This window comes from Oreochromis niloticus, linkage group LG6 (genome assembly GCF_001858045.2).
Source record: "Oreochromis niloticus isolate F11D_XX linkage group LG6, O_niloticus_UMD_NMBU, whole genome shotgun sequence".
Taxonomy (NCBI): domain Eukaryota; kingdom Metazoa; phylum Chordata; class Actinopteri; order Cichliformes; family Cichlidae; genus Oreochromis; species Oreochromis niloticus.
Window position 1 is genome coordinate 17,013,189 of NC_031971.2, and position 284,829 is coordinate 17,298,017.

At 40.2% G+C, this 284,829-nt stretch overlaps 17 protein-coding genes and 1 long non-coding RNA gene across 42 annotated transcripts in view; 11 read left to right on the forward strand and 7 right to left on the reverse strand.

Moving 5' to 3' along the window:
- The window catches only part of inpp4b (inositol polyphosphate-4-phosphatase type II B), a 172,934-nt gene extending 170,812 nt beyond the window's left edge, over positions 1-2,122 (forward strand). Inside the window, exon 22 of the mRNA XM_019360005.2 lies at positions 484-2,122. Within this exon, the coding sequence (XP_019215550.1) occupies positions 484-616 (133 nt within the window). The 3' untranslated portion in view covers positions 617-2,122. The remainder of the gene's footprint in view (positions 1-483) is intronic.
- A 2,215-nt stretch (positions 2,123-4,337) lies between these two features.
- LOC109202462 (uncharacterized) lies at positions 4,338-5,704 on the forward strand. 2 transcript variants are annotated; one of them, XM_019360001.2, is made up of 4 exons: positions 4,340-4,791; positions 4,903-4,989; positions 5,094-5,232; positions 5,364-5,704. In XM_019360001.2, the coding sequence occupies exons 1-4, from the start codon at positions 4,656-4,658 to the stop codon at positions 5,602-5,604; spliced, it is 603 nt and encodes a 200-aa protein (XP_019215546.1). In that variant the 5' UTR covers positions 4,340-4,655; the 3' UTR covers positions 5,605-5,704. The 2 variants fall into 2 exon arrangements, with proteins under 2 accessions (XP_019215545.1, XP_019215546.1); XM_019360000.2 differs by having other exon boundaries at positions 4,338-4,989.
- Positions 5,378-8,483, reverse strand: LOC109202463 (putative nuclease HARBI1). The gene is made up of 3 exons (XM_019360002.2): positions 6,139-8,483; positions 5,730-6,026; positions 5,378-5,499 (listed from the first exon to the last, which is right to left on the reverse strand). Exons 1-3 carry the CDS (start codon positions 6,444-6,446, stop codon positions 5,457-5,459), a joined length of 648 nt encoding a protein of 215 aa, XP_019215547.1. The 5' UTR covers positions 6,447-8,483; the 3' UTR covers positions 5,378-5,456.
- A 119-nt stretch (positions 8,484-8,602) lies between these two features.
- Positions 8,603-18,905, reverse strand: il15 (interleukin 15). Of its 3 annotated transcripts, none has more exons than XM_019359998.2 (6): positions 18,682-18,905; positions 13,470-13,552; positions 11,298-11,385; positions 9,881-9,925; positions 9,109-9,237; positions 8,603-8,920 (listed from the first exon to the last, which is right to left on the reverse strand). In XM_019359998.2, exons 1-6 carry the CDS (start codon positions 18,736-18,738, stop codon positions 8,825-8,827), a joined length of 498 nt encoding a protein of 165 aa, XP_019215543.1. In that variant the 5' UTR covers positions 18,739-18,905; the 3' UTR covers positions 8,603-8,824. The 3 variants fall into 3 exon arrangements, with proteins under 3 accessions (XP_019215543.1, XP_019215544.1, XP_019215541.1); XM_019359999.2 differs by lacking the exon at positions 18,682-18,905 and adding an exon at positions 18,487-18,635; XM_019359996.2 differs by lacking the exon at positions 18,682-18,905 and adding an exon at positions 18,170-18,474.
- Positions 18,906-19,016: 111 nt separating this feature from the next.
- On the reverse strand, positions 19,017-29,388 carry znf330 (zinc finger protein 330). Its single transcript, XM_003452210.4, has 10 exons — positions 29,269-29,388; positions 28,705-28,862; positions 28,592-28,611; positions 28,419-28,489; positions 27,070-27,146; positions 23,453-23,579; positions 23,273-23,377; positions 23,082-23,128; positions 21,401-21,518; positions 19,017-20,694 (listed from the first exon to the last, which is right to left on the reverse strand). Exons 2-10 carry the CDS (start codon positions 28,822-28,824, stop codon positions 20,420-20,422), a joined length of 960 nt encoding a protein of 319 aa, XP_003452258.1. The 5' UTR covers positions 28,825-28,862; positions 29,269-29,388; the 3' UTR covers positions 19,017-20,419.
- Positions 29,389-31,307: 1,919 nt separating this feature from the next.
- Positions 31,308-50,979, forward strand: rnf150a (ring finger protein 150a). Its single transcript, XM_003452253.4, has 7 exons — positions 31,308-32,140; positions 40,234-40,484; positions 41,456-41,527; positions 41,715-41,797; positions 41,899-41,995; positions 42,113-42,323; positions 46,418-50,979. The coding sequence occupies exons 1-7, from the start codon at positions 31,687-31,689 to the stop codon at positions 46,549-46,551; spliced, it is 1,302 nt and encodes a 433-aa protein (XP_003452301.1). The 5' UTR covers positions 31,308-31,686; the 3' UTR covers positions 46,552-50,979.
- Positions 50,980-53,857: 2,878 nt separating this feature from the next.
- On the forward strand, positions 53,858-60,406 carry LOC100712302 (aminoacyl tRNA synthase complex-interacting multifunctional protein 1). Its single transcript, XM_003452254.5, has 4 exons — positions 53,858-54,382; positions 55,070-55,251; positions 57,094-57,262; positions 57,745-60,406. The coding sequence occupies exons 1-4, from the start codon at positions 53,977-53,979 to the stop codon at positions 57,909-57,911; spliced, it is 924 nt and encodes a 307-aa protein (XP_003452302.2). The 5' UTR covers positions 53,858-53,976; the 3' UTR covers positions 57,912-60,406.
- A 155-nt stretch (positions 60,407-60,561) lies between these two features.
- On the forward strand, positions 60,562-82,542 carry tbc1d9 (TBC1 domain family, member 9 (with GRAM domain)). The gene is made up of 21 exons (XM_005456936.4): positions 60,562-61,354; positions 68,274-68,384; positions 70,559-70,677; positions 71,122-71,350; positions 71,597-71,858; positions 71,956-72,163; positions 73,612-73,818; positions 73,893-74,057; positions 74,167-74,317; positions 75,998-76,212; positions 76,302-76,419; positions 76,494-76,779; positions 76,940-77,069; positions 77,272-77,370; positions 77,538-77,606; positions 78,095-78,335; positions 78,505-78,570; positions 78,936-79,022; positions 80,214-80,282; positions 80,411-80,514; positions 80,600-82,542. The coding sequence occupies exons 1-21, from the start codon at positions 61,234-61,236 to the stop codon at positions 81,383-81,385; spliced, it is 3,843 nt and encodes a 1,280-aa protein (XP_005456993.1). The 5' UTR covers positions 60,562-61,233; the 3' UTR covers positions 81,386-82,542.
- A 2,513-nt stretch (positions 82,543-85,055) lies between these two features.
- ucp1 (uncoupling protein 1) lies at positions 85,056-88,126 on the forward strand. 2 transcript variants are annotated; one of them, XM_005456938.4, is made up of 7 exons: positions 85,056-85,217; positions 85,405-85,538; positions 85,760-85,958; positions 86,407-86,604; positions 86,702-86,803; positions 87,140-87,320; positions 87,621-88,026. In XM_005456938.4, exons 2-7 carry the CDS (start codon positions 85,413-85,415, stop codon positions 87,733-87,735), a joined length of 921 nt encoding a protein of 306 aa, XP_005456995.1. In that variant the 5' UTR covers positions 85,056-85,217; positions 85,405-85,412; the 3' UTR covers positions 87,736-88,026. The 2 variants fall into 2 exon arrangements, with proteins under 2 accessions (XP_005456995.1, XP_003452303.1); XM_003452255.5 differs by having other exon boundaries at positions 85,058-85,217; positions 85,402-85,538; positions 87,621-88,126.
- On the reverse strand, positions 87,805-96,949 carry elmod2 (ELMO/CED-12 domain containing 2). Its single transcript, XM_003452256.5, has 9 exons — positions 96,792-96,949; positions 94,640-94,787; positions 94,520-94,548; positions 93,375-93,472; positions 93,163-93,292; positions 92,663-92,796; positions 90,206-90,274; positions 89,934-90,067; positions 87,805-89,099 (listed from the first exon to the last, which is right to left on the reverse strand). Exons 2-9 carry the CDS (start codon positions 94,782-94,784, stop codon positions 88,942-88,944), a joined length of 897 nt encoding a protein of 298 aa, XP_003452304.1. The 5' UTR covers positions 94,785-94,787; positions 96,792-96,949; the 3' UTR covers positions 87,805-88,941.
- A 2,896-nt stretch (positions 96,950-99,845) lies between these two features.
- gprin3b (GPRIN family member 3b) lies at positions 99,846-107,411 on the forward strand. Of its 4 annotated transcripts, none has more exons than XR_003220580.1 (3): positions 99,846-100,232; positions 102,211-104,570; positions 107,396-107,411. XR_003220580.1 is itself a non-coding variant. In XM_005456939.4 (2 exons), the coding sequence occupies exon 2, from the start codon at positions 102,303-102,305 to the stop codon at positions 104,463-104,465; it is 2,163 nt and encodes a 720-aa protein (XP_005456996.2). In that variant the 5' UTR covers positions 99,846-100,232; positions 102,211-102,302; the 3' UTR covers positions 104,466-105,102. The 4 variants fall into 4 exon arrangements, 1 of the variants encoding a protein (XP_005456996.2); XR_002062381.2 differs by lacking the exon at positions 107,396-107,411 and adding an exon at positions 104,789-105,102; XR_266778.4 differs by lacking the exon at positions 107,396-107,411 and adding an exon at positions 104,789-105,102 and having other exon boundaries at positions 102,211-104,566.
- A 5,935-nt stretch (positions 107,412-113,346) lies between these two features.
- zgc:154142 (ovochymase-2) lies at positions 113,347-136,819 on the forward strand. Of its 2 annotated transcripts, XM_005456940.4 has the most exons (26): positions 113,347-113,609; positions 113,781-114,063; positions 116,526-116,656; positions 117,800-117,893; positions 119,270-119,410; positions 119,641-119,738; positions 121,734-121,860; positions 122,272-122,478; positions 122,561-122,776; positions 125,064-125,204; positions 126,631-126,876; positions 127,029-127,214; positions 128,554-128,663; positions 128,919-129,019; positions 129,520-129,797; positions 130,035-130,198; positions 130,712-130,895; positions 130,999-131,217; positions 131,502-131,636; positions 131,779-132,000; positions 132,099-132,281; positions 134,086-134,198; positions 134,282-134,376; positions 134,602-134,891; positions 135,642-135,802; positions 136,339-136,819. In XM_005456940.4, exons 2-26 carry the CDS (start codon positions 113,919-113,921, stop codon positions 136,546-136,548), a joined length of 4,197 nt encoding a protein of 1,398 aa, XP_005456997.1. In that variant the 5' UTR covers positions 113,347-113,609; positions 113,781-113,918; the 3' UTR covers positions 136,549-136,819. The 2 variants fall into 2 exon arrangements, with proteins under 2 accessions (XP_005456997.1, XP_025764061.1); XM_025908276.1 differs by having other exon boundaries at positions 113,347-114,063.
- LOC112847183 (uncharacterized) lies at positions 117,902-131,788 on the reverse strand. Of its 5 annotated transcripts, XR_003220583.1 has the most exons (8): positions 131,728-131,788; positions 131,497-131,627; positions 127,999-128,132; positions 126,585-126,741; positions 125,026-125,189; positions 118,622-118,695; positions 118,426-118,495; positions 117,902-118,335 (listed from the first exon to the last, which is right to left on the reverse strand). It is a non-coding gene; the product is annotated as an uncharacterized LOC112847183 (long non-coding RNA). The 5 variants fall into 5 exon arrangements; XR_003220582.1 differs by having other exon boundaries at positions 117,902-118,495; XR_003220581.1 differs by having other exon boundaries at positions 117,902-118,695.
- A 539-nt stretch (positions 136,820-137,358) lies between the features above and the next one.
- Positions 137,359-187,983, forward strand: fam13a (family with sequence similarity 13 member A). 8 transcript variants are annotated; one of them, XM_019359991.1, is made up of 24 exons: positions 137,359-137,673; positions 141,178-141,373; positions 143,768-143,977; positions 145,943-146,123; positions 149,221-149,368; positions 151,306-151,398; positions 152,097-152,183; positions 157,070-157,314; positions 163,353-163,394; positions 168,117-168,158; positions 168,269-168,463; positions 169,329-169,533; positions 178,377-178,536; positions 180,744-180,809; positions 182,601-182,814; positions 182,897-183,038; positions 183,314-183,395; positions 183,554-183,759; positions 183,974-184,057; positions 184,410-184,508; positions 185,146-185,229; positions 185,898-186,094; positions 186,635-186,736; positions 186,849-187,983. In XM_019359991.1, exons 1-24 carry the CDS (start codon positions 137,647-137,649, stop codon positions 186,970-186,972), a joined length of 3,231 nt encoding a protein of 1,076 aa, XP_019215536.1. In that variant the 5' UTR covers positions 137,359-137,646; the 3' UTR covers positions 186,973-187,983. The 8 variants fall into 8 exon arrangements, with proteins under 8 accessions (XP_019215536.1, XP_005456999.1, XP_019215537.1 ...); XM_005456942.3 differs by having other exon boundaries at positions 184,413-184,508; XM_019359992.1 differs by having other exon boundaries at positions 151,306-151,389.
- A 794-nt stretch (positions 187,984-188,777) lies between these two features.
- herc3 (HECT and RLD domain containing E3 ubiquitin protein ligase 3) lies at positions 188,778-222,955 on the reverse strand. Of its 4 annotated transcripts, XM_005456948.4 has the most exons (25): positions 222,857-222,955; positions 221,408-221,758; positions 219,536-219,695; positions 216,546-216,622; positions 215,514-215,735; positions 213,837-213,928; positions 213,432-213,562; positions 212,729-212,880; positions 211,854-211,927; positions 211,280-211,404; positions 211,053-211,112; positions 208,773-208,884; positions 207,619-207,808; positions 205,639-205,802; positions 205,361-205,474; positions 205,098-205,121; positions 204,901-204,999; positions 204,623-204,793; positions 204,376-204,519; positions 201,746-201,912; positions 199,356-199,422; positions 197,562-197,644; positions 194,905-195,088; positions 193,090-193,192; positions 188,778-192,288 (listed from the first exon to the last, which is right to left on the reverse strand). In XM_005456948.4, the coding sequence occupies exons 2-25, from the start codon at positions 221,628-221,630 to the stop codon at positions 192,080-192,082; spliced, it is 3,147 nt and encodes a 1,048-aa protein (XP_005457005.1). In that variant the 5' UTR covers positions 221,631-221,758; positions 222,857-222,955; the 3' UTR covers positions 188,778-192,079. The 4 variants fall into 4 exon arrangements, with proteins under 4 accessions (XP_005457005.1, XP_005457006.1, XP_005457007.1 ...); XM_005456949.4 differs by lacking the exons at positions 216,546-216,622; positions 219,536-219,695; XM_005456950.4 differs by lacking the exons at positions 219,536-219,695; positions 222,857-222,955 and having other exon boundaries at positions 221,408-221,542.
- Positions 222,956-224,374: 1,419 nt separating this feature from the next.
- On the forward strand, positions 224,375-233,565 carry ppm1kb (protein phosphatase, Mg2+/Mn2+ dependent 1Kb). The gene is made up of 7 exons (XM_003452212.5): positions 224,375-224,512; positions 227,283-227,805; positions 227,917-228,017; positions 229,878-230,043; positions 230,165-230,309; positions 231,225-231,359; positions 231,640-233,565. The coding sequence occupies exons 2-7, from the start codon at positions 227,339-227,341 to the stop codon at positions 231,769-231,771; spliced, it is 1,146 nt and encodes a 381-aa protein (XP_003452260.1). The 5' UTR covers positions 224,375-224,512; positions 227,283-227,338; the 3' UTR covers positions 231,772-233,565.
- Positions 233,566-235,163: 1,598 nt separating this feature from the next.
- On the forward strand, positions 235,164-272,600 carry abcg2d (ATP binding cassette subfamily G member 2 (JR blood group)). 2 transcript variants are annotated; one of them, XM_005456952.4, is made up of 16 exons: positions 235,164-235,957; positions 236,996-237,216; positions 238,257-238,316; positions 239,160-239,274; positions 265,099-265,251; positions 265,361-265,518; positions 265,646-265,797; positions 265,968-266,069; positions 266,679-266,929; positions 267,874-267,956; positions 269,846-269,935; positions 270,028-270,149; positions 270,250-270,404; positions 271,370-271,459; positions 272,245-272,357; positions 272,449-272,600. In XM_005456952.4, exons 2-16 carry the CDS (start codon positions 237,002-237,004, stop codon positions 272,594-272,596), a joined length of 2,007 nt encoding a protein of 668 aa, XP_005457009.1. In that variant the 5' UTR covers positions 235,164-235,957; positions 236,996-237,001; the 3' UTR covers positions 272,597-272,600. The 2 variants fall into 2 exon arrangements, with proteins under 2 accessions (XP_005457009.1, XP_013131193.1); XM_013275739.3 differs by having other exon boundaries at positions 236,999-237,216.
- A 2,399-nt stretch (positions 272,601-274,999) lies between these two features.
- The window catches only part of pkd2 (polycystic kidney disease 2), an 11,290-nt gene continuing 1,460 nt past the window's right edge, over positions 275,000-284,829 (reverse strand). Inside the window, exons 2-15 of one of the 2 annotated variants that reach the window (XM_005456953.4) lie at positions 284,775-284,829; positions 283,956-284,089; positions 282,930-283,180; positions 282,606-282,830; positions 281,449-281,677; positions 281,189-281,359; positions 280,887-281,068; positions 280,684-280,804; positions 280,477-280,575; positions 278,599-278,720; positions 278,368-278,485; positions 278,058-278,218; positions 276,581-276,728; positions 275,000-276,203 (exon numbers count right to left, since the gene is read on the reverse strand). The exon at positions 284,775-284,829 is cut by the window's right edge and continues 59 nt beyond it. In XM_005456953.4, the coding sequence (XP_005457010.1) occupies positions 275,994-276,203; positions 276,581-276,728; positions 278,058-278,218; positions 278,368-278,485; positions 278,599-278,720; positions 280,477-280,575; positions 280,684-280,804; positions 280,887-281,068; positions 281,189-281,359; positions 281,449-281,677; positions 282,606-282,830; positions 282,930-283,180; positions 283,956-284,089; positions 284,775-284,829 (2,226 nt within the window). In that variant the 3' untranslated portion in view covers positions 275,000-275,993. Of the gene's footprint in view, positions 276,204-276,580; positions 276,729-278,057; positions 278,222-278,367; positions 278,486-278,598; positions 278,721-280,476; positions 280,576-280,683; positions 280,805-280,886; positions 281,069-281,188; positions 281,360-281,448; positions 281,678-282,605; positions 282,831-282,929; positions 283,181-283,955; positions 284,090-284,774 lie in introns of both variants that reach the window. The other variant, XM_003452214.5, reaches the window with a different exon arrangement.

A 284,829-nucleotide genomic window follows, 5' to 3' on the forward strand; every position in this document is an offset into this window, starting at 1 on the left:
TTTACTTTCTTTGAGAAGTATTTATCCGACTTGTAAGAACTATTATCAGCTGCTCTCTTGTCAGAGGGATCGCCCCACAGCAAGTTGCTCTCCAGGTTTGATTTGAGAAAGTTTCACACTAAATTCCCCTCCTGACATAAACTCTTGGGGGGTTTGTGTCTTTAGCATGAACTGAACCAGGAACCTTTCACTTACAAACTAATGCGCAAACAACAACACTACCGATCCAATATTTACTGCACTTTGTACAAAGTAATAGTCATGCAACAGAAAACGCTGCCTTTGCTCTGACTGTAATAAATAGTTTCGTGCTTTCTTTATCCCAAAGCAGCCACAAAGTAGTGCACAAAATGTTCAGGTTCTTTTTGTGGTTTTTGAAGGTGTCTGTATCATTAACACCACAAACTTAATTTCAAACCTCACTCATGTTTATTTTTTTGTTCTCTTTTTTCCCCCCTTTCACCTTCATCATTTGATCATCAGAGAAGGATGTCGCATTGAGAATGTTCAAAAGAATATTAAATGCAGGAAATATGCCTTCAACATGCTGCAGCTGATGGCCTTTCCCAAGTGCTACCGACCACCAGAAGGGACTTACGGCAAAGTTGACTCATGAGGAGAAAAGCCACATACTGTAAAATTAGTCATTCAGTATTATTCTTCTTTAGTAAATATTAAAGATCATGAATGATAGTATGTAAAATACGCTCTTAATAGGAAAAACAGTTGCTGGAGGTGTGTTTGTGTACATACGTGTGTGCGTGTGCGTGTGTATAGAGGGTACATTCATAGGCATTAAAAAAGTGGGTCCATTTTAAAATAAATGCACTTTCCACCTTACCATACATTGGTCATAACTTAAGCAACATTAAGCAGAACAACTTGGGGGTAAGTCAAAGTCTTACATAATGTGCAGATATCAGAGTATGAGAGAGATAACTAGCCTAAAAGAAGAGTTTTCAAGTGACTAGCTATTTTGTTTGTTTACGGTAACCATGCATTTGGATGTTCACTCAGTAAAAGTTAATATTTGGAAACACTGACCAATTTTTTGTAACAGCTCTTAAAGTTTCCGTAATCTTTGCGGACATCCACATTCCCTGTGGTTTTTCTCCACAGGGAAAACTTTATTTGGATGTGTGGGCCTTAAAAAGATAGTATGATGTTAAACCAAAATGAATAACTTGTGCTGTTCTCAAGAAATCATATCAACATGTTTTTTTTTAATGAAACACAGTATTCAGATTCAGGTTTCTCAGTTGGTTTTTGACTGAAGTCTACAAATTTCCCTCTGCTTAACACTGTCCTCTAGCTTTGCAATGCACCCCAATGGCAATGTAGCGCATGTTTTATTCATGACAGAACATGAAGAACTGAGACATTTTATCATTTCATCATAAAAATCAGTTGATTTTTGAAGGCAGCAACACGTCTCAAAAAAGTTGGGACAGAGGCAACAAAAGGATGGACAAGTAAGTGATACTAAAAGAAACAGCTGGGGGAATATTTTTCAACTAGTTAGGTTAACTGGTTACAGGTCAGTAACATGATGGGGTATAAAAAGAGCATCTTAGAGAGGCAGAGTTTGTCAGAAGTAAAGCTAGGCAGAGGTTCACTAAACTGCAAAAACCTGTGGCTACAGATTATAGAGGGAAAAAAATTCAGAACATCCAGAAAAGCACCATAAATGCTGAAAGGTGTGTGCAAAAAAATCTCATCCAAAGATTCCAAGACTCTGGACATACCTCAGAATCAATACTGAATGCTTGGGATCTCTTCAGGCCTTTAGATGGCACTGCATCACAAACCGCCACGATTCTGTGATGGAAATCGCTGAATGGGCTCGGGAACACTTCCAGAAACTATCGTCTGTGAGCACAGTTCAGTGTGCCATCCAAAAATTCAGGTTAAAGGTCTGTCGTTCAACGAAGAAGTCAAATGTGAACATGATTCAGAAACACCGCCACCTTCTGTCAGCCATTGCTCGTTCAAAATGGACAGAGGCACAGTGGAAAACTTCTTTTTAGAGAACATGGACATCCTCCGGACTGAGGAGGAGAGTAAGCATCTGGATTGTTATCAGTGCTCAGCTGCATGCCATCACAATCTCTTTGATGTTATGGAAATAGATCAGTACCTATGGAATTTGTGGCTTGCACATCTGGAAAGGGACCATCAATGCTCCAAGGTATATATGCAGGATTTAGACCAACATATGCCCCCGTCCAGACGTCTTTTTCAGGGAAGGCCTTGCATATTTGAGTAAGGCAATGCTAAATGTCACTGTCAAACTCTTCCAACAGCATTGCTTCATAGTAAAAGAGTGTACTCCCTGCCTGTACTCCCGACCTTTTACCAGCTGAAAACATATCAAAGATAAAAAGCTCACCAATACAGACCCAGGACTGTTGATGCTCGTTGCTAGAATCCTGTATCAAACACGAAAAAGGGGATGCTACATAAACATGGCCCTGTCCCAACTCTTTGAGACGCGTAGCTGCCATCAAATTCAAAATGAACTAACATATTTCTTAAAATACTAAATTTTCTCTTTTATTTCAGCAGGAATGAGATATCGGCTTATGCGATTTGCACATCATTGCACTCTTTTTTTTTTAATTTACATTTTTCAAAACATCACAAGTGTTTCTGTTTTGGACCTGGGGTTGTACTATATTTAAACAACATGAAGGGCAGGGAACAACTGAACGCAGTTTCTGAATGCTAAGAAGTACATTTATATTATTTATTTTTGCTATTCTAAAATGTTTTTTTTTTTTTATTCTAAGGTTTGACACCTTGGGTTTTTATGCTCGTTTCCAATAAGTTGTATTTCATTTGACATTTAGAAATGTCTCTTTAAAATAAAAAAAATAAAAAATGTTTTACTGCTGGTTGTGTAGTTTGTGTGTCTGTGCACATATCAACAAATAGTTTTCACATTTCTTTATATGTGACATGTCAGAACCCCTCAGGCTCTAGTCCAATGCAGAGTTCATGTACTTCCCAGAAAGACATATTGAGTAGCACACGTCACAAATGAATAACTACCCTCACATCAGCTCTGCCAAAGTTGTATGAGGACACCAACAGCATGTTTGTAAGACATCAGACACACAAAATTCACTCAAATCCACTTTAAGCCAGCCTGGAAAAATTTGGAATGCAGCTGTAACAAGCTTCAGTTGAAAGCTCTGGAAGGACTGCCAACTGGCAAGCTGTACTCATCTGTTTTTGTTTTACCTTGGTTACTCCAGATTGTTTCTGCCTTCCTTATGACTTATTATACACTTCCGCACACAATGGGACTCCTTTTAATTGCATTTTAATGCTCATTATGTACACAAAGGCTGTTCTTAAACAGTGTTTACCCTGCAGCTCTGACATCACTGCATGCATTTGGAGTTCAAAAAGAGGTTAAGCGAAGTGATCAGCCTATAGTCAACTATAGTCTGTATATAAAAGGTGGACACAGTCTGAAGCCTACACTACGAAGCCAGATTTTGGCTTATCCATGTGACTTCAGGGTTAACCCTGGGTTTTCTGTACTAAATAGGTGGCTCACTTTTTGATGGGGTAAATTGCTGTGGTAACTTACGCTGTGAACATAATCTGCTCCGGAGCAAATTACCAATTACAGATCAACAGGTAAGAAATCATCACTGCCGGCCGATCAATTCTCCATAAAATAGCGTCACCACTCCTGGAAGGTGCGGTGGGCTAAAGTGTTTCCTTAACTGTGGACTACTGAATGAACCGGAAACTGTGTGTCACTTTGCCACAGGAATGTCTTAATGTGGTGACTAAATGTCTAATGTGGTTCTACTTGATTCTTTTTTACACCCCCGGAAACAGCGAGCACACATCAAGAATACCTATTCAATCAATCACATTCATTTCCCTTTGATCTGCTACACCCTGAAGCAATTTCCACATATCCTTTATCAGCAGTCTGTGGGAGGGTAAGCTTTAAAGCGTAGATGTATCCAGTTTAAAGTTTTAGAGCTCTAATCTTTAATATCACCAGTCCACTCACTTCAACTTAAAACTATTAAGTAGAATTAAAATATTTATTGCATGCCCTAAAGCAACAGATTAACTGAAGTGGCATTCATCCCGTTATTTTCACAAGTTTTGAATTTGTTTCGAGATTTTTATCACTTTTTGATAACATCTCTGGTCTTGGTGGGACTCATAGGGATGATTTTCTGTGGAAGAAGAGTCACATGATCTACGAAAGGCCCGTGCACCACCCTTTTCATGTGAAGCCACAGGGGTAACGCTGGGTTAATTTAATGACTTAATAACGAACCATACCCTGGATGTGTTGAACTCTTCTTTTAGGATAGGGCCCTGGCCTCTGATACCCTGGATGTGTTGAACTCTTCTTTTAGGATAGGGCCCTGGGCCCGTATCCCTAAAGATTCTGAGAATCCCCTCAGAGAGCTCCTAACTTAACCTAAAAATTCCTTGCCAGGAGTTTTAGCTTAGAAGTGATTCCAGAACATTTTCAGTGAACTCTGAGCAAGGAATGGATGGAAAATCCTATCTTAGTGAGGAGGTGTGGTTGACCCAGTTGCTAGGTATGAGTCATCATTTCAAAAGCCGTGATTGGTTGATCCTACAATTTTGATGGAAATGAGCTTTTGGTGAGAATGAGCAAAGGATGTACCCTCAAATCAATAAACATTATCCTACAAACACAGAAAATGGAGAAAAAAAGGACTCGCAAGCCGAACTGGACTGAGGAGCAGGGTTTGTTGCTGGCCCAGTTGGTGAACGAACATAAAGGTATGTTACGAGGAAAATTTGGCCCAACTGTCACTAGCCAAGGCAAGAGGCGCGCCTGGGACACAATATCCCAAACAATCAATGCCTCTTTTCCACTGGTGGTGCGGACAGGCGACGATTGTGAGAAAAGGTGGTATGTGCTGCAGTCCAAGGCAAAAGATGAGATTGCAGCACACAAGCGGGAATCCTCACTCACAGGTGAGCAAAATATTATAGCCTACCACATAATCTGGCAACTTGCTCCTGCTGGCAAAGTTAATTTACATGCCTAAGTACTGTGTTCATTGACTGTTTCTTTCTAGGGGGTGGACCACCTGCAAAGCGGCTGTCCCAGGTGGCCGACACTGTCTTTCAAGTCCTGGGACACTCTGAGGTCAGTGTCACCGGGCTGCCAACAGGCATTGACACATCAATGATGCAGGCCCTTGAAGTGCAGCAAAGGTAGGACACAGGGTTGTTCATATCTACAGTGTTTATTCATTGCAGAAGCAATTTCATGTGTTATCCATGCTCATTGTATCAAATTAATTTAATCAAAACAATAATTAAACTAGGCCTATGCATTTCTGTAGCATGGAGCCATCACAAGAACCGGGCCCATCAAGTTTGCCGATGAGATTGCCGCCTGAACCATCTGCAGCTGCTACTCAGGATAGCCCGGTGGATCAAACACCATTCCCATCCGCAGCACCTGCTCCGTCAGCATCCCTGCAGGAGAGCAGATTGCAACTCACAATTGATGTGTTTGAACAACAACAAAAAAAGTCCTTTCCCTTCAGGAGGAGTACTACCGCCTTAAAATTGAACACCTAAAACATAAACCATTTACAGATTGTGTTCTGTGTCTTGCATTTAATAATTGCAGGTGATGTCCAGTAAAACTGTGGTAGTTCTTAATACCATCACAAGTTCTCAAAAGACATGGGGCTACAGCTTGCCTGAAATGTATATTTGTGAAGTTTGCCCTGTAAGGCAGTCCACTCTGGGCTAGGTTCCCCTGTGGAATGTAAATATCTTCTTCACCACCATCCTCATCGTTGTCTTCATCCTCATCGCCATCCTCCAGAGGTTCTGCAATCTGTCTAACCTTGCAAATATTGTGTAATATTGCACAGGCTATGATGACTTTGCTGACTTTTTCAGGCCTCAGCCGCACCTCTCCGTGGAGAACATGAAAGCGCCTCTTAAGCTGGCCTATGCCACGCTCCACCACCGCTCTTGTTGTCTTGTGGGCCCTACAATAGAATACAGAGACCTTTAATTATTTGATGGAAATATTGCACTACTTGGATGCTCTAACATATTGCTTGCATTTCATTTCCATGATTTTTGTATTGTTTGGCTTACCTGTTATAGTTTAGTTGGGGCCCTTGGCGTGGCTGGAGGTAAGGTGTAAGGAGCCATGGTTTGCATGGGTAGCCACTGTCCCCTAACAAGTGGCAATTAGCTGGCACATAGTGTCTCTCAAAAAGCTGTCTGATGCCACTCTCGGAGAGCATTCTCGCATCATGTGTGGAGCCTGGCCATTTCGCCACAGTGTCCAAAATCTTACAGGCCGCATTGAACACTATTTGCACATTGATGCTGTGGAAATTCCTCCTGTTAACAAAGACAGCCTCATCCTCTGATGGCGCAATTATTCTCACGTGTTCCATCAATTACACCCACAACGCCAGTGTATCCTGCAATGTCCATAAATGCCCTTTTATGTGTGTGTAAAGTGCGGGCATCCAGCGGGAATGAAACAAATTGTGTCACAATATTAGGTTGTGACAAAGTTGTCAGTGTTTGGGTGATGACTCTGCTGACGGAGGACTGGGACAGACCCAAGTCATCACTGCTGCATTGTTGCATTTTCCCGGTTGCCAAATACCTCAGGGTTGTGATTACTTTCATCTCCGGTGTAATAGCGTTGTGGCATCGAGTTGGTGAAGTAATTGCATCTCTAAGGAGATCCACCACAAACATGATTCCTGCACGATCCAATCTATAGCGTCTCAATAATTCCCTGTCATCCAGTGTTTGCAGGACATCTCTCCTGCCTCTTCTGTTGGCCATTTTGTGCAGCTGCTTAGGGGAACTCCTAAGCCACTAAAAGTCCTCTTCCCTGCTCTTAGCAGATCTCGCCTTAGGAGCCCTTTTAAGTGCTAGGAATCTTGAGGAATAACTTTTATATTAACTGGGATTGTCGTGTCACTTTTAGGGGAAATTCGAAGAAAACGTCATAACTCTGAGAATTTTCTTAGAATTTGGCCGCTAGGAGCCACTTTTTGCACAAAGATTCTTTAGGGATACGGGCCCTGGCCTCTGATACCCTGGATGTGTTGAACTCTTCTTTTAGGATAGGGCCCTGGCCTCTGAATTTTTAGCATTATCATTTTGGTTGCAGCTGTGTTTGTTGGCACAGCTTCCACTTAAACCAAATGCCACAAGTTTTCCATTGATATTGACAACTCCTCAATCTTTCGGTCCTCTCAGGTTAAGAGTGTGAGTGTCATCCTCGACAGAACTTTGTCATTTCAGTCTCATAATAGTTGCATCAACTGGTCCACCTACTTCCTCTTACGCAACATCAATTGTCTGTCCTTTCCTTACCACCCCCCATATCCTTGTTTATAGCCTCGTCACTCCTGAGATCGATTATTGTAATTCTCTTCAGTCCTCCTAACAAGGCCCTTCGCAATCTCTGACTCCTCCAGAATTCTGCAGCCTGGATCATAACTCACACACCCTCTCACTGGTCTTCAGCAGCTTTGCTGCCTGCCTGTGGATCAGAGCTTTCAGCCACTCTGCTCCCCAACTTTGAAATTCACTTCCTCATGAGATCATGAATACTGGCTCTCTTCCCTTATTCAAGTCAAAACCCATCTGTTTAAACTGGCTTACTCTTTAAAATTTGACTCCAGTTGTTGACTCCAATGCTGTTCTTTTATGCTTTGTACAGTGACCTTGGGTTGTAGAAAGGTGCCACAAATAAAAATGCACTACTCCCCCCCGCCGATAGAAGTGGCTAGATTTGGATACCACATTGGAATTAAGCTATGAGCAAATTTGCCAAGCTTGGTTTGCATGCTACATGCACGCAACTGTGGCAGTAAATTTGAGGGTGCACAGCCACCCTCAGTGGCTATATAATCCTGCATCACAATACAGCATCTTTCAGAGGAAGTAGAACAATCACAGGCTTAAGGTGGCTTGTTTTGCAAACAAATTAAATAGTACTAGTACATCTCAGACAAACATTTGCAAACTTTGTAGACAGCCTGCAGTTTGCAGATAAGCTACCCTTGTATACAGAATGATAATGGCAGTTTTCCTGTCTGAATATCTACTAAAGACTCTCTTGCCACTTGCACGATAAATGCTCCATTCCTGATGCTGACCCAGAATAGAACAAAATTAAATAGAACAGTTTGTGTATCAGATACACAATCTCCCATGTATTCTTCAACAGTACGTGAAGTAACAGTTGAGTTTGTTTTAACACTTAATGTAAAAAAAGAAAAGTTTACAAAAGACTTTAGAGCCGCACATGTAGCAACCGGAGAGGAAAATGGAGAACTGAAGACCTCACAGACAAAACACTGGAGTAAGCATATACTGAAAGTACTCAGATACTACAGTCCATTAGGTGTATCAGTACAAGATTTTATTCAGTAGTGTATAGCAGTGTGATAACACACACAATAATATATACACACATATACATATATACATATATATATATATATACATATACATATATATATACATATACATATACATATACATATATACACACACACACACACACACACACACACACACACTATAGCTAAAAGCTGTGGCACTGACAGCATGTTTAAAAACAAATAAGCCAGATGTGTAGCACTGACATGCCATGTTACATTTAGTGTCATCAGCCTATAGAATAAAATACATCTTTAATTTATTATTACGTATGGTAGCAACATAAGCGATAAAAACAACAGTTATTTACAAATCTACACAAATGCACATTAGTAGTTTACAGTATTTACATCATTATATAATATTATGTAGAGTTGAGTTTTTGCAAAAGGTCCATTAGTCTCTCCATAAATGTTGTAATATTTTGAAGCGTGTAGGTTTCACATGCTGGACACCCATCCTAACAGGAGACAAAATTAAAGATTTGTTTCTCTCAAATGAATACAAACAATTACAACTGAAATCTAAAGAAAACCACTGCTGAAGCTTATTGCCTATGTGAAAAATGAAAGGTACAATCAAAAAGATTTTTTTCCCATTTAAGCAAATACTCTTAAATGGATCCTTTTAGAAGAAGTCAAACTTACAAAAAGATGGTTGCAGATTACTATTGAAATCATGGACACATTCCTGTAAATTATCCTCAATTTCTTCCTCACGAAGGACCATTTTCAACTCCAACATGTAACAGTTCAGCACCATCTCTGTACAGTTATCCTGGAAACAAAAGAAAATTTCTTAGCATTTCCTGAAAATGTTCTACAAGAGTTACATTTCTAAGGAATAAAAAATAAAATAAATTACTGTGTGATCTTGACAAGCTTTATAACAATTAGTATAAATAATGCCAAAGACCAAAATTAAAAACGTACTAAGCACTCCCTTCTTAAGATGATGATACCAGAGGCCCATATTACAAAGCAGGAATCAGATTATCCAGGTAATCAAGGTTAATTTTGTTTTCTGTACCATGAAGGTAGTTTATTTAACTGGGGTACATCGCCATGGTAACAGCCAAACTTGCTCCATGGGTATGTTGAATTCATAATACAGGGCCCAGAGTACGCTGTACAAAACATTCCAAACAAAGAACATGTTGTCGTCTACATGCTTTGGATGGCTGGCTATCTGAATACAGGTATGTTTACCAAGGAGGAAACAGAAGCATGGGCGTGGTGTTAGTGCCTTTTATAGCACTCAGTAAACTGAATGCGTGATTCTTTTTGTTTAGTCTTTGGAGAAGAGTGGAGGTTAAGGAGACCTCCAGAGTTTGGACATACACGCAACACTCGTTAGCACTTTGTAACAGATTCACACGATTTTTGATTAGAAATCAAAACTGAACTTTGTAAAAACTTACTGGAAAGTCTTGAATTCTTGGAGCGTAGAGCATAGCATCAGATTTCTGAAAAGAATTTAAAAACAAATAAACATTTTCATTTGTTTCACCAGATGTGCTTCTCACAACCAACCAGGTTAATATACCTAAGAAATTGGTGGAATAAAAAAAAAAAAAAAGACCCTTCTAGTCCCTAGGGATGTTTGACCACCAAATTTTAACTAGTTCAAGTGGACATTTGTGCCAAAGTTTTAGAAATTCCTTCTAAGCTCTTAAGTTCACTTGTTAATGAGAATGGGATTGATTGATGGACAAACAACCAGAAATTTCACCAGCCACTTCCTTAGGCACACCTATTCAACTCCTCATTAAACGCAGATATCAAAATCATGTAATTACATTGCAGCAACAATGCATTTAGATATGCTGACAAAGACAACCTGCTAAAAACTGAGCCTCAGAACAGGGAAGAAAGGTGATTTACGGGACTTTGAACTTGGCATGGGTGTTTGGGTCAGATGGGCTAGCTGGCGTATTTTAGGAACTCCTGATCTCCTCAGACTGTTCTGCACAAATGTCACGAAGGTTTGCAGATCACGTATATAATCTATTGCGCTTACTGCTCTTGCACTTCTGATTAGATGCAAACTGCATTTTGTTACCCTGTATTAATACATGCATAATGACAATAAAGTTGACTCCTAATCATGGTGTGAAAAAGAAAACATCCAGTGAGTGGCAGCTCTCTGGGTGAAGAGTCTGAGAGCAGAGCAAGATAACCAGATTGTTTCAAACTGTTAAAGCAACAGTGGCTCATATCACCAGTCGTTACAAGCAAGTTATGCAAAAGAGAATCTCTGAACATACAACACATCAAACCTTGACACAGATGGGCAACAGCAGCAGATGACATCAGCTAAGAACACGAAACTGAAACTCCAGTTACTACAACATCATAAAATTGGGCAATAAAAGATCTGATGAATCCATTTCTGCTGCGACATACAGCTGTGAGAGTCAACATTTGGTCTAAATGATATGAAAGCATAGATCCATCCTGTTTTTTGTCAGTGTTCAGGCTGATGGTGTAATGCGGTGGGAAACTTTCCTTAACACATTTCAGGTCTGTTAGCGTCAGCTGATCATTGTTTCAGCCTATATCCATAAATGATTACATGGCCAGTGACTGTATAATAAGTAAAGGCTCCAGTGTAGAGGTAAACTGTCCACTATGCATAAGTTCCGACATAATTAGAGTGACCATTTGCTGCTATATAAATAAGACTGACTTGATTTTTTTTTTTTAAATTGTTTTAAGTCAGTATCAGTGAAAAAAAAAAAAAAAAAAAAAAATAATTGTATGTCGTTTTTAAATGTCATACAAATTTTTAACAATAAGAGCTCAACATTACCAAAGAGTTAAAATGAAACCTCTCACCTTCACAGAAGGAGTCAGCTGTTTCAAACATTTCTGTAGATTCCCTGCGTCATTCACAGAATTGGCACATGTAGGCGTACTCAAGAGGCTTTAAGAATGAAAATACAATTAGAAAGAAACAATGATGGGAATATGGAGTTTTGTTGGATGCAACTGATTTGCTGCAACTAGCTGCTACTGGGGGAAGCAATATGGGGATTTAAATTTAATAATATAGTAAAAGTGCTTCAAATGCAGTTTAAATTTAATAAACTAATGCAGCTGAAGTTTGGATCATTTATATTTGAATGTCTAAACTTCCAAAGAGTCCAGTACTGTTGTCATACTGCATACTATCTGCTCAGTCATGGAGTGCATTTTGCAGAGATTTCAACACTATACAGTCATTCAGTCACTGTAAAAAGAAAGTACACCCCCATCAATTCTAAGCTTTTACATGACTTTTTTTGTTGTTGTTAAGAGAGGAGACATGATCCCCACGTCCCTTCCAAAAAACACAAAACAATGTTTCTACTTCTACTGTGATGAACTTTAACATGTCAAGAATTTCTGGCCTGCTCTTCAGAGTCTGGAATGTGGGTCCTGACTGTATTAATGTAATACCACTGTTCTTGGAAAGACACCGGCATCGTGTTAACACTGGAGACCAGGGCCCCATACCAGGAATCAGGCTTGGCTAACAATGAGTGCGTTAACCCTGAGATGAAAGGTAAACTCTTGCTTTTCTGTTCCAGGAAGCGTCAACTTCAACCTGGTTACCATGGTAACACATTCAGCAGACAGCTATTTGACATGCCAGTTTATTTCCTCATTCATTAAGTCATAGTTTAGAGCAAAGCAAGTTAATCATACTTCTACGTGTCACAAACACTGAAATCACAGTTAGCAGTTCACATATTCCAGTTAAAATAACCACTTTCACAGTCATTCATTCGCTCACTCATCATTTTATGATAAGTGAGACTGCAATTACGTCACAGATCTATTATTAGCTCAGAGTAAAATCTATAGTCGCCATCTTTCCAACTCAGCGAATCAGTTCCTCCAAAACATTTACTGTACATTGCTGTAGCAATCAGGATTGAAATAAAGGTCATCTGTGTAACGCTTTCGGACACTACACACTGATCAATTATTCGTCATGCTGTAATTGGACATGCTGACAGTCTGTCACCATTAGGTCTCGGAGAGGACGTGACTATGTGAAGATAAGCCTGAAATGACTTTAAGACTAAACTAAATGCATCTAAAGTGGCCTTTTAAATGGAGCTGCAGACAGTCTGAACATTTCATGTTGAAGTCTGTTCACAGATCAGTCGGTAAATTATGGCAAACATTTTAAAAAGGCACAGAGTCCAAAATTCTAATTCTGAACTTTGACCCATTTTCCACTGGAAAACTTAAGTGAACATCAAATAGCTTTTCTGTGACCCCCCCCCAAAACACCCCATTAAGTGTTCACTCAGGCCCCGGCAAACTGACAAACCTTGAGGTTTTATTGAGGGTCTCACACTTACTAATGATCAATTAATCAAGTGCAACTGATTTGCTGCACCTAGCTGCTACCACTGGAAGCAATATGGGGTTACTTGAGTTTCATACACTATATTTTGCCTTAGTTTTTGTTAAATACTGACAGTATTATGAGTCATGTTTTGTTGTTTACCTCAGGTTATATTTACCCGATTCTAAGACCTGATGAGGAACACATGATTTATTATATCCTTATATGTAAGACTTTAGAATTTAAGAGGATGTACTTATCTGTTTATTTGTAGGCATTAGCCATTTTTACATTTGTTTTTATTGTACTCAATATAAGGTTTATGCCAGACCTGCACTAAATTAATAGTACTGACAATTTCTGAAATATTTTTTATGGCTCTGTGATGATTAATCCACCAGTATGTGCAAGCTATTTAATCCAAATGAATACTATCATTATTGGCATTATTCATAAATATTCAAGTTTACAGTTTTACCCAAAAAAAAAAAAAGCAGAAACACAAATCACATTACTTTTTGATTAAGATACCAAATGACAGCTATTTACTTGCACTCCATAATTTTTTGACAGATTTACTAGATTTCTAAATGTTTTCAAATAACAGGTGATCTAGTACATCTATTAAGCACCGTAAGTATAAGAAAAAACACACACTATATGCCTACCTCAGAACTAACAAACAAAGCCACACCTGAGTTTTGTGGCTCTCTCGGCACAGCTTACAGGTCAGCTGGATCTGGAAACCCCTCTAGAATTTGTACAAGAAAACATTAGATCATCATCATCATCATCATCATCATCATCATCGTCGTCGTCGTCGTCATCAACATCTTTTATGTCACCGTTTTAAAATTGTAATATAATGGGTGATAAACATGCAATTATGGTAATTGAAATTTAACAAAAATCTGTCGAGCCATCTTTGTGTAACACTGTGGTAAGTACAGTGGCTTGCAAAAGTATTCAGCCCCCTTGAACTTTTCCACATTTTGTCACATTACAGCCACAAACATGAATCAATTTTATTGGAATTCCACGTGAAAGACCAATACAAAAGTGGTGCACACGTGAGAAGTGGAACAAAAATCATAAATGATTCCAAACATTTGTTACAAATAAATAACTGCAAAGTGGGGTGTGCGTAATTATTCAGCCCCCTGAGTCAACACTTTGTAGAACCACCTTTTGCTGCAATTACAGCTGCCAGTCTTTTAGGGTATGTCTCTACCAGCTTTGCACATGTAGAGACTGAAATTCTTGCCCATTCTTCTTTGCAAAACAGCTCCAGCTCAGTCAGATTAGATGGACAGTGTTTGTGAACAGCAGTTTTCAGATCTTGCCACAGATTCTCGATAGGATTTAGACACCAGACAGGTCAGGGATAAAGTTATTGAGAAATTTAAAGCAGGCTTAGGCTACAAAAAGATTTCCCAAGCCTTGAACATCCCACAGAGCACTGTTCAAGCGATCATTCAGAAACGGAAGGAGTATGGCACAACTGTAAACCTACCAAGACAAGGCCGTCCACCTAAACTCACAGGCCGAACAAGGAGAGCGCTGATCAGAAATGCAGCCAAGAGGCCCATGGTGACTCTGGACGAGCTGCAGAGATCTACAGCTCAGGTGGGGGAATCTGTCCATAGGACAACTATTAGTGGTGCACTGCACAAAGTTGGCCTTTATGGAAGAGTGGCAAGAAGAAAGCCAATTGTTAACAGAAAACCATAAGAAGTCCCGTTTGCAGTTTGCCACAAGCCATGTGGGGGACACAGCAAACATGTGGAAGAAGGTGCTCTGGTCAGATGAGACCAAAATGGAACTTTTTGGCCAAAATGCAAAACGCTATGTGTGGCGGAAAACTAACACTGCACATCACTCTGAACACACCATCCCCACTGTCAAATATGGTGGTGGCAGCATCATGCTCTGGGGTGCTTCTCTTCAGCAGGGACAGGGAAGCTGGTCAGAGTTGATGGGAAGATGGATGGAGCCAAATACAGGGCAATCTTGGAAGCAAACCTCTTGGAGTCTGCAAAAGACTTGAGACTGGGGCAGAGGTTCACCTTCCAGCAGGACAACGACCCTAAACATAAAGCCAGGGCAACAATGGAATGGTTTAAAACAAAACATATCCATGTGTTAGAATGGCCCAGTCAAAGTCCAGATCTAAATCCAATCGAGAATCTGTGGCAAGATCTGAAAACTGCTGTTCACAAACGCTGTCCATCTAATCTGACTGAGCTGGAGCTGTTTTGCAAAGAAGAATGGGCAAGAATTTCAGTCTGTAGATGTGCAAAGCTGGTAGAGACATACCCTAAAAGACTGGCAGCTGTAATTGCAGCAAAAGGTGGTTCTACAAAGTATTGACTCAGGGGGCTGAATAATTACGCACACCCCACTTTGCAGTTATTTATTTGTAAAAAATATTTGGAATCATGTAGGATTTTCATTCCACTTCTCATGTGTACACCACTTTGTATTGGTCTTTCACCTGGAATTCCAATAACACTGATTCATGTTTGTGGCTGTAATGTGACAAAATGTGGAAAAGTTCAAGGGGGCCGAATACTTTTGCAAGCCACTATAATTTCCGCTTCTATGGCTGAATAGCAATAACAGATACGTGACCATTTTCTCTGAAGTCTTCACATTTCTAAATTCTGTCAGTCTTTTGTGACCATTTGCTCATCTGCTACAGGCTGTGCTCCTTATATTTTAAAGCCAACTCTGTTCTCTTCTTATATTTTCTGCATCTACTAAAACAACAGAATGAGTATGAAATATTAACTGAAATGCAGAAATAGTACATTTTTATAGTGTATTCAAGCTGTTGTCCTGCACTGCTAGAAATACTACTACCCCCCCCCACAGTCATCAAAGTGCAGAAAGTCAACCTTCTTTCATAGGGAAGAAGTCACAACTTGCACTTAGTCCAAATAACAGTTTCAATTTAGAGATTGAATGCTTTGCTATTCTCTCAAAACGGAAAACAAAAAAAACCAAACCAGTACCCATGTACCTTTGGCCAACTCCCCAGAGTTACCCTGCTTGAGTTCTTTGGCTAATCCACACACCATTTTCTTTCCCCCAGCAACATTTTACACACACACACACACACACACACACACACACACCTTTTTCCCTATGTTAATACTGTCCATATGTACATAGCACTGCAGAACTGTACCCCCCCCCAGCATGTTTACACTGAGTAGAAGATGCTCTGCATCTCATTGTACAACTGCATAGTGACAATAAAGGCTTTCTATTCTATTCATTCCACTTCCAAATGGAATACAAGCTCTGGAATGCCAGCTGGGTGTGCCCAGAAAATCTCCAAAGGGAGGCAACCCACACTCATTAGAAGCCTACATTATTTCAGTTGTACTCCAGTTTCATTCCAGATGTACAAGCTGAGGCCCTCACACTACCACCAATATGCAATTTATACAGGGCTTTAATATTTTTTTTTTTTTTTTTAAATGTAAAATTAGTCATTTACTTGAGGTCCAGTACCCAAGTTTGGGTATTTATAATAAATCAGATTTTGTTGTCAATTGTTTAATAAAACTTCTTTAGATTTAAACATTTTTTGAACAGATTTCTAAAATATTTCCTTAAAAAAAATAAATAAAAAAAATGACAGGTTGTATAATAAATTAGTTAAGGACTGCATTTCTGCATTAAAGCTACACCCTAGGAACAAAATAACCAGCATACTCAAAACTAACATCTCACTGGAATCACACTACAATTTTTAGTAATCCAGTAACCATAGGTACTGCACTAAATTCAGTAGCCACATTACAGCTACAGTTATGTCGGTATCAGCATGATGGATTGGGGGGGGGGTTACAGAAATAAATACATCTTAAATGGGTCTTGCTATAATGCTATAATCAGCTAGTGTCAGTTGGAGCAGTTTTTGCACAAGTACAAAAGTGTGATGGCAAAGTGCAAACACTGCAAAAAGAGGCTGCTGCTAACACAGCATCGGCTCTTTCCAAGCATCCATAGACAACATCCTAACAAAAAGCTAGCCCAGAACCCAAAGTGACGCTAAAGCTAAGTGTATGCTGACCCCAGCACAGCAGCCAGAGCCTGATCTTCCACAGATAACAAAGGCAGCGGTGACTACTCAGGCTTGTAACATTGCATCATCCATTTCCAGTTGTTTCTACAGTAGAACCACTGTGGCTTTGCATCTCTTTGGCCTGGTTTTTAATTTGCTTTCTGTTCCGTTTTGTGTTCAGACTCAACTAAAAACTAAAACAAAGCTTGTGTGGGACTTCAAGCTTTGTCCCACACACAAACAGGGATTTGTGTTGGGTATCAGGACTGAAGAGAAAGATAAATACTGTTAGATAACCTGTCTTACAATGAATTTTAGATCTTTTTACAGAGCAACACAGAAATAATGTCACAAATTACTTTTTCCCACCAAGCAATCAAGTGTTGAATGTATACACTGAGTGCTACATAACTTTTAAGGACAGTAATGAGTTAATTACTTTTGGCAACACCAAACCCTTTGCAAACCCAACATCCTGTCAATGCCTAAAACAAATGCGACTGGCCCATTCAGTACCTGCGCATTTCCAGCTACTTTTTCTGCAGCTATTTCTCTAACAGACTGGAAGAGAACTGATCAACCTGAGGACAGAAATCCCACTAGCAGCTAGTGTTAGGGCTGCAGGATTGCAGAGAAATGCAAGTCCACCATGCACAACTCTAAATGCAGGCAACAGTGTCAGACAACTATAAAAAAGCTTTAGGTTGAACCCAGACACTTTAAGGGTAGACCTCACTCAGACAACCACACATGATCTTTGTCTGAAATCTCCATCGGGGACAAAGCCAAAGCAGAGGATGTCTGGGCATGTTCTCCAACATCCAATGCTTCAGCAGTTGTATTATTAATAATAAGGAGAAGAAGAAGAAAAATATTTTAAAATCAAATACTGATAAATGTACTTTTTATTTGACTTGAATTCTGTTGCAGATGTACTTGTGTTTTCCATTTGTACTCTACTAGAACTGAAGTTAACATTTTTCATTTTTTTAAGAATAGAAATATATGTTCAGTGTTACTATGAAACAGTCGCGTGTCTAAAACCAATTACGGTAGCCTAGTAGCGTTAACATTTATCGATGGTACTCTCCAGCACTTACACTTGCTCTTCCAACAAGAGTTGGATGGATAATCACGACTAACCATTTCTTGAAGGTTGCGCTTCAACCGTGATAGTTTCCTCTTAGTTGAAGCAGACCAGCCTTCCTAAAAATCATTCTTCAACAGTTTACAAAACTATTACAGAGACTAAACTGGAGGCAAGACTAATAACCGGTAATCATTTCCTCGTACCTTTGCTCGAACCGTCAGTCGCGTACTACCAAGGACGCATTTATTTCCATACCCAGCAGTCTCGACGCAGTTTGCAGCAATGCTGACAAACGGCGTTGGACAAAATAAAAACGTAAACATTAAGTTAAGCAGAAACAAGAACGTGGTGGACGTGCACATGCTTTGCCTCCATTCTCACTGACAGCTGTGCAGAAGCTTCTCCCCATAAACACACAACAGGAAAGACGGGCTGCCAAACCAGATCGCCTCTGACTAAATCGAAAGTGAAAGCAAGTTAGTGAAAGCGAGAGCATTACTTGTTTTTTAAACCAAATTACCATAATGGCACATAGTTCACCGACAGCAGCTGAAATGTATCCCGCGGACCCACGTGGATTGCCCAGTAGACACACCTCCTATATTTACGCACTTTATTAGCCTCCCTAATTGGGGACACGCCGTGTTTTCCTCCAGGTGATTAGCCGAGAGTTTTGGTTAGACCTCTACCAGTAACGCACTAAAATATAACTTACAGCTCGCTGATCTCGGTGACATGTGAGTTGAAAGAGGATCACCGGGAGCGCCGTCATCTGCGCAGTGACTGCGGTTGCCGTCGTCCTAGCCAGCGGAGCAGCAAGCAAAGATTACGTTTTTGCACCTCATTTGTGATAATAAAGCTGGTTTGTATCATTGGTCTGCAGCCAGTGTTATTAACACTTGTGGCGAGAGTGAGTCCGGGTATGATTTCGCAGGCTGATTTGCACACGCCCTGACGTTCACTCCTCCTCCAAGTCGTCACTTTGTCGGTTTCTTTTTTCTTTTCTGTTTCTTTTAATGCATGAGTCAGAAGAAATGCTTCACAGAAATGCACATTCAAGAGGGATTTTATTTCATTTTAAATTGATTTTTTTTTTAACACAAATGTGCCTTGCAGTTTATTTCAAACATCAGGACAAACCACTGCACTGAGGGAAGATGCCACAAAAAGGCTCTCCAGCAGATCAATAGTCATTAAACAACACAGACAATGAGGACAGGTTATGCTTTATTCATAAGCCACAGAAGAACTCACTTCAGTGGCCGCCAATTTGCCTGGATCAGAAAAAAAAAGCAGTGAAGCTAATGGTTTAGGCAAGTCATTCCAGCTAATGTGTTTATTATTACAGCTGGCCAAGCTGAAACAGAACGACTTATTTTGGATATAAACATAGGGGCCAGTGAGTTGAGGAAGTTTTTCATAAACAGGAAGATGAAAGTCTCGAGGCAAACTGTGGTGAACAGCCAACACTTAAGTTTTGCTGTTTGGACTATTTAAGACAAGCCAGAGCTTTAAAATCATGACTTATTGAAAATTTATTGTATATTCTGCAGTTTTGGGTGGATTCAGGTGGAATTCAAAAAATATGGAAGGACAGTCTTACAATCAGACCCTGATTGTAAAAAAATCTAGGCAAATTCATAAGATCTGAATGAGTATTTGTCCGACAGCCAATTGCCCCCTCGTTTGAAAGAAGTTAAGAAACCAAATAAAAAAAATTTTTAAAAGCTATTTCAAAGTTGACCGCCATATGACATAAACAACCCTCTTACGTATGCCAGCTTCACGCCACCAAGAGGAGTAACATCGTCTTCTTGAAATGGCCTGTATTTGTATAGCGCTTTACTTAGTCCCTAAGGACCCCAAATTGCTTTACACTACATTCAGTCATTCACCCATTCACACTGGTGATGGCAAGCTACATTGTAGCCACAGCTGCCACTACCAGTATGCAATGGGTGAAGTGTCTTCTTGAGTTTCCAGGAACCGTTCACACAGTAGGCGAATGTGACAACTGTTGGAGCGTGGCAACACAAAGATCAGCCTTTGCTCCTGTATCAAAATTCACTGCAAAGAAGCAGTTTCATAACTTAACCCAGGCTTGACTGTAAAAACAGAGGAGAAAGCAGGGCACTTAAAGCTTTCTGAGCACCATCAAAATTTTTTAGCCAGGTTTATAATATTAGCAGGTATTTAATTTATGAAACTGAAATTAAATTGAAACTGTTATTTGAGTCTTTTATTCATTTTGTCGCTATACAGCTGCTTCAATATTGTTTAAAAAATTTTCTTTTCTTTTTCAAAGTAACATATGGAAAGTTAAAACATATCAGCTTTAATATTCATCTCCAGTCTTAATTGTGCATCTAAATTCTTGAGGAGCTTTCTTGAGGATCCTTTGGGTTTACAGGACTGCGTGCTCCAGCTGCTCCAGCTCATCAGTCACCATCAGCTTAGGCAGCAGCACCATCCAATTTAAGACCAGCCAGCGACTCGGACGCAGTTTCTTGTTCGCCCTCTTCATCTTCTTCCTCCTCCTCTTCTTCCTCTTCGTCCTCATCCTCCTCGTCCTCGTCTTCCTCGTAGTAATCGTCTTCTCCGTAGTCGTCTCGTTGGTCTCCACCACCGGATGCTACGTTCTTCCAGTAGGCATCGTACCCGGACGCGCCATCGTAGTAACCGTCGTCATCGTCGGCACCGGCCTGTCGACCAAACTTCAAGGTGCGCGCTGTGAACAATGCACAGGTGTCACGTTAGCTCTGGTGTCATTAAGCGTGGTGGTGAAGCGCCAAAGAAAAGGTCCTGTAAGATACAGTCTACGTAATTCTCTGCAAGCTATGTTTATTCTAAGCCTTCAGGTTGTAATTTAACTGATTATATATCACTTTGTTCCTCTTGTCAACATATGACTATGACCCTGCTGTGATCCTTCCACATTTTTTGCCTCTCTCCCATGTCGGAAGTGAAATGTTAATATTGCTAAACTCTTTGTGAGGAGCTACAAATATCAGATTCACTGAGCAGGGTTTTTGTTTCAAAATACATCACTCTGCTAATAGCAAGTCCTTACAGATAGAAATCAAATCCTGGCAGCACATTTGAGAGAACAGCAATGTGACCACCACGTGTTTGGCACCGCTTCCAAGGTCAAAGTTTAATTGCATAACATCAGACTATGCTTTCACAGCAATAAGTATGGGAGAAAAACCTAAATGTTTCTGAACAATTCTCTAGAAATTACAATTAGCTGCACTGAGTACATGATTTCTGGGGAAAAACGAAGAATTCATTTTTCCCCTTACGGTTTTGTTTCATTTTCAAAAAACAGTCTGCGGGGAAGTAGCAGCTGTGGCAACTTCCCCGAAACAGGAGCTTTACGGGAAGAAAAACAACTAAACAACTTCCAGTCATTTCAAGGTCTGCATAGCACTCACTTGACATGCTTAGGTCTTTGGTCTCCTGTGTCTCGTGACCACATTTGGGACACGGAGGACCTTTTCCCTTCTCCTGTTTGAAGACTTTACTCTTAGTGTGATCATCACAGTAACAAGCCTGCAAGACACAGTTAAACTTTCAGTCAGTTGTGGCATGGAAACGGTGGTGCATGAACATGATATCGCTGCATAGTTCTCGCTTAACTTCAAAACTAAAGAAAGCAAAGCAGTAACAGTTCAGGCTTGTTTAGACAAGAGTTAGCTCATTCATCCACATCCATTCATCCATAAAAACTCGATCGTATTCCCTTCCTCCTCTCAAATTCAGAGATCCTCACTCACCGTAACCAAGATAAAGTAGCTGTCCTTTGCCTTTTTGATACAGACCGTACTCTTAAAAAAAGGTTGAATTAGAAATATAAATAAATAACCCCCGTCCCAAAAAGCAGCTTTCGTATTTCAAATGCTTTCTGATCAGATTGCCATGCAAGCGGCACTTGTATAAATTTTGTGAGCCACTCAATATGTTTTTATTTTGTTCCCGATGAAGCCTGATAAACCTGAATGTCTGCTGTAGTCATTCCTACATTCTAACATCCTCAATAAACAAGGCTTCTCTGTGCAGAAATGCATGCTAAAGTTCAACTGGCGTAAATTCTTCAAAATTACCAGCTTATCATAGTATAATCAGTCCTGTTGTTTGTGGTCTATATGGAGTTGGGGCAGAGTCTCATTATCAGGAAATGCGGTTTGGTTGCTAGGGGACCAGCAGAACATATACGCTCAATTAATAAACAGCTCCAGCTAAAACATAGCTTTGAGGGAGGATCCACATTGTTTACAGTGTTGAGAAGACATCCCTTTCAGCTAGCATGACTAGCAGGACTGATTACAGCAGGGTAATGTAATGTAATGTGCAATGTTTAGTGTGCAAATGGGCATGTGAGGGTAGCTTTTATTTAAAGCTTCAAAACAGCCCTGAGAAAATGCAAGTCAATTATTTACTCAACTGGTACTTGGCATCTATGCAGTGCATCTTTTATAGTGGAGTTCTTTATCCTGTAGATTTCCAGTATAAATAAACAAACATTACTCCATATACGCACATTTAAGGATAAGAATACTCACTTGTTGTGCATTAAGAAGTGATTTATCGCAAAAGTATGCCTTGGCTACATATTGTCATAAGCTGCCTGGTAAATTCCTTCACTTGTGCACTTCAGTAAAAATATGCACTGCGACTATCTGGCCTAGCAACTACTCTTATAGGTCATTGATATGACCAACTTATTTTTAACCTCTGTAAGATTAGCTGACAACTGTTTAACTGAGCACAAGGAACAGCTAAAGGCAGTATGATCTCCGACTGCTATTTTCAGCAGGTCGATTGTTGCCAGCCTGGAGCGCTTTCTTACCATTTTATTCGTTAAAAGCTCTTTGATGTTTAGTTTCAGTTACGTGTCTGCTGTACACGAGGAATATTTCCAGATAAAGGGGGAAAAACCAAAAGCAAAACCACATGAAAACAACGATGTTAATTTGTAGCCGTCTTATCAGATTTGTTTCGTTCTTCTTTTGTTGTTACAAACAGTTTTGTAATGCAAGCTGATAACGTGGGTTTATTTTTTACAAACATGCGTGTGATCCTTTCGCATTGTATTTTCACAGACTGTTTCCTCACCTTACACCGCAGACAGGAGTGTTGTCCCAGTTTATTACAGGAAACACCTAAAATAATGCAACAATGTTATGAAAACACATTCGTAACATCACTACTGCACATTTACCCTTTGGATATTATCTGCTCATATGGAAATGATACGCTTTAAACACCCCATTGAAAAAAACCCATTGAATGACAGTGTGACTTACATTTGAATGTTTCTGCTTGAAGAACCTGGCAGCTTGCCTGGTGCTCAAACTGATCATCCTCACATAAGAAGTTCTGACAGAAGGAACAGCGGAAGATTCGCCCTCCTATTTAAGAAGTTAAACCAGTCAGTGGCTCTACTTAGGTAAGCAGGCGAAACAATCAAACAGGGGTGGTCTCACCATGATCCCAGACACTGCGCTCACACTCGATGCAGTCGGCATCAGTCAGAGGACATGAACAGGCGTGAGTGCTCAGGCATTTCCGACCATGGCACACCCAAGCTTCACAGAAGTCGCACACTGCGCCCTTGTGGTTGAGTGGGAGAATAACAAGAACCAAAATCAAAAATTGTTCTTTCTTTTTTATGTTTAAATAACCAGCTGATGAGTTTACTGGCATGTAGCAAAAACAGACACACTGATTGCTAAACACCAGGTGGACCTTGACACACCTTATCATATGCTACTTAGCTTAATTATTCATTTTGATTGTACTTGCACAACACTGCACCGCGAGCATAAAGAGTGTCAGAGTGATACTGAATAATAGCTAGCCCAGATTTATGCAGACAGAATCTACAAGCTGCTGTTTCTTGGTTGTAGACGGCCTCTGTTGGTGTGCCTGAGGCCTTGTTTAGTCTCCTAGCCTGCCGTCTGGAGTGCTGTTGCTATCAGTGACAACATCTACCCGAGTGGCTGATTGTTGTGGAATCTGCTGGCAACATGGATCTCTTGGTTTGTTAGTTACTCAGCATCAAATTTGTTACCCAGCATCGAATGGCTGAGTAATTTGATTATAAAACTAATATACCGGTGGGATTTTAAAGTGTGTCATTTTTCTGCTGCTATCATTATGCGGGAAAGTAGATAAAAGCCCCGGCCCCGTGCAAAATATTCTCACAGCAGAAGAATTTAAAAATAGAGCAGGTCTTGACCTTGTGCACTAGAAGTTTTCTCCCTAAAATGGACTCGATAAAGCTCTGCACTGGCACAGCTGATACAGACAGGGCCACAAATTCCCCTGCTGACTGGATTTCTTAGAGTTTTAAGAAATCAAACTAGAACCTTGACTAGAAATTCCAAATATCAATGCATACGGTGCTGTGAAAAAAGTATTTGTCCCCTTCCTAATTTCTTTTTTATTTGTATATGTGTGACACTTCAAATATTAATATTAGACACAGATAACCCAAGGAAATACATATTACAGTTTTTAAATTATGATTTCATTCGTTAAGGGGAAAAAAGTTATCCAAACCTATCTGGCCCTGTGTAGAAAAATAATGTTTGCAAAATAAGTCTTAAGGTCATACCAAACCATCTCCATCAGATATAAGCCCAGACTTTGACCAGTCCACTCAAAAAACCGTCGTTTTATTTTTTCGAATCATTCAGAGGTGGACTTGCTGGCATGTTTTCCGATCACTGTCCTGCTGCATAACCTGGGTGTGATTAAGTTTCCATACTTTTCACATGCGGCCGGGTAGACTCAAATAGCCATTTTCCCTTAAATGATGATTTAATTTATTAATCATCTTGTAGTTACTCAGATTATCTTTGTATTACAAAAAAAAAATCATTTGATCTGAAACATTTAAATGTAGCAAAAATTTCTTTCCACAGCACTGTACTTACGATCTACCTCAAAAATGCTTCTAAATTCTGAAAACAGATATAGTCCCCGTCATATTCCAGTCCCACTTCCACCCTGTCTAAACATATTTTAAATAACTCAGTTGAAATAAAGGATAAAGCAGACATTTTGAGCATCTTTATGAACATTTTATATCAGCTACTTATGTTTTTAAAGCAAATGTACAATAGTCTTGGTGCTCTACATTGAACTGTCCTATTTCCTCTATGGCAATCTGTTTGAAATCCATTGAGCCAAAAAAATTCATCTGGATCTGAGAACCTCACAAACATTTTTTTAATCAGATTCTTCAGATTAATATCATCCCTAAAAATCTAGAAAGCAGCCTATACTTTATTATTTAAAAAACAATGGGATCCCCTCAACAAATATTGCCCTAAACCTAACTTTCTACTTGCGCTAAAATTCTAGAATTTTCAATAAACTCAATAGTACTGTAAGAGCAACTATGTTGGTAACAAATTCTATTATTATTGCCTTGGACTGAAAGCTGCCCTGTTTGTTGATTTTATTCTGATGACCATGAGCTGCTGTTAGAAAGACTCAATTAGAATGATAAGACTACAGGCTAGTTCAGGAATGACCTTTCAGATAGGACACAGTGTGTTTATACAGATGAATATAAGTCAGGTTTCTATGAAGGTTTTAAATGGAGTCACGCAGAGGTCAACTTTAGGCCCTGTTTATTTTTTTCCTTTTTATTAATAATATAGAGAAGATTATGCCTAAACCGCACATTTATGCAGATGACACCATAATTTACTTACAAGGCTCTACTCTGAGTCACACTGTTGGCAGCTGTTGCAGGCATCATTGGGTGGTTTAAACTTTATTCTTAATGCCAACAAAATCAAATTTGTGTTGCTTTCTGAAAATCAATCCCAGGCGTATGTTATTCATACCCTAGGATAGCGCTCCCCAACCCCCGGGCGAGTCGTTTGATACCAGGCTGTGAAAGTTGAGGCTCGGGTGTGAAATTTATGGTTTTCAGGGTTTTTATCGTTAACTCGGTTTCCCCGGGTTTTTTCCCCCGTGTTGTAGTTGTGTGTCTTATTTTGAAAGAAATATTTACGCACTACTATAACGACCAGAGCGCATTAAGGGGGAGAGAGGAGGATGTTACTCTCAATGCTGTTGGCGCATTTCAGAAGGACGCTGCTAATAAAGTTACACAATTACACAGTGAATTCGTGTTTATTATTATATTTACAAAATACTACAGTTTTTGTCTTGATCGTATCATTTTATTTGGTTGTATTTATCCGCAACACCTTAAAGGTCGGTCCGTGAAAATATTGTGTGACATTAAACCGTGCAAAAAAAAGTTGGGGACCGCTGCACTAGGAGGAGACTGGGTTTTTATTATCAAAGTGTAGCCTCTCTTACTTTATCAGTTAGGGGGGAAAAAACATGTACAGGTTACATTCTTAAAAGTTCTGGATTATTCAGACACTTATGCCTCTTCTGTGCTTCGTTGTCCAGACTCAACATATCACCATTCCTTAAGTTTCCTATCAAATTTCTTGTTCAGTGGACATCACAATGTACTTTATAGTCTGGTTTCTTGACTTTCATTAAGCCTATAGAGACAACAGTACTGGTATATTTTTATGTACAAAGCCCTACTAAGTAAACTTCCTTCTTATTTGTGTAAACTCTTAATACCTTCAGACAGCTGTGATGATTTGCAGTCCTTTAGCTGGCTCCTCTTTAGAGTACCCAACTTGGAACAGCATACCCTTATTTTGCAGCTCATTCATGAAATACCTTTCAGAGAACACTAAAGCTGAATCCTTTTGTCTCCCTGGGAAAGTACAGAGGGTGCAACTGCTATTCATGAACTGGACCTTGTATTTGAATTAAATTTACCACTGACAAAATTAACTGACTTGTTTTATTTTGTTTTGATGTTTGATGTAACTTTGCTATGGTGCATCTTCTTGGCCAGGTAGCCCTTGAAAAAGAGATGTTTATCTCAAAGGCTAAATAAAAAAAAATATTATTTCTCCCGACAAAATCTACCAGGCCTGTATGAACAATGTTCCATTAAATAATGTCAACCTAATATAATTTTTACAGTCATAAATTACATTGCTACAGGAAAATAAATCAAACAGACATAGAATAGAAAACTTAAACTTACCACCATGCCCATTCCAGTGCTGTGGATCCCTGGATGTTTGACAACACAATCCGATGACTTCATACATTTCATTTTACCTAAAAACAGGAAGAAAACTTTACAGATGAATAAAACTAACACAAATAATTTCAGTGTAATGGTAAATAGTGTAATACATGAACAAAATCCCCTTCACAACATTTAGCCAAGCTACAATCACTCTCCAGGAGCTAGGTTTGCCAAAGCTACTGTCTTCAATCAAGAAATATCTTTATTAAAGTAAATACAGAAGCTTTCACTAAGCCTGAGTTAAACCTTCTGATAACACTAAAAAAAACACGCTAATAACAGAATAAACTTTCTGGGACTTCCTTATATTGATGATTAAGCATGCTTCAAGACAGGCCGAATAAAAACGAACTTGTACCAGAATAATAAGGAGAAGAGCATAGAGAAGAAGAAAAGAAAAGAAAACCACAGAGTTCATGAGCCAAACCTTTTGAACTCTGTTGTCTATCTAACAAAATAATGGAGTGTAATGGTAGAGGCTTGTAAGGTTATGTGAAAAAAAGGAACTAAACCTTCTTTCAATTCTACTGTTTTACATATCAGCACATAAAAAAAAAAAATCATCTGGTCCTTAGCATGACATGACATGCAGAAACGTCTGGAAAAACTAATGACATCCCTCCTGCATTTAAAGTACTTAACAGTGTCAGCAACTGTCAGAACATCTATAACAACAGAAGCTTTGGCAGGTTGCTGGTCTGGAGCATTCAGGTACGTCAACATGATGTCATAATCTTTCCAAAAGTGGAGATTCCAACAAATTCACCCACAGATCAGTCTGTGCAGTGCTGAGAGAAACTGCAAAAAACGAGAGCAACATCCAAGATTCTACAGGCATGTAAAATCCCCTGTACACCAAAGTATTCTACAGTCAAAGGTGAGGACATCTAAAGCTTAAGCCAACCACAGCAAATGTACAACAGAATGGCTTTAAAAAAAAAAAAAGCATTAAGATGATTGAATGGCCCAATCAAGCTAGAAAATGATTACTTCATTACTGCTGCTGAAGCTGGTTCTACAAGCTAATAAATCCAGGGGTGTGAATAATTTTTCCACACAGTGCTTCTGAATTTGGACTTACTTTGTCTTAAGTAATTAATGACCTGGTGCAATGTGTTGCTTATTTAGGGTTATATTAACCTTTTTAAGACCTTGCAGGGACCTTGCTATCACTGAGCTGACTGTGAATTGGCACGTTTTTGAATGGGCTTGGATGTGAAGGCCACAAATAAGCAGGGAGTGTGAGCTTTAAAATGAATATCATTCCAACATTAATCAAATAACACGTGCAGTGTACTCACCACACTGAGCGCAGACAGGCAGCTTCTGCACCGAGTTACAGAAATAACAGAAAGCCCTGTTCTTCTGTTTTCTAGCATGTGGCATCAGAAACGTTAAAAAAATGTTAATTGTCTCAGAATTATGGAGAATCTGCAGTTGCACATTGGTCATATAAGTGAATAAAGTCACTTACCTCTGACATTTGTCACATTCCTGCAAAAATGTAACAGTATAAAAAGATTAGATACATATTAAGGCATTGCTGTTGTTTTAATTGGGCATCTATCAGCTACCGCAGCTACACACCATGTTGGAGTTGCAGGGGTGTTTGGCCACGTCAACATGTTCCCTGTTGGCTCGTATTTGCTTCTCTCGCTCTTTCCGATTTTCAGCCTTTTTTCGGGCACCGGTTTTCTTTTTGGGCATCTCTGGTTCTACGCGGAGCTTGACACCGACTCCGTCACCTGCAAACACGGACAAACGGGGTGAACCACGCCGGGAGGAAACTGGGCGACTTCTTCTGCGTGAAATTCAGCTAAGAACGAGCAACTCTTAGTTGATATCTCATCTCAGTGCTTTTCCAATAAGATGCACAGGGACTACAGCCAGCGACACGGGTGGTGAATTACGACAACGAGGACTACAGCTACAAAAAGTTTCTGACATTTCTGTTCATGTTGGCTAGCAGCTCCCGTGTCCGCTGACTGAGCTGGTGACTCATAAGCAAATTACATTTAAAATAAACTACAACACCACTCAACACATGTGTACATGACTTTTAGACTGTAAAGGAACCTCCTAAGTGTTCCTGAATGTTACACGCCAGCGTCATTAAAAAGAAAATAGACTATTTTTTGTATTTTTCTTTACCAAAATGATCAGTTCAGAGAACGCAGCTAGGTCCGTCCTGAAAATGTGTTCGCCGGAACACTTGGCTAAAAAACTTTTGTTCCATACATGCTGGTTTTTGGTTATGGTGGCTTAGCGTCACCTCCTCTTTTCATTTCATGATTGAAGTTAAATAATTAACTTTTTTATAGGGCAGTGGTAATGCATAAATATACAATATAGCCTACTTTAAATAACACAATAAACATTTGCAACAATAATGATATAGTCTGTATGATATATAATAGAGTTAATATTACAATAAGATCTGAAGTCTGAATTTAACCAGTAAAAGATCATTTCTTTTTCCAATGGGTTTGGCTCCAGTTTTTCTTATAATGCTACTCCATATGCTAACGCTAATGGGCCGCTCTACAATTGCAGCACATTTCCTGTACCACCCTTGAAAATAGCCCATAGATGTTGTATAAATGACACTTGTCCTAAGACAATATGTAAACCTAGCTGCTGAAAAAGCGAGTCCGAAATATAAAATGGAATTCTCCAAAATGCCTTTTTTTTAATCAAAACTTTTTTTAATCAAATGGTGCGTCATATTTAACCGTTAAAATGAGGTTTAAATCCACTTTTTGATGTTTTGATTTTGTTGACACGTCTTTTGTAATTGTGAAGCCATTTAGTTAATCTCAACATAGTAATTATGCACTGCAACAAATGTGCAACCTTGTTATTGAAACCTATGTAGCTTAGAACAACAATGAGATGATATGACAAAGAAGAAGTGAGATGATTGGATCATGTTTTAACACCATGGGCGGACCAAAAGTTAGTCGTCTTTGACATATTTTGTATTTTCTTTCTGTCTTTTCTGACTAGATTTGGTGTGTCACTCTAACCAACGCATCCCTGTTGCCCATATCATGGACTGGTAGATTTTGAGCATTAAAGCATTTTCTACTGCAAGTCTCACTCTCCCAATCACACCCACACATTCATACAGTGCTTTTATCTATACCTAAGCACTTTTATCAGCCAAACCCCAATGAATACATCAGGGGCTGCCCCATATTACCAAAAAACCAAAAACAAACAAACAAATAAATTACAAAAAAAAAACAAGCTTCCTTCCTTTCTTTATATAACTACATCTATCCTTGACTTTCACAGTACATTACATTCAACAACTGCATCTTTTTCAGACAAAACGCTAATATATTAGCAGTGATTTGCAACCGTGTTGCCATACATGTAAAACAAATATTACAAACATGTTTTGAAAAAATATACAAACATACAAAATATTTGGTCCTGGGATTTTCTTTGTCAGATTTACATCATAATCCACAAATAAATGTAATTTGTTACTGTAATTACTGTAATTACTCGTTACTCTAATTCTAACCCTGTTAACAGGTCATTTTAAATAAAACATTCATAAGTGTTTTTCTTTGCTCACAAGGATTTGATCTATTCCCTTTGTAATAGTTTGAATTATTTGTTTGAGCAAGGATTGGAAAATAAATATTAAAACTGCTTTTATTATTGAAAAGTTGGGCAATAATTAATTAAATTAACATAACATAACTCCCCTCAAGGCACGTCATACTGTAAGTTAAAAGATCCTACAATAATACAGAGAACCCCCAACAATCGAACCTTTGAGCAAGCATTTGGTGACAGTGGGAAGAGAAAACTCCCTTTTAACAGGAAGAAACCTTAGGCAGAACGAGGCTAAGGGATCTGTTTGGGTGTGAGGTGAGAGAAAATGGACAAAAGACAGGCTGTGGAAGAGAGCCCACAGTGCAATATTAGATATTTAAGATCTATTTTTTCAGGTTTCCAAGCATTGGTAAAAGGGCTGTCCCAAGCATAGCACAAAAAAAAAGCATTACAAAAATCTTCGACATTTTTTGATGGATTATTTTTTTTGTTTTTCTTAAATATATAAAAGAAAAATATAACCTAAAAGCTCGATTGTTTTTATTTATTTATTTATTTATTTATTTATTTATTTATGTTGCTATCTTTAAAGCCTACATTTCTCTCCAATGGAAGGATGACCCTATAATATCCTGCTTTCTAACAGTTGTAGATTTAACACATGACGTCGTGGTCGGTCAGCAGCATCTTGTCCACGCCCAGGGCACGTGCTGATGAGCCACGAGCCAGTCCTGGGCGAGGAAGGAAAACAGCTGACGGGGAACAACAACACAGAGTCGCCTTCTCCTGCAGGTGGTGGTGTGCCGTGGACAAACTCTTTCCACACTTGGCCTGTTCGGGCTGCCGCCTGGCATCCTAGTCGTTATGTGAGTCTGATACATTTCTAAAACATCTAAAAGAGGGTTTGATGCGAGCTCTGCATTGAGGAGGAGGTGGAAGAGGACACACGGAGCTCGCCATCCATCCTCCCTCCCAAAAAAGAGCAGCAGCCACCGCACAATGGCACCGTCCCTCATCCGAGCTTGCCGCAGTCTGGCTCTCTCGACGTGGCTGGTGTCGTTTTGCTTCGTCCACTTGCTGTGCCTGGACTTCACGGTTGCAGAGAAGGAGGAGTGGTACACAGCTTTCGTCAACATCACCTACCTGGACCCCGTCACATCGCAGGTGAGGACGGAGAAAACCGAGTGCGGTCGGTATGGCGAGCACTCCCCTAAGAAAGAAGCTAGAGGTCTGGTCCTGGTGCCGGCCCTCCTGCAGGACAGACAGGGGTGCGACCCAAACATCAGGTTCCCTCCTCCCCCTCCAAACACCCCTTGGGTGGCGTTGGTAGCTGCGGGGAATTGCACTTACCGGGAGAAAATCCGTAATGTCGCAAACCACAACGCCTCTGCAGTTGTCATATACAACGTGGGCTCCACCAGCGCCAACGACACCATAACAATGTCCCACTCAGGTAAGATACAGCATGCCAACTCTTTCCCCTGACACTGTCCCACACTCCTTCAGGCAGAACAGATAATCTACTACAAAATAGTCCCGGCTGTGTTACTGAGCCCTGAAAGCCCACATGCAACTAATCTTCTGCTTATTAAGTCTCCATCCAAGATCAGTGGCTTTCATCCCTGCTGCTGAAGCCTGCAAGCTCTTCTGCTTCACTGCAATCACATCAAGCCTACTGTGTTATCAGTGTGTTACACCTGAGGAGCTCCTCGATCAGATATGGCCATATATTCGCCAGATGTGTTATTAGTGGAATACTGTTAGGTTGGAATAAATATATATACTGTATGTTTTATTCTTCTGCTATACTTTTTTATTACTCCACAGAAGCATACATAAATGAAAGAATGAACCTTAGTGGGTTTCAGACTGTGGGGCATAGAGTCTGTGGGTTTTTTATTGTCAACTGCTGATTAAAAACATGGTGGGAAGTGTAGGGGAAACTTTTCCAGCTTCCAAAGTGCTGCATGCCACAAAGAGCTTGAGAACGATGGTCACAGGTTGTCCATTTGAGCTTCTGCTTCTTCTCGTTGTTTGATACTTTATTCCTCAGATAAATCGTGTTTGGTTACCTCAAAGCATACTACAAATTCTAGCTGAGAAATAAAACACAAGCAATAATCAGCTTCCAGTGCAGACGATGATGGAGTAAAGCTATAAAAACAGTATTTTAAATAAGGTTAATGTCCTTACATATGCTGAAAGTTATTCCCCACATTTTTTTTGTAAATAAATAAGAAATACTGTGGAAAAGAAAAATAAGCCCATCTTTGCAAATGATGATTTTGAGTGGTTCTGCTGTTCTGAAGAAGCACTAGTTACGCTTTGGAAGTAAAAACAAAATGCATTGATTTGTAAATGTCAAACCCATCGCTTATTCACATTTTTAGAACACAGAAAACACAAAATTTGAGAAAATTTACAGTTTTAAGAGAAAAAAAACCAGTGTGTGTGTACAGTATCCCCTCTTCTTTTAACAGCAGTCGGTAAACATCTGGGATCTGAGGAGACGAGCTACTGGACTTTTGGGCGATGAGTGTTGTCCCATTCTTGTCTGTTATAGGATTCTAACAGTTCAACAGTCCTGGGTCTGCTTTGGTATATTTTAGTTTCTCCTTTTGTACTTTTCAGCACTCATGGTACTTTTAGAGATGTGCTTCATACTGATGCAGCCCCATACTATCTATCAGAGATGCTTTTGAGCTGAACGCTGATAACAATCCAGATGGTCCCTCTTCGCTTTAGTCCAGAGGATGGGGCATTCATGTTTTCCTAGAATAATTTCAAATTTTGATTCATCTGACCACAGAACAGTTTTTTCACTTGGCCTCAGTTCATTTTTAACGATCTTTGGTCCACAGAAGACGGCGGTGTTCCTGGATCATGTTCACGCATGGCTTCTTTCTATGACAGAGGTTGTTTAACTTGTGTTTGCAGATGGCACGGTGAACTGTGTGCACAGATAATAATGATGATTCCTGGAAGGGTTTCTGAGCCCATAATGATTTCCACAGTAGAATCATGCCTGTTTGTGATGCCCTGCCGCCCGAGGGCCCAAAGATCACGAGCATCCATTGATTTTGAGTTTGAGATTTCTCCAGATTCTCAGAATCATTTGATGATCTTAAGTACTGTAGATGATGAGATATTCAAAAAGTCTTCAAGTTCATCATGAAATTAAAAAGTTTAAACATTTTACATTATTTTTAAGTTTTGTTCTGGTTGAAACATGGTTTTGTTAGATTTTCAAATCATTGCATTCTTTATATTTACATTTTACACAGCATCCCAGCTATGTTGGTTTGGGTTTGTTTTTACCTCTCAGAAAGTGTAAGACAAGGATAGTCTGACAATTACTCCTCAGTGTAACGCTAAAGAACAGCAAACCCAATCTTTTGACTGGTAACACAGTCAGTACATGCAAAGCCAGCACTTAAAGAGTAAAACGAGTAAATGCAAAATGATCAAATAACACACCCATCACATTTTGATGACATAATCCGTGTAAAAATGTCATGAAAACAACACTTTGTGTTCTTAGAGTCAGATCTTTCCTCTTTGTTTTGCCAGAAGCGGCGTGTTGATTAACGGTAATTGGACAAACTGGGTTGTTTAAATAGCACCCAATGCAGAATAATTTACATGCTAACAGCTTTGTAGAACAATTGTAGTGTTTGTTTTTTGTTCGTTTTTTAATCTACCTCTCACAGTCACATTGAAAGAGAGTCATAGATCTTTAGTTTTACCCACAATCCCTAAAAATCAATAATGTAAGTCAAAGGGAAAATTCCTGCTATTCTTCTCACATTGCAGGTCCCTTCTTCTGTAGTTCTGCAGACGACAACACGGTGCCCGAAGGCCGTTTGACAAAAGGATCTGTACAGAAACAGATGTTCAAACAAAAAATGCAAATCACTGTCACAAACACTGATCAGTCCACACAGAAAGGAGATGTAAAAAAAACTACTTGTAGGCCATGTTTGGTGTAAGTTTCACGAGGCTTGTATGTCTCATCCCGTGACTTACTCATGTCACTTTATTTTTAAGTTTTGCAAATAAACCTACAAATTACTGATAATGAACATTTAAAATAGCAGAGGATAGGAAATTTATCTGTGAGCGTTTTGTTTCCTTTTGTCACACATGTTGTGTGACTCATACTATGTCGTACCAGGTATGATGTAGGACCCTGGGCTGGATGGACTAGAGGAGCATAGAGATGATAATTAAAGCTGTGTGAATTAATATTATATCTATATTAATATGTAATTTCAAAACCGCTGCTAGTGTCTCAAGACTGTTATTACATCTCAGATCTTTTTCATCTCCTTAAAAAATGTTTTTGCTTTTTTATTTCCCTACTTTTTTCTTCTTCTTTTTTACTGCTTTGGTTCACTCCAACCACCACCATCAGTCTGCTACCAAACAGTGGGATCCAGAACTCATTGGATACCAAAATGGGACTGCTGCTTCATAGATGTGACTTTTTTCCCACAGCAAAGTTTTAAGGTTTTACTTTTTTTCAGTCAGCCTGTGTGTTGATGGTATATGACCATTAAACATCCTCTGCTCCTCCTCTGTTTCTGACAAAGACTCCAGTGTGCAGACCTGGCTTACCTGCAGCATCAGATAAAAGGCACCAAGCTATTTTTAACTCGTGCCCTGCTTCCAACCATGACATAAATATAAACTAAGGCATCTTTAAGAGAAAAGAAAAGGCAGCCAGGAGAGGTACAGCGATAAAGCTGGTAGAGAGGAAGGAAGGTAATGGAGAGGGCTGTGGCAAAGAAACAGGTCCTAATATGTAGAATGGATAATGAAGCTGCTGCCAGAGAAAGAAGGGCAGACCAGAGCCAACACAGCTGGGCTGTAAAATCCACAGCTGCAAGAGGCAGAAACTTGGCATGGCATTATCCAGTTTAAGTCTTTCTTCTCAAGCCTGATTTGTCTCCATGCTTTGTTCAACTTTAAAGAGATAATTTGGGTTTCTGAATAACCCATGTAGAAATTAACTTATTAATTTATATAAACAAGGATTTCTCACAAATTATTGCTGTTATTTCCATCCATTCAGATCATGGCACACATGAAAAAACAAAACAAACTAGTCGTTCCGAGATGTCCAACATTCATTATCTCATAGGTTCATATGTGCAGAGTTACATAGGTTTGAGCTTCAAACTTGTCTTTTTCCAGTTGTCTAATGTAAGAGAGTGGGACCACATATATTATGGTTGCAAAACACAATATCCTGCTCAGTAGCCGTCATCCACAAACAGAATGTGAGTTTTGATAGCTGATTCAGATTCAGTCTTCACAGTCTGTGCTCTCATGTCAGATCTTGCCATCACTGCTCTGGCAGCTTAGCTACTGAAACAATCCCAAGCTGGCAAATGTGTTGCGTTACTATGACAGAGGGCTACCATATGCTGTCACATCAAAATGACATAATTTTGTCATTTTACTCTTTTTGTCTCCGTGTGTTTGAAAATTTGGCTTAGATATGTTTAATGGAACTGTTGTTTTCTGTCAAAGCCACAGCCTCTGCTTTGTGTCGCAGCTAGTTTTCCTTCAGTCCACTGCTGTTAATAAAGATGTAAATCTATAGTAATCAGTGCCTCAGCGATGTCTACAGGAGACTTAGATCCTTTTAAAGACATTAACCACACAGCCCGGACAGGCTGGTGCCAACTAAATTAACCCCATTCAGTATTAATCCCCTCTTTGCTTCCACATTTTGGCCAAGTGGATCTGAAAGACACAGATCTTTTCACTAGTTCAGCCTCAGTCTCCGACATTGCCCTCCTGTTTTTAGAAGCAGCTATTTTTATCTGCTCTCGCTGCGTCACTGTGAGCAGAAGAAGGAGATAAGTGTCGAGGCTTAGGGAAACCTTGCTTGCCCTGTTATGCCTTTCCTCGTTTCTGTTAGCTATTAAGATTAAGCTGCTCGTACACGGTTGTTTAAAGGTCTACAGATTTGGGCAGTTTTATGTCTCAAGTTGTTTACCGTTTAACAAGAAGTGGTGCAGTTTTATCTTCTGTTTGCAAAGGCAAATGTTGTATCACAGTGACTTTTTCCCCTCTACCATATGGTCATGCTTAATAAAACCATAAATCCGCCGGGAGCGTGTGTCTCTAAGGTTACAGATTGAAAAATAGGCGTACAAAACAGGAAGCATTACGTATGTTATCAGGTAGAGAGAATTACCTTACATTATTGGGGAAGTAAAGCTTAGTTCAAACTCCTGTTTAAAAACTTTAAAACTGTCTTCATCCTATGTGAAACTTTTATGAGTGTGAGAAAAGTCATAGGGAGAGACTCAGATAAAGAAGTGTGACAGCAAGTGGCCTTTAGAGTCTGAACATAACGACGTGTGCAGCCGGATATTACCATCTGTTTTCAGTCCAAATAACAGCTTTTGTTTTCTCTCTCATTTTTTAAAGTATTGTTTGCTTTAGAAACTCTAGCACGAATAAGCTCATTATGAGAAAGCTGCCATCTAATGTTTGTGTTTGTGCTAATATTGAAGACACTGCCAGTTGGATGATGAATATAATGCCCAGTTCTTTCAATGCACTTTAAACGCTAAGTGATGAATCCTGATAAATCAAACAAACAAACAAAAAAAAAACTTCTCCTGTTTTTTTTGTTTTTTTTTAAGCTTCTTTGCTTGAAACTCACTTTGCTGATCCTGACATAAATCACTAAAACTTTGACTCTTTAATCTTTTGTCGTGTAAAATATAAAAGCTGTTGACTGGAAGTTATTATTATTACTCTCATGCTATCTTTGTGATGGATTCATAGCATTTACATCACTGTCATTATTGCCATCGTTTGTGATGTTTAAACACTACTCGGTGTATTTGAGATGCTTGTTGGGATGGCAGTGTGAATAAAGCCACTCTCTCTAGTGACAGATACGAGGTGTGACCCACCATGGGGAGCGTGTCCCCAGACTTCCACAGTCATTTTGTCCGATGTGTCATTTCCTCATCACACAGGGCAGATTAATGCTGGATTTTCACAACAGATACAAATGTCCCCATTGCAGAGTCTGTAAAAGATTGCTTTTAAGTCTGGAATTAGGTAAATATTTTTTATGTAGTATTTAATATTGATCATTCAAAAGGCCGGGCGGCAGGGTCTTGCATGTGCTTCCTGTGTCTGTGTGGGTTCTCTGTGGGTACTCCGGCTTCCTCCTGCAATCCAAACACATGCACGGGTTTATTTTAAGTGGCTGTTCTAAAGTGGCCCAATGTCACAATATTCAACATGATTCAGATGAGAAAATTGTGACTTAAAGTAGTAATTAAAATCATAAATGGTTCATTACAACAATTTTAAAATGTAATGTAATTCCCTGTACAACTCAGTACAAGTACTTAAGAGTGATGAATGATGTAGCAATGTTACGGTATATGAGTTTCCAGTTTATAAATATGTTCCATGCCTTCAAAATTATAAATGGACTGGTACTTATGTAGGACCTTTATACTCAGGGTGGCTACCTAAACCTCTTCCCACTACAAGCTCATTCACCCAATCATGCACACATTCATACAGCAATTTTGATCTATGCCTTTTTTCTAACATGCACACACTCAAACTCTGTTGTTCAGTATCTTGGTCGAGGATCATGTGAACAGGAGGAGCTGCTCGACCACTGCTGAGCAGCCACCCCGTTAATTAGTCTAATTGTAGTTGCGTTAAGAGGCTTATACAAAGCACAATGTCATCTGATACTAAAACCCATAAAAATCATACATTGTAAATATATCCTTTCTCCCTGGGAGTCTTTCACGAATCACTGCATCACTGCATTCTCGTATATAAAAATCGTGTGACTAAGTGTTTTACAAGAACGGCAAGTAGTTTAAAGACAGAAGAAAACTGTAGAAAAAAAAAAGCAGCTCAAAGTATAATTTAAAGTCTCTCCCTTAATGAGAGATGCTCAGAGCGTCTGTATTACATAATCCTTCATTGTGCACAACAAGCAAATCAACAGATGGTTGCTGGCAGGAAGCCTCCGACACCGAGAGTGAGGCTTTAGTTCATCTGTCCTGTCTAAGCTCCCAGCAGCCTGCTCAAGATTCCTCTTTACTGTAGCACACACCAGTCTGAGCCGGCAGAGTTTTAGCACCTCCTCTGCTCTGAAGCACCGTTTTTAAATGCTCGGGTTGTGGTTGGCAATTTTCTCAGTAAAATATAAAGTAGTCTAATGATTTGTAGCCTACTCTATGTGCTGTATGCAAATATCTGCTTTTGTGTTTTCTTTCATTGAATCTATTGGTGCATACTGTTTTGCCTAACTTTTTTGCATAAAATGAAATATTTGTTGTTTGCCCTGTGAATTCCTACCTCCACCAAGGAGGTTACATTTTGGTGGTGTTTGCGTGCGTGTGTCATCACTCTCTCATGAGAGCTCGAAAAGCTTTGAATGAATTCTAAAAAAAACTTTGTAGGGGTGTAGAGTGGGGTCATGTTAACAATCCATCATATCTGGCTTCCATCCACCAAGGTCACCTTAAGGATTTAACTAGAAACTATGATTCTTAAAAGTGTGTATAAAGTGTGTATTTTCAACATATAAAAAGTTACATATATGGCAGTATGTTTCTTACATATAATAGAATAATTCTAACTATCACGTTATTTTATTATGACCTTGTTATGTGCATTAGGTTATAAGAATTTAACCTAATGCACATAACAAGGTCAGTATAAAATTGTGATCAAAAAACCTTTTCACTTGATAATTTATTGTTAGATATTTAAATTAATTTTACTAAGCAATGAAATAAATGCTATACAAGCACTGTATTTAAATATATACAAATAGCACAAAATAATTGTACTCAAAATAAAGTCAAGTATATTAAAATGGATTTCAACCAGATAAATAATAAAATCCTGTACTTTCACTTGTTTTTACTGAACTACAAACTTCTTAAAGTTTGTTTAAAAAAAACCCAAAGAAAACAAAAACAAAGCAAAACAAAAATTTTCAGTTCAGTTCAGTTTTATTTAAATAGAGCCAATTCCCAACAACAGTTGCCTCAAGGTGCTTTATATCGTAAGGTAAAGACCCTATAATAGTACAAAGAAAACAGTGACAGTGACAATGGGAAGGAAAAACTCCCTTTTAATAGAAGGAAACCTCCAACAGAACCAGGCTCAGAGCGGGGCGGCCATCTGCCGCGACCACTTGGGAGTGAGCAGATGAAGACAGGCCAAAGACAAACTGTGGAAGAGAGCCAGAGATTAATAATAACTAATGATTAAATACAGAGAGGTGTTTTTATTATCAGATAATCCTTAACTATTTAATTAGTTTAAAATCAAGTTTTGGAATTTTCTCCAAATATTCCAAAACCCATAAATGTCCAGATAATCAAAGTGTCATCCTCATCATGTTAGAAAATAATAAATCAATATTTTAAAATAGTTTGCACAAGATTAAGAGTTATTTTATTTCCTCACTTGCAGCACTGATTCATCTCCTGAATGTCTCAACTTGTACTTCCTGTGTTGCGTGTTGTGTAGACACAGGCGATGTTGTGGCCATCATGATCCCAGAGCGTAAAGGCCGTGAAATCGTGGCCTTGCTCGAGCAGCGCATCGTGATCATGTTGCAGATCACTATAGGAACCCGCAACCTGCAGAAGTACGTGAGCAGAACGTCCGTGGTGTTTGTCTCCATCTCCTTCATCGTCCTCATGATCATCTCCCTCGCCTGGCTCGTCTTCTACTACATCCAGAGGTTCCGCTACGCTAGCGCACGAGATCGCAACCAGGTATGTCTGTGTGTAGCCTGATGTGTGTCTGTCCGACGGGGATGATGTTGCAGCCGTGTGGTGCATTTTCCCATATGGCCCTGCTCCAGTGTCAACGTAAGGAAAGATCCAAAATTAGCCTGACACCTGGCTGAACATGACCATGGCAGCCCAGTGAACCATCAACTATTGTTTGTGTTTTCAATTTGAATTATACTGATTAATGTTGTAAAAAGAGTACAGCCGCCATAATGAACAAATCTGCTTTCAATTCATAATGTGAGACAGACTTGGAGCAGTTAAAGCACAACTGTCTGTTATTATAATACAACTCAATGAATCGAGTTTTTGTTTCATGCAGATTGTGGAAATGGGGTCATTAACAGATGGATGAATATATCTATATGCTGTCTATCTATATCTGCACTTTAACTAATGACTCCTTTATTCACACATTTGTCATTTTTATTGCTGAGAGTTTTGAAAACATTTCAAATTCAGTTTACTTGGTGACATCTTCTGGTTGCTTTTGAGATCTTTAGTCTAGCCTCTTTGCAGCAACATAATTGGCTGAAACATTTTCTGAATCTGTTTTATTGATATACAACAGCAGACAACCAAACAAGTCAAGTAACACCAAGTGTTTTTCACATGGTCACCTGCCGTTTTATTGGGTACACCTTGCTCGTACAGGTTTGGACACCCTGTTGCCTTCAAAAGGGGGTCCAAACTCTTCCTTTAACAAGGCGCTGAGATGTTGTTCCATGTTGACGAGATAGCATCGCATAGTACGAGGAACAGCACGGTTGATCTTAGTTGATTTCATCAAGAAAGATGAAACTTTATCAGCTTTTCGTCATTGTAAGCTATTACACACTATTTACCAAGCCTACTTTGTTTTAAAAGACCAGTTAGATTCCTGAATTGTTCAGATATATATATTTAAATGTTGTTAATAAATAATTTTTTGTATCTGTGTCTTTTTCATACAGAGGCGTTTGGGAGATGCTGCCAAAAAAGCCATGAGTAAACTTCAACTACGCACCATTAAAAGAGGAGACAAGGTAACTCAAGTTCCCAGTAAGACTCTGTGTATATTTCACATCAACTTACAGTATTATTAACTATACAGCAAGTCTAAAAGTACACATACAGCCACAAAAGTCTTCTTATTTATGTTTGAACTACATGACATGAATTAGATCATTTTTTAAAGAATTCATTGGCCTCTTATTTTCTGTCTTGTTTAAGGAAACCGAGTCAGACTTTGACAACTGTGCAGTTTGTATTGAAGGTTATAAGCCTAATGATGTTGTGAGGATATTACCATGCAGGTAACTTTTATTTATTCCTTACATATATATATTTTCTGTGGGGGGAAAAAAGCACATGTACTGTAATATATGCTTTTTGCACTGCTGTCTTGTTTGGTCAGACATTTCTTCCATAAGCACTGTGTAGACCCGTGGCTCCAAGACCACCGAACGTGTCCCATGTGCAAAATGAACATCCTCAAAGCCCTGGGAATCCCAGTGGGTTGTTTTGCTTTATCACACAGTGATAATGATAAAGTGATAATGTAACTAATCAAACCTTACATAAAGCTTTGACAGTGATAAAGACATTGTTATGCCTCTGATATGTTCCAGTTTACCGCGGACTGCTCGGATGAGGTTCCTCCAGACTACGAGATGTCTGTCGGGGGTCCGCCTACCAACCCCATTAGTGGAGCGAGCGAAATCACAGTTAACGAGAGCTCGGTAGTTCTGGATCCAGCAGAAAGAGGAATAGACCTGCCGGCACTCCATCCTGAGACAGAGTCAGCGCTTCAGGCGGGGGAGAGCCGTATCTTTGCCAGCAGTGCGTACAGACATTTTTTACTTATAGCAGCCTGTAACAGTGGTGGACAGTACAAACCTGATTCTGAAAAAGTTGGGATTCTGTGTAAAATGTAAATAAAAACAATGCGAAGGTTTCCCTAAACTGATATTTTAAGAAAAATAGTAGCTCATTTAAAATTTGATGGCAGCAACACATGTGAAAAAAGTTGGGATGGAGGCAACAAAGGGATGGAAAAGTAAGTGGTGATAAAAAGAAACAGCTGTAGGAGAAATTAATTAGGTTACTTGGCAACAGGTCAGTTACACAATTGGGTATAAAAAGAGCATCTTAGAGAGGCTTAGGGTTTTTTTTGTGTATGTAATATACGAAAGTACTGATGTCTGAGTACTTCCTCCAGGCACATATATTACGCTGAGGACTTGGGGAAATCCATTGCTAATTCACACTTACTTTAACACAATTAAGAAAATCTGTTTTCCAACAGCCTGTGCTTTGTGACGTTTAATGCATCCATGTTTGATTGTTTTAAAATTAAATATACATGAGATCAGCAGCCACTTGGTCAGTGTTTCCCAGTTAAAGTCTTCCTGTCTAGATTAGATTAGATAAAACTTTATTAATCCCTCGGGTGGGTTCCTCCGGGAAATTCGGTTTCCAATAGCACAGCACCGATAAAAGTTACAGAATGTGAGCAGAATGTAAGAGAAATACAAGTGGAAAAACTCAAGAAAGTCACAAACTAACCCACGTAAACCCTTCGTTCATTGCATTTCTGTAAGTTATATAATTACCTAAGGGCTCCAGTGTTGCCTAATAGCTGCAAGCTATTAGCACTTTGCAGGGTGTGTTTATGGGTGTGAGTTCATGCAGAAGCTCTTATGTGTTTTTCCAAACATGATCTCTGAAGCCAAACTATTTTACATTTTACCAGAACAGGGAGTGGGGAGTTTAAAGGTTTTTTGTAGCAGCATGTTTTTTTAAGCAGATGTTAAATTGAGGAAAAAACAAAGAAGGTGTTCTGTTAGTCTTTTTTTTATATGATAATAAATCCAATAGTGTTTCACAATTTTTCCTACTTGCAATGCGTAGTATCATAAACCTGCTGATTTAAGTTTATGACTAATGCTTAGGTTTACTTGCACATAACAGGTTAATTGAGAGGTAGTATATCAGTTTGCCAGAGGCACAGATCGTAGTCGAGTGCAATGAGAATGTAAATCGGACCCAATAAATCGTATGTTGCGGCTAGTGCACCAGTGCATAAACAGATGATGGCACTGACAGGCAGTCAGCACGGGATAAACAAGCTGATCTGCCAGGATTTCTGCTGTAGCGGGTTGGCAGTGATGAAGTGCCAGTCATGTTGCTCTTTACCCTGAGTAATTAGCAGGACTAGTAATGTAGCTGTCGCTCTTTCCAGTCAGCCATTTAGTGCAGGTAAAACGACCCTGATTTCTGGACTATAGGACTTCTGTCTTAATGCATTGCTCACATGCTTATATGAAGACTGAAAACACTGTTAGCTGCTGAACAAACCTGTTTCTGTTTAACATGAAACAAGAGCTTGAGCAAAAGTTCATAATCTGCTTTTTCACATTCACGTATCTGACACGGATGCCATTCAACCATCACATAAGCACTGAAGCATACGTTGGAACGCTCTGTACATGTCCACAATTTCATGATACATGTACAATGACAATGACGGGCTATTCTATTCTATTCTTTTAAAATTCCCAGCTTCGTTTTCTGCTTCGAAACCCTCTCCACAGTTCAGCAGGATAGAAGGGAAAAAAGACATTTGAGAGCATCATTTGTCTGTATGACAGCACCAGTTGTTTTCTGTACACTTGCATGCAGTTTTTCAAGGTTGGTGGTAGGAAGGTTGCTCAGTCCTCTTTGGTAACATCACACACATCTATGGGTTACACCAACTGTTCATTAATGCAGTTAATTATTAGTATATTATAGTTATTAGTGCACTTATGCATAGACATGGTCAAAACAGCCTGCTGTACTAAGCATCAGAATGGGGGAGAAAGGGGATTTAAGTGACTTTGAATGTGGAATCATTATATAGTTGTTGGCATGAGATGGGCTAATATTTCAGAAACTGATGACCTGCTGATGATTTTCCCACACAAACATTTCCAGGATTTACAGAGAATGGGCCTGAAAAGAGAAAATATCCAGTGATTGCCAGTTCTGTGGGAGAAAATGCCTTGTTGATGTCAGAGGTCAGAGAAGAATGGCCATACTGGTTTGAGCTGACAGGAAGGAAACAGTAACTCAAATAACTACTCATGACAAGTGAGGTGTGCAGAAGAGCACATAGGCTACAACAGTAGCAGAAGACCGTCCGGGTGCCAAACCAGTGAGCTCAGAATAGGATACTGAAATATCTAGTGAGTGGTACTTCTCTGGGTGAAAATATCACGGGAGAATGTCCATACTGCTTTGAGTTGACAGGAAGGCAAAAGTAACTCCAATAACCACTTGTTACAGCCAAGGTATGCAGCTGAGCCACAAACCACACCCCATCACATGCCCCTATCACCTTCTCTTGTCAGTACAAACCGTACAGACTGGAGAAGGCCGTTTTTCCCTTGGACTCTGCAAACAAGGGATTCTCCCAGTAGCACTTGGTTAAATCCAACATTGTGAAAAAGTGAGCAGTGCCTCTCCAGTCCAGGGACCTCATCAGCGTGGGGCATTGGGTAGGCATCAGACTGTGACACCTCGCCTTGTGGTAGTCAACACAGAACCATGTATAGAGCCATCTTTCTTCAACACAAGAACTACGGGGCTACACCAGGCGCTGTGTGAGTCTTCTATCACTTCTATTTTCAGCATTTCAGCCAATTCTTTCTAAATAATTTGTCTCTTATGCTCAGGTAACCTTTAGGGCTGTGAATACACTGTCATGCCAGGGCGTGTTTCAAAATGGTGCTCTAGAGATTTGTACGGCCGGGCACGAGAACATCTGCAAACCGCTGTTGCAATGCAGCAAATCTGCTCTCTGGGCCTGTGTGAGATGGTCATCACAGTGGAAGGGGGCGGAAATGGTGGAATTTTGCACCTCCGGGCCCAATTCATCTCTTTCCTTAGCCAGACTCACCAGAGAAGCGGTTTCGGCCTCTTTCCATGCATTGAGGAGGTTGAGGTGATATATCTGTGTGGTTCTTCCCCTGTCTGACCATACCACTTCACGGTCTAGGACCCCCACTTTCCATGTTACCACAAAGGGTCCTTGCCACCTGGCGAGTAACTTTGGGCTGGAAGAAGGTTCTGTGTTAACTACCATATACTCTGCCATGGGGTTGTAACTCCTCCCCAGAGTCACCATCGGATGACTCCGTGTCACGAGTGAGTGCAGTGCAGACGCTACACGTTGATAAAGGTCATGAACGCATCCTCACACACTGCCCCAACAGGTTATTAAAACCTGGCCAGTCTGTCCCCAGAATTAGGGATGCGTCAGGCGTGAACTAACTGCAGCCTTCACACTATGCATTTTGCCCTTGTATTTAATTTGGAACGGCATTATGGGACATTTGTGTATGTCCTCATGCACACACCTAATCTCCTCCCACTCTGCCTCCAGCAAAACCCCGGCCAAACCAGAATTTGGTGGACTATAGCCTGGCGTATAGCCCTTTGGGTTCTTGTCAAGTTGCATAACAAAGTTGTTACTGAACAGATGGCAGCCTGATGCCAAGACGGAACAATGTGACAAAAATGAAGGAGTAATCTAAAACTTGCATTTCCCGCTGGCTTCTAAACAGCTGACACAATTAATGAACTAGCTGCAGCTGAAGAGCCACAGATTTTACTCTCCTTTGGAAAAGTGCAAGTAAAAGTAAGACTTACATATAACAGATGCCCAAAGCGCCACTCTAAATAGTAATGTTTCTCATGAATTGCAACTTTTCTATATTCATTCAAAGGTGCCTTGTTAGTGTGTTCATAACATGTTTCTGCTGGCTCTAAAAAAATGGTTGAAAAATCAGTTACCACACGTTTTAGTGGCAGTGACATTAGCCAAAAGTATTAAAGACTCAACTGCCTGTGATGTGTCAGTTAATGTATCAACTTGCTCTCCTGCCCTTCAGGTGAGCACCAGCCTCCACTCAGCAGTGATTCAGACACTTCAGTCATCGTGGGCATTGAGGTAGGCATGTCTGAATTAGACCTATCCACTGAGCAGGAATGTGATGCCACCAAGTCCAGAGCCAATCAGAGCTGAGACAAATAGCACAAAACTCATAGGACAAGGACGAAAAAAGCAGGACTGGGTGATCAGGGTGCTCCCAGAGATTATCCAGTGATGAAGTGACCTGGCTGAAGATGAATGTAAATGAGCAATACAAGTGATAGCAGCACAAAATATCTGGTTCTTTCTTCACTTGACTAAAAAAACGGATTCATCCCTGCATCTATGGATATTTAGCTCGCTCATTTCCTGATGCCAGGACAGCTAGTCACACCCCTCTCCATGTGGTGACCAACGTTTTGTACATTCAGTCTTTTCATGTCCTGAAACCTAGCATCCAAACTACACATACAGTAACTCTGGAGGTGTATGAGCCCTTCACAGTCCTGAGTGAGACAAACCAAACCTGCTGCCGAAGAAGAAGCAAGGCCTTCTGCACACCATTTTCCAGCTTTAATCAATAGAAAAATACGAGTGGATTCTTTGACTTCCTGGTACAAGATCACTGCCAACAAAACCAGAAGTTGTACTGATATGGCGTACACCTGCATAGCGCATTAGGAGAGCACCTGAGTGGTTTTCTTCTGATTCTCCAACAGTTGGTGTGACTTTCCACCAGCAGTTCTTCAGCTTCAGACTTGAATGTTAGCTCTGTTGTGGTCGCATGACATTAAGAATTTGAAACATGAAGGCACACGAGCTGTAATTTCAGAATTTCTAAGTGTAATTGTTTTTGTTACTATTTTGTGGATCTTAGTTTTTAAAACTTCGACTTTACCGACTAAATATTCCTGTCATGGAGAGACAAATGAGCAAACACAAGCTAGATGTTTCTGTCCTCACATTTGACAATCATAGCTTGTCCTAAGCAGTTTGAAGTGATGTCACCCTCTGCCCTGCTGAAACTGCTGCTAATTATTCACAACATGTGAAATAAGGGATCATGTTCTCACTGCTGCTAAACACAGCTGTAGCTATAGCAGTTGTCACTACCAGTTTCTCCCACTGTGCACACTTCCCTATACAAACCTACACAAACCAGCCAACATAAATATGTCAACAAGTCTTTGTGCCAAGCTTGTCTTTTGCATATTAGCCATTGTTATTTGTCGTTAAAGTTAATTGCCTTGGCTGACAGGCTGGAATTACACTAAATCTTTTTGTGATTACCACCCTAATAAATAACATCAGGGCAATGAGTTATGTCAGACTGTGTTAGATAATAAAAATGAGGCAGGGCTCGGGTTCATTCAAGGAATTCTCTGCCCCAAGCATTTTTTCTTTGTCCTGGCATGAACAGTTACCAGCATGGAAACATTTACAGTCTTGGAGTGAGTTTACACTAAACTGGCTAGTTTTGACAAACAGCATCAATGTACCTTTCTCACGGGTTTTTTTTTTTTAGCACAGATCTGCAAAAAAAGTGCAAAGAAATAAACAGCATTTGGAAATGTTAAAAATAAGACAGCTATCTTACTACAGTTTGGAAGCACATGTACAAGAATGGTTCTGAATTTAATATAACTAAATATTTTTTATTGAGAAGGCATGTGACAACTTATGGTAAAACATAGCTTCAGTGCTTTTTAAAACCCATGAATACATACAAAAATATAGCAGCTATAACAGATTCTTTTATATTATTAAAAAATATGTTGTTATAGTGAAGACCCTAAACTCTTCAGTGTTGTGAAACTTTACAATGAGTTTCAGCCACAGTCTGTATATAAAAAATGGACAAACCTCCCCATTTGTGAAAGTGAAGACAGTGCCTTAAACCTGCATTCTTTCTAATGGCCAGCAGGGGGCAAGGGAAATTCGGAATGCTTAAAAGTCTATGAGGAAATGACCCCTTGGGGTTGTGCAGCATCGTTGGGTTGCCGGTCAGCTCTTTTCCTTTTCTTTTTCCTCCATTTCTTACTTCTGACTCGAGGCTCCAAAACAGGACTCAAACCAACGGGTTACATCGTAGCAGTCGTGTCCATCATTTATATACAGACTATGGTTTGAGCTCATTGTCTTACAGTTGGTTTGCTCTCACTGCTCTCAGAGGATCATTTGTTTTCAGAAAATCTCTCCTCAGTCTAGACTACCTGCCCAGAGCCAAACAAATGACACAAAAAATTATTCTATCGGGATCAGATGAAGACCAAGGCTGAAGTTTATTGTGTTGTGTTTACTTGATTCTGCTGCCACCAAGTGGTCAAAATTATGAAATTATTATTATGATTATGAAATAATTATTTTCAGCATTTTATCAATAAACTTGTTTAACTTATCCCAAATTCAACACTACTCTAAAAAGACTGTTTTTGAAAAAAGAATGTAGCTAACTCAGCATGGGCTCCAGAGTGGAAGCTGACTGTTAATGCAATTACATTTATTGTTGTTGTTGTTTTTTCATCGAGTTTTTTTTTTTTTTTTAGATTCATTGCTTTTTAAAGAAGGTCTCGTAAATGTACAAATAGCCGAATTTAAAGCTCATTCAGTTCCATTTCCTCTCACATTCCTGCAGACATGCACACTGAAGAAGCACAAACCCACCGATTTAGTCACTGGAGCCATCGGGCTCTAACTGGTGGTTCTCTCTTTAGTCATTTCCAAGAGCTCCTGCAGCTGACTCTATTATGTAAGGCATATGATCAAACTCATTCTTGCTTTGCTCAGTCATTAACAATATGTGCAAATATCTAAGTTTCAGAAATAACTGGTGTCAGGAGGCTTACATTGTAATTCTTTATTTGATAGCTATGAACACTACACTCTAGTAAAAGAGTCCGTAAAGTAAAAAGTTAAAATATTCAGGTTGTGTCTGCAGTTTTGATATGTTACCTTCAAGTGTAAGCTTGACAGTTTTTAAGTTTCCTCGCTCAACTGGAAGATTTCATAAATTTCCATTTTTATAAGCACTTATATAATAAAAGTAAATCAGACTTTTAAATCATCTGACAGACTGCATTTCTTTTGTGTTGAGGACATGAAGGTTAACAAAGTACCTGATTCTCACTAGAGACATAGCAGCTGAAATCTCAGCCTACTGGGATCCTTAATCCCCTCATGTTACATGAGCTCAGGCTAAAAATCGAACAGCACAATACAAAGGCATACCCAAAAATTGTTTGTTTTACCCTCTGATATTTTAAACTCTTGGATTTTCTTTTCTATCATCATGTCTCTAAGGCTTCCATCTAATTGTTTGCTTAGTTGGTACAATGGCAAAGTAAAGCAAAGTGCATTTATTTACAGTGCTAAATGGCTGGGCTTTGGTTGTGTTGCCAAATTCAAAAATAAAAAATAAAAACAAGGTTTTCCACAGTTTAAGGCCTTTTTGTTACAGAGAAACTTAAACTGTGTGATGAATGTCTCTCAGTTTTGTCTGTTTACAACATTTTACTAACAACTTTCTCTGAGGAATAAATGAAACCAAAACACCGAAGACATGTCAGCTTATTTCATCTAATAACAGTTTGTGTCCTGATGAAGAAAACAACACTCTAACATTAACTGTAACTTCAATATTGTTTAACGCACTATCTTTATTACTTATTTAAATAATTTCCAACATGTTTTCTGGAAAGAAAAAATGTAATTGCAACAATTTTTTGGGAAAACATAAAGCTCCTCTTAAACTTTATGTGAAAGTTGTCAGTGTCAATAGAAATTAGTTATCCTGCCTTAAAGAGACATTTTCTTTTGTCACCACCTGCCACATTTTAAAAATCAAATTCAGACAGCATTGAACAACAAACTGACATAAAAGTAGTTTCATTAATGATGCATGTAATATAAATAATATGTAGTTTAGTTTTATGCTTGCTTGTAGTGTGATTATCTCTGAACTTACCTGAAATGAATCATCAAGTATCATCAAAACTCTATTTTCCCAATAATTGTTTGCAAATCATTTTTCCTTCCTCTTCAAAAAAGAGAAATCCTTAAGAAGTATTTGACTTGTAAAATAAAGCCTTACCCAGCATTGCTTTATTACTGGTAGCTTAACCAGGGTGTGCTATTTCTTTTTGATCTGTGTGGCTCTTTCTGATTGTGTTAACCTTTCTATATTGCTATATTGCACTTTAACACTCCAGTGAATGGTGAAGGCTGAAGCCTTCTTTTAAGGTACAGCTTTAAAGACAGAGGGCTACAGTAATGAACATGGGAGATGAGTCAGTTGTTGCTTACTGTATATCATTGTATTTTTTTTTAATCTTTACTCTGTGGATGTGAAGTGGAGGGTATCAATATATTGTAAACTATATACCCAGCAGATATAAGAGCAGTGCTATTTTGTAACCTAAAAACAATGTAAGTGTGATTACGAGTGTCTCTGTCCTTTTCTTGTTCTATACATGATGCATGTGTAGGAATGTCTTTGACTGTCTGTTATGATAACTTTGAATCAGTTTTTTTTTTTTTCAACTTTTACAAACCTGTCTGTTTTATGTACAATAAAAAAATCATGCACACAAAAACAATGACAGCTCATAGTGATATATATATAAAACTTGTTGGACAATGACACTTTTTTAAAACCAAACAGTCAATTCAATCAATGTGTTCCTCTTTTATTCCATGATTTAGCAGATAAAAGATCTGGATTGGATTCCAAATGCTGATTTGTCACTTGTCACTAAATCTCTCAATATGAAGTCCAAAGAGATCTGGAGTCAACTCAATCTGTTCCATTGTTAAAAAGAAGGAATGCATTGGCCAGCTGAGCAACACCGGATTAAAGTGTATGATGACAGAATTATTTCTATGGCTAAAAAAACTTCACAACATCTAAGCAAGTTAAGAACACGTTCAGGGAGATAGATGTATCATTGACTGGAATAAAGATATGCCTTTATGAATCTAAATACACAACAAGGTGCAAACCACTGGTTGCACTCTGAAACTAGAAGGTCAGCTTTGACTTTCCCTGTAAACTTAAAGAGCCTGCAAAGTTCTGAGAAAACGAAAACAAACAGACAAAACAACTCTTTGGACAAGTGAAAACAGAATGATGTGAAGGGAAAAATTGGAGAAGGTGAGAAACAGCTCATGAACATATCACACATCTCATATCACATCATCTATCACACATGGCAGGGTCAATGTTATGTTATGGGCATGTCTGGGTCCCATTGGAACTGGGTCACTAGTGTTTACTGATCATGTGACTGCTTCAGTCACATCTTCATTCTTTGATTTAGTTTGATTCCACTGTGGTGGTGTACCAAGAAAAAAACAGGAAAAATTGTGTCTTCGTCCGACAAATAACCGATGTAACTGTGTCATCTTACTTTAGTACTTCAAAAATCACGTGTGACACCTTGGTGAAAACTGGTGCTTCGTATCCATCTGCAATTTCACATGTGCAAAATAATATGAACATATCCTCTTTCAAACACTTATATTCATAGACACATGAATATGTGCTGTATGCAGCATTCTCCTATTAATGCATTCCTTGGTCACCTTTGTCAAAAAGTAGGAGGCCAGTAAAGAACTTGGTTCCCCTGTGATTTCCCTTTATTTGTTGTCACTGTGGACATCTGTGGTGAAGTAAACAATGGTAAGCTGTAACAGTGAGAGGGTTTAATGCACACTGGTGTGCCGGTTTGAGATCATAATAATGAGGGAGGAAAGCACTTTACACTGGAGATCAAACTAAGAGGTTTAAATGTCTAATGGGGCTTTCATGGAGACACAACAGATGCAGTAGTCCAAAGTAAAACCTTTATGCTCACACAATGAAGAAAACTGTGATCACGGTTATTGTTAACACTCAAAATAACTACATGTCTCTGTGTGTTTGTATGTTAAATGAAATAAAATAATGCATCATAAAAAGTTTGCATTGACCACAATGCCCATTTTCAAGTAAACGATTATTAAGAGCAGCAGATTTTTAAAAATCTTTAATCTGAAGCAGTACGTGGTCTAACCTTCCCATATAGTGTATCAGAGTCCTCTAGAGCCCTGCAACATTCACATGTCTGTAGGTATTAAAACTGAGGACAAGGATGTTCGGGAGAATCGTGTGCAGTTGGTGGAAAACGGAATAGCAATTTTGCTTTTTTATGAGAAAAATAAAATCTGAAAAAAACAAAGAATAGTGGAAGTTTTTTTTTAAAAAGACAGGAAAACTTAACTTTAAGTCTTTAAGAAAGCTAAAATGTAAAAAATATGTTTGGACCATCAGTCAGTCAGAAACTGGAGCACAAACTTCTTGGAAGCCTGCACAGCACCCCAGAACATTTGTCATACAATTTTATGAAAATTGCTCCAGAAAGGACAAATGCACTCTGGAAATCCAATTAGCTGAGGTGAAGCCTGGCAGACACAATGCATAATTTTAATGCATTCATTCACTGGAGTGTGTTAACCATAAAAAGTGTGGGTGGATGGGGCACGTTGTATAAAGTAGTTTTAACAGTAGCCTCAGGTAGAGTAGAAAAGCATCCATCCATTCACTTCCGCTTATCCTTTTCAGGGTCGAGGGGGTGCTGGAGCCTATCCCAGCTGTTTTACAGCAAGAGGCAGGGTACACCCTGGACAGGTCACCAGTCTGTCCCAGGGGTAACACATAGACAGAGACAACCATTCACGCTCACATTCACATTCCCGCATTGACACCTATGAATGAATGAACAATGAACCTATCCCACTAACTGCATGTCTTTGGACTGTGGGAGGAAGCTAGAGTACCCAGGGAGTACATGCAAACTCCGCACAGAAAGACCCAGCCCGATGGTGGAATTGAACTCAGGACCTTCTTGCTGTGAGGCAACAGTGCAAAAGAATACTGGGGCAGCACGGTGCTGCCCGAGTAGAAAAGCACTAGAACTCAATTAAATTTTATTTATATAGCGCCAAATCACAACTGCATTTGTTTTAAAATGCTTTATCTTGTAAAGACCCCACAATAATACAGAGAATACAGAGAAAACCCCAACAATCAAAGACCACCTTTCAGCAAGCTCTTGGCGACAGTGGGAAGGGAAAACTCCTTTTAACAGCAAGAAACCTCCGGCAGAACCAGGCTCGGTGTGGGGGTGGGCATCTGCCGTGACCACCGTTGTGTATGTAAACAAATTACCTCACATTATAAGAGCTTAACTATGGTCATGTGATACTCTTTTTTACTGTTATTGTTTTTATTATTTATCCTGTTGCTGTAACACAGAAAAGTATGTTGCAGGATCAATCTATGTGTTACAAAGAGCTTTCCAGAGTTATTTGTTTATTTGCTTCTCGTTTGTTTGCATCATGTTAAAACACTTTCAGGTCATATGAAACACAATGCAGCCCGTAGAGTCACTGAATTGCTATTAGTCATCATACGGGGGCAGTAATATACCCGATAGTGGGCTATAGTTAAAATTAGCACTGAGAGCCAACCGTAGAAGAAGAAAAGGGGGGGCGAAGCTCCAAGGAGGAGGAGGAGGTGAAGAAGGAGGAGGTGGGGAATCGATGCAAAAGCAGTCTGCAAACATTTGCAGCATAATGGGTCGCAGCGAGGAGCTCAGTGAGTTTCAGCGGGGCACCGTGGTGGGATGCTACCTGTGCAAGAAGTCCGTCCGTGAGATCTCGGCGATGTTAAACCTGCCCCGGTCCACTGTCAGCGCCGTGATTTTAAAGTGGAAGCGTGGAGGAATAACGACGGCACTGCCCCGGAGCGGCCGACCGCACAAGCTGAAAGAGGAGGATCGCCAAGTGCTGGAGAGAGTGGCGCTGGAGAAGTGTTTGCCCTCCATAAAAGCGCTCACCGCCGAGTTCCAGAGCGCATCCGGAGCCAGCGTGAGCTCCACCACTGTGCGCAGGGAGCTTCATGAGATGGGTTTCCGAGGCCGTGTGTCCTCATACGGCAAGCCCAAAGGTTCGTCCACCGGGAGGCCTGGAGAATGAGGAATGCAGCGGCTGCATACACATAGGAGTGTAATATATAGTGTCCGCATACTTTTGCCATTTCCCCTGATTATCCTCCTGCATGTGATTGCTGAGCGTCCATGCGTTTTGTCTGTTTACCTGGCTCCTGAGTGCAGCGATTCAGGGTCATACCGTTGAGAGCGTGGGTGATGATGATGATGATGATGATGGTGGTGTGTTCAAATTACACCCACCTGATTCATAAACTTACCAAAAGCACAACATTCAAGCAGAATAGGAAATTAAAGTTAACTCTGATTCCACGATTGCTTTGGTTTAATGTTGCTTCACATGGATGGAGTGAGGAGGGACCTGAAGCCAAAATACTCCCTGACACCTGTAGGTAGTATTACATAGTTGAGTTTATAGTTGTAGTTTGTGGTAGTTGTAATAAAGAGAGCTGTGTCATCTACTAAATGGATCACATAGGAGAATCCTGTGAAAGGTGGGGAAGTTGAGTCAAACAGTGTTTTGTTCATTAATCCTTAAAACTTTAGATTTTTAGCAGCAAAGATTTTCTTTACAGATGCAGCAAATCTGTCGATTCTTATATTAGTGGAGCACACGCCATAAGGTAAATCAGTTGCAAAGAAGGACCGTGTACCCTGCTGACACTGCGGCATTTCTTTCATGCCAGGAGTGCCGAAGGTGGCAAAGAAGCAGGTGGACGTGTCCCGTCTGGACCTGCGTATTGGACGTGTAGTCACGGCCCAGCAGCTTCCGGACACTGATGGGCTGTTCGTGGAGCAGATCGATGTGGGAGAGGCTTTTCCCAGGACGGTGGTCAGTGAACTGTCTCAGCACATACCTGTGGAGCAGGTAAAATATCAAGTATTAATGCAGTGCTATTTATTTTAAGATCAAACTGTTTATCTGTCATCAGTGTTTTAGATGACTGAATAATCTACTTTTTTGTTTCCCTGAAGCCTATGTGATATATTCAGACTGCTCGTTTTATAGAAGTAACAGCCCAAAGCACAATGATACTGACAATGATTATCTTTTAAACTGTTACACTATACACGCTCACTTTGTTAGGTACACCTGTTCAGCTGCTTGTTAACAGAAATATTTAATCAGCCAATCACATGGCAGCAAGTTGCTGCATTTATCCATGCAGACATGGTCATGACCACCTGCTGAAGTTCAAACCGAGCATTAGAATAAAGGAAAGAAGGTGACTTAAACACCACAGCGTCCATGCTTTTGTGATCACAGTGTACTCATCTTCAGATGGATGCTCCCAGCAGGATAATCCACCATGACACAAAGCTCAGATTATCTCAAACCTGATATTATCTTGAACATGACAGTGAGTTCACTGTACTCAAATGGCCTCTGCAGTCACCAGCACTAGCAAGGTGTTCCTTAAGAAGTGGCCGGTGACTGTAGTTTAAGTTGGCCTATTGAGCCGATTCCCTCTGAGGAATGACAGTGTAAACTAAACTAAAAGTAAGATTTCATCCTTTTTTTTTACTTACAAATTTAGGAAGACTCCACACCTGAATAAGTGACAGGTGCATAGTGGGAGAAGTATTTGTGGAGAAAAATAGTATAACCTCCACACACTGTCTGGCTTACAGGTACAGAGAAAACTCCTGTACCTGACGAAGGTCGCATAGACCGGACCATTAAAAATAATGGTAAGCGGGAAGGTCTGTGAAGGTTGTACTTTTGGGGGGTTTTTGTTTTTTTTCACCTTAAAATTGTGATTTAGTATTTTTGTCTACATGAACATCAGTGTGTTATTTTTATTGCTGAGGTGGGCAAACTGAATATTCTGGCTGTAACCACCTCTGTTCTTCTGGAATGAGGGTCATTTCACTGGTCTTAGTGGAAAAGGCCTGGCTCCCAGTTTGTGTTCTGTAAATGTTGGACAGATTTTAGGTCAGGGCACTTTGTGGTCAAATAACAAAAGCCATCACTTAACTGTCAACTGTCCTGTTGCTTTTATGTCCAGTTTGGTCTCTGTAGTTTTTTTAACTATTCAGTTATTCAAATTAGGGTTGAGATTTAACACCTCGATGTCAATCTTCCGTTTGTTTTTGAACACCTCGATGTCGTATCCTTTATTTTAGAGATGGCATGCTTGAAGCTCAGAGCCTTGAAGGAGGAAGATCTGTCTTACTGTGAACAGTAACAGCCCAAAACACTATTATGTTTACTTTGTTATAAATTAGTATACTGTGTACACTCACAAAAATTAATAACAAAGTTTTTAAAAAGTGATTAAAAATAATAGCATTAAAAAAAAATCCTCAAATTGCTGACAGTAGTAATGTTTTATAATACTGCCACCAGAAAGACAAACACTCTTTTGAAGTGTTCTTTAGGCTGATTTTAAGCAACTAAAGTCACCAGTACAGCTAAAACATCACGATCGCCTCTTAGGATTTTTGACGCCTAGTGCCTAACTTTGCAGCACCAGTTCTGGGAAGCTTTTCACAGCAGTGACCTCTGCAAAGCACTGGACTAAAGCACTGACATTATTCTTCAACATCAAGCATTCGTCATCTCATTGAGAGTTCTTGATTAAAAAGTGAGAATTTGATTCCAATGATAAGGTCCTATTTGATTTCGAATGTTTGTTTTTTTCCCATCAACTTTACTGTCATTTGCTGTTCTCGCTTGAACATGTGGACTCTCCTGCCCTTCGTGCAGATGCAGAATCGTATGGTGGTCCTGCTGTGTAACGTGAGGCCAGTGGAGACGAGAGGAATTGTGAACCAGGCCATGCTCATGTGTGCCTCGTCACAAGACAAGCTGGAAATCCTTGATCCTCCAAACGGAGCGATACCAGGGGATAGAGTGACTTTCCAGCAATTTCCAGGTACTACAGCCTCACTGCTGTAGCTTCCTGCTAAACCTATTCTCAGCCAAACAGTCACAATAGATGTGCGCTCAGCAGCTAGTGCTGATCACACGCCTCATTATTTTCCTCTTTTCATCAGTGTTATGGAGCCTCAGTATTTAGACTGTGACTACTGCACTACTTTAACACGACTCTACACACAAACACAAGTTTCCTCCAAATCTGCGAGGCACCTTCAGTGAGAATCGGACTTCAGGCTGAGAGCAGACATCATTCCCAAACTTCACCGTTGGCTTTTCTGAGCTTTTGTGGTTGAATGCATGCAAATCCCTGTAACCACTTTCCATGAGGATGCTGTTAACAGCAGTTCTTACTGTCAGCGATTTTAACGTTTGAGCGGGCTGGCAGCAAACCGCCTGGAATCACAAACCCTGCAAGTGTCGAGGTTTACTGAAGTACACAAAGGATTCTAATTCCTCACAATGATGTCTTTGTTGCAGGGGAGCCCGATAAAGAGCTGAACCCCAAACAGAAGGTGTGGGAGCAGGTTCAGCCAGACCTGCGCACAGACAGCCAGGGCGTCGCAACCTACAAAGGAGCTGCCTTTGAAGTCGCTGGAAAGGGAGTGTGCAAAGCCCAAACCATGTCTGACTGTGAGATTAAGTAAATGATCAGTTCTCTGCAGCCTTGCGGGATCCAAGATATTGCGGAAAAGGATTCCCAGAATAGTGGAGACTGTTATTTTAACGCCCACTGTCTGGGAGGACATGTCCAAAAAACAAAGTCACACAGGTGTGATGCTGGGTGGTCACGTAGTTTTTGCTATAAACCAAGTGAAATAATTGCGAGGTACCCGATGTTGGATGGACTTGAGATTTACTTAAATTACTTTTTTCTTTTTTTTAATAGAAAAAAAATGTAGTTTTGAATTTGGCCAACTGAGGGCGCTAGCATACCCCATTACAATGTGCAATATGTGTCTTGGTGGTTTGTTCACATGAGAGCATGCATCACGCCGGCCGCCTCAGCGTAGTGAAAAAGAAAAGGGGAAAATCCTTTTTTTTTTCTTTTATGTTCTGGGAACTCTTTGTTAAAATGTTGTTTTCCGTTAAGACATTTAAGATGTTTTCATTTTCACTACACAAGGTATGAAACTGTTCAGAAGTCCCGTTTGATAAACGGGAGATTGACTGATCTTGTTGGGGTTTTTGTTTTCATCGATAAGTGAGAATGAACTGAAAATCAGTCCATCATGAAACAGACTTTCCACTGACTCCTACATGTTGTTTAGCAATCAACAAAGTCTGTGATTTTTGCTTCTGTTAATCCAGGAAGTGTTATCTTAAATGAAAAAAATCCATCTTTGGTTTTTCGGTGGCTTCCTGAAATATCAAACAAACACTTCAAAGTCTTTTGATTTGAATGTAAAAGTGTTTTAAACCGTCGACAAGTTTTGTATGCTGTTTGCTTTGCTCTTGTGTTTCCGTGGTGGATTGTTGTCCGTGAGAGCAGCTCCGGCTATGAGCGCAGAAGCCCCGCCCACCCTACTGGTCAGATGCTTTGTTTGCCAGGGTCAGCCAATCGGAAGACACCTGGCTTCAAGGGAGGGGAAGGGGTTGAGAGGGTTTGGAAGAGTTCAGCGGCTGCACCGAGGCTCAGTATAAGCCTAAGAAAAAAAAATGTTTTTGAACTCTGTCATCAAATCGTGACTTGGTCTTAGTTTTCAAACGGAGTGCACCAAGCTGTTAAGAAGGCCGCTAAAAAAAGTGAAAGACAAACACGCAAAGTATTTCTTCCTTTATTTTAAAGGAGAACTGAACAACTATGTGCCGAGAATGGGGATGTGATTGATGTGATTCAGGAACCAAGAAGTGGAACAAAATGTCCAAGACACCACATCCCAGGTACTTGTTTAACAGTGCAGAGCACAAAGGGAATGGTGTGATTCTCTAGAAACAAAAAAGAAAATGTTACTCACTACTTCATCACAACAAGACAAAGAACCACTGTTTATAATGCGGTCAACAGCATGGAGTTGGAGTGTTGACTAATACTAGAGAATGACATTAATAAAAACCATTTTAATATCTGAAAAGGTTATGGAGTGTTATGAATGTCACGTCACCCCCACCCACCTCCACCTACAGTGCAATCTCTTCATGGCCTAACCCACGGGGTAACCCAGAGTGGAGGTACTGTACAGGTTCATGACTGAGATGACACGGCCCTGCAACCACACAGCCTGTCGACGCGACGCGGTTTGCTGGAGGGGAAAGTTAGCAAACGCGTACCTGAAACCAGGTTTCACCGAGCTGAGTGAACCTGGGAGTAAAATACATTTCCACTGCTTTCGGTGGCCTGTTTTTTGTTGTGCACTGAGCACAACAAACTCTTTACAGAAGAGTCAGTCTCACAGTGTTTGGGGGTTATTCTTATCCTCACCATTGTTGCTCTTTAACATTATTGTGTTCCATTTCCAGTCATAAAGATTGGGAAATTTCCTAAACACTGGATCAACAGGCAAAGTTGGCAATTGTCCTAAAAGCATAAGCTGCTTTAGGACAGGGCTCTGAAAGCCTGCAGGTTATTGGCCAGGGTAAGGACGCTTAGGCAACTCATGAACTTTTAATTAATGTTGTAGTCCTGATTAAAAAGAAGAAACTGCTTGATAAATAAAATCAAATTATTTTAATTAACACAATTAAGAAGCTTAAAGTTTGGAAAGGTCACCGGGAAGCTTTCTTTTCTTTTCGTTGCGGTTTTAAATCAGCAGTCAGGTTCAGGAAAAAATAAGTTTGCTCAATTCAAGCGGGTTAACCACATCTTAGAGACTCTGTCAGAAAATGAGCTCAAACTTGCACGCAGACTGACAGAATCTTAGTGGGCCGGGTTTGTTCTCAGAAACGTAATTAAACCCAGCGCGGTGTCTGAACTGATTTATGCTCTATTAAAATGGCTTTTTATACCACAAAGCCGGATTTGTTGTGCTGTGTTCGATTGGCAAACTGTCAACGCCATGAACCAGATGCACATGTCTGATAAATAAATACATGGGGCGGGTGGAGGGGGGGATTGAATTGAGGGTCTAATGTTGCCATGCAGGGTCTCTCTCTGAATAGCAGGATTGTTTCTTCTGCTTGTATTGATTTGGATATTTCACCATTTATCAAATAACAAAACTCTATTTTTTGTTTTGTTTTTTGTTCGGGGTTTTCTTAAGGTTACAAAAGCAAAACTACAATAAACAATGTGAGTTTGTAGAAACAATAACACGCTCTCTCGGTATTTCCTTGTGCGTCTCCACCTCCTCCCGCTGACGTCGCGCGCTCCGTGACGCGCTTTATTTTGCGTGCGGCAGCAGCTTCAGCTGACACGGAGAGGAGGACCGCGGCGTTATTGTCGTTTCATTTGTACAAGTGTCGCCTGACCTGAGCACGCGGACGTGGACTTCGCGGCCGAAAGGACCATATAGACCGTACCGTGGTGACTGTGTCGTGGGTTTCTCTGCGAGCAAGACTGAATCGCACCTGCCGCCGAGCATGGTCAACAAAGACTGATCAGCACTGCGCCTGTGTGCGCCCACAAACAGAGCCGAGGCTGCACACGATTCCTCAAAGACATCTGTTTGTTTAAAAGACCTCCGTGGGCTCAGGAGGCTGCTGCTGCAGGAGAAGGTTTGCGTGCACGAAATGTGAAGTCTGGACTTGGATGTTGCAGGCCGAACCCGACCGATCCGCGCCTGCCAGGTTTAATTATAGCACGCTTGCTTGCGCTTCTTTTTGCTCTGATATCCAATACTAGATCCTGCAGCTGCTCGAGAGACGATCAGGCCTTCATCGATCTTTTAATGATCTAAAAATAATAACACAATCTAAACACAATCACACGTCCCGGTAAGACCAGTTTGACGGTCACCGTCAGCAGTCCCGGGGGTTCGATGTCCCCATAAAATAATAAATAATAATAATAAAAATAATAAAAACAGCAGCATGTGGGTCACTCCCGAAGATGTGTTACTCGCTGGCGCGTTATGGATCACCGAGAGAGCGAACCCGTATTTCATCCTCCAGAAACGGAAGGGCCACGGGGATGGAGGCGGAGGACTGGCGGGTGAGTACCATATTTTGTAAGCTGTTGTCATGACTCCGTAAGGGGGAAAAATCCAGTATTTCGTGTAAATTTGGGAAGAGAAAAAGGTCAGGTGATGGTCAGCTGCACGGTGACAGTTTGTCAGGCTTAACCGCAGGTCGATGCTGGACGGCAAAAAATAAATGAATAAAATGGAAGAGCACGTGACCAAGCAGCTGCCAGACGGCCTTTCACCTGGTCGCGTCTTCCAGGGAGAAAAGCTGAGCCTGCTGCTCTCACAGACCTCCTTCATGCCGGTGACAAACTGTGACCCAGAGCGCTGACATCACACAGAGGGGGGGGCAAAGAGCAGATCCTACAGTGCATGGGATCTACTGTCTGCTTACACAGCTTTCCTCCCCCACCCACCCATATTGGAGGTCATAATATGGTTTAAAATTTCTCAGGGTGTTCCTGCCTGCAGTGGAAATTAGATTCCAGCCATCACAACAACAACAACTATTGCAACTGTGGTTTCAGCTGTGCAGCTGCTAATGGCTGTGAAGCCTCAACAACAGTGAATCTGTTTGAGTCTGTTTGCTTGCTCATGCTGAATCATTCCCCCTGCTTCCTTTTCTCACTCTTCCTCCTCCTCCTCCCTCCTTGCTTGTTCCATCCAAAATGGGTCAAGCAGGAGGCACAGGAGAGGGACAGGTTATGGTGATGGCAGGATATGTGTTTTATTTAACAGAATAGAACATAAAGAAGGCTGTTTTACATAGTTTTGGTACATGAAGGATATTATAGATTAAACTGTCTGGGTCCTGGGTCCCAGACAGTTTAAGCATTGCAGGTCTTTAGAAATGCTGCCCACATCTGTACTGTGTGTGATGATTCTGTGATGAAATACTAGCATTCAAATTAGTTCAGGGCATGTGTTTCATATAAGAGCATCTTAAACAGCTGTTCAGACTCCTTGTGATCCAGAGCTGAAGAGAAAGTGATGCTTTTGTCAGTAATCAGTGTTCATCAGCTCTGCTTCTGTCCCCCCGCCGAGAAGTTCTCACTGTCTATCAGTCAGTGTCACCGCCCACTGAGCTCTAACACCTCGAACTGTGACATGACTGAAATCTCTGAGGACCACTATGACTGAGGAGTAGGTGAGGCGGGGGCCAGTTTCAACTGTTATTAAGTAAAAGGCGGTGAGGTACATCCTGGATGTCTGACGCAGAGTGACAGACAACCACAGATTTTCACATTCACACCTTCAGCCTTTGAACACAATTAACACGATAACTATCCTGCACGAGCAGTTTAGCTGTAATGAGCGACACAGGAGTTAAATTCATGCATGCCTTCAGTGTTTTCAGATAAACACAGTGCTCGGCTAATCAAGTTTTAGTTTCACCTCGGAGTGTAGTACAGCGAAATGTATTTGCTTCAAACACTGAGGGGCTGTGTAACACAGAGGCTGCACAGATAATCAGTCCTACTGATGACGCTCCCACAAAAGTAGTAAAAATGTAATTGTGTTACGGTCCAAGATGAAACTAAAACTTAATTGGCCGGCTTTTCTTCTTTTCCTGTGTCGGCTGAGTGCATCTGGAGTCATTAGAGCCGCATGAACGTGTAGCATAATTGTCGTCCTTGGACAAATGATCGTCTTGTGAATTTAAAATGACAAATCCCACCTTACACGTCTTAATAGTGGCTCCATTTAAAAATCTTTAGAGATTTTCACAACACAGCAAGATTTTGTGTTGCATTGATTTGCTGTTATTATCTGGTGGATCGATGTTACAGTGAATTTCCTGACTATGTAGTACAGAAACCAGTTTTAGGCAGAATAAGGAGAGTTTAATGCATTTTTAACCCAGTCTAATAAATTAAATGCAAATAAAGAGATGCAAGTATTTTAGCAAAATATCTGATTGCAGGCAGATTTGTGTCATCTCATCACCATTTCCCAGCCTTATTCCCATAAAGGAGGCCGGTAAACATTAGGGTTCTTCTCAATTCCAGAAAAAGACAAACGATTACAAATTTAGACACTAATATTGGTAATATGACCTGCTATCTTATTGATAATTAGACCTGCTGCCTTCTCTTCTCGGTCTCTAGTGTGTCCTTGCTGTGGCAACGCAGAATGTACTAAGTGGTGCTGGGAGATGATGTCATTTTTATGTAAAAGCTGAGCTTGCTGACTAGCATTGTGTGCAAGTTGGCACGCAGCACCCAGTGACACTGGCACTGCCCTCAGTCCTTCCAGGGGGAGGAGAAGCCATCAGCAGCACCAGACTCGAGCCTTTTACAGATCAGCATATTCATCTTGACCAAGCTGCAGCTCCCATGTTTCAGAGCTGGAGGGAGGTGGAAAATGGCAAATATGTGCCATTTGGGTTATTGGCAGCATCATAAACTTTGAGGGCCGATCCTGCACGAGCAGTTGCAGAACTTCTGCATTGTATGTAAAGAAACTGATAACTAACCCTATTTGACTAGATAAGGCTGGATACATCCAAAAGAAGAGGAAGATGTATTGTCACAGTGAGAGCCACTTTCACATCAGTTTTTCTTTCATTTTTTTTTAATCAGCATTATAAAAGACTTCTCACTTCTTCACTGTAACCCCACGAAGAGCCACTGAAGACTCAAGAAAAGCCTGTAGGATGAAACATGTTAGCCATGTGGGTGCTCATAAATGGGGTCTGTAGTGGCTAAGAATAGTAATGAGCTACTGTAAAAGGTTGGGAATCTCAGATTTACAGTGTATAAGCTGTACTTGCAGCATATGAGCTAACAGCGCTGCACATATAATGCAGACTGGGAGGAGTCTGCTCACTTCAGTGTTGAACTGTTGATGGTCACATGCTGTATAATCAGCCTTTACAGTAACAGGGTAGAATATGAAATTCAGAAAGGAAGGAAATTAAAAAAATGCACAACAAAATGTGTTTTCATCAGCTGTTAAAAGCACTGAATATGCCTATTGTGCAACTCGTTACACTATTGTAGACAGTGGTGCTTTTAGCATAAAATGACACAAAGTACAACACACTCTTTCACAACCTGATAATAAGTAAATGTTAGCCTGGTGTAAGTGTGTCGTGCCGGACAGATTCCCTTATCTTGCGCTTTAAGACGAGTCTTTGACGTGAGCAGGCAGAGAGATGTGGCGCGTGGAAAAGCAGAAGAATGTATCTAATATCTTAAATGGATGCAGTGAAACATTTCATGTGGCGAAGATAAAGATCCAGCCTTGTCTTGGCTTTCTGTTATCTGAAACGGTATTGATTGTAATTCTGGGGAAGATTGTGGCCTTTTGTTTGCTTAATAGAAAATCCCACACCAGCAGGGCCTCCGACTCTGCTCACCCAAGCAGAAAGAGGATGTAAACAATGGAAAAATGTATTTTTACCAGTGCTGTCAGCTTGGTTTCCTGTTCTTCTACTGAGTGAAACGTGTTAATGTTTCAGAGAGTGTGGTTTGTTTCCCTCTAACAATGAGGATCTCTGATTGTGTCTGAGCGGAGAAGGACAAAACATCACATGATTCGACTGTTCAGGGGACGATTGCTCCGAGTTTTCCAGCCACATGCTGGATGCTACACAGCTTCATGCTGGTTGTGCACCCACTCCTTCAGTCTGTGGAAGGAAATATCAGCGTAAAGGCATAGGTTTGATTTGGAACAAGCAGTCGCAGGAACTTTGGTTTGATGAGTTAATGCTGCCGGGGTGTGGTTTTTGGGGTTGCTTATTGTACACTTGATAAAAGATCTATCGCGATAAAGATGGTGAAATGACTGCTCTCTTGTATACAGTACCGCGCAAAGTCACAATATTCATTTCTGTAATATTTTGCTTCCAAGGAGATTGACTTTCTCTTTTTTTTCTTCTTTTTTTTTTAAAGTGCTCCAGGCTGTTCATTGAGACCCTGGCTCATTTTGAGCCCAGTCCTTCTACCTGATCATTTTTAGAGGATTTTTTTAAGCTACTTATGAATTTTCAAGCACCAGAAAAAGTAACCAACTCAAGACACGAATCTGTGTTATGTCTACACATAACAGACAACCTTTATTGTTGTAAAAGCACATCGTTTGGATCAATAAATTGGCTTATCTTGCTATGGTGTGCTTTTTGAACTTTTAAATTGAGGAGTCGAAAAAAGTGGACGACAGAATAAGAAGTGGTAGGTCTGAAAGAATATCTACAACAAATGAACAGTGTGTGAAAGTTATGTGCTTAAGTAATATGAAAAAGTCCAAAGCTGATCAATCAATCTGGTTGTCAAGAAGATCTTCAACAAACAGGGAGAAAAGGCTGAGGTATACCATACTACATTTCATTAATTTGCTGCACCTGTAGCCAACTTATGTAGCAAAGTTGAAAGAAATGAGGCGTGGCTAAAGACTTTTGCACAGTATTGTATAAAAATGAGCAAAATCTGGCCAAAAATAGCTGAACAACTGTCTTTCCTGCTGTTTGCTTTGGGTTTCACTTTGAACTGTATGAACCAAGATCAAGGTGGTCATAGAAGTTCAGTGGTCTCACCTGAGTTTCCTGCGTTAAACCTCAAAGCAGACGCCTCCTCAGGTTAAGCTATTCATACCATGCAACACAATTGAGTCTCTTTCTTTTCTTCTGTTTTTCCCCTCATCAGACTCCAGCAGTTGATACTTGGACAGTGAATTTCCCTCACATCTATTTTTGAGACAAATTACAAAATGCTGATTATTTAATACATTAAAGTCCTCTCTGAGGTCAACGTGCAAGCGTTGGTGTGAAGTGTGTATTTTTTAACCTCGTCAACGTTCTTGTGTCAAAGAGGAAGTTGTCTTCACACTCATAACAGTTTTGCTGTTTCTCTCAGCGGGGTAAACCAAAGAGTGGATTATCTCACTGGTTTCGGGGTGTATAAGACTCCAGTTACCTCTGGGTGGTTTACTGCTTTGTTCAGGCGCTTCTCAAAGTATGAGTCAGTATTTTTGTTTATTTGTCTACGTCTGGAGTTCTCAGGAAACGGCTATTACGCATGATCTGTAACATTTGGCATAAGTGTAACTAAAGAAGTACACAGAAATTATTCAGTTTTTGGTGATTTCAGTCAGGTTAAACAGGTTATTGATGAGGCTTCTTGATCTGTTCTGTTTTTGAGTAGTAAGAGGAACTGATAAGGAGGACGTTGAAAAGAAAGGCAGAGGCAGAATTTACATGAGTACAGAGATTAGAGAGCAGAGCGGTCAGTGAGTCTAATCCATGCAGATGTGCTTCTTTTATTATTGCTCTCTCTTATACTGCTTTTCCCCCATGAAAATTCGCTTCAGCTTCCTTCGTTTGTCTCGTTTCCCTCCTCCCTCTCTTGCTGTCTCTGTGACTCATACTGTGTGTGCCCTGATGAGCAGCAGAACAAAAATAACCTGTCTCTCATGGCACTTTATTTTTTTCTGTTTAATATAGTGCAAAAATCACAACAATAGACATCTCAGGACACTTTATGTTGGAAGACAAATATCGTAGAACTGATAGAAATCCAAAGACCCCCTATGAGTAAGGATTCTGCAGTGCTGGGGGGTATTTTTACCATTTTAATTTTAATGTAGGAGACATCGAGCAGAAGCAGAGTCGGGGAGGTTGCCTGTCTCTGTCATGGGTTGAGGGGGTGACTGTAGAAGAGAAAAGAAAGGCACAGACAGACAACAAACAACAAACATGGGGGGGAAAAAATCACTTTGTGCAAAAATTGATGTGTAGGTTAAAGAATAGAAAGGATGACAAGTGCTCAGTGCATCATGGGAATTCCCCCAGCAGCCTGAGCTTATAGCTGGGAAACCGAAGGACGATTCAGGGTCAGATGATCCAGCCTGAAGTATTCATCTTATGAAAAAGAAAAGTTTGAAGCTTGATCTTAAAAATAGAGAGGGTGTCTGTGTCCTGGACCTAAACTGGGAGCTGGTTCCACAGGAGAGGAGCCTGATGGCTGAAGGCTTCTGCCTCCTGTTCTACTTTTAGAAACTCGAGGAAGAAGAAGAAGAAGCCTGCAGTTTCAAGAACTCTCAAGGAGTTTGTATATGAGGAGAAGGATGTTAAATTTACTTCTGGATCCAACAGGGGAGCCAGCAAAGAGAACACAACGGTCCCTTTTAGGACTCGAGTTGCACCCATTTGGAACAACGGAAGACTTTTCAGACATCCTGATACTAGGAAATTATAATAGTCCAGCCTAGGAATAATGGAAAACCACCCCAGAAAGCCAGATAAATACAAGAAAAGTCAAAAACAAAGCAGAAGGGACCAGAATATCTTACCTTTTACTCTTATGGTAAAATAAAGCAAGCAAACCTTGGCATCCACACCCCACAGAGTGAATTCTGATCAAATCACCAGTGTTATTTTTCTAGTTTCTTTAAGATCCAAAGGCACATATAAAGGGTCTGCCTTTGTAAAGAACACTCGGAGCTCAAAAGGCAAATTTAATAGGAGAATAAACACCCTGCTGGTCAGTTGTTTTCTGCAATCTGGTAAACCAGATGGGTTCACACTAATGGGCTACAACTGACTTATAAATTATTAACTGACTTATTAACCACTATTAAAGCCTTTAGTTCATAAATGCCTCGTGTAGAATGGCTCGTATAGAACGTGTGGTTATATGCAGTCATTTCTCACCCAGGCACAATCATAACTGTCAGACCACACGTAAAGATCATGGGTGGGTATAAGGTTGAACAAGTGAAAGCGTTTAATGCAGAGCAGAAATGTTTTTACCCACAGGATGTTTTTGTTGTACTCAAACCACAAGACCTCATGGTTTTTCCCTTTTGCTTAAGCACAACAGCATGGTATAAAAATCTAAATACATGTTATTTGCATATGTTTCACATGGTTGCACATTTTTAGCAGGACTTTTGTGTTGCCGCCTAACAGACTTCTTTCTGTAATAAATGTATTCTGGGCTCTTGCAGGTTTGCTTGTTGGGACCTTGGATGTTGTTCTGGACTCGAGCGCTCGGATGGCCCCGTACAGGATCCTCTACCAGACTCCTGACTCTTTAGTTTACTGGATCATTGCTCATGGTACGTGCAGAACAACTGAAAGAAAATACAAGTATTTAAAAAAAAAAAAAAAAAAGAAAAGCAAACTTACAATTGAAAATGTATTTTGTGCACCAATTCCACACATTTTAGCATCACATATGTGGGCCACTCCACTATAGACCCATCTGCACTCCTACCACCAGCTTTCACACAGCTCAAGATTATTTACCTTGCTGCTGTCACCCATGTTAGCTGCTGAATGCAAGGTGTTACATTGTGCGCTGGTGGTTTTAAAGGATTACAGGCAAAGGTGCAAGAATCTGTGGTTTTCAGCCAATTGCTTGATGTAGTTTCATTGTGATCAGGTTCTCACAGCAGTCCAATCTGCTGCTTACCACAGACTGTGGCAGTAAATCATCCCATTTAGCGGCAATGCACTTTTTAGAAGCAGAACTCTTCTTTGCACCAATATTGAACCAAGTATGTAAATATTCCTGCGTTGGGCTAAGAAATGCATAAACACTTCTTAATAGAGCTGAACGACTTCTGAGACAGTTCATTTTAATTTTGTGTTAATTGCATTATTGATTACAATTTCCTAAAGGTCTGGAAAACTGCTGATCATAACACACAGGCAGAAGTTGGAAGCAAGTCGCAAAGAACGCCACAGACAAAAGTGAAGCCACAACTTCTGCTATAGAGACCTAATAAGCACAAACTCATAGAACTAGAGTTACATCCAGTAACTACTCTTTTCCAAGCAAACATTTTTATTATTATTCACACAAATTTCTAATCAGCCAATCACAGGTCAGCTACTCAGTGCATTTAAGTATGTATTGAGTTTATGTCAAAATGACTTGCAGAAGTTCAAACAGAGCATCAAAATTGACCAGAAGGGGGATTTAGGTGACTCTGAACAAGACATGGTTGTTGGTATCAACGGGCTGGTCTGAGTATTTCAGATTGACAGGCTACAATAACTCAAGTAACCACTTGTTACTTAGGATATGCAGAAGAGCATCTCTCGAACCTTGAAGCAGATGGACCACAGCAGCAGAAGACCACACCAGTCTGGTCAGCTGAGAACAGGGAACCGAGGCTAAACCAATTCACACAGACTGGAAAAATGTTGCCTGGTTTGATGAGATGGCAAAGTCACAATTTGGCCTAAATAACATGAAAGCATGGATCCAGCCTGTCTTGTATCAATGGTTCGGGCTGCTGATGGTTGTGTGATGGTGTGGTGGTGATTTTCTTGGCACACTTTGATTTAAACACCACAGCTTACCCAAGTATTGCTGCTGACCATTAAAACTAACTAGTACAGGTCCAGTTTTAACTCCTACACTTCACACACAGACGTGCATCCTACAGTATCTTTTGGCAGCCTTTCTGTGCACTAATACTATTCAGACATTTTATTTGTGTGCAGAGAGAGTGATATCAATTCTCCAAACTTCAGGGAGGTTAAAGAAATTAATCACATAGAAAAATGACGAGCAGGCTGCTCTGATAGCTGAGTTAATGTCACACTTAATGAAGATGAGGCATGATTGGTAAACAGGCAAATGGATTTTGTTCTGAACACGTGTAACTGCGTATTTAATTAGGTCGTTATCTACCAAATGTGATAGTACCATTTCTGCTCTCTATCTGAAATGGAGGCCTACAGAGGACTTGCTTGGCTCTGAAATGGCATTGGCTCCCCTCGCCTCTCCCTCTCCTCCCCTCCCAGTTCTTAATTCCTCCTCCCAGAGATAGCAGGCGAGTGGAGCAGCCTGGCAGACATGGCTAATGCAGTCAATGTGCACTCACTGAAGGGCTGTTTTGCAGCAGTGTTCAGGGATAATGGCCCACAGTAGCAGCCATTACTGCAATCAATTTCTCCCATGACCAGAAAGATCAGTTTTAATCTCACTGCTCAGTTCTAACTAAATTGTCATGGTGTCCTTTCTGTTTGTTTTGTTTTTGTTTTTTGTTTTTTTTAAAAAGAGCATGTAATTGTTTTTGACTTGCACGGATACCTCTGTCCTCATTTTCCTGTCTTATTAACTGCAGTGCTCTGCTGAAGAGGTAAAAATATCTACTGGGATGCTTTTAAACAAAATAGAAAGACATATTTTAAAAACGTGTGTGTGGCTTTGGGGCACAACCCTCTGTATCACTTCTGAAACATTGCGCCTTCATATGAACTGTGATTGCTTTCACAGGAACCTCCCGTAAAGAGATCACAGAGCACTGGGAGTGGCTGGAACATAACCTGCTGCAGACTCTCTCCATCTTTGAGAATGAGAATGACATTACCACGTTTGTCAAAGGAAAGGTCCAGGTAATTACTCTGACTGTACAATCATGACGTTAACTTACATTCCTACTAACGGCCAGCAGAGGGCGACTCCTGGGATTGCAGAAAGTCTATGAGAAAACAAACACACTTTCCTCTTCATCTATGACTTCACTCAACACTTTCCCGCTGAGTTTATGGTCTCAGTTGCTAGTTGCAGGTCCTATTTTATCAGGCATGGTGCATTTTGTAAATTATGTTTACATTTAAAATATGGCTTGCTTTAGATAGCAATCAAGTTTTAGTTTTATTTTTTTAACTTTAAGAAAGCTTGTTGTAAAGCAAGTCCACAACAGCAACGTGGATCTGTGGGCTGTCTGCAAAAACCCAACAGCCTTCAGAGGTTTTTGTTTAAATCGAGGTATTTACAATACACCCTAAGCATTTCACCTCATGCCTGTTGGGCTGTCTCTCTTCATCATGCTGCAGGGTATCATAGCGGAGTACAACAAGAACCACGACGTCAAAGAAGACGATGACACAGACAAGTTCAAGGAGGCTAGCGCTAAGTTTCGTAAACTGTTTGGGATGCCCGAAGAGGAGAAGCTGGTCAACTATTACTCCTGCAGCTACTGGAAGGGAAAGGTGCCTCGGCAGGGATGGCTCTACCTCAGCATCAACCACCTCTGCTTCTATTCGTACTTGCTGGGAAAAGAAGGTTGGACATTACCCAACTGTACTGTCTTCACTATGGTCATGTTTATCAAAAGGACTTCGACCTGCAGAGATCTGAACAAGTCTTTTCAAGATTATATTAGTCTGAAACACTGTTGTGCATTAAGCCACTATACTTTTCTTATGTTCTTTGAAGATATAGCCTTAAGCCATATATTTAGGGCTACTTTAGTCCACTGATATTAAAAGTATATCCTGTTTTTTGGGGGGCTTTTTTTCTTACTTTCAGTCAAACTGGTGGTGCGTTGGGCAGATATCACCCAGCTGGAGAAGAGCGCCACCCTTCTTCTGCCTGATGTGATCAAGGTGAGCACGCGCACCAACGAGCACCTCTTCTCCGTCTTCCTCAACATCAATGAGACTTTCAAGCTAGCGGAGCAGCTGGCCAACATCGCCATGCGGCAGCTGCTCGACAACAAAGGCTTTGAGCAGGACCGCTCGCTGCCCAAGCTGAAGAAGAAATCACCCAAGAAGGTCTCAGCACTGAAGAGGTAGGTCCTGGTGCAGAGCATTACTGCTTCTTTGCTTTTAGAACTACTGAATATCTACAAGTTTCTGTTATCTTATGTGAGAATTTTCATCTTTCAGAGATCTGGATGCGAGAGCTAAGAGCGAGCGCTACAGAGCGCTCTTCCGTCTGCCCAAAGATGAAAAACTGGACGGTCACACAGACTGCACCCTGTGGACTCCCTTTAACAAGATGCACATCCTGGGACAGATGTTTGTTTCCACCAACTACATCTGCTTCACCAGCAAGGAAGAGTCGCTGTGTAGCCTCATCATCCCCCTACGCGAGGTGAGTCGTTCTGTTTATTAACAGCTTCAAAAAATAAAAATAAAAGCAAGAAAAACAGCAGATCTTGAAAATCAGACCCACAACTTTGAGCTCAAATAAGCAGCTTGACAGTCGTTTATCTGACTGATATTGGTGCGGTGGGGGGGCTGTCACTTCCCATCTGCTCTTAAACACAGTGTGTACATAATGCAGCTGTCATGCTGAATCACTGTCATCCATTTCGTTTACACAGAGCTGTAGACTGTGGCGTTTTAGCCATTTATGAGTCATTTTCTGTATTTGTGTATAGATTCGTCACTAAGTTCTAGCTAGTTTCAAATGTCAGAACCTCGCTTAGAGGATGTGAGGAGAGTGGAGAGTCCCAGGTATGTAACGCCAGCTATCAGCCACCTAAATGGATCCCTAGGCACCTCAGCCCCGACCCCGTTCCTCAGTAGGTCACATCATGGGGTAAGGCAAGGTCTCGCTGTGGTTTCACACTTAACCCCCCGTAATGACCCACACATTTATTTCTTAACTTGACTCATTTGATGACTCACATGGTCAATAGTGGGACAGTGACCTCAGACGGTGTCCAAAGGGACAATCCCCACTGAAGGTAAAATACCTAGAAATCTCCCCTATTTGTTACCCATCAGCCATAAAAGGCTGATGATTTATTGTCGTCACCCCGCGGTGTGGTTGGGTGGGCGGCATGGACATGAATACGTTTTAAAGAAATACTCTGCTTTAATGTTTCCCTGTTTAATCAGTTATAATTATATCTGATGTCAGTCTTCACTGACAGACGGTGGCTCTCTTACAGCCATAGCTGATGAGATGTCTTTTCCATTGTGGATCTGTCTCATTGTGCAACTGGAATTTGATTCGGATCTGGCTTACTATGAAAACTGTATCTTTGGATGGATCTGATGGATTTCGATTGGTCAACATTTAATGACTGAATCACAGACTTTAAACAAAGTTTAGCATGAAGTGTTGCATTTAAAAAAAAAGTTACTTTAAACTGCATTTAATGCCATTTTGGAGACTTAAAGTCATTGCAGCCTCATCAAATATTCGCATCATCTCCAAGATCCAACTATTCCAGACATTTTTCCATCAGTGTGACCAATTACAATAATACAAATTGTGTTATGTGTCTAAAGTGCAATTTAAACAGTAAATGCTTCAGAGTAACTGACCGACACCTGCCTTACTGTAATACAGCTCTAAAAATGTAAAATATAGATTTAATTCTGAGCTGATAATAAATCTGCTGTTTGAAAGCAAATTGAAATGAATATTAAATCTGTAAGTGACTAAATGGTGCATTTCTAGCAGATGTAAGAAATGTAAATGCTAATCCTCTGTGACTCCCCATAGCTGCATACATGGAGAAATATGTGCAGGTAAAAAACATTGTTTGGTCTTTGTTGCTCTAAAATCTTACTCCCGGCATCCTGCAGGTGACCATCGTGGAAAAAGCAGACAGCTCCAGTGTGCTGCCCAGCCCGCTCTCCATTAGTACCAAGAATCGCATGACCTTTCTGTTTGCTAACCTGAAGGACCGAGACTTCCTGGTGCAGAGGCTATCTGACTTCCTGCAGCAAACCACCTCTAAGACTTACCTGGAAAAAGAACTCACTAGCAGCCTGAACAGCTCAGATGATGAGGTAGGTAGTTTCATTCGGACACTGTGACATTGTCCAGGTGAAAGCTTCAAAGCCTGAATAAGATTTATCTCCAGGTTTACTCCCAGCATGGATCCCTGCTGTCCAGCAGCCCTCAGCACAGTCTGGGCTCAGAAGGCGAGCGTAAATTTAACCTGAACGACAGCAGCGTGCCCACAGCCACACAAGCCCTCATGACCATGTATCGTCGCAATTCCCCGGAAGAGTTTAATCCGAAGCTGGTGAGATAAATTGTGTCATCACTTTTTCAATTTGTTTTTTGCATGATAATTAACCTGCAAGGAGGATTGATGCTAGCTGCATGTAAACATTTGTTGCTTTCCCAATCAGGCGAAGGAGTTCCTGAAGGAGCAGGCATGGAAGAACCACTTTACCGAGTACGGACAGGGAGTGTGTATGTACCGCACAGAGAAGACGAAGGAGCTCGTTCTCAAGGGGATTCCCGAGAGTATGAGAGGAGAGCTCTGGCTGCTTTTCTCCGGTGAGGAAATGTTCAGAGTGGCACAAATTAGAGCCCGACCGATATTTGGTAGTTTAAAGATCTGATATATTGGTCGATAACTTTTTTCTTTTTCTTTTAGACCCTCAAAATAAATGTGTAACATAAAAAATTTATTATATGTAGTTACTGATGGGTGCTTACTACGATAATAAGACAAAGGAGTTTAAAAAATGTTTTTTTTTTTAAGGTCACAAGTCAATGGATGACTCCTTTAGGCTCTGTTTGGATCAGCTGATTGTCGTTTTTGTGGCTTTCTAAACCCCAGTTGCCAAGGGGAAGTTGCAGAGTGCCCTCAGGTGGTAAAACTGTGCAACAACAACACTCGTAACAATAGCGGTTATCGATACTGATACAATGTATCGGCAAATGGCTGATATCAGTCTGATTGTAGCGCAAGCAACAAATGAATAAATGGTACACTGTACCTGAGAGGCCTCACATCAGAGTTTAGTTTTAAACCTTTTTTTGTTTTACAAACTTAGAAAATTTTAGCGTTTTCCTGTGTTTTTTAATGACTGGTGCTCTGATTAATTTGCTAAGCACTGTTTGTTAATGTAGCTGATTTTGATGTGCACAGTGATAGTTTCTAAGAAAATAATCAGCCACACATTTAAATAAATGTACAAATTATCATTCTGGGATTGAAACTTTGGTCTGATTATCAGAGTAAATATGGTTTAGAGATCTTTTTTTCATTCTTTTTTTGGGAGGGGGGGTCTGAAAATCGATCTCAGATCTCATTTGAATTTGTGTGGAAAAGCTTGAAAAGCATTTTCCGTGCACGCTTGAAGACGAAGCTTCCAATGCTTCAGATTACACAAGGCTTCTAACTGTCACAACTTGTTACATGTTCAGGTATGCACTTGCTCCAGACTTTCCTGTTTGCAAGCTTGCGCTCATCCTCACCTGCTCGGAGTCTGGCCACGAGCAGCAGCAGCTCCTCCTCCTCTCTATGACCTACTTGTTACTGCTGAAAGGAGTTTTCCTCACGGCAATCTGTCCCGAGACGACAATTTACCGTGCTCTATTGAATCATTCAGCTGTTGCCAAAGTGCGTCTCATTTTAGAACAAATGGTTAAAAACCAGTTTGGCGAGGCTCTATTCTGGGGCAAATTCCAATAAGCATGTTTAATGAAGTATGTGCACAGAGACATTACAGGTCCGTGAGGACTTTGATGTGTGTAATTGTGCTGCAAATTTATTCAGATGACTTGGAGGCCAATTGTAAACCTACAAATGGGTCTCTGAGCTACAGTATGTGCACGCCAAATAAGAATAATTTATATTACAGACAGTTTTTTGTTGTTGTTGTTCATTTACTCAAATCAGGTTTAAAATCGGAGCTATGATGATTATACAATCAGTTGAAATATATTATATGATGTTTGTGCTGCTATTTTTGTTTGTTTTTTAAATTATTCATTAATGCATTTGGTTGTTCAGCTGTTGTAATTCCATTTGTCTGGGATCGAGAGAGTACAGCTGTCGTCACACACCTAAAAGATGTATTAGATTATTTAAGTTTATAAGTAAATATATTAGATCACTTACCTCTTCATGAGCAATCACTGAATCAGAAATAGATTTGGCATAGCTTGGCTGCCCTACTGTGTTTTTCTTATCTTCCAACCTTTAATTCTCGCGTTTGTCTTTCACAGGAGCGATCAACGAGATGACCACCCACCCTGGGTATTACGAAGACCTGGTGGAGAAATCGATGGGCAAATACAACCTGGCAACAGAGGAGATTGAGCGGGACCTGCACCGCTCTTTACCCGAGCACCCCGCCTTCCAGAACGAGATGGGCATCGCTGCCCTGCGCAGGGTCCTCACTGCCTACGCGTTCAGGAACCCCAACATCGGATACTGCCAGGTGCTCGCATGCTTGCTTTTTCTTGGAGTGGCAGAAAAATCTGCAGTCCTTGACAATGCTTGATTTCTTCTTCTTCTTCGATTCCACAGGCCATGAATATTGTTACGTCAGTGTTGCTGCTTTACGCTAAAGAAGAGGAGGCTTTTTGGCTGCTGGTGGCGCTCTGTGAGAGGATGCTGCCTGACTACTACAATACCAGAGTTGTGGGTCAGTATATGGATGTTATGTTCTCTCCATTTCACTTTTGTTTTCTGTTTATTTAACATTATTTTCTTGTACAGGAGCTCTGGTCGATCAGGGTGTGTTCGAGGAGCTGGCCCGTGAGTACATTCCTCAGCTCTACGACTGCATGCAGGACCTTGGTGTCATCTCCACCATTTCGCTCTCCTGGTTCCTCACCCTCTTCCTGTCCGTCATGCCGTTCGAGAGCGCGGTGGTGGTGGTCGACTGTTTCTTCTATGATGGAATCAAAGTCATTTTTCAGCTGGCGCTTTCCGTGCTGCACGCCAACATCCACCAGCTGCTGGGCTGCAAGGACGATGGGGAGGCCATGACCGTACTGGGGAGGTAAGAAAAGACAAAGCGCTTCCTTTTTATTCAGTGATTTTTTTCTAGTGCTTCTTTATCAGTAATCATTGTTAGTTTTAATATGTTTTAAACACATCAATCAGCCATGATTATCATTTTTGACACCTTTTTAAAAAAAAAAAAAACTTGTCTATTGCAGGTATCTGGACAGCGTGACCAATAAGGACAGCACCCTCCCTCCCATCCCTCACTTGCACTCTTTACTCACAGACAATGGAGAACCACACCCAGAGGTGGACATCTTCAAACTCGTGCGCAGCTCCTACGAGGTATTAAAACTGGACTATGAAGCGTGTTTCCAAGTTTGGTTTTTGTTCTCTGAATGCTCTCCGAAGATATGAACTTGGAATTTTATGGGATTTGTTTGGACTTCTACCTGCTAATTTCATCCAATTATCTTTTATGTTTGCTGTAATAACATCGTTTTACCACAGCCAAGCTGACCTATTTCACTTTATCCCTTTCTGTCAGAAATTTGGCTCCATTCGTGCCGACGTGATTGAACAGATGCGTTTCAAACAGAGACTGAGGGTCATCCAAACCATTGAAGATACAACTAAACGCAATGTGGTGAGGACATCATCTTACTGAATCTGGAATTAAGTAAATGTGTTGAGAGGTTTTTAATTGTTTCCGTTGGGCAGAATGCCAGTAGAGTAATCTCATCGTCTGCCCTACATTTACACTGAACTTCATTTTCTCTCTTCTATATTTAATTTGGTTATATAATGTTTCAGGTCAGAACCATTGTAACAGAGACTGACTTCAGTATTGATGAGTTGGAGGAGCTCTACGTGCTCTTCAAGGTGAGTTAAAGACAGATCCAGTGACTATAGATTTAAGATGTGCTTACAGTTTGCCTATACCACAGGCCTGTGTAGTAGAGGTGGGCCGATCGCTGCAAATATCAGTAACATCGATACCAATACTGGTATTGGATTGATACTAGCACAATAGGGCCAATACCTTGTTTCTCTCCAAGTTCAGTATGTAGTCTGCTGAATTGTGTTAAATACATTAATCTTAAGAGGGGGTAGTGAAAAAAATATACCTCAAACATGCATTATGAAAAATGTCCCAAGCTTTTTTTGTTGACTGTCACGTCCATTTTATTTGTAGCCTGTAGCACTGGCTACAGTTGACCCAATGAGCTTTAGAGGCAGATACATTTACACTCAAAGTCTCCGATAAACCCAGGTTCAAAATACATGAGAAGGTATAAGATGCGGTTTTTTTCTCTTTTTTTTAAACTAATTATCGTTTCGTTTTTAACTCCTCTTTCTAATTTCTTTAGGCGGAGCACCTAACCAGCTGTTACTGGGGTGGGAGCAGCAACCCCACAGAGCGCCATGACCCCAGCCTGCCGTACCTGGAGCAGTACCGCATCGACTTGGAGCAGTTTAAGGGTCTCTTCAACCTGCTGTTCCCTTGGGCCAATGGAGCCCATTCGGAGCCCCTGGCTGTACGCTTCTTCCATCTTCTTGACCAAAACGCAGATGCCCTCATCAACTTTAGAGAGTTTATCACTGGTTTGGGTAGGTACAGTAAGCTTTTAATCAATTATTTTTTCTTAATATTATCTCTATACAGTTAACAGCTTATAAAATAAGTGATGATGCTCAGCTGGCAAAATGGTGTTTTAGCCTGTTTTTGTAATTTGGAGGTGTAATGTGGCAGATCTCTAAAGCTTTTGGTTGTTTGTAGGTGTTCTGTGTCACGGGGACCTCACTGAGAAGCTGAAGTTGCTCTACAAGATGCATGTCCTCCCTGGTGAGTGTGTTTGGATTCATTGCGGTGAACTTAGAAAGTCTGAAAATGATTTTATACTAGCTGTACAGAAAATGGGAAAGAGAAATTGGTATGCTTCTTGCTTTTTTTCTCTCCATTTACTGTGGAAATTGCTTTTTTTTTTAAGGGCCGGCTTTAAGAACCCCCCTGTTAATATAAATTATACCCTGAAAGCTTTCAGTTTAATGCGCGCTTAGTTCTGGATTTTAATAACATTTTGTCATAGAAACCAAAGGTCCATTATTCGTGCATTTAACTAGTCTGGAGCAGTTGTTTTAAGCTTTTATTGTCCGATCCCACATGCTGAGGATATCAAGTTAAATTCTAAATCCTAACTTCTTTATCAGAAATGATTCATGAACAAGAAGAACCCGACTCTGCATTTGAAGCCACTCAGTACTTCTTTGAAGACATCACTCCAGAAACATCCATCGGTGAGGTTTAGTTCTTTTTGTTGGGATTTAGATTTGTTTTTGCATGAGGAATTATGCTGCACAATGATGATGACTTGGCATGGTTCTCATGATATTTGCACGAGTGAAACTTCTGTTGTGGTAGTCACGTGATCCTCACATCATGTGATTTGCAAGTGATAGTGTGGTTGTATTATCTTTGGAACCACAGGCTTTGGATGCACATTGTGCACACTGGCAGTTATGAAGGAACAGCAACACAAATGAAAGTTTACACATGTGTGTTTCAGCAGGTGGAGCATCCATCAAGTTGCCCCAGTTATACAATCTATTAGATCAAAAGCTGTTGGGCATATGAAAAAAACTGCTGTATAAATGCATGTGAATGAGGCTTGTAGTAAGAAAGCACGTCAAGCTCAAATAGAGTAGAAAAGCGCTAAATAAGAACTATACCACTGTGTGAGTGAGTGAAGGTCCACAGCATTATGCTGTTTTTGAATATGTAGAGCATGAGTCTCTTAGCTATTATGAAGTTTGGAGAAGTACACGGGCGCAGATCAAATCCGTGGTCAAATGACTTAGTGGTAACTTTCTAGTGCGTATACTTGTCTGCAGTCTTGTGAAAAAGAGTTTCCATCGGCCTCTATGCAGCTCTGTAAAATAAGAAGTTTTGTTAATGCAGTGCCGTAGAAAAAGACTGAAAAAGTGTAGCTTGTCTGGAAGGGTTGCCAGGAGAAAGCCTCTTTATCTCTAAATAGAACATGACATAATGCCTTAGGTTTGCAAAGGCCGATCTGAACAAACTGCAAGAGTCCTGGAACAAAGTCCTTTGGTACCATGTTTAGCGAAAGCCAATCAGAGCATATGAGCAAAAACACCTCATACAAACTGCCAAGCACGGTGGTGGAGGGCTGATGATCTCAGTTTGTTTTGCAGCAGCAGGACCATAGCACCTTGTAGTATGTAGTATTGTAGACCCAAATGTGAGGCTGTCTGTTTGACAGCTAAAGCTTGTCAGAAATTAAGTCATGCAACAGCACAATGACCCCAAGCACAGCAGAAAATCTACAACAGACTGACTGAAAAAGAAAAGAATCAATGAGTCACAAAGGCTCAGTCAAACTCCGGACTACTAATGCTGCTACATGCTTCTTTTTTTTTCTATAAAATTAGAATTTGTAACCAGACCTCAACCTTCCTCTTTCTTCTCAGGCCATGACTCAAAGTGCAGAAATGAGAAGGATGATGGTTTTGTCAGAGTGACATTCAAAACTGAAAAAGGTAAATAACATGGTCATGTTTATTACTGCATTATTCTTCCATCACCACATTGAAAGGACTCTTAGATTTTCTTTAAAAAAGTATGATTTAAGCTGGTGAACGATCACATTCTTTGTGTATTTCTGCAGTGAAGAAACTGAACACTCCTGATTACCGCCATTACCTGAAACTGTGGAACCAGGAGATGAAACCTAAACGGGAAAACACAAAAGACCTGCCGAAACTGAACCAGGTGAGACTTCATTTGCTGCACAGATGACTCAGCAGTGTGAAAACACAGCCATCGGTGACCTGTTTTTAATGTGTCTGTCCTGCAGAGCCAGTTCATCGAGCTTTGCAAGACCCTTTACAGCATGTTCAGTGAAGATGTGGCGGAGCAAGAGCTCTATCACGCCACAGCAACGGTCACCAGTCTGCTGCTGGAAATGGGAGAGGTGGGAAAGCTCTTCTCCTCCTCTTTCAGAAAGGACCACAACCAGGAGGGGAACTCGGAGCCGAGCGTGTGCATGAGAGACGTTTTAGATCCTAAAGGCACCCACGAGGTCCAGGAGCTGGGGGACATTTTTGTCCCTGCAGGTCTTGAGAATAAGCCGAGCCCCTGTGAGGAGGGAAAGGGGGATGAAGACAGCGAGCAGCTGCCCCCTATGCAAGACATCAAGCTTGAGGACTCGTCCCCTAAAGACACGGGCACTTCCTCGGCTATGCTCATCTCAGATGACGAAACCAAAGATGACACTTCAATGTCATCTTACTCGGTGCTCAGCGCGGGCTCTCACGAGATGGACGAGAAGCTGCAGTGCGAGGACATCGCGGACGACACAGTGCTGGTGCGCAGCGACGGCGGCTCAAACGGCGAGAGAAGCAACCGGCCTCTCGGCGGGGGGCCTCACGACAGAGGCCTGCCTCACAGCACGAGCATCGACAAAGACTGGGCCATCACGTTCGAGCAGTTCCTGGCTTCCGTCCTCACCGAGCAGGCTCTCGTGCGGTACTTTGAGAAGCCAGTGGACGTGGCCGCTCGCATAACCAACGCCAAGAATGCCAAGAAAGTCGGGCGCCCCCTGTTGTCAACAAGTGACTATGAGATCTCACTGTCTGGGTGAGGAGTTATCACTAAAGAACTGTCCTAAAAGGAAAACAAGATTATAAGTCAGTGATGTTTTGTAAGGAGAATGAAGGTAAGCGCGTGTGTGTGTGTGTGAGTAATAGCTGAATGAATGCGACCAAAAACCTCTCTTAGCAATGTATTTTAAAATAAATTAAAGACTTTTACAACAATCACTAGACTCTGTCCAGCTGAGAAGGAACAAAACATGAATATTATGGTTTGCTCAGATGAAATCCACGTGTACGTCATAGCTGTACTTTATAAAATATCACGCATAGGTGTTAATACTGTAATCTCTAGTACTCTTAGGCTATGTAGATGTAAATGTCAGTACAGTTCCAAACTGGGACATCAATAGTCTACGATCACCTAACGTTATATCTGATCAAACTGTTGCTTCCTTACTTTACGAATTCCATTGGCTGCTAATGAAGACATTTCTTTCTTTCTCAGTGGATGAAAATGTGAAAAACACAAAAGAAACAGTTTCCATGTAACCTCTTTTCAGCACCTCTATAAATTTAACACAGTGTGTCACTTTGGCAAATTTCGTATGCATATTTGTATCTTCCGTGATGTTAGCTTTCAAAATAAGGTCCCTTTAAAAGCCCCAGTTCATTTTATCCAGTTATAATAACTAGTAGGAACCAACCTGTATAATTAAACTAATAAAAATAATGATGGGGAAAGGCGAAAAAATGATCCACATACACAGTTTTTCTTTCTTTCTTTCTTTCTTTTTTTTAATTGAGAAGAAATCCAGTCATGCCTCGTTACTACAGACAAAAGTGTTGGTTGATGGTTCAGGAACTCAAAACAAGTTGTGTGTTCAAGGAAAAAAACGAGTACACTAAAATGCCGTTAAGAGCCTGCACTCTTTATGTTTACAGCAAAATCCACTAAGATATATTTCCTTGCCTTCAGGCTAGCTGTTTTGTTTTTGCTTTTTCAAAACTTTTTTATCTTTATGCTGTGTACATTTTTACGTTGCTTTTTTTTTTCTTTTTTTTTTTAAATTAAAGTTGTTTTTATGTGAATACTTTCAATTGTAAATGCCCAGTGTTGAGTTTATTACTCTGGGTTCTGATGCATTGTATATCACTCCATCTTATTAAAGTTACAGTTTGAATGGTTCAACGCTGCACAGTAAAATGCCTCCAGTCTTTGTTCTTTCACTGACCTCATATTACTGAGCGCCTACAGTCTGAAAACAAGAAGTGATGCTGCCATCTGGTGGAAGATTGGTTAACATGCTGATCTCCATTAATAACACCAACTGCATCATCAAAGGGCTGTTCATACACTCGCTGGACACTTTATTAGGTATCCTAGTACTGGTTTAGATCCCCTTTAGTCTTCAAAGCTGCCTCAATTCTTCATGGCAGAGATTCAAGAATATGCTGGAAACATTCCTCACAGATTTTGGTCCGTGTTGAGATGATGGCATCACACAGCTGATCCATGATCTGAATCTTTTGTTCCACCTAATCCCAAAGTTGCTCTGCTGAACTGAACTCTACTGTGCTGTGGCCTTCACGGTCACCAAACTCTGGCATTTCTGACCAGAGTACTGCTGCTCGCTGAATATTTTCTCTTTTTTTATCTGTAAAGCTTAGAGATGGCTGTGTGGGGAAAATCGCTGAAATAATGTTGGTAACAGATTACTGTACTACTCTGTGCAGCTGGATTGTTCGGTGTTTTTGATTGTCTGTGGTGAAAGAGTACATGAATGTGTACTCTTTTACTCAGTTACAGTTCGTCTCTTTCTCCCTCCTGGACCACACACAGTGGGGCTGTGGCCGAGGTTAACCAATCACAGCTCACTGAGCTCATTTACAACAGGACTTTCTGCTGATTGTGGGGACTGTCTCTTCTCAGACGCACGATAGAGCTATAAATAATTAATCTATTAGAATTTGTTTTCTTCAGGCTGCCATGGAAGACATTTTATTTGTATTTTCTTACACTCCCTCTAATGCTCACCATCATAAGTATATATACACATGTACGGGCATTTCAGCTATGATTTATAATTATCTTATATAGGGAGGAACAGAAAAAGCTTGAGTTTCTCCATTCAGTTCTATTTATTTAACTCCACCCAGCATTTTTTTCATCTGCAGTGTTTATTATTAGTGTACTTTTTAGATTGCCATTACTTTTTGCAATTTCGTGCCTTTTCATGCCACGGTTAGCACTATTGCCTCACAGCACTAAGGTCCTGGGGCTTCTCTGTGTGGAGATTGCATGTTCTGTGGGTTCTCTGTTTCCCCCTCACAGACGTGTGGGGTTAGGCTCATCAGGGATTGTAACTTCACTGAATTGTCTGTCTGTGTTAGCCCTTTGTCACACTGTCCAGGTTATACCCTGCATCTTGCCCTGAGTATTCTGGGTTAGGCTCCAGCCCCTCCTGTAAGGATGAAAAGCAGATATAAGCTCTCTAAATATACAGATATATCTGTAAGCTCTCTGAACCTCACCATATAAACAAAAAAGGACTGAATTGAATGGAAATACTCAGTGTAACTAAAGTTGCTGCAGTTTAATACAACACTGCAATGAATCTAATTTAATGAAAGTTGTTAAGCTTTAGTTGAAACAGTTTTTCAGGGGTATTTATTCAGTCTTGTAGAGGGTAGTTTGTGGTGTGCTCAAACCAATATGCAGAAAAAAATGTTAAAAACTAAAAATAATTTAATGACAAAAGAGATCTGATGATAATAAACTTAATGGCGATAGTTTTAACATAGGGCTGTCGAATGGGACAGCATTAGTAAACATTATGTGGGAATAATTCTGAATGTTTTTCTTGTCTTTGCTCTTTTTCTAAGAATCTACATTTTCCATACTGTTACGTACATACACTGTGTGTGATGTTATGAAACAGGAGCGACTGCTGGCAAACTGCTGAGAGGCCAAACATGGTGTGATGTAAAGTTCTTATCAGCTTCACTGTGAACTTCAGTCGCCAGCTGACGTCACCACACTCCCACCTCTGCCCCCCACCCCACCTCCAAAAAGCACATCTCTAACATGAAATGTAAAAGCTGTTAGACTGAGACAGCTAATGGAAATCATAAATGAAGGGTAACAGAGCAAAAACTGTATGACACAACAATGCTGCTGATAGCACAGAGGGGTAATTCGCTGTGAGGCTCGACCATAAAGTCTGTGGAACAGATCGTGATTTAGCCGGTCAGCTCCGAACGCTGTTGATCACAAGCTTTTTGCTGTCATTGGCTGAAAGAGGAGACGAGCCTCTGGTGAACCCTGATACCGATCTGTTATCGCTGCTGCTTGTGGCACACAGTTCATCTGAACAGTTAAATAATTATTAAGGCAATATTAGAGTCAGTTACAGATCCTGGATAGAAGAAAAATCTGCTGGTAAACAAATTCTACCAAGTGAAATGAAAGAAAATGCACACTCCACAGACTATATTTGAAAGCATGAACATAATGTTTAGAAAGATTGTCATTAATTGGTGACATCTGTGGAAATTTGGATGGAAATAATCTTGAGTTTCACACAGTCACAAAACGAGAAAGTTATATGGTTGTTTTTCTGTGTGAGGTGACTTGAACATTGACTATCTGACAGTCTGTGGACTTTGAGTTGACCCAGGTGTACAGGAGTACACAGTAACGCCTCTCCGAGGATGTCATAAAAACGCCAGCCAGAAAACATAAATCCACAGCAAATGATGAGTCTTTCCTTCCAGTTGAGTGGGGCCCGGTGTGGATTTTAATCTGACCAATCACATCCCGCTTGGTACCAAAAAACCCACCCGTGGATCAAAAGAAAATTTCAATTTCGGACCACAATCGTGAGTGTGTTTCATGTCTTGAGCATCAGGCCATTGATTATTGATTAACCTTTCATTTAAACAGATAAATGATTTGTACAAGAGGTTAATGTTTATGTGGTTGCTTTCTAGAAGAGAATCTTGCATGTTTTTTAAAAACTTGGTATTTCTCTGCCTGTGTGTGGATGCGTACCTGTCGCTCCAGCAGTAGGAAACATGGTAGGACTTAAACCCTCAGACATTCCTCCTCCTTTGGGTGTGAAGATGGCGAGTGCTGGAGCAGCAGCCTGTATAGCCGATATGGTCACATTCCCTCTGGACACGGCCAAAGTCAGACTACAGGTACTAACTGTGTTATCAATATGATCTTTAGCTGGTCTTGCTTTGCTATAGCCTACTGTGGGACACAGCGTGATGTTTGCCTTATTGACGAAGAAGTCAACTTTGTCCACTTCAGCACCCTTGAATCAAACTTCTTCACCTTTCTGAACCGTTTGGTCTTAAGCTTTCTGCTGCTGCTCTGTGAAGCTGGTTTTAACTTTGAGGACAATGTGTGACCCCAGATTCAAGGAGAGAAGAAGGCAGTCGGGGGCATCCGATACAGAGGGGTGTTTGGGACCATCAGCACCATGATCCGAACAGAAGGGCCCAAGTCTCTGTACAATGGTCTGGTGGCTGGGCTGCAGAGACAGCTGTGCTTTGCCTCCGTCAGAATCGGCCTCTATGACAACGTTAAAAATTTCTACACTGGTGGCAAAGACAGTAAGTTGTTGCCTTTTCATTTATTTTTTGGGTTAAGTTAATTAAACCTTCATAATTGTTCTAACTGGTGACAGTCATGATTTCTACATTTAATATCCAGCTGTCAAAAATCAAAAAGACGTTTATCAGATAGATGCAGTCGGTCTTACATTCCCTTAGATAACGAATTCAGATGAAGGAAGCTTCATTTTGAAAAATGAAAAGGGGGGAGAGTGAAGGAAGGCTTCAATAGATAATGCAGAGCAGAGGCTTTTAAAGTCTGATAAGTTAAACAAGATTTAGGGAAAGTGTTATCTCTCTTAAATCTTATCTCCCTCTTGAAACCGATAAAGGATTCTCGCAGTCTGGGTTGTTGAATCCGTTTCTTATCTTCCTTGTTAAAACTGATACTAAAATTAGAAGTTCTCAAGCCTGTTATTAAAATAACTGAGTCTTTCCCTCTCTCCAGACCCTAGTGTACTGGTACGTATCCTGGCTGGCTGCACCACAGGCGCCATGGCGGTGTCCTTTGCGCAGCCCACCGACGTGGTCAAGGTTCGATTCCAAGCCCAGATGAATCTGGACGGAGTGGCCCGCCGCTACAGCAGCACCATGCAGGCTTACAGACACATCTTCCAACACGAGGGTGTGCGTGGGCTCTGGAAAGGTACCCTTCTTTGAGTGTTGCCCATTATTTTTTTTTAAAAAAAGACAACACAAAACATCCTTTATCAGTAATGATTAAAAGTATCCGTTTCCCTCAGGAACATTACCCAACATCACAAGAAACGCCCTGGTAAACTGCACAGAGCTGGTTACATACGACCTGATAAAGGAGGCCATCCTTAGACACAAGCTGTTGTCAGGTGAGGTCAGCTCACGGTTGTTTGCCTGAGCTACACAAACCCACACACACATTCACAAAAACATGCCGGAGTCCCCGGGAGACTGCTGATTGGGCAGAAAATCCACACACCCTCTCACCTCCTTAACTGATACCAGCACAACAGGCTACTACAGTACAGGACACAGTGTATTTTCTCTTTATGGTGCAGTGAGTGCAATAGCAATATATTAGCATTTATCTCTACAACTTATATTGCCCCATTCAGGGGATTGCACAATCCACTGGCATGTTTTTCTATATCGCACAGCTGAGAACAAAGACCCTCTTGTAATCTTTTCCCCAACGCTGTCCTCAGACAATCTGCCATGCCACTTTGTGTCTGCGTTTGGCGCCGGCTTCGTTACCACAGTGATCGCCTCCCCGGTAGACGTGGTAAAGACCAGATACATGAACTCACCACCGGGCCAGTATAAGAGCGCCATTAACTGTGCCTGGACCATGTTAACTAAAGAGGGGCCAACAGCATTCTACAAAGGGTAAGCCTCTTCACATGCGCCTCGAGCGACAAACTCTTTAAGAGATCCAAATATCGATAGTATCAATACTTCCACATTCACTATGGAGCCCACTGAATTAAATCGTGATAAATGGAAAAATATTCCTCAAGCATACAATACAAAAAATGTCTGAGTCTTTTTGTGTTGACTGATCACGGTATTGATCAAAGTATTGGTATTGGCAATACTGGCCTTGGTATCGGTATCAATCCCAAAAAAATTGCAGTATTGCATGACACATAATTTCATTTTTTCACTTTTTCCTTTTCCGTTTTGTAGATTCGTGCCCTCGTTCCTGAGGTTGGGATCGTGGAACATCGTGATGTTCGTCTCCTTCGAACAAATCAAAAGAGCCATGATGGTCACAAAGCAGAGGATCGAAGTGGTTAACTGAGATTCCTCAGTCAAAGTTTGACTGTAATACCTGAACCACCACCGGGCTGGCACCTGAATGAGGAAACCCTAGTAACAGTAATTTCTTGTGTTAGCCTTATTCAACAAATCCACTGTCCTGTGGTGAGAAAGGCGGAAATCCTTTGTTGAAAAAGGATCGCCTCCTGAAAAAGTATTGTATTTATGTGCATGAGGACACACAGACTTCTTTTATATTTATAATTTGCCACAGTGAGCCCATTCCAGATGCCATGGAAGGGAATATTACAGAAACATGCCAAGTTTGCACTGAGCCTTGTATGACTAAACCTGTCAATTTTATACGTTAGCTAGCTTAAAGCAGTGTGCCTTTACACTGAACGACTGGTACCCATAATAAAGCATAAAAGGATTGTGTTTATGCAGGTCCTGAATTTACCAGACTTGTTTTACACAAACTGTTGCGGTTTGTTTTTGCCTTTTAAACACATGGACACGAAGCACATTTCAAAACAAATCTGCATTTACTAACTTGGAGTGAGTGAGATGTGAGTCGTTACATACATTCCTCAAATGTAAACCCACAGCATAAAAAGATCAGGTCATAAAAGTTCAGCATCAGTCTAAAGATACACAACGTTATGAAAACAGGAGTTTAGTATCGTTTTGAGTTCCACATCACTAACAGTATATTTTACAGAACAGATTAATGACATCAGTGGGGACACATTAAATCATGCAACACTTTTAAGCTGACAGCACCACAAGAGGAAAAATAAAGTGGAAATCACTCCTCACATCAAGTTTTAGCCATTATCTCTTAACATAAACTTCAAATTCCTGAGCAGGACTTCTGTCCTTTCCTGTCTTTAAATATAACAATTTGGCTGCTTGCTCACTCAAAGTGCTTAAAGCCTCACAAAACGACGGATCCGTTACGTTCTCTACAGTCCTCTTTGTGATCGAAAGCCCTCTGGAATGGTCGTTTTTGAGGTACAGGGTGTTGGATTTGTGCTCAGTTTGAGAAACTTTAACTATCATTACAACAATGATACGTGCGTTATGAAGGAACCACAAAACCAAACACAAGAGGATTTATTGGTTTGGATCTTGTCTGGAGGGGCCGAACAGTATTCAGTCTGCTTTTAGGGTTTTAATGCTCAGCTACGTTTACGAGGAACTTTCCTGCTTCTCTTTCTACACAATCGTAACATGGTGAAAAATGCTTTTAGTTCTTGGAGCCGACAGTCAATGTGAGACACACACCAGGGTCCTGTAGATGTGTCCTGATTATGTTATGGAATTTTTCTCTGTACTGGTTGAACTGCATGATGCTCTCGGGTTCTTCTGCCACCCAGAACTTATCGAATTCATACGCCAGATAGCCTGTAAGGAGGAAAGACACAGAAAATCAGAAAATGTTTTTGTTTGTATACACTCACCGACAACTTCCTTAGATACAGCTGTTCAACTGCTCATTACTGCATATTAATTGGCTGATCACATGGCAGCAACTCAATTAGGCATGTAGACATGCTCCAAGTGGCCTACTGAAGTTCAAATTGTGACTTAAGTGACTTTTTAAGTGACTTTGAATGTGAACTGGATAGCAGCGCCAGATGGACTGGTCTGTTTCAGAAACTGCTGATCTGCTGGGACTTTTCTGCTGTAACATTCAGAATTTGGCATAAATAACATGAAATTGTGGATCAAACCTCAGGCTGCTGCTGGTGGTGTAATATTTCCTTGGCACATTTTCTTGGCTCCTTTGTATCAGCTGAGTATCATTTAAACACCAAAACCTACCTGAGTATTATTCCTGACCATGTCCACCCCTTTATGATCACAGTGTTCCCCCATCTACTGATGGCTGCTTCCAGCAGATAACACATTATGACACAAAGCTCAGACCATCTCAAATTGGCTTCTTAAACATGACATTGAGGTCACTGTACAAAAATCCACAGTCACTGTCACAGTCACACTGGCATCATGGATTTGTAGTCGACAAATCTGCACCAACTGTGATACCATCATGTCAATATGGACCAAAATCTGACACGATTCCAGCCCCTCCTTGCCATGAAGAATTAAAGCAGCTGTGAAGCCAGACAGGGGTCCAACCCCAGATTAGCAATCTTGGGACTGCACCTAATAAAGTCACAGGTGAATGTATAATCAGACCCACATAAGAAAAAGCAGTGTGATTCGACTACTCACAGTACAGCTGATGAAAGTGCTGGAGCTCAGGCGTGCCCTGCACTGTGTTGTAGAAATGTGGTTTCAAAGCACCACTCTTTAGCAGGCTGTAAGCCATCTCTGTCAAGTTGATCCCAACTATTGCATAGGAATACCTTTAAAAAAAAAAAGAGAAAGAGCACTGTAGAAATGACATACTGTGCATACAGAAAACGTAATTTCAAAAAATGAATAAAGTCTACAACATGTGACACAAACACCAGTGGAAGGTATATGAACTGAAGGTCTCTTACCCTAGTTTAGGATGGTTTGCATGAGACAACACCTGCCGAGCCTCCGCTGTGTAGTTTTCACTGAAAAAGCTGCAAAGAGCCAAACAAATTAAGACTTTATTTACGGTCTCTTGTTAACCAATAAACATGAAGTCAAACAGAGTTAAAGTCTTCATGATTAAACATGTTGAGGTCACATCATTCTGAAGTACAGCTTTTGTTGATTAAAAAAATTAAAGTTAATGTGTGTTTGACTGGTGCTGCTGTAATAATCTGACACATCGCTTGTCATTTTGTGTCCTCATCAGTCGAAAGAACAAGTCAAACGAGCGACTGACGTGTTGGGTGTTGCTTTTAAAGTCCTTCAACCTCAAAGTCAAGCCTGTCTGACATACTGTCACGCTCTCTTTGTCCTGTTGAATACTGGTTCTGCTGGCCCATTATTCAATACTTGGAGGTGTTATGACAGTGCACTGTTTCTATTTATAATCCTCATCAATATTCTCTTCCTTTCTTTTAAACCCCTCCTACAGCTGACTGGCTGTAGAAGCCAACCTGCATGCATTTAAAGTCAGAGGTGGTAAAGCAGCCACCTCTACTCCATCAGCACCATCTTTGTCTTTAGTTGCTTTCTCTAGCGTTTTTTTTTATTATTTTTCATTGAGTTGGGAGTTACTCACAGTAGTTCTTTTCAGTCTCTGTTTCATTATTTTGTTTATAGGTGAAGCCTGAATCTGGTTGGTTCAAAGCCCTCTCCTTCTTGTGTTTGTTTCCGCCGGGGCTCCCATCTACCTTACTTGGTGAGGTTTTGTAAGTAATTATTGTTGTACCCTAAAAATTATATGTTGGGTTAGTGAGTCATGGATTTGGAGTGTACCTTATACGTAAAGCTTCTTCAACATTTTGCCCTTTGAGCTGTATCTACAACCACCTTTAATAATCTGTGTAAACTGAGGTAATTAAAAGTATTTCTGAGTGGAATATAATCTTAGGATAAGTACTGTTGTGGCTCCTTGTGCGTGGGTTGGTTTAATCATTAAAACAAGAGAGCCTACCAAATATAAACATTCAGCAAATTCAGCCAAAAAGCACCTGATGGGGAAAAAAATGTTTCCAAGAATCCTCAAATTTCATTACAAAATCTGTAAGCAACTCTTGTAACAGCTGATGTGTGTCAAAGTTCATGCATCTCCAATCAGACAGAGATTGCACAAATATGACCTGCATAACAGGCGTTCCAGGAAAAACTGTTTGCTGTCCAATAAAAGAAACGTCACAGCTTGATTACACTTTGCCAATAAGTACAGAGGCAAAGACCAGGACTTTAGTGCGCTGTGGACACACTGACCAAAGATACAGTGGTTGGGGCAAAAAACCAAAAACAAAACAGTACACATGTTTTGTGCTGACCAATAGTGTCTTCTTGGGAAAAGAGCATATAAACTGAAAACCTTTCTGAGAACTTTGTGGTCTCACAAAGTGGGCAGGTTGCAGTTCTTGATTCAACTATGACAGAGTTCTTCAACATAAAGTGAGGCCAAAACCAGAAGTGGACCTTATAAAAGGATGATGATTCGAGTAAATCCACCAAATAATGTCAGAAAGAGGAGAAATGGAGCGTTCTGGAACGGCCTAGAAAACCCCCAGATTTAATCCCCCTAAAATGTAGGGGGGAAGGAAATGGAGGAAACCCAGAAGCACTTCAACACTGAATAAAGGAATTTCCTGTGGAAGAGTGAAAAATCTCAGCAAGCCGACATCAGAGATTCATAATGTCCCTCACAAATTATTTCTGCTGAACGAAGCAAAACAAGCTCATGACAAAGGAGTTCTTCCTTTTTTCTGCACAGGGATAACACAGAATGATATTTTTGTTCATTCGCTTTGCGGTTGTGATCAAGTGCATCACCTTTATCGACAGGCATTTCATCAAACAGGTTCTGCTTGTTCGACTGTGTCAAAATCCATTTTATTTATACTATTTTTTCATGACTACACTGTGCTTCAGTGCACACTTTACAGCAGCTACACACAGGTTAAACAGCCATGAGGAAGCTGAAGTCTATAAAAACATTCATTTCTTCTGTTTCACAGTATTTAATATTTGCCTAAGAGGCCTTTACACACTGCATCTGTAAAAACTGTTTGTTTGCAGCTGTTTGAACTCCTGGTTCAAACCATGAAATTCATCTGCAGCTCTCTTCTCGTGAGAATTGGATGAACCCAGAACCTCAGTTTCTTCCTTTAATTGTTCAGAAACATCAGGACCAGCTCATCATTGCTTTATGTCAACTATTTTTTTTTTTTTTTTGGACTGTGGGGGTTTTTTGCAAATATTTTTGTAAAATGGCAGCATTTTTGGTGTGTACAGAAATGTTACACGACAAGTTCACATCCCAAAAAATTCTGAATTTCGTGTTGTTGTTTTTTTGCAATTAACTCTATGTTTGAAGGCCTTTACACTGGTACTGTACTCACACAAGGTTGATCAGCCCCAGCAGGCCCATCCCTCTGAAGTCAGTCTTGGGGTCCTCCCCTTGGAATCCAATGTCTCCCCACTGTTTGGTTATCCTGGACTCCAGCTTGACTGTTGGCATCAAAAGGTCCCAAAGCTAAACACACACACGCACACACAAAAACAAAACAAAAACAAACAAACCCCCCAAAAAAGTGCATGATCAAATCCATTCACTACAATAACTTGGAAGTACAATGATGCCTAATATGACCTTCTGCCAGCATTTTCGACTCCCATCCAACAACTTAGTGTTTCTATGCTGATGTGATGTTAGACCGTGGTATTATCTTCACTATGTTAATCAATGTTTTAAAAAAATCCTAAATGCTACTTTTAGTAATGTGCAGAAATAATAATAAAGCATATTTTTGCTCAGTTAGGTTCACGTCTTATCTTAGCAGAAAGCTTGTGCATATGGACACAGCTTCACTGCTATTGCTCTAGGAGCAGGAATCCATACCTTCAAAAGCATGGCCTCATGTTCAGGGTTGTCTGAGCTGAAGACTTCCTTTCTCAAGTCTTCTACAGATGTATACAGGCTGCTGTATCCTGTTATCTGTAGCAGGCAGATGTGGAGGCTCTCTTTGAACCTGCAATAGAAGATCAATTCAATCACATTCAAAAATCACTCTTACATCAAAGAATTGCAGCTGACAGGCAAAGTAACCTTACTTGGGATCTTTTGCAGGTTTGATGTTCTTCACTTTCATAATTTGATCCACACATTGCTCTAAGCTATCCTTAGTGGTTTCCAATGCTCCTCTTAAAACCTGCAGAGGAAAAGCACATGCTAAAGTTATAGCACAGAGAGCTACCAGACAGAAATGTGGTGCAAATGCTTTTGGGTCATTTACAACCACATTTTTTTTCAAAGTCAACCTCAGAAAAAGAAAAAGATGACACGGCTAATCTCTTCTTTCCCCTGGACAGACTATCGATCTGAAAATGCTTACAAAGCCATAAACGCAGGCATGACATGTGTAATCAGTTCACCTAAACTTGGCTAGGGTAGTGAAAGATAAAGCAATGATTAAACTCAGGGGATATACTGCGCAATAAAAGATAAAGAGGTCAATAGTGAAGGAAAGGGTGATTCCTTTCCACATCTGTGGGCTTGGAAAGCTTTCAAATTACTTGAAAATCCACAATGCTCCAATCCTGAGGAGTTTATTCTGGCTCTCTACACATTCTTAGTCTCCAAATATTCAGTATTTTTTCAAATGTTTGACACCCGACATCTTTTACTGGTCTGACAGTGCAAAAAGTGGTGAGCTAACAGATTTTATTTATGACAGTGCTGAAACGGAAACTGGAAAAGAGTCCTAAAAAACACACACACAAACCTATAAAAGCTATTTCTGCTGAAGCTTTTAAGAACATGAGAAAAAAAAAAAAAGCAATTACTGTCTTGCAAAATGTATTTAAACTGTTGCCTGTTTGGCTGACAGCACTTGGATTTTTTTGTACCGGTTTGTACACATGCACCTTATATATTAACTTTTTTTTCCCCGTTATGGTACATATCAAATAAAATACAAAAACTAAATTTAAACTAAATGTTGTAAAAAAAATTACACATGTGATAAAAAGATAAAAGATATTTGATTTTAGCCACATGAAAAAAATATAAAACAAGCACACCCAGCATTAAGAAGCTGCAACAGGAAATCAGAGGATACCAACAGATTATCAGGATCACTGACAACTAATGTCTGTGCACAGACCCGCTGTTTGTCTGTCAACAATATATAACAATTAGTTCAGAACTACTGAAGGTAAGCCCGAAAGAAAAGCCAACAGTGGTAGCAGGTTCTTACCTTGTTCTTTGATGACTGAAGAGAGTACTCTGCAGGGGGACACAAGAAGCACATTAACACTGCAGAGAAAAAGTGTACTTGGATGCAGATGTAGAGCAGATTTGGGATGATTTAACGCACCTGCTTTTGTAGTCCTTGCTGCCCCTGGTTTGTGTCCAGAGCATATTCTCTGCAGCTCACATGTCCCCGTTACTTGTCTGATGAGCCATTTCAGCCAGTATCTCAGGAAGGATGTGTAGACATACTCCCAGATATACCCAAACATGTTCTAGGACATAAACAGGGAAAGGATCACAGATCACTATGGTGCAAGAAATATCCTAAAGACCCGTGGACCACAAAACTACTCTGGAGTGTAAGTTAACATGTGATCAAAGCTGCTCAGTGATATTCAGGAAGACTTCCAGTTAACTTCCTGCTAACAGAGGTGGAGGAAGTACAGCTTTAAATATATTAAAGCCACCACCTTGTACAAGAACAAACCCTGTGATGAAATTTTACTTAAGTAATCACATTTCAGAATTCAAATAGCTTTTATTAGTAAGAGTGAAAGGGAAGGTTCATAATATGGCAGCACGTCCTGCTATGATGTACGGTTTGGAGATGGTGACAATAACTAAAAGACAGAAGGCAGAGCTGAAGATGTTAAGGTTTTCATTGGGAGTGACCAGAATGGACAAGATTAGCAATGAGTACATCAGTACATCTGAGTTTGAGCAGTTTGGAGACAAAGTTAGACAGGCTGAGATGGTTTGGACATGTGGAGAGGAGGGATAAAGGATGTAAAAGAGCTGCCAGGGAACAAGAAAACAGGAAGGCCACAGAGTAGATTGATGAAGTAGTGACGGAGAACATGCAGAGGGTTGGGTGTGACAAAGGCAGATGATCCACTGTGGCATCCACTAAAAGGAAAAGATGCAGGCAACATGTCTGTATTCGTGTTTACCTAAAGTATAAATGAAAAAAGAAACTAAGAAGCTAAATTATTAGTGCATTTGTGTGGTTACAGCTCATTTAGCAGAAGCTAATCTAATTCTTCTTTTTTTATGAAAGAGGACACTTTTTAGCACTTACAACACAATGCACTCTTATTCTGACGCACTAAACGACATCAAACTGAGAACAGCTTCTTATTTTTGCCCTCCCTTTTGCATACATGAGCAGATTATTACTTCAATTCTGATTTATTTACATAGCGATAACGTTTGGCTCAAGGTGCTGTAAGATAAAACCCTACAGTATTGGAGCAATCAAGCGACTATGAGCAAGCACTTTTGTGACAGTCGGAGGGAGAGAGGACAAAAGGTATACTATGGGAGAGAGAACACAAAAATTTAAGGGCTATGTAAATATTTGGGGAGTGAAAAGAGGTGAGTGAAGAAGAAGTGCTGAGTGCATCACATGAGGTCCTACAGCAGTCTGGGCCTGTTGCAGCATCACTAAGGAATAGCTCAGTGATAGCTGATCCAGCCCTAAATATAAGCTTTATGAAAAAGAACATTTTTGAGTCTAATCTTTATTATTATTACTATTTGTGTTGTTGTTTTTATGGACACGGAGTATATTTATATTTATATATTTATATAGTGTTCTAGTGCAAAAACATCAATTGATATGTTTTAGTGCTAAAATACACAATTTAACCAACACTTTTATGACACAGTGAATACATGCACGTGAATATTACAGGCAAATAAGTATTCCAACACCTCTAACTTATATTGAACTTTTGATTTGGTTCCTGAGTTGGACTCATGTTGCAGATGCACTTCACTGCCGTCTGTCACAGTGACAGTGGCAGTGACCACGTTTTTGGAGCCACTGAAGAAGTACTCTGCTACAAGCAGAGTAATCTATTACTCAGTGCAAGACATGATTAGTTAATCGTGGGTCATCGCTAAATGCGAATTAACATCCAACAATAAAAGCGCTGAGTGGGTATGAGAGAAGAGCCCACGCTCCTACAGCCAAAACAATGGCTAGCACTGATGCTAACGCTAACTTCGGACATACGTGGTCATTCAGTTCATTTCCAGACACACTGGGAGTTTAACGGGGCTTTTGAAAGCGGTGCATGTTGATGCTAGCGAAGTGGTACTGGGCCACTTTTGATATTAATTAAGTAAAGGAGTATACCGGCTTCTAAATTCCCCCAAATGACCCGGTTCAGACAACAGGTTGTCATTGTCATTCGTCTGACTGGTAGCTAGCCACACCACGCTAACCTACTCTAAGTTTCGTGTGAGTAGCTGATGCGTTGGGCAATATTTACCGTGAGGGAGTAGTGCTCGTCTTATTCTCCAGTCGTAGGGAAAGCGATGCCAGACCCGGGATACAGTCTAACTTATCCGCAGACGGGTGGTAAGGTTAGCGACGGTTCGCCTGACAACAGGCTGGCTGTGATGCGTTCACTGTCTATACAATTATACCGTCTATGCCACGCACACAGCTACACAAGTCTCCCAGGTGACACGAGACAGGCTCTTCTTTCTAACCAAGACTTAAACATTGTTTCTAAATGTTCAACTAAGAAGTTAAAACAATTAACAGTCCACGACACACCTCAAAACTTGGGTTGAATTTATCACTAGGCATTAATATCATGATGTCTTTGAACACAGCACGATATTTTCTAGCGCTGCTGCAGCGGCATCTACTGCCCGCAGTGGTCATGACAGCGCAGACAACTTCACAGCAATTGTCTAAAATTTGAACCAGGCACGAAAGCAACATTTCAGTGAAGTGCAGTAAAAACTTACTGGACTTAATAATAAAATAAGATCAAATATATAGAAAAGATCTTTAGTTTGAAAATTTCTCAATTTGATGAAATTTCATTCTAATAAAAATATGAAAGTAAAGATAATCTAAAAAAAAAACCAAAAACTTTACTTGAAACTAAAGGAAACTAAACTGAAAACATAACTTTGAAATAAAAACAAATAAAACAATCTAACTGAAATAACTCAGACAAGAAAATCCCAACTGCGGGTATAGTAGCTGGAAGCTTTTATCTGCAAATCAGATAATCAGATATTGCATTTTCCAATATTAGCCACAAGATGATGCCAAATTCACAAAATGTGTGCTACACTGTGTAGTAGTCTATCATAGGGCTGTTTGTAGAAAATAGTCATATTATGCTGCTGATAATGGTCAACAAGCCTCCATTATTCCATTGTCCGTTCAATTTTTTTAAATGGTGAAAACACACGGCACATAAAGACCCACCACTGTGTCACTTTATCGAAAGGGGCTGCACAAAAGCCCTCACCCTTAGCCATTAATCTGCTTTATCGACAATGTATGCAGCCTATTCTGAGATGCTTACCAACGGTGCTCTCAGCTGTAATTAAGTCACAGTCTGCTTTCTCACCTAATCAGTCCCTCGGGGCTTTTAAAGGCAGGATGTCTATCACATAGAATTACTGCAGTCCAAGCCCTGCCTCAGACCCAGGCTGTATTTAAACAAGGAATCCTCCCCACCAACACCAAAGTAACCACTTAGACTGTATTGACAGTGTGATAGATCAGGGTGAATAAGAGAGTAGACTATAATGCTACAATTTAGTTTTAACAACCCGGACAGACTTTGCACAAAATCTTTCAAAAGCCCTTCAGGTTCGATGAAGTGCTTTTGAAAGTGGTACTAAATGTTGGCGCTCTCTGTCAGTGCTGTTATCCATGAGGATGAGATGCAGAAGGGGTGTCACAAAACTAAAGCAAAGATCCAATGATGTCAGCAAGTACGACAACTCCTAAAAGACGAATCAAGTCAATAATATCACCTAAAGGGAGCCATACGAACGCGTTTGTATGGATCGCTGTCTCTGTGAGAAGGATGGCACTGTGTAAGTGCTTCCACAACTTTATACTGTCTTCGACATCAAAATTAAAACCAGGCTGGTTTCTGTATTTCTTGGTTCACTCATTCTGATCTACATTTTAATCTGCCAGTGATTACAAGAATTCGCTGTGAAAGTCATTTTAAAAAAATGGGAAAATACTTGTTATAGTTTCCACAGCCCAAGGAGAGTAATCGAGACATCCTTGTTTAAATCTGTACGCCCTTTGTACCTCATCCAGTGCAGTAGTTTCCACATTTTAAAATTCATGATCCTTTAAATTCCTCTTTGAGATTCATAACATTCCAGTGAGCTGTGAGCTTGCATAAAGTTATTAATGTTTCTCTGTCCTGATCAGCATTTCTGCTCTTTCGTTTCTCTTATCATACATTTCACCATCCATCCATTCATTTATCCAGATGGCTGCCCCTACCTGAGTCTGGCTCTGCTTAAAAGGGAATTCTTTTTCCCCACTGTCGCCAAAATGCTTGCTCGCAGATTCTCTCTAATATTCCAAAATCACCTTAAACGACAGTATAAAGCACATTGAGAGACCTGTTACTGGATCGTAATATGAGCAGACTTCTGCTTTGTCGTCTTCTTTATCATTACATTCATGTTAATGTTCAGGGGCAGGGACACGAGTGTGTGGGATTTGTAACTACTGTGGAAAAAATGCACAATCTCGTGTAAAGTCAGAGTTAGCTTTATTGTCAATTCTGCAATATGTACAACACACACACACACACAGGATCGAAATTTTGTAACCCTTGACCCACTGTGTGTTACTAGAATGAATCAAAGAATAGTTAAGAATATGAGATGCAGACGAAAATAAATACGAGATATCAAAGTATAGACATGAATTATATAAGATCTATTAAAGCCTAAATATAATTACTGATGTCAATGTATAAAAATATAAAGCAGTGTAAAGCAGGCTCATTCATAATATTAATGAACAGTTATTTGAACAGAATCATTGATGTATTTTCTAACCACATGAGCCACATTTCTCTCCGCGTTATCAGCAAAGTGCGCTGTCTCAGACTCATTTGCATAAGCACGTTGCAAACCACAGAACATCTTTATTGCGATTTCTTCTGTAGTAATAGTTAATGACACCAATTGTAACCGGCAGGCTCTTATCGTAAAGGCTCTTTATTCACCAGATCTGCCGAAAGCACAGTGAAATATTCCTTCATTTTGAAAATAATGTAGATGTAAAATAAATGTACGTGATCTCGCTAAAGCTTGCTCCAAAAAAGAACCGCATAAAAGTCGACCCATTTCTCAATGACACAAATGGGAGCAGAAAAACCAAAAACCTCTCCTCTTGGAATATTATGGTCTTCGTTAGGAGGTAGAAACCGCAGGGAACTAAAACTAATTAATTTCAGGAGCAAGTGACCCTCCTGTGAAAGCCTGCGGCTGTTACAATGCTGCTTCCATTCGCATCTTCTCCACCCCTCCCCATTCATCCATTCATCTGGTTAACTCTGGATTACCCTGCCAAGACCAGTTCAGTCTGGGATAGCGCACAAACCATGATCGACTCGTCACATTTTTTTTTTCTTTTTGTTTTTGTAAGCACAAGACAGCAGTGATGAAGACCTCGGAGTCAGCAGTGACTCATTGCGCACGGTCAGTCAGTCAAGGTGCTTAAATTTTGTGCCTGACTGTGGTGGATCGATACCTCTAAGACCCATATTCTACGTGGAAGGCGTGGCTTGGTGTCATCGACACAGGCTGACTTTTCCATATTCATCCCTAGGTTTCTTTTTTTTCCTTTTTTCCCCCCTCATCTCACTGACGCCGCGGACGCGCAATCGGCACCCAACGGCACGGGACATAAATCGTCTCGCAAGGTAAGCCGCCTTCATCTTTTCAAGCTCTCTTTTACTGTGAGATGTTAAATTCGCCCGCAAGGTCAAATCAAACCAGCAAGCATCGGTGGCTTCTGAGGCGCTGAATTGGGGCAAGAGGCTACAGTGCACGACATGGATCTTAATTGGCCTGAATAGATCGTGTGCACCGCTTGCATGCGGGATCTTTCATGTGCGCCCGTTTTGCATGAATACGGTCTGCACGTAGTCTGTCCACACTTTCGGTTATTTCTTAACTGCTACAGGCAAAAGAAGAAGAAGGGTAAGAAAAAGGAACACAAAAAAGCCCAGACACCGAGGCGTTTAATTGTCATATATTTAATAACACCCAGGATATGCTTTCCATAAATATTTGCGCTTTGACAACAGACAGGCAGATGCATAGTGGCAGAGCACAAACAACCCGGCTACACCTGTCCATGACCCACACCAGTAACCTACTATTCTGTGCTGTTCGAGTCACACGTAGGGGGGGAAATGCTCTATAGGGCTACCGAGTGCGTCAGAATATCATGGTTAAAAGAGTGTGACAGGAATATTTATTCTCTAGTCTCGCCTTATCAGATACAAGTATAACCTGGAAAGCTGTTTGGTTTCCTACTGCTACTCCTAAAGAAGAGGATGCTGGTGTGATGAAGAAGAATGCCTCTAGATCAGATTGATATTGTTACCTTTACTGAGATGAACTACGCTGATCATCAGTCGATGTCACCGAAATGGAAAAGGCCCATTAATGCCACCCATCGAATTATCATTCAATGTGTTCTTCATTTGCTTTATAGATAGTTTTCCATGATTAAATCCTTGACCACAGCACAGCTCATCTGTCCAACTCCAAAGGGTCACATATTTCAGCTGTCTGCCGAGTGCTGGGTCATTACTTGCAGAATTGGCTGGATACTTTTACACATTCAGGACACAAACTGAGATGAAGCCATTCATCAGGCCTTGGACAAAGAAACTGTTGATCACTGCGTAGAATTTTAAACAGATAAAGGACAAACGAGGGTGATGCTGGTTATAAACTCACTTGTGGTTGTCAAAAAAAAAAAAGAAACTTTAAATGAGTGATTATGAGTGATTTTCAGTCCCTCGGGTATGTCTTTTAAATCTACCCAATTACGTTCGACACAAAGATTAAAGGATAATTGAAATATGATATCGTTACTAAGTGGCTAGCTTGCCATTGGCAATATCTCACAGCATCACAACATTTAATTAAACGGGCTAGCATGGGGAGACTCAGTTCATTTCATTCATTATTCACATTTCTTTGTATGCTGTAATATTCATTTGCGATCACTTCAGCTGATTTATGAATGACACGCTGCTGGGCGTAGTTTTATTTATGGCGGGATTTGTAGAATGAGAAAAAACAGTGGTTAGATCAAACGCCACCAAATGTGTAGTATCCACAGTTTTAATCAAAGATCTGCTTTATCTGTAAGCACTTTGAGTCTACATGTCTCATTGTGTCTTGTTGCTCTACTTTATTTACGCAGCATTTTCTTATCATACTTTTACATTTTCTACATTCAGTGCGATCAGTCAAGCAGTTTGATATAAATAATGTGATGGATGCTTATAAAACCTCTGGAGTTTCATTTATTTCCATATTCTGTAAAAAAAAAAAAAAATTATGCATCAGCTGCAGCACAAAGATGATGTTGAGTTTAAAGGAGAATGTGGAGATCAATGAACTACACACTACCTCCATAAATATTGTTATCTTATATGTTAAAAGTTATAAGTTCATTTGATTATTACATTCTCTGTCCTGGCTCTTTATTCTGTCACATTTAAGTGCTCGTTGATAACTGTTGAGTAAAATTGTCTTACAGAAAATCACCTTGGTCTGGAGTCTGGTCTGATTATAATCATCTGAGTAAAGGTGTAATTGTTGTGATAAGCTTAATGATTAAAAACTTCAACTGAGTCTACTTCTGTTTTCCTCCTTTAGGAAATTGCAAAAAGTTAATGATAGCACAGCGTGCATCCGTTTCCATCTTTGGATATACGGCAATATTTGAAGACTGAAGCAGTGACTCCGCCATGGGAACTAACCCAAAAAGGACAGTAACAGTCCAGATGGTGCCTCAGCTGGCTGGGGTGGACACACTGGGCAACAAGGAGTCTAATGCCAACTGGGCTAAAGAGCCCAACCTCAAAGTCTCTCAGGTTTGTCCAAAACCCACCCTCAGATCTCCCGACAAGCAGGAAAACCTATCTCTGACGACCGCTAACGCCATCCAGCACACAGAAAAAACAGCTTGTAAGGGAGGGGAACCAGTTACCACTGTGTCAGACAAATCAGCGCCAGGCAATGGAAACCAGATAAAATCTGAGCAGGTGTCAGGTGGAGACCACCAAACACCAAACCTGTCTGTAACAGGCCGAGAGGTGGGTGAGGCAGGAGCTGACCAGCGGGATTCTAATGCTAACGTGAAAACACTGAGCCCAACCAATAAAACGGGCACGTGTAGGGCCAGTTCGCTGTCTCCTGTTGCAGCATCGGGGGCCGACACGAACAGCAGTGAGTACAAAGTAAAAAACCCAGTTGCACCAGAGGAGAAGCAGGCACGGCTGACACCCTCAGCAGAAACCACAGCACGAGAGAAAAGTAATGAATGCGTTTCTCCAAATGACAAAAAACGTAAGGACAGTGACGTAAGGAATACAGCATCTGAAGTACAACAAGATAATAAAGAAACCATTTCCAATCCCAAAAGCAGGGACATGGCTATCCCACAGAAATCTAAAGAGACTGGTCATATGCAAGGTTGCTCACCAACCTCTGTTTCTTTACAAGATCCATCAAAACCCAAGCAAAGCATGGAAACTCCACTAAGCTCAGCCAAAGCCCCGTCTGGGAGTAAAGATGCAGGAGCTGGACCAACAAACGAAAACTCACGGTCAACGCGCCCAGAGATGGAATTTGCAACAGTATCGAGACCGCAGGTCTCCTCAGATAAACACCAGCCAGTGTCCTCACAGAAAGACTCGTCCTCTCTGCCCCAGGCGACAAAAAGCACTCAGGCGTCCGAGCAGGTGGCTGAGGGAAGCAGCCAGACTGACACAGCTGTCTTTGAAGGGCAGCAGGACTCCAAGCTCTACACGGAGGCTTCGACAATGACCTCATCGCTATCTCCAGCCCCAGTCAAGAAGTGTCATGATATGGAGGTTCAGGCAGTAGCTAAAATGTGCAGTAAAGCTGTGGCCACGAGTCCAAGTCTGCTGCCTTTGCCTGTGACCCACAGGCCAAACAGTGGTGCAGTCCCAGGAGAGGAGAGCCTGGCTGCAGTCTACCAGGTGAAAAGCGGAGCCGCGACTGATCCGAAGTCAGAGAGACTCACTGTAGAGGCACAAATGTGCCCCAACCAAAACACTGGCATGGTTTTCCAATCAGAAACTTTGTCACAGCATCATGACTCCAGGCTAGGAGCCAAACCTAAAGAACCGGGCGCAGCTCTGTGCAACATCCAGCCGGTTTATCAAATCAACATTGAACACAGCGACCCCAAGAAGCAAGCCGAGCTCCATTATCCAACCGCTCTCCAGACATCAGCAGCAAAAACAGCCACCGCTGAAACTCCTTCTCTCAGATCAGGGATGCCCCCAGAGACAGCCGTTGTTCCTGTGTCTGGATGTGCTGACAGCAACAACGCTGCGCAGGCCCTGCCAAAAACAACAACAACAGCACCAACAACAACAGCAGCAGCAGCACCAGCAGCAAACACCACATCCAAGTCTGATCTCACTAAAAATAGAGATGTGAGTGCAAAAGAAAAAAGCAAAGAAGCAGGAAGTAAAGCCCAGAGTAAGGAGACAAATTCTGGCAAAAAGAAGGTGGAATCGGAGAGAAGCAACGAAGAGGACGATCAGTCGCGGAAGCAGAAAGGAAAGAGCGTCCACGACGTCGTCTGGGACGAACAGGGCATGACGTGGGAGGTCTACGGGGCTTCAGTGGACCCCGAATCGCTCGGCTTTGCAATTCAGAGCCACTTACAGAGCAAAATAAAGGAGCAAGAGAGGAAACTGATGGTCCAGACCTCGCTGCGAAAGTCAATCTCTGGTGCTGATTCGCCGCGACATGGCAACAAGAACAAGAGGAGGCAGCAGAACATTTTCAGGTCAATGCTGCAAAATGTCAGACGGCCCAACTGCTGCGTGCGCCCCCCCCCTCCTCCGTCCTCGAGTAGCAAAGGACAGAGGTAGCCATTGTCAGACTCCTCCCTTTTCCTAGAGGTCGAAACGTTTGTCCTCCCCTCATCAAGATTTTCAATGCCAAGTGAAACATTAACGGGACGCCGATCCCTGTAAGTAAGTATACTGGAATGTCGTAGCATAAAAGAGTCAAAATACTTGTGATGATGTTTGTGATCCAACAAGGTAGGAAATAGAAATATCAGATGAAACAAACAAAGAATAAAAAAATAAAGACTTATTTTTTAGAAATAGATATGAGAGAGAAAACAGTTTTTTAATAAAAATAAAGAAAACAAAACAAAGGCAATAACAGTGAAACGCATGTATTTCAGTTACAGTGACAGTTGTATGACCTAATATGAAGTCCAGACCTTCACAGCAAGAGGCACTGATCATGGGATAGACATACTAACTCACTGTCAGGATATCTGTGCAAATATATTCAACCGACGTCTCATCGCATCTGGTACATTTGATATATGTTCATGAGGTGTTTTTGTTTGTTTGTTTCCGGGGCCCTATATTTATCAGGTTGCTGTGTTATCTTTTCTTTTTAGTAAGTACATAAAGGGGCACTGTATGCATACATGTACGCTGTTCGATCTCTGTTCTTCTTTGGTTTTCTATTAAAATAAGCCAAAAAATGCGTTGACTTTTACACCGTCATTTCTCACTTTTCGTGGGTGTAGTGTTTCTGTTCTGGTGATTCTTTTGTTTTGTTTTTAAAGGAGATTCCACGTGTAAATCTGATGCAAAAAGATTTATTTCGTCAGGACTCACACACAGGAATAAAAGGTTTTGAAAATAAATATTTAAAAGACTAAATGATAAATCAGAGTAAAGATGCAGTCCTTAAAGAGAGCATGAAGTACGTTCAGAGACAAAGATTTGCTCCAAACTATAGGCATAGGTTTTAGTTGAGCACTTGCAGAGGAGGAATATTAAAGGGCTGTGGTCTTTGTATCCTCCCCTCAGTACGTTTTAGGGGGAACATCTCCCAATGTCCATGTCCTGAAATCTACAGCCATGCTTCCCAGGAGGAAACTAAGCCACTATGTTTCCTCCTGGGACTCTTGGGTAGAGTTGGGGTTCTTATGTATGGAGACTGCAGGTTTTCTCTGTGCATGCCAGCTTTAATCTTCAGAAACATGCATGTCTTCTGTCACTGTGCTTTTACCAAGTTTACATGTGGAGTTGGTCCCCAGCGGCTGAATGCAGAGTATTAGTTTCCCTTTAGCTTCCGTGTGTTGATCAATAAGCTTCTCTCTTTCACTGACAAGGTATTTAATGCTTGAATATTCAAAAATAAAATGTTCTGGGTTCAGACAGGCAAATTTTAAAACCAGTACTTGCTGTAGCATAAAATCTAGACTTTTTGTGTGAGAGAAGGTTTTAAAGAAACAACCACCACAGCATGACTCAGAGTAAAATAAATAACTAAATGAGCATAGAGTGATATATACTATTTTAATCTGAGGATGACTTCAGATGCTGCACAACAACCTGCTAAAGTCAGAGACACAAAGCCAGCCGGCGTAAGAAGACGCAGCGGTGACTAAGTGATTCCTTTTTTTTCAACCTGATGTTGAATTTTTAAAATAAAGAGGTTGAAAGCAGAAGGTGTTAAAAGTGTACTCACTGGAACTGAAAAATTTACTTTGCCCAGCTATCTCCATTTTTTTGTTCTTTGAATGGAAATAAGCATGCAGCAGTAACACATCCGCAGCATTGAAGTGTCCACCTTTAATGCTGCGGAAAATAAACGCTCGCCACTTCAGGGCATCGGCTTGTTGTGATCTGAAGTCTGAATCAAAGAACAGATTTACGAGAGATTGTTTTGAGTAGAACTCTTAATGTGAAAACTGATTTTTATCTGCATTTACCTGAAAAAGAAACTGCTTTATTACGAGCAGCGGAAACGTCAGGTCAGTGGCAGGATAATTTTACCGTTTTTGAAGAAGCAGAGAGAAAACAGACCTGCAGGACACAAACAGATCTGACTGTTTTCGGCTGATTTTTAAAACATAGCGACTCAAAGGGAGTCATTTCTGGAAAGTAAAATATTTGAATAGCTTTAATTGCCCTTGGGCAGGCTTTGGGCTCAAGGGAAGTTGCTTTGTTGCTTTTAACGCCTAAAATCTGATAATTTTAGGGCTGCAGGATATTGAACCAGTTTGCACTTTCATCTAAAGGCTTTGCAGCTGTTTTGACTCAGTTTAAAAAAATTAAAAGTCACGTTTTGGTAGCAGATTAATCATTTAGATCCAAGAAAACATGGCAAACGTTGGCTGTTTTCAGCTTCTGAAATGTAAGCATTCATTTCAGGGTCACATGGCATCCCGGTATTCCCAAACATAGTTGTCTGTTGTAGAGGACACAACCGTTTACGAGCTGTCATGGGGCAAGAGGTGTTTTCCTAAAACTTGGGCTAATGTTTGGACAAAATTATTCATCTGCTTCAGGTTCCAAGAATTTTTATTTTTTTCTTTATTTGCTAATATTGCACATTGGATGATGAGTGCCCAATGCGCATAATTGCAGAGATCTCTGTGTATGATTTTCCTGCACACCTAACTGAATTTCAAGTGGAAGGCTTTCTGCATCATCACCAGCTCTGTCCTTTGTGTGTTCTCCAGCCTTTTCTTTCCAAGGCCCTTTCTAAAACACTTCAGAGTGAATTTACTGTCTTGAGTGGCGTAACACTGATTTCAGGCGACTGCTGTTACTTTCTTAACAAGCACGTCGCTACATATTAACGTCAGGGCGTGATAACAAGAACGAAAAAGTCCTCTATGCCCGTTGTGCTGTGAAATGTCACAACCTGTAAAGAACAGCGCAGCGTATATCTGTCCCACCCTATACCTGATTGGGTTTTGTGACCCCAAAGCTCTTTCCACAAAAACCAAAAAGAGGAAATCTGTTTTCTTCTTCTGCTACAGCGCTGACTGAAAGGTGTCAAACCAAACTGGAACGTCGTTTTAGATACCAGCCTCAGGCAGTTAATGCTTTCTCGCTCCTTTCCATCAAGGTCAGTTTCACACTCTTACATTTCTGTAGGCCTGGTCACCAGCCTTAATTCGTATTCTTTCACCCCGGCTTTAATTAGCCACGTTTCAATTTTTAATAACCCCCTACTCACTGTGTCGTTATGACCGGTTCCTATTTGGAAGTGCAGATTAGATTTGGCCACAGGCGGTGGGTAACACGGGGGAAGATTTACAATGACAAGGAGCATGGGGAGAGATTTCAAAGTGATACCACCCGCTGCTGCAACCAAAAGAGGACAGAGTTTAGCATGCCTTCAGTGTTCACCTGTTTGGCTTGTTGTGACCTCCATGGGCGTTTTAATGAAATGTGGCCTTTTTCCTAGTTTTAAACATGTTAATAATTCTCTTTCAAACACCAAATAATAAACATGATGAACACTGAATCTCTGTTTACTACCGAGAAAGTAGGACTCTCGACAGTTCTGACTCAACACGACCAAAATCCTCAGAAAATATATTTTTTCATCAACAAAAGATTAAGTTACATATATACACTCACCAGTCACTTTATTAGGTACACCTTGTTAGTACTGGGCTGGACCCACTGTTGCCTTCAGAGCTCCTTTAATCCTTCATGACATGGATTCAACAAGGTGTTGGAAATATTTCTCAGATTTCGGTCCATGTTGACATGATGGCATCACACAGTTTTAGCAGATTTGTTGGCTGTACATCCATGATGTGAACCTCCTGTTCCACCACATCCCAAAGGTGCTCTGTTGGACTGAGATCTCATGACTGTGGACTCACTGTGATGCTCAAGAAACCAGTCTGAGATTATTTGAGCTTTGTTTGGAATCTGGTATCCTGCTGGTCATAAAGGGATGGACATGGTCAGCAAAAACACTCACAGGCTGTGGTCTCGTGGTCCTGGGACTTCGATCCAGTTTTTGTGTTTGTCATGGTTTATGTTCTAAGTTCTATATTGGTGTCTCTTCAGCTCAGTCTTCCCTATTCTCATCTCTGTGTCTTTCAGCCTTCCCAGTCATGTACCCATGTCTGTCTGTTTTCTCCCCAGTCCCTGTGTCAAACCCATGCGTCTTACTCTTGATCTCAGTGTTTCTACTTCCTGTTTTATTTTGACAGTCTTCTGTTTCATGTGTCTTATGTTCAGTTTTGCTTCACGTGTCTTGTCAGTCAGATTAGTGTCAGCTGTGTTCCCACCAGTGGCCTTTAGCATTAACACTGTGATTATTAATTCAGTCCTGCATTTTTGGGTCCACAGCTCTGCCTGTCACACACCTAAGCCTGTGGATATGACATAAGGTGCATAAATGATGCTCATTTACTCCAAAGTGTGCAAAGAAAATATCCCCCACACCCTTACACCACCAGCAGCAGCCTGAACCATTGAAATGAGGCAGGATGGATTCATGCTTTCATGTTGTTTACTGGGGTTACATTTCAGACCAGATGACTTTTTTCCAATCTTCTATTGTCCATGTTTGGTCCATGTTAACTGTAGCCTTAGTTTCCTATTCTTAGCTGACATGAGTGAATCCTGTCGTGGTCTTCTGCTGCCGTAGCCAATCTGCTTTAAAGTTGGATGTATGCAGAGATGCTCTTCTGTAAACATCGGTTGTAATGAGTAGTTATTTGAGTTACTGTTGCCTTCCTGTAAGCTCAAAGCAGTTTGCCATTCTCCTCTGACCTGTGGCACCAACAAGGCATTTTCAATCAGTGTATAGAGAATAAAGAACGCTCTGTTTACACCCCAGAGATGACATAAGCAGTTTATGAAATACTCGGACCAGTTCATGTGGCACCAACAAGTATGACAACTATGGTGGTCAGTTTGAAGTTCAGCAGGTCCTCTTGACCATGTCTACATGCCTAAATGCAGCGATCTTCTGCTGTGTGATTAGCTGATTAGGTATTAGCATTAATGAGTATTTGTAAGCGGTGTCTGGCGATGTGTATCTGCCATTCTGCCATCATGTGTGTCATGAAGTACAAAGTCAGACCACATTTTCACTGCATAACCTCTAACAAAGTGCTGTTAGAAACACTGGCGATTAAGGCGACAGCACAGCCCTAACGCACAGCTTGGTAGTGAAATAATAATCTCTCAAGTGTTACCACTTAACAAGGAAACTCCCAGGCTGTGTCATAAGCTAAAATTAAAGACTGGTAGTCCATGAGAAGAAGGAGTCCCTCTGTTACAGCCCTAGGGTCTAACCTGATTCCTGCTGAGATGCTGAAACTAATGGTGCCGCCACTGTGGCTGGGCTGACGAGCTAAAACCACGACACAATGTTTCAAGGAGGGAGAAAAAAAGTGGCACTTCAGTGTGCAGTGAAACATTTACCAGTTTGTTACTTATAAAAAGGCAAATCATTCACGCTAGTCTATGCTGAAGAGAATGTACACATTTATGGAAATGAGTTGTGCATAAAGTAATTAACCTTCAGCTGCTCTGTTTTTGCTGCACTTGGATAATTAATAGCAGTCTAGAAGTCTCAGTGTTTGAAGGCACTTTGAAATACCAAATGAGATGTTCTTGAGTGGAGAAGATTAGACACTATCTTGCTTGACTTAGTCCTATTTGGATGCCACTGAACATGTGTGTGTTTTTTAATCATTTCAAAGTGTAAACACCGCCATGCGCAACAGCATCCTCGGATTCTGGAAGAAATTGAGGGCAGCAGCAGCAGCATCATTTTGGAGCTATAATTGAAGTCCAAGATAAGTTGCAGTGGTATTGGGATTTGAGATCTGCTCACAGTGACCCAGTTAGCTTCATAAACACACAAGAGTCTCCAGTTCATATAGAAACTCTTATAGGAGGCCCTTGAAAGAAGCCATTACTATTATCCAGACCATCACAGGGATGAAATATGTCCTCTTGCAGATCATTTGTGGAACATTAGATGCGCTCTTATCTTGGGGATGAGTGCTAATAATATTTACAGATCATATTTAGAGATTGTGGAGTGGGTAATTAGTGGTGGCTGCTGATCACAGAGAATTTGTGACAAATTCACCTCCTTTCTATTTGTATTGAGACAATATCCTCACAATAACGTCAGAAACACCACAGCTGTGACGCACCATTAGTGAGTGTGTGAAATCAGCTCGTGTATATATATTCAGATGTGTGAATGCATTGAAATGTTTTGATCAGGTGAATTCAGAAAACAAAAAGCTGTAATTATTCGATCTGTCGGGAGATCTGTAGCTGTGCACAAAAACTTATATGGAAAAGATTTGTACAAGTAATTTATCATATCTGAGAACACAGAGAAGATGTGGACAAAGGTTTACAGTTCAATAACAAAGATTTATGTTAACACATCTGGTTTGTACCTGTGGGTGATAGAAAAGGGAAACCAAAACTCCAGCGTGAGTGTGAATCTCGGGTTTATGGCTAAAAATTAAACCTGCAAGTACAGCTTAAACATATTCACCTGCATTTGGCACATCAGAAATGTCATTTTAACATCAATGAGATAATTTGTTGATTCCTGTCTAGTTGGAATATGACTCTTGTAGAAAATCAGAAGAAGGCACGTTTACTTAAAGACCCATCTCTGTCTTGTGGTAAGCTGCGTTAGCCACTCCACAATTGAAAATCCTGTATCTAACTTAAATGATACTTCGCAGTTCAATGATTACCATTACTCTCTACTAACACTGCTGCTGTGTTATCCAGTAACTTAATTGCAAAGCTTTGCTGTGAAACTACTAACCTTTGTGCAAATCTTCTTTATGCACTCACATATTGAAAATTATTCATGCAAATCTTTTTCACTTGTTCACCAAATATCATATACAGTTACAGATCTACTCAGAGACAAAAAAGCATCTATTTGCTTGCATTTTCCAAAAATGTTCAAACACTTACTCAAATGTATTTATACACTTACACTTTCCAGTATATTCATAGTTTGTTTGGTTTTTTTACACACCCCGGTTTGATAATACACAGCTACAGCACATATGACCCTATTTTGCTTCCATTCTTCCTAGAAAGTTTGCCTGACTATCTCCATTTTCAGCCGTTTCCATTCAGTTTTTCGCCGCCGACTTTCATCTCTGTGCCTCTTTGTCACTGTGCCCACCCCCTTTCAACTCCAGCTCCCCATTTCCCCTCTCTCTCCCTTTCTCACTGCGACGATGATATCATAATGAAGCATATAAGCCAGTAACAGTGCGGTAATTAAAGCTTCTGCTGGCTTCCTCTGCTCAGAATGTTTCCCATGAAAATGGTCCCCCCCTCCCTTATTTATCCTCGTATTGTATTATCCAGATAGCTGGAAGTGAGGCTTGTCCTCCCGATGGCTGATCGGTTCCCAGTGGAATACGTGGCCTACATTTATCTGCGGTGCAGTGTTGGCCTGCACGTGTGATCAAACAATCCATGTTTCCTGTGCTTCTCCTTTAAACTTGGCTGTTCTGTATCTGCACCCCGTCCTTTGCCTGTCTTCTCTGCATATGTTTGGATGTATTTCAGACCTCATCATTGATTGCTTACTATTCAGCTCACAAGCTCATGCACTGGTAACCTTTCTGACAGTGCATATACTGTATGTGCAGAAAGGGGAAGAGGAAAAACAAAGAAAATACATCCACAGACACTAAGTCATACACACAAAGGTCACCTTTCCTGGCTTCATTATGGCTGACAGATGTGCCCATAAATAATCAGTCCCCTGGTGGAACCAGAAGATCCAAAACAAATACTGATAAAGATGAAGCACAGAGAGCGGCACCCGTGCAGGAATCATGCATGCACAGTGTCATTATTTACTGATAGTTTCATCAGCAATAGGTTTCTGACACTGCAGCAAAATCATCATTCTGCCTAAAGAATGATCTTTTTTTCCCCTCATTTTCTTCTGCATCCCCAGGGAGAGATAAGCAGCTTTTGTCACACCGTTGCCTTTTGTAAAATAGAAGGAAAGTCCTTATCTCGAGAGAAAATGAAGTGTTAAAGGGGACCAGCGGACAGATTGATTCAGATTCAAATACGGTCAGACTGAATTTAGGAGATGATTTCGATAAAAACCCAATCGAGCGTCTTTGTATGCATGGAGATTCGGGCCAAAATGAAGATCCCCATTGTGAAACTCATTACCTCTAACCTCGGTGCTTTTGTTACAGCACGGCCCGTGTCACTCTGCGCTGTCTGCACCTCCGCAAAGGAAGTTAATCCCATCGTCTGCTTTCCCTCAAGCAGTGGAGAAAGGAACTCTTTTAGGTCTGTGAAAGCAAAGTTTTGGACGGACAAAACGGTCACCATTTGGAAGAGTTTCAGTTTTTGTCTGGATCAAGGCCAATTTATCAAATGTATTTATTGGGCCTCTAGCTGTGCCATTATTTCTACCAGGATTGTGGCGTAGGAATATCCGTTCAATTTAACAGACAATAGTTTGTACGTCTGTTTCCCAGAGGACAAATTTTATAGATTTTGATGGCCTTTTTTAGTGCCACCATGAGTGAAATATCTTAACAACTAGGTGCATTACAATGGAAGTTTATAATAAAAAATAAATGTCCCCTCATGATCCATTTTAATAACTTTGCAGATCTTCTGTCAGTAACAACACGTTGACTACAACTCTTGTTCGTCCCTGAAATGTCTCACCTTTTCATAAGAGACACCTGTGGATCTGAAAACTGGTCAGATGGCACTTTTTTTTGGAAAAATGACTTTTCATCTGGTTTTATAATCAAAACTAATTAGAAAAAGGGTTCAGCAGGTCCCTTAAAATAAAACTAACATTCAGAAAAGAGGACATTTCCATCACCCTGGGCTGTCCTCTGTTTAGTGCTTTTTAGCACATGCATGCTAACCCCAAACCAAGAGCGTGAACATGGTACATATTACTGCAAAATGTGTTATCGTGCTAATGTGAGCATTTAGCAGATGCAAGGAGTCCAGCACAGCCTCACCAGTGTCCAACGTGGTAGCTGTACAGCTCTGATAGCCTCTGCTTCAAGGTTTATTGCTGATTAAAATCTGTTGACTAGCAGGGAATTACGTGCTGAGTGTAGTGTGTGGAAGAGCTATAAATTAAACATGAAAGATAATGAATTTTCTGCATGAGAACTCCAGCTTTTTGATTGTGGTGACCAGCTGAAATAAAATAATCCTTGCATGCAGGTAAATTTCCTTCTTTTTGTCAGAGGTTTTGCCTTTTATCAACTATATCAGTGTTTTTTTTAAGATAGAGTCCTGATGACCTGTTGATTGGGGAAGCAGCCACCTCAGTACTCATTAACTTTCTGTTGCTGTATTATGTGATACAAATTTATGGCTCTAACATATCTATAGGGCTGGTGTGCTGCAATACCACATCTGACTGAGGTCAAGGTCCATCTGTGGTGTTAAAGTTTAGATATGGTCCTCCATGTGTGGGCAATAAGGGGGTGAATTGTTGGACAAGGCACCGTCTCCAGCACTGCGAGGAAAATGGATGTGGAGAAGGGTCACGGACGTTCCCGGGGTATGAGCACCCTGGAAACGTGTCTGATATTTATCTTCGTAGCGATGACCGGCGCCTGCATCGGCCTGGTGGTCATCTACTTCGTTGACAAAGCTAACTCTGAAACAGAAGGTGAGTGTTTACACCCGCTGAAACACACTGTGCTCCGTTTTAATATCTGCATTTCTCTGAGGTACTTTAAAACGAGATGCGATATTGTGCTGAGGATTTTCTCAAACCTCTTATATACTTGATTATGTTCTTCTAAAATAATAATCATAAATCGTTTTTTTTAACTTGCAGAGATTGCTGATGCATAATAAAATATATTTATTGCTGGTAAACAACTGGTCAATAATTGTTCAATTGTTGATTTGAACAAAGCCAGTATACAGAGACATGCCAAAGTGAATGTACTGAGCTAAAATACTCAAAGCATCTAAAATATCTTTAGTATTTATTGCAAAGTACAAAAAAAATCAACATGCATCATCATAATAATGATTAGATTGCATCTGCTGTGTCTTAAATGGACTGATACTAATATAGCACTTTCCTGCTTGGGCATTCTGCATCTACACGCTTTCTACCCAAAACACACTGAGAGCAACTCAGGGTTCAGTATTTTGCCTAAAGATACTTCAGCTACTTCACAGGCAGTAGCTGTCATGACGTCACCCATTGCTGTTTTTGGAATTTCCTTTTAGGGTACAGCTACATTCAATTTTTAGCCAACAACAGCTAGCTTGGTTAGCTAGCTGCATTCATAAATTGCATGGGCACAATGTAAGAGATGCACATATCATCTAAACACAACAGACTGCACCATACAACAAACCATGATGTTAGTCAGAAAATCCATTAAGATGCTCCAAAATACTTTAACCACACACACACACACACACACACATACACACAAACCTGTGAATCAACACAGCCAGTTCATTTAGGGCAAAGTACAGTCTCACAGTGCACTCTTAGACTGGAGGGCTGGCTATAAGACTTCCACAGCATTTTCTGTAGCAAATACAGGAGCAGGAAACACAGACTCAAGGCAACAGAAAACGTAAGACCAGTGCTAATAAATTGCTGTTATGGAAATAAAGCTAAGAAAAGCCTACATGAGTTTGTGCTGATGTGAAAAAGTAAACAAGTTATGCAATGATTTTTCTTTTACTTTCTGATCTCTAAGAAATTAAGCCACACACAAGAAAAGGTCCACAAACAGAAGCTCTCAGTATCGTAAAATGACTATGTTTAATTTTATTGCATGCATCATCACCACTGCAGCGGTCCTTACTATAATACCATCCACAGACACCATCTCCTCTATTTTTTCAGAGCTCCAGTTTAGCAAAACAATTATTTATTCTGGCCTTAAGCGTGAAAAAAGAAATTCAACAGATGGAAATGGCTGCTTTGTGAAAGCAGACACATTTAAGCTGACTTGTTTTGTCTTTGGAGAATGAACCCTGAATTGTTTGTTGCCTGAGAGGCGTAAAGTGGTGATTATCAGCAGATACAAATTGATTCTTACGTTACCCATCAGTCAGTGCTTCGCTCCTGAAAAACAGCTGTCAAATAAGTGTGCTGCACATTTGACTATTTGATCGGGAATTACTGTGTGATTATTATTATTTTCCCCTGGTCTTCATCACTTCAACAAGTACGTAAATGTAATGAAAAAAATTCACTGTTCCAGATTGGTGTTTCTTTTGCACCACAGAAAAAAAGACGCTGTGACCGAAGCTGTGGATGCCACACGGTGTCATCAGTGCTGTCACCAAAGCTTCGACTTTAAAACCACATGCCTTTAAAGTGTTCTTTAATAAAAGGAAATTCAAATGTTTAAGTGTTTGTGCGATCATAAAAGGTAATGCCTTTACTGACAACACACTTCAGTCAGCGTGTTGCAAAAATGACTGTCAAATTAAACCCAGCCCGACTGCATACTATACTCCATATCATTTTATTTCTAACCAAATACCTGAAAAATAACTTATTCCAGTCCACCTCAGTCATCAAAACACAGAGACGATGACACTAACATACAAATTTGACACAGAAGGGACGACTAAGGAAAATAACAAAACCCTATACAAACTATTAAGCTGAGCAAAAAATTAACTGAAACCTGTTGAATCTAAGGAGGATTGAATAAAGATTCAGAGTCAAGAAGTGAAAAACCCAAATCCCTAGGTAAAAACCTCACAGTCTTTAAGGAAGGATAATTAAGGACTGCTTTAGCAGGTTCCTGGTTTGCACTGTGTATAAGAGCACAGCAATCAGCTGTCACAGTCAGCTCAAAGGCTCCTAATGCTGCAATCTGCAAACGAATCCAGGAGCTACAGAGTGCACAGGAAGAGCGTTTTTTGTTATTGTAGGGTCTTTACCTTACAATTTAAAGCACCTACAGTGACTGTTGTTGTGATTTGCCTCTATATGAATACAAATGAAGTGAATAGAATTAAAATAGAATAGAACTGAGTGTTTTGTTAATTGATGAAGGGTGGCTGTATTTCAATTGGAGATCATATTGCCATGATTTAAAAAAAAAAAAAATGGCTGAACATAACCATCTGATTTATTTCCAGGGCTGACCTTAGGGTGTGGGGCTCCTCAGGAGCTGTCTGGAGAGTCGGGCACCTTCACCAGCGCAAACTACCCCAGCAGCTACGACAGTGGCCAAAGCTGCGCTTGGCACATCACCGTGGACCCCGAGAAGGTGACGAGAATCATCATTAGAGCGCTTCTGAACTTCAGCCTCTCTTTAAATTATATCACCAGAAAGTAAAATTAGAAAGAAAATTTAATTATGCATTAGATTTAAATACAACTCCAAACTCCCAGACATAATCAGTACATATACACATAACGTAAAGCAGGTATTGTATTTATTTTATATTCATACACAAATGCAGTTCAGCCAGTTACAAAATTAAAATAAGCTGACTGTTTAAATTTCACTAATAAACTACATTTAGAAAGCACATGCTAAGAAAAGTTAAACAATAAGGAAGCTGTAAACGAAACTCCAACAAGAGTTTTTATCTAAAAAAAATTTTAATCAGTTTTATCTTAACAGCTGTAATCCTTTTAATTTACATATTCAAGATTTTACAGTGGCTTATTATGATCAGGTTCAAGCAAAGCAGAGGTGAGTTTTCTCTGTAATAGTGGCTCAGAAAACTCCACAAAGCTTCTCTTGAGATGATTTCACAGTTGGTCTTGGTTTTGTAACTCCATCCATAGAAGGTTTTTAAAAAAAATATTAATTTTTATAGTATAAAGGAAAAACATTTCCAGGCATCTAATTGTCTGAAATGATTTTCCTGTGAACACCAGTTTCAGCACAGTCACATTATCTCTCTTTTTAGCTCAGATCAAAACCATTTACTCGTGTCTCTATTTCACAGTCTTTAACGGTGCTTCTGTCTGCTGTCTGATCAGCAGAGTTTGTCAAATTACTGTTATGGAAACTGTCTTATGTGAGGCCAAGCAGTAGAGGACAGCTGGGATGAGTGCGGTGGCAGCGGTGTGGACAGATGGCTGCCTTGTCTCCTTCATTCTCCTCAGCTTTCCTTCTCAGACCCAGAGGACAAAACAAATCTTTGATCCTTCTTTCTCTGGCAGCACGGCTGCCCTCCTGCATGCCCGACACAGTGGCTGTTATCTATATGCATCTCTATTTCTCCATATTTGAACACATAAGCGAACATAAAAAGGCAGGGGCGTACCTGCTCTCGCACGTGTGCACACGCGCACAGTCAGAATTCACACCGAGCTCTCACTCTTGCCTATCTCTTCAGCAGCGCCTTCTCAGATTCAAAAAAGAAAGATGAAACACCTCTGCGTGTTTGTGTTGCAGGTGATCCATTTGTGGTTTGAGGAGTTTACCTTGGAGGACACCCAGCTCTGCACAGCAGACTTTATCACACTGCAAGACTCAGTGGGAGTCATCGGTAAATATCTCACATAAATTCCAGCCTTCCGGCAGGGTGGGGGATAGGAAATTATTTTTAAAAGATGGTGTTCAGTTTCTGGACAGATGGGCATCTGCCCTTTCAAGGCTAAGGGTTTCATCTCTCCACGGGCAGACTCAGCTAGTGAGCTACACACGGTCACGCTGGTTCAGTGCACATTACTCTGCACTAACTCCAACACTGTTTTTAACCACACAGCAGAGTTTATTAGGAAGGAATAATATCATGAACTTAGATATGGTGTTGCCAGACTAGGGTACAGATTCGAAGAATGAGACTATATTTAGGAAATTAGGTGGACAGGTTGACAGATGAGTTCAGGCAGGAGTCTCTGTGGACTGCGATGTTTGCAGATGACATTGTGATCTGTAATAAGTCCAGGAAGCAGGTGGAAGAGAGCTCAGACAGGAGGAAGTACGCACTGGAGAGACATAAGCACGACTGAATACATGTGTGTGAATGAGAGGGAGACGGGAGGAGCTGCTAGGCAGGAGGAAAGAGGGAAACTCACAGGGTTTGTGAGACAGAGGAGGATGACAGGTGTGTCTTGGGTGAGATGGAGGCCTCCCTAAAGAGAGCAGCTGAAAGACGAAGAAGAAGAAGTGAAGTAAAAGAGTAAAGTCAAATATATTTGGCCTTAGGGGAAATTCTGTATTTTATATATATTTTGACTTTAAAAAAGTAAAATACATGAAAAAAGATAAAACCTGATGAGGCTGCTAATTGTAAAACCATTTCATCATGCAAAGAGTTCATCTGCAAAGGTCTGTAAACGCCACCTCTGTGAAAAAAGGAGATAAGCATATCAAGTGAAAGCACTCAGAGATAAGTGCCACCATTTGATTAACGGATAATTTGATCTGATAATCAAACCCTGGCACTTCTAAACTTGCTAAATGCAACACTGAAAATATTCCAAAACATGATTAGTTAGCAAACTACAATTTGTTAAGAAAAAAATGAAATGAAATAAAATGCAAAGCTGATTCAAATCAGTGTCCATTGTTCTACTGTAAGTCTTTAACACTACAGTAAAGCCCTCTTTTATTAGCAACATATTACATAACTCAATGTCATTTACTGTGATAAACTGATGACAAATAAAAAGCTTTAAGTCATCCTAATCTGACATCATAATTGTTAATAAGTGCTATTTGTGCCTCCCTCTGACACATGCATGTAAAAGACTGAAAGCAATGATTTACCTCTTTTGTGGTCGTTTAGTTTTTACCCTTTTTTGTTCACTGTGTGGTCTTGTTGTGCTTGTTTGTGATCAGTGTAACTTTAGAGCTGTCTATTACCAGTTGGACAACCCCTATAATAAACCAGCTACATCTTTTGTGTGATATTTGTAGGTAAATACTGTGGCTACAATAAACCCAACCCAGTGGTGTCGCTGACAAACCAGCTGACGGTCTACTTTGACACCAATGACAGAAAAACAGACCGAGGATTCAAGGCTCATTACAAAGCTGTGGCTCCACAGCTCACATCAGGTAAGACTATAAGAAATGACTTCATCGAGGAAATAAGCTCGACATAACGTTGGATCTCTGTCTTACGTTACACGATTGACCTGGAAAGGGAATGTTATAGGGATGGGAGCAGGGTGAGATGAGGGGTAATAGATGGTCAATCAAAACTGGGGTGGGTAGGTGGAGGGGGTGTGCTGTGGGTATCCTTGCGCTATCTGTGGAAATGAAGTGCCCTTCATCCCTGCTGCCAGAAATAGCCGGAGCCGGCGGCTTTCTCCAAGGTGATCAGGGGAATCTGATGACGCCCGGCTTCCCGGAGCAAAACTACCCGAACGGAGCGCTATACCAGGTAGAGCCACACACGTGAACTAAAACACACAAACACCGGCTCGGATTCAACAGCATTTCCTTAAGACTGGGATTATACATCTGAATAATAACAATAATAATAATAATTTAATTTATATTGCACCTTTAAAAAAAGTTAGAAATCTAATGCATTGTCACAGGACAAGACAGGAAACAAGCAACACATAAAAAATGTATGAGGAGATAAAAATGAAACTATATAAGGTGAAGTAATACTGACAGCAGAAGGATATAAAACTGGAAAATAAGGGCAATTAGAAATGAGAAAACAGGCCAATTAAAAGCAAATATAAAAATAATCAACTTATATGAAACATCTGAGGAAGCACCAGTGGCCCTTACATGACTGTATCATACTGCAGTGTGGAATTTATGCTAAAGCAGCTATAACTGACATTTTTATATCAGATTTTATTTTCCATGCAGACGTTTATACTGAAGGAGGTCAGTCATAATAAACCCACTTAGATAATTAGCCTGATTAGCATAAAGAAAAAAAACACAAACCACCCTGCCTGTCTCCAAGGTTCAAAAACACACGTCTAAAATTCAGTAATTAACGTGTTTGTCGGTTTTGTTTGATCTGCACACAAAAAGGAATCTGAAAAATGAAAGCTTACATCATTAGAGAGCTGCTGGAGCACTTACCCGGTAAGTAAGCAGCCAAGCTTCAGCGATTTCCTAAAGCACTGTATCTGACTTTCAAATGCAGTTACAGTGTTCAGATCCAGTGGCAGCGTAAACACAGCTAATTCAGGAAAATTAAAAAGAGCTTTAGTTTTTTACACACATCTACAAAAATATCTCATTCAGGATATTAAAGTGATGTGACCAGATAAGCAACAGAGCTAAACATCTTTAAAACTTTAAAGTCAGACTAATAGGAGGCTTTGAGTGTTACATTTAAACAAGGCAAGTGGTTCTGCTTGGTTTCAGTGTAAAGCTGAGCTAATTGTCTCTTGTACTAAGAATAGTATGTAAGTAATTGCAAATAGTAAAAATGTGCTCTTACCGCTTCCTATAAATGCCACTAATGTCCGAAACTGTTGTCTGTTTGAATAGATTTACATATAGGATATAGGTTACAACGCCTAATTTTGAACATCATTTACGGGCCTTTTGTTTAAAATCTAATCAAAAATAAATCTAATTGCCAAAAGTGGATTGGTAAAGATATATACTCCTAAATATCCTAAATATCTCATATAACATTGACGACAGTGATGTATTAGCATAGACGAGCCTAGACGTTTCCGATTCTCACCCAGATGGCGTTTGTGGTTCTGATCATTCATTAATGCATCTAAATAAATCAGAGTGTATTCGGATGTGCGGCTTTGCATGCTGGGTTTGGATGTGGAGTCATATGGCATTATTTGGCTGTCATCATGATTTCATCTGGCTGAGCTTGAGCTCGACAGATCACCGTCTGTCCAAACAAGAGCAGAGTCGGTGATAGAATTATTTATGAGTTACAGTAGCCTATGTCGAAACCACGAGACTAGTAGAAGGAGAACATGAGGAGTGATGCAGATGGCTGCGCTGTGCATTATAGAAGCTACATCAAAATGATTTTAAAGGGCAAATATTAAGCCTTTTGTTATTTTCCATCAGTTAAAATGATGGATGCTCATATTAAATATGGTCAGTGTTTAAAAGAATAATGTCAGTGTATTTGCAAGTAAAGCTAGTGTTTCAGACTGCTCTGAACACACTAACACTCCTTAACATGGTCCTTTCAGGGACACAGGTCCACCTAAACCTGTTTGCAAGGGGCAGCCAATCAGAATGCAGTTGGCTTAAATGGGGAGTAGTGAAAGCGTCTTGTTTGCAACAGAGTAAATGGTGAAAAACTACTGTACTATAGTCCAAGAATGATAAACATGGAGCTGGAAAGTAGCATAATAGGCTCTCTTTAAATCCATAGCAGACACAGCCTTTCACACTCTTTGTGTGCGTTTGCTCTTTGAATCAGTGGAGAATCACAGTGCCTGAAGGTGAAACGGTCCGACTGACATTCACCTCTTTTGACCTGGTCCCTGAAGCCTGTGGAGACTTTGTTCAGGTCTATGATTACAACCAGGCCAGCCCTCAGTTAGCAGGTAAGCATGGCACAAATTACAAACAAAATCCACAGTTCTTCTATACATACCAAAATATTTTCACTCATCAGTAGAGTTTACATCAAAGCTGGATATGTGACTAAGAGGAAAACGGGATGTGTTAAAATGTCAGAATAGACTGTGGGCTTTGTTCAACATTAACAATGTCAACTTTGCAGGGCCATGAATAAAAGATGAGCTCAATTAAAAGTTTGAGAAGCTGTACAATGGGCCAAGTTTCTGGAGTCTATTTTAATCTTAATGAATTTAAATCTGTCTCCATCTGACTTCACTTCTCAAGCAACACGTAGGAGCTACCAATGTCAAAGCTGAAATGTGGGAATGCTGTTGTTCTTGCACAAGGCTGCGTAAGTGTCTATCGCTTTGTCACAGACGTGTAATCCATCGCAGGTAAATTATGTGGCGGAACCATGCCGACGCCGCTGGAAATCAGCAGCAACACGATGGTGGTCCGCTTCAAATCTGACAACAGTCTGACTTCAAAAGGATTCAGTGCAACGTACACAAAGTCCAGCCTTCCTCCTGTTGTTGTCACCACCACCACCACCACCACGACCGCACCCACCACACAAACCCTTCCACCTGCCACAACTTCAGGTAAGCACCTTCTCCAAAACCTGACACCCCCCCATTTACCATAACAAGAAGCAAGTATTACCAAGCATTGCTTTTGCTACAGGACCTGGTGGCCCGGTAATCCTTGATGGACGTAAAGGAGATCTTCAGTCCTCGGGTTTCCCAAATCCATATCCTGCCCATTTAAATAATTCCTGGGAGATATCTGTGTCCAAGGGATTCCTGGTTAAGCTGGAGATCACTGACTTGGCCATCACAGGAGAGACTGGAATGTGCAAGGAGGACAAACTGATCATCTCAGACAAATACAGCACTCTAGGTGAGCCATTACTTCTATTTTGTTCTTGCACTGTCTTTTTTCCTGCATGCTTATTTTTTTGCAATTTAGCTTAGTTGACCTGTGAGAGAAGCACATGAATGTGAGGCCGTTGGCTTGTGTTTATTGCAGCCGCTCTGCTGCGTCTGTAAATCTGTTGATTAGGAGTTGGGTCGCACAGAGCACAGCAAACTATAAATTACCTCTCATTATTCACTTCAGGGGCTGCAGTGAGGCTGATACAGCTTTATCTATTGCTCAGTACTCAAGGACTAAAGCACTGAGATGCACTCTTTCCGTGAAACACTCACCGATAAGAAAATGGTGTTTTAGTGGGGCATACTTTTAGATTAGGGCATATGTTTCTGTGCACAAAACATGAAGGAAAAATAACAATTAGAAATATGACAAAAGACCTTGTGTTCTTTACGTCCAAACCAGGATGTTGTGAAAGATTCATTAACTTTAAAGATAATTTCAAGGAGGACTGAATCAAAAGAAAAAGAAAAAAAAGCTTTTCAAGAAGAAGAAGCAACGCAACATTTAATCATTCTCCCTATTTTCTAATGGTCACAAATTATAGTATATTTATGTGTAAGTCTGAAAGAAATGACTGAGTATGATATCAAAGGTGTATAATGCAAGATCCCACTGGGAATAAACTCACTTTCAAATGCTTACACAGGCTATCAATGTGTATGTGTTTGCTTTCTGTCTGTTATCAGTTTGATCATAAAGTTTTCAGGACATACAGCATTTTTATAGGACCAGAAATCATTACTGTGCACATTCACGAGGTGCACTGGGGGAAAAAACAGTTAAAAGTTGATTTGCATGTCAGTGAGTAAAATCAGAATTGGGTTGTAGGGAAAATGTCAACCCCCACAAGGTTTCCCTGCTCACGTGCAGGAGAACAGCCTCCTTCCCTCAGCCAGCACACTGAAGATGGGTCGTGGATGGGTCTTCCAGCATGATAATGACCCAAATCATATCACCAAGGCAACAAAGGAGTGGCTAAAGAAGAAGCACATTAAGGACATGGAGTGGTCTAGCCAGAGCTCAGTCCTATAGAAATTCTTGTGTTAACAAGTGGCAGTCAAGAAAGCTAAAGGATTTAGAACAGAGATGTTTGCAAACCTGGTGAAAGATTACAATAAATGCCTTACCGCTGTGCTTGCCAACAAGGATTATTCAACCAAGAGTGAGTCATGCTGTGACAGTGACACGCAAATCAATTAATAACTTTTGCTTATTCTGTCTTCCTCCATAAAAAGGAAACTACAATCAAAAGTAGAGACCTTTCATTTGTTTATAAGTGAGTAAAATCACAAATTCAGCAGGGGATCAAATAATTATTTTCCCCACTGTAAAGTGCTCCAAATTCTGATCAGCTCATGTAGTCCACATGAAGTACCTTTGGTTTAAGGATAAAGTGTCTAATGTGAATTGTTCAGAAGTCATCATGCTCACAATATGTATCTACGGAGTTGCAGAGTAATTAACACAATGTCCTCCACACCATGCATCATGTTAGCGGCACATCATGCGGTCCTTGGATTTTCATTCACAGCCATCAGTAGGGTTGTTAGAGAATGATCTCAAACAGATGTCTTGTTGATTGCAAAGGTCAGAGAAGAACAAGTAGACAGGTTTGAGGTGATAAAAAGACAACAGGCTCTCTGAAAGCTCATCAGTGGACTACAGAAGCATAAGACAGTGGAAGGTAAGAAAAACGTTGCCAGGCCTGATTAGTTCATTTCTGCTGTGATATTCAGCTGGTGGTGTCAGATTTTCATCCTGAATTACATCATGAGTTCAGGCTGGTGGTAATATACTCTTGGTACACGTCGTCCCTCATTGACCATGCCTCTGTATGACCACCGTATATGGATCTCCCAATAACGCGGCATGTCACAAAGCGCATACCATCTTGGATTGGTGTCTTGCACGTGTTTCGCTTGACTCAAATGGCCTGCACAGTCACAAGCTGAGCACCTTTGGGATGTGGTGAAATGGACTTGCATCAGAATAGTGTAACCCACAAATCAACAGCAAGTGCATTGTTCTGTCATTTCAATATGGCAGTCCTGTAATTGAAGTCAGGTGTTCCTAATAATGTGGCATGTGTACCAATAATGTATGCTGATTTTTTGAACTCGGGGAAAGGTTCGTCTTAATTTGCAACATGTTTTGCTCATTAGAAGCTGATGTTACTATCTCTCTCTCCTCTGCTTTGTTTCATTCTCTCATACCTTCCCTTTTTCCTCTGTCCTTCCTCTCGCTGATCCAGGTACACACTGTGGCTACATCCTTCCCCCAGTGGTGGTCAGCGCCAGTGACACGATATCTGTGACCTTCCAGTCTGACAGTCGCCTCACAGACCGCGGATTCTCTGCCAAGTGGGAGGCTGTGTACCCTGAGGATATCACAGGTACTGAGCGCTGATGAACACACTCGCAGGAGTGCAAAACACACACGCGAATACACACACACACACAGGAGCACCTCCACACCTGAGGCACATAATGCTGTAGCTGTACATCACCTCATTTAGACAGAACATAAAATTCTTCCTCCTCTGTCACATATTTACAGTGGATATAAAAAGTCTACACACCCCTGTAAAAAATGCCAGGCTTTGTTATTAAAAATAAATCGTGTCAAGGATTTTTTACACCTTTAATGTAATCTATAACCCATATAATTCAATTCAAAAACACATTTATACCTTTTAATCTGTTTAAACTTACAATAGCCTGGTTGCATAAACACACAAAGTTAAATTAATGCTTGCTTGAAGCACCTCTTGCTTTTTGGGTAGGGGTCTATCACCATGATACATCGCAACTTGGCAATATTTGCCCCCACTCCAAATCTGTCCAAGTGCGAGAGTATCTCCTGTGCACAGTCCTCCTCAGCTCATCCCTCAGATTTTCACCTGAGTTCAGGTCTGGCTTTGCTGTTGCAAAACTTTAATGTTCTTCTGGTAAAGCCAGTCTTTCTGTTGTATGCTTTGGGTCATTGCTGTGCTAAAAGGCAAAACCCCTCTTTATCTTCATCTGTCTGGCCTGAAGGTTTGAATCAAAACTGACAAATATCTGGAACGGTTCGTAATTCCCTTCACCTTGCATAAAGCTCCAGCTGAAGAAAGAACAGCTCCAAAGCATGATGCTACCGCTACCATGCTTTACTTATGTACAGTGCTGTTTTCGTGCCTTTTGGAACAAGCGGAGAAATATAGTTGTTGCATAAATATGGAAAGCTCTGTCAAAGCGGAGTGCATAGTGACAAGCATCCAAAGAAAATGATAAAACTCCTTTCTTTATTTTAATCACAGTTATGAAGCCAGGGACGAATTTGCAGCTGCACATCTGGTGAAGAAATAAGTTAAAGCACCAATCACGCAGTGTAAAAATATAACGCTGAAACTCCTGCTGTCTACTTGAATAAAACACATAAAGGTTATCAGCAGGCTTCAGTGCTGTGTCAAAAATAAGTTTGGTAAATATACTGAATTTTTAATATGTTTTAATGGATGTTTTAGCCATCATCATGTAAGCTGTGCAGTGAAGGTGAATGTTTTAAACTGTCCATCATATTAAATTCTTTATGAAAATGAAAAATTTAAAGTATAAAATAAATTCAAAATAAAAATGATGATTAAATATTAATTCAAAGTGAGAAATTACAGAACTAGCAATGAATTTAAATTCAGTAATTAAGTAAAACTGCTTCAAAGTTATACTTATTTCTGCACAATGCAATGGAGTAAATAACCAGTTACATTCACTACTGTGTTTCATAGTAGTACCTTATGGCTCTCATTCAGTTTTCTTCATTTCCCCTGCCTGTTTCAGAAATCCTGGGTTGTGGCTTTTCTTCAAAGGAGGAAACCGGAGTTATCAAGTCCCAGGACTGGCCCATGAATTACAAGCCCAACACCGAGTGCATGTGGAACATCGATGTACCTTCGGGGAAAAAAATCACGCTGACTTTCACCCATTTTGACCTCGAAGCAAAAGATGCCCTAACGTCCACATGCTATGATAATATAATGGTCTATGACATCAATGGTCTGACTTCTGCACTGATTCAAAGTTATGGTAAGCAGGTTTTTACAGCTAACGTCTACTCCCTAAATAATTTGTACCTGCAGAGCTAAAGCAACTGAAAGTCCTGCTTCAGTTAACTGAAGAAGCTTTTTTGTGTCACTTTTGAACTGTGGTCAAACTTTTCTTGTCATCAATCCTTTCAGGTCAGTTTTGTGGGACTACGCTGCCTGATCCCATCCAGACAAACGGCAACAGGCTGCTGATTCGTTTCCATACAGACTTGCTTACTGAAGCTAAAGGTTTCAGGGCCTATTGGACAACAAACCCCAGCCTGCCTGCTCCAACTGAGCCACCTGTTCAGCCCAATCCCTGGGACAACATCATCATAGGTGGAGTATCTGCTCCAGCCCCACACCGTTTATTACAAGCACCTAGACTGCATAGGTGAAGCTGCATCGATCCACACTTTTCTACAAAAACTGATCTGTGTTGAACTCATAAACAATCTGTTTATTCCCATCAGTTATACAAAGTCTGTTGTGGTGCACTGTTTTAGATTTCCAGTTCACTAGCTTCAGGTTCACATACTTTGTTCCCTGTAGCATTATATGGCTCAAAGGTCTTTCAATAGAATATAGTGTCGACTGTGTGCGCAAAGAAGCATTTCTTTGCTAATAAATTAGCAATGACAACCTTAAAAGGCAGTAATATATCAGATGTCACGTTGTCAGCGTGTCACACTGAATCCGAGTGGCAAAACAATAAATTAGTGCGCTGCATTTAACATCGCTGTTAAACACTGCTGCAAGTACTGAAACAGTCAGTCAGCATTTGCCATAATTAGGGACAGTGGAGCTCTGCGGGGATTGAAATAAAGGACCTGCAATTTATAACAGCACGGTTTCAATACCTGTAGCTATTTTATAAAATCGATCGCTCTGTTTTGTAATTCTTAATCTTAATTAACACACTTTCAGCTGGGCAGTTGTTCCCACCAGCCAATCAAACTGACCCCCAGATAAGAGTTTCACACAGTTGCACAGTCACCTTCATTCATCTGATTCATGATTTCTCCTTATTCCTTCTTCACACCCTCTTTACTGTCTCCCAGATGTGCAGTACAGCAAGGTGATTTTATGTGCCGACTTTCCCTACTAACTTGCCGGTTGTCACCTGATTTCCATTCTTCAATTGCCGATGAGCCCCAGGTGGCGCAGGGCCCTGCCAAACCGATAGCTGAAAATAGTTTTATAGATGGGCTCCACTGCCTAGGAGATTTTACTCATTCAGGCTCTTGCAGGGTCGCCCTGTGAATAGAATGACGCAAGTAAAATGAGTACAAAGGAAGAAAATGTGTGATAAGAGTGACTGGGACAGTTCAGTGGGAAGTCTTTAGATTAATAAATTTATATCTTCACGCATGTCCATGTTGTGACATCAATTAGCTGAATTTTGCCGCAGGAGCGTGGTATTATTTTTGAATGAAGATACAGACATTGCAGTATGTGTGCATATTAGTAAAAGCCAGAATCATTAGGACACACCACACAGTTTAAACCTGATACGACTGGAAAATTATTTTAAAAAACACAAGTCTGTTAGCTGCTGATACGTGCCGTCTATTCAGGCTTTATTTACACACGCACAGATTTGTTTGTGTAGCCTGTACAGTGCACAAACAAATCATTTCTCGAGAGACTCTGTACATGTGGGTGTTTGCCTTTCCAGACTGGCCAAGCACATGTGGGAAACCAGCCATTCCTCCTGCTGTTGTGTCACGTATTGTGAATGGAGAGCCAGCCACACCGCACTCCTGGCCCTGGCAAGTGTCCATGCAGGTGAGAATCTCCATGTGTCAGTGAGGAAAATTCACAGAAAGATGAAAACAAACTGCATCAAAAAGCCTCACGAGTACAAAACCTGTGCAGTTACAGTTTCCTCACAATATGATATCAGTGTCCTTTTCTGTATCCTATATTAATTTTCTGACTGATTGTACAGATCTGAAGGCAAACTGAGCCATAACCCAATGCTGTTCATCACGTTTAATCATCATCATCATGTTTAGTGAGTTTCTTCTCTGCTTGTTTCAGGTCTGGCCAGCCAGTCAGCCAGAACCCACATTCTCCCATACCTGCGGTGGTACTCTTATTCATAAGAACTGGGTACTTACAGCAGCCCACTGCTTTATAAGGTACATGTTCAGTTTCCTCATCAATAAATACATGTACTATTTCTAGTAATGTGTTCCAAAAAAAAAAAGTTTTTCAAGTCTTTCATTTACAAAGAAATGACATTTAAGTCTGGCTTTTATTGGATTTTATTTCTGCAAAAGTTTTCCTAAACTTCCTAGAAGCCCATTTGTGTGATCTCAGGAGGCAGTTATCAGTGTGTGTGTGTGTGTGTGTGTGTGTGTGTGTGTGTGCACTGTTACCTCGGGCTTATTACAGTGTGGGAACAATGCCTTGTTAGAAATGCCTCAACGCTTTGGCTAATAGGCTACAGTGTTCTTTAGAAAGAGAGGCTGGTGCACCATGGAGCCTTTCGAGTATACATATATATGATAGATACATTTTTGTGGAACTAGAAATCCCACAGTCCAAACAGATACAGCTTTATGTCACACGGTGCACTGACAGTGACAGGTACAGTGTAAAGCATTAGCATTAGTTCATCTGCTCATTTCCCACCTAGATACGCTGATGAGCTGGAGCGTTGGCGCATGTGCCTCGGCAAACACAACTTGACCTACACGGAGCCGAGTGAGCGATGCTTCGGCATATCTGGTATCTATCGCCACGAGGGCTTCAAGTACCCCACAGTGCCCTCGGTGGAGTTTGACATTGCCTTGGTCAGACTGGATGGAGAGGTGACACCCACTGATGAGATATCATTTGCTTGCCTTCCCTCTGAAGAGGAAGCCCTACCTGAGGGAAAGAAGTGCTACGCCACCGGCTGGGGGGATGAAACTGGTGCTGTTTTTGTCTTGTCATGTTCATTAGCGGCCTCTGATAAAATAATTGTAGCCTGATGTTTCAGAGCTGCGTTAAAGTGATATTTATTTACAAAAAACTAGAACTGCATCACCTCAGAATTGTATATTTAGCATGCCCTCTGCTGGATTTAATGTGTAAATGCCTCTTTTTTAATGTTCCTGCGTCAATCTCGAGGCTTCTGTAACAATTGAGATGGCTCTGTGTGTTTATCAGGTGATTCAATTAACCCTAAAGCTGCAGAAGCGCTCAATCAGGTCGCCTTGCCTGTGGTGCCTTATGACACCTGTAACAGGATGGATTACTGGTGGTTCCAGGTCAAGACCTCCATGATCTGCTGCGGTTATACCCTGCCTGATGAGCTCAAGTCTGTTTGTCAGGTAAAAGAACTACAAGAGGTGCTATATTGCGGCCATAAATTTAGGTTTATCTTAACAGTAAACTGGTCTGGTCGGATAACGCTCAATTTCTGTACAAGAAGGGCTAAAGACTCCATCTGTTGGGTAGGCTGACGTCTTTTGGTCAGCATTGCTGGTGAGATGGCAGCACAGAGAGAAACTGGAAACTACTTAATGGACTGGGGAAGAGGGCCAGCTCTTTCCTGTTCAGTCCCCTAGACTCCATAGATGAGGTGGGTGAGAGGAGGATGTTAGCCAAGCTAATGTCCGTTACGGACAACACCTCTCACCCCCTGCATGAGACTGTGGAGTAGTAGTAGTGGTAGTATAAATAACTTTGGATTTAATTACTCTTGATAGTGTGGCTTTGATTTCACTTTCCCTTCTGACTCTTGTCAGGTTCTAACAGGTGAATTTCCCCAGTGTGGGACTAAATAAAGTTATCTTATCTCATCTTATCTCACCTTTGTGTTTTAATGTTGTGACTCTTGACAGGGGGATTCAGGTGGACCCCTGGTTTGCCAGGATAAAGCTGGCGATCCATGGGAAGTTCATGGCATAACTAGCTTTGGCCCTATTGGATGCATTATGGATAAGAAGCCTTCTGTGTTCACCCGCTCTTCTGCCTACATCCCGTGGATAACAAATGTCATCCGCCGAGACCTCTACAATGAGCACAGTATGAATCCAGCTCTTTAAACATATTTAGTTTCCCCACTGTGACAATATGTGACAAAGTCATAGTGTAATGCCGGTTTTCTCTCTCTGTCTTCCCTATGTAGCATCTGGCTGTGGGGGACCAAAGGAGTTGACTGGTACTGGTGGCACTCTGTCCTCTATGGGTTACCCTGGCACCTACAGCAACACAGCCCAGTGCCAATGGAACATTCAAGTGCCTGAAGGCAAATCGGTCCACCTCCATTTCCACAATTTCTCTCTGGAGGAGAGTGATTTGTGCCTAAATGACAAAGTCAGACTCTCAGACAAAACAGGAAGTCTGGGTATGTGAGGATTTGCCTTCTTTCCATGTTAGATACCAGCGCAGACATTTCAGCACAGTCAGTGCAGCCTCTTGTTGTTGTGACACAATGACACAGTGATGCAAAGTTTGATAATTTGTGATGTCAGGATAAAATCTAAAATTTGTCAGGCTGAAAAAAATGAAACATCTGCATAGCATGCATGGCAGAAGCCCAAAGTAGACAAATAAATCTCTACACAAGTAGTTTTAATATGAAATGAACTCTTAGGATAGACCCTCTAACACATTTTCATATTACCTCAGGTACCTACTGCAGTCACGTGCCTCCTGCAGACATGGTGAGTGATGGGAATACGCTTCACATCAGCTTCTCCTCCAACGACAAAGTGGTTGACTCAGGCTTCACTGCCACCTGGAGGGCAGTGGACCCTACAGAGGGTAAGAAAATATAGGACCATGAGGGAAAATTAAAAAAGTATAAAGCATTAAATATCTAATTTTCATAATATTTTTAAATCTTCTCCTTTACTCTTTTCAAACTCTATTCCCTTCCCTCCTGTTTCTTCTTCTTGTACTTCAGTTCCATGTGGAGGGACTTTCAGCAGTGATCAGGGTGAAATTACTTCTCCTAACTGGCCTAATGACTACCAAACCCAGACTGTCTGCACGTGGCGCATCAACATTCCTTCATCAAGAATTATTCATGTAGCCTTCACTCACTTTGAGCTGCAAGCTGTAAACCTGTTAGGAAATTGTGTGGACTATGTGGAGGTCATCAATGGTGAAACGATGGCATCACTCGGTGGGTCTCCGAACTTTAAATGCCGTCCACAATTTATGTCTCAGGTCACATAACGCACAATGGTGGAAAACTATAATTTATTCTCCCCTATTCTGCAGGTCGATTCTGCGGCTTTGCCCCTCCACCCCTCATCAGCATCCCTAGCAACACAGTCGTCATCCGCTTCCTTAGTAACGGAGCCAGCCAAGAGAAGGGTTTCCGTGGTTACTGGACTACTGACACCAGTATCTTCCCAACTCTACCACCTCTCCCTAGTAATCGATGGGACAACATCACCATCAGTGAGTGTAGACATGCACTGTAAAAAACTGCTATAAAGATACTTTAAAGGTACAGTCAGCCATGGTTTTTTAGGTTATTTAATAAAAAAATAATAATACTTTACTCATAGATTTACATTTATTAGTCTGTAATTGCATTTTGCAACAATTAATGCGTTGTGATAAATTTTGAATTTATCATTAAAAATACATAGTGTTAATTGGTTTGTGGAAGCTACCATGTTGCCCCGCCATCTTGAATATAATGGCCAAGACAGATCGTCTTTAAGCTAATGACATATATTTATAGGGCTAGATACTAGCCACATAGTAATACACCAAAGTCACAGAAGTAAGGAACTTGTAGGCCTTTATGTGAAATGGAGGCAAATTTTATTTATATCTTAAGATATGAAGGATCTGAGAATAGGCCCCCTTCACCAAAGAAGAAGAAAAACGCTAAGGAAAGACACATTACCAGCGTCTTAATAAAATGTCCTCCTAACATCAAGGCTCATCTCCTAAACTGAAGTCAAGGCTCTAACACCTGAATTGTGCATAAACATGCTCTTTTTTTCTTGATGTTATTGCAATTACTTATTGTCTGCAGATTAAACATGCAGCAGTCTCTGGACAGCCAACAAGAGGCAGCTAGACAGCAGCTGGTTTTAAGCTAACATTATACCAGCTAATGTTAGGCTCGAGTATCCTAAAAATCACACTTTTACTTCAATATTTTAATTACATTCTCAAATTGTATGAGAGTTCTTTTTTCTATATATTTAGTCCAAGAAATATAAGATCCACTTCAAAGAAAGTTTTACTAAACCAGTATCTAGCAACAGCTAACAAAGGCTAACAGCAGCTAACAGATGCTAATAGTAACTAACAAAGCCAAAAACAGCAGTGCTTATTGACAGAAAAGTTCAGGATATCCTCAGAAAGTCACCTCAGTATCGCTGTCATTAACAGAATTGAGTTTCACTTGCTTGTTTACTTATATCTGACTCTTTTCACAAAGTTTGACAGCCTCATCCAGCGTAAACAGATATGGACACATTGAATGGCAGTCACTGTAGCTAGGATTATGATTGAATTGAGAGTTAACTGCAACTCGAGCTTTTGCAAACTGTAATGTTATATTTGTGCTGTTCTTTGCAAATACAGGTAAATACTGTAAATACTGATACACATAACAATCTGAACCTACTGAAAATTTCTTACCAATTTATTTGTGTATTTGGTGCAAATATAAATGAATACAAATGTTTCAAGTTCAAATTCAAGTTCAAATCATTAATTTACATCTTGTAATTTCAGTTTACAGACTAAACATTGTGGTGTTAAGGTTTAGACCTGCAAGGTTTGGCATCACTTTGAACGAGACTCCTGCAGCTGTCAATCACATCTGCCTAGTTCACCTTCAGAGTGGTTGTTGGACAAACGTTGAAAACAGCAGCAGTTTTATGCCTGTCTGGCACAAGACGTAGGCGAATTGTGACACAGCTGATATCTTGTCATAGTTCACCAAAATACAGATACTGACACAAGCCTCGGATTGTTAGGGCGTGCAGTTATATTTCACAGTTAAAAACAGTATAATGGTAACCAAGCTGACAGTATTACTCTGTAATGCTTAAATTTACTGTGTCATAAATATTTTTTACTGTAAGAAAAACTCCTGTTGTAGTTTAAAGAAGCTATGCTGCTGGTTAATCAAGCACCCAGTACTACTGTACCTCCTTTATTCTCTACTCTACTTAAAATATATTTACTGTATGACTGGTATAGATATTAACTGAAATGGTGCACTTTCTTTTCCCAGTCTGGCCAGAAAATTGTGGAAACCCAGAGGTGAAACCCAGCAGAGCCACTGTGAGAGTTGTAAATGGTGTAGAGGCGATCCCCCACTCCTGGCCCTGGCAAGTCTCTATGCAGGTACTGTCAGCTCCTGTTCTGCCTGACAGTCAGTGACAGAGCAGATCTTTTCTTCTATAAATATTCATGTCTCTCTTTTTTAGGCTTCACCGTTCTCTCCTATACCTTACATGCATGGCTGTGGAGGCTCTTTGATTCATGAAGAATGGATCCTGACTGCTGCTCACTGTTTCATGTTGTAAGATATAACTACAAAACTATCTCAATTATAGGAATTTAAATAGCACACAGTTTTTGAAAGTGATTATACCTGATAAATCTGAAGTTACAGTGCATCAAATGAAAGTGTAAAGAAATGTGAGATATCACCTGAATCTGTATCTTCCCTCAGCTTTATAGCTCTCGTTATAATGAGTTTAACCCTTACATACAGTTCTGTGAGCATCTTTCACTTGATTTCCAGCCCACTGAATGTACCCTCCTTCTGGCGCATGTGCCTGGGGAAGCACCACATGAACTCCTCCATGGACATTCCCTCAGCTGAGGAATGCTACAAGGTGGATACCGTCATTCGCCACGAGGGATTTGTCTACGAGCAGGATCCCAATGACATCACCAACGACATAGCCCTGGTACACTTGGCCAAACCTGTCAATATGACAAGAGAGATCAGCCCCATCTGCTTGCCGAAACCCGGGGTCGTGATGCCTGCTGGGACACCGTGCTTTGTCACCGGCTGGGGAGATGAGAAGGGTAAAAGCAGTCACGCATTTCCAATCCTCCTTCGGTCTGTACTCTTACTATAAAATTAGGAACATCCTGTCTCAGTGATGCTGAGAAACTAGTCATAAAAAACACAACAGAAAGAAAAGAAAGAAATAACAACTTTCAATTGTCCAATTACTTTTGAGCCTCTGAAAATACGGGATAACTTATAAAAGTGGCTGTAGTTCATAAACAGATAATGCAATACTTTTGTTAAACCCCTGGAATTAAAGCTGAACGTTTACTCTTCAATTACATCTTGATTGTTTGATTTTAAATCCACTGTGATAGTCTACAAAGCCAAATCTACACTAAATTGAGTCTATGCCCAGAAACTTCAGGCTGGATCAGTGACCCTGAGCTATTCTTACTTATGCTGCTATAGGCTCAGGCTGCTCAGGACTTCCTATTTAATTTCCAATCCCCACTATTATTGCATGCGATGAACTTTTGTCTACTTTCTTCCGTATTCATTTTTTATGATGTTTGTTGTTCCTGGTCTCTGTATGATCCTGTTTCCTCATTACTGCCTCCCTGAGCCTGGTTCAGCTGGAGGTCCCCTGCTGTTAAAAGAAGGGGATACACACATAAAACCCCACTTTTTGGCATCCAGCAGTAGTGATGACTTTAGATTTAGTGATACAAGATGTAAAACAAAATTATTAGTGTAAACATGTTTGTGTTATTTTCTGCAATTTCTATGATGTAAACATTTTAATTTGTTCTTCTTATATTTAGGTAACCTGTTCCCCAAAGTGGCTGAGAAGCTTAATCAGGCAGCGCTGCCTGTCATCGACTTCGAAACCTGCAGTAAGCCTGCTTACTGGTGGGACACCCTCAGGCCCTCCATGATCTGTGCCGGCTACGAGTCCCCAGATGAGCTCAAGTCAGCCTGTCAGGTTTGATGGCACATTTAGAAAAGAGTATTTGCCTGAATTAAGGATGCGCTGACGTTTGGACAATATATCGATGCATCCATCATCTAAGTGGACACACTGAAAGTTGTTAGGAGACGATGAGACTGTTGTTCTGTTATTTAAAAACATTACGTAAGCATGCCGGCCTCTCTTCGTCTTTTATGCAGCTCCCTGAAAACGGTTTTGTTTGCGGTCATTCAGCCTTGATCTCAATGGCTGCTGCCCAGTTTGCAGGCGTAATTAGACAGAAGAACACAGAAACATTATTCGCCTGCCTTAATTGAGCAGCTGCTAGAAATGCAGCAATGTGAAAAACGGGAAGTTTTACAATTTAGGAGGTTCATAAAGCACGATTCTGACATTTGCCTCATGAATACTTTGTCAGGCTGTTAATAAAGACTGACTTCTACAAATTCAAGGTCACGGAGACGATTTACAGCAGCTGCCAAAATCTAATGTCCTGCCATGCATCATAAGTAGATCTTTCCTGATTTCTTTGTCCCGCTGTCTCCTGGTAGGGTGACTCCGGCGGTCCTCTCGCCTGCACAGCTGCCCCTGCTGCTGGAGGAACAAGCACAACCTGGGAGGTACATGGCATCGTCAGCTTTGGACCTCAGGGCTGCATCAGAGACAAGAAACCATCAGTGTTTACCCGCGTTTCCGCCTTCAGTGATTGGATCGACAGCAACATCAAGAAGTATATTTATGAAAGCGGAAAAGCTTTTTAAAGCTGACATCTTTAGGTAGAGATTATTCCATGTTTAGATTGAATTTTTTTCTCTTTAAAACCCCCTGAATGTAACAAATGCTGACCTGCAGCACAAAGCTACAATGCATCTTGCCTTGCGTCCCGTAAAATAATTTAGCAAATACCATATTGCTTGTACGTTTCTACATATTAAACACTGCTGAACATTTTAAGCAAATTATATTTAAGTAAATATTTGTAAAATAATGTATACATATATCGTGTATAAATAAAAAATGCATATCTATAAAGCTTGCAGTTACTGTTTCCTTTTACTTTATAGTTCTGTGTTCAAAATGAATATTTTAACTGTAATAAAAAGTGTAGTGTTAAAAAAAAAATCAAGGTTAATAACAATTAATGGTCATTTTATATAACTATAATAACTATGTATATAATATAATTTGCCAGTGACTGTCTTGTTGTGTTTTAATGTCTTTCTGACCAGCTGTTTATCTGTTATATTCAGTCCACAGCCATACGTAAAAAAGAAATAAAAGTTTGGTTTAAATTTTAGATACTGCAAATAATAGACCTTTACAAAAATCACCGTCTGTCTGATTAAACTATATGAAGCTCTGAAGCCATTTCCTTCTTTTGTGTGTACTTTAATACAGCGTCGAGTAAAACATTACTTTATTTCTCTTCCAGTCACTGATTAGCTCTGTTCTCTGGCAGATGAATGTTGCAGCACATATTTAAAGTTTTAGGGGTTTTAACCCCCCCTTGATCACATGACCAGGCCTCTGAGCCAATGGAAAAACTCGGCTCAGATTTCAGCCTAGGAGAAGGAGACGAGGGGGGAATGAAGAGGGAGGAAGAGAGAAAGAGACAAGCTCTAATCTGTGCTCATGGTTTGCCGGTAGTGACAGGACTTCCTCAGACTTCCCCCCCCCCGGTTGGATTACATGTGTTTTTTAGAGTATCTGAATGGCTCAGAGTGAGGCGCAAAAGATTCCCAGCCCTGGGAAAAGTCTAAGAGTGTGTCCTGGAAAAGAGTGAGGAGCGGAGGAGGGAAGCCAGCTGTACTTTTTCTCCTCATCTTCCCCCGGAGTGCCGGCGTTTTTTCTGTGGGAGAATGGGGGCAGGAGCTATGACCATCTGTGTGAGTAGAACTACAAAGCTTGAGTTGACTTCCTAATCGACCTGTGATTAAGAGCTGAAGAACATATAACGGGACTGTTCTGCTCAGTGTCTGTCTACAAACTCATTTGTGATGGGGTGTGTTGTCTCTTTAAAATGTCCCGGAGGGACAAATATTCCTTTCCTTAAGTAAATCTTAACTTTCCCTTCCTCAGCTAGCTTATTACCAAAAAGCCATGACTCATAGGGCTGTAATGACCAATCTACTTGAAAATACTTCCTCTTACTGTAGGTCAACAGTAAATTTATTCTAGCATCTTTAAACAACAACTGTAAAAACCAGAAACACTGTATGTTTTATATTTTCAGTCAACACCAGCAATTTTTTCCAAGCATGTGATCACTTCCAGAAATTTTGCCCAATGGAAATAAGAGTTGTTACAAAAGCACTGCACTGGCATATTCTATTTTATTTTAATGTTTTTCTTCTTGCAGTAACTTTGAGCTCTGCAGCTGTTGCTTCAGGGTTCCTGTGGTGCTTTTGCTGCCAGTTGCTTCAATGGCCACCCACACAGGGAAGGAGGGAGGGACAAGGGAGGTGGGGGGGTGGAGGAAAAGAAGGGAACATGCTTGGGCTTGCTATCCCCTTCATGAGCAAGTAGAAGACAAGCTAGATCAGGGTTGGAAAGTCATTTCGCATTGTGGGCCACATCTTAAGTTGGCAGGATGCGTGTAAAGTCATTGTAAAGTAGTTTAACTGCACATTTAATCCCCTCAGTATAAGAAAATTGCAGTTCCAACCGTACATCCCACATGATGAAGAAGTGCTGCTGTAGTTAATGAAAGAAATCCATCAGCACAACTTTTTGGGCTTAAATTGTAAGAAATTAGTGTGTAAAATTATGGAAAAATGTCTTGTAATCAATTGCCCAAACCGCTCTGTAATTATAAAACTGAAAGTTTTCATTAATTCACAAAAAATGTCCTGTTTTATTTATTTATTTTACTGTGGAGTATGGTGTAGTATGAATTACTGTGAGGGAGTCTTTGTCAGCACGACGGGCTGTAAAATTTATGAAACTTAAGTTAAAAGTGCAACATTTTTGACCTTCTTCACATTTTCTGAAGCCTTCCAGTGGGCCGGATTGGGGTCTGCTAGGCCGATTCTGGACCCCGGACCTTAAGTTTGACACCCCTATGCTAGATGGGTTATACTGTTAGCAGTTTATTTACAGGACAATGCTTTTAAAAGAGTTCGCTCACCCAAAGTGTCGAAACCAAAGGATTCCCGCAGTAAGTGTTTGAGACATTCTGAAGCAAGGGGAAACAATTCCTTCCCTCAGGTCCTTGTCAATAAGTTTCCTTTTCACTGTCAGATGTTGAAGTGTGAAAATATCTTAAAAACAGGGGAGGGGACGAGCATCTTTGGCTGAATCCCAGCAACAATGGAGGCGATTGTGTTTGCATTAAAATTTCTGAGGGTGAACTTAACAAAAAAACCCAAAACCTGCTATAAAAACTTTCATCTCAGTGTTTACCTGCTGTGTGAATTCAGAAGCAAGACTGCAATTCATTTGTATCTGCCATGATGATGATAGTAAAGGAAGATTTAGTGGGACATCTGCTCCGTTGGGCCCCTTACAGTCAGTCTCACAGTCAGACTTAGCTCAGACCAGCTTAACTCCTTAACACCTGCAGCAGTAGTAGCACAGGAGCCCAGACTGTAACTCTGAGAGGTCCAACTATGGCCACATAAACTCAATTATATACATAAACAATCATTTGTGCAAGCAGAAAATCTAAAGATTAATGAAGATAGTTTGTGTTTAGCTTGTCTGGCAACCATTAGGACATATGTGTCCAACCTTTATAAATGATAATGTATGTTGTATTAACACAGTCGGAGCATCTGCCACGCTAAAGATTTTGTGTCCTTACCCATCTTAGCACCATCTGTGAGGTGGGTTTTAATCAGCACATGACTCTAGCTTCTGTGTCTTAGCAAGTGGTGACTAAAGGAAAGAAAATTCAGTAGTAGTTACACATTCCTGACATATTACAACCACCGTGCCACTATGGACCTTATTGTAGCCACATTTTAACCCAGGTCCCTTCTGATCTTTGGCATGCTGAAAAATAAAGTCGTAGCCAGTCAGATGATTTCCACGTGTTATTGCATGGTGGATGAAAATCTGATGGTACTTTCTGTGTTCAGAATTCCATCAGTTTTGACAAGATCCCTGAAATGCAGCCCCAAACAATAATAGTACATGTTCATGACAATTTCACTCTTTCACACCTGTTGCCCCTCATTTTTCAGTCCAGATTTTCTGTAATTTGGCATACATCATCACCTTTTTGCCCTGCTCCCCTTCCTTAAGAATGGCTTTCTGACAGTCGTCTTTCCACTGAGACCATTTCTGATGAGGCTTCAGTGAACGGTAGATGGATCAACTAAACGACCAGACACGTCTCTCAGGTCCTTTGTCAGGTTGTTGCTGGAATTTTGATGTTTCGTAAGGACATGACTTTCAGATACTGTTCATCAGATCAGTAGTTTAACAATAAAGAAAGAAGGGGTAACTCAAGACCTTTGCTCAGTACTATAAACGTGTTGAATGAGTGAGTAATTTGCTGGAAAGTTATGGTTTGCTCAGACAGACAACAAATAAGTGTATCTTAAAGTATCTGTATGCAGATACAGAGACCATGGGGATGCTCATTTGCTTCGGTATCTTATCAGGTAAACATTATATTCAGGCTTTGAATTGGCTCAGCTTGGCTAAGAGGACATAAAGTGTAAACTATGTGTATCAAAACACCTGCTGTACTTAACTTTGATTCTTAGTTACCTGAGTACTGTTAGTATGTTTTGGTACACCTAAAAGAAAAATGTTGCTCTATTTACTCCTTTACATTTAATGTGATAAACATATATTAAATGAGACTTACGGGTCTATATCTATATGTATTGGGTAGCCTATGTGAAGTATATCTATATTATATTTTGTATTTATTTCTCAATGAGATAAGCAATGGAAAATGTAATTTTTCTTGTAGTACAATGAGCCTCTTCTCTTAAGGTATCATATCAGCCAGTCTCTCTGATCTCATATAATTACTATCATTCAGATTCCTGACAGCTGAGCATATACCACATGTGCTTCTTTAAATATGTGCTCATATGCCTATTTGTGCATGTGTGTGTGTGGTTGTGTGTGTTTGTGTGTGTGTGTGTGTGTCACTCTGGCAATGTCTTTAACCAAAGATGTGTTGCGAGGTAACCTGATATTTGTCGTAGCAACTCATGCACAGCCAGCCCTCCTCTTTATCTTCCCTCCAGCTCTCAGCATGGCAGAGTGACTGAAAGAGCTCTGCGTGTAGTCAGCCACTTCATGAGCAGCAGCACACACATTCTACTCTTTGGGATGAAGTGTCCTTTCCTGTGTAACAGGTGTCTACAAAGATGTCTGTCTCTGTTTCCATAGTGTCAGTGTCTGACTGCTGCTGTCTGCTCTCCCTGCAGCACAACAAGGCGGCGGTGCAGGTTAAAGAGGACATGAAGAAGATGGTCCAGATGCCCATCCTGAGACCCAGGATAGTCGCAGCCAAGCACACCAAAGTGTTTGGAGCGTCTCTGTTTGCGCTGCGAGATCAGGGGCTGCTGGAGGATGGAGTGCCTCTGGTGGTGCGGAGGATGGTGGAGCATCTCCGCAAGCATGGTGAGGCAAAAATGCATGAGAGCACTGGAGGAGTTGCAACCTTTGGCTATCTTTTTTTTTCTTTCAGTTTTTGCAGAATACATTTGGGCTTGCATGCTGAGAAGATGGTGCACATACATTTTTGAACTTCCGATCTCACTGGTGTCACTACATAAATACAGCTTTATAGTGCCATCTAGGTTTTCTTGTATTACATAATTTGTTCTAAATGAGTCACACATATATACAATAATCAGAAACCTCATTATGTCAATCTGCTGAGTCTCATTAATATGAGCTGGATAAGAATTAGACCAGAGCAACTTTACTAGACTACTGAAATAGAGTTAAATGTTTTTTTGTCATTGCATGCATTATTAGTATTTCTCACTGACTTGTCATCTCGGTCTTCAGTTACTCTTAATACACAGCCACAATCATTTTAATACTTCACCATTTAATTTGCTGCAGACAAAAACAATGCAAAGTTGAATCAATTTCACAAGCTTAAAAATCTCCAAGTTTCCATCATCATCATCATCATCCAAAAACCAGATATATAGAAAACAAAAGAGACTAAATATGTAATAGTTTTCAATGAGACGAACAATTTAAAAAGCAAATTTGTTAAATAAATAAATATAATCACACAAATCCACAGCTCTTGCTTTGACAAACGATCAGCCAACAGATTTCTCCAGAAAAAAAATGTATATAGATATTAATATATAAAATGATCAACCATAACGCATAGTTAAAAAACAAAAACAAAACAGAACTTGGAAATTTCTGTATTAACTTACATTATTTTCTGTAGTTCTTCTGTTTGAACACTAGATGTCCCTACAAGAAAACAATATCCTACTCAGGTCGACTGAAAACATAGGCCTCATTTAAAGCAATTATTGGAGGGTGTTTAATTTGACTTAAACTTTGCAGTGCAATCATTTGACTGGCCTATGTATTTAAAGACTGTCAGGTAAGGTAAGGTAAGCATGGAGGGAAATAACATGATTCCTTATGGGCAAACAAACATAGATAGCCTACATGTTAGAGCTGTGGATGTCGCCTTTGAGATTTCTTCCTCCACTAAGTCACCCTGGAGGACAAATTTCACTTTTGCAAGTAGTGCTTAAAGCAATTAAATTATTTTTTAATTGGTTCTTGTTTTGTTTTATTTATTTATTTTTAAGAAATAAATGTATAATCCAGTATGTATGACATGAGTGGAAATCTTTTAGTAAGAATTTTTTTTTAATATTTTATCATAGTAGTATTATTATTATTATTATTTTGTTATAAAATACTAAGTGTGACAAAGTAAGGTTAGCAACAGGTGTTGATAAAGCAAAAGACAGTTGTTAAGGTTTTAGCTAGCACTTAGCAACGCTAACTAGCAACAAAATCAAAACAGGTGCCAAAAACAAAACACTGACAGCTATTAGCAGAAATCTAAGCTGCTAATTTCATGTGTTTTAGTAAATTGCCATGAATAAGCCTTTCCATAGCCTTAGTGCATTTAGACTAATTAAAATAGTGATAATGCTAACAGCAAATACAAAAGTGTAGTTATTTAATACTAAAATGGCATGCAAAAAGCAACCAGCTAATTGTGAGTTTGGCACTAAAGTAAAAATAAAATATGCCATATATAAAAATGTCACTTGGTGCTATTTTTTCTCAGTGTGTCTTTGATCTGCTCATTAAAAAGAATTAAAAAAATAAAAAGGTGGTTAACGGTTACATTTTTAGATTTTAGATTTTTCACAATAGGAACACTTCTTGGTCACAAAAATGCTTATAGATGAAGGAAAATTCAGACTTGATAGCAGTACCACAGGATGTAACAGTGGGTCAGAAAAGGTTCTTGCAAGTCATGGTTACAGTGCAAAGCTGCTAATTGCCCTGTATTCTCTGAGAATGTAAAGTAAGTCTGCTACGAAGGAAAATTAAATAAAACTTACATTTAGTATTTAAGAAAAATAAAATGTTAGCTAGCACTTAAATACCAACTTACATTTGGTATTTAAGAAAAATAAAATGTTTTTAATAATGATTTATTTTAATTTTATTTGGATAGCACCAAATTACAACATTAGTCTCCTCAAGGCCCTTTATATTGTAAGGTAAAAATCCTACAATATTAGGAGAGAAAACCCCAAGAATCAGACTTTCCCCTTTAAGCAAGCACTTGGCAACAGTGGGAAGTAAAAACTCCCTTTTAACAGGAAGAAACCTCTGGCAGAATCAGGCTCAGGGAGGGTCAAGACCAGCCTGCAGTCTGAGAGCGCAGTGCTCTATTAGGGTGATATGGTACTATGAGGTCTTTTAAGATAAGATGGGGACTGATCATTCAGGACCTTGTAATTGAGGATTTCTTCATTCTTAATATTTATTGTCTCTTAACTCCTCCAGCACTGCATCAGGAAGGTCTGTTCAGGGTAAATGGAAACGTCCGTGCTGTGGAGACCCTGAAGCAGCATTTGGAGGGTAGTGGTGATGTGAACCTACTCTCTGAATCCGATTCCTGTACCGTTGCCAGCTTGCTCAAACAGTACCTGAGAGATCTCCCCGGGGGTCTGGTAGTCGTGACAGTCCAGCAGGCACTAATACAGCACTATCAAGGTAAAATAACAACATGTGGTTCTACCTTTTGTGCTTATTTTTTTATAGGCTGTGTATAAAAATTATCCTGCAACATGCAGCGGATCAGTGTTTTTGTTTTTTGTTTTTTTGACTGGCAAAATGTGATCATGTCGATATTATTGGATACACCTCTCCAGTGTAATGCGGATCTGGGTCATGACTCTGACTGGATGATCAGCAAGACTATCTTTAGCTGATGAATTTTACGATTAGCCGCGCAGTCGTCTACAGCAGGCGGAGCATTTATATACTGTGTTTGCTTATGAAAGAGGGTGGTAATATGAAGGGTGATGGGCCTGATTTTTCTGGTAATAAACCTTTGAGGTCATAAAAGGTCAAGTGAGTCATTTAGCAAGAAAAGCATCTGCGATCGCCCCCGGCTTCAATGCTGGGTTTAATCCGTTTGATGGGATTGGTGTATACTTTATCTGCTGCATTCCCTTTGCTTTCATAGACCCCATGAATGTTGGCCTGAGTAGTGACGCTGCTCCTGACGATAACTGGTGAATAAGATTATTTTGCTGGCCTTTGTTAAACTATTTTGTTTCTACCAGGCGTGTTTCATTAATTTATCCAGACAAAATCCCAAACAGTTGGTTATTAAATCTTTCTGAATGCCAGGATTTTCTGCGTTACACATTTTAATATGACAAAACTTTTAGAAATCTTAGGAGTATTAAAAAAAGTTGCTATTGCTATCAGATTTAAATCAAAGAACTTAAGACTGGTATTAATCTTTTTTATTTCAAATTAAAAGAAAAATAAATGATTTTCATTCTGACTTTTTGCAGAAGAAAATATTATTCTCATATGGACAGTTTAGGATTACCAGTGTTTAATGGCAGTAGTCAACCCTTTTGTTGTCTCTTATTTGTGTATAGTTAAATAACTTTGTACCATTGAGCTATATTTCATCACATATTTGTCTATAATACTTTTGCTGTTTCTCTACTATATTTTCCCAGAGCTGCTAAAAATATTATATTATATATTTAAATACATATTTTTCCTCCTATTATTTCTTTCTATTTTTGCAACCACTGAAAGTTTTTCTAATTCTGCTGAAGCAGCAATTCAGACCCCATGGAAAAGTATATGATAACCTAGTGTATATGGTTACATTTTGTATGTACATATGCATGCAACACAACATGTATACTCAATCAGCTCTTTCTGTAGAAAAAACCCTATTTTGGTTAAGTCAAGATCTAAAACACTACATAAATAACAACAACTAATACATGCGTGGTGTTGCTTTCTCTTCTGTTGTGCCCCTGTGTCCTGTTTGTCCTGTTTCCTCTGTTTATGTCCAGTGTACATATCTGTTAAAACATAACCTTTTCTTGCCCTAAAATATATCAATAATAAACATACAGGTGGACACACACGCACACAAAATCTGAACTTTACTCAGCTGTCAAAAGAGCAGCTGTGAAAGCTCTAGGCGATTACTGCCCGTCTCCAAACTGAGACAGATGTACCCACATACCCACATTCATACGCATGCATGGACATTCACATAGACCTACAGTGCACACTCACAACGTTTGCGTCACTAAGTCATTTGGGATCAGCAGTCGTATCCGTTTATCCAACTCTGACCCAATTATGTACCCCCGGTAATAGCATCAACATATTTTCAGGCAGTAATGCTCAGGTATTAGAAGTCACCATAACCCAAGATTAGATATTGTAGAGGGATGGTGGATGGAGCTGTTACTCCCTTCTGGAGATAGGCTGTAATAGTATTCATTATACTTGGAATTTTACTTGGATGGTTGTTAATTAATTTTGTGTAAATAGACTAAAGCAGAATGCCCTTGTTAATGAAAAACTTGAAGCACAAGTGCATGACTAACCTTTCCACTAAAGGTTCTTTGCCAGGGATTTCATAAACTACACACATTGAATTAAAAAAAATCCTATAACCTTTTGTATCTGTAGAGCGTGGTGGCGATGATGACACCTGGGCAGACGTGAGACACCTTCTCCTGCAGCTTCCAGATGTCCACTACAGTCTCCTGCACTACCTCTGCCACTTCCTCACCCTTGTGGAGAACAACCACAAGGACAACCGCATGACTGCCCTCAACCTCGCCACTGTGTTTGGACCCAGCGTGTTCCAGTGAGTGAAACATTTCTTTAGATTAGATGTGGTTAGATAGTCCAAATACACACCTGTGCACCATATCACTCCATGAAAGAGGGCATTTCTTCTTGCTTATTGATTGTTAAGAAAACAGTGTAAAATGAAACATTGAAAACATTATTATTATTGTTTAGGGGATTTTTCTATTGGGGGAATAATCAAAAGCTGGAATGTTGTAGGCAGGATAAACTAAAACAATATGATGAAAGAGACTAAAGTGCATTTCAGCTCCGCAGAGGAGTAAAGTGGTCATACTTGTCATGAACATGTCCTTTAACGTCTGTCATTATGAGACTCAGTGAACTGATTTATGGTTCAGGCTAAAAGTTATAGTCATTATAGTCACAGCCTTCTGACCATCCATCAGTTTTCTTCCGCCTCTCCAATCCACAAAGGCCCCGCTTGCCTTGTGGATTCAAACACAGGATCTCCTCCTGTTAGGCACCACAGTGCTAACCACTACATACCTGATGTGAGAATTTTACACTCAAATTTATACTTTAAATTTCCATAAAATAAAATGCTTTTTTTAAGCTGATTCTATGTTTTTTTGTTGTGTATTTTTGTATAAATGCGTTTTTATACAAGGTTTTCTGCTTTGTAGTCTGATTAATAAACAAGGGCTCTGCCTCCGTCACATTGCCTTACACGTGAAAAATCCCTGGTTCAAGACATAGACTCCTAGTGCCGCCCTCAATCCTGGATAAATGGAAAGGTTGCGTCAGAAAAGGCATCCAGTGTAAAATCCAGTATTTGGCCAGAAGGTGATGCTGTAGTTTACTGAGTGAGTAGAGAAGCAGATTGTCAGGAGAGCATAAAAATTTCATGTTTTAAGAATAAAGTGCTAAAAATAAAGAGTGAGGAAGTAGCACAGGTAGCAGAAGAGTGAATGATTATAAATTAAATATAAGTTACCACAAATTTAAAGGCAGTCAGTAGTTTTGTTTTGTTTTTTTGTTTGTTTTTTTCAATTAACTGACTTAACAAAGGTCACTCAGAAAGCTAATCAGTTTGATTTACCTGTGCATTTAAAATACAAAGCACAAATTCAGCTTGGTACCCTTGCACAGTGATTCTCTCTGTTGCATGATAAGTCTACATAACTAAGTTGCATGAATCTTTTACACTTCCCGGCCTTTTTCTGTTTGCAGATGTGAAAATGTTCAGAAATAAATTATACAGTATGTGGCCGTGTCTCAGGCTTCTGAGCTCAAGTTTTTCTGTTAGGCTTACTCGGCGGCCAGTTTTAATGTTAGTAATAAATAGCATTTGCTAGTAGTGGGCTGGACCCCCTTTTTCTATATGAGCTACATATCCATGTTGTGAATCTCACAGTCCCTCACATCCCGAAGGTGCTATATAGACTGAGATCTGGTGACTGTGCAGGCCTTTTGAGTACAATGAACTCACTGAACCTGCTGATTCAAGAAACCAGTCTTTGTGACATGGCATCCTGTCCTGCTGAAAAAAGCAAACAGAAGACCAATACACTTGGGTCATAATGAGATGGTTGATAATAACGGACTCAAAGTGTGCAAAGACCATACCATACCATACCATAACACCACTATACTGTCAACATGTAACTGCAGTGTTCTCCGGACTGATAACCAGCTCCAGCGATAAATTGGTTAATTAAGGCCGGGATTCCCATGGAAACTGATATCAGAGAAACTGTAATGGATACTCTTTCATACTGTACAGTCTGTTCTCTTCAGACTGTGTAGAGGTTATATAATTAGACCTACAGATAGGCCTGCAGCCCAGTGTATATCTCACACAGCTGTTCGGTACTATCATACAAACTTGTTATAGAAGCTGGATTCATTCTGACAACTTGGGGACTTACTTTCTATTTCAGTATCAAGATTACAGCTTAGTCATGTTTGTTCCGTACAGATTGTCGCTTTTATTGCTGCTGCTATTGTCAGGTTCAAAGGTATAGTCAACCCATGAATTCAAGTTATGTTGTTTTGGTGTTAGCTGCCCAGCTTTATATCTACAGATGTCTGATTTCTTCTTAAATTTAATGAAAGTGACAGTTTTTTCTACCAAACTACACATAATTCCTTATTACTTTACAGAAATGAACAGGGCATAATATAAACATTAATGCTTCCCCTGACCAGACCTTAAAGATTAGCTAGCTGCATGCTTTGCCTGATGCTAGTATTTGCTAGTACTGGGTCGGACCCCCTTTTTGCTATATGAGCTGGATATCCATGATGTGAATCTCCCAGTCCCATTCATTCAAAAGGTGCTCAATAGAATGAGATCTGGTGACTGTGGAGGCTTTTTGACTACAGTGAACTCACTGAACCCGCTGCTTCAAGAAACCAGTTTGAGATGAGGTGAACTTTGTGACACAGCATCCTGTCCTGCTGGAAACAGCAATCAGAAGACGGGTACACTTGGGTCATAACGGGATGTTATGTGTGCAAAGACCATACCATAACACCAACACCAGGATGTATCCACGTTCTCATTTTGTTTATGCCTAATTCTGACCCTGCCATCTGAGTGTTGCAGCAGAAATCAAATCTCATCAGACCAGGAAAGGTTTAACGAGTCTTCTCTTGAATTTTGATTAACCTCAACTGTAGCCTACGTTTCCCATTCTTAGCTAATATGCAGGGTTCAGGGGATGCTCTTCTGCATACCTTGGTTGTAATGAGTGTTTATTTGAGTTAGCTTGAGGCATTCAACACGACATTTTTACCCAGAGAACTTCCGCACACTGACACACTTCAGCCTAAAGATTGTTGTGCTTGTAACCAACTGTAACCAACAATCATGCCGAATTTAAAGTCTTGCCCTTGTGATGCTTGTTTCAACTTCAGCACGTCATCTTGACCATTTAGTTGCTGACATGCAATTGGCTAATTAGATATTTGTGTTAATAAGGAGTTGAACAGGTGTACCTACCATACTGGCCATTGAATGTAGTTCCTATTAAAGTGCTGACACTGGGGTTTATGGATATTTTTTTGGTGCTCATTTGAATGACCTTTCCCTTTAAAGAATTTCAATTTAATGTCATCTTTTTGCTTTTACTTTATTTGTTTTTCTTTAGCGTGGCTCCTGGATTTGAAGCACTTAAGGACCAGAACATCTGTAACAAGATCATGGCCAAACTTATCCAGAACTACAACAATATTTTTGAGACCAACACAGACGGAGAAGACTACGCAAAAGAAGAGGCATCGCCTATCATTGCCGAGGTGTGGTATACTCACAGAAGCACCGGAGAGTAGTGTTTATGTGAAATAGATCACTGTTTACATGAAATAAATCAGTGTTGATGGTCGGGGTAATGCTTTGCAGTTTGGTAAGACAACTTAATGATTCACGTGTCGTGCCCATGCACTTTAAACAGTATGACTTCATCTATGACATCATCTTCTGCCCAGTCACCTGCATGAGTGATGGCTTACACAAGCAGGCTTGTGTAATGTCAAGGTAAAAATGATTGAAGTATTGATCTTATATCACAGCCTTCTCAACAGGTGGCTGTTTTCAGTCCTTGGTTGTTTTTATCTATTTTCTGCTTTGATGACTGATGTCTATTGATCAGCTGGTTTGGTTTGCCAATATATATTCAGGTTTATTTTCATTACCATTTCATTTGTTTTATGAGTTACACATAATTACCCACATCTTTTTTTATGTTTCTGTAATGGTTAATCCGCCATCATCTGCAAGCTCTTTAGTCAAAATTATATTTTTAAAGCTAAAATGTAATTACTGTTGGCTGGCCCCAACTTATAAATTCAGTTTGTTATTTGCCTGATAAAGAACAACGTAATTTTTAGTTTTAAACACGTTGTTGACATATTTCTAAATCATTAATGTATAATAATTTAGATATTCCAGGTGTCCAAAATTAAGTGTCATTGTGTATCAATTTCGTGAACTAAGGGGAAAAAAGCTGTATTTTCAGCTACGTGTCAAAGCATTGCCCAGACAATCCAGTGACTCTTTGTGCTTTATGTTGTGTAACATATGTCTGTCGCCATAAAAGTCACTATAAAATGTAACTCAGTATAGAATGAATCAATTTTCGCCCAAAGAGACTGCATATGAATGCAGTAACAAACAAATTAATAAAAACATTAATATCCTTTATTAATTATTTAATTGTTTAAAGATCCAATTAATATTTGAGCCGCGTAGAGAAGGCTACCGAATATTTACTGAGAACAGCTTCGTTTACCACTATCTCATGATTAGCAGAATTTATAGACCAGCCTTTTTTTTTTATCTCAGTGTGCAGACGTCAACAGTGTCTCGATTGTTGATTAATGCCTGTGTCGGGTGTGTGAAACGTGACACTGGCCATCTGATGACCAGCTACTGATGGTGGGATCTCTCTCGTGTTTTGACCTTTAGCCTCTTCTTTCACAGTACTCTCCTGTCATTTTTAACACCATTAAGCCTGGAGTCTGTGACCTATGTGACGTCACGAAAAAGCAAACTTTACAAATGACCTGATCAAATTCAACTTAATAAATTCCAAAGGTCCAGATTACTTGTAACACTAAAATTAAATCTGCAAAGACTTTAAAGACGTGTCCTTTTTTTGTGATATCATCATCCGATCACAAGCACCTGTGCTGTGTTGTGAATTCCTGTAAGGGCATTGACACTTGAGACACTGATGAGCAGTAGGAAATCCCTCACCCAGAAAAGATTGTCTAACATACAAACATGCACATATACACAAAAACACTAACACGTGCACACACACGTGACCTGCAGAGGCATCCTACCTCCTGACCTTCCTTGCAATGCCTGTGAACATAGCACACATGATCGGTGGTTTTGCCTTTACTTCCAGTTGTAAAACGCAAACCGGCGGGACGTGTGCACGGCAGTTTTTAGTGATCGTGCGTGTTTGAGGAGGCAGACTGTCATGCTGTTTAAATCTGTGCTCAGCTGTGGTGATAGGAGCTCTCAGAAAAAAAACAACAGCAGAACCCATCTACCCTGATATATTTCATATCTACTTTATATATGAGATTCCTGTTACATGCATAAGGACTGGAGAAAAAGCTTCCTGGCCTTTATTAAAGATGAGACGTTACCTCTTTTGTTAATTGGCTGTATGTAAGATGTGTATTACAGATGTGACTCTCCTTTGTCCTCTTTCTTGTACCAGGAGACTCAAGTGGCAGATGCAGACACAAAGAATTCATCCAGCCATCTCGATGCAAAGACAACAACCCCACTTACCAGGATGAAAGTAAAGCCTGTGTGTTTGTGTCTTTGTTTATGCATTTATTCATACCTGTTATGAAAGAAGAAATCTGTCCAGTGTTTGTGTGTGTTTGTGTGTGTTCTTGTTTATGCCCGGCATTCCCAGGTCTGCCTTCCAAGAACCCTTTAAATTCCCTTACACAGTCCATTTTACAACAGCACTATAATCTGTGTGACACAATTAACACAACATGGGCATGTTTTGGAAAAGCTGTTTTGTAATGCTATATTTGTGTGCGTCTATGTGGGTTATTGTGTAGTGACTAGCGTATACCACATGCAATACCACATGTATTGTTTTTTCCTGTCACTCAGTGAAGCAGACGATGACCTTTTTAGTAGTTTACGTTTTGTTGCTGATAACTTATCAGGTGACCAAGTTCAACCTAAATTTAAAAAGCATTAACATTTATTTTTCTAAAACATTGACAGCTGTAGATGTGCATTACTCACAATACCACCCACTGGAGTTTTATGATGCAGCGTAAAATGATTTTAGTCACTCATTTGTCTTTTGTTGTTTAAATTGTGTTGTTTCAAAACAGCGTTTTGAAATGTTTTAACCTTTCTTGATGAATGCAATGCTATTTCTGTGGTTTACATTCATACATACCTTCTAAAGTTATTCAGATAATTTTACTATGTACTATAAATCTCATTGTCTGCTGTTATCTGTGTGGACATCTTTTCAAGATTGGCCACCTAAACCAACCAGGAAATGCAGAACTTCCGAAGAAATCCTGCACTAAGACTCCAAATGCAAAAACAAGAAAAAAGAAGGTACAGGAGACAACCACGTGTCAGCATGAATAATTGCACTGTTGTTTTGGCCTCCTAGTTTATTACATTTTATTTCTCACCCTCTCCAATGAAGGGCTTCTTATCTGCTGTATTGCCTTGGTGCTGATTAGCCTGAAGTTATCTCTCAGACTGCCTGCGATGCCTAAAGCCCTCTGCTTGGTCACATGACATGATTTGATAAAGGCAATTTGCTACAGGAAACAACAGCATAGTTATTTGCAGAGAGAGAAAAACAGTGGCTTTGGTATGCTGTCTTACTACAGATGAGGCCCAACACTGAAATAGGCAATTAGGGGCAAAAGGGCAATAAAACCCTGGAAAATTCCTGTCTGTGCACATGTTTTACAAACTGCTCAGGAATCATTTATTGGAAAGATGTATTTGTAAAGTAAAGTTTATAATTTCTCTTTTAATCTGTCGAATTGCAAGATGGACTGTTATAAATTTTTATTATTTAGTATTTTATCACATGTGCAGTTCAATGAGAGTAATTTTCTTAAGGTTGGTTTCAGCTTTGAGACACATGAAAATGATCTTGCTGTGTTTGTTTTGAGCGTAGTTTAAACAAAGCTCTGATGCCATAAACGTGTTTTTCATATCAAGGCTTGTGTCACTGTGAGATAAAAGAAACGCTGACTGATAGCAAGTTAAGCTCAGAAGGGTAAAAACATCTGCTGATGAAGGACGTTTTGCTTTCATTCGTGCCCTGCAAAGAATTTTTTGCTTTCTAGCCGAGGTTGTGTATAAAACTGAAGAATATTTTTAAACGTTTCACTTCAACCTTCATCTTCGGCTTCACATTCTGTGTGTGTCAGTGTACAGCTATGCGGCAAATTAAATACACTTCCAGTGAAGGTTAACGTTCGCTCATTGCTTTTCAGGTTTCTGCTGCTTTGAAGTTTTATTATAACAAATGTGACAAAGGAATTTAGCTAGTGTTTAGATAAAGTTTTTATAAAAACTGGCTTCATCCAGTTTACATCTGTATGTGACTTTTTTTAAGAAGTGTTATTGTGTGAAAAAGTACATCAAGTCGAATAATCACATGCCAGTAATCAGCCCGAGCACACATGCGTATGTGCTAAAGCAGTCTCTGGCATCCTCCGCGTTTGAACATTGGGCTCGCTTTGGTCTTGTTTTGAATGGCATTTGGCCTGATTTTTGCACGCAGGCTTGGCAACCCTGATTATCATTAAAAAAGACCAACATTTGGTTCTGTTGTGAAATGCAGCACAGTAATAATTTACAGATGCATGGCGTCCACAAGATTAACTTCTTTAATTTGTGCTTAACTCAGAGTATTCAGGTAATCATTTTATTGTTTTTTGTCTGAAGTAATATCTGAGTACTCTGTATAAGAATGCAACTATTGCTTATTACTAAAAAGGAAGGTAAACAGGGAAGCCCTCACATTCAAGAGGGTAGAATGATGAAATGTTTCATACAGTTGCCCAAAAGACAAATGAAGTAATCTCAAAATGCAGTTTTGTGTAAACAAAGCAATCAGCTGCACTTGTTTGCACTGTTGGCTTGTTTTATTTATTTTTTTCATCTACTTATTATGTTGTTTCTATGAAGTTTCAAAATACAAAGTAATAGAGAATAGAAGAAAAAAGTCAAATATTTTCTCTGAAATCTAGTGCAGTAGAAGTAGAGTTTCATAAAGACTGTTCTCCAGTAGAGTATGGGCCTCAAATTTGCACTCAAATAAATGCACTTAGATACTTTACACCACTAAAAAAAGCTGTATAGCTTTCCCATTGATGGTTGCTAAGAGCAACAGCATGTTCGACTTAAATGTTCGACCATCAGCAGCAAACTAATGACGTCTTTTGCTTAGGAGCCAATGAAACACTAAACCCATCAACCTGAATGTCCAGCTGCTGAGTCTCATTACAAAAGCTCACAATATCCCATTCCTGGAAGTCTTAACTTCCTCTCGAAATTAAAATGGTGTTCACAGATAAAAGACTGACCTTAAGAATTTATCAAGCGATTCATGGACACCTTAAATATTAACTTTTATTGCTATTGTATCCCAGAGACTCCAGTAAAAACTCACTTTCCCCATAAAGCCAAGTTTAGCAGGGGTTTGGCTTCTTTACTGCTTAAGACAACATATTAAGTGTTTGTTTTTTAAATGATCTCCACTCACACAGTTCTACCAGAACTACACCAGGTTTCTGAAGTCCTCCAAGGACAAAGTCTTGTCAGTCTATAAAATATTTTTATTAGCCTCAGGTTATGTCTAACAGTAAAAGAAAAACACACCCACCTACTTAGATTTGAGAGCCTTTAATATCTTTGTTGTATCTTCTAGATTTATCATACACCCGTCTTTAAACTGTGTATTCTTGTGTTTTGTTTGACCAACACATTTATACTCATACATGATCTTTGGACTGTAAAACAAACAGCTGTTACTGGCAGAGTATTAGTTATTCCCTCTTGCTGAAAAAACAAAACTGTTGCTGTGGAAAATCACAGAAACGCTTGAGTGCTTTTTTTTTTAATTGGCAGATGCCCGTTTTTCTTCTTTTGAAGCTCAAATGTTTATATCAAGAACCACCATTTAAAACATTCATAAGAAAAGATTGTGGCGATTGTGCAAGCAAGAACAGGTATGGATCACGTTGCACCACCAAGTAAACAGAGTTCAGTGAGTAGAGGTTGTTTTGTGGCCAGCCACAGCTTCCTTTTTTATTGTAGCAGGTTCAGATAGAGAAAACACCGAGTTCTAAATATTTCATTTGGCTTTGTTTGCAGTCTTTTGAGATTTTACTCACAAATTATAAGTTAATCCATGATTTAGAAACCAGGTCATATCCTCATTTAGGTTTGTCAGGAATTTTTGGCCTCTTTAGCTCCTGATTTTTGTTCTAAATGCATAGGCCGAAACCAAAACCGGGCATAGAGCAGGATGGATGTTTAGCCCTCTGTTTGATTTGTATGGCTGTGTCTGTATTGAAAGATATAACATGATTTCATGTTATCTTCTGGCTAAAACCGCAGTCACAGAGGCCTATAGGCCAGTCAGCAACCCCTGGCCACAAATGGACATTCCCTGACTAGTTGGGCAGTGGTAGCTGGAAGTTGCTAGGCTGTCGCTAGGTGAAACTGATTTCAACACAAGCAAAGTGTAGCTGTTGACTGGAGTTTGCATGGAAGGCAACACTCACAAACTACTTATTGAGCAATAGAACAGTCTAAAAAACAAACAGAGATTGCTCACTTTTCACAGTAAAAGTTGTACCATAAACAACACGTTTCTAATGGCACAACTGTTTGCAGAAGAGTCACTTCCGTGCAAACCACAGTCTGCCGCTGCAATCCTGTAGCAGCCAAAGCATTCACAAGGAGTCAATTTTACAGCAACAGCCAACTTCCACAACCGCTCTCGACGCAGTAGTGGAATATGCATTTTTTCCCTAGAAACTGGTGGCTGCTATTTAGTCACCAACAAGCTTCTAGCATGATTCATTTTAAATTTTTAGCTAATCCAAAACTGAAGAATTGATGAGTTCATGCCATGGCAGTAAGTTGTTTGTCCATCCTCAATTTGCACGAATCATTGGCTGCTGGTCAGATTTTAGTGAAACTATCACAAAATAGTTAACTAATGGGTCTTCATCAAAATTGTGCTCAAGGTCAAGTCACGTTTATAATTTTATGGACAGTAACTTGTGAATTGTGATGGATTGAGAGCAGGATGACTTTTTGTTTTAGAAAAACACAAAGTTGTTTTATTAAAGACTGGAGAAATGTATTTATGCGTTCATTTATCCATATGGGCGTTGTTTAGTAGTAAAAGAAACATTCAAAATAAAAAACTAAAGATATCTTTTTATTCAAAAAAAGGAAAACACAAAAGTATAACGTAACGAAATACAGTAATATAGAAAAAACAGGCTATGGTAACATCTTACCTTTACCAAACACTGAAGTCCATTAACACAACACCCATTCCTACCATCTCTCACCATGACGTCTCCCCAGAGTGTGATGCAACATGCTTCTATCCTTTGCTAAAAATAAGCTCATGTCCACATTTATTTTCCCCCTTTTCCTCCCCTGCGGTTTTCCTGTGAACGACTGATTTAGCTGAATCAATCACAAAGCTCTGAGGGGCAAAATCCATACCAGGTCTAGCTAAAGAAGTTTGTTCGACTAATAATGTTCCCAATGATCTGCCCATTAAGTGCATCAGTGACTAAATGTCTAAATGGGTTGCTGCATCCATAGATTATTGTACAGCCCATCAAGTTAAACCCCAAAATGGAAATGTTCCTCTGATAATTGGTACAAAGACAAAAAAGCCTTTTATTTAGCTGGCACACGCTTATCTACAGACAAGCCCATTTTAGTGTTGGATATTTCTGGCCATTATCGATAGTTAAGCTAGTGTCAGACCCATTTGATGCTCCCCACAGCCAACCAGCTATTCAGCTTCAGTGTGCATGAGCAGCGAGTGCTCTCCACATGAGCGAGAAGAAAGCTCTTCGGCACGTTTCTCTTTGGTTTACCTGGTCGTGACTCGGAAATGAAAAAGTGTAGTTCTCAGAATGTGGCTTTAATTAGGTTAAGATTCTTTTCATATACAACAATTGACGGCTCACGCTGTTTGTACCCTCTCAGAGTCAGCACGGTAAGGTTTATAAGATAGCTCCTTTTTTCCCTAACCCTTTTCCAGAAGATCCTCGAATGCATGCTTTATAGTTTATAGCAATCTGAGCAAAGGTGTCACGTGTGCGTTTCTGTGTGTTTGATTGTACAGAAATGTTATCGGCAGTGTATCAGTTGCCTCCCGTGCTATCTCATATTTCCCCTCACGAGACCTCTCACCTTTCTCTGCCTCTGTGACACAGGTGAGGAAGGGGAAAAGTGACGGCATGACTCAAGTGGTCCCCCAACCCAGCCTCTCTTCCAGGGCGCCCTACCACGCAAGACGTTTCTCCATACCAATAGTTTTGCCCCTGACCTCAGAGCTAAGGACCCCCAGCGCAGAAGCAATGGAAACTACACCCATGTCTTCCCAAGCCACCTCGGACACCGCCTCCCATGTAGACCCCCAAGACGTCAGCCTCTCTGAAAGCATGAAGGGCCTCAGCAGGTGAGTGTGTCTGGTGTAAACTTTAAAAAAACATTATCGATGGCTATGTGTGATTTATGTTTAAAGTGTCATTTGTGAATCTTGTTTTTGAAATGAGTGTTTAAAAACCCGGCTCATTTACTCTGAAAAATGTGGCCAGCCGCTCTTTCAGTTTTATGACTTTATTAGCATCACAGTATTATCTGCATGATGCTTTATGACTGGTGTAAAATCATGTAACACACACAACCACAGACTTCACTGCTAGATGCCTGCATGACATTATAAGTTACCTTATGGAGTGAAATATGAAGGAGGGGCTCTTTTAGTGGTAAATAGTTTATGGCTGCTGTGTACATATGCGATGTGCTGTTAACCAAAGAACCTGAGCCCGGTGGCAGTGTTCGTTTGGCATGCAGAGCAGCCTGTCACAAGAAGCTGAAACTGGAAACCTCTTGGTGTTAAGTGCCGTCCTGGAATAGCAAGACTGCAGCTGTGTCTGTTGTTGAGGTACCCGCTGCTTTAACTCGGAGCTTAGAGTAGAACTGCGCTTAACTGAACTTCACTCGTTGGCCAAAAATCACTACTATACTAATTAACATTAGCCTTTTTTTTAAACGTGCTATTGTTTATCCCAGTTTTTCTGTTTATGTAGTGATAAATCAAAACTGCGTAGAATTGGATGCGGGAAGTGGAAAAACTGCAAATTATAAGATTTGAGCATGTTGCATGTGATGCTTCCAAGTATTTGGATTAAAAAAAGGTGACGATGTTTTTGGCTTCTGTGACCTTTAGTATAACATTAATCAGTGTCTGAATCTTGTCATCACAAGATCCTTTTACGCGTTACATTAAAGTTTAGTTTGACACACAAACATAGAAACAGAGACAGGCATGCATCCTATGAATGAACAGAAAAACTATTTGCCCCCTTCCTGATTCTTTTTTGGGGAGATATTTGTCATTCTTACGTTTCAGATCATCAAACACATTTTATTATAAGAAAATTAAGTTTTTAAATGATGATAATTTCATTTATTAATGGAAAAAAGCTATCCAAGCCTTGCCCTATGTGAAATATATTCATTAACTGTGAATGATCACATTTGTTTTGTTTTTTTCGGAATGGTGAGTTCAATTTCAGTAATACGAAATCAGGAAAAGGGCGATATGTTTTTCACAGCACTGTGCTGCAAGGGTTTATATCCATATAGCCAAGATCATGCACTATATTAACCCAGTTACTGGAGTCACAAATGCCTGGAATACATCGAAACCATTCTGCGCTTCCAAGGTTGCAAATGCTTTTCTCACCATGTCAGAGTGAGAATAAATCTTCAGGTGGATTTTCCCCGCACCCTAAAATTCTCCTGGTCTAGTTGTGTCTGGTGGCTGATTTACCGAGCACATCCATAATGTGCGTCAGCAATCTGAACTCACTGGTATTTAGTAGTAGGCACATGCGATGTGCCAAAAGACTTGAATTACTTCACCATGTCTAATGCAAGAAAGCAGCAGATGCTCTATAGTCGTGTCTAACAAACTGCACTGTGGTATTTTTTGCGGTGTTTATAGAAAATTAATTTTGCCTTCACGTATAAGTCATCACCAACAAAATGATCATTTTCCACAAAGAGAAATCTGTGTTTTCATGTCTGTAGCTGTAACTCATGCCGGGCTGGCAGCTTGCTCTCACTTTCTGTAGGTATGTGTCAAAGAGGTCTGCATCAGCACAGTGCAGCATATACCACAGCTGGACCTAAACTGTTTTAGGTCCAGTTTAGCTAAAATGAAAAGAAAAAGTGCAGATTTATCATGTCTGGGATACGTTTGATTAAAATATGCTTAAAAATATACCATACTTTTTTAGTTTGCACCAAATTGAAGGTAAAGAGAGCACGACATCATCTAATAAGCTGTGTTGTTTGTTGTTGTATCATATTAAATTTGACACATGCACCCTTCGTTTCACAAACTGCTCCCATCCCGGGTCTTCTTCAACACAGACTTAAAAATCAAAATAATCCTTCTCAGGAGTTCCTGGAAGTAGCTCCACTTGTTGTCCACTTTGCTTTTTTTCTCTTCTGTATGTATCAGAATCCTCCATACACTAAATTTGTTTGCCTCCGGCCCTCACCTGTACCTGAAATATATCACATTAACCTGATTCATCGTACAGGCCACTCTAGCCAGCATAGCAGAGTCATGACAACTTGTTATTCTCTTAGCATTGCATTGTTGCACATTGGGAATGCATACTGGCTTTTCTGTTGAGTTGCCATGGTTCAGTGAATATCATGATGTAACCGCTGAGATTCTTAGAAGCCCGTTGGAAAAAGGTGGGAGTGAGGAACATTGCAGTGTGCTGTGAATGCAGGTTCCCTGTGGCTTAGCAGTATTGTTGGCCGCCTGTCAGGAGGTCCCGTCCATCAGCCTGAACGTCAGACAGCACAGACTGTATTTGTAGAAAGAAGCTGCTGGCTAGGTCAAACTGGTTTTCTAACAAATTGCATACTGGTGTATTTTTTTTTTCCAACACCCATATGAGACAGTGGCTGTCAGCTGTCACTCACACTGTGACTGCCACATGTATTCGAAGATATTTAAGTCCACAGTCAATTAGTTATTCAAACTATCGATGAAATTAATTTTAGAGATAAATAATGATAAATTTTCTTTAACTATCCATTTCAGTGTAATTGCCAAATGTTTGCTGGTTGTAGATGGTCAGACGTGAAGATTTGCTGCCTTTTTCTGAGTATGTTAGCATAAATTGCCTTGAAGTGGCGGTCTTTGTGATTTGGTGCCATATAAATAAAACTGAATTGAAATGTAAATATTTTGCTTGGCGCTCTGATCAGATTAGTGCTTATCAAACTAATAACTAATGACTGTCATATTTCATTTGTAAACCATCTAGACTGAGCTTCTGTGTTACCTTAACAGTGTAATAAATATGTACTGAAGATAAAGGATATAAAGAACAAGCAAAAGCAAAATGTTTGGGGATTCAGTGGAGTCACGCTACATTCCACTTTATTTTTGCAGCACCCACTCAAATAATAGGTTTACGTAACTTACTTTTAAGATTAGCAATGCAAAACACAGTGACGGCACCTCCAAAGTAATGTCATGGAAAATGTTCACGTCGAGATTTTTAATCGTACCTCTCCTGTTGTTGTCGATGTCGTGTGTAATGGAGAAATTTGGGGCGGGGGGGAAGGTAAACAAGGACTTGGTGAAAGCAAAAAAAACTTACAGCAAGATTTTTTTAGGTGAACATCATCTGCTAATCGGGCTAAGTTTTTTGTGGGGGCTTTACACATTTTTAAAAATGTTGAAAAAGCAGAGCGTGTCCAGATTGACCAACTTGCCATTAGTAGCTTTCTGCTCACCCCAAAGGGATCAGGCCTTGTCGGAGTATGCCTACAAAAGCTTCTTGTTATCCCCTCAGTAAGGTAGTGGGTAAGCAGGATTTCCGCTTTTTTCTTTTGCAATTCACAGCGGCAGTGACGGCACGCACTATTTTAATACGCTTGCCAGACTGTGTAACACCCGCTAAGAACATGCGGATGTGGGGGAGAAAAAAATTCACCCGTAAAGCTGCAAAACAATTTGGAAGAGTTATGTAGTTGAAGTACCCCTTCACTAAAACAAGGAGCGTATGCACATTTTCCGTACATTGGGCAATTTAAGAAGACTTTTGAAGCTCAGTAAACTTTGGCCCAATTTGATCGTGCCTGACTTGAAACCTAAATCCTTTGTTTTGAACTTGTTGATATGCTGCCCGGATGGCCAAAGTGGTCCGCCCTCACGTCAACATGCCCGCTGCTTACAATAAGCCAATTGCAGGAACATCACGTAGCAAAGCAGTAGAGTACTAAATATTGAGTGAATCTGATCCACAATAACATGTGCAAGCTGCTGACTAACTGTGCTTGTTTCAGTTTGATGTTTTTATGTATCTGACACTCATATTGAGATATATAAACATTCAAACGAGTATGTTTGATCAGTTTGCTTTAAATCTTTCAATCTAAGGATAGGGAACTTTTGCTGGAGAGATTAGTGTTGGGTTCACCACGCACATTACTTCTTTCTTTTTATAGTATTGATTTACTTCCTATGTAAAGTAACATTATAATACCATTTACTACATGACATTCATGCTACTGTGTAACATCACCCGAGATGTACTGTCAGGTAACTACAGCTACGTCCGCACAATGAAGCAGTGCGCTTGTTACACATGACTGTGAAGCTGGCAGTTGGTAATTAGCTGACATTCCAGGCTTTGGTTGCTTTACATGGCTAGCAGTTGTTTTGCCCGTTGTCGCTTGGAGTTGCCAAATATCATTCACTTTCTTCTGTCTGTGGTCACCACATCACTGCAAATTGCTTCCTGTGTGGACGCAGCTCTTAAAATATAACGTTGAACTTGACGTATTCATGCACAAGGAGAGCATGGACACATCTTAAATCTTTATCTTTTATTTTACTATCACATTATCGTTTCTTTGCACTGTAAATTCAAAATAATGCTCATATTAAACCTGTCAGATGTGTAGACTGCCATCTTTGTTTTCCTTCCCACACAAACTGAGATTTTTTGTTTTGTTTAGTTTTCTTTTTTTTTTTGGAGAAGCGTGCATGCACATGATTTTTTTTAAATAAAAACCACTCAGCAAGTTGAAGGGTTATGTTTATATCAATATTTTAATACTAATTAGTTCAACAATTAGTTTTCCTATTAAATGTCAGATTACCATATTAGATTATATTATTGCAATGTTGTATCTAATAATGATTGTTAACACTGAGAGAGACAGCTTGACTTCTAACTAGCAGCAAAAGTACAAAAGTGCTTTAGTTATTACAGGTTCGGGTAATTAAAGTGTAAGTATACTATAACTAGTGTAATGTACATACAATATACTCCTTTTACAGAGCTGAGTAGAATACAAATACCATATTTTATGAGCCAATTGTTTGTTTAGAGCAGCTGTGAGTAAGATGCAGAGCGGGTTAGCAGTTGTCCTGCAAATTCCCAAATGCCCTTGAGCAAGATGTTGAAATCCAAGCCCAAAGAGTAAACATAGTAAACACTGCTGAGGTCAAGTGCCCTGCTTTTAACAACCATATTTGTCCAAACTTAGATTAGATGATCAGATGGTAAAAGTAGTGACTCATTGTTTTCTCCCTGACTCTCTGTGCAGTTAATTACCTGATTGTTTTGAAATCAAAGTGAAAGCCTGCACTGGTATATTTTATGAAGCAGTTGGAGTACCAAAGCTTACAAAACTATCTGCTGTTCCGTTTTTTATCAGCATTTGGTAAACCAAACCTTTTGTCCAAATTTTGTTTGGATCTAAATATAAAGCACTGTAAGAGTTGCTTACACAGCTACTATCTTCTTACAGAAACATCCAAATAAAGTCTTGAAAAATGTTGATTAATTTGCAGTGTTGATGAATCACAGGGTCAGTTTTATTTATTTAAAATGCCTCATTCATACTAAATGTAATGAACATACAGAAACCTTATTGAGATCTGTCAGCACTTTTTGATTTTTTAAAGGTTTAACATTACAACAGGTCACGTATTTGTACCAATCTTTTTTTTTCTTTCCTTGTCTCAGATAATAAAGAACTGAGCTCTGCTTAAGCAAACAAAACCAGGCAATTGTGAAATTTTTTAACCAGGATATGAAAAAGTTAAGCAACCTCAATATTAGTGCCAAGATTGAGTTCCTCTTATTGTTGCATAATTTCATCATGTGTTTCTGGCATACATGCAGCAGCAGCAGTAGCAGCCCAGCCTATATTCCAGAGCAGCACATAGTTCTCTTGGTTCATAATAATTACCCGAGACAAGTTCCACAAAGGCACTGATCTGTAGCACTGCATGGCCATTATTCTGCAGACAAAAGCCAGTCTTGTGCATGTCCTTTTTTTAGCTGCAGGGAAATCTACTGTTGTGTGGGGAAATGTAATGTTTTGATCTCACAGGACTTTGCACATCCTGCACACTAATTAAGTCTGCTTGTTTTCATATTTCAGCTCCCAAGATGAAGACAGACCAGTATCTCCTTTCTACATGAGGTAGGCCTCCTGTATATGTGTTAGAAAGCAGGCAGGATGGGGACAGACTGTGTTGTTTTTGATCGGAGGTGTGGGGGAAGTGGCTGCGTGCTGCCTCAGTGCATTATCGTCAGAAACAATGAAGCTGCCGGTGAGAGGGGCAGCAGGGCAGCATGCACATGCAACAGTTTGCTCAACATTGTTTGGTTATTGTGGCAGAGGCAGCACGTTATCAGAAACACCAGCCAAGTAGAGGACACAGCAAAAGACACTGTGTTCATAGATGGTGTGCTGATTACAGATAATGAACACATACGTGGACTCTTTTTTAAAGTATATTTAATGCCGGCAGATATTTTGCAACAGCTTCCTTGTATTAATTCATGCCAGTAAAAAATCTTGAATAGTTTTATCCTCCTAAATGTGAGGATTTTCCTTTCTCAGCATTGTTTCTTTTAAAAGTCAGGATAACAATTTAGAGATAACTGATGGTGACAGTAATCTTTAGTTGCAGCAGTGTTGTTTCTCTAAATGACACAGATCACCTATAAACTCTTCCCATCCCCACTCACTTGTCATGAGCAACCTCTTATTTACTATTCATGCTCACGTTCATTGTGAGTAACTCAATTTCCTACTTGTACACTGTCACATACACACATCTAGTTGGAAGCACAGTTGAGCTGTCTGCTGAGGTCTACATGCAGTCTGTCACATACAAAGGCTCTCAGACTGCCACTTAGGTGGTTAACCTCAGCCAAGTCAAACTGGATATCAGATTGATGTATTTTATTTTATTTTATTTTATTTTATTTTATTTTATTTTATTTTATTTTATGTGTGGATTGACCAGAGGCTCTGAAGGTCCTGGCTAACATCTGACTGTGGTGTAATACTGGATTACCTGAGCAAACGTTCCCGGTTACACAGTGCCGGGACTTAACTGGCATAAGCTTCAGCTGGGAAAGCTTTGGAGTTGTTCCGTTCCCACTTTTTACGCCTTAAAGACCTGTTGACTTTAAAACACCAAAACAGCCACTGACTAGAGAAACACATTATTTTGGTCTTACTGTTATTTGCGAAGCAGTTTTCTTAGTTAGGGGGTCCAGGGTGAAGCAATTAAATTCAACAGTCCTTAAGCTTTTCTACAACAAAGAGTTGCCCTGTTGGCTTTTTAAACACAAACACAGCAGCACAAAAAAATGCACAATAGGGGAATTAAAATGAGAGACCTGTCATATCGTCACAGACCAGACTTAAAAGTTCAGCAAATCTTACAGACGCTATAAAATTGGAAGTCCAAATTAATGTTTTGAGTCTGCCTGGAACTATATTTCTTTAGGATTTTATGAAATAATGTTTGTTTTTATCAAGATAAAGAAGACTTGTACTGTTCTCATGCCTGTCTATAAAGTAGAAAGCTAAAGAATTTTTCTTGGATGATAAGACCTCGAGGATTACGGCGTTTGGACAAGAAACAGTGAGCCCATAATGCATGATGAAACCACAGCTTTGTATTGTGTCACCAGTGCCAGCATAGATGTTTGCCCTTTTGACCCTATCTTTATGGGGTGTGGCTTCATATTTATTGCACAGACATCAGAATGGCCAGTCAGTCAGTATCACCAGCCAGAAAAGAAGGACATTTCATAAACAAATTTATTGATTCTTAAGAATTTATTAGTATTAGTATTTTAAGTTTGTGAAGGCGTTTCACCTCTCATCCAAGAGGCTTCTAAAGGTGGACGAGTCCCAGGTATTTAATCCCTTTGGAACCAGTCATTGGCCCACTATTGATCATGTGAGTCATCCCATGAGCTGTGAAAAAAGGCATGGATCATTACCACCAGCGGGGGTTAAGGGTGGAACCACCGTGAAGAAACCTTCTTGAGAGGTGAAACGTCTTCACAAACTCAAATGAAGTCCAGTTTCCTTCTTTTCAAGCTCTCAAGACTACCATGATCTGGATGAATGACAACCTACACGGGCATCTTCATTCATGCGTCATTGTCACTTCCTCTTGTGTTTCAGTTATTGATACACAGGCACTTTAAACACAGTCATGGGCGCTGTATTGAGTTACCCTGTAATTCCCACCCTCAGCCACAAAATGCCAGTCTAATTTTAGGCTCAAAAACTGGTCACACTTGAACGCATGTTAAAGTGTAACACACCTTGGTGCTGCATAAACCTTTAAGGTCGTCTTGTTTCCGTCATAAGTAACTGGAACAAACCTGAACAAGACAACTGTTAGCTGACATACAACTTGTTCTCCATCACTCTTCAGGTGTAAAGCTAAAAATAGTCAAACTAAAACAAACGGTATCAAGTTTGTTTGAAGATGAAACACTCATGCTGTAGTTATAGAGTAACAACAGAAATAACTCTCGGTGTACGTTTTTACAGCTGGGCAGTGAAATTTCACACTCACTTTGTTAATCTGTTGTTTACCTGGGCTTTTTGGAGTTTTATATGTTAGAGTACTTTCTAAAAACCCTTGGTAACTTTGCCCATTCATATCCTGGCAGTGATGTTCCTGTTACACTTGTGATGTAACGAGTCGTCCGTGTTGCCCCTCAGGTCTCTTTTTCCCAGAGTTCATGACTAAGACTGTCTTTATTACTCACCAGACAGCCATCCTGTCACATACCAAAGTGGTTTTTCAGTTACCTCTTTAGCTGAAACTAAGTCAGTGGGGCAGTACTCTCTCTGGGAAGCGATGCCATCTTCCTCAGAAAACCGCCGCACTTCTGATATCATGTGCCAACCAAAAGACTGTTTGGCTCGACTACAGCTGCTAGATATTCAGGAACCAAAATCTTTTGTAGGTAGTGATGCTAAGCTTAAATGTCTAAATGTTTAGACTAATGTCTAAAAACCAATATGGATGGAATGTTTTTTGCTGAATTGTTAACTGGAGTACAGCCCACTGTGTATGGTTTTAATTTCTGATCCATATTTAGTTTTTTTAGGTTAAAAGAAGACAAATAATCATGTGTTACTCCATTGGTTGGCTCTATCGTATCCCGAGCTGAATCTGAGTTACAGGATCATTTAGATATAAATACATTTTTCCTAGCTTCCTGTAGAGCTAAATGTGGATCTTTTTCTCATGGGAGAGCACATGGAAACAGTTCAAGCTGAAGTCATGGCCCAGGATGAGCAGACACTAGTACACAACTTTTTTATTGTAAGCAGCCGCAAGCTTAAAAAAAGCCAGGATCTACTGTCATGGTGCTATATTTGCAACATAGAGCATGGCCTTGGTTTGTTAGTCAGAGTGCCATAAATGTTTCTTGAATTATGACAGTCATCAAGTCATAGACCAAATATGTCATTGACTATCTTATCACCTTTTACCCCTGCCTGCCTTTCGCATGGGCCACAGCCTTGGAAGGTTGTAGACAGCTCTAGAAACGTCTGTCGTATTTTAGGCTTAAGTACAGATTGAATGTCCAAAATGTCTGCAGCACTTGAATTTATGCCTTTAACATTTGTAACCATTAATGTAAAGCCAACATTAGTCAGCCACTGAGTCAACCATCCCTTTAACTTGTCGCAGATTTGTTACACGGTAGTGATTTTCTTAACATGATATAACCAAGGTGTTCAGTTTCTGCTTCTGTCACAACTTCCCCTTTCTGTTTTTCCCTCCTTTAAAAAAGAAACTGCACTGAAGAGAAATGTGATTTTGTTTTCAGGAATTTGTATTTGTGAGTAGAGAAACTGAAGATTTAAAAAATCCCATGTGGATTATATGAATTATTTGAATTCCTTACACTTGTGAGTACTTTACAACTTTGTTACTATTACACAGTGCAGCAGGGTTGCTTTTAACCCGGCCCGGCATCCTGCCTTATAGATTTGTTATAGATTTGGTAATATCAGCACATGCCTGTGGCATGTTACACAGCTCCACCACAGTCACCTTCACAGTACACCATCATGCCATTATTATCTTGTCTTTCATCAGCGATCCCATTTCCAGTTGTTATTACTGTCAGCACCACTGTTTATGGAAGATTTCTTTGAGGTCACCCTCATACATGTTGAGGAAGCTGTAGTCCAGGAAAGCAGACATGATGTCGATCTTTGGTCAAGGCCAAAGCAACTTCTGAGGAGAGCGGATTTTTCTTTTGCTGTGCCAACTTAGTCACACAAGTAATGTGTTACTATAATTAAGATCTAACATTTAGCCAAATATGTTTAAAAAAAAGGTCAAAAAGAAACCACTTAAAACCCTTTCATGCTTTTAGTATTAAAAAAATATGTTAATTGCTTTAAGCAGCTAACTGAGGAGCTGTTTAAGCACAAAACTCATTCATCTTGTAACCTATAAAATGTGAGAAAATGGCCCTTTGCATCTTAACCCTACAGTCACAAAAGATCATGTTTGAGATTTTTTATTTACCTGTTTTTTCTCAGTTAGATTCTGTAGATGGGAAAATACTGAACAGAGGGTGTTAAAAATAAAAAACAAATGAAGTCAGAGATCAGGATAAAGGTCCATGACCATGTACTCTGCTGCTGGACTTACTGGTAGCCATGGAAGCCAGCCACTTTGCTCCCCAAGGATCCACTTGAGCTCTGAACGCAGCTGAGTTTACCACTCACCCATGCACATAGATGTCTTGATCACCAAAGGCCACAACGTGAGCCTCGGGGGATTTTCAGTGTTGCTCAGTGACCTATGTAACCACTTGTTTCTGTAGCATTAAGCTTCCCTTCTTGTTTTCCTTTCAGTAACCACCTCTCCCCCGTCCACTGCAGACCTGATGTGGTAAAGTAGGTATAGTTCTGCTTAAAAGAAAAACAAAAAGTAAAAGCTCTTATGAAACAGTGGAGAGTGTAAAATGGTGCATTTCCTTATCTACTTATTGTGTTGCTCCCTGAAGTTTTCTGGACAGGACCATACGCTCAGCAGTGGAGCAGCACCTCTTTGATGTGAACCCCTTAGAGGATCAGCATTCAGACACACACGAATCAACCCCGTGCCCTTCAAGGGTGACACCAACGGCGAGACAGAGACGTAGGCACCAAAGAGAGCAGCAGCATCAGGAGGAGAGCCAGAAGCACAGGGAAAAAAACAGGTACCGTGGGCGTGGCATAATCATGAAGGTGGCAATCGATGTTACCTGCAGAAAGTGAGTGCAACTGGCCTTCGTAGTGGAAGCACTACATCGTGCTTCTGCTCATTTATCATCTTAAAGCAAAATAATTGTAATTTACTTGCCGTACTGACCACTCAAAGCACTTTAACCACACATTCATACAGCCTCTGCCTCACTTACATGGTCAATTTAAAATCACTAGTTTACTCAGCCTGTATGTCTTTGGACTGTGGGAGGAAGCCGGAGTACCCGGAGGCAACCCACGCAGGCACAGGGAGAACAAGCAAACTCCACACAGAAAGGCCCCGGCCAGGGTCAAAACCAGGGACCTCCCTGCTGTGAGGCAACAATGCTAACCACTCCACCATTGTGGCGCCCACTTTCATTATGGAATCCTGACCTCAGAGGCTTCCTGCAGTGATACTACAATGATACTTTCAGTTGATGTTTCAGTTTCAGTAAACAGTGGTGAAGTTTTGTTCTGTGGGGAGAGCTTTAGTGCGCAGTCATAATAACTGGTATCATTCCAGTAAGAAGCTAATCCTTGTTGATGAAGACCTGGTGGAGTCTGAGAGATCAGCGGCACGTGGATTTTGGGGAGTGTCTCAACAGCAGAAAATGTTAATAAGACAGGACAGTAAATAGACTTAGCACAAACACTAAACAGCACATTAGCTGCTTGAGAACATATAAAAAAGGCATCGGGATGACCTTGGGCATTTGGTTTCCAGAAGCATTTCATCTGTTGTTAATCTGATTTAAAACCGAGCAAGGCGAGCAGAGAGAGTCCGATGGAAGGCAGATGTCTTATTTCCTCACCCTTTTCCTTTTCGTCTGACAACAGAGCGCCTTCCGTCACAGGAGACACCAACAAGGAGAACGTCCCGTCGAGCAGCGGCAGCAGTTCAGGCAGCGCGGGGGAAGACATGAGCAGCCGTGTGGACTCACAGGAAGGCCAGAGAAGTCACGCTGAGCGAACCCCCAAACCCAGGAAGCCAAAAAAGAGCCCAACTCTCATGCAGCTAAGCGAGAACACGGCTGCCCACGCAGTGAGTCACACCCTGTACTCCCTGTCTCTTTTCATCTTTATGAGTGTGACATTTTCCTTCCTTCTTTATTATTATTATTAATATTAATATTATCATCGTGAATTCATTCCTCTTTTCCCCTTGTGCACATGGCTTCAGCACATGCAAACAGCTTCTCAAACTAATGTACCAATGATGAATGAAGCATTCATCTCAACTCCCTGCCATCCTTGTTTCTGAGTCACCGCAGATAATTGCCTATTGCAGTTGACAAGAATCACTAAGTGGAGGCTGTGCAGCATCCTAATGGTGCTCTGCCATTAGACACCAGCTTGTAATGTGCAACATACAAGCTAATTGTTGCCCACTCCTTCAAATGTAAAGGCCAATTATGAGAGTGCAGTTAGCTGCTGCTTTTATCTGTTTTAGATGTCATGTGGATACATGAGTCCAGAGGTTTCTTGAGTACTGAGTACTTTTTGAAAATGTAGTAAAATACTTACTGACAGAGATTCTTATTCGGATCATTAACAACAATGCAAAAAGTGATAGGTGGCAGCAGGGAATTAAATTCAATGGAAAGAAAATTCATTATTGATTTAAAAAGGTTGAAGCTTTGGCTGATTATAGCAACAGCCGTGTTTCAACAAAGAGAAAATAGTTTTAAAAAAAAGTTAGTTAAAAATATAGAAATAACCTCAAGTCAGAAATGTTTTGATGATAGTCATACACCAGTTCTATGTTTGTCGGCCACCTTATTTATAAACATTTTAAATACGGCAGTTTAAAAAAATGTATTCTGATAATTTGTTTGTTTATATTCTATTTTTTTTAATAAACACAATTAGCTCGCACTCAGTTTTAACAATATAAAAATATACAGCATAGCACAACAGCACAAAAACTGTAATTTGGGATATTGTTTCCATTAATATATTTTTTTTAAATTTATTGCATTAGATCGTTGCTTGATTCCAAATTAAGCAGCAGGTTTGTTTTGTGGTAGCTGAATGCAGCAGGCATTTCAGTACCTGTGAATAAAAAAAGAATTGATTTAGTGGAGTTTACTGCTACATATATTAACTACATTATAGAATATCTAAGGGTGGGTTTTCAGGACTGGGTAATAAAATGTGGAATTAGTTGATTTTTACAGTATTTTAATGAGGTGAAGTTAATCCAGCACTCTTTGTTTTCTGCCATTTGTCTTCTTTTTTATGTGAGGAGGAAAAAGTATTTTAGTCTCAAAGCTCACATTGAGAGAGAAAGAGAAGAGAGAGGGCTACTTCAGTTAGTTAATGGACATTTGATTAATGAGCTTTACAACTTTGGCAAGTTATTTAATGTCAGTTCAGTTTTTAAACAAGTAAAAATATTCAAATTCAAGCTTTTCAACTGTGAGGAGGAGCTCACATTTTATATGTTAAATAAGTAATTAATTATTTTAATAGTTTATTTAATGGTCTGATTGTAAAAATGACTTTAGTATACTCAGCATTCAGGCAGTGTGTGAAAGCTCTCAAAGTCACAGCAAGGTCATGGTGTGTGGTGCTTGTGGCTCAGACTTGTAGTAACCCGATCTCTGCAGACTTTTGAGTACGACTTCACAGTTGGCTCTTAAGTGACTTTTGCTGATGTAAAGTTGAGCCGCACTGTTTCGTCTCATTTAAAATAGCTTTGTTGAGTTTACACACTCGCACTCAGTGAGCAGAATTCGATAATAGCAGACTGTTTTTATTTTTTGAGCCTCCATGGCTCCTCCTTACGCAACAGTACAGATGACACAGAGTCCCTTGACACACATATGGTGAATACATGATAAGTGGCACCATTGTGATTGGACGGTTAGATGACTGTATCTGTCTCTTTTGGTGGGAACGGCTGTCTCTGTGACTGCCAGCTCTTTAGATCAAGAGTCACTGAACTGCATGCCAGGCGCCAGCTCCCAGATGTCTGTAAGGTGTTATAAAGCAGTATGTTCTGGACTATTTGACTTCTGCGGTTGATGAGAAGTTCAGATTTGTGGTTTTAAGTGAAATTTCTCAGTTATGTTTTAATTCAGTATAGACTTTGTTTCTTGCAGTAAACATCATCAGGCCGAAATTGATGCGTACCCAAGAATCTTCATGGCCTTGGCTAGATTTTGTGGTTAAGTGCTAAATGGGATAGAGTGCTAAGCTAAGATGATCATCTGATACACACTGCACTGCTAAAGCATCAGCATGCAGGAGCTGCTAATCTTTGTGCATCTTTACCGACAAGTGTAGGTGACCAGTATCAAAAATAGCTTTGCACACTCCCCCTGACACAAACTGATAACTGTAAGCCCACGTCAGGTATAACATTCAGCGATCAAGTGGCCTTTATCACATATTTAGGTTTGTTGAGCATTATATAAACAGTCCAATGAAATAAAAAGCAAAAACAAGATGAGCTCATCAGAGCAAAACCTATTAAAAAAAAAAAAAAATAGTTACAAAATAACGCCACTTAGCTAATTACAGTTTGAATGTGTGTGGTTTTAATAGTTCAAGGAGTTTGCTGATGAAAGATCTGATGATAACCACACAGAAACATTTTATAAAAAGGTGACCTCTTCGAACTCCTTTTGTTTTTGCTGTTTAGCTAACGCAAGCCGAGACACCTTTTACCTGAATGCTTGTTTTGCATTGATAAGCTACTGCCTTCCTTGTGACTGCATAAGATGTCAGGATTGTTGTAGCATTTATATCATACGACCTTATCGGATAAGAGCAGGCAGCAAAGATGCCTATGTAAATGTTTATGCTGTTCAGCTTCTTTCCTTCTTAACGTTACGGTTGAGAAAACCAGGACGCAGATGGTCAGGAACACAGAGGCTCTACTAGTTCACCTTAACTGAAAGCAATGTTGTTGAGCAGGTTGTTGTTATACAAGGGAGAAAAGTAAGCAGGCTGGCAAAAACAAGTGAGCAAACCAAAGGCAGAGTCCAAAAACAGAGAAGGTCAAAGAAAAGAGTGGAAAGTTACCAAACGATGAAAAGTCTGGGAAAGGGCATGTAGAAGGGGAGCGATATATGTGCACCCATCTGCCTCTGGATTAAAAAAAGGGGAGTAACATTGATAATTCAGTGCTCTGCTGGGAAGCCCTGAGGCCTAGCATACATGTAGATGCTGCTTTAACACATACCACCCCCTCCAAACATTCCTGCAGACCATGCGCACTCCTCATGTTAACTGCAACCTCCCCCAACAGGAAAATCCCTCAAACACAAAGCCCAAGGCATTGACCTGATCTCTAAACTCACCCCACAACCCGCATGACCTGAAAGACCACAAACACTAAAGGACACCCCCAAAGGTCCCGAGTTGATCTGGCAACACAAGGGGGGAGTGGGCTACATAATATCAGGCAGGTGGTTTTAATATTGTGGCTGACTGGGCTGTCTACTGTGGAGGTACTGTGGGATTAGGGAATAGGTGAGAAGATTTAAGTCAAACATAAAAAATCAAAAGCCCTTCAGCCCTTAGATAAAAGTCCAGTTAATGAAATATGGACATTTCTCTTTGGAAGGTCACCACACACTCTGATTTGACCTGAATCAGTAGATTCAGCTTTGTTTAATAAACATCTAACATGACTACGTTTGTATTTTTAGCTTAAAAAAAAGAAAATAAGACACCCTCCTCTATTATCCGAGGATATCTACTGTTATCTGTCGTCTCCATAGGCACAGTGTTACAACATTTCCTCTTGTTCTGTAAGCTGTGGGCGTTCTAAGGAGGGGCTTAGCAAAGCTTCAACCATTCATTATTTTTCTTAACTGCTTATCCAGCTTAGGGTCACGAGGCGGCAGGGTACACCTTAAACAGGTTCCCAGCCCATCAATAGGCTAACACAGAGCGATACACAACTACACGACTGCGGCCTGTGTCTGAAATTAAAAAATCACTTTAAAATAAACAACAACACATAAACTGTGAAAACCACTGGCTTTTGTTTTGACCAGTGTGATTACTCATCAGTGTTTTTTTGGCTGCAGCACTCATTGGCTTTTGCTGAACTGAAACTCCTGAACCGTTCCACAGAAAATGTCACTTTAAACAAAAGGAGATTTTTAGCCTTTCAGTGAAAGGGGATTCCCCCCACCCCACCCCCCACCCACCAATCAATATTATTACAAACAAATCCTTAATCTTTCTGCTCTTTGAAACACTGAGTACACAAGTTTAGTGGCGCCGTGGGTGTGAACATGAGGAAACAAGCCACCTTCTCCATCTGCTCGTCTCCGATTCTAATCTGGACTAGCGCACTCATGACATGATTAGCATGACTCATGTCGTCAGGAGTGCTGAACCAATATGGTGGCTCTTTTTCTGAGCAGCACAGATGGATCTTAGTCGCAGCTCGGGCCGCAGCTCTGCCATCACCAACGCACTGTACCACAGAGCGGCCATCTGGAGCCGGCATGGCGCTGAACCCTGGAGGCTGGTGCGGCATCCTCTCAGCTGGTGGTTAATGCCCGGGTTGCCACTTGAGCACCACACAACCACGGTTGATCCCGTCTACATGGTGACCTCAAAAGTTTCTAAAAGTTGTGCAGTATAGCTCAGCGAGTCGTGGTTACCTGGGAGAAATATTAGGGAGCCAGTCACCATCTTCTAAAATCCAACAATTTGTTTTTATTCCACTGATATAAATTTATAACTTTCAGTATAATCAGTAGATTATTCCACTAACTGAGGCAGATGTTAGGTGCTATAGTAAAAGAATTTCACTTCCTCTGTTTCACAACTGCTGGACGATCATTTTGTAAATTCCTAACCACTGCACTGTTGAGCTTAGAGTGCTGGTGTTTTGTTTGTCCCCATAAGTTTGTGTACGTCTCGATGTAGCTCGAGTCCCTGTTAACTGGCAGTTCTTCAAAACATTTTGTGCCAGCAGCAAAAGAAAACTGATAGTGGGAAGTGAAAGTCGCAGTGTTTCTCACCAGCTCGGTGCACAGGTGAAGCCGGATTCGCTTATAAGATGACTGCGACAATGTCATTACAGTAACTGTGTGCCAAACACAGTAGTACATACTGTTCTGCACGTTGTACATGTTAGCCTATACATACTGAGAGGATTTAGCCTTTTAGTTGTCAGTGAGTTTCTCTCGACATCGCTTGGAGACGCAGAGGAAACAAACACAGAGGAGTGCATGATATTAGTGAATATATTAATAGGATTAAACCAACGGAATCAACAGTTCTGCTGGTGTGATGCAGAGTGACTGCGGACAGGTGACAGTCAGATGAAATACAACCTGTCGGGTGTGGGGGCCTCAAATTTTTGCCTTCCAATGTGTGGCATGCTAAAATATCTGAGAACCGCTGCATTAACTGTGTGTGTGTGTGTGTGTGTGTGTGTGTGTGTGTGTGTGTTAGCCATTGAAACACAGTTTAATCTTTATTGAAAAGGTCCTTCTCACCCATTAAACCCCACTAACACACCCACAGCCCACACTATAGCACTGTCGGTCTCACCCCTCCTTAGCACCAGCTGCACCTCTCATCATGCTTTAATCATGAGAGTGGCTGTTCTGGGCAACAATATACTGTGTGTGTGTGTGTGTGTGTGTGTGTGTGTGTGTGTGTGTGTGTGTGTGTGTGTGTGTGCTGATATATGACGACTTTAAGCTTTAACATCTGTTATCATGTTTATGTATGATTTTCTGATCAGAGCATTCTGAGGTGATTGTATTCACTGATAGTGATCACTGTGAGCAAATAATCAAAATAATAAAGCAATAAAACAATAAATAATATAGTAATAAATATTAATAATAATAATCAGTGTGCTAAATGGGTGTCAAGTAAATGTGAAGTAAGTGACAGCAATCTCTCTTTTATCAGTTTGATTAGCTGTTCTGAGAAAACAGAACCGCCGCTGTTGCTGCTTCTCATCACATTACATGATAAAAACGAATGAGAGCACACTTCATTTGTCTGACGGCCATCTGCCACACTGGTAACACTTTAGAAAAGGAACATAAAGCACAGTAACTAACAAGGGACAAGTATAGAAGTAATCAATACTCACTGCTACTAAAAACTACAAAAAAAGGATTTTCTTGGTTAAATTACTTTTGAGGAGGGTTCTTTGTTCTCTAAACAAGCCAGCAATCCACGGATGTAATTTAATTTGCTTATCAACCATTCAGTGAATTGTTCTTGATGCACTTGGAAGTGTTGATCATGGGTAATCAGGCTTATCATGAACCAGTAAGGAAAACAAGTTGACCCGCCTGGTGCCGGCTGGTTCAAGCCAGTTTTTCAACAGTCACAGTCACGAGACAGTTCATCTGTAAAGAAAACTAGCTACTCATGGTAACTAGCTGAAGCAAACCCTTATTTCCCTAACAAGTTTTATTTATTTTTTGTTTTTTTAGTCTAGTTAAAGTTTCATTTCAAAATAAGTGTTTGAGGGTACTTAAAGAAAGATGTTTCTGTTATGACGAAACAGTACACTTGTATGAGGAAAGTGATAATGGTAGCGTGTAATGCTCAATTTGCTGCCAACTATAAATGATACATACAGTAAGCTTGAACAGAGCTTTCTTAGAGCACTGGCTGCCTGCCAAACAGCTGACTAGTCTTTTAAGTCCAGCCAGTTAAAATTAATTCGCGATTGTAATAAATTAGTTTAAATGAACAAGTCGCAACATGTTTTCCTTACAGCAGAATTTCTGTGAGTGCTTTTACTGTCAGCTAATCAAATGTACCAAAACAAGCAGGATGAACTAATCAGGCATTGAAAGCGAGCAGAAGGTTTATGACTCTGAAACGTCATTTACATATAAAAGGGTGTGAGGAGAAAAAGGGTGACGTGCTGAAGGCGTTCTGGCTCCTTTGGGGTCAGATAAGAAAAACTACACAGTCATTGTTTGGATTTTCACAATTTTGTGTCCCAGTTGGATTTTATTAAATGTATGAAAGGTCTTATTTAGGTCTCACCTTAATTTAAGATTAAAAGGAGATCATCAGATTAGATTTAACCACTCTCATGTTGTTGTTTTTATGACCACAGGGATTGTTGGGTTTCATTGAAGTTGTAAACACATCCACTGGGACTAATTTGCAGAGCTCATAGGGCGAGCGTGGCTATTCTGTATTAATGTTTTTCCTAGAATACAAGTCAGGATACCCTGCTTCAAAAACTGCCTTTTGTAAATGAAATAATGACGGTTAAGTTTCAGACTTATTAATTGTTCCTTCTGAATATGAACAGTTTACCTGTTATTCAGCTAGAAGAAGACTCACCCACTAAAGAAACAAAAGAGTAGACAGGATTGGCTTCATACAAGCTAACCAAACATCAATTCAAGGAGAAGGTTGTTTTACTAAAAGACCACAGTGGATCTGACCGTTTGTGGGACTCTGTGAAAGCGTCTGATAAGATACTGGAGCCAATAAATACTCACAAATACTTGGGGATGTCACGCATGTGCCAGATGCTGCAAAGGGCCAAACAAAAGTGCCTTTGTCTGACAATGTAAAGAAATACTGAGAACATGTCAGATGATGTGCTGTAGTATGGTGTACTGCGCTTTAAAGGCTTGTGTGTATGAGGGGGGCGGTGTATGAGCAGCCATTCATTCTGTGATAAACTGACGCTGCGTGGTTTGTGAGTGTGCGTGTACTTTGTGAGCACATTGATTTGAGAGCAGTGACGGTAAGCGCGTCGAGGGGGAATTTCTTCTGTTTGACCGTCACAGTCTGCACGTTCTCTCTAGGCACCATTAGATCCTGGTCATATCCTCTGTGGTTCACATGACGTCAGAGCTGTTTCCCACAAAACAGCTGAGGAGTCTTGATAACACCCTGTTTTGGGCCCTGTGCCCTCCACTAAAGCCACAAGGATACATAAGCACATACCTGAGACTGATTATTCTTTCCTACAGTAATCTGTCATTATCATCAACAACAACTATCATTAACCAAAAAACAAAACAAAACTGCATTACACTGCAGCTCTTTCCTTTAAGCCGTCTAGTAGCTGTGAGTCCTGATTTGTTTTCCCTAAAAATAGTTTGGTCCCATGCCTGGACAGATTTAACTGATATGTTGAAAATGCATGAGCTGCCAAGTGTGAGTCCTTTCAACTAAATTATTTACAGTACGGCCCAAGGTTGACAGAACAGCTCTGATCTTGGATAAGCAAAGTGGAATTTTGGATAGTCTCAAATCTAAAAATAGGAAAAAGAGAGAGAGGGTGATGGGTAAAAATGTGGAGTAAAAAAAAAGAAGCAGGATGCAGGAAGTGGATTACACAAAGTTCTTTTGCTTCATCTGATTTTTTTGTGTGCAGAGAGAGAGAGATGGAGGGAGGGGGGGCAAAAAAAAATCACTCAGTCAGTCTACGTGTGCTGGCTCACGATTTGTGCTTTTTCTTGTTCTCGCTTCACGCCCCTCCTCCCTCTCTCTGTTCCTCTGTCTCTCTGTGTCTCCACCACACCCCTCCGCCCCTCCCTTCTGCTCTTGCTGCTGTTAAACAAACAAGTCTAGAGCTGGGCGGGTGGAGAATATATGCATGCCAAGCCAGAGAAAAAGCAAGGAAATCTACCGTGGAGAGAAGAGAGAGAGGGAAAAGAAGAGCGGGAGGGGCGAGGGAATCCTGTGGATGAAGGAGGAGGCGGAGCGAAGCCGCTCCTGCTCTCTAGCAGTCGGCTAAAGACAGATGGGAGGATGTTTTGACCAGCCAGGGGAGCCAATCGCAGCCAGGGAGCAGCCCCCTACATTAGGGCAGGGCTAGTCTGAGGGAGTGTGTGACTCAACTTAAAGAGTGTGTTCACAGGCAGCCTGTTGTTGTTGAGCACTCGTTTCTTTTCTCTCATGGTTGTGCAGACGTTGAAGACGATGAAGATCCAGGAGTCGCTGGTCACTTGTGACGCGGGTAGGGTCGGCGGAGAGGTGCGCGGCCCGGACTCAGACTGCGAGAAGACAAGCTGTGAGGACGTGCCCCGGTTGGACCTGACAGCACTGACTGAGGACAACAACTGGGGAGGTGAGCCTGGAGACCACCTGGCTGTTGCTTAGATGTTTCTTTCCTTTGCTTTTAGTCCATTTACAGTTTGTCTGGACAAAAGGACACACATGTCCAGACAGCAGGTTCAGGATCCTCCACCCCAGGTTGGGTGTCTGGGTCGCAGCTGCACACCTTCTGCTGCCTCATCTGCTCCTCCTCCTGAAGCATGCTGCTTCTGCTTTTCCTGCAGAATTTAATTGTTAAAGATCCTCTTGTTCCCTAGGCTAACTATTTCTGCAGGAGAGACACCAGAGACGTGTTTGTTTGCTTGGTTAGAAGGACTGCAGTCCTGCCTTCATCTCCCATGAGGAAAATATGAAAGTGCAGCAAATACTCGATCTGTGGTTTTATTTAAAGAGTTAACAGTGAGGTTCTAGCAGAATCTATCACCTATGTGGAAAGCGTGTGCCTGTGTGCAGGCTTAGCAGCAGATGACCACTGCTGTTGTTTTCACTCACAAATCAATCATTAAAGGGTTGGCATGGATGGCGATAACAGCGTACCAATCAGCTGGCTGCACAAACTTGGGTTAGGTTTGGAGAGTTTATTGATCACGGCTGAACTGTTAAAGTTCGTGCTCCATTTAGTTGTTGATGTCTCTGCACGTGCCTGAGATGTCAGCTGTACGCTGGATCCTAATTTATTGATCCTGGCTTATCAAGTGGCATTACTGTTAAGAGAATTTGCAAAAAGAGCTAAAGCACTGCGCCATCCGTTGGTTTCTTTCGCCTTCCTTTAGCCGTCAGACCTCTCTCGAGCTTGTTATTAATGTGTTTGTTTTTGCCGTGCCTGCGCTTTGCGCACTCTCAATTGTGTTGTCAGGGTATTGCAAGGGTGGAGGTTTCTGTGTTGAGCAGGGAAAGCCAAGGGTTTTGCTGAACTGTACTCTGGAATGATGGCCAACATGTTCATTCGCACACTGGAAGGACATGTTTCTGCATGTTGTGTTGACATCTTTCTGCTGCGGTGATTGGCTTTGACTCTCACTGCCTCCGCCACCGCTGCTGCTTCCTGTTTGATGCAAGAATCAAAACTGTTCCATGCAAGCAGCCTGTCACTTTCAGCAGCCGCGTGTTTGGAGCATTAGTGGGCAATTGCGTGTTTGGTGGAGCTCTCTAGTGGCCGGACCTCATAGAGGGAAAACACCAGCGAGCTTTAGATTTGTTGTTGTCTCATAGTGAGACAGCTTGTTTGAAGTCATGGTTTGAGCTATTTTGATGCCTAGCCTGGTAGACGGTGTGTTTACGTGCTTGTAGTTAAAATGTAATTTGTGTTCTAGTGAGCCACACTGCAGTGACTTACAGTTCTTTATTCAGTCCATGTGGCGGTTTTACTCATTTGTATACCATCCTTTGCATCCTGTCAATTTTGTCACGCCTTTCTTCCTCTTCCTTAAACTCCCCCCACCTCCCCTCTGTTCTGTACATTGTGTCCTGAATACATAACTAAGCTCGTGGTAACAGGCACGCAGCAGGGCGCCTGCATGATTGGCTGTGACAGGCTGCTCCACATGAGAACAAGCAGAGCAGGTCATGGTGCATGCAAGTATTGTGCAAAGCTGAATTGTATTTCCGTGTAGTTGGCACGATTATTCATCAGCACAGAGAGCCAGAGAGGAATTGCTGCATACTGTACAGAAGGCATACAGCGGGCCATAATGGCCATGTGGGTGAATCAGGGCTTCAGGCAGGGGTTGAGACCTTTGTCCCAGTAAAGTTCTAGCATGGCCTGATATTTGGTGTCCCCCGCCTGTGTGCCAGCGGTGGTGGAAACAACAGTGGCCGATTTTTTTTCAGACAGCGGGAGACACAGTTGTGGATCTCACGTGTCCCACAAGTTCATTAAAGTTTATGTGTCTGTGTATTAGTTTAATTTCCAGTAACTGATTCAGCAGGAAGGATGCCTGCTGGTTCTTATTGTATATATTATTCTATTCTATTTTATTCTACTGTATATGGTATTTTATTTTATTTTATTTTATTGTATTTTATTGCTTTCCAGTGTTTTCTAATTTCTGCTACATAACTTTGCACTTTGCTGTAACAAAACAAATTTCCCACCTGTGGGACTAATAAAGGTCATCTTATCTTTGACTTATTTCTTACTTCTCTTTCTTTGTTTTTCTTCCTTCATCTTGTCCTCTTCTCCTTCTCCATCCCCCACATTTCACTCTTTTGTTCCTCTAGATTCTCCGTTTTGTAACACCCCTTTCCTTGATTTCAAAAGACTTTTCCATCCAAGTTGTTGCGATGGTAAGTCTCCCACTAACATCACCGTCAGTGCTGACTGGCCTTTTCTGCGAGTGAGATGCCAGAGTGAAAGAAAGGAAAGTCTGTCTGTCTGACTTTTACCGCTGCATGGCAACATGCTTGAGTGATCGGGAACATTGTGGCAAAGGGTGGCACGCCTGCGCACACGCACACGCACACGACCTTTAGTGAAATGGCACACCGGCGTATTTTTTTTTGTTTCATTAGTCCAGTTAATCCTCAGCCATCAGCGAGCAGTTGATTTAAAGGATTAATTTCAAATGCCGTGAAACCTTACTGGCCGGCTACACTGCACTAAGCTTGATAATAGGCCTCAAAGGAAGACCTTCAGTCTGACTGAGGGTTTGTTTGCTGTGACAGAGCTCTAACAAGCGAGAGCCCTGCTACTCGATGAACTGCACGTCCGTGGAAGTGAAGGAGGACCCCTCGGGACTCCCGAGCTGGAATTTGAGCTAAATCATTTCTCATACACCTTAACCCACCCCAGCTAAGAAAAATATGCATGTGCGGTGTTGGACTGGGCGTGCATATTTTCCTGGTTGCATACTGACACCTTGAATGTTTACACTGACAGTTGGTTTCCTTCAGCGCTTGTTTTTACTCCCTTTTGTCTGTTTTCTCGGTGTAACGTCTCCTCTGCATGTTTTTCATCACCCGACACCTGATTTTATGGGTGTCTCCTTTTCCATGAAATCTACATCAGAGTTCCTGCTGGCTTTTATGTTTTGAGACATTTCGTAGAGAGCTTCTAAGTTTAAACAATCAGATCATCCTCCGTCTGCTCTGTCGCTCTCTCTAACGCACACGTGCTCGAACAGATGCGCCGTTCCCCTGTCGTCGTGCCGAGTGGAAACTAAAACACAAACTCATCACTGTACCTCTCATCAGGGGTCACGCCCTGACATTATCCCACAGAGTGCCGGGCTTTATTAATAGCCCGCCGATTGTCAGGGGTATCTGCACGGCTATTTTCACCAGGCATAATTATTGCCAGAGTGGAGACTCTGTAACCAAGGGATGAATAGAGAGGGAGAGAGGCAGGGTGGGTGTGTCTTACCCACAGTTTCAGAGCAACATCTGTGACTGCTAAGCCCCAGAGGAAATTCTTTTTATTTATTTTTTTCCCACAGAAGCACATCCAGAACCTTCCACAGAGCCAGAGAGGCTCCGAGATGATGTTAGCAGGGAGAGAAGTCGCTGTCTGGCGTCTTCAGGATGAGAACCGGGGCTGATTTTAGAAATCGAGCCGTGCATGCTGTTTGACTTTCCCAGGACACTTTCACATTTTGACCTCCTATATTTGCTCTTTGACTTCACAAAATATACATATATAACCCGACAGGAAAATATGTGAAATGTGACATTCGGTAGCGTGCCAGCCACCAAAGAGCAGGCTGAATGTGTTCTGATAACAGTGCCCATGAACTCACAGGATGTTTTAGTGCTTTTATATATTATCTTGCACAACATCACACCTGAAAAGTCTTTTTTTGGCAGTGTTTTTTCCAGTTAAATGTCTTCTTGATATTTAAAGTAGAGATAAGTTGATGGTGGTACCTGTTTTGGTTGGCAGAGCTAACGAATTTAAGAAGGCTTTTCTCAATGCGGCTGGTTTTCCAGCATCATATTGTCCCAACGTAAAGGACTTTCCATGCATGAATGTGCCGATGTGCTGACTAATCTGTTGTTTTTTCACATTCTCTTATGTCTTGCTTGTGCAGAATGATGAAAGTGCGAGGAAAATCTTTACGTTTTTGTTTTTGTGTCACTCAGAACCAACCCCGGCATACTCGCTGCAGAGGGAGAGCATGGACCGCGAGGAGGCCAGGCTGTCCCCTCACTGTGGGGGGCGTCTGATCCGCCAGCTCCTGGAGGAGTCCAGCGACCCGATGGTCTCCCCTCGGTTTTACGCCTACGGACACTCCCAGCAGTACCTGGATGACACGGAAGTTCCTCCATCGCCACCTAACGCTCACTCGTTCATCAGGTAAGCCGACGTGTGCTTTTGCAGAGCTGCATGTCTGGCAGGAAGGAACTGGGAGCTGTAACAGCGTCATTTATCTCTACAGTCGCAGGCGGAGTTCATCGCTTGGCTCCTGTGATGATGAAAGAGAGGAGCTGACCTCCGCCCAGCTCACAAAGAGGATTCATGTACTGAAGAAAAAGATCCACAGGTTTGAGGAGAAGTTTGAAGAGGAGCGAAAATACAGGGTAGGTTGTAACGACCGGTTCATTCGTCATTGTTAATAAAGCCCCACGCCTTAAAGTCAGACTGTAATGATGTTTCTGTGAAACATAAACAAGGATATTGACTGTCAGAGGTGCATCATTACACCAAGTAGGGCTCTGCCTTGCTGTTTAGCAAGGCAGAGCCCTACTTCAGATTTACACTGTTATCCTCATGTGAACAGTAATTGTAGGTATTTTATTTTGAAAGAGCAGCTGATCATCTGTTGTTGTTTTTTTTCTTCTTTTCCTCCACGCAGCCCTCCCACAGTGACAAAGCTGGAAACCCAGAGGTGCTGCGATGGATGAATGAACTGGCTAGGCTTCGCAAAGAGCTAAAAGGTAAGACACACACACACACACACATTCTGACAGCAAATTTGACCTAGTTTTAGTCATGATTCAGGCATCTAACTTGCTTCTGATTGGATCACTTCCAAACTCGTCCCGCCTTTCTACACAAGTTACTGAAAAGCTCTGGTTCCCGTCTTCTTCACCAGAACACAAGCTGATGAAGTCTGAGGAGGACCTGACGCCTCAGCCCCGCCAGCGCAGCAACACGCTGCCCAAAAGCTTCGGCTCGCAGCTGGAGAAGAAACCTCAGCAGGAGAAGGCGTCGAAGCCGCCAGTGGAAAGCACCCTGGAAGGAATTCAGAAGAAGCTGCAGGAGAAGAGGGACGAGGTGAACCGCCCCGAGGACATCAAGGTAAATCCGCGGCTATGTCGCGCGCTCACACAGATGACAAAAGACTTTACATGTTTACAGCATAAATTTGAAAGCAGACTGCACACTTTGAATTTATTATCACACAAAGCCAAATATGTGGATTAGGTTTTGCTCCGAGCAACACGGACTGAACTCATTGAACTTTTGTCACTTTTAAAAGGCGAATGACTCACTTCCTGTCTCCTGCTAACAGGATATGACACGGGAGCAGATCGCCGCAGAGAAAGTCGCCCTGCAGAAAGCTCTTCTCTACTACGAGAGTATCCACGGCCGACCGGTAAGCCTCCCTCCACCCTCACGTGTCGAGTAAACAAGCACAGGTTGTGACGAGCGAGATGGACGATGTGTTTGTTTTATTTTAGACATTTTAAATGCAAAAATTTGCCCAGTTTTGCAAATAAAGCTGAACCCATACCAGTTTGTCTGGACCAAATTCAGATGCAGTAATTTTTATTCCTATCAGTGCAGTTACGTATCACACCCTGCAGAGATCTTATAGTGAAGAAAAATGGTTTCACTGTAATTTTGTTTTATGTTAGCAAAGTAGCTAGTTAGTGTGCAGGTAGAGAGGATGACAGAAATGTGCTAAAACTGTGCTAACAGTGTATCTTTGTTCTCCCCACCTGGAGCAGATGACCAAGAGCGAGAGGCAAATCATGAAGCCGCTGTACGACAGATATCGCCTGGTGAAGCAGATCCTGTGTAGAGCCTCCACCATTCCCGTCATAGTAAGTATCACATCCCAACCTCCCTTTAGCTGCCGGGTTTAAAGCCACACTCTCAAAACATGCACAGACACTTAATCCCAGCTCGTGCCGGCTTTAGCACCTGCTGGTGGGAACGGACAGCAGCCATGAATCAGCTTTCAGAGCACTCGTAAAGCAAGGTCAGAGGTTACAGGCTGAGGTCACAGGAAGTGACAGCAGAGTGTTGAAGAGGCTCAGGAAGAGAAAAACAAGACAGCCAAGTTAAATAAATGGAAAATAAACACGGCCAGTTCTTAAAATGTAATTTTAAATATATATATTTCAGAAATGTAGGAAAATAAATCTGCTTATAGACTGAGTGTAAAGCTCTCAGTAAAGTTATTTACTGAACATCTTTATTATGTAAGACATGATCTGCATTATGTGCACTCATTATATAATGCACTGCATCTAATCCGCACCACGCAGGCTGAGCGTGCTGCCATATTGTTCCTGACATGGAGACGCAGAGGAGCAGACAGAGGAGCTCAAACATAGAACAAAAAGCCGTTAAATGTGCTTAAACTTGACAGAAAAGTGTGAAGTACTGTAAAAAAAAAAAAAAGTCAGAGTTAGCGTCTCAGCGTGGTTAACTCCTCCTTCTCGACCGTCACCACAGGGCTCTCCCTCCAGCAAGCGCAGAGGTCCCCTCCTACAGCCTATTATCGAGGGTGAAACCGCACTCTTCTTCGATGATATCAAGGTGAAGAGCCACTGCTGCTGCTTCCAATAATCAGTGAACCGGCTCCCTCTTCCTCACCTGCTAAACTCCCCCCCCCTTTATATTTACTACCATTTGCCCTCTAATGAGCCTGATTGCTGCCTGTTGATTGGGCAGTTGCCTGTTTCCTGCTGCGGAAACGGGCAACTGTAGAAGTGTTGAATCAGTAGTTGCTGATCTATGAATCCCTCTGTGATTGATGTAATGATGTAGGTGGATATTAAATGGGTTGAAGCTTGTTGTGATTTAAGTGCCTAAAACAAGGCTGGAATATTGGTTTATTTTTCCTAAACAGCAAATATGTGCATACAGTATATTAAAGATGTATCATTCTTATCATTATTTTTCCAGCACTGTTTGCAGGCACTCTGTGGACACCTTTTTTTTTTATTTTCTGTATTAATTGAACAGTTTTAGTTGCATAAAGGTGGCCTGATTAACTCCATTCATAAAAACGAATGATTCCAAATGAGGACCATCGCGGTGATTTCTAACCTCTGTCCACTAACACTGCACGATCCTCACGCCCTGCAGTATTTGAGCCCAGGAGGCCGCCTGCTGCAGCAGCGCTCACTGCACGATGAGACCCTCTGCCCCCTCCCCTCCCTTGCAGCCCGTTGAGTCTAAAGCCTCCCTCGCTCTCTTTGTAGGAGGAAGAGGACGGCTCGGAGGACGACGGAGACTCCAAGACCCAGTTCACCGTGACCGTGCGACCCGACATCGGCGTGTTCAGCTTCCTGGAGCACGCGGACGAGGAAGTGGATGGTTTCATTTCACCCGTGGACGACCTTTCCCCGTCCAAGAACACGATGGACACGAGGCTGTCCAATCTGCACTCAGCTACTATGTAAGTACTCGCAAAACGGTCGGTTTACTGTCAGCTTGTGACTGATTTGGGTCTGTTTGAGATGATTAATCCTGATAAATCAGCAAAAATCACAGATCTATCACTGTCTACATACACAGAAATCCAACCAGAGCACAAATTTAGAAATGCCTCTAAAAGGCTAATTGGCAGAGTTGCCCAGTAACCTTGCCTTTATATAGGAATATAACCAGGATACAACCAGCTGGCAACGAATTAAATCAAGTCCCCTGTTGAAAAGAAACATTACACTCATGAGCGCACACCCATTCAAATTAATTGCAATTGTTTATCAGCCAGCGGTTGTTTACAAACCTTCGCCATTGTGTTGCAGAGCAGTTGCAGTCAGTCCAAGTCAGACTGCATTTGTTTGGAGACAGGTTGCCTCCCACCTGTGTGACCTCTGTAATACAAAAAAGCAAAAACCGAGCCAAAGTTTTTTGTTGTTTTTTTTTTTAATGCTGGAAGTCCGTGTATATTTTAATGTGAGACATTTAAAAAAAAATTCTCCTCATCCCACAGGCAGGAACTTGTAGAACAGCTCCAAGAGACGAGAGAGGAGAAGAAGAGGATTCGCAAGAACTTGAAAGAGTTTGAGGACCAGTTTTTTAGACAAAACGGAAGGTAAGAAAAAAGAGTTTGTCAATGTCAAATATTCGGAGCTGCATAATAAGAAACCTCGACACGAAGGTTATTTTCTCGCAGCGTCGTAACGTTTGCCGCCTTGTTCCTGCAGGAACGTGCAGAAGGAGGACCGCTCCCCACTGGCTGTGGAGTACAACGAATACAAGCACGTCAAAGCCAAACTGCGGCTGCTCGAAGTGCTCATCAGCAAAAGAGACTCAACTAAATTCATCTGAATAAAACAAAGACTCAATTAGAGGACTGGTGCTGTGTCTCCAGTGTCACAGTCAACACATCTCACCTTGCTAGAAACAAACATCATGTTTTTCTCGCTGTTGGATGCTGTTGACGCGTTCCGTCGAGGTCGGCAGGGTTTCCCTCCGTCAAACCTGCTGCGCCTGGAAAAACGTCGTCGTCACCGGGCCTCACCTTGAGGAGGGGACGTCACTCCAGACGAAGCAACATACGCACAAACTAAACTGAATCACACTTGTATTGCTGATAATTTATTTTGAATGTTTGTCTCATGCACAGCCGTAGAAGTCTTAAAAAAACAACAAAAAAACCCAAAACACTTGATAATTCGGTCATTAGCTATAAAATTGTCGCTGCTTTTTAAGGATCGTGTGTATTTTTCTAAAGGAGATGTTACTCGATCATGCTGACAGTACCGAAGTTTCACTTGTGACCACAGCATTAAATCCTCTTCCATTGCTTCTGTAGAAGTTTTATCGTTTGAAAGAAGTGCTTTCCTCTTTCACTGCGGCCCAAAGACAGCAGCTCAGAGCGCACACAGTGAGACAAAATCTTTCATCTCCTTCTGGAAATCACCCAGTTTTGAGATGACCACTGACACTTGCTGTGTTTTTGTATGCATTAACCTGCTTTCCCCTCATTTACTTGATGTTAAATAAGCTATCGTCCCCTTTAAATCACTGCTGTGTTTGCCCACACCGATTAACACTGACAAGGCCAGTTCTGAGGCGGGCGTGGTCGACGAAGCCTCGTCCTCTGGTCCTCGCTGTAGTTTGTTTGTTTGTAAATATGGATCATCGTATATGTTTACATTTCTGTGAGCGAGTACTTTATCCCTTTTTTTTCCTCTCCAATTTTCTGGATGGTAATCAGTGTGAATTTTGTTTTCACTGAATGTAAACACTGGCCGGGCTTAATGAACTGAGTGTGTACATTTTAGTACATAAATTGTATTTTGTATATAATGTGAATGAAATCATATTTTTACTGAAGGTTTTTTGGGCTCTGTGTTTTTCTTTTGTGAGGTTGCGAGTGTTCACTCATCCAGTCGGAGGACTTTACAGAGAGATCTGAGATCAGTCGGTTTATTTATACAGCAGCAAATCACAACATCAGCTGCCTCAAGGCGCTTTATACAGGAAGGTAAGGACCCCCCTAGAGCACTGTGCGATGGCGGGAAGGAAAGTAATAAAAGGAAATAAAACTAGAATTAAAAGTGTATATAAAAAAACTACAGCACCAAATTAAATAAATAGAATTGTTTAAATATGAATGTACATATAAAAGATTATATGTGGCATATTAAAATTTGGCTTTCATCCACCATGATCTTCAAGTTCAACTTAATGATTTATTGGTATAAAATTGACAAAAAGCCTTATACCATGTAAGGATTTAAAATATGTCATATGTGACCTTTGACCTCTCCTTCAGGGTCAGTCAATTAATCTCAAATGTTGATCTCAAACATCTCGGCTGATGAAGCATGTTCACTGAGTCTGAACGTTTGGAAGACTGGGAGTGAACTGCTTTCAAAAACCTCTGGGGTTTTTTTCTTGTAACATCTAAAATCTCACCTCTGACATATGCCCCTCATAAAATATCAAAAAAACTAGACTGAAACAAGAACCCTAACCCTAACAGCAGGTGCTCAGATAACAACTAAAAAACAGCTCTATGAATCAAAGACATCACATCTGGTCCATCTGGTCATATGACATGCCATTCATGAATTCAAGTAATTTAATAAGGAAGCTCAAATGCAATCACAGGCCACACAGAAGTCTTGCTTTTATACTGTATTTTATTGAAAACCTTGGCTGGAACAGAGATCTTTGAGTAAATTTCAGACAAATAATGATTTAAAAAAAAATAACTTATTCTCTAGCACATTTAAAGGTGCAAAAAAGTCAAGGGCTGCACAAACCTTTGCATAGGACTAAACTCTGCAGGAGCCTTAATCAGACAAATATTGATTGAATATGTGGAAAGTGTGTGTGTGTGTGTGTGTTTGTACATGTGTGTGTGTACATGCAGTATGGAACTAAGCAATAAGATGAACTGCCAGCATTTGAGACCTTTATATGTTTGGCCCAGAGCTGTGAGTACAGAAGTGGGCTGCTTCAGGTTGTTATTGCTGAGAGGACGTGTTAGTCAGAACACATCGAGTCATTTTACTGCCCAAAGTCACTTTAACACCACTGTCGTGTATGAAATATATATATATATGCGCGACCATTCCACGCACGTCACGCTAATACACAACCTAATTAAATGTTATCTTGTACTGTGAGGTGTCACTGCAGGAATATTTATACATCATCAGGGTGACCTTTGGAATAATATGACGGGTACAGTTTATCATCAAATGGCCATTATACGCAGACTGTTTACTAAGTCATCTATATTTAGGTTTATGTGACATTTTGGGACATGTTTTTATTCGCTTCTTAGGAGATCAGTTCAAATGTCATTACAGAGGAATCGGTTTGCTTGGCCTAGCAAAAACACGGCTAATTTGGCTCCGTCACACGGTGAATAAATCCAACTGAGAGCCACTCTGATGGTCAAAAATGACCAAAGTTTGTTTAACCCTCTGAGGTCTAAGTCATCATTTTATAGAAGCTATGAGAGTGTTTGTTAGGGGGGAAAAAGAAGCGTGAATAAGGCTGGGAGAAAAGTTTCATAAACACAAAAATGACACTTTCTGATTGTCTAGAGTTAGAGATGGGGTTGTCCCCGGACTTACAGGGGATTTATATTTCTAAATCTCCACATCTTCTGAAACGCAACCCTGCAGCCTACACTGTAACTACACGCCACATGGACACAGTCTGCGATCGCTGTGATTGGACAGTTTGGGATTGTCGTGTCCTCCTGAATATTTCCATCTACTGTTTCTACTGAAAGAGACTATATGGAATTGAAGAGAGAAACCACCGCTGACAGGACGAACTCCTGGTTTGTTGAGATACCGCTGCGTTGGCCAAGAAGGACTTTGAATGTATTCAGATACTCGTCCGTGTCAGGGACCACACTATCAGAATGTGTATCTAAAAATCTGTTTCAAAATACTTCACAAAAGCGATTAAAATTAGCACTAATAAAGGAGACTGTTCTTCAACAACCGTGCATCCACTCCACGGCAAACATGGAGTGTGTATCGCTGGAAACCAGAGTGGTTAAATGAGAGGTGCTCTCTTTTTCTGGGTCTTTCACCTGTTGCTCGCACAGACTGTAGTAAAATATGGATTCTTTAGAATGGCCATCAGGGGGGGGACTCTTGTGGAGAAAACAGCCCTGGGCTCCCTGTCTCTGTAACCTCAGTAGACATTTTTCTGAGGAGTTTATGGGCTCAATCGTTAGTTTTAGCTCACACTGAATGAAACAGGAAGTTAATTTTGTAAATAATTTTATGGTCACAAAGGAGGATTAGCCAGGATAAGCTCACTGTCCCTCGGTTTCCTCGCTCATCACATCCAGTTTCAGGCAAAAATGCTTAGCTGGGGTCTTCACTATCCGTGGGTGGTGTTAGCTTGACTAGCTCCACCTTTCATACTGTGGTTATGTTGCTTCTAGGCACTGTCATCGAGGGCAAAAGTATGATGGCAATGTCACATTTTAGATATTATAAGCAAACCTGGAAGCGCTAAAAAAAACAACAACAAAACCCCCTGCAATTCCTGTAGTGGCCACTGGAGGCTGAGGCTAAGTTAATCCCCACTGACTGCCATAGTAAGACACCCAACTTTATACAATTACAAAGGTTATTTAAAGCCTGGTATCTACAGTTCCTCATTCATGAAAACCACATAGGGGCGCGGACTTGTTCTATAACTCATCACAGCTAATGCCAAACTCAACATCTTAGCGTATTAGTCCAAATACAGTACAGTGCGCTAGGTTCATCTCATGGGGTCTTGTTTGATTGCGACCTCGCAGATGATGCGGCCCTTTCAGCTAGAAAATCTATAACTAAACAGCCCGCAAGCGCAACATCTACATGCTTGTGACAACAGGAAGTGCAATCTTTTTGTGTCCATCTGAAAGAGCCAAACATGTATTTGCTATCACTTCCAGTCTGAGCGATGCTAACTGATGCTTCATATTCAGATGACATGCTTTTCTTGCAAGAAAGCAAATAATCACATTTCCAAAAACGTCACTGTTACATGATAATCTGGTTTTTGCTTCCACTCGGTAACATGCACAGACATCCACAAAAAAAAATAATTAAAAAAATCCACTTTTGTGTCCGTACAGAAGGTTTCGCTGTAGAAAGGCAACACTGTTGAATGCAGGTTCAAGAACAAAGTCAGCTGCTCTGTGATCCACAGCTAAAAGAGAACGAGGGATTGCAAACGATGTTCAGCATGCTTCGCTCCCTGCCTGACTCGCTTGTCCTCTTTCAGAATCAGGCATAGAGGACATGCTGGTGGCAGATTTAAAAGGATCAGCGGGACTAACACTCCTCCCAACCTCACGGTGAAGATTATATTCAAAGTGCTATTTACATACACGTATATATATTTATATATATATATGTGTGTGTGTGTGTGTTAATTTTGTCAAAAAATAACCACTCTATTTAATAAATTAAAAGTAACAAAAAGCAATATATTGTCTCAAGGTAATAACATGATTCTTTAATGATTAAAAATAGAATTTAAGGAATATAAAATACACGGCTTTGCAAACAAAACAAAGCAAAAAAAAATTAAGAGTTTCTCAACCTTCTCTGGTCCTGGTTTTTAGGTCCCGAAGTTTTCATAATCCAGGGTCGTTCTGCACATTTTAGTCCATTTAGTGCTTTTTTGGTTAATTTCCATGTTGGCTGTTATCTATCAGCCATTTGAATCTCCTCTAAATGGTCCTGGAAGGCTGAGGAACTTTGCCCAAAGCAAAAAAGCAATAACACTCTGCATTTACATACATAGACCTTTAAGATTCAAGATGCTTAACAATCTTGTTAGACCATATATAAACAGAGTGACCCTCCTGTGTCCAAAAATTGCCCACTCACACTCTTGACACTCACGTGGGGGTGTATTGCTGTTAAAGTGCGTTAAGTCTCCTCTGGGACTCCCCTCAGACCAGGCTGAAGCCCTCGTACTGCTCCACGGCCTGAGTGAGGCGGCGGCGCAGCATCTCTTTGGTCTGGTAGCGGGGCATGTCCAGCAGGTTGTAGCAGGTGTGGGCCACGGGCAGGTAGTGCTCCTCTGCTGTGGTAGACTGGATGATGATGCGCAGGCTCTCCATGCCGTGGATGGGAATGCGGTCGCTACCGGTCAGGAACACTGCAAACAGACAGGGGACATACAGAACAGAGGTAAAACAAAATTAGGGAAGCTCTCTGAAACATGTTTGTGCTCTTGTGCAGACACAAGCTTGATGTTTCTGGATGTTATTAATAAATCTGGTCTTTGCCTGTCTAGACAATTGTTGACTCGCAGAGAATATTGCTCCGATTCTCATATTTTGGCTAAAAGTCATTCTTGGTTCCAATAAAAACAACAAGCATATTTTTTCTACACTGCAAAGAAATGCTTGTTTAACAGAGAAACTCTTTGGGCTTTAAATACACTTCGAACGACCCATAAGTTCAAATTTGTATTTTATTGTAATTGACATTATTTTTTAGTTTTGTTAGGTTTGTGGTTAGCTGGCCTGAACGGACCCTTTGGAGTGCCAGTTCTGCCCCCCGGGCCAAATGTTTGACACCTCTGATCTAGGAGCAAGACTCACAGGGTGATTTTAACAGGACATCGTCATGCCACACTGCCCACAACAGCAGCGGTATCACTATGCTCGACATTATTTCATCATATCATTTACTATTATTAAAGAATTCAGCATAACTGAGGTCTTGTAAAGTAAACCGTTGAATCTGAATGTAACACTTTATTTAAAACTCCTGAAATGTGTGATTATTTTCATTAATACTGAAAAGTTCTCGCTTTCGTTAAAGCAGCACGAAGCAGCTCTGCTGTCTTCACGATCTGCTCTCATGACCTGCAAATTATTACACTGCAAAGCGACTGCGGGTAAGAGAATTAAACTGCCACGCAAATCACGTAAGGAGGCAATTAAAGCCTTACACAAGAACTGCTTCTTCTTTTCCAGAGGGAACTCGTGGAAAACCTCCCAGAACAATCTGACTGTTGGATGAGTGGCGGTGTACTCCCCCTTATAAACGGCGTTCTGCAGAAAGAGAGGAGAGATTTGGAGATTAAAAGCCTGTTTTACCATCAGTAAACAATTTCATTTATGGAAAACATGTTAGTTCATTATCAGTCAGGAAATAAAGTCCTCAGAGACGTGCAACAATCTGGGGGATTTTTGCAACTACTGGCCTAAAAAAAGCAAATCAGTTTCCCAGTTTTGACATCTGACAAAACAATCTGCTGTGCAGATGTTGTAATCTGCACAAAAAGGACCTCTGGACACAAGAGATAAAGTCATGGGTAAAATATGTGAAGAACTGTGCCGGCTCATACCGTTTATGATCACATCCAGAGCTGCAAAGTAAGTCAAATGTCACAACAACCCACAAGAGCGGAGTTTCTAAATCATTTATTCGCCTCCATATTAAATGATCCAGAGGTGCGCCTTTTCAACATCTGGCAGGAATAACACGAAACACACAAGAACGAGCCTTTCAGAAAAGCTCAGATCCATTCTAAATTTGAACTTACCTAATATCATGATTTGTGAATATTTATTTAGAATATTTCCGACTACATAACATAATACATGTTTCAGTATTTTGCAACTAAAGGTACAATATGTAAGATTGTTAAACTAAAAACAGCTGAAACATTCAAAAGTAAACTAAATCTATGAAATGATTTATTATCATTGCACATGTGCAATGGATTTTGATGCTTATCAGTGCAAACATTTGAAAATAATATGTATATAAAGTAAATATATATACACTAGTAAAAACCCATCATCCCACACAATACTTCTCACTCTATGGGCATTCATTGCAGTTGATTCTCTTAAAAATTGCACATTACTACAAGTGTATTTATTTGTTTTGAATTAAAAAAATATTCTTTAGTTCATGTTTTTAATGTCCTGAAACATCTGCCCTTGTGCTGACATTCAAACAGAAAGTGGTGCAGGCGGGATGGATGTTTCAGGACACTCAAATGACCGTATGACACTGGAATAGCACGCTACAGAAATATCTCCTGAAGTTTGATTTCTAACTTGCTAGTACTGCCTCAAACTTAATTTTTTTGTTGCTTTAGCACTGCAGGATTTATACTTATTGTTCCATTTTTTCTTTTGCATTCAGTAAAAAGACAATCACAACAACCAAACGTGGTTAGTCGGTATCTGTGTCTTACACCAGTGAAAGAGCCTTCTCTTTCCTGCTTCTTACTAAAGACGTAGACACCTATAATTAATCTTTCAGGTACAATGTAGCACCGCCTGAGGTGATGGTTTAAGGTAATGTTTGAGGATGTCTCTCACTACCGTTCTAATCTAAGATGAGACACAATATATGCTAAACATCTATCATTCACTCAGACTGGTATTTAGAGCTGCAGGCATGGCTGCAGTGGTTATTCTGAGTGAGGCAGTTCCCTGGTTATATAAACACAATGCTAAAAACTACATCATTCTTTCCTGTGGTCGATGACAAGGATTTTTTTTTTTAAATGCAACATCTGAACAAATCTTTCACATATAAACTAGTGGTCTGCATACACTTGTGCTGCAGGTGATTAAAGATTTTAATCCAACAATGAGATTTACACATACTTGTAAAACTGTAAAAACAACAAAAAAAGAAAAAAAAAAAAAACACACACAGTGAGGAGAGGCTTTGCTGACCCTGAGCTGAAAAGTTGATCAGAGCAATCGGAGTACATGTGAGGATGGTTAAACCACACACTGACCTTCTCCATCTCCTCCCAGTTGTAGTTATTGTTGCCGACCACCATGGCCATCAGCTCGGAGGGCTGGAACAGAGACAGGATCTCACCACCGCACACCTTCAGGAAACCAGCGGAGAAGGCAGAGTACTGCTCCCCCACGGAGTCTGAGAACACGTAGCGCAGGTAGGCCTCCACAAACTCCTTCCTGAAACACACACACACACACACACACACACACACACACACACGTGCACAAATAGGTTCAGTAAACATGCAGAAAATGAGCACATTTATTCAGATGTCAAAGTGGGACTATAAACACTCTCTTCCTCCCTCATTGTGTCTGAATCCGAGTGTGTTCATTGTCTGAGCCGTCTGTTCAAAGCTTGTTTTGGTTTGTTTCTTGAAACCTGCTTGGAACTGATCAACGTCCTCTTCATCCAGCCCGCTCTAATTTTGTTTACACCTCTGTGAGGTCTTAGCGCAGAAGTTGCTTAGGTAGATTAAACCTCTAATCTCTTCATCTGTGCTGGAGCCACCTGTGAGTGCGTCAATATATGTGTAAATACTAAAACAGATTTGTTTTCACTGTGCCAAGCTAAACTACAGAAGCAGGACACGAAATGCTGAATAAATCCTCTGAAAGACTTATATTTAAAACAGAGTTCCTACCATTTATCTATTTTAAGACCTCTACAGCGTGGTTTAGATGTTGAAATGAATGCTTAAAAGTAAAATTACTGTACTGAAGGAGAGGAATGTGCAGCTTCAACATTATTTTTAAATTTGGGAAACCAATGGAAAGCTTGGCTGAGCAACTGCTGCACTAAAGTCAGCGATAGACATCCATGCATTTATCAAACATGTCAAAGACAAAAGGGAGAAGAAAGCAGAACATATTCGTCACTTTCCATCACTAGTCAAAGTCAGACTTAAGTCTGATTGAGATGTTTTGTCATGTCCTTTGAACAGGCCGTTCAGAAACCCTCCAGTGTGGCTGAATTAAAACAGTTCTGCAAAGAGGAGTGGGACAAAATCCCTCCACAGTGATGTGAAACACTCACTGCCAGTAATTACAAACACTTGATTGCACAAGCGTTAATAACTATTAACTGGTAACACAACTAGTTATTGGTTTTAGGGAGCAATTAGGTTTTAAGAACTTTTTTCCCCGTAATAAATAAATTTTATATTCACTCAGGCTATCTTTGTCTAAGACATGTACTCAGCTACAACAACAGGAAACCCCAAGCCAACCACACACAGTGCATAACAGCATCTTAATAGATTCAAAATAACAGGTTAAAAATCCCAAAGTGAATCAGATGTTAGTGATTCAGAAGAAACTGGTTACTTTAACTCAAACGTTCAGGAAAGCGCAATCCTCGAGCAATCATCCAAGAAAGAAGAAAAGGAGAGAAGCCAGATTTTTAAAACCTTTTTCCCCGATCACACACACAGAAAGCAATGATGTCGTTTCATTTAGAAAGCGAGGACTCTGTGTAGCAGCTGCTGCCACAAACCCCCGTTCAAACAGGGAAAGTACCAACAGAAGGACCAACATGCTCCTGAAATTTGAGAGAAATACAAAAGCAGGTCTTCTCATATAGGAAACAGCGCACACGCACGCACACGCACACACACACACGCACACACACACACAACTGCTTCACGTCAACAAGCTAATAAATACAGGCTTCAGACCAATGCTACAGTCTTCCCAGCCAAGCAAGTCACACCCACAGAGGTCACAAAGCCCTGCAAACACCAAACTTTGTCTTACACAACACAAAACAAAACAAAAACAAAGGCAGGATTCATCAGTAACCTTCAGTATCAAACTAAAACATGTGCGGTATGAGATGCTGCTTTAACACCACAATCTAATATTCCTCTTGTTATAGTTCCATATCTGAGTGTCGAAGGGATTTTGGAGAAACAATTTGTGTTACTGCTGCTCTCGCCATCTGTTCAGCACCAGCAGCCAGACATGTTGACACCGCCCGCCCCCAAACGCTCTCTCTCTGAGGACTCCTTCACATAACGCTGTAATCAGTGCCACTGGCACAAGGACAGCAGCTAGAAATGAGGCGCAATAGCACGGCGTGAGTGAATCTAAAAAACTGTGTCTGTGTGTTCAGCACAGATCATGGCCTTCAGCTCCAACAATGGGACACAAGCTGCTGGCTCTATGAGTGCATTATAATCTCTGTGCAGGGAAAAAAATAAATAAGTAAAATCTCACAGTCATTGCTTCTTCCTTCAGAGAGGACAGAGCGTATAGCATTGAAAAAACAGAAAAGTTCATGAAATTAAATCTAATCTGGTAAATGGGCTGATTCTTATATAGAGCTTTTCTACTCTGAGAACTCAAAGTGCTTTTTATACAGCTTCACTCATTCACACCCATTCACACAAGCACTTTTGTCTATGCTTTTCCTATCCAAGTGCTTTCTATCCAACATCGACACACATTCACATTCCTATGGATGCATGGGAGAGCAACTTGGGGTTAGTATCTTGCCCAAGTATATTTGACCGGAGCAGACAGGGATTGAACCACCAACCTTCCGATTAGTAGGTGACCTGCTCTACCTCCTGAAATACTGACTGAAATGTGCTGAAAAGTCAGCTTAAATTTTCAGTGTGCGTTTTTTTGATTTGTCGAGTCACCAAACCTGTTGTTTTTGTCCACAGCGACGCTCTCTCCTCCGGGAATCAGCTCCTTGACTTCTGTCATCCCATAGTTCTCCCTGGTGATCTAAGACATGAGCACAACAAACAGACTCAATGTGGAGTTTTTTTACATTGCAAAAGTGCACAAGCCGCACGGGATAATTGCAGCTTTATTCTTTAACATTTTAAAGCTAAAGAAGTCCTGTGATGCTCCAGTTTTGTTTTGGGTTTTTTCCAAACACCAAAACCAACTGTCAGCTAAACCCAGACACACACACATATTTTCCTCTGCAGTCAAAGACTGTTTTAGGCCCTTCTTCTGTATCACAGACCTTTACAACCAAGGATCCCTGAACATGTGCTATACTTCATTTTCAGTCAACCCCACATTATAGAAGCCAGAGGATCAATTCAATTCAATTCTGTCTTATTTATATAGCACCAAATCAGTCGTCTCAAGGCTCTTTATATTGTAAGGTAAAGACCCTAGTGCCTGTGTGGCACATAGATTAAAATGTATCAGTCAATCAATTACAGAGACTCCTGATCCGAACTTGTTATGTATATAAAGCACACATGTCCAAAATATCAATTTCTTCCATTCTAACCTCTCCATCACCACCATGAGGGAGACCAAAGAGTCATCAAAGGACATCAGGGACAAGATTGTAGACCTGCACAAGGCTGGAATGGGCCACAAGACCATTAGCAAGAAGCTTGGAGAAAAGGTGACAATGCTGGTGTGATTATTTAGAAATGCAAGAAATCTAAAATGATCACCATGAAAAGCCTGCCCTATGGGATGAGGGTGATGCATCACCCCAAAACTGGCAGATAGGACCAAGAACACCATTGGAAATATGCTACGCTGTAATGGACCGAAAATCTTTCACCACCTATGAAGTGTTCAAGATGGCACATTGGGAGAAACCAAAAATCAGACTCTTTAACATCAATTTGACTTGAAATAAGAGATTCTCTGAGTATGAACACCATCCACATAGTCAAGCAGGGATGTAAAACCATTGTGCTTTGGGGCTGTTTTTCTGCTAAGGACAGGACGACTTCAACACAATGAGGGGCCACTGTGGCCATGTAACATAAAATATAGCCTCTATCCCTCAGCCAGAACACTGAAGATGGGTCATGGATGGGTCTTCCAGCACGACAATGACCCAAAAAATACCACCAAGGCGGCAAAAGAGGCTAAAGAAGAAGCACATTAAGGCCAGCCTCCAGACCTCAGTTGTGTAGAAAATCTGTGGAAGGAGCAACTACAAGAAACATTTACCGCTCTGCTCACCAACAAGGGTTTCTCCACCAGGTACTGAGTCATGTTTTGCTTGGGGTTCACTCAGTGACATGCAAATCAATTTATAACTTTTATGTAACGTGCTGTTTTTGGATCAAAGTAATAAATTTAACAGGGGATCAAATAATTATTTCCCGCACTGCATCAGTGTTCAGGTCAACTCATAAAACATCAGCTAAGTTAGCAACAACAATGCTAAATTGGCCACAGGTGTGATGGTGAGTGTGAGTGGTTTTCTGTCACTCTTTGTTAGCCCCGCAATACACTGGTGACCTGTCCAGGGTCTAACCCCTCCTTTCACCCTATGACAGCTGGGATACCGACAGCCCGCATTAATGGACAGATTAAGTAAGAATGAACGGTCGTGAGTCATTCTGTAACGTAGAACTTCAAGGAACATATTAACAATAAACAAAATAAAGAATAACACAAGCCTTTTTCACACACGTGGCATAAAAATCAACAAATAAAAAGTTACACTTACAGCAAAGTTGAGAAGAAACGTCTCCTCCACGTCACTTCCTTCATAGTCTAAAAGCTGTTGTAAACTCCTGCAGAAATAAAGAAATCAACTCATAAAAACCAACACAGAAAACTCAAACTGTCATTTGATGAGCAGACAGAAGCAAAACAAGGAAAGTTAAAACTGTATTATGGTGTTACACACAGTGTTATAGTCACTGCTGAGAGCTGTAGTAATACAGAACATGTCAGTAACACCTGCAGCTCTGTGGTGTTATACTTGTATTTAACTCTCAACTCTATCCACGTTTGACCTTTACATTGAAAAACCAGGGATCAGCCGTGCTGCTCCAGCAGCTCCGTAGATCAAACAAATCGTGAACACAGGCTCTGTCAGATTAGAGCTGAATTATTAATAATAGGAAATGACTCACAGGGAGTGTTGTGTTAGTTTTCCTGAAAAGAAAATGCTAGATGTTTTAACCACCAATAACAGGAAGGACAAACAGGCTGCCAAAGGAAATACTAATTAGCCAAAGGGGATATATTATTATTGTTTTGCAATTTGACCCGAGTTACTTGGCTGAGGTCACAGTACAAAGAAAATATCAAACAATGTTTTATCAGAAAGCAGAGCTGGTGTCTGCTTCTTATCTGTGTGATGTCTCCACTCTGTTCTTTCTGAACGGCTCAGAAAGAAAGACAAAATAATAAGAACAAACATTTTAAGATGTAGTGTCCTTTAAGATGGAGTTGTCTCGAGAGCAACAGGCTGCTGCAACCCGTACTTATCTGTAATCACATTCAATGGATAATCGCGAAATCAATAGTTGACTGGAGACAATTAGGCTGAACGGAAATGCTGACCGTTCCTGCTCTAAATTCAATGAAGTGGCAAACAATCTCACTGCTACTCTGAAAAGCAAAAACACTGGTTATGTAAACAAGTGGCACATGGATTTGGCATCCGGGTGCAGATTTGATCATAACCCAATGAAGGTAAACATCCTTCTAAAGGAGGACTATTTCAAGTCGCTGGCCCAAGGCTGAGATATCATCATCACTTTACTCTGACAGCCCTGGTTGTCCAGACTTTCTTCTCTTCTTGCTAATAGGTTAAATTATTTTTTTTTTATTTTTTTTTTTTTAAATCATTGCACCAATTTATTTCTTTGTTTCTGTGGGACAGTAAAGCCCCCAGATTGGGACTTTCTTTATTAGAACAATTTACATGTTTTATATATCGGTCTTCACATATTCATACATTTACCGACTGGCTTCACTCGCCTGAGTTACTATGGTGTAGACTTGAGATTCAATCTCACTCATCCTTTTCTTCACCTGCCTCTCTAATCTACTCTCCATCACCTATTAGGGCAAGATTTATTAAACAGAGCAAAACAGTGTCTGAGTGCATTCACCAAATAGTGCTAACAGGTGTGGTTAGTTTTACGTGTGATTTAGAAAAATACAAAAAAACACCCAAAACTGTAAACTTCGTGCTTGATTTAAATATTCTCCTCCCTATATTTTGCACCTTAACTCCCAGAAATACAGATGCTACACAGTCAGTCGCAAAAATCCCTCTTACGCACCATCTTAGGATTCGGTCTCAGTTTGAAGTCTCATTTTAAGTTTCCGTCTGCCTCTACTACGATGCCGTTATTGAAAAAAAAATCCTGTGTTTGCCCTGTGCTCTTACTTATGCCTCCCATCTTCTGTGACATAATCGAGGCATTCAAGTTATTTTATTGTCCCATTTATTTCAATATTTTCGGATTAGATTCTGTGCCAGGTTACAACTTACACTGTTTAAGATATAGAATCCACTTTTCAAGGTCTTATTTATCAAGAATTTATCCCAACATTATAGACCAATGTGCCAGATGTCATGCCTCACCTTGTTTTTCTTTTGCCTCAGAGTGCATAATTTTTTTATGGAAGGTTTTAGGAACCCAATAACAAACTGACCGCTTCCATTGCTATATTTGGGGTTCCACTTGTTCCCCAAACATTCCTTGCTTGCATGCAAACATCGCTTTTGGTGATATCTTTCTTCCTATTGTTTGTGTAGGTCCTCAGTCATTCAGGTCGTGGTAGTTGAAGGATCTTGAAAAAGAACTTGACTTGAGTTTTGAAGACCTCTCATCTAAGAGGTTTCTTCAGTTGCATGCTATTCCTCTGGAAGTCCACTAATCCCACAGTTATCTCTCTTTATGCTTTAAGGATGTCATGTCATTTCTTCAAAATTAAAGGCTGTTCTGCTAAGTTTGATCAAAAATTGAACTATTTCATTCATTATTTCAAGTCTTTACCAACTCAGAGTACAGATTAACCCTTAGATATAAATATATATATAGATTAAAAAAATGAATTAAAAATAAATGGTGAGTTGCAAGGTGCAATGTTTACCGGGCTTCAGTGGGTGAGAGCTCTTTGAAGTCCTCCAGCGTGGGTGACACCTCGAGCAGCTTCTTGTAGAGAGCCAGGGGGAAGTGGAGGTCCACCACTGTGGCGTTATAGATGGCCAGACCGCAGATGATCCCGATCAGGTGGAACCAGTTCTGCTCTACAAAACACTGGAGATTCACACAGAAACATTATTTTCCTGTTGCCTTTCTTTTACCACTTCTCTGTGGCTGAAATCTGAGCAGATTCTTTGGCGGCATCGTGTCAGCTGGCTCAGCGTAACTCGACAATTTCTCACATCCCACGAGCTGAAAAATGTTATATGGTACACCAGCAGTAAATTCACACTTACAGCACTATACAAATATGAAAAAGGTACCTTTCTTCTTAATGCTAAGGTATCAGAGCTTCGAGGTAAATATGCTATCATATGGATAGAATAAAGCCAAAATATGGAGATTAAAGTTGTCATTTAAAGTCAAACAAAGCTTCTATTACCTCTACAAAATTGTGTAGATGAGTTAGTGAAATCACACTTAAGAATCAGTTTTAGTAAAATTGTTTGTGTTTGTGTGCTAAAAGGGAATTTTTATGGTGAGTATAAGGATGCTGAAGAGAAGGGAAAACAAACATAAAACTTGGAAGAGTTAGTCAGATTTGTACAAAATGAAAAAACTGGCAATGGACAGATGTGAGGATGTCAATGGTTACACCCTCGTGTAAGAAAGAGACTGTATGTTGCATCACAAGGCACAAAAACACAAGACAGCCGATCACGCACTCATCTACACAAGGCATTCTGTAGAGGGTATGGCAGCCGTGACAGTTGTTTGAATTGAAACAAACAACTGGTCAGTAGATTATCAGTGGGCTTCGTCCAATGATCACTAAGTATTTGCCTACAAATACACCAACCATTAACCTACCGACTAGTTGAGATATTCTGGAACAACATGGTGGACCCTGAAACCAACAACACCACCCCTTGAGTGCAACTCGCCACACCAGATCATCTTCCTCCATCTCACTCTATCCCTGACATCCTCCTCTGTCACTCCAACCCTCTGCATGTCCTCCTTCACTACATCCATGAATCTTCTCTGTGGTCTTCCTCTTTTCCTCCTCTCTGGCAGCTCCATCTTTAACATCCTTTTTCCAATATTCACTGTCCCTGCTCTGCACATGTCCAAACCATCTCTTTGGTGTACTCATTTCTAATCATGTCCTTCTGTCTCACTCTAAAAGAAAATCTTCTAGATTACCACTATGGCTGCAACTGTGTGTTGTAATTATGTGCCTGAAAATGAATCTTGGACTATATAAAATAAATGCTACTCTCATGCAAATACCTTTTACTTTTTTACTTAATAATTTTACAAAGAGTTGGTTTTAAAAGGGGGGGAGGGGAGATTCTGACCTTAATTTGACTGACAGAGAGGTGACTGACTGAACAGAGCTAATATTATGTTGTTTCCAATCTCAGTCAGTATGACGGTCAAGGCTGAGGGACGAGCTCCCTTATAGAGGTGAGTGTTTTGTAAACCTTAGTGTTCCCACTGACATACAGCATCTCTGTGTATGACTGCAGAAACAGCAGCTCTTCGTCTTAGAAAACACAGCAGCAGGTCAAACAACTGCCAGTCCACATTCGGGTAATCCATTATAGGCTGACTGCTCTTTAATCCCAAAAAAAAAAAAAAAAAAAAAACCCAGACAAAAGAAAGCTGAAAGGCTTCGAACTAAAAGGAAAAGGTCAGTGGATTTACTGAAACATTGACTTCTCTTTTTGAGCAACAGATACGGCTCCACCATTATCTCCAAGGGGCGAATTAGGCTGGAGCCCACACTCCTTTTCTTTGACTTCACTGAACAGCAGATAAATGCACAAGAGGCTTCAAACCTAAAGCAAGGCTGAGTGCAATTTACACACACAGCACAGGAGCAGTATGCTTACTAATTACTTAAATCTTCTTTCTTTTCTGACGTCACTGAGATCTCACAATATCATTATTAGCCTAAACGCTTTACTTCCCAGAAAACAGCTGAGCTAAAAGCCAACAGCACAGGCTGCTTATTGTCAGCAAGTCCTAATATGTTTCAGTCTGCAGAGTCACAGTATTTTCCTTTTTCTTTCAGAGGTAGAAAAAGTGGACCAGTGTATGCAGCTTTCAGCTTTGTGACTGAAATGCAGTAACCCCTGTAAAGCATGGATTAGGTGTGCTACACTGTTGTGCATTAGGAATTAACAGATGATTTTAGTTCATATCCAAAGTTACTTAAACAGTGTGTGTTTCTAAATTATCCATAAACTAAATAAATAAATAAGCTGTCTCTGATGTTTTAAAACACAGTCTCCGGATTAAGTATCATTTTGCTTCTGGATAACCATCTCAAAAGATGAAGTTTCCTATTTGAAGACATTGCAACTACTCATTCATTAAAACCTGTTCACAGCAGGTGCAGCAGTTGGAAAAGAGCTTCGTGTTTAACTGTCTGCAGCAGTGTGGCTCACCGTAATGTTTCAAGTTGAAGGTAATATGCTAAAAGTAGACTTAATTATATTTAAATATACTCGATAAATACTTTAAGATACTAATTCCACTGTCTGTTAACTGTCAACCAGGGACACTCACTTTATCTGAGAACCAGAGCAGGTTGGACTCTTTGTAATGAGTGAACATCCCGTACACGGGATCCATCAGCTCCTTCAACAGCAGCAGGAAGAACTCTTTAGTTACGCCGCCTGCGTCTACGGCCTCCTCTCCATCAAAGATCACCTGGAGGGAGGAAGAAGCAGATGAGCAAGGCCGACATACAGTCCAGAGAAAAACAAATCTTCGCTTTGTCCAAGTTACGCCTCCGGTGAGGGCAGCCTCTCACCTTGAGTGGTTTCTTGAGGTCCACGTCAGAGTACATGGTGAGCTCGCGTAGTGTGTCGCTTACTAAATGGCTCCTGCGCACATGGAGCACCAGGTAAGGGTTCCTAGCGAGGTGGGGTTCCAGTGTGAGCAGCATAAAGACATTGTGTAGGTTTGCACCGCTTACTGCCATCTTAGTAACGGACACAGGTGGAGAGAAATGGATAAAACAATGTTCACATGAGAACGAGAACAATTAAGAAACATTTGCTGACACAAACGTCTGTCAGCAGCGAGTACCTGCATTTGCAGTTCAGCATCAGTTTGCAGCATGGTTGTCTTGGCTTTTGCGTTCAGTATGAACGGGTAGGCACATAGGTTTACTGAGGGAAAGTCACTCTGCAGGGAAAACAGAACGAATGCTTAATAAACCATCACCATTTAAATGAATCACATTTACCTATTATGCTTAATAACTGAGTCTTTAATTCAACTACCTGTGAAGGGGATGATCCCACTTTCTAAAAATCAGAAAGAAAGAAAAGTCATCTGATCAAACCTGACACTTGAAAAATAAAAAAACATTTAAAAGTAGAAACGTAGAGATTTTTAACTTCCTTCCAGTGCCCGAGTGTTGTTTATGAAACGAGTGGGCAGCAAGAAGAGACAAACAGACCTGACAAACACAGATGCCTTCCACGGGCATTCACAAATAACTCCACACTCGAGCAGTGAAACCTTTCTCAAACTCAGTACTCACAATCTCAGCTTTACTCAGAAACCATTTGAGGTAGTCTTCCTGGATGTCCACGAGGCTGGTGATGTCTGGGATGTAAAAGCGGTTGTACTCCACATGTTGTGCCTTCAAGTTTACCTGGTAACATGGAACAAAAACCTGGCTGATCTCCAGGAAATGTCACGGTACACAGCAGACTACAGATTACTGAGAACCATCTGACCGTGACACAAACACTTCCTTCTTGGATTGGATTGCCGAACAAGCACAGCTGAGAACAGCGATGTGTCGTTTGTGGATACCTTGTGGAGCTTTTCCAGCAGCCGAAGAGTGGCAAGAAAATAGTTCTCATAGAACATGGGCACGAGGACCGTCTTGCCTCCTGTTAGCATAAAGACAACAATGCTCTTGTACATGTCGACCATTCGGGTGAACACGCTGCCGTCCACGAAACACCACCAGTTGTCTGCAGAGACACAAAAAGGAGAGGAAAATAAATTACCTCAACCAAATACACCATGATATTTAGTGGACTCAAGTAGCACCGAGGTTGGCAGTTTCTTCTATGATGTATCAGCATTTCAGGAATTACACAATAACAATGCTTCTGTTTTAGCACTTAAATAAACTCAAAGCCACTTCATTAGATACACCTGCTCAACCACTTGTTAACACAAATATCTTATTGGCCAACCACATGGCAGTAACTAAATGCATTTAAGGATGTACACAAGTCCAAACTGAGCACTGAATGGGGAAGAAAGATGATTTAAGTGACTCTGGACGTGGCGTGGTTGTTGGTGCTAGATAGAAACCATCCACTGAGCAGCAGTTCGCTGGGTGAAAATGTTTTGTTGCCAAAGACCAAAGAGCAGAATGGCAAGACTGCTTCGAGCTGACAATAAGGGAACAGGAACTCAAATAACCACTCATTACAACCAAGGTATGCAAAAAAGCATCTGCGAACTCACAATATGTCAGACCTGGAAGAAAATGGGCTACAACAACAGAAGAACACACCAGGTGCTACTCATGAGAGTTAAGAACAGGAAATTGAGACCACAGTTCACACAGGCTCAGACACGTTGCCTGGCCTGATGAATCTCCATTTCTGCTGTGACATTCAGATGGTAGGGTTCAAATTTGGCATGAACAACATGAAATCGTGGCTCCATCCTGCCTTGCATTGACAGTTCAGGCTGGTGGTGTGGGGCACATTTTCTTGGCACACTGTGGGACAGTTAGCACCATTTGAGCATAATTTAAAGCCCACAGCATACCTGAATATTGTTGCTGATAATGTCCATCCCTTTATGACACAGTGTACTGTCCCTTTTGAGGAAGCAGCAGGATAACACATCACGTCACAAATGTCAAATCATCTCAGGCTGATTTTCTGATCGTAGCAGTGAGTTCACTGTACTCAAATGGACTCCACAGTCCAAATCACAGAGCACATTTGCAATGTGATGGAATGAGAGATTTGCATCATGGACAAATCTGCAGAAACTGTGTGACATTACCGTGTCAATAAGGACCAAAATTTGAGGAATGTTCCCAGCACCTTGTTAAATCGATGCCATGAAGAATTAAAACAGTTCTGATAGCAAAAAGGGGTCTAAGGTGTAACTAATAAAATGGCCAGTGAAAGTATGTTTGTGTGGTGTAGACCAGACATGCATGAACAGTTCTGGTAAATCTGGGATTTACTTTACGCAGCAGTCGGTCACATGTGCAGAGGTGAACAAACTTTTCTTCAGAGCGCTTTTGTCACTTGTCTGTATTATTGCAGCAACACTATGAATATCTTTGAAAGTGTTAACAAAATTTTATGAAATATCATCCAAATATTTAAAAAAAATGCACGAAAGTAATTTTCAGGACCCACCAAGAAAACAAACAAACATTATTATTAAACTGATTTATGTGGCCACAGAGTGAAGACTAAACTAGCAGACCAGCTAGTAACTGACCTTTACCTCTGTTAAAACCCCTAGTTTTCCTCAAATATCAATAGTGAGTTCAAAAGTCCATATCAGCCAGGCTCTAATGTTTGAAGATGCTGTGAAAATATTGTTGTCCTGGTGGTGTTTTTTATCTCTTGCTGACGAAGCACACGTAGCACAGATATGGACGAGGATACCGACATATTCTAAACATCAGCGTAAGCTTAACATGGTGGGACATAGCACAGAGTTGCTGAGCGTCACAGTTTTTAGTTATCTCCCAAAGTCAAATTTGAATGAAAAAATGTATTTAGTGCGGGCGTGCAAATGTGATACCCAATACTTTGCTGGGGTTGGCATCTAGCCGCAGAATAGCCATTGCTAAGGGTATAGTGAGGCGGACGTAGTTTTTGGAGTCCTGCAGGGCCGGGTACTCTGACAAGATGAGGTAGATCCTCATGGCCTCGACATCAGGAGGGGAGCGTGGCAGCTGAGGGATCAGCAGGCTCTCAAAACTCTTGGTGGCCTAAACAGGAGAGAGAGGACGCAGACATCACACCCTCTGTTTAGTTACACAGCTCAGAGAAAGAAGATTCATGTTATGCAGTCAGAGAATTATTAGGATTTTACTGGATTTTTTTTAAAAAGCTGAATGTGATGGGATATTTTTATATTTCCAAACAAGCTTGATGAACGAGGAAGCAGCGATAAAACGTCAGTTGCTAAATTTTGCGAGAGGTTATTTAGTGGTTAGGGAAAGAGGCCTCAGCATGCATCAATCAGACTGAGGCCACTTCAGTCCTAAACATAACATTAGTGTGCCAATGTTAGGAGTTGTCATCCAGTTCTGCATTTTGTGCCATGGATCTGTGGCAGAACTTGATGTACTTTCAAAACATGGATTTTCTTCTTTTTTTTTCTTTTTTTAAAAACATTTATTCCAGCAAATGAATGGTTACAAAGCAAACCCTGCATGTATTAAACCTGCATCATTAAGGAGCCAAAACATGAAGCGTTTCAGACAAAAATCACTTTCTATCACATTCAGTGATACCAATTTCTATGAAAATCACTATGGATTTAGATGTTGGTGACCTACATACAAACAATGAGGTTTTAATTTGGAGTGAGCAGCTGATTTTCAGCAGCAACATCTACAGCCAGAGGCACGGGGGTTCATTAGGATTCATGCAGAACTCCTTCAATTCCTGAGATTAACTGTTTGCCACTAAATCTTTCACACCTCTCACCAGCTTTGTCTGGTGAGAGTTACGTTACATTCATTGCTTATGAATCCACTTTATGTGTAATAGCTTAAAAAGTAGTTGATTAGATGATTGAAGTAAACCAAAACTTGCATTCTATTTTCTTTATTCATGCTTCTGGTCAGATAAAGAAAGTCAGACGACAACAGAAGCCATTATCAAACACATGTACCACGTGTCCTTAGAGGCATACAGTAAACTGGGTTTGGAGGTTAGAAGCAGTACCTGCTCCATGAGTTCAGAGAAAGCTGGTTTGCTCAGAGTCTCAAACAGCATTCTGACAGAGTTGAGATCGATGCCTGGGATCTTTGGGTTGGTTTTGAAATGGGTATCATCACTGAGAGAAAGCAGATAAAGAAAGATATAAGTGAGATATAAGTGAGATCTCAGCAAAGACTAAAAGGATAAAAACCAGAGCTCATATTCAGGGAATTCGTGATAAAGCTTTGATGGAAAGTTGCTTTGGATTAAACACAGGTCTACTCCAAGCTGACATCCAGCAGGTCAGCTGTGAGTCACCTTTAGGTAGGTGTGATAATACTCACTGCAATATAAGCAATGGTTAAGTATACATGCAGCCTAAATGTATTTAAGTCTAGATCCCTTCTTCTGCCTGGGAGATGATGAGAGTGAGAACCAGTTGATAAGCACACTTACTGCTTCGCCTTAAACAACCCTCAACATATCACTGACACTGAGCATTAAAGATTTAGCTATCTCTAAATGCCATCTTCCTTCCCTATAGGCACAACAAGGCAAATACTGACTGACACAGTGGACTGATCCCTAACGGCAACTATTTACAGCACTCAGTCAGATCAGACGTGATCCTGTGGAGACTGTTTGTCAAAGAGCAAACACTGCTGCAGATGGTACAGCGGTTTGTGCTACAAAACTACTGAGAGTCACAGCAATGACCCATTAAAATCCGAGAACTCTCTGAGCTTAAAGCACCATCTGAGCAGTTTTGGGTCCCAACTGTGATGCTAATACTTCCTGTGCATGGATGTGCTCTGAACAACTGCAGCAAATCCCACAGCTGTACCCAATAAAAGGAGATACAAATACAGTTTTTATGGCTACATTTTTGTTGGGAAGGTTTTCATGTTATTAACTAAGCCAGGAACTAACATTTATTTCCATTTAGTCAGTCAATTAGTACAAGTCTGTCCTCCTGTATTTGATATGCACTACTTACTTACTTTATGATGGATGTTACTATTTGTTTCACCTCCTGTGGCATTTCAGCTTTTGAAAGATTCATTTTTCACCCATGTGTCTGTGAGGCCTTTTTTTCCAACCCGGTGACCTCCACACCTCATTCCAAGGACGCGATAAGTATCTGCTGATTAGTTTGTCCTACATACGTCATGACGTCAACACATAGGTTGATGGACTCGCACAGATCACGCTAACCAAACAGATAGCATCTTTCCCAAGCCTGACAATCAGCTGGATAAGATGATATGCATTGATTTGAGGGTATTTGACAGAGGAAGTAGATCTTCGTTTGTTGATCACACGGCATGCGTTTCCTTACTTAACTTCATTTATGGCACACACCTGAAGGGCTTAAGAAGTTACTCTGTGATGAATCTGCACTAATAATACGCCTACAGATCCTTCTTTTTCTTTTTTTTTAAACCTTTGTTGGGGAATGTGGTGCCCTTTGTTTTGTCCTAAAATACTGGGAGAGTTTCTGTGGCAAAATTCAGTGGAAAAACTGCAATTTTGATGTCGAGCGCGACTGCAGTTTGTGCCATCTGTCACCTGCCTGAACCAAGGCCAAAGATCCTGAGCATGTGCTTTGCTATTTTTGGCTCAGCACAGTAGCGATACAGACGTGGCACACGTGCAGCACATAATTGTACTAACTATTTTAAATATGCCGTGCCTGTCTAGTTTAAATCAGAGTCACATTTTCAACCTGTAGAAATCAAACACTTCTTCTAATAATAACACAGACAGTGACGGAGAACGAAGAATAAAATATCTGGTCATAACTTGTCATCCAGATGGTATGTATGCATCCAAGGTTTGTTTGGCAAATACTGACTAAATCCTGCACTATTAAGGTGGGAACTTAAAATTTTTATCACCTCTTAATTAATTATTTCAGCTCTTCTTTATACTATGGTGCTATACTTTGGTGCTATATCTTATTCACTGTTAAATGTTTGTTTCTTTTTTCCTCCTCAAGGTCACCACTGTCTTCTTTTTCTTAAAGGTGAAAATAAAATTACAAGTCTGACTTGAAAAAGTAGCAAAATATAATTTATATAAAGTGCTTTTTCTAAAGAAAAAATATCTTGTCTATGTAGATTCACTAATACTCTTAGCACTGTAAGCTTTTAGAAAAGCTCTTAGAAAAATGTAAGCTCAGTGGTGTTTTGTCTTCCATTGAAGGTTTTTGCATTAATACATGCAACCGTGCTCCAGTATACAACAAGTCCTGACTGCATTATTTGTGTATTTCTCATATTGACACAGGTGAGGTCTACGCACCTTTGGTCCAAGAAGCTGGCATTCCAGCACGCCGTCGAGGACAGCTGAACTATGACGTCACTGTAAACGAAACACGCATTACAATGAAAATGTAACAAGGGGAGACTTTCCAATGATTAAAGTAAATTAAGCTCTGTGTGTATTTGTGTGAACCAATTATATTTGAGTCTACATTCTATCTTATAATCTAAAATATCTGACACAATACCCTTTTATCGTTGGCTTACTTTGTGACGCTAGAGTCTGTGTTGTACATCAGTTTCAGCCTCAACGAATTCAAACTTTCATAATTGATTGGTGAGAGACTTTTGCCAATATTAATCACTCTGAAGTCTTCCGAGGGGACAGAGGTCTGTAGAGGGGAAGACAGAGAACACATAACAGCACTGTTACAAACACGGAAGACTGTTTGCTTTGGTCCTTTGCAGTCTGTGCGGCAAAGTTTGATCTGGGTTGCGTCGACAAAATAAAGAGGCCACGCCTGAGATCGAAATGTTTTGCTTGGATTTGTAGCCGAGGCTAAGCGCTTTACATCTTTATCAGCCTACGTTCCTGACAGTTTGTTTGAAAATTGAATTTTCTTTTAACCAGATAAAAGGCTCCATCAACTGAACTGGTTAAAGCTGAGACATTAACGCCACCCTGTGGTGAAACACTGAACCTAAGTAACACAGACATGATTGCTTGGAGTTTTTGGATGTGATTGCTTAGAATTATACAGCGTGCTGCAGGAAAACTAAGAAGCATATGTGTGTCACATTGCAATTTTTACTTTATGGGAATCTTTATGAAATCACATACCTGCTCATTAGAATACAATAAGAAACTATGGTCTCCTCCACAGATGATTTTGGTCACGGTATACTGTTTTGATTCTAATTAAGAAAAATAAAAAAAGAGAGAGACACTGGACATTTAATAACAGGGAATAAAATATATATATTTCATACTGTAAAGCACTTTAAACTGCATGTGTCTGAAATGATTCCTGACCTTGAGAATAAAGATGATAGACAGTAATGAAGGATAAAGAATAATACACTGTGGAAGCATAAAGCAATCATAAAGCAGTTGGCTCAAAAGCTCTTCTTTGTGCTATTTCAATTTGATATACATGGCAGAATACATTGTGTTCTTGTAGTCTCCTTACAATATTTTTTTTTTTAAATCTCTGCTGTGACTCACACCCCCTAGCCTACATTACAAGCAGATTGCAGGATGATTTCTGGTAAATCCAATAGAAGACACTGCTGTGGAAATACAAGCTGTTTCGGCTGAATACCAACTATCCTCTTGGTTGTTTTGGCAACAGCAACTGCAGCCAAATCAGAAATACCTCCGCAAGACAGTGAAGCAGCAGAGTCTAGCTGGACACTAACAAAACCCACTGTATCGTTATCAGTCTGTTCTTTCTGTTTTAAGACTTTGCAAATTCTCTCAAAGTTCTCCATTGTCTTCAAGAAAAAAATCGGAAACAAGGTTCCCAGGACCATAATGGTTAGGCCAAATAAAACTGTAACATTCACAGCTGCCTGCCTGGATTTCCACTGCAGTTACCAGTAAAAGGCACAAACAGGAAACATGTCTAAAAAAAAGTGAGAAGTGGGAATGAGGCACTTTTAAAAAGGCGTTCGGTCACAAGCATATAGGGACTGATCGGCAAGTCTTCTGCTTACCTCTCCTATGGAATTTTCCAGTCAGGAAACTGGCCTTCACAGGAAATGGGCTTCTGGCATCCCCCAGTATTCCTGTTCCCAGCTGGCCATGGCTGTTACAACCAAACGCATATACCACGCCAGAGGAAGGCACGAACGCCAACGTGTGGTGCCTGGCAAAAGGAAAAACCACGATATGAAGAAATTCACCACTTTGATAGTTACACATTTACAGCATTAGATATGCAGTTAACATGATCAAAGGTACCTTACAGCTCTCTGATTTAACATGTTCAGTTTAGATCGGTTGTTTTTGCAGCAGATATTTTTTAATTATTACTAATGTTTATATTTTTTTAATTTGGATTCTCAAAGAGAAGTTTTGTTCTAACGGTCAAAAGAAATAACTGAGCAAAAAAAGATGTAACAAATGTCTGTGGCTGGAAGCAAAACAATCAAAGCTATTAACATCTAAGGGACAAGGTAACTTTCTATAAGTCTTTTCAGTATTCCTTTCCCATCAGGTGTGGAGAAAATACTAAGACAAAATAAACAAAAAACACACACCATACAAGAGAGTCAAAACTGCGGCTTTCTGAGAGTGAAAAAAAAAAGTTTAGGCTTCATAAACATAGACTTTACTCCACTGTTGTTTTACTTGGTTGCATGAGATTGTATGGGTATAACCAACCAAAGTCCTCTATAGGTTTATCAGAGACAGTACCTGCCACAGGCGATTTGGGACACCTCAGTGCCCATGAGCTCCAGCACTCGTCTAGGTAAAAGTTCACTATTGGTGGAGCCGTGACCCAGCTGACCCCACGAGCCATCACCAAACGTAAACAAGCCGCCATCCTATCGGGAAGAGTAAACACACTGACTTTTTCCGTGCTTTTTTCCATTTAAGAGGGAAACTTTCTGCATAGTCTTGCACTAATAAGACTCAGTTTTTAACTCTGTATTAACAGAGTTAAAAACTGCACCAATTTTTATGGCAGCTAAACAAGAACGACCTAACAAAACAAGACTATATAATATCTGGTTGCATAACATCTGTTACTAGAAATGGCCAAAATTAAACATGCATATGTAAAGCATGTACATTGTATGTGTTAAGCATAAATCATACCTTTGTCAAGGCTGCTGTATGTTCATCTCCACAGCTGATGTAAACAACTTTCTGAGATCTCAAAAATTTGATGTGGCATGGGACGGCACGATCTGAGGAAGGCGACAACACATGAGCGAGTCCACACTGTTAAACACTTCAACCAGATGAGTCCACTCACTCAAATTAAGAAGATGCTGGAAAACACTTAAACTTTTGCATTCTGATTTAGCACCATAATGGCAACTAAACTAAACATGGATATGTTAATTAACTAAATTATTAAATTATTTAATATTGAGGATCATTTCCATGAAATGTCAATAAATAGATCGCTTCTCCAAAATGGTGACCTCTAACTACTCATAAAACAAAAAATGAGCGTGGTCAAGTACGTTGCCATTGTTCCACAGACTTTCTTATTACTTCCTGTCAGTACACTGAGGCCAGTCTTTTACTTCTGTCTGTAAATTTCCCCCATTTGACCATGTAATACAGTCAGTTCAATCATTTCTCTTACAGCTCATATCGGTTCGAGGTCTGGACTTTGTCTGGACCATTGCAACACACTGACTCTTTTCTCTTTCAGTCGTTGCTGCTGTTGTCCTGTGGCCTGACCCAGTATTGGCCAAACTTTAAATGTTGGGTAGACATCCAAAGTTTGACTCTACAACACTTTGGTATCCAGAGGAGTTCATGGTCAACTCCATGACTCCAAGGTGCCCAAATCATCACCCCTCCACCACCGTGCTGACAGATGGTATGAGGTGTTTATGCTGACATGCTGTGTTTAATTTTTCCCCACATGGTGCTGTGCATTATAGCCAAACATCTACACGTTGGCATAATGATAAATGGTAAATGAACTAGTTCTTATATAGTGCTTTTCTACTCTACCTGACCACTAAAGCACTTTATACAACATGCCTCATTCACACATTCACATCCATTCTATGCTTAAGTGCTTTCTATGTGGCATTCACAGACACTCACAATCAAAATAGAAGCTTCCTATTAGTAGATGACCTGCTCTACCTCCTAAACTACAGCCACCCCAATGGCCTCATCTGTCCAAAGGACTTTATTCAAGAAGTCTTGCAATTTTCTCACATGCAACTTTTCAAACCTAAGCTGTGCTGTCATGTTATTTTTAGAGAGGACAGGCTTCCTCCTGGTAACCCTTCCAAATAAGCCACACTTGTTCAGACCTTTTCTATTTTGTACCATCGTGAACTTTACCATTTAACCTGCTAACGGAGGCCTCTAGAGTCTGAGATGTAGCTGCTGGGTTTTTTGCAGTTTCTCTATGTATTGCTCAGTCTGATCTTGGGTGAATTTGCTGAGACGTCGTTTCCAGGGAAGATTGTGGCATTGTGTTAACACGTGAATGCTTCAGATCAGAAACTGCCAAAACGTCTGCTTTGATAGCGGTACTCACACTTGACAGTCATTAGTAATTATTAATAGTACTTAGCTGTTACTTAACCTCTAAAATATTATCAAAAGAGTACAGGTGTACTTAGTTTTTCACAATACCATGTGGAGTCCTGTGAAAACCTTTTTTTTTCCCAAACGCGAATAAATTGATAAAAATGTGACACACAATCTTACGTAAAGATTTATATAATTTGTATGAAGCTCTACACTCTGCATTATATCATTAACAGTCGCTGTTCTTTCCAACCAGGTGATTATTACCTTGTTTATCATTAAGGCCCAGTTGTCCAGCTCTGTTTTTGCCCCAGCCAAATACAGCTCCAGACAATGAGAGGGCAAAACTGTGGTCTCCTCCTGCCGTTATTTGTGCCAAAGGAATTCCTGCCAGAGACTTTAGAGGATGAGGGAACAGCTTGCTGGGCTCTCCTTTCCCCAACCCGAGCTGCCCGCTGGTGTTCTGGCCCCATGTGAACAGCTGACCATCTGAGAGGAAAAACGCACATCATGAACTTTACCTTACATCAACACCAATAATGAACACAAAATACAGGGCAGATGTCTGTTTTATAGAGTGGCTATATTTAGAGCTGTTACAGGGTGTGGGTATTATTATGGCTCATACCTACATATTGCCAAAACATCAACAACACCAAATGTTTTCATTTTAGAGTTAAACTTAAATCAAGTCAAAGCTTACACCAAACATAAATAAATAAACAACTTTCCAGGCTGACACATAAATCACAGAGCCCATTATCCTGTTAGTATTAATACATTAAGCTATGTGTGTTTAGCCCCAAGAAGCTGTGGTTCAACATCTGATCACATTTCTTTGGACAAAAAACACTCAATTTAACATCTCCCATAATGCAAAACCATTGCATTTTCTTAAACTATGCTCTCCTCCCTTTGCAATCACATATTTTAATGAAAATATTATGTCTCGAGTCCTAGTCATGCTAACCTTGATGCTGATGGTTGACACTTTGTTGTTCCATTGTTAAACACACACTTGTTCTTCATCATTACTGCCTGGTGATTGCTCGTAAAACAGCAAATGTGACCTTGACCATGTTCAAGTTTCACTCAGATCTGACCAATACTGTTAAAGGATTAACGCTTCTACTGAACTGTGGACGAGCGGACAGATGAGCTAAAATTTACATGAAGTGAAATTAAGAATTTATGAAGGTTTTCTGATGCCATACATTTCAGCTCAATTGGACACAGTTGGGATCCAACATTCAGATTGTGAACAGTGATGAGGTGTTATAAAGAAATTGTCTTTCACACCTCTAGAAAGTGCGACGCAGTGCTGATTCCCACACATTACTTGAGAGATGCGATGGTCACACAGTCTTTTGACCAACCTAGGATACATTTAAAAAAAACAACAACATTTGTTTATCAAACCAAAAATACACATTAAAAACATTTCGTGTTTAAGTGGATGATGCATGAAAAGGCTGGAAATTCCAAATAATGCCAAACCTGTTGTCTATTGTCTTAGCTGATTATAGGCCAATCACAACCTTCTTAACCTGCCTTTCTCAAAAGAGTATTTGTAAAACAGCTAACTAATCATCTGCAGAGAAATTGTACTGAGTTTCAGTCAGGTTTTAGAATTCATCAGATTATCAGATTACAGAGACAGCTTTAGTGTAGGTTACAAATGGTCTTCTTATGGCCTCTGACAGTAGATTCCTGTCTGTGCTTCTTCTAAACCTCAGTGCAATGAGGTTCGATGACCATAATTTAATTACAGCGATTAGAGCATGCTGTAGCTATTAAAGGTGGTTTGAATCATATCTAATAGACTTTTTACTTGCTATTTAACTTTTATTTATACAGGTAGCCCCATTGAGACTCAATGTCTCATTTACAAGAGAGACATAATTCAGACAAACTTGTTAAAATTATAACACTTCAGTTTGTTCATGTTAATTGAAGTCCTCTTTACACACTAAGGTGAATTATGGAGTTCCACAGGGTTCCACGCTAGAACCAGTTCTGTTTATATTATACATGCTTCTCTTAGGCCAGGGGTGTTCAAATCCAGTCCTTATCATTAGAAGGCAAAGCATACATTTCCACTCCTATGCAGAGGATGCCCAACTTTATCTATCCATGAAGCCAGAAAACACACACAACTTAGTGAAACTGCAGGAATCTCTGAAAGACAAAGACCTGGATGACCTATAATTTCTAAATTCAGCTACAAACTGTTAGCGTACATGGCCCTAAAAAAAATCTTAGAAATATGTTACTATATGCTTACTCTAAATGGGATTACCTTGGCCTCCAGTAACACTGTGAGGAACCTTGGAGTCATTTTGACCAGGATATGTTTTTCAATGCACACACTAAGCAAATATATAGAACTGCTTTCTTCCTTTCGTGCAATCTCTTTCTCAGAGTGATACTGAAAAACTAGTATTTATTACTTCTAGGATGCAGTATGGTAATTTTTGATGTCCTAAAAACTCACTGAAAAGCTTTCAGCTTATCCAAAATGCCGCAGCACGAGTACTGACAGGGACTAGAGAGAGCAGAGAGAGCATATTTCACCCATACTGGCTTCTCTTCACTGGCTCCCTTTTAAATCCATAATAATCGGGTCCCATTTTATGTTAAAGACCTCATAGTACCACATCACCACAATAGAGCACTTTGCTCTCAGACTGCAGGCTTACTTTTAATTCCTAGAGTAGTTAAAGGTAGAATGGGAGGAAGAGCCGTCAGCTTTCAAGCCCCTCTTTTGTGGAACCAGCTTCTAGTTTGGATTTTGGAGACAGACACCCACTTTCCTTTTTTTAGGCTTAAAACTTAGCTTTTTAATCAAACTTATAGTTAGGGCTTGATCAGGTGACCCTGAATCCTCCCTTAGTTATGCTGCAATAGGCCTAGTCGGCTGGAGGCTTCCCATGATGTACTGAGTGTTTCTTCTTCACTCACTTTTTTCCCGTACCATGTGTTTTTGCACTAATCTTCATTAAATCATTAGTTATTAATAATTTCTTGCGCTCTTCCACAATGTGTCTTTCCTTCCCTTATCCCCAACTGATCGAGCCAGATGGCAGCCCCTCCGTGAACCTGCTTCTGCCTGAGGTTTCTTCCTGTTAAAAGGGGAGTTTTTCCTTCCCACTGTCACAAAAGCGCTTGCTCATAGGGGGGTCATCTGATTATTGGGATTTTCACTGTATTATTGTAGGGTCTTTCTCTTACAATACAAAGTGTCTCGAGGCGTCTATTGTTGTGATTGGGTGCTATATAAATAAAACTACGTTGAACTGAATTATGAAAGGCTGCTGCATACAAAATACTATTAAACTATCTCACTGAGTATATGTTTACATGGGGCTTCTTCTCTTCCACTATACCACTGAGGTCAGTCTGAGTAACCAATAGATTAACAAAGAAGATGTCACTGTAGTTTTTCTTTCTTTTTAATAATGATTTTGTGAGCATATAGATATAAATATATTTCTGATATATCTATTTAGTCTTAGTTTCTTTTGTCTGCTTTCTTCCCCTCATTAACTTTCAGTAAATTGTCTATTAGAAATAAAATTGTTTGTCAGGGCACTAATTGCTTATTCTAGAAAACGTTTTGCAAACCACTTATTACAGTAAAATCCCATTTTCCATTTTCCCAGTATTTGCATGTGAAAGACTTGCAGGAAGTCTATGACTAACAGTTTTTAAATAGGCTCTGATAAACTTGTCTACGTCTGCACGCTCTATGGACACACTTAGCTGTGGCAGTTGCCAGATGTACACTGTATAAGTAGGATGATCTGATATTGTCGTGTTGGTGTTGTTCCCAGATCAACATAGTAAATGTTGTTCCAGGATCAACATTGCAAATGACCAATCAGAATGTTGTGATGTTATTCTTTGGCGCGCCAAGCCATTCATGCATTTATGAAATTCCAATGTTGCAAGGACAATATCAATTCTGTTTAGCGTTTATTAAAGGGTTGGGGTTAGGGTCAGGGTCCATTGATCGGCGGACAGAGGCGGTTTCTCGCAGCTTAAGTACAGTTTTTTGTTTTACGGCGGTTTTTCCCGAAGTCGCAAAAGTATGACGTCACAACATTCTGATTGGTCACTTCCAATGTTGATCCTGGAACAACATTTACTATGTTGATCTGGGAACAACACCAACACGACGATATCAGATCGTGCGTATAAGTAGGTTCTAGGCTGCAGGTAAGTACTGTAAGTTAGTGTAATTCTGTGTGGCCAGGCTAAACCCTTCTTCCTACAAACTACACGGGCACCTTGGAATTCGAACAGTCGTCTCTGTGGTCCCCAGTCCCAGCTGTCCCCCATCACCAGCTCCCCAGGCAAACAGTTGACCCTGTTCATTCACTGCCATCGAATGCCCCCGGCCACATGACACCATCGTAATCTTTTGGGTATCCAGAGCCCCAACAACCTCTGTGAAGAGATGACAGATCTACAGTAGAGGTCTTTTCATTACTTTTACTCTTTACCCATTTGTTTTTCAGTTATAAGTCTAAATATTTTAAACTACATGCTACTTATTATATAAGTATTTATTGTACACAATAACACAATAAATCCAAGAAACACAATATACACATTTCTTTTGAAAATAGTATATTTTAACTGCACTGAGAAATGCTGTGTTGAAGCACGTGCAAAAAGGATATGTGTGGGCGAGACTTTGCAGTTGGTGTTGGTGGTATTCTGCTAAGGACCAGGTTAAACTAAGGGTTAGCTGCTTTAGACAAATTAAAAACCCAAAATAGTTGATAATGTGGTTTCCAATGAGGTAAGACTATAGCATTTAATCAACAGTCAACATTTTTTAAGCTTGTTAAAAAGATTAAATAACATAAACATAAAATGATAAAGGCCTTCTAACAAAAAAATTATTATGCCAAGTCAGCTCAGCTTGTTATACAACGTGTGAGATAACATCTCAGAATCTGTGCAGTGTATCTAATTAAAGATGTGGATGGACATAGCTCAAATAAATCTGTGTATGTTTTTTAAGGTCCAGCAATTCTTGTATTTGTTCAGGGCTGTTACAAGTTCACCCACATGCCAAAACAAAGAAGAAGTAGAACACATTTCCACCCACATAATACCAACACAGACCCATCATGTCTGCAGTCACTACATTGTAGGAATAATGCCCAAAATGTGGAAACAGGAATCCTTTCGGTTTCATGTCAAACTCACCTAATGATGCCCAATTCCAGCATACAGTCATGCGTTAAAAAAAAAACATGCTGCATTTACATGAGTGCCTGTGTCTGTGCTTTTCAAATCCCCAGTCATCCTGCTTCCACATCAGATAAAAACACAACAGCCACTGAACCTGCTAAGACTTGCAAAAGACATTTCACTGCATGCTCAACAAACTTCTTCAGTTACCTGGAGTTTTTCAGACGGTATACTGAGCAATGAGTTTAGGAGATGCTTTTACTATTATTACCGTACTAACAACTACAATTAGTGGAATTCAAAGTCTTTGTGACTAAGCATCAGGGTTTTTTTTCTCCAATATAAAATATTACTGGTGTCCACTAAAGAGCTTTTGGCTTATACCAAAGGAAAATAACCAGGTCTGTGACTTCTTTGAGTTTTTTGAAAGTGGAGTTTAATTTATTCCAGTTTAAAATGAATTATTATTAATCAAATGGCTGAGGAAAAAAAACTCAATGAAATTCACAGATTTCTATTATTTGAGGTAAAGCATAAAACAGACTCTTTAACTCAATCAACTATGTGCAGACCAATCTTGCTTGTGCGCCTAATCACTCATCATAGATAAGTTTTAACCTTGGTTATGTGCAAATAAGCCAGCCAAACATCAGTAACAGCCCAGAATTTCACCATCAGCCCATGCCCATTTGTATAACTACTTTAACTGATTAACACTTTTATTTAAACGTAAAAGATGCAAAATAACAAGCTAGGTTTTTAATACATAACTCCACTACAGTTGGAGAACAGAATAAAATTTGACTTTTTTATTAGACCATCAGTTCACCTCCTGCCAGTGCAGCCAGAAAAATCAGGCAAAGACAAATCAGGCCAAATTCAGGCACATGCTCAAACATACTTGCTATGTTGTTCACCAGGGTGGTCCAATCTGGTGTTTCCAATTTAGCGCTTACCTGGGGAAATCCCTGCTTTGTCATGACCCAGCTGTCCACAGCTGTTAGAGCCACATGTGTACACACTGCCATCATGCATAAGAAACACAGAGTGTTGGCCTCCACAGCCGACCTCTTTCAATCCCCTGCCACTGAACACATGACAGTTCCTCGGCTCAAACACAGGGTTCTTCTCCACACCAATACCCAACTGCCCATCCTTGGCATTCCCCCAGCACAGCATGTTGGTGAAGGGAGAGGAAATGAGCACCGATGTGAAGAGGCAAAGAGAGTGACAGCCAGATGGAGGAAGACAATAATGATCAAGCTCGAGAGCAGCCCCGCTTTCGCCTCTTCATGTAAATTCCAACCCTAGAAGCAAAAAAACCAGCGTGATTATGCATATTTCTTCATAAGGAGCCGATCAATTAGGGAACAAGGACGGGCTCGGAGGTTGCTGTGGGTGTGTAGTGACAGTGATGTAAACATGATGACAGAGGAACAGGCAGTGTGTTTAAATAAACCCTGTCAGTGTAATCCTGGCTTAAGCAGCTCCAAGCAGTCCCGCCTTAATGTCCAGCCTCTTCTAGCACAATAATGTTACCAACTGAGTTAGCCAGAAGATACACAAAAGAGAAACGGGCCAATAGAGTATGCTTGCCTTTACCTCACAATGTCCCCAAAACGTGACTTTTAAATACTATACATTTTCACTGTTTAAGGTGTAAATCGTAACTGGGATAAACACCATATAAATAATGTTTATTAATATTATGAATAATATCATTACAAGTATAACCTATATTACAACCCTGCAAAAACTAAACTGAATCACCTTTGAAAAAGGTGAAAAAACAGCTGTGATGAAAGGATGTGGGCACATGTATTAGAGAGCACTAATTTACCTGGGAGGGTGGAGGAAAATATAGGGAATGGACCAAAAGCCCACGGTGACCATCCTTATCGCAGTTAGTAAACATTAAATAAATATTAGCTATATATTTTAGCTTTGTTTAGGATGCTTTAGCACACCAGTCTTGGCTGTGAGTTACTCCCATGTATTATCAGTGGGCTTTTATTATTATCTAACACTGGTAGCTCGATGTGAGATACGCTTAGCTGTATATTTAGCTGTATTTGAAGTGTCAGCGGCTGCTTTATCGTTTGTAAGGACCAGCACGTTAAGTCAGGTTAGCTTCCTGACCCGTGCTGTGTGTACATTACAAACACAGCCTGCAGCAGCAGCTAAGTGTCCCCACTGACATTACCTGAGTAAGTTTGTTAGCGAGCCTGACAAACCACACAAGCCGTTATAGTTAATAGCTAACTAACGTTCGCAGGCTAAAGCAGCGCTGGCTGTCAGTCTTATGGCTAAAAAACAGAGACCCGCTGGCTAGCCGACGAACACAACCTAAGCACAGCGGCGCTGTTTTACAGCTGGGTGGCGCAAAATTAAAACACTGTGTTTACCTTGACAGATGCATTCTGAATTTGGGCGACTGGTTTCGGTTCATCAGCCCAGAAAACAAACGAGGAAGTGCCACAGCTGCATACGTCATCAGAGGTTACGGGCAGGACACAATGTGATTGGTCCGCCGAGCATGGGGCTCTACCAATGGCTGTGTCCGAATTGGTGGGTGCCTACAGCGTGACAACAAAGTCCGTGAACATTAAATCTATTGGTGTGGCTACTTTATTTTCCCAATATTTAATACTTTTTTACAAGCTTTGTTTTAAATGGCGGAGACTCTTAATTTTAATATCTGAATCATGTCAGCATACGGTCAACCTTAGTCTTTTAAGTGTTACATGGTAACCATGTTTACGTTTGTGTTAAGTATTGGGAGGTCCTGTGATGTTTTTTTTTGTCTTGTTCATAAATTGTGTACAGTGTACATTTCTTGAAAAAGCATTTCCTCCCTTTCTCATTTTATTTATTCATTTATTTATTTATTGCATATTTGTCACACTTCAGTGTTTCACATGATCAAACAAATTTTAATATTAGACTAAAATAACACCAGTAGATACTACATTCTGTTTTAAAACGATTATTTCATTTATTAAGGGAAAAAAGTCTATCCAAACCTACCTGGACCTATCTGAAAAACTAATCACGTTGCACATACAAGGGCATATATAAATCAGTGCAAGTTTTAGTTTTTGCCATTACTGTAATTAACCAAAGCCTCCTCAGGCTCTTGTATTGGCACGTGTGACCAAATTGACATAGACTAAAAGTGAAAACAATGAATGTATTTTCATTTTAAATAGTATTCAAGCTTGTTTCCGTTCATTTTAATTTTCTGTTGTGTTTTTTTTTATTAATCAACCTATAATTATAGGCTACTTTTTGATTTTGTTAATTACAGTTACCGTGTCAAGTACTGTCTGAGTACTTGTGTATACATTTTCTGCAGTTTTATGTATTTATTTCTACTTTTTCAGAGCAGGAAAACATTATTTCACTAAACTTATCTAATAACAGCGTTATGCACATATCAGAACTTTGACATATGTCAAACTTTGAGGTTTGACATAATTTTTTTATCCAGCTCATCCTAGTTAACGACTTATCTTCCACTTTTACCCCCAGGTATGGGAAGAGTTTGACACAGTGACTGGCTTTCGTTCTCCACCCAGTAACCTAGATTCCAGCAGGCCAAGGTTGGACTGACGTAAACATCCAGGCCTCAAATTACCTACTGGAGGCTCCGGGTCTAAATTAGTGCCCTGACCATAAAGAAACCAGAAGATTAGTGAACAAAATAAATGCTTGGATGAGGCCATTGTGTCACAAATTGTATTTTCTATTCCTACATTGCCCTTTCTTATTTGATAATCCTTCGGTGTTTCGCTACAGTTGGCGCTTAGCGGTGCAGCTTTATGATTGGTACCCATAGCTGCCATTAAGACTTTTTTCGGCCAATCGTATGCGCTGTAAACGGGGCGTCAATGTGGGCGGTTACTCTTACAAGATTTTGATTGGTGCGGTCACATCATAGGCCTTGCTGTTTGATAACAAGGCGAGACGAGGGGGCGGACGTTTTCATTCAATTTGTTATCACTCCACAAGAAGCAAACACAGGATCTTTAAAGCTGACGAAAACATCTGAAACTCTCGAGGTATAGTTTTTAGTCAACATGCAGCTGAAAGGTCAATGGCGAAATCTCGGTAATGTTAGACGAAATGGTAACTTTTGCCTGATGCTAACTGTCTTGTTAGCTTGTGTGCTACAGAGCTATCGTTTGCGGCTAGCTAGTTAATGCTAATATGAAAAATGGATGACGTTACCGTTTATATACTGCTTCTTTTCGTAAGTGTATTGAAACTGCATTTTATTAAGGACTGCTTCTTATTCAGATTCTCTTAGGATAACACTTCTAGATGCCTCACATTAATGATATTGGGATCGATACTGCAGCAGTTAGCTTAATGGCTATTGCATCATTCTTTAGCGTTGACGCACATCAATACACTGTTTACCCTGAGATGATTTACAACATGTGGACGATATAGCACGTCGGAATTTCTCCCTAATCAGTGTTTATTCACTAATTAAACCAAATACAATAAAGGTCATTCATTAATGCTGTCCGAGTAAATGTTGCTTATTAACCCACAAGAACCCCTTTACACAGTGAGGGAAGTTCCTGTTAAGGTTTTAACACCGTCTCTCCTATAGTTTTTACTAACAGTAAAAATGAGTCTGGGCTCTTATGGGTTAAATTTTAAGGGTACAATGGTGTGAATTGAGGTTGCTATAGTAGATGTCCGAAAAAGGCTGTGCATGTAGTTCAGGGACAACACATGTGCTCTTGTTACTGAAAGGTAGGTTTGTTTATTGTTTAAATGTCCTTTTAGTCGCTGTTTAACTCGACAAACCTTGTTGTTCAATAGCCAGACACGGGTTCCATAAATGCCAAGTAACAGGCAAGACTGTGGTTTGTTGGTGGCAAAGAGTAAATTGTAAAGTTTTTTAAATTTTATAATGACCTTTGTCTCCGCTAGTGTTGAGCTATAACCTTAAATCATTTTATGCCCCTTCATTCTTTAGTATGCTAGGAATCTGTATAATCTTAATGAACTTCAAAAAAAGTTTGCATATGCTACATTTAGTTCACATTGTTAAGAATATATGCTTATGTGTTGTTTATATTTTGAGCGACCTCTCATTTCTTTACGTTTTCCTGGGAAGATAGGAAATAGTTGGAAATCAAGTATTTGGGGTAAATACAGAGTTTTTATAATTCTAACAAGCTTCAAAGTCAATATTTGGTATGACTACCTTTATTCTTCAACACAGTCTGAACTCTACTAGACAAGATTTCTTCGAACTTTTTAAACAGTCTTCAGGAATAGTTCTCCAGACTTTTTGAAGGACATTCGAAGCTCTTCTTTGGATGCTAGGTGCCCTTTGTTCCATTTTCCTTCAAGGTGATCCCACAATGCTTCAATAATGTTAGGGTTCGGGATCCGGAGAGGCAAATCTATGACTAATAACTCTTAGGCTAATTTTTAGGCTACTTATATTTTTTGCTGTGTACTTGTTCATTTTTCTATTTTAGCACATATTGCAGAGTTTTCAAACAATAGCTTTTTGAAAACTTTGTTGGTGCAAAAGTACTTCTGTTAAACTTATCTTTGGAGTTTATTGTGGATTAAACTAAAGAAATGTCTTTATGTGACAGGCCGCTACTAACCAAGTGCCTAAAGATAAAAAGGATAAAATTGGTTATTTCAAGTCAAATCAAGTGGCTTTATTGTCATTTCAACCATGTGCAGTGGTACAGTACACAGTGAAGCAAGACAACGTTCCTCCAAGACCATGGTGCTATATATAACAGACAATCAACATAGGACTACATAAGGTGAGCAAGAAAAGTGTGCAAAAATTGCACACACAAAAAGACAACTAGTTGCCAAGTTGTCTGTTGTGTGTAGACACAACACTGGCTCATCCCTTGAATCACATTTTGGAAATACTTGAATGATTCATGGGTCAATGTTAAGTAACTTAAAAAACAAAAAACATGCCCTTGAATGGTCAAGTACAAGGGCTGAACTGAAAATGAACGAAAAAGCAGCCAGTGTCCAAAGAAAAACTTTGAAAGACCTTCAGAAAATCAAAATGTAAAGAAAAGTGGAATGACTCAAGGCTTTTGTTCAGTATTATACATAATTTTATGTCATTTTATGTTACGTTCTATTTGTGTAGCAGCTCTTGGAAGATCAACAATAAAATTAAATAAAACTGGGTAAAACTTTGAGTAGTAGTTAGTCAGCAAACACAGAATCGCTGTGGTATCCTTAAATGGAACTTCACAGTAGTAAATGCGTAACGCTTTGAATTTAGAATTGAGGATGATTCTTATTGTTAGTTGACTAAATTTTTATGTGAACATGGGGTCTTGAACACAAGACCTGTTGGGCTCCAGTTACTGCCTATCTTTATTTTCTGTCAAATAATAAAAGACCAGTGAGAAGGTCAGGAAGTTTACTGGGGTTGAAGGAGATGACTTCATCTAATAGTCTTAATGCAACATCCATTAAGTATATTTAAAAGTAACCACTTGATTATTTATTTATTTATTTATTTATTTATTTTTAAGCAAATGATTAGCATCAGATGCTAGTAATAGTTAGTAGGTATTTGTCACTTATTACTAGATGGATTACATTTCAAATGTTTCAAAAATATGAAGGAATTTGTGTCATCTCAGTTTCTTTCCACCCAATTTGTGTTTGTTTAATAGTTTGAAGAGACCTTTAGTCCTCATAACCGAGGCTCTTCCTTAACAAATAAAAGATTTTTGTCATGCTGTGTTCCCAGTCTAAATGACGGATTTAATTTTTTTTTTCCTTTTTTCTTATTTTCCTTCTTTGTCTGGACAGTACACAGTTCTGCCTCTCCATCCAGTGGCTTCCGAGGTGTTCGTGCTGTCAGGGTGATGTCAGCAACCTGTCTCGCACGCTTGGCAAGATGCAGTGGTCTTCATGTGGGTCGAGCCGGTCTTGTACAGATGAGCTTAGGCCCCCTTCCGGTCCAGCATGACAGCCACTTCCAGTTCATTTTCCGCAAACCGCTCCACACCCCGTCAGAAACTCGGCACAGTAATACACGCTTTGATCCAGACAGCAGTGGCCGCCCCACTACCTGGGATTCATTTGGAATCTGGGACGATCGTATCGATGAGCCCATCCTGCTGCCCCCCAGCATTCGTTACGGCAAGCCCATTCCCAAAGTTAGCCTATCCAAGGTAGGCTGCGCCTCGCTCATTGGTCAACGCAAGGACAATGAAGACCGCTACCGGGTGTCCGAGCTGACCGACAGGGTGCTCTACTTTGCTGTGTTTGATGGGCACGGTGGATCGGAGGCAGCTGACTTCTGTGAAAAATACATGGAAAAATATATCACGTAAGGAGTTCGTATGAGTCGCTGTCACAAGCAGCTTATCTATTCATTTCTGAATAATGTGAATGTCAGATGTCACAGCTCTAAGTAATTTTTCTTTCTGATTTCCTTAAGGAACCTTCTTGCAGACGAGGAAAATCTGGAATTAGTTTTAACGAAAGCCTTCCTTGAAGTAGACAAAGCTCTAGCAAGGCATTTGCACTTCTCTCCAAATGGTAGGTGCTTTCACTTTACATGTACTTGGATATGCTGTGTACTCTGTTTTTATGTGATGACACTTGTTTCTTCTCTCTTCAAACATAATTTACTTATCCTACTTAGGCGTTGAAGCTTTGGATTTCCCCACTGAGCACTTTTGGTTAGAGGTCTGTCATTTTCCCCCAAAGTTCCTTAAATAATTCATGAATAAATTAGCTACACATAGAAGATATGTTAGTGTTTTTCTTGCTTCCAGCACGACATTGCCAGAAACAGAAAGGTAACAAATTAAAGGAAAAATCAGAGTACACATTTGGATAAACGGAACAGCTTTGTCCTTACATGCGTGACGCCACACAGGGTTTACCCAGTGGGTCGATTAATGAGAAAATTGTAGGAATTCTTGACTGTTGTTATCAGATCTCGACCAGTTAAGAACGTCACTGCCACAAGAAACCTCCTAGTGAGAGAATATCATTTGGACAGAATCACATCTGTCAGTAGAGGTTTAAAGACTTTGCTTAATTAGTTAATAGTGATTTTTCCTTTAATTTGTCACCAATCTGTTTACTTTTTCCCTGTCTGCAAAGTGTTATGTTTAAAGCAGGCATTTTTATTAAGGAATGTTTGAGCATCCCTCAAAAAAATTAATGCAAAACATTTCCCTCAATAAATCTAATTTACATGTTTGCCCTATTTCTGTAAAATTCTTCAGCTTAGCTTGAATTTTCTCAACCACCTTTTATGTCTTAAGTTTAATGATATATGAACGCTAGTGTACTTGTTACGTGGCCTCACTTTGGCCTCGCTCTGTGAAATGTCCCAATATGCCTGTATGTGTGTGTGCATGTTATCTACGGCAGCTGCGGAGCCAGCTAAGAGCTGGAAGCCCTTGGCACCAGTGTGGATGACGAGAGGCTAGATATTGAAGGAGAGTCCAGCGGGTCCTAAATCCTGGACTACTGGAAGGTTCCCTATCTTTCTCTCACTTCTCCCTCTCTCTCTCACGTCTCTCTCTCTCTCTGCCTCTACCTATCTCTATCTCTCTTTTTGATTTTTTTCTCTTCTCACCAAGTGTATGCAACGCTTCTTGTGAGAAAGTGCTTCAGTTTGAAAGTTGTGTGAGATTTATGTTGTCAGCAACAGATCCAGTCCATGTTTAATATTCAGATTAAGCTTTAAAAATGTTAAGTCTATATCAGCTCATTTAATTCTGAAGCGAGGAAAGGATAATCTTTTTATTTGCATAAAATTTTACTGTTTATCTACCACCAGAACATTATTTGCCAATGTCAAATATTTGGCAGTAAATACTTGTTAATCTTCTTTGTTCCAGTAATTTCTCAACATTTGGCATAAATAAAACATTTTTTTCTTATTTATTTAAAACGCTAGTCATTTACTTTACTGAGTCAGTTGAACATAATAATTCTTGGGACTGACTTATTATTTTTTCTCAACCCTAGAGGCATCCATGGTGAACATAAGAGGAAAGCTAAAATGCCTAACTCACTGACTATTATGACATTCTCTGATGTTTCTGTGTTGCTTTACGAGTATCAGGCCCAGTATCGGGCACTGATAAATGTTGTTGTTATTTATTATCTTTTTGGATTCAGCTTTAGACTTACCTGCTGTAACATTTGCTCTGGACCTCAGCTCTATCTGCAACAGTTCAACCTGCATGTGTGACTGCCTCCTCTGTTGTTTACTGTGTGAATATCTGTAGTTTTTTCTAAGTCTACTACATGGCTTCCCACCCATGTCTTCATGTTGTAGCGTGTGACTGCGAGTGCGTGAGATACACCATGTTGTTGTTGTTAACACTGTGGACAGTGGCTTTGTGGATCTTGAGATTTTCTCGTATGTCTCTGTAGCACCCGGGATGAACGCAGGAACCACCGCCACCGTGGCCCTGCTGAGGGACGGCATCGAACTGGTGGTCGGCAGCGTGGGTGACAGTCGTGCCATGTTGTGCCGCAAGGGCAAGGCCCTTAAACTCACTGTTGACCACACCCCCGAGAGGAAGGATGAAAAAGACAGGTACATGATGCTTTTAAAAGCAGGTTTTAAACTTCATTTTTTTCTTTCTTTTTTATTAATTGTAAGTGCCCTGCTTTCGTAGCATACATGTACTAATATACTGATCTGCACCTGTTTAAAGGATAAAGAAGAGTGGGGGTTTTATCACCTGGAATAGCCTGGGGCAGCCAAATGTCAATGGCAGGTTGGCAATGACGCGCAGCATTGGAGACTTTGACCTGAAGAAGACGGGAGTCATTGCTGAACCCGAGACCAAAAGAGTAACGGTAGGTTTGTAAATTTAGTTTGTCACTGAAGTATTTTTTTTTTATTTTTTTTATACCTGTTATCTTCAGAAGATGCAGTTTTTGTCATTTTTCCTCTGCGCACCACCACAATGGGTCTTAAATCAGACAATCAAGATGCAACTGACTTTCAAACTTTTAAGGGTTTTTACAAAAATGTTAGTGTATGGGCACATATGGCTGCCAATGGAAGCAAGGCACTGGGGTTATTGTTAATGTGACTGCTGACAGAAGTACCAGGATGAATTCTGAAGTGTGCAGAGCGTTAGCGCCTGCTCAGATTCAGGACATGCTGCAAAAATAATCTGACAGTGCAAATGATAATGACCTAAAGCAAACTGGAAAAACAACCCAAGAGCTTCTTGAGGGAAAGAAATTTGATATTATTCAATGGCCAAGTCAGTCACATGATCTTAACCAAACAAAGCATGTCTGCAGTTACTAAAAACAAAACTGAAGTCATAGAGAGACACAAACAAGCAACAACTGAAGGTGGCTGCAGGAAAGCCCTAATCAAGCAGCTCGAGGGAGGAAAGCATTAGGTGAGACCTTAGCCACTGACTGCAAAGTATTTTCACCCAAGTATTTAAAAACAGTCCTTATATTTAAAATGTTTGTCTGATTATTTCTGAGGCACTGAGAATGGGGACTGTTTATAAAAATGACTGTGCAAAATATTTTGTTTGTATTTTGTACATCACGATTGTTTGATTTAAAATCCACATTGCTGGTGTATTGTTTGGATATTGGACTGCAGATCTTGGCAACAGCACATTTTCACATCTGTTTTTCTCTGAAGAAATCAGTAAAGCCAGTCTCATCATCTTCTTGTAATAGTTCAGTAGATTTGTCTTTTTAATGCTTGTTATAAACTATTATTTATTTATTCCCTTTCAGTTGCACCATGTCCATGACTCATTCCTGGCGCTGACCACAGATGGCATTAACTTTATTATGAACAGCCAGGAGATCTGCAATGTCATCAACCAGTGTCACGAACCCAAAGAGGCAGCACAGAGAATATCTGAGCAGGTAAAACATTTTATGCTTTCATTAAATACTAGCCCATGGGTCAATGTGTTACCTATTCTCCTACAAGGTTGTTTGTTGCTGGGTTTCATTAAGTTTTGGTTGACTCATGTACTGAAATGATCTGTTAGACACAAAAAAGCTTCCCAAAACCGTGTCCATGTTTCCTCAAGTGTGGAATTTCCTACAGAAGATTAATTTTTGGTTGAATTGATCATTCACCCAATGACTTTCTCTAACCTTGTTGTGCTTCACATTGTGGTGCTTTTTTTTTTTTCTTCAGGCTATTCAGTATGGTTCAGAGGACAACAGCACAATCATCGTGGTGCCATTTGGTGCCTGGGGAAAGCACAAGAGTTCAGACACGAGTTTCTCTTTCAGCAGAAGCTTCGTGTCCAGTGGTCGCTGGGCATAGGCTGCGGGACTTTGGATGAAAGGACGAGGTCTGTTTGGGACTTTGTTAACATGTGCAATACATTTGGCTTCCTGTAAAGAAACATTGTAAAAAGTGTGTGGTTTGCCGAAATAATGACACCTAATGGCTACAACATTAATTACAGTTGCATGATGTTTATTGCCTCTGTGAACAAAGAGGCAGTGAATTCATGATGTGCACTAAACACAAAAGGGGGGGGCGGGGTAAATCTCCCTTTATACAAGGTTTTATCTACTAGCAAGCCAATGACCTCATAGGTGCTAAAAGTGTGTGAGCAGCAGACGGGAATGTGTGTTGGCTAAATCTGTAGCCTGCTCTACAGATTTAATTCCTCACCTTCTTCTGCTATTCACACATTGTTTTATCAGTTTAGCTTCTCATCACACCACAATCTAACTCACAATTTCATTTTTACTGTTGACCTACATTTTTAAAGAAAATGTATCCCACCAGTTTTAAGAGCACAGGTTTTAATTTTGAACCATTTCTCCATTTTAATTTTGGGAGCAAGTGCAACAAAAGGAGTCGGGGGTTGGGCAATTGAACTACAGTGATTGGTCATCAGCTGTTGTGAAACCCACACCTTGGTTGAAGAACTAGTGTCACTGATAAAACGAGTCACTGACTGGGCCTTAAAAATTTTATGGAAAATTTAAAATATCTAAATTGTATAGCTTTCCTACAAGAATCTTTCTTGTACATTTAGTTGCAAACCAACACTTAAAATTTCCTTTATATTTAAAGAAAAAAAAATTCTTAAAGAGCCGCAGAAATTATCGGAAGACTTGGACAATCTTAAAAGATGTAAAGGTTTTAAACGGAGTTGCCTGAACAGCATTTTGGTGACTGAACTTGGTATTTATGTAGGAATAAAAATGAAATCAGAAATTTCATGTTTCTTTGCCAGGCTTGCCTGATTTGCAACAGGTCCTTTAAAGGGGACTTGGAAGTGTTTGAGGTACTGAAACATACTGTTTCTGTTCTGTAAATAATCATCTGTGTGATAAGTACACCTGGAAAACTGTTCTCCCCTATATTTTCCTTATATCTCAGCGACGTTTCACACATGCAGGTCTTTAGACATGGACCTGTGGTGTGTGTAACCCGGCGTTATTTTTGGTTTTCCACCGTTGTGTGTCAGTCAGACACAACAAAGCACACCTAATGCAACACTAGAGAATGGTTTAGCTAAGAGCCATGTATGACAATGTGAATGTTTGCTTAAACTGAAACAATATAACCAGTCTCTGTAGGATATAGGTGTGATTAAGCTGTGCAAGTCGTGTTGGCTGATCTAATGTGAGTGGATGTGTTTTCAGACTTAAACCTTTGAGCTGAACTGTTTTTGTTCACTGGTGGTGTGATCTTTTATTTTGTCCTTGTTAATGCTAAAGAAATACAGCACGTCATATTTATCAACATTATTTTATCTGTGAGTTCCTAATGTTGTATAAGCTGTCAGCTTCTAAATGTTCATGTAAATACATTTTCTCTCCCTTATTCTTGTATCTAACGGGACTTTGGATATTCTAAAGGCGCTTGTGTGTATGATTTTCAAAATAGTTAACAAGCCTTCTGTCAAAGTTACTCTTTAACCTTGTGTTCAGTATTTTACTGTACTTTGTTGCACTGCCTCTAAAGTATAATCATTGTTGTGTTGGATCTGCACCTGGGACCCAAATGTGACCGTTTGAACAACACTGTTAGTACTGTACTCTTGGTCTAAACGGCTTGTGACACTTTCAATAAAAAAATGATACATTTAGAAACAGATTTCTTTGTAACGTGTGCGTGTTGTTATCCTCGTGTAGGTGATCCAATGCTTCTGTCCATACAGTGAAAGATTTACATCAACAGAGCTGTTTACATGCCATTTCAAAAAGATAAGAAAACATTAGTATTTTTTTAAATATTTATTTTCGCATTATGTCTACATATGAAAATATATTCCAGATTTTGTTTTTGTTTTTTTTTGTTACATGACCAAGTTTGAGCACGTTGGCAATCTTTAGTGAGAAAATTGCACATTTTATGGAAGAATTTGATAAATGAAAGAAGGCAGGTGTCTGAAAAATAAGTCTTGGACATCTTAATTGAAAGAGTCCAGAGTTTTGAAGCTCTGCTCCACCTCCTTGACTAATTAAATAATAGGTATACGTAAAAAATAATGAAATCTTAATTGTGATTAGTTACACAAGAACACAAATTCTTTGTTCAGTTAACACAAAATAAAATCTCATTTCTATGTAGATTGTGTAGATTCAAACTGCTTTAAGTTGTTGGGGAAAAAACCTGACAAATAATCAAAAAAATTTCCTGTATATATCAGAACAAATTCAAGAAATTTCCAAATGTAAATGGAGAACTAGACAAAACTAATCATTCACTCAGTTATGGTCAATGTCAGTTTTATTTCTACAGCACTTTAGTTAGCCTTGTTGCTTTTTAAAGTGCTTTACGAGTTGGTTTAAAACAACATGAATCTACAGATCAATAAAATAAAACAAAAACAAACAAATATATTTGAATAGAACAAGATAATAAAAAAGGGGAACACAACATAAAAAGCCTGATGGGATATTGAACTTAACTCTGAACTTCAATTAAAAGCCAAGGTTTTAAAAAAGTGAGTTTTAAGGCTGGATTTAAAAGGCTGCATAGACTACAGTACAAATATCAAGTGGCAGGTTATTCCATTAGTCTAGGGTCTGCAGCTGAGACGCAATCGTGACTTCGGTTGCACTGAGAGCATCTGGCTGCATGATGTTTTGGAGTTATATAGGTTGAGCGCTTGACTAAATAGATGAGTGGCATATTGTTTAAGACTTTAAAAGTAAGTCAGAAAGCAGCCATCTCAGATCTACGTGAAAAGTGCGATGTGCCACAAGGACACATGACCACAGCATGGAGATACTCTGAGAGAATATTCTGAGCCACTGTGAGAGTTCTCCCACGGCCACCAGGGGGAGACAGAACTCAAAGTTAATGTTTGTTCTGACACTGATCCGATGGATCCACCCCAGAATCCACGGCAAGAAGCACTGAGTGGGATTGCAGGTGTCAGCCTGTGCTTCACATCTTTCCTTGTCGTGGGTTCCCGAGTCGTTTTCCATCCCTGCCTTCTGTACATGAATGCAGTAGACGCCTTCATGTGGAAGCTTCCACAGAGTAGAGTTACTCCGTGACACCAAAGAAGTTACAGTTTTCCTAAAGCACTTATGTTGAAAATCGATAGGCACACTAATGCACACATGCAGACTCTTTCAAACTCCGGACGCAGCATCACACCGTTGCAATCTAATGCTGCTAAAATTAGGATCATATTTCTCCACAGTCTTCACAGGACTGTTGGCAACCTAACAGAGACTATATCTTGTGCAATAAATCCATTATGCTCTCCTGTGAAACCTGATCCTGTTTAGTCAAGAGTTGCATGAAGACACAGATATGAATTTTCTTTTACACGCATTGAAATCCAGCATTCACAGTCACACTCTGGGGTTTAGTATCACAAACACAAAGTTACTGCAGTTCTTTTACCAGGATGCCACAGGTAAATATACGCTCTTCTGACGAACTGAAGTTAGCCACACTTATTTAATTAATTTGACTGACGATAAAAGTTTGTGTAAAATGAGCCAGGTAGGCAAACTTCAATGCAATGATGTACTAACATTTAAATTCCCACCCGCTAAAAATCTGTAAGCTGTGTATCTGTCAATCACCCCTCGAATTAAGTGTCCGGAACTATTAAACTGCATTTCTACACATGTTAAAAGGGGATAGATGCTCTACTAACTACTTCCGCTACAAGCTATTAAGTTGTGGCCCTCTGCTCTCGTGTGTAACCACATATAGTAGATGCAGATTTCATTATATTGCAACTCCTGGAAGAAACCAGTAACTCTGGTGGAAAGGAGGGGGGCGGAGCTGATGTATTAATACGTGGCACAATTATAAAAAATGCTTCGATTTATAATGAAATTATCTGGCTAAAGTTTGTATGAATAATACAATAAAACGAAAAAAAAAGAAAAAGGAGCAGCTGTGAAAAATGTGATGGGCCTCACCTCCCTCCCCCAGCCTGAGTGGGCTTGACCCTTGTGGGTGAGGTACCGCTGGCCATCAGTCCGCAGCAGCAGCCCTCTCACATCCTCACCGCCCGGTAAGTCACAGCTACAAAGATTTTCTTTCCTCTCTCCGTTGATTTCAGCAGCTCCTCAATCATATTTTATTTATTAACGTCTACAATAAATCACGTGCAGCTGCTGCTTTGCTTTAGCATTGGCGCAAGAAGAAATAGTCCCTTAATTTGATCTCAGGCAGGTTTGACCCATGGAGTGTAAATCCCCGAGGTCACGTGTTTTACATAGCTATAATATTCTTGTCCACTCATATACCTGCTGTGTGTTTTTCTTTAACACCTGAGCTCAAACACAAAACACTGTTAGAAAGAGCAGCGCGTGCCACAGAAACAACGCGTGGATTTAAAAACTGTACTGTTCCCAATAATAATAATAATAATAATAATAATAATAATAATAATAATAATAATAATAAAGCACGTCAATACGTTTCAGTACATCTTTAGTCCTCTAAATTAATAAAAATTAAAATAAAAAATGGACATGTCCTCTGAATCAAGGACCCTCATAAATGAGTTTAAAAATATTAAGCTCACAGTGTTGTCCTGCATGTCTCATCCCTGAGTAATGCAGTGAAAAATCCACTGTTCCCTAAATTCCAGGATTTTTATTTGTTGTATTTATTTATCCTTATCAGTTTATCCCTTCGAAGCCACAGAATACCAGCCTTAGACTGCATTTAAACTTACAACTTCAAAATTAAATTAGATTAGATTAGAAGAAATGTGTGTCCCCGTGTTGATCTTTTTTGCTTTATACAATTTAGAACTAATGCCACCTTTGGCAATGAACACAGTTACTAGTTGATCTTGTTATTTACAACTTTTGCAGGTGGTTATTATTTAAATGAGAGTCTCAGAATGGTTAAAACAGCTGATAACTATGCTGATTTTAGAAATATTGCTTCAAAAAGTGATTTGCATGCAGCAGATATTCAAGAGGTGGAAACCTTAACACCACTTCAAAGCGATCCTTATCATCATACTGATCAGTCTGTGCCTTTAGTAAAGTAACAGCGTTTCTCTTTCATGTGTAAAATTCTGTGTTTTTGGTTGCAGCAGAGGATGATGGAGAAAACCAGTCACATCAACATTGCAATGATAGAAGACATCGGTACTAACGGGATGGCCGTGTCAAAGGTCGGCACGGGCGTGGACGGGAAGAAACAGCGGTGCGGTTCCACCGTGAGCTTCCACAACATCCAGTACAAAGTGCAGACGCAGAGCAGCTTCTTCTGCAAGAGAAAGATCCTCTCCAAGGAAATACTAGTGGACCTCAAGTCAGTCTCTTTGTCTTTCTCCGCTGTGTCACGTTCTCACTCGTTTTCCTCCGTTTTCTCATCACTCACACACTAACATGCACATGAATTTACAGAATTTACAGATATTAACTTGCAGAGCTATGATTTGCTCACTTGATAAGTGCAGCACAAAACCTGTAAAACATTTAATAACCTGCTTTTTAAAATTATTGCCCCTCTGCTTAAATTAGCTGAACATGCACAGAACCCCATTAAACAGTAGAAATCTTGTGATTTTCACTTTGTTGACTTTCAGAAAAAATGCAAAATGAATCCTTTTGAATTTTATTGCACTGATTGTTTTAGATTTCTTGATTTTTGGGGGGTGTCACCTTGCTTTTTTTGTTTTGTTTTTGTTCCATGTCAGTCCAGTATGGCTCATTGCATCGTTCCACAAAGTGGGACAATAGTGGATAGACCCTTACAGTTCCTTTCTGATGGTATTAAATACAGCTGACGTTTCCCATGGAAGAATGAATCATTTCACACAAGTTTTTTTTAGGGGGAACCTTTTTCCTGCCACAGTGTTAATTATATGATATTAAGCATGGTTTCTTGCATATAATCTCTCAAATGCACTAAAGAGCAGTCTGCCAGGGAAACGAATTAAACAGCGTCACGTGATCCACCGCCAGACCTTAATTCAGTCTTCAACTCTGTTTTGAATCACTGACTCATTCCGTGCTTTCTGAAGTCTCTGAAGTTCTTTAAATTGTTACATTTTTTAAAATGATATGATATCTGTATTTGCTGTAAAATCCATTTATGAATATTACTTTAAATGGGATTAGGAGGGATGATTCATTTAATAAAAGTGCTGCATTTCGGCATGTGTCTAAGGACCATATTAACTACTTTGATTACATGCTTTGTGTCTGTGGCATAAAACCGATACAGTGGCATAAAAATCTAAGAAAAAACATTTTTAATTGGAAACATAAGCAAATACCAGTATTTTAGTTTCTTTTTTCATTATTAAATCATTACACTCACTTTTTGCCTGTGTCACTGTCTCGCAGTGGGATTATGAGACCTGGTCTGAACGCTATTCTTGGACCTACTGGAAGTGGAAAATCTTCGTGAGTACCACTTCAGTTTTCAAGTTAGGTCTATAAATCATTGTATTATTATCTTATTACAGTATAAATCAATTAATCAATATGTGATTGAACAAACAGTAATACAAGCAGTACAAGTAAGTACTGCATTTGCTGTGAACAGCCATCTGACATGTTTGACAGAGGGTGGGTGGTGCTTTGGATCATGAGCATTTTCGTTCCTTCACCATTGTTTTCTCTTCTGTTCATACTGGTACACGTTCATCTTGGTTTCATTTTTCCAACGTTGGTTTTTTTCCTGAACTGTGCGAGCTCTTGTAGATGTGTAACCAGAGGTTTGCACCTTGTTGTAAACGCTCTGTATTCATGAATGCGTCTCTTGATCATGATTAGATGCAGTGAACCACAGAAATAATTCAGCACTTTAGTTGTCGTAATACTGGGCAGTGGATTCATTGTTTTTAGGAACCAACCAGGTGTTTCATTTGGCCGCTCTTAACCCTGTAAAACTTGAACCACGATTTTTTCTTTTAAACTGGACTATTTATTAAACCTTCTGTCAGCTCATAATACTTTGAGCTGACTTCAGATATTACGTCTGCTTCATTTGTCAGTTGAAATTATGAGGGAAAGAGCCTCACCTAGCCACCAAACGTCTCGTTGTTAATTATTTTTGAACCTTTAAAAATGGGGTATTTATGCATAAAAAGGCCTGCAATTCCCAAACAGTTAATGTGATATTTTTAGGCCCATTGAATTCAAATGACATTGTCTGAATACTTATGGACATAATTGTATATAATCTTGAAATAATTACCTTGTTTTGGATATCTTTAGAAGTTTTCTTTGGTCTTTGTCTTTGAGATTCTTGGATATTCTGGCTGCGAGGAAGGATCCCGCAGGTCTCTCGGGTGAAGTTCTCATTGATGGAGCCCCACAGCCTCCAAACTTTAAGTGCCTCTCTGGCTATGTCGTCCAGGTAAATTTGTATTTCTTTAAATAACCCATATTAACCATTTTATATCCACTCAGATGCACTGATATGGATATAGTGATATTATGTTTTGAAATGTATTTATTTGATAAATGTACAGTGCTTAACAAATGCTTGATACCACCTGCCACAAAGACATGAAAGCGCAAATATTTTAGAAATCTATCAAAAATGTGTTTAAAACTACAAATTATATTATTGTTTATCAGGCAAATAACAGCTGAATTTACATTTTTATACCCAAATTTGAGCCGGCACTCTAGTCCTCTCTGAGAAGAAGAGAAGAGCGTCAGTCGCAAAAAATAATTTTTCTGTTTAGGAGCACAGGTAAAAAAAACCTGTAATTCTAAATTTAAAAAAAAGTTTTTTCAGCTTTCTTGTAAAATGTAAAATTTTAAAAAATTATGGATAGGACAGATAAATATATTTTATATATTTATTATTATATTTTATATTTAATCATTACAGAAACATAAGAAATGATTTTGGTAATTAGCAGTGCTGTTAATTTAGAACAGCTGTGGGATAAAACTTAATTGTGTTTTGGTCTAATAAACTTGTTAAGCACTGTAAGTCTGAGTCATTCTCTGGTTTATTTTCTACGTACTCCTGTGAAAAATGCAGCTCTCTTTAGGTGCTAAATTAAGCAATGTGTAAACTGGCTTTTCACTATTTACTTTTTGTTTGGGTTTTTTTTTTCAGTGACGTATTGGCCGGCCTCGACAGGTTTCTTTAAGCTTTCATGCAGAAAAAGCTGAGAGCTTTGACTGTCTCCTAGACTCTGCGTCTGAGAGCAAGGCAAATGTTGCAGGCTGTAAAACCAACTTAACACACAGAGTTTGCCCCTTAAACATTAAACATAGTGCTGAGATTGTTTGTGTTAGACCTCTTTTAAGAAGAAACTCTTGAGATGAGAAATATTTTGTGCAAGTGTCCTTAGAGACGACAGGCAGGCAGGCTTAGACCTCCCAGAAAAACCTGCAAACCCTGCCGACGTTCACTCTTGCTTCTTGCTGTGAGGCAGCGTTCTGAACAACGTCTTGTTGTGTGGATGCCCTAAAGGGCTTCCACACTATTGAGTTCCTGTTTCTCTTTATTCTTTATTCCACTATATTATTGTGTGGATGCCCTAAAGGGCTTCCACACTATTGAGTTCCTGTTTCTCTTTATTCTTTATTGTGTGGATGCCCTAAAGGGCTTCCACACTATTGTGTTCCTGTTTCTCTTTATTCTTTATCTTTATTCTTCTAGTTGCTCCGTTTTTTGGCACTTAACTACTCCTCCAGTTTTCAGCCGATTTTCTCCGTTCAAACTCTAAACTGTTCTGCTCTTTCTGCTAATGACTGCTATGACTTTTGGTGTTTATTACTGTTATACTTTTTAAAATATTACACTTTTTTCCTTTAATTTGTCCCATTGAAATGAATGGGAAACTTCCACAATTCTGCTAAAACTTGCTTGTCTTTGAAACGTAACTACGTCCTCATGCTTTCACCTAGAAACTCCATTCAAACTTTAAAATGTTCTCAGATTATTGGGCTATTGCTGTCTGATTCAGCTTTTTCAGATCTTCTACCGTTTTAATCTTATCTCTCTTTAAGTTTTCAGTTGCAAAATTGTGATTTTTCAGAAAATACATGCGTTGCTATGGTTGCTATGCAATTAAGTCAGAGTGAGTGCTGGTCCGTTCTGAATTTTCTCTTCATGTCTGAACAACTTCTTGCTACTCACACAATTTCCACTCAACCCCCACAAATTATACATCAAAACGTAGGTATTTTTGCTGGCTTTCAGAAAATGTCACTATCTTTATTGTGAGGTTTACCGTTTTTTCGCAATTTGCCTCGGAGTGACACAAGGTCTGACAAGTCCCCATTCAAAGTCTATGGGGAGGTTTTGAAATTCAGAGCTGAAATTCTGTAACGGGAGGCATTTTCAAATTGCCATATCTCTTTAACAAAGCAAAGTTAGGACATGAGGCTTGTGCCAATATATCTTCAGACACTGCTGACACTCACAGTGGAAGCAGTTTTTACAATTATCTTACCGTTGAGCAATGAATTACGTTTGTTTGAGGGGTGGAAATCTGTCCTTCTCTCAGTCTTCAAACTCTGGAAATGAAGCCGTTTCTTCTCTCGTCATATCTCCGCGACGAAGGTAGAACGAGCTATGAAAATCGCAGTCGAAATACACCAAAGTCCGCTGATTCACCCAGTACAAGAATTATGCTGCTAGCCCTCCTAGTTTTTGAGTTACACGACGTTTTGTAACTCCAAAAAACGGCGTTTTTCGCCTCTCACCGCTATCTATTTTCTGACTGCCCAAGTATCTGTCTTGCGGACCGCCGCCCCCTTTCCAGGTGGCGCAATCAGTAATGACACGGCTCTGCAGCTCAAAGGTCGTGGGTTCAATCCCACCTTGGTCCACATTTTTTTTTTTTCACTACAAATTTAGACACTATCACAGACCTGTAATTTATATTGCTAATTTATTACAATTCTGCAAAGTTTTATGATTTTAGCAGCTTTTCTAATATGGACCTCAGATTCTTGTTAACGCTCCATGGCAGAAACAAGTACACAGCCTGATGAAGCAGACTGAGGCAGTACCTCTGATTGGTGAATTTGAGCAGAACCAGGTTGTTCTTTCATTTCATTTCTTTATTTATTTCACACATGGTTCAACAGTGTTTCTTTTTCTACATACAGAACCTTCTGCCTCTTTTCTGCAGAAATTCTGCTGATTCACCTCTTTTCTGCAAAATTTTCAGCCTTTTCACCTCTTATCAGCACAATTGTCAGCAGCTTCTGCTCATTTCAGTAGAATTGTCCGTCTCTCCACCTCTTCTTTGTAAGAATGACTTTGGCTCAGTGAAATGAATAGCCGCCTTTGAGCAGAAATTCTGCTGATTCATCTCTTTTCAGCGCAACTTATTGCTTCTTTACCTCTTTTCTGCAGAAATTCTGCTGATTCACCTCTTTTCTGCAAAATTTTCAGCCTTTTCACTTCTTCTCAGCACAATTCTCAGCAGCTTCTGCTCATTTAGCAAAATTGTCAGTTTCTCCATCTCTGGTTTTTGAGAGAAAGCGTTTGGTTCAGTGAGATGAGCAGCTGCCTTGCGACGAGAACGGCCAGGTTCAAATCCCGGTCATGGCAAAACCTGTTTTCTCTTTTGTTCTTTTGTTCTGCCTCTTTTCTGCAGAAATTCTGCTGATTTACCTCTTTTCTGCAAAATTTTCAGCCTTTTCACCTCTTCTCAGCACAATTCTCAGCAGCTTCTGCTCATTTTAGCAGAATTGTCGGTCTCTCCTCCTCTTTTTTGAGAGAATCAGTTTAGCTCAGTGAGATGAGGAGCCGCCTTGAGCCCAAGAGGTCCAGGTGCGAATCCTGCTCAGGGTGACATTCTTTTTTTCACCACTATACAATTTTTTGCAAGTTTTGAACTCTTTTCAGCAGAATTTTCACCCCTTTTCAGCCCAAATTCTGCTTATTCACCTCTTCTGCAAAATTTTCAGCCTTTTCCCCTATTATCAGCACAAATCTCAGCTGTTTTCAGAAAAAACTCTTTTGAGCAGAAATTCTGCTGATTCATCTCTTTTCAGCGCAACTTTCTGCTTCTTTACCTCTTTTCAGCCGAAATTCTGCTGATTCACCTCTTTTCTGCAAAATTTTCAGCCTTTTCACCTCTCATCAGCACAATTCTCAGCAGCTTCTGCTCATTTAAGCAGAATTGTCAGTCTCTCCACCTCTTCTTTGTCAGAATGACTTTGGCTCAGTGAGATGAGTTGCTGCCTTAGGACCAGGAGGGCCAGGTTCGAATCCTGCTTAGGGCAATGTTTTTTTTCAGCAAAAATTTCTCTGTCTTTACCCCTTTCAGTAGAAGTTTTTGGCTTTTCACCACTTTTCAGCAAAAATTTTCTGCTTCTTCACCTGTTTTCAGCAGAATTTTCAGTTTCTTCACCGCCATATAACTTTTTGCAAGTTTTCAACTTTTTCAGCTTTTTCAGCAAGCAACTTCAGCGTTAAGGCATCCACACAGCATTTTCGCAGGAAATGCAAATTTTTCTAGTTGTGTGGATGCCCTTAAAGGGCTTCCACACTATTGAGTTCCTGTTTCTCTTTATTCTTTATTATGTGTGCCTATGCCAAGAGGCACACATATTACTATTCCTCGGATTTATTATTATGTGTGCCTATGACAAGAGGCACACATATTACTATTCGTCGGATTTATTATTATTATTATTATTCTTCAGTTTCCGCCTGAAATTTTGCAGCGAAACTCGCCCCGCAGTTTTGAGACAAGCTTCATATATGTTACCTCATTTTGTGCGGCTGGATCAGGAATGGTGTGCTATGACTTTTGGTGTTTATAACTATTATAGTTTTTTAAATATTAATATTTTAGTGAAAATTTTCCCGCGCTTCTCTGCCAAACAGTTTTGAAAATAGGGTTACATATGTTAGATCATTTTGTGCGGCTGGAGCTGGACTAGTATGGTATACACTTTTGGTGTTTATGACTTTTATAGTTTTTGAAATATTTAGATTTTAGTGCAAATTTAGGCCAATTTCCATAGAAACAGACTTTATTTGTGGTGGGTTGGCTCTCTCTAGTGGTATACCGGGAGTAGTACGGCTGAAAATCTGTATGCTTGTTACAAAACTCCATATCCCATAATTCATAGCACCCCTCTGCCGAGTTAAACAATTGCGGACACCACTTCGTTTTATATGTCTTTTATTCGTGTTTCTAGGTCACAAAATACACTTTTAAGATATTTTCAGGCGAGAATGTAGGTGTGTAAACTTCAAATATCTGCTCGTTTTATCAAGACATCCCATATTAGCGACAATTCTCTTAAGTGTTGCTGATAGCCGGCTAGCTAGCTAGCGCCGCTAGCTTAGCTAGCTAGCGCCCCTTCGTGAAAAACCACCCAGGCTTGGCTGATAGTGAGGTGGCTAAAATTTGTTTAATCGCCTGATCGCTCGGCAAGGGTCTGTGTCTTAGCTGGACTTATTTTTCGTTTATATGGGCCGATGATGCTGGTCGATGTGGAAAAAATAACTGAGTTGTTTGGTGGTGGAGCTACAACAGAGGGCAGCTATCCACCGGTGTGTGACAGAAAGGACATGCCGCGAACGAGACATACAAGGCGGTGAGGCTACCGCCGATCGTCCGGTGTTTGCTAACGCGGAGGTCAATCGTGGATCAGGGAAAGCGAAGGCAGGAGCGTGAGGTGAACTGAATTTCAGGTAAGAAGTTATGACCTGCACTCTATTTGGGTCAGATATAAACCGAGTTTAGGTGTAGTTTATTTAGCAACAGTTCTCTTACGTGTTGCTGATAGCCGGCTGGCTAGCTAGCTAGCGCCGCTAGCTTAGCTAGCTAGCGCGGCTAGCGACCCTTCATGAAAAACCACCCAGGCTTGGCTGATAGTGAGATGGCTAAAATTTGTTTAATCGCCCGATCGCTCGGCAAGGGTCTGTGTCTTAGCTGGACTTATTTTTCGTTTATATGGGCCGATGATGCTGGTCGATGTGGAAAAAATAACTGAGTTGTTTGGTGGTGGAGCTACAACAGAGGGCAGCTATCCACCGGTGTGTGACAGAAAGGACATGCCGCCAACGAGACATATGAGGCCGGGCAAGCGATTGCTAACGCGGTGGTCAATCATGGATCAGGGAAAGCGAAGGCAGGAGCGTGAGGTGAACTGAATTTCAGGTAAGAAGTTATGAACTGCACTCTATTTGGGTCAGATATAAACAGAGTTTAGGTGTAGTTTATTTTCGTTGTGCTGACTTTTTACAATCGTACTGCGTGCTAGCTAGCGCGACGGGAGTTTATATACAGCTGTGTGCGCGCTAAGTTACTGACGTTGGACTTTATTTTATTCATAATGGTTAGTTCGTAGAGTTGCCGTACAAACGGAATCGTGCCACATTCAGAGAAAATATTACGATTTATTCTGTCGTTACGAAGCCTCCCCTGTCATTCTCTCGCCTGTTGAAACTTCAGTCATGAAACTGATCAATGATCGGCTTTTCTCTCTTGTTTGTTTATCGCGCTAAACAACAGCAGCACGTTTAAGCTTGATCAGCTGTTGTTAGAATTCATTTGCTTTTAATTTCTAGTATCAGCTGATGTTTGCTGCAGCCACAGCTGTAAAAACGGCTGTTCCAAACCAGATATCCTTACTGAATCATCAGAGCTGAACAGGTGATGGAGAAACAGGTTTACCCTTAGGTGACATGAATGAGTTGAAGGGAAGTTATGAACTGTTTCTGAGACAAACACCAAGCTCATTTTTTTGTGTAGCTGACAGCTGGTAACTGTGCAGGGGCGGATCTAGCAAAGCTTTTGCCAGGGGGCCAGGTAGGGCATTAACAGAGAAAGGTGGACACAAAGATATACTTTTCTTTCTTACTCTCATACAGGGAGTGCAGAATTATTAGGCAAGTTGTATTTTTGAGGAATAATTTTATTACTGAACAACAACCATGTTCTCAATGAACCCAAAAAACTCATTAATATCAAAGCTGAAAGTTTTTGGAAGTAGTTTTTAGTTTTAGCTATTTTAGGGGGATATCTGTGTGTGCAGGTGACTATTACTGTGCATAATTATTAGGCAACTTAACAAAAAACAAATATATACCCATTTCAATTATTTATTTTTACCAGTGAAACCAATATAACATCTCCACATTCACAAATATACATTTCTGACATTCAAAAACAAAAACAAAACAAATCAGCGACCAATATAGCCACCTTTCTTTGCAAGGACACTCAAAAGCCTGCCATCCATGGATCCTGTCAGTGTTTTGATCTGTTCACCATCAACATTGCGTGCAGCAGCAACCACAGCCTCCCAGACACTGTTCAGAGAGGTGTACTGTTTTCCCTCCTTGTAAATCTCACATTTGATGATGGACCACAGGTTCTCAATGGGGTTCAGATCAGGTGAACAAGGAGGCCATGTCATTAGTTTTTCTTCTTTTATACCCTTTCTTGCCAGCCACGCTGTGGAGTACTTGGACGTGTGTGATGGAGCATTGTCCTGCATGAAAATCATGTTTTCTTGAAGGATGCAGACTTCTTCCTGTACCACTGCTTGAAGAAGGTGTCTTCCAGAAACTGGCAGTAGGACTGGGAGTTGAGCTTGACTCCATCCTCAACCCGAAAAGGCCCCACAAGCTCATCTTTGATGATACCAGCCCAAACCAGTACTCCACCTCCACCTTGCTGGCGTCTGAGTGGGACTGGAGCTCTCTGCCCTTTACCAATCCAGCCACGGGCCCATCCATCTGGCCCATCAAGACTCACTCTCATTTCATCAGTCCATAAAACCTTAGAAAAATCAGTCTTGAGATATTTCTTGGCCCAGTCTTGACGTTTCAGCTTGTGTGTCTTGTTCAGTGGTGGTCGTCTTTCAGCCTTTCTTACCTTGGCCATGTCTCTGAGTATTGCACACCTTGTGCTTTTGGGCACTCCAGTGATGTTGCAGCTCTGAAATATGGCCAAACTGGTGGCAAGTGGCATCTTGGCAGCTGCACGCTTGACTTTTCTCAGTTCATGGGCAGTTATTTTGCGCCTTGGTTTTTCCACACGCTTCTTGCGACCCTGTTGACTATTTTGAATGAAACGCTTGATTGTTCGATGATCACGCTTCAGAAGCTTTGCAATTTTAAGACTGCTGCATGCCTCTGCAAGATATCTCACTATTTTTGACTTTTCTGAGCCTGTCAAGTCCTTCTTTTGACCCATTTTGCCAAAGGAAAGGAAGTTGCCTAATAATTATGCACACCTGATATAGGGTGTTGATGTCATTAGACCACACCCCTTCTCATTACAGAGATGCACATCACCTAATATGCTTAATTGGTAGTAGGCTTTCGAGCCTATACAGCTTGGAGTAAGACAACATGCATGAAGAGGATGATGTGGACAAAATACTCATTTGCCTAATAATTCTGCACTCCCTGTAAACAGCAAGCTCCTTTTTTTGTGTAGCTGACAGCTGGTAACTGTGCAGGGCCGGATCTAGCAAAGCTTTTGCCAGGGGGCCAGGTAGGGCATTAACAGAGAAAGGTGGACACAAAGATATACTTTTCTTTCTTACTCTCATATAAAATATTTAGCTTTTATTAAATAGTTATCTGAATCTTACAACCAAAGTTTGTATAATAATACACAAGATTGGCTGTAGACCATTGCTCATCATTCAGAACACTGTGTAAAAATAACAAAAGACAAAAAGTGAATGCGAAAGTGCATAAATATTTATTTTACGTGTTTGATGTGTGTGGCGGGGCTTGGTCTGCAGTGCCGCTGCAGGGGAGGTGGACCCACCTGAGCGGCATCTGCAATCACGCCTCTCGGGCGTTGTCTGTGCTCTCTCGGCTGTTTTTTGGGTGTGTGTAAGTTGAAAAGCTACAGCCGGTTGTGTGGGTACACCAACCATGTGTGAAAAGTGGTCCATAACGTAATGCTTCAAAGCGTGTTCATGCAAACATTGTCGGGTCTGCCGTGCTACAATGGGGACTTCTGCTCATGAACCTGTGTGCACAGCGACTGCAAATCGGGGCTGTACAAAGCAACTTCATCTTTACACAAAACTGTAAGCTGTCATCTGTGAAGTGTGAGCGGTGTTTGTTTTTACCATAGTTCATGGTGGAGAATGGCTGCTCTTCTGAGTTTTGCCCTAAGCAGCCGTAAGAATGGCAAACTACACAGATTAGCAGTGGCATAGGCACACATAAAATTTCTTCAGAAATTTTCGCTTTCTAGTTCTTATTATTATTATTATTATTATTTTCCTTTTTCCGCCTGAAATTTTGCAGTGTATCTCGACCCGCAGTTTTGAGACAAGCTTCATATATGTTACCTCATTTTGTGCGGCTGGATCTGGAATGGTGTGCTATGACTTTTGGTGTTTATGAATATTATAGTTTTTTAAATATTAATATTTTAGTGAAAATTTTCCCGCGCTCCTCTGCCAAACAGTTTTGACAATAGGGGTACATATGTTACATCATTTTGTGCGGCTGGAGCTGGGCTAGTATGGTGTGACTTTTGGTGTTTATAACTTTTATAGTTTTTGAAATATTTAGATTTTAGTGCAAATTTAGGCCAATTTCTAGGCTCCTGAGAAAGATTCTGCTTTTGGCACCATAGAAACAGACTTCATTTGTGGTGTGTTGGCTCTCTCTAGTGGTATACCGGGAGTAGTACGGCCTAAAGGGTGCCATGCTTGGTGAAAACTACATATCCCACAATTCATAGCATGCCTCTACCGAGTCAAACAATGGCGGACACCACTTCGTTTTATATGTCTTTTATTCGTGTTTCTAGGTCACAAAATACACTTTTAAGATATTTTCAGGCGAGAATGTAGGTGTGTAAACTTCAAATATCTGCTCATTTTATCAAGACATCCCATATTAGCGACAATTCTCTTAAGTGTTGCTGATAGCCGGCTAGCTAGCTAGCGCCGCTAGCTTAGCTAGCTAGCGCCCCTTCGTGAAAAACCACCCAGGCTTGGCTGATAGTGAGGTGGCTAAAATTTGTTTAATCGCCCGATCGCTCGGCAAGGGTCTGTGTCTTAGGTGGACTTATTTTCGTTTATATGGGCCGATGATGCTGGTCGATGTGGAAAAAATAACTGAGTTGTTTGGTGGTGGAGCTACAACAGAGGGCAGCTATCCACCGGTGTGTGACAGAAAGGACATGCCGCGAACGAGACATACAAGGCGGTGAGGCTACCGCGGATCGACCGCTGTTTGCTAACGCGGAGGTCAATCGTGGATGAGGAAAAGCGAAGGCAGGAGCGTGAGGTGAACTGAATTTCAGGTAAGACGTTATGACCTGCACTCTATTTGGGTCAGATATAAACCGAGTTTAGGTGTAGTTTATTTAGCAACAGCTCTCTTACGTGTTGCTGATAGCTGGCTGGCTAGCTAGCTAGCGCCGCTAGCTTAGCGCCGCTAGCTTAGCGCGGCTAGCGACCCTTCGGGAAAAACCACCCAGGCTTGGCTGATAGTGAGGTGGCTAAAATTTGTTTAATCGCCCAATCGCTCGGCAAGGGTCTGTGTCTTAGCTGGACTTATTTTTCGTTTATATGGGCCGATGATGCTGGTCGATGTGGAAAAAATAACTGAGTTGTTTGGTGGTGGAGCTACAGAGGGCAGCTATCCACTGGTGTGTGACAGAAAGGACATGCCGCGAACGAGACATACAAGGCGGTGAGGCTACCGCCGATCGACCGTTGTTTGCTAACGCGGAGGTCAATCGTGGATCAGGGAAAGCGAAGGCAGGAGCGTGAGGTGAACTGAATTTCAGGTAAGAAGTTATGACCTGCACTCTATTTGGGTCAGATATAAACCGAGTTTAGGTGTAGTTTATTTTCGCTGTGCTGACTTTTTCAATCACTTACAATAACTCGCACTGCGTGCTAGCTAGCACTATGGAGTTTGTATACAGCTGTGTGCGGGCTAAGTTACCGATGTTACCGATGTTGAACTTTATGACAGCCTCCCCTGTCATTCTCTCGCCTGTTGAAACTTCAGTCATGAAACTGATCAATGATCGGCTTTTCTCTCTTGTTTGTTTATCGCGCTAAACAACAGCAGCACGTTTAAGCTTGATCAGCTGTTGTTAGAATTCTTTTGATTTTAATTTCTAGTATCAGCTGATGTTTGCTGGAGCATGAAGATGAAATCAGGAGATGTCCTTACTGAATCATCAGAGCTGAACTGGTGATGGAGAAACAGGTTTACCCTTAGGTGACATGAATGAGTTGAAGGGAAGTTATGAACTGTTTCTGACAGACAAATATACACCAAGCTCCTTTTTTGTGTAGCTGACAGCTGGTAACTGTGCAGGGGCGGATCTAGCAAAGCTTTTGCCAGGGGCCAGGTAGGGCATTAACAGAGAAAGGTGGACACAAAGATATACTTTTCTTTCTTACTCTCATATAAAATATTTAGCTTTTATTAAATAGTTATCTGAATCTTACAACCAAAGTTTGTATAATAATACACAAGATTGGCTGTAGACCATTGTTCATCATTCAGAACACTGTGTAAAAATAACAAAAAACAAAAAGTGAATGCAAAAGTGCATAAATATTTATTTTACGTGTTTGATGTGTGTGGCGGGGCGTGGTCTGCAGTGCCGCTGCAGGGGAGGTGGACCCACCTGAGCGGCACCTGCAATCACGCCTCTCGGGCGTAGTCTGTGCTCTCTCGGCTGTTTTTGGGTGTGTGTCGGGCTGTGAGTTGAAAAGCTACAGCCGGCTGTTTGGGTACACCAACCATGTGTGAAAAGTGGTCCATAACGTAATGCTTCAAAGCGTGTTCATGCAAACATTGTCGGATCTGCCGTGGTACAATGGGACTTCTGCTCATGAACCTGTGTGCACAGCGTCTGCAAATCGGGGCTGTACGAAGTAACTTCATCTTTACACAAAACTGTAAGCTGTTATCTGTGAAGCGTGAGCGGTGTTTGTTTTTACCATAGTTCATGGTGGAGAATGGCGGCTCTTCTGAGTTTTGCTCTCTGTAGCTGTATGAATGGCAAACTACACTGAATAGCAGCGGCATAGGCACACATAAAATTTCTTCTGAAATTTTCGCTTTCTAGTTCTTATTATTATTATTATTATTATTATTTTCCTTTTTCCGCCTGAAATTTTGCAGTGTATCTCGACCCGCAGTTTTTGGACAAGCTTCATATATGTTACCTCATTTTGTGCGGCTGGATCTGGAATGGTGTGCTATGACTTTTGGTGTTTATGAATATTATAGTTTTTTAAATATTAATATTTTAGTGAAAATTTTCCCGCGCTCCTCTGCCAAACAGTTTTGACAATAGGGGTACATATGTTACATCATTTTGTGCGGCTGGCGCTGGGCTAGTATGGTGTGACTTTTGGTGTTTATAACTTTTATAGTTTTTGAAATATTTAGATTTTAGTGCAAATTTAGGCCAATTTCTAGGCTCCTGAGAAAGATTCTGCTTTTGGCACCATAGAAACAGACTTCATTTGTGGTGTCTTGGCTCTCTCTAGTGGTATACCGGGAGTAGTACAGCCGAAAAGATTTTATCCTTGTGTTGAAAACTCCATATCCCACAATTCATAGCACGCCTCTACAGAGTGAACAATGGCGGCCACCACTTCGTTTTATATGTCTTTTATTCGTGTTTCTAGGTCACAAAATAAACTTTTAAGATATTTTCAGGCGAGAATGTAGGTGTGTAAACTTCAAATATCTGCTTGTTTTATCAAGACATCCCATATTTAGCGACAGTGCTCTGACGACGTCGGTCCTGCCTGACAGCTAGCCGGCTACCTAGCTAGCTGCCGCACTTGGCTGCAAATGGATAGCGAGGGGACTCTCTCTGTCGTTTCACCTCCCCGGTCTCTCGCAAATGCTCGCATAGAATCGGAGTTACAGCTGGATGTGGAAAAAATAACTGAGTTGTTTGGTGGTGCTATAACGCGGAGCTACAACAGTGGGCAGCTATCCACCGGTGTATGACAGAAAGGACATGCCGCGACCGCCGATCGACCGGTGTTTGCTAACGCGGAGGTCAATCGTGGATCAGGGAAAGCGAAGGCAGGAGCGTGAGGTGAACTGAATTTCAGGTAAGAAGTTATGACCTGCACTCTATTTGGGTCAGATATAAACCGAGTTTAGGTGTAGTTTATTTAGCAGCAGTTCTCTTATGTGTTGTTGATAGCCGGCTAGCTAGCTAGCGCCGCTAGCATAGTTAGCTAGCACCGCTAGCGACCCTTCGTGAAAAAGCACCCAGGCTTGGCTTATATTGAGGCGGGTGAAACTCGTGTCAGCACCCGGTCGCTCGCCGACAGTATGTGTTTTAGCTGGACTTATTTTTCGTTTATATGGACCGATGATTTATTTATTTATTCATTTTAGTAACGGTATAAACAGTGAAAGGTGGTGGATTGGCCAGATGTAAACTTCAAATATCTGCTCGTGTTACCAAGACATCCCATATTAGCTCTGATGTTTTCGGTGCCTGCAAAGAGCTAGACAGGTAGCTAGCTAACCCGAGCTGGCTGTCTTTTTGACTCAGGGTCATAGCTGGACTTATTTTTCGTTTTTATGAGCCGATGAGGGTTTTTTTTTTAGTAACGGTACAAACAGTGAAAGGCGGTGGATTGTCCAGATGCTGGTCGATGTGGAAAAAATAACTGAGTTGTTTGGTAGTCGCTGACGCGGAGCTACAACCGAGGGCAGCTATCCACCGGTGTGTGTCAGAAAGAACATGCGGGGAACGAGGCGGCGAGGCGACCGCCGATCGACCGGTGGTAGATCGTGGATCAGGGAAACCGAAGGCAGGAGAAGCAGGCGGCTGCCGGTCGGAGCGTGAGGTGAACTGAATTTCAGGTAAGAAGTTATGACCTGCACTCTATTTGGGTCAGATATAAACCGAGTTTAGGTGTAGTTTATTTTCGTTGTGCTGACTTTTTACAATCAGTTATAATAACTCGTACTGCGTGGTAGCTAGCACGATGGAGTTTCTATACAGCTGTGTGAGCGGTAAGTTACTGATGTTGAACTTTATGACAGCCTCCCCTGTCATTCTCTCGCCTGTTCAAACTTCAGTCATGAAACTGATCAATGATCGGCTTTTCTCTCTTGTTTGTTTATCGCGCTAAACAACAGCAGCACGTTTAAGCTTGATCAGCTGTTGTTAGAATTCATTTGATTTTAATTTCTAGTATCAGCTGATGTTTGCTGGAGCCACAGCTGTAGAAGCGGCTGGTCGAAACCAGGAGATGACCTTACTGAATCATCAGAGCTGAACTGGTGATGGAGAAACAGGTTTACCTTTTTTTTAGGTGACATGAATGAGTTGAAGGGAAGTTATGAACTGTTTCTGAGAGAAATAAACACCAAGCTCCTTTTTTTATTTAGCTGACAGCTGGTAACTGTGCAGGGGTGGATCTAGCAAAGCTTTTGCCAGGGGGCCAGGTAGGGCATTAACAGAGAAAGGTGGACACAAAGATATACTTTTCTTTCTTACTCTCATACAGGGAGTGAAGAATTATTAGGCAAGTTGTATTTTTGAGGAATAATTTTATTATTGAACAACAACCATGTTCTCAATGAACCCAAAAAACACATTAATATCAAAGCTGAATGTTTTCGGAAGTAGTTTTTAGTTTGTGTTTAGTTTTAGCTATTTTAGGGGGATATCTGTGTGTGCAGGTGACTATTACTGTGCATAATTATTAGGCAACTTAACAAAAAACAAATATATACCCATTTCAATTATTTATTTTTACCAGTGAAACCAATATAACATCTCCACATTCACAAATATACATTTCTGACATTCAAAAACAAAACAAAAACAAATCAGCGACCAATATAGCCACCTTTCTTTGCAAGGACACTCAAAAGCCTGCCATCCATGGATTCTGTCAGTGTTTTGATCTGTTCACCATCAACATTGCGTGAAGCAGCAACCACAGCCTCCCAGACACTGTTCAGAGAGGTGTACTGTTTTCCCTCCTTGTAAATCTCACATTTGATGATGGACCACAGGTTCTCAATGGGTTCAGATCAGGTGAACAAGGAGGCCATGTCATTAGTTTTTCTTCTTTTATACCCTTTCTTGCCAGCCACGCTGTGGAGTACTTGGACGCGTGTGATGGAGCATTGTCCTGCATGAAAATCATGTTTTTCTTGAAGGATGAAGACTTCTTCCTGTACCACTGCTTGAAGAAGGTGTCTTCCAGAAACTGGCAGTAGGACTGGGAGTTGAGCTTGACTCCATCCTCAACCCGAAAAGGCCCCACAAGCTCATCTTTGATGATACCGGCCCAAACCAGTACTCCACCTCCACCTTGCTGGCGTCTGAGTCGGACTGGAGCTCTCTGCCCTTTACCAATCCAGCCACGGGCCCATCCATCTGGCCCATCAAGACTCACTCTCATTTCATCAGTCCATAAAACCTTAGAAAAATCAGTCTTGAGATATTTCTTGGCCCAGTCTTGACGTTTCAGCTTGTGTGTCTTGTTCAGTGGTGGTCGTCTTTCAGCCTTTCTTACCTTGGCCATGTCTCTGAGTATTGCACACCTTGTGCTTTTGGGCACTCCAGTGATGTTGCAGCTCTGAAATATGGCCAAACTGGTGGCAAGTGGCATCTTGGCAGCTGCACGCTTGACTTTTCTCAGTTCATGGGCAGTTATTTTGCGCCTTGGTTTTTCCACACGCTTCTTGCGACCCTGTTGACTATTTTGAATGAAACGCTTGATTGTTCGATGATCACGCTTCAGAAGCTTTGCAATTTTAAGACTGCTGCATGCCTCTGCAAGATATCTCACTATTTTTGACTTTTCTGAGCCTGTCAAGTCCTTCTTTTGACCCATTTTGCCAAAGGAAAGGAAGTTGCCTAATAATTATGCACACCTGATATAGGGTGTTGATGTCATTAGACCATACCCCTTCTCATTACAGAGATGCACATCACCTAATATGCTTAATTGGTAGTAGGCTTTCGAGCCTATACAGCTTGGAGTAAGACAACATGCATGAAGGGGATGATGTGGACAAAATACTCATTTGCCTAATAATTCTGCACTCCCTGTATAAAATATTTAGCTTTTATTAAATAGTTATCTGAATCTTACAACCAAAGTTTGTATAATAATACACAAGATTGGCTGTAGACCATTGTTCATCATTCAGAACACTGTGTAAAAATAACAAAAAACAAAAAGTGAATGCAAAAGTGCATAAATATTTATTTTACGTGTTTGATATGTGTGGCGGGGCGTGGTCTGCAGTGCCGCTGCAGGGGAGGTGGACCCACCTGAGGGGCATCTGCAATCACACCTCTCGGGCGTAGTCTGTGCTCTCTCGGCTGTTTTTTGGGTGTGTGTCGGGCTGTGAGTTGAAAAGCTACAGCTGGCTGGGAGGGTACACCAACCATGTGTGAAAAGTGGTCCATAACGTACTGGTTCAAAGTGTGTTCGTGCAAACATTGTCGGGGTCTGCCGTGGTACAGAGGGACTTCTGCTTATGAACCTGTGTGCACAGCGTCTGCAAATCGGGGCTGTACAAAGTGACCTCATCTTTACCCAAAACTGTAAGCTGTCATCTGTGAGGCGCGAGCGGTGTTTGTTTTTACCATAATTCATGGTGGAGAATGGCTGCTCTTCTGAGTTTTGCTGTCTGTAGCCGTATGAATGGAAAACTACACAGATTAGCAGCGGCATAGGCACACATAAAATTTCTTCTGAAATTTTCGCTTTCTAGTTATTATTATTCTTCTAGTTGCTTCCGTACACTTTTTGGCACTTAACTACTTCCTCAGTTTTCAGCCGATTTTCTCAGTTCAAACTCTATACTGTTCTGCTCTTTCTGCTCTTTCCGGCAATGACTTTTGGTGTTTATTACTGTTATACTTTTTAAAATATTACACTTTTTTCCTTTAATTTGTCCCATTGAAATGAATGGAAAACTTCCACAATTCTGCTAAAACTTGATTGTTTTTGAAACTTAACTACTTTGTCATACTTTCACCTAGAAACTCCATTCAAACTTTAAAATGTTCTCAGACTATTGGGCTATTCCTGAATGATTCAGCTTTTTCAGATCTTCTACCGTTTTAATTTTATACCTCTTTAAGTTTTCAGTTGCAAAATTGTGATTTTTCAGAAAATACATGCGTTGTTATGGTTGCTATGCAATTAACTCAGAGTGTACACTCGTCTATTCTGAATTTTCTCTTCATGTCTGAACAATTTCTTGCTACTCGCTCAATTTCCACTCAACTCCCACAAATTATACATCAAAACGTAGGTATTTTTGCTGGCTTTCAGAAAATGTCACTATCATTCTTCTGGGACTTATAGATCTTTTGCAAATCTCCTCAGAGTAACACAAAGTCTGAAAACTCTCCATAGAAACTCAGTGGAGAGTTTCTTCAAAATCAGCGCTGGATTTCTCTAATGAGAAGCATTTTCAAATCGTCATATCTCCTTAACGAAACAAAGTTGAGACATGAGGCTTGTGCCAATATATCTTCAGACACTCCTGATGCTCACAATTCAAGAAGTTTTTTCTCAGCTATTACCGTTTGGCCATGAATTATACTTGTTTGAGGATAGGAAATTTGTCCCTTGCTCAGATTTCTTCAGATTTCAGACTCTGGAAATGAGGCACTTTTTTCTCTCGTCAGATCTTTTTGATGGATTTCCACAGAGACCTGAAAATTTCCATGACTGTTCACCAAAGCGTGCTGTTTCTTACGGTGAAAGAATGATTTTGATGCTCCATAAAGATTCAGAGTTACAAAACGTTGTTTGAGGGCAAGTCAAGGCAGTTTTGCTTTGCCTCTACTCAGTTACAGTGTATTACAAGTCATATATCTTCAATAATTTATATTTTATCTCTGAATTATGAAGACCTGCAGATTCCCCCATCTCTTCTGAACAAAACGGTGTCAGAATGAGCGTTGTAGCCCCTACGGTTAGGAAATTATGGCCATTTGTTCAAGGGGAATCCTGAATGTGAGAAATACACTGAAGAAAAGCCATAGCTCCCTCTGTGTCTGTGTGTGTAAGTGCTGATTACAGCAGGTGCAGCCAATTTAGCTGACCTAGATATACCAAGCCCAGACTCTTAACAGCCCCTGTACACTTTGCTCTCTGTGTATGTGTGTGTGTGTGTCTCAATAATTCTCCCATGTTAAAGTATTACTCCTCCATAATAGTACTTGTGCTACATCAAAGTACTTCTACTACATCTTAGTACTTCTGCTCAATCATAGTATTTCTGCTAAATCATAGTATTTTTGAAAATTCATGGTGTTTGTGCCAAATCATGGTTTTGGGGCAAAATCATAATATTTATTTTATGTTATAGTATTACTACTAAGTGGAGGAATGTCTGTTATGTTATAGCATATTTGCTGAACACAGTATATCTGCCAAATCATAGTATTTATCCCAAATCATAGTATTTATGCAAAATTGCAGTATTTCTGCTAAAAAGCAGAAATAGTACCTTTTAGCAGAAATTTCTGTCAAAAGATATTATTTATGTTAAAACATAGTATTTCTGCTAAATCATAGTATTTGTGCCAAATCATAGTATTTGTACTAAGTCATAGTACTTGTGCCAAATCATAGTATTTATACCCAATCATAGAATTTCTGCCATATCATCGTATTTGTGCCAAATCATGGTATGTTTTTGCCAAATCATGGTATTTGTGCCAAATCATGTCATTTGTGCCCAATTAAAATTTCTGTTATGTTATAGTATTACTACTAAGTCGTAGAATTTCTGTTATGTTATAGTATATCTGCTGATTATAGTATATGTGCCAAATCATAGTATTTATAGCAAATCATAGTATTTGTGCCCAAACATAGTATTTCTGCCAAATTGTAGTATTTGTGCAAAAACATATACTGTGATTTTGCAGACATTCTATCTGTTGTGTTATAGTATTACTACTAAGGCATAGTATTTCTACCAAATCATAGCATTCCTTCAAAATCATAGTATTACTGCAATTTCATAGTATTTGAGCGAAATCGTAGTATTTGTGAAATAACATACTATGTCTGCAAAATCACAGTATATCTGTTATGTTATAGTATTACTACTAAGGCATAGTATTTCTACCAAATCATAGTATTCCTTCAAAATCATAGTATTACTGCAATTTCATAGTATTTGAGCGAAATCGTAGTATTTGTACTAAATCATGGTACTTGTGCCAAATCACAGTATTTTTTGCAAATCATATTATGTGAACCAAAACATTGTATTTTTTACAAAGTCATAGTATTTCTTCTAAATCATAGTATTTCACCAGAATCTCAGTTGATGTGCTAAAACCCAGTATTATTGCCAAATCATCGTATTTGTACTAAATCATAGTACTTGTGCCAAATCATAGTATTTCTGCCATATTGTGCTAGTTGTGCAAAAACATAAACTGTCTGCAAAATTATAGTATATCTATTATGTTATAGTATTACTACTAAGTCGAAGACTTTCTGTTTTGTTATAGTATATGTGCTGAATATAGTATATCGGCCAAATCATAGTATTTATCCCAAATCATAGTATTTATGCAAAATTACAGTATTTCTGCTAAAAAGTAGAAATAGTACCTTTTAGCAGAAATTTCTGTCAAAAGATATTATTTATGTTAAAACATAGTATTTGTGCCAAATCATAGTATTTGTACTAAGTCATAGTACTTGTGCCAAATCATAGTATTTGTACCCAATCATAGTATTTCTGCCATATCATTGTATTTGTGCCAAATCATGGTATTTGTGCCAAATCATGGTATTTGTGCCCAATTAAAATGTTTGTTATGTTATAGTATCACTACTAAGGCATAGCATTTCTACCAAATCATAGTATTCCTTCAAAATCAAAGTATTACTGCAATTTCATAGTATTTGAGCAAAATCGTAGTATTTGTGCAAAAACATAGAATGTCTGCAAAATCACAGTATATCTGTTATGTTATAGTATTACTACTAAGGCATAGTATTTCTACCAAATCATAGTATTCCTTGAAAATCATAGTATTACTGCAATTTCATAGTATTTGAGCGAAATCGTAGTATTTGTGCAAAAACATACTATGTCTGCAGAAATCACATTATATCTGTTATGTTATAGTATTACTACTAAGGCATAGTATTTCTACCAAATCATAGTATTCCTTCAAAATCATAGTATTACTGCAATTTCATAGTATTTGAGCGAAATCGTAGCATATGTGCAAAAACATACTATGTCTGCAACATTACAGTATATCTGTTATGTTATAGTATTACTACTAAATCACAGTATTTCTGCCAATTCGTAGTATTTGTACTAAATCATACTACTCGTGCCAAATCATAGTATTTGTTGCAAATCATAGTATTCAAACCAAAATATAGTATTTGTACCAAAGCATTGTATTTGTACGAAGTACAGTTTTTCTGCCAAATCATAGAATTACTGCAATTTCATAGTATTTTGAGGAATCCCTTTTGTCACTGTATTACTTCTAAGTCATAGTGTTTGTACTGAAACATAATATTTCTGCCAAATCATAGTATTACTGCTATTTCATAGTATTTGAGTGAAATTACAGTGTTTTTGCAAAAACATTGTATTTCTGCTAAATCATAGTGTCTGCCAAATCATAGTATTTGTGCCAAATTATGGGATTTTGCCAAAACATGGTATTTGTGCCAAATTATAGTATTTGTGCCCAATTAATATTTCTGTTATGTTATAGTATTACTACTAAGTCGTAGAATTTCTGTTATGTTCTGCCAAATCATAGTATTACGGCTATTTCAAAGTATTTGAGTGAAATTACAGTTTTTCTGCAAAAACATTGTATTTCTGCTAAATCATAGTATTTCTGTTATCTTAAAGTACTTGCACTTAATTATAGTATTTGTGCCAAAGTTTAGTATTTCTGCCAAATCATATTATCTCTGCTAAATCATAGTGTCTGCCAAATCATAATATTTGTGCCTAAGCGCAGCATTTGTACCAAAACATAGTATTGCTGCTATATCATAATATTTGAGCCAAATCATAGTATATGTCCTAAAACATAGTATTACTGCCAAATCATAGTATTTGTCCTAAAGCATAGTATTTCAACAAAATCACAGTATTTCTGCTATGTTATAGTATTTGTGCTTGTAGAAAAACCTGTGTTATTGTGAGCTACATTACCCAGCAGCCTCTGAGCAGTGAGGGAATTCATGGGACTTCTGAGCTAGATGGTCTTCCTTCGTTCCTGGGCTAACGATTGAGGAGAGAGCTGCTGGGAAGGGGAGGAAATAGCCCATCCTGTATTTGTTGGGGATGGTGTGTGTCACATAAGCGTGAGTTAATGTTCCATGCTTAAGATGTTTACCCTGCTACTTGTGTGTATTGGTTTTAGTTACCTTTAGCGTATGTGCTAGTTAGCGATACCTATGGCAGCCCAGTTATTTGATTGTTTTGGGCTTGTTCCTGCTTTGTTTGTTCCTCCTGCAAATTTATGTGAATTTGTACACTGTAATATCGCTGTATTACGTAGTGGCTAAGTAGGAGGCTGACTGTTACTAAGTGCATCTGTGTACATAGGTCATCTCTTGTGTTGGAGTGCCCTCTTGTGGTGCGTTTTGGGTAGTGCCTTAGTAAACGTGAACACTGGAAAGAAGTGGTAATAGACTGGTTCGCATTATCAGTGGGGCCACTAGTTTTCCTTGCCGGTTTGAGCTGTGTTTTAGCTCAGTGAGATAAGCAGCCGTTCTCAGACTGGGAGGCCGGGGTTCAAATCCCGCTTATGGCAACATTTCTTTCAGTTAACAGTTAAACTTTTTTAACTCTTTTCAACACAAATTTCAGCTTTTTCACCCCTTTTCACGAGAATTTCCAGTTTTTTCACCACTTTTCAGCACAAATACCAGCTTTTTCACCCCTTTTCAGCAAAAACCTCTTTTCAGCAGAATTCTGCTCATTCGCCTCTTTTCAGCAGAAATACTGCTGACTGAACTCTTTTCAGCAGAATTTTCAGAATTTTCACTTCTTTTCAGCCCAAATTCTGCTTATTCACCTCTTCTGCAAAATGTTCAGCCTTTTCACCTCTTATTAAAACAAATCTAAGCTGTTTTCAGAAAAAACTCTTTTGAGCAGAAATTCTGCTGATTCATCTCTTTTCAGTGCAACTTTCTGCTTTTTTACCTCTTTTCAGCAGAAATTCTGCTGATACACCTCTTTTCTGCAAAATTTTCAGCCTTTTCACCCCTTATCAGCACAATTCTCAGCAGCTTCTGCTAATTTCAGCAGAATTGTCAGTCTGTCCACCTCTTCTTTGTGAGAATGACTTTGGCTCAGTGAGATGAGTAGCTGCCTTGAGCCCCGGTGGGCCACGTTGGAATCCTGCTCAGGGTAACATTTTTTTTTCACCACCATACAACTTTTTGAAACGTTTCATCTTTTTCAGCTTTTCAGCAGACAGCTTCAGCGTTAAGGCATCCACACAGCATTTTCGCAGGAAATGCAAATTTTTCTAGTTCCACTATATTATTCTAGTTGCTTCCGTACACTTTTTGGCACTTAACTACTCCTTCAGTTTTCAGCCGATTTTCGCCATTCAAACTTTAAAAAATTCTGCTCTTTCTGCTAATGCCGGCTATGACTTTTGGTGCTCATAACTGCTATACTTTTTGAGATATTGAATTTTTTTTGCAATATTTTTTGCCCATTTCTGCCATATTATCAGTGGCCTCACTGATTTTCTTTGCCGGGAAGACCTGTGTTTTAGCTCAGTGAGATGAGCAGCCGTTCTCAGACTGGGAGGCCCGGGTTCAAATCCCGCTTATGGCAACATTTCTTTCAGTTAACAGTTAAACTTTTTTAACTCTTTTCAACACAAATTTAAGCTTTTTCACCCCTTTTCAGCACAATTTTCAGTTTTTTCACCACTTTTCAGCACAAATCCCAGCTTTGTCAGCTGTTTTCAGCAAAAACCTCTTTTCAGCAGAATTCTGAAAAGAGTTCTGCAGAACTCTTTTCAGCAGAAATTCTGCTGATTGAACTCTTTTCAGCAGAAATTCTGCTAATTGAACTCTTTTCAGCAGAATTTTCACCCCTTTTCAGCCCAAATTCTGCTTATTCACCTCTTCTGCAAAATTTTCAGCCTTTTCACCTCTTATTAACACAAATCTCAGCAGTTTTCAGAAAAAACACTTTTGAGCAAAAAATCCTGCTGATTCATGTCTTTTCAGTGCAACTTTCTGCTTCTTTACCTCTTTTCAGCAGAAATTCTGCTGATTCACCTCTTTTCTGCAAAATTTTCAGCCTTTTCTCCTCTTATCAGCACAATTCTCAGCAGCTTCTGCTCATTTCAGCAGAGTTGTCCGTCTCTCCACCTCTTCTTTATCAGAGTGGGTTTAGTTCAGTGAGATGAGCAGCCGTTCTCAGACTGAAAGGCCGGGGTTCACATCCTGCTTATGGCAACATTTCTTTCACCTAACAGTTAAACTTTTTTAACTCAATTTCAGCTTTTTCACCCCTTTTCAGCAAAATTTTCAGTTTTTTCACCACTTTTCAGCACAAATCCCAGCTTTTTTAGCTATTTTCTGCAAAAACATATTTTCAGCAGAATTCTGAAGCGAGTTCTGCAGAACTCTTTTCAGCAGAAATTCTGCTGATTGAACTCTTTTCAGCAGAATTTTCACCTCTTTTCAGCCCAAATTCTGCTTATTCACCTCTTCTGCAAAATTTTCAGCCTTTTCACCTCTTATTAGCACAAGTCTCAGCTGTTTTCAGGAAAAACTCTTTTGAGCAGAAATTCTGCTGATTCATCTCTATTCAGCGCAACTTTCTGCTTCTTTGCCTCTTTTCAGCAGAAATTCTGCTGATTCACCTCTTTTCTGCAAAATTTTCAGCCTTTTCTCCTCTTATCAGCACAAATCTCAGCAGCTTCTGCTCATTTAAGCAGAATTGTCAGTCTCTCCACCTCTTCTTTGTCAGGATGACTTTGGCTCAGTGAGATGAGTTGCTGCCTTACGACCTGGAGGGCCAGGTTCGAATCCTGCTTAGGGCAATGTTTTTTTTCAGCAAAAATTTTTCTGTCTTTACCCCTTTCAGTAGAAGTTTTTGGTTTTTCACCACTTTTCAGCAAACATTTTCTGCTTCTTCACCTGTTTTCAGCAGAATTTTCAGTTTCTTCACCGCCATATAACTTTTTGCAAGTTTTCAACTTTTTCAGCTTTTTCAGCAGGCAGCTTCAGCGTTAAGGCATCCACACAGCATTTTCGCAGGAAATGCAAATTTTTCTAGTTCTAGTTGCTTCCGTACACTTTTTGGCACTTAACTACTCCTTCAGTTTTCAGCCGATTTTCGCCATTCAAACTTTAAAAAATTCTGCTCTTTCTGCTAATGCCGGCTATGACTTTTGGTGCTCATAACTGCTATACTTTTTGAGATATTGAATTTTTTTTGCAATATTTTTTGCCCATTTCTGCCATATTATCAGTGGCCTCACTGATTTTCTTTGCCGGGAAGACCTGTGTTTTAGCTCAGTGAGATGAGCAGCCGTTCTCAGACTGGGAGGCCCGGGTTCAAATCCCGCTTATGGCAACATTTCTTTCAGTTAACAGTTAAACTTTTTTAACTCTTTTCAACACAAATTTAAGCTTTTTCACTCCTTTTCAGCACAATTTTCAGTTTTTTCACCACTTTTCAGCACAAATCCCAGCTTTGTCAGCTGTTTTCAGCAAAAACCTCTTTTCAGCAGAATTCTGAAAAGAGTTCTGCAGAACTCTTTTCAGCAGAAATTCTGCTGATTGAACTCTTTTCAGCAGAAATTCTGCTAATTGAACTCTTTTCAGCAGAATTTTCACCCCTTTTCAGCCCAAATTCTGCTTATTCACCTCTTCTGCAAAATTTTCAGCCTTTTCACCTCTTATTAACACAAATCTCAGCAGTTTTCAGAAAAAACACTTTTGAGCAAAAAATCCTGCTGATTCATGTCTTTTCAGTGCAACTTTCTGCTTCTTTACCTCTTTTCAGCAGAAATTCTGCTGATTCACCTCTTTTCTGCAAAATTTTCAGCCTTTTCTCCTCTTATCAGCACAATTCTCAGCAGCTTCTGCTCATTTCAGCAGAGTTGTCCGTCTCTCCACCTCTTCTTTGTCAGAGTGAGTTTAGCTCAGTGAGATGAGCAGCCGTTCTCAGACTGGGAGGCCGGGGTTCAAATCCTGCTTATGGCAACATTTCTTTCACCTAACAGTTAAACTTTTTTAACTCAATTTTAGCTTTTTCACCCCTTTTCAGCAAAATTTTCAGTTTTTTCACCACTTTTCAGCACAAATCCCAGCAGTTTTCTGCTGTTTTAAGCAAAAACCTCTTTTCAGCAGAATTCTGAAAAGAGTTATGCAGAACTCTTTTCAGCAGAAATTCTGCTGATTGAACTCTTTTCAGCAGAATTTTCACCTCTTTTAAGGCCAAATTCTGCTTATTCACCTCTTCTGCAAAATTTTCAGCCTTTTCACCTCTTATTAGCACAAATCTCAGCTGTTTTCAGAAAAAACACTTTTGAGAAAAAAATTCTGCTGATTCATGCCTTTTCAGCGCAACTTTCTGCTTCTTTACCTCTTTTCAGCAAAATTTTCAGCCTCTTCTCCTCTTATCAGCACAATTCTCAGCAGCTTCTGCTCATTTCAGCAGAATTGTCCTTCTCCACCTTTTCTTTGTCAGAGTGAGTTTAGCTCAGTGAGATGAGTGGCTGCCTTGAGACCAGAAGGGCCAGGTTCAAATCCCGGTCATGGCAAAACCTGTTTTCTCTTTTGTTCTTTTGTTCTACCTCTTTTCCGCAGAAATTCTGCTGATTTATCTCTTTTCTGCAAAATGTTCAGCCTTTTCGCCTCTTCTCAGCACAAAAAATGAGCAGCTTCTGCTCATTTTAGCAGAATTGTCAGTCTCTCCTCCTCTTTTTTGAGAGAATGCGTTTAGCTCAGTGAGATGAGTAGCTGCCTTGAGACCAGGAGGGCCAGGTTCGAATCCTGCTCAGGATAATTTTTGTTTTTTTTCACCACCATACAACTTTTTGCAACTTTTCAGCTTTTTCAGTTTTTGAGCAGACAGCTTCAGCGTTAAGGCATCCACACAGCATTTTCGCAGGAAATGCAAATTTTTCTAGTTTGTAGTTGTTTCCATTAAGGATTTGTGAAAATGATAACTACAAAATAGCTTCTCTGTTTGTGACCTTTGATCAAGCTTTCGTCTCCCTACTAGGAAGATGTGGTCATGGGCACCCTGACCGTGAGGGAGAATCTGCGTTTTTCTGCGGCTCTGCGACTGCACGTCTCCGTGCCTCAGGTCGAGAAGGAGGCTCGAGTCAGTCACCTCATTAAAGAACTGGGTCTCACCGAAGTGGCTGACTCCAAGGTGCTGCAGATAATCACAGCCTGTCACTCACCTGTCCTCTAACAAGTAGGTGAAGCGTATTTTCAGCGATCCACGTTGTGTTTTGTTGTTGGTTTTTTTTGTTCCTCAGGTGGGCACGCAGATGACCCGAGGAATCTCAGGAGGAGAGAGAAAGAGGACAAACATCGGCATGGAGCTGATCATCGATCCTGCTGTCCTATTTCTGGATGAACCGACCACCGGCCTGGACGCAAGCACTGCCAACTCTGTCCTGCTCCTGCTGAAAAGGTGAGAAAACCTGGACTCTCTCTAATTTCTCAGATTTCGTTAGAATAAAGTAAAATCTTGAGCTTCTGGGCTTTAAAGGATTTTGAAAAGTGTGAATGATTTTTTACTGTATTATGTGTCTTTTCAGAATGGCGAGTCATGGTAGAACCATAATTATGTCCATCCACCAACCTCGCTACTCCATCTACAGACTGTTTGACACTCTCACACTGTTGGTCGGTGGTAAAATGGTGTACCACGGACCAGCGCCAAACGCTTTGGACTACTTTGCCAACATCGGTGATTACACTGACTAAACAGTAACATCACAAGACACTTCTTTACAGTTTTCTTTAATTTATGAAGTAAATAAATGTAGATGGATGTGAGCTTCTAAAAAAGCTGTAGGGTCACTGTATGTATAGGATTTGCTTTGATATTGAGCTGCATCATTGTGATTTGTGTTCAAGGCTATGCCTGCGAGCCCCACAACAACCCAGCTGACTTCTTTTTGGATGTGATTAACGGAGACTTCACCGCCACAGCAATGACCAAAGTGCATGGCTCTGAAGGTAGCGGCATAATTAACCAGCCATGAATATTCAGTCAAGCTTGTATCACATCTCCTGGTCTCATAGAATAACAACAAACAAACATATCCTGTGCAAATGTGCTCATTTCTTTGCATTTTTCTTTGATTTTGTAACATCCACAAAAAGGTAGGATACAATAAAGAAGATGATGAAGATACAGTATTTTTACCTGAACGTTTAATTATTAACAAGTTATTTAAAGTGTTTTAAATGAGACATTTAGAGTGATTAGAACAACACACAAATTAGAGTTGACAGAGTGAAACAGGAAGACAGATGGTTGTTACTGGACCTCATAACGCCTTAATTTTTGTTAACATTTTCTGCAAGTGAAAAAATTTCACGTGAAAACGTAAGCAGAAAAAATCAGGGATTCCTCCACATCCATGTGAGAGTTTGATAAAGTCATATAGAAAACAGCTCAAGTTGTGGCTGCTAAAGGTGGTTCTACAAGCTGCTGAATCGTGGGGTGTACATAGTCGACCATTAACTCTATTCCAGAGTCAAATCTGTATATAAAGTGCCAGAGTGAATTGGTGGTATAAAAGTAAAATAGAACTGAATGGGGTTTTTTGTATTTGTGAACAGATTTGGACTTTGAGGAGCTCAGTAGCTCCAGGCAGAGCATCGAGGAGCGCCTGGTGGATGAGTACAGGAACAGCGGTTACTCCAGCAACACACGAGCCGAACTGGAGCGCATTGTTAAAGATAAGCGCTGTGGATCCCTCCCAAAGTCCCGCACCATCACCTATAACAGCTCGTTCTTTCACCAGCTACGATGGGTCCTTCACAGAACATTTCAGAACCTCATGTTGAACCCCCAAACATCTGTGGCCCAGGTAAGCACGTACACCATCGTCTTTTAGGGCATGTGCTCGACTTTCAGACGTCGGTCAGTGCCACTCTCGTGTCTGTCAGCTGAACATAAAGCTCATTAGCTGGTAAAGACTTTTACCAACTTTTTTGTAGCTAAATTGGTAACTTTGAATAGTTAATTAGTTCATTAGTGACAGGTTTAAACGTAAGTATGTTTAAAAATAAAAGCATACATTGTATTGGTCCCATCATCGTGAGCAGGATATGTAGACAGTGTGTTAGAGGGGTCAGCTTTATGACCTCATTAGTCGCCCCATGGCGGCAAGATGCTGTCAGAAGTCTCCTCACTTTAAGAATTATTAACAGCTAATTGGTCCTAAATAAGTCAAAATAATCCTTCGAGAGGGGTCCTTGGTGGCATGGGTGCTGTAATCAGCTTTGGTGACTGTTGTGACCCCACTCCTGCCTCTTTGGGCCTGAATCTGAACTGATATCATATCTAGCCAAAGCCCCTTGGCCCCGTTGTGGGAGTCATCACATGATGGCATCATGACCTATCCCGCCGCTGCCCAGCTTCCACATGAGGGACTGAGGGGAATGAGGTGAAAAAGGCTCAACCTTACTGGCTTATCCCTTCACCCTGGGAACCGCTTACTCCTGTCATAACCTGTAAATAGTTTCAGCTTAAAACATGTCTTGCTTTCACCTTTTTTTTTTTCACCCCAGTCATCTCACCCCAGGATCAGTTCAGGAGGACATAACCTTAGCATTTTCTGCTCATTTCAGTCCTTCGTACCCATGTTTTATTTTGCTTTTTACCCCCAAAAGTTAAATTTGGTTTTTCATAAACACCAACTGGTAAGTTTGGATTAAACTTCAGGAGGTTTTAAGTTTTTTATATAACAACATAATGAATGTGTATGTTGTAGGCACAGAAGTCATCATGTTGTCTAAATCTCTTGCGCAGCTGGGAGTCAACGTTTTCCTCGCTCTCATCGTGGGAGCCATTTTCTTTGGGGTCAAAGATGATCAGAGTGGTATTCAGAACAGGTGAGAGAACTGCTCTCAACAGTGAGCTGGAGTCACGTAATAATATTTTACAAAATGTTCTGAGTATGTAATGTGACTGTCCTGCTGTCATCTCCAAAAAAAAAAAAACCCAAAACATCTTCATGGCTAACTAATTTGTACTTTGATCATTTTAATATTGTGTGTTATTTGTTTATTTAAAGGATTCCCATTGTCTGAATGCCACAGCAGCTAATCAGCTAATTTCTCAAAATTATAATACTTATTACATGGGTGTAATTTAGGTGGTTTAATATATATGGCACTACATGAAATGCATGCAATAATGTAAAGCTCACACAGCAAAATTCCTTTTCACTCTCGTTGTCTGCAGGCCAATAAATGCTTCAACATACTCTTATAAAATTTATTAACTGTCATGTTAACACAGCCCTCGCCCTGTTACTGCAGTGTGACTGTTACTTCCCCATCTGGTCTTGCAGTTATCGCAGTAAACCATCTGATTTAGAGGAATTGTTGGCATGTGTGAGCGAACGGTGCAGCTTAAAAAATGCTCGAGAAAGTCCTTCGCCTCCATAGTCGGGGCGTGAGACGCAGCGATGTGGTTCAGATATGGGTTTAATACACTTGTAAAAGGTTCATTTAAGACTACAAACCAGTCAGCTAACACGAAAAATGTCAACCTAAGATTTGACGCTTCAGTCATAAAATGTGTAAGCTATATTCATGGCTTGGTTTAGTAATGCTTCGTTGATCGCTTAAGCCTGTAGAATAGCATTTGGGTTGCCAGTTTGTAGAGTGTCTTTCTTTAGCATAGTACTTCACTGTGTCTTCAAAAATCTGAGGCATCAGTGCTAACCACTGCACTGCTGTGCCACACGCACTAGCATTTATAAATAATTACTCCTAAAGCATTAATATCTAATCCATCCATCCATTCGCTTCCGCTTATCCTTAATTAATATCTAATTTAAAATAAAATAGTCTGGTCACCATCTTTGCTTCCATTTTTCCAGATTTCTTGTGTGTGCCTCACGTCAGCGAACTGAACGAATCCAGCAGCATTTGTGAGGAAAATCACTAATAAGCAATTTATTAATTGTTTGGACTCCACATATTTTATAGATGATGTTTTCCACAATATGTTTTACACGCTAAAGGCAACATGTTTCCCCATAAATGTTCAGGTCAGTGACCGCTTCTGGTGAAAAAGTGTGAAAGGTAATTCTCGCTCGGTTAATCCTCTTACCGTTTTTTATTGGGCACAACCTGGTACTCGCAAGTCCAGCGAAGCCCATCAGAGACCTCAGTGGTCTCCCTTTTTCCTTTCAGTAGTGTACAAGGACCTAATGTGATTATATTCAAGGTCAGTGCACATGCAGAATGGCAGACAGCCCGTACGTGGCTTAAATGTCTCAAGTTATTCACCCCTCCTTCCGCTTCGCTTGGTGTAGGGGCTAATATTGGGGCAACAACAATCAGCATCAACAGTTAGCGTAGGAAAATCAGCAATGAGGGGAAGAAAACCAGAAAACAAATGCAAGAGAAATTTGTGAGGAGTCGTGTGAAATTGTACTTTAGTTTATGTGTGTATGAGCTCATATTGCTCAGATTGGGAGTCTGTGCTCAGGACATCAGTGACAGGCTACTGCAAACATTTTCAAGTTTTCAAAGGTCATGTTACAGTATGTAAGATCTTTAGTCTTTATTCTGCACTGAACATGTCTGATTTTAAGTGTTGTGCTGTCTGAGAGGTTCCAATTCCAACTTTATACAGCATCAAATTACAAAAACAGTCGCCTCAAGGCGCTTTATATTCCAAGGTACACCCTACAATAATACGTACAGAGAAAAACCCAACAATCACATGACCCCCACTGATCAGACTTTTGCTTTTCTGATTGCTCCAGGATGGGCGCCCTCTTCTTCATCACTACCAACCAGTGTTTCAGTACTGTCTCCGCAGCCGAGCTCTTCATCACTGAGAGGAAACTCTTCGTGTAAGTTTTCCATCGGGATGACGTATACCTGTGTGTGTGCGTGTGTGTGACTCTAGACTGAACTGTTGCTTTATGTGTTTCTCTTGTGACAGGCATGAGTACATCAGTGGCTACTACAGAGTGTCTGTCTACTTCCTTTCTAAGATCCTGTCTGATATCGCTCTTCGCACCGTCACCTCTGTTATCTTCAGCTGTGTTGTCTATTTTTTGATTGGTAAGACTTTTATCTATTTAACTATTTTAACTTTTGCATTTAAACTTAAAAAAACATGACATCAGTGTGTAAAAACACACAAAACTGTGTGTCCAACCAGGGCTCAAATCCACAGCAGAAGCCTTTTTTGTGTTCATGCTGACGGTGACTCTGGTGGCCTACACAGCCACAGCCATGACCATGGCCATCTCGGCTGACCAGAGTGTCGTGGCTCTTGCCAACATCCTCATGACCATCACCTTTGTCTTCATGATGGTGAGAGATATAGCAACCCCATGACCCACATAAATAAGTTGGAAGGGAGAAGGAGTACAGATGACATCTCCGTTTTTTGTTTTAGGTAGTTTGAGGTGTTTTTAAAAAAAAAATGAAACCTTTTAAATAGAAGACTCACTGATGACATAAACTCACTGGTCACTTTAAGCAGCCATCAGATGTGGTTATAAAGGGATGGAGATGGTCAGCAACAATACTCGGGTATGCTGGGGTGTGGTCAAGGTTTGATGTGTTGTGCATTCAGAGATGCTCTTCTGCACACTTTGACTGTCACAAGTTGGTTACTGTTGCCTGCTCAGAGCAGTCTGACCATTCTCCTTTTACTTTTGGCATCAACAAAGCATTTTCACCCAGACCTGCCACTCACTGGATATTTTCTCATTTTTGAGATGGCTGTGTGGGCAAAATTTCACTTCAATCACCTTTCTTCCCCATTCTGATGCTCAGTTTGAACTTCAGCAGGTCTTCTTGACCTTGTGTACATGCTTAAATGCACCAAGTTACTACTACGGGGTTGACAAATTAAGTATAAGAACAGCAATGCCTAATGAAGTGGCCAGTAAGTGCATTATAAATGATTGTTGATTAATTTCTTAATCAATAGCAAACTTTCCCAGAAAACATTGACTATGAATCTATATCTGACTAAGTCTCTATAAGCAACACAGATTTATTATATTATCCATATATTATAATGAACAATAGACAGTTATTCATTTAAAAGGTGTTGTATCCAACCAACATGCATCTTGAGAAATTATGCTTTTGATTAAAAAAAAATCAGGTTTACTATCTACATGTTTTACTGTCTGATAGTAAAAGCTCCCGTGAGACTAATAACATCCTGCATTTGGACTTTGAAACATTTAGATGTGTTTGTAAGTCGTGTTATGTCAGCTCTACCCTCCAGAAAAAGACATATAAACTAACTTTGTGTCTTCTAGATTTTTTCAGGACTCCTGGTGAATCTACCCAGCACCAAAGACTGGTTGGCTTGGCTGAAGTACTTTAGTATTCCTCGTTATGGTCTTGCAGTAAGTCATCATTAAAGGTTTTGACGGCAGAACATGCAGATATATAGAGAAAGTAACAGAAACAATTCAAAATTCAGACAGAGGTTATCACCTCAACGAAATAAATACATATCATGGACAACCTCCTTCACATACCGTATATTCCTGATGTTTTTAGTTAGTTTTAGTTTTAATTGTTGTGTCTGTAAGTGTGTTTTTATTGAACTGGGGTGGGAACTACACTCTAAACTTGATGTTAGGTGGCTGAATGCATAGACTAAACAGACTTCTCTGATTTTAACTGTTGGGTGTCGCACGTCATACCAAACATACACGACCAAGTGGATAGCCTACTGTTAATGCACTTAAAAAAAACCCATGTACAGTTACTGTCATGTTTGAAGATGGAGCCAAACTCAAAGGAGAGGATTAAGGCCAACACACTAAGGAAACCAACTGTGTACAAACAGTATGACCAAACAAAGATCTGAGGGGAGACAAAGGCTATTAATACACACTAGGTAAATGGGAAACATCGGGGTGCGCAGCTGAAACTAATCAGGGAAAACAAGATCACAAGCACAGCTAAAGACAGCACGCAAGAGACAAGAGCCTTTAAAAATAAAACAGGAAGTTACTTTATATGGCAACTTATACGTGAAAAGGGAGGTGAGACCCAAAAGAGAATAGCTACATTACATTTATTGTTTTAAAATGGAACAAATGATCTGCCAAACGCACCATATTGTATTTAAATTGTTCTGCTTAGGATTTACTGCTCTGCCTCACCTGCTGTCTTTGTTCAGGCCTTGAAGATCAATGAATTTGTGGGTCTGAGGTTCTGCGAAGAGGTTGTAATCCGAAACAGCAACATGTCAGCTATGACAGCCAACTGCACTGTGAACACAGGTGGCCAGACGTGAGTAATAGATCCAGTTCCGTCTTACTGGTTAACAACATGTTGTGTTGTGGCTCTGATGTCTGACCAGTTTGAACATGCCTCATTTCAGATGCACAGGAGAGCAGTATCTGGAGTACCTGGGCATAGACTACACCTCCTGGGGTCTGTGGGAGAATCATGTAGCTTTGACTGTTATGATGATCATATTTCTCATCATTGCCTATCTGAAGCTTCGCTTCATAAAGAAATTTACTTAATGTGTTATTTGTTTTTTCACTTTAATGTACCAGCACTCATAGATGCTCTCCAGAAATAGCACAGTTAAAGCTACATTTACATTTTGGGGGTTTAGTTTTATTTTACACTGCCCTCATATCTTTAGCATATAATGAAGCCAAAAGAAAGTTAGATTACAAGTGCAAATACTGAAATAAAAAGCTGAAAGCAGCCGAAAACAGTTAGCTAAACTTTTCTAGAGTTCAGGTTTTTACTGTTAGTCTCCCTGTAAAGCTCATAAAATCTTATTAATCCATTTAGAAAGAAAAACGATACAAAAACTTACAAAAGTACAGCATCAGATACAACATGTGGTCTGCAGGGCCGATGTAGCTAAAGCGATTTAGCACACTGTTGTGTTCAGCTGCTCATTAACCCTTTTACGCATAGTGGTCACTACAGTGGACAGCTATTCAAACGCTGTTTTCTTGTATTTGTGTCCACTACATTGGACACTGATCTGTCACTCCATACCCTGCCACTCACTCCAAAGGTGATTTTGTCCACCTAAGTGGACGCATAGTAAAAAAACTATTTGACTATTTGAAAAATACACGTTTAAAAAATGAAGTTCAAAAATCTTTTTTTCATGCTTAAAGATGAATAAAAATACGGATTGAGGTTGTCATAATTCATGCATGAAAGAGTTAATACAAATAATATGTCAATCACGTGGTAGCCACTCAATGCATTGATGCATGCAGACATGAATGAGATGACCTGCTAAAGTTCAAACAGAGCATCAGAATATAGAGGAAAGGTGATTTACGTTACTTGAACGTGAAATGGTTTTGGTACTAAATGGATTGGTCTGAGTGTTTCTGAAGCTACTGATCTACTGGGATTTTCCCCACGCAACTATCTCTAGGGTTTACAGAAAAAAGTCAGAAAAAAAAGAAAATATCTATTGAGCTGCCTTCTCGATTGCAGAGGTCAGACATTCAACAATATCCAACTTGTTAAAATCAAAGTTTACAGAAGAGCATCTGTGAATGCACGACAAACCTTGAAGCAGGTAAGACCATATCCCAGCGTACCTGTGTTGCTCACCCTGTCCCTTTTGGATCGCAGTGTACCCATCTTCTGATGGCTGCTTCCAGCAGTATAACACACCATATCACAAAACTCAAATAATCTCAAACTGGCTTCTTTCGCTGTACTTAAATGACCTCTACAGTCAGCAGATCTGAATCCAATACACCATATTTGGGACGTGATGGAATGGGAGATTGATGTGAGCTGACAAATATGCAGCAGCTGTGTGATGCTGTCATGTCAGTATGGACCAAAGTCTGTGAGGAAAATTTCCGGCTCCTTGTTAAATCTGCACCACAAAGAATTAAAGCAGCTCTGAAGGCAAAAGGGGTCCAACCCAGTACTAGCAACCTAATGGAGACGCCAGTGTGTGTATTTATTGTGCGGATACAAAAGTATACCAGTATACCAAGTAAGCAAGTATGGCTGTTTCCCAAAATATCAAAATCTAGTTGTTGGTTCCTTTGTTTACTGTTACATACGTTTAGTCTAGATAAAATCTTTGTGGGTATAAAAAATTGTGAGTCCAAAACAAACTAGACAGTATATTTTCAAATTATAGGAGAAAATTGTGAATTTTCCAAAGTGAAAATGTGTAGAAATTAAAAAGTATACTGGTTTATATTTCAAAGCTGTTTATGAATATTTACTTCTGTAGCATTTGTCAGTTTGTGACTTTTTCCCAATACCTTTGTAACCCAGTTGTTTTGATTAGTTAAGTTTCCAAATTATACTTATTTAATTAATTGTGGTATTAATTTTTCATAATATTATAATTAAAAGCTGATCATTTGTATTTGTAGACATTAAAGCATTACATCAAGTGGCTTTATCTGTTTTCCAAAGCAAAGCTGTGTAATACATTTATACTCTGTTACAGTTTTTTCATACCATTTATAAAGATTTTCATGTAACTTTTGGTCTTGTGTTTTTTTTTATTATTAATGCATTAATTATTATTAATGCAGTTATAACCCTTAGTGTAGTTACCACACACCAAAACCATGATATAAATTCTCCTGAAATAAGAAACATATATTTTGCGCTAACATTTTATACCAGATTAAATAGTTCTTGGGAAACTTGAAATTAGCATTCACAGAAAGGACTTTTGCGTAACTTTGAATCAGTGTATATGGAAAAACTTTAAGTACAAAACAAACTTTGGTTGCTGAAAACCTTAAAATGTGTAAAATATCTTTTAATTTAACATCATTTGCAAATAAATGTCAATGTACTAAAACTGCTGCATCTAAACTTTCTCGTTCTTAGACAAATCCAAAATGACTTTTGGCCTACTTTTCAGTTCACTCCAATTTTATTTATATAGCACCAAATCACAACAACAGTTTCCTCAAAGCGCTTTAATTTGTATGGTAAAGACCTACAATAATACAGAGAAAACCCAATAATCACATTACCGTCTATGAGCAAACACTTGGAGACAGTGGAAAGGAAAAACTCCCTTTTAACAGGAAGAAACCTCCAACAGAACCAGTCTCAGGGAGGTTTGTGGGTGCAGTTTATTTTCTGTTCAAATTAGTAGACAGTATAACTATTATTTGATTCTGCTTTGAAATAATGACTCATCTGTAATACTGTATATATTATGTGATTTCTCTCCCTTTTCATATATATATTTATGTTTTCTTGTAAAGTGAGATAAAACCAAGTGAAGTCCCCCTGATGTATTTTAATAACACTTTATTTAGCACAACAGATTTTTTTTTAAAAAGGCACAGGAAAAATAATGCATGGGTTTCCCATGAACACTGGATGCACTCCAAATTGAAGTTTGTTTAAAGTTACAATATGTATCATAAAATGATAAGCTAATTCATTGGAAGGATGAGTAAATGTGACAGGAAGTGCCACGCTTGTACCTACTGCTTATTAAAATGATGAAAAAAGTAATCAGCAACATTATTATTCATAGAAAGGGCTTTTGTGTAAATGCTAATAAGTGTGCATACAGCGATCAAAAGCATGTAATATTAAAATCATACACTGAATTCTGAATATACTTGCTCGCTGGTACATGCGTGTGTAATACTGTGGTGTAATGATTAAATCCTTTACTGTTCCTCAGCACCTTGTCTGTTTTGTTTCCCTTTCGTCATCTGTCAAAATACGTGAGATTGAGTAAAGACCCTTTGCATGTGACAGCCTCTCTCTTTCAGTGCATTTGTGTATACCAGGTGAGGTGCATTTGACTTTCTCTCTAATATGTCGAGTAAGTTAAACACCTTCCATGAGCTTTAGTACCTTCTGCTGCAAAAAAAGACCCACATATTAAGTTAGGATCCAATAAAGTTTCTTTGCAGAGTTCAGCATGCCAAGTCTTCACACATGGCTGCTCCCATTCACGCCTGTGTCGAGGCCGTCGGTGGACAAGGACGAGGAAGGGCGAGGCCGCGGGCCGACAGGAGTGGCCGGCTGTGGGTGGCTGACCTGTGAGACCATATCATCGGACTCCCAGCGCTCCAGCTCCTCCCTGACGAGCCTCTCCATCTGCTCCCTGTGTGCGTCTGTGTCCCGCCCCAGATGTTCATCCTGACAAACGGAAACAGATTAAATGTCAAACGATGTTAACGTCAGCTCAACCCACAAGTATTCATCTCATGAGTTTATACAGTTAACTTATAATGACTCATTCTGAGCTTCTTCCTGAATCTAAGGCAAGTATTTAAAAAAAACACTCAGTGTTCACCACAGTGTTCATCACTGTTCAAGAGAGTAACTGTCTCTAAGAGTGATGAACCAAACAATAAAAAATATCTAAAAACCAAAAAACCCCAAAAGCTAGAATACAGTTTTAAAACTCAACTGAGGGGAGCTGCAGGGTGAAATTCAGCCATAATTCAACACTACAAATGACACATTCAGTCATGTGATAACATTATTAACATAGTAACATATTAACACCTCACCTCCATGACTCCATCCAGCAGCCTGCTCACCACGTCTCTTCTTTTAAGATTAGCTCTTTCCATAACTTCCAGCTTCACAATCACTGAATCGATCTTCGACACTATGCTGCCGATAGAGTGCTCCATCCTGTCCACGCGTCTCACCAGCCTGCACAACAAAGAATGATTTTCTCTCTTGTTGTTAAATGTCAAATAGCGCTGCAGCTGCTATCACTCAGAACAGCACGAAAAACTACGATGTGACAAACAAGACCCATTTTTGCCTGCCAACATTAGCTGATGAGTTTAGCTGATGACAAAATTAAATCATTATTACATTATTTCTTTGTGTAGAGCACGTGTTGGCAGATATGCAAAGGGGCGATGGTAACACATCTGCAGTAATACAGATGCAGGTTCGCTCATGTAATTTCTTTATCATGGCCCCTGTTAGTGGGTGGGATATATTAGGGAGGAAGTGAACATTTTGTCCTCAGAGTTGACATGTTAGAAGCACAAAAAATGGGCAAGCATAAAGATATGAGTGAGTTTGACAAGGGACAAGCTGGACGATTGGGTCAGAGCATCAACAAAACTGGTCAGGAACTATCGAAAGTGGCCCAATGTGAACCAGTGACAGGATGATAGATGGTAAGGCCAAAATGATGCATATGGGGAGTGAAGGCTGGGCTGTGTGATCTGATCCAGCAGATGAGCTACTGTAGCTCAAATTACTGAAAAGGTTAATTCCCCAGATCTCAATCCAATCAAGCATTTGTGGACAAGCATGTGGTGGACAAACTACTCCGATCCTTGGAGGCTGCACTTCGCAACTAACAGGACTTAAAGAATCTGCAGATACCACACCACACCTTTAGGGGTCTATTGGAGTCCATGTCTCAATAGGGGGGCGCAATATTAGGCATCTGGTTATTATGTTATGCCTGATCGATATATATTTATTATTATCAACCACATAAATTTAATACAGTAGAGTTGTATTTCACTGACAGACACAGATACTGTTACAAAGAAATATTTAACTTACTATAATAAATACTGACAGTTAACAAATCTGCAGTAAATCTGGACTCTGGTTTAAAGTCCTTAGATCTAAACTTGAACTTGCAGCTTCTTGTTGTTGTTTTTTAGTTTCTGGAATTGACAATAAACTTTGTCTTTAGTCTGTCAAACAGTCTCAGTAAATCTGTCACGACTATGTGTTCATTAATATTTAAAAAATATATTTTAAAAATAATTATTTGTTCCTGACAAAATGTTTTCATGCAGCGTAAGTTTAACCTATACTTCAGGATGTTCCAATGTTTCACAATCACCAAAAACTGTCATGAATTAGACATCATTCCATGCTTCCATCCAGTTATCACCATGCTCCTTTCTCTACTGACTGAGTCTGCCCAGCAGTTTATTTATTATTATTATTTCTTCAAATATCATTTACTGATCAATCTAAGGAAGGGGAAGAAAAACTTCATACACTTGAAACTCCTCATACGAGACACCCCCAGAGCTGCTGCCACGACGTCGAGAGCTGTGACCGCTGTCCTCATCGTCATCCTCCTCTGAGTCATCCTGGGTACGAGGGAAGCTCCGCCCACTACTGGGTCGAGTCAGCGAACTGCGTTCCAGATCCAAGTCCTCCTAGCGTATGAGCAGAGACACACTGAACATCTGCTGTTGTGGCTGCACTGTTGCACTTATGTGCAGATTGTCTGATCAGTTACTGAAATAATACTCTTTTCTTGTTTTACCAAATGGTAAAAATAAAAGCTTGTGGCTTCACTCACTCTCTCTTTCTCCAGGTCGTCTCTCATTTGCTGGTGTTCATGCTCTGTCAGCTCCTGATCACCATCCTGATCGTATTTGGCAAAGATGGCCTGAATCTCTGCATCTGTGTGACCCTTTCTGATCAAATTAAGAGACAGTACACACTGAAGACAGGCTGCATGAGTGTTATATTCAACAAACTAAGCACAACAACTCTGAGGGATTTTAGCAGAATTGGAGATTTTCCTCACCCTTTTAGATCCTGACGGAGTTCATCAAAATTCAGTTTCCCCCCAGCTTGACGCAAACCGTCTGAGATGTCATCTACCGCTGTCTTCTTTAGTCTCAGCTTCATCAAAGCTTTGTTACAACTCTGAGGGAAGAAAACCAGAGAAATATTTCAAATTACATTTACAGCTATATAAATGAATCTCTTCCACAATATACTGACAGCGACAGAGGTGGGAAGAAACAAAGTACAAATACATCGTTACTGTACTTAAGTAGAATTTTCAGGTACCTGTACTTTACTTGAGTAGGTCTTTTTTATGACAACTTTTTACTTTCACTCCCTACATTTTGAAACAAACACAGTGTGTTGCTAGATGCACTGATCGGGTACCACTTTTAACTTCGTTGTACCTGTGACAATGACAATAAAGTTATTTTGATTCTGATTAAAGGTCCAGCAGGGAGAGAAAAGAAAGAGCTAACTTCACTCAAAGATGGAGAAAAATAAGAAAGACAGGAGAGGAAGAAGAGGTTAGATTTAAATGTAAGGACTGCTCAGTAGGATTTCATAAACTGGAACTTTAAAGCTCACGTGTAAGTCCTCTTGTTTTAAAATCAAATATTGGGTCTGTCCATGTGACATTATGTGTTTTCATATTGTTATACATGCTGCAAAAAACTGAGGTAGACTAACTGTGTTGTTTAGAGGTTGAATGAAAATACTCTGCAGTTTAGTGCAGGATAAACAGTTTACTTTGCGGTACTGTGGTGGATTTAAAGGTTCTCCCACCTGCTGAATCCCATTTTAGCCTCTTCCCTACTAATTTCCCACTTTAGAGACAAAGTCACTCTCTACAATGGAGGAAACAGAAAATAGTGCTATTTTTTATACTCTGAGTACCTTTATTAGAAATACAATGTAGAATGAAATAAAATTTGTATTTCTATGTACTAATATTATTTTATAATTACAATAGTATAATACAAGGCTCAGTTAGCTTTGCACAAAAATAGCTGGTAGAAAGGTCCTTCAAAGAGCTACTTTTTACTTTCTTACTTTGAGTACAATTTAGAGCCTGTACTTTTTTACTTTTACTTGAATAAAGAAGTTGACTCAATGCTTCAACTTTTACTGGAATATTTTTAATACTCTTTAGTTATACTTAAGTACAGAATGTCTGTACTTCTGCCACCTCTGGACAGCGATAGAAACACATAACTGCAGTCCTACCACTTCTTCTCAGCAAGGAAAGCCTGAAAAACCTCACAAAAAGCAGAAAATATTGCCCACCCAACACTACACACATGGTTCAGATAGATGCAAGAGAAAAGCATCAGTCTTTTTGTTAAAACTACAAAGCAGAGTTTTTACACTTGAATGCACTACAGCAAGACCTGATGTCTGCCCATTTTCCGCATAACATCATCATCATGAAACTTAATTTCTTGTGACTGGCTGCTCTTTGCATTTCTTTGAAGACAGAAGTTGTGCTTTTAAGCCCCGCCCCCATCTCAGGCACATCCAAATTCACAGCTCTGATGTCCGGAGTTTTTACTTCCCACTAACTGATGAAATGAGAGTCATAGTTCTCCCTATTTATTTAGATACAAGCTTCGAAATAACATCTCAGATTCATTCCAAGGTGCCTGCTCAGGTGAGAGGACATGGCCTAACTGATCTTTAATATGAGCATCAAACAACATCAGAGTAAATATACAACAGACCATAATGTGTGTCATAATACTTCCCCTGTTAAGATTCAGCGACACCCAAGAAATCACACTTTCAGGTGTACATGCTTATACTTATTATCATTATTATTATTGAAGCCAAAACCAATTTAAAAGAAATCTGCCTTAATAACAAATAACAATAAAATAGAAATGTTGTTCAATACCTTCTTAATAAGGTCTGTCATTTCCATCTCAGACCTCTGTTGGGACATGTCAGCCTTCACCTCAGAGTATGTGTCATTGATAATGGCCAAGAACATGTTCTATGTAAAAAATAAAGAGAGAAAATATTGTAGGATAACTGAGCATTAATTTTAAAAACCTAGAACAAAGGTTACTTATTTAACAAATCACATGAATTCTCTACTTACCATGAGAATAAAGAAAATGAAGAAGACAAAGGTTGTAAAGTATATAGGTCCAACAACTGGATGAGCTTCCTCAATTTCTGAGAAGTTAAAGTCTCCCAAAATGATACGGAACTGGGTAAATCTATGCAAACAAATAAAACATTTTAAACAACAATAGGAAACAACACTGGTCTGAGGTGTAGCTACATTTTCAAGGCTCTTACATGCTGGCTTGGAAAGTGCTGAAATCGTTGACTTGAGTTCCAAACACCAAGTAGGCCAGCTGAGCGTAAGCCAAGAAAATGATGAAGAACATGATGGCAAAACCCACGAGGTCCTTGGCACAGCGAGACATGGTGCTGGACAGCTGACTCATGGTCTTATTGAAGTTGATGAACTTAAAAAGCTGAGAGGAAGTGAGACAGTGTTCGCATTAGTCGACTCTGCTGCATTGCTAAATTCCACTAAGTGTTCCTTGAAGGTCTCCTGGTTGGATTATGAAGTGAAGGAAGAAGATTTTTTTTACCTTGACCCAGGAAAAGAAGACAATAACCGCAGCCATGTTGTTAAACTGAACCTGCAGGTTGGCTAAAGGCTCAAAGCTGGGGTGAGCAGTGTGGTTCTCCAACAGGCCTCTCAGCAGGTTTCCAACCATGGCTGTTCTCGTTATGTTCATGATAATAGCAACAACGCTCAACTGAAAAAAACAAACAAGTGAAAGTCTGTGAATATCAAATCAAATCAAATCAAATTTGTAATCATCCTAAAATTAACCTTGATACCCACTGTGACAATGAGAACATCGAGACAGTTCCACAGGCTCTTGAAGTAATGTAGGCGGTGGATGCGGATCTCCAACACTTCCTCCACCACATAATAGAGAATGAATAGGCAGAAAGCCACTTCACACATCCCCACAAAATAGTCCCAGCTGGACACATATCGTATCAGACGCACCGTCTGGAACTGCCAAGAGGTCACTACGCCACCAGTAGCAGGGAACTCTGCCAGCAACCTGACAAATGCACCACATTCAGTCAGCTATTGCAACAGTAGCTGGCGTTGTTATGTTGTGGAAACAAATCAAACTAAAGTGTGTAAATCAAGAATCTGGCTGATGATAAGTCAGGAAGGAGCATGATTAGGCTTTCTAATCCTCACTAACAATGGAAGGAAAAGTAGATTTAAGTTGGTGAGTACTTTCCTCAGCAACTTCCTTCTTGGATTGAGGTTCAGCAAAGTAATCTGGATAAGGCACCAGGTGATAAACATATGCTACCACACACATTTTAGTTAACAGAAAACTTAAAGCTTTTTACTTTTTGTTAAATTCACTTTATAGGATTGAATTTTTATAATTGGAGAATTTAAAGAATTACTTGAAGCAATGACAAATACATTTAAAAAAGAACATTTCCATATTTATATTCATCTGTTTTTTGTTTTTTTTGTCCACACCACAGGGTGCTACCGGAGATTGCAAAAGAGCACGTGCAGCTCTGGAGCCACAGGTTGAAGACCCCTGATTCAGACTAAGTTCAAGAAATCAAATCCAAAAATAGGCAATTTGACCTAAGGGCATTTTTCACCATTTTCTGCTTTCAAAGACCTTAAAACTAGTAGTCCAATCAAAAAAGAAGACAATCTAAAAAATGATTCATTGATAAGTACATTTAAGTAGATTTATAGTACATGCATTCTGTGCTGCAATTAAAACTGCAAATTTATTTTAGATTTACTTTATTTTATTTTCAAATTGTGAATTTTCAGAAGCAAATTTAGAAAACATTAAAATTGGGCATTTTCTTGAAGGCGTTTGTACCTACATTTACTATAATAATGATTATACAGTATGTTATCTGTAGTTTTGTTATTATAGTTTCAGCTCAATAAATCTGTTACAACCCAAAATTATAATTTATGACAAGGCTATTGATTCTTACCTGGCGATGCAGAAAAGGTTTATGTTGCCGTTGTAGACAGAGAAGTCGAGGAAGACTGCCCTAGTGCCTCTGTCCAGCCACAAGTGATCTTTCAGAACCTGCAGCTGGATGGCTGACTCCTCTTTGGTACGAGACAAGTCCTGGTAGTATCCTCCACCTCCATATTTAGACACCTGACCCGAGTAACTGCTGCTATTCATCTCGCTCTCTGGGGTGTACAACCACCTGACAGAGGCCAAGAGAGAAACATACAGGATGGGGATAGTAACATATCTGCATCCCGTAAGATACATATTTATGTAACCAATTTAAATTGGAACTTACGCAGTTCCATTCTTGGGACCAAAGGGGGCAGTATCCTCATTGGTCAGGGTGTATATGTTGTAGCAGTCCTGGACCTCATCCCTCAGATCTTCATGGACAGAACAGGTCTCATTGTGGACCTTGACCTGCCGGAGGCGCGGCACCCCAAGGAGGAGGTTCTCGTAGTAGATAAGACTCTGATTCTCTGGCAGGCTCTTATTATTGTACCACACCTCCCAGTACATGCCATTGAGGAAAGGTCCCTCTGTGAACTGAGAGTATAGGGCAGACAAAGGCATGAAGAAAGATCTTTAATTCCTGTAATCAAAAGTGTGATTTATTACTAAGTTTGCACTGATTGGACTGATGGACACCGACTTCACAAGACTAAAACTGCCATGCACTTTTTAAATAAAGAAATAGTTCACAGATGAGATCAACACCACACTCACGTATATTCGATAAATATGAACCGAAAGCAAAAACTTTCTTAGCTTAACACAAACAAAAGGTCAAGGTCAAATTTATTTATATAGCACATTTCCAACAGCTCATGAAGCAGAAAGTACTTTACAAACTAAAAAGCAACTAAACAAGGAAAATGCACGATAATGATGCAATAAAAACAACAACAACAACGAATAAAAACAACAATGATGACTGAGGCTGTTAAACAAGTAATATATTTCTGTAATGCACAAATACAACCCCTGGGATAGGACCAAGTCCAGTATGTGTCCTTTTTCATGAGTGGGGACAGTGACCCACTGTGTCAGGTTAAAAGAGTCTATGACATTTAGAAAGTCCTTGACCAGGGATTTAGCATCACAGCAGGCATGAATATTAAAATCCCCACTATCACCAAATCACCAAAATCAGAAACTTCAAATGCATCTGGTCAGTAGGGAGCAAATAAGCATTAGTTGAAAAAGTTGACTTTAAAGTACTCCTTTAAACATGACATTCCTTTCTTGAGATGTTATAAAATGATAACAAAACTGCAGAAAAGTAAAAGACATGGACGACAGGATGAATGTTGCACTTTACCTTCCAGAAATCCTCCATGGTTGACAGGCTCCTAAAAGTAGAGGGGTCCCCAGCAGACAGAGGTGTGTCCAGGAAAAGCTGAGACATGACTTTGGTGTAATGGTACATATTTGCACTCACCATCCCATAGGTCACTACAGAACAAATCAAGATATGACAGGAAAGAGAAGGAAATTTCTATTAGCGCCAGCAGCAATGACACAGTTTACATCCACTGTGACTGTGTAAGGACCCTATGAACATTTGAATTCAAAATTAGGCTGAATCTACTTTTAATTTTGTAATGCATTATTATTCTCTGCAGGTTTTCAGTAGTTCTGGAAAATGATTTTAACAGTTGGGCTCAGGCTGGCAAAATAAGCCTTAATGGTGTCTGCCAGGAAATCATTTCCTGATCCACCCTAAACCACACTTTTTTTTTCATTTTTCATTGCAGCAAGAAGAGAGAAGGGAAAACTTTACCATGAGTTCTTTTTTTATTTCTTCCCAAACATGCCACTTCTTTTTGCCATGTGAAATGTGTGCTATTGTTTGAATTTTTTCCCACTGACAAATGGTGGAATTTAGATTTTCTGCCAGACTCATTAAGCTGTGAGTATGGAAAGTAAATTTTGAGCTACAGGACAGATGCCACATTTTAAAAGGCTCTCTATGAGTCACTCTCAGTTCAGTCCACAACTGATATCTGGAGCTTACTTTAAGCTCCTTAGACCATCTATCTGGGGATCTCCTAAGTATTTCTCAATAATGAACCAAGTAACAAGTCACCTCTGATGAACTACTCCTAAAGGACACAACAAGACTTGCATGTTTACTTACAGATACAGATGGTGATCAGGAATGCGACATATGTGAGCATCTCCCTCAGTACGTT

Excerpts from the sequence above, each read along its gene's own strand:
- elmod2 (XM_003452256.5), bottom strand. The coding sequence starts at position 94,784 with ATGTTTGGGTATATCTGGGAGTATGTCTACACATCCTTCCTGAGATAC. Across the intron at positions 90,275-92,662 it reads CTGGGGCTGATCAACCTTGT|CTTTTTCAGTGAAAACTACA; the intron begins GTGAGTACAGTA and ends GGCTCTTTGCAG. Across the intron at positions 90,068-90,205 it reads GCAAACCATCCTAAACTAGG|GTATTCCTATGCAATAGTTG; the intron begins GTAAGAGACCTT and ends TTTTTTTTAAAG.
- herc3 (XM_005456948.4), bottom strand. The coding sequence starts at position 221,630 with ATGCTGTGCTGGGGGAATGCCAAGGATGGGCAGTTGGGTATTGGTGTG. Across the intron at positions 216,623-219,535 it reads ACGACTGTTCGAATTCCAAG|GTTGGTCAAAAGACTGTGTG; the intron begins GTGCCCGTGTAG and ends AATGTATCCTAG. Across the intron at positions 192,289-193,089 it reads AAAGAAGAAGCAGTTCTTGT|TGTTCCTGACCGGTAGCGAC; the intron begins GTAAGGCTTTAA and ends GTCTGTTTGCAG.
- fam13a (XM_019359991.1), top strand. The coding sequence starts at position 137,647 with ATGGGGGCAGGAGCTATGACCATCTGT. Across the intron at positions 151,399-152,096 it reads CCAGGATGAAAGTAAAGCCT|ATTGGCCACCTAAACCAACC; the intron begins GTGTGTTTGTGT and ends CATCTTTTCAAG. Across the intron at positions 163,395-168,116 it reads GTATCTCCTTTCTACATGAG|TAACCACCTCTCCCCCGTCC; the intron begins GTAGGCCTCCTG and ends TTTTCCTTTCAG.
- LOC109202463 (XM_019360002.2), bottom strand. The coding sequence starts at position 6,446 with ATGGAACACGTGAGAATAATTGCGCCATCAGAGGATGAGGCTGTCTTT. Across the intron at positions 6,027-6,138 it reads CCCCAACTAAACTATAACAG|GGCCCACAAGACAACAAGAG; the intron begins GTAAGCCAAACA and ends ATTCTATTGTAG. Across the intron at positions 5,500-5,729 it reads TTCACAAATATACATTTCAG|GGATGCTGACGGAGCAGGTG; the intron begins GCAAGCTGTAGC and ends GCTCTCCTGCAG.
- rnf150a (XM_003452253.4), top strand. The coding sequence starts at position 31,687 with ATGGCACCGTCCCTCATCCGAGCTTGCCGCAGTCTGGCTCTCTCGACG. Across the intron at positions 41,996-42,112 it reads TCAAAGCCCTGGGAATCCCA|TTTACCGCGGACTGCTCGGA; the intron begins GTGGGTTGTTTT and ends GATATGTTCCAG. Across the intron at positions 42,324-46,417 it reads GAGCCGTATCTTTGCCAGCA|GTGAGCACCAGCCTCCACTC; the intron begins GTGCGTACAGAC and ends CCTGCCCTTCAG.
- il15 (XM_019359996.2), bottom strand. The coding sequence starts at position 18,328 with ATGTGCACGTCCACCACGTTCTTGTTTCTGCTTAACTTAATGTTTACG. Across the intron at positions 11,386-13,469 it reads CTTTGTTTGTTAGTTCTGAG|CCTCTTGAGTACGCCTACAT; the intron begins GTAGGCATATAG and ends TCATTCTTAAAG. Across the intron at positions 9,926-11,297 it reads AGCTGACTCCTTCTGTGAAG|AAATCTGATGCTATGCTCTA; the intron begins GTGAGAGGTTTC and ends AATTCTTTTCAG.
- zgc:154142 (XM_025908276.1), top strand. The coding sequence starts at position 113,919 with ATGGATGTGGAGAAGGGTCACGGACGTTCCCGGGGTATGAGCACCCTG. Across the intron at positions 119,411-119,640 it reads GGCTCCACAGCTCACATCAG|AAATAGCCGGAGCCGGCGGC; the intron begins GTAAGACTATAA and ends CCCTGCTGCCAG. Across the intron at positions 129,798-130,034 it reads CGGCTGGGGGGATGAAACTG|GTGATTCAATTAACCCTAAA; the intron begins GTGCTGTTTTTG and ends TGTGTTTATCAG.
- tbc1d9 (XM_005456936.4), top strand. The coding sequence starts at position 61,234 with ATGTGGGTCACTCCCGAAGATGTGTTACTCGCTGGCGCGTTATGGATC. Across the intron at positions 73,819-73,892 it reads TGAACAGCTCAGATGATGAG|GTTTACTCCCAGCATGGATC; the intron begins GTAGGTAGTTTC and ends ATTTATCTCCAG. Across the intron at positions 77,070-77,271 it reads TCGTGCGCAGCTCCTACGAG|AAATTTGGCTCCATTCGTGC; the intron begins GTATTAAAACTG and ends CCTTTCTGTCAG.
- ppm1kb (XM_003452212.5), top strand. The coding sequence starts at position 227,339 with ATGTCAGCAACCTGTCTCGCACGCTTGGCAAGATGCAGTGGTCTTCAT. Across the intron at positions 227,806-227,916 it reads TACATGGAAAAATATATCAC|GAACCTTCTTGCAGACGAGG; the intron begins GTAAGGAGTTCG and ends GATTTCCTTAAG. Across the intron at positions 230,044-230,164 it reads AGGAAGGATGAAAAAGACAG|GATAAAGAAGAGTGGGGGTT; the intron begins GTACATGATGCT and ends ACCTGTTTAAAG.
- LOC109202462 (XM_019360000.2), top strand. The coding sequence starts at position 4,656 with ATGAGCAAAGGATGTACCCTCAAATCAATAAACATTATCCTACAAACA. Across the intron at positions 4,990-5,093 it reads GCGGGAATCCTCACTCACAG|GGGGTGGACCACCTGCAAAG; the intron begins GTGAGCAAAATA and ends GTTTCTTTCTAG. Across the intron at positions 5,233-5,363 it reads GCCCTTGAAGTGCAGCAAAG|CATGGAGCCATCACAAGAAC; the intron begins GTAGGACACAGG and ends GCATTTCTGTAG.
- ucp1 (XM_005456938.4), top strand. The coding sequence starts at position 85,413 with ATGGTAGGACTTAAACCCTCAGACATTCCTCCTCCTTTGGGTGTGAAG. Across the intron at positions 86,605-86,701 it reads TGTGCGTGGGCTCTGGAAAG|GAACATTACCCAACATCACA; the intron begins GTACCCTTCTTT and ends CGTTTCCCTCAG. Across the intron at positions 86,804-87,139 it reads TAGACACAAGCTGTTGTCAG|ACAATCTGCCATGCCACTTT; the intron begins GTGAGGTCAGCT and ends CGCTGTCCTCAG.
- gprin3b (XM_005456939.4), top strand. The coding sequence starts at position 102,303 with ATGGGAACTAACCCAAAAAGGACAGTAACAGTCCAGATGGTGCCTCAG.
- LOC100712302 (XM_003452254.5), top strand. The coding sequence starts at position 53,977 with ATGCAAAAGCAGTCTGCAAACATTTGCAGCATAATGGGTCGCAGCGAG. Across the intron at positions 55,252-57,093 it reads AGCACATACCTGTGGAGCAG|ATGCAGAATCGTATGGTGGT; the intron begins GTAAAATATCAA and ends CCCTTCGTGCAG. Across the intron at positions 57,263-57,744 it reads GACTTTCCAGCAATTTCCAG|GGGAGCCCGATAAAGAGCTG; the intron begins GTACTACAGCCT and ends TCTTTGTTGCAG.
- znf330 (XM_003452210.4), bottom strand. The coding sequence starts at position 28,824 with ATGCCCAAAAAGAAAACCGGTGCCCGAAAAAAGGCTGAAAATCGGAAA. Across the intron at positions 23,378-23,452 it reads GCGCAGTGTCTGGGATCATG|GAGGGCGAATCTTCCGCTGT; the intron begins GTGAGACCACCC and ends CTTCTTAAATAG. Across the intron at positions 20,695-21,400 it reads CAAAGACCTAAGCATGTCAA|CGCGCACCTTGAAGTTTGGT; the intron begins GTGAGTGCTATG and ends CATTGTTCACAG.
- abcg2d (XM_005456952.4), top strand. The coding sequence starts at position 237,002 with ATGATGGAGAAAACCAGTCACATCAACATTGCAATGATAGAAGACATC. Across the intron at positions 239,275-265,098 it reads TCTCTGGCTATGTCGTCCAG|GAAGATGTGGTCATGGGCAC; the intron begins GTAAATTTGTAT and ends TCTCCCTACTAG. Across the intron at positions 265,798-265,967 it reads GGACTACTTTGCCAACATCG|GCTATGCCTGCGAGCCCCAC; the intron begins GTGATTACACTG and ends TTTGTGTTCAAG.